Source organism: Toxotes jaculatrix, chromosome 4 (assembly GCF_017976425.1).
Source record: "Toxotes jaculatrix isolate fToxJac2 chromosome 4, fToxJac2.pri, whole genome shotgun sequence".
In the NCBI taxonomy this organism is placed as follows: Eukaryota; Metazoa; Chordata; class Actinopteri; family Toxotidae; genus Toxotes; species Toxotes jaculatrix.
In genome coordinates, this window is record NC_054397.1 from 3104758 (window position 1) to 3393115 (window position 288358).

General features: G+C 41.1%; 9 protein-coding genes and 1 long non-coding RNA gene across 18 annotated transcripts; 4 read left to right on the plus strand and 6 right to left on the minus strand.

The window, feature by feature from the left end:
* Nucleotides 1–12333: 12333 nt before the first annotated feature.
* On the minus strand, nucleotides 12334–143359 carry LOC121180410 (voltage-dependent T-type calcium channel subunit alpha-1I-like). Its single transcript, XM_041035802.1, has 37 exons — nucleotides 143331–143359; nucleotides 121710–121821; nucleotides 116959–117092; nucleotides 103209–103306; nucleotides 96345–96504; nucleotides 89148–89490; nucleotides 88616–88708; nucleotides 82001–82340; nucleotides 81502–81908; nucleotides 73720–73871; nucleotides 71938–72123; nucleotides 70454–70571; nucleotides 69853–70008; nucleotides 67740–67827; nucleotides 66178–66344; nucleotides 63114–63184; nucleotides 62364–62862; nucleotides 61615–61715; nucleotides 58725–58848; nucleotides 57819–57887; nucleotides 51355–51533; nucleotides 49974–50100; nucleotides 48634–48759; nucleotides 48089–48178; nucleotides 45753–45945; nucleotides 44804–44955; nucleotides 42767–42876; nucleotides 39874–40007; nucleotides 37751–37821; nucleotides 33671–33749; nucleotides 32946–33067; nucleotides 31071–31520; nucleotides 21561–21701; nucleotides 18789–18923; nucleotides 16899–17073; nucleotides 15001–15215; nucleotides 12334–13002 (listed from the first exon to the last, which is right to left on the minus strand). Exons 1-37 carry the CDS (start codon nucleotides 143342–143344, stop codon nucleotides 12334–12336), a joined length of 6600 nt encoding a protein of 2199 aa, XP_040891736.1. The 5' UTR covers nucleotides 143345–143359.
* A 60982-nt stretch (nucleotides 143360–204341) lies between these two features.
* On the minus strand, nucleotides 204342–209206 carry LOC121181277. Of its 2 annotated transcripts, XR_005893997.1 has the most exons (4): nucleotides 209109–209167; nucleotides 208713–208756; nucleotides 206712–206809; nucleotides 204342–205154 (listed from the first exon to the last, which is right to left on the minus strand). It is a non-coding gene; the product is annotated as an uncharacterized LOC121181277 (long non-coding RNA). The 2 variants fall into 2 exon arrangements; XR_005893998.1 differs by lacking the exon at nucleotides 208713–208756 and having other exon boundaries at nucleotides 209109–209206.
* grap2b (GRB2 related adaptor protein 2b) lies at nucleotides 206436–211761 on the plus strand. Of its 3 annotated transcripts, none has more exons than XM_041037149.1 (7): nucleotides 206436–206571; nucleotides 207202–207289; nucleotides 208551–208642; nucleotides 209163–209285; nucleotides 210233–210395; nucleotides 210610–210720; nucleotides 211197–211761. In XM_041037149.1, exons 2-7 carry the CDS (start codon nucleotides 207212–207214, stop codon nucleotides 211383–211385), a joined length of 756 nt encoding a protein of 251 aa, XP_040893083.1. In that variant the 5' UTR covers nucleotides 206436–206571; nucleotides 207202–207211; the 3' UTR covers nucleotides 211386–211761. The 3 variants fall into 3 exon arrangements, with proteins under 3 accessions (XP_040893083.1, XP_040893085.1, XP_040893084.1); XM_041037151.1 differs by having other exon boundaries at nucleotides 210631–210720; XM_041037150.1 differs by having other exon boundaries at nucleotides 206562–206698.
* An 847-nt stretch (nucleotides 211762–212608) lies between these two features.
* Nucleotides 212609–219558, plus strand: fam83fb (family with sequence similarity 83 member Fb). The gene is made up of 5 exons (XM_041035859.1): nucleotides 212609–213208; nucleotides 216515–216682; nucleotides 216840–216961; nucleotides 217070–217818; nucleotides 218055–219558. The coding sequence occupies exons 1-5, from the start codon at nucleotides 212729–212731 to the stop codon at nucleotides 218099–218101; spliced, it is 1566 nt and encodes a 521-aa protein (XP_040891793.1). The 5' UTR covers nucleotides 212609–212728; the 3' UTR covers nucleotides 218102–219558.
* A 551-nt stretch (nucleotides 219559–220109) lies between these two features.
* Nucleotides 220110–230579, minus strand: cyth4b (cytohesin 4b). The gene is made up of 13 exons (XM_041035860.1): nucleotides 230463–230579; nucleotides 228253–228335; nucleotides 228088–228152; nucleotides 226996–227062; nucleotides 225971–226089; nucleotides 225614–225694; nucleotides 225100–225212; nucleotides 224707–224855; nucleotides 223517–223628; nucleotides 222997–223073; nucleotides 222565–222636; nucleotides 222273–222427; nucleotides 220110–221251 (listed from the first exon to the last, which is right to left on the minus strand). The coding sequence occupies exons 1-13, from the start codon at nucleotides 230479–230481 to the stop codon at nucleotides 221170–221172; spliced, it is 1194 nt and encodes a 397-aa protein (XP_040891794.1). The 5' UTR covers nucleotides 230482–230579; the 3' UTR covers nucleotides 220110–221169.
* Nucleotides 230580–232327: 1748 nt separating this feature from the next.
* On the plus strand, nucleotides 232328–246407 carry rac2 (Rac family small GTPase 2). Of its 2 annotated transcripts, XM_041035742.1 has the most exons (7): nucleotides 232330–232484; nucleotides 238421–238492; nucleotides 240030–240147; nucleotides 240732–240794; nucleotides 244075–244234; nucleotides 244826–244959; nucleotides 245781–246407. In XM_041035742.1, the coding sequence occupies exons 1-6, from the start codon at nucleotides 232450–232452 to the stop codon at nucleotides 244954–244956; spliced, it is 579 nt and encodes a 192-aa protein (XP_040891676.1). In that variant the 5' UTR covers nucleotides 232330–232449; the 3' UTR covers nucleotides 244957–244959; nucleotides 245781–246407. The 2 variants fall into 2 exon arrangements, with proteins under 2 accessions (XP_040891677.1, XP_040891676.1); XM_041035743.1 differs by lacking the exon at nucleotides 245781–246407 and having other exon boundaries at nucleotides 232328–232484; nucleotides 244075–244238; nucleotides 244826–244886.
* A 1370-nt stretch (nucleotides 246408–247777) lies between these two features.
* LOC121180056 (kallikrein-8-like) lies at nucleotides 247778–251450 on the minus strand. The gene is made up of 6 exons (XM_041035180.1): nucleotides 251359–251450; nucleotides 249511–249688; nucleotides 249235–249429; nucleotides 248667–248719; nucleotides 248301–248458; nucleotides 247778–248192 (listed from the first exon to the last, which is right to left on the minus strand). Exons 1-6 carry the CDS (start codon nucleotides 251408–251410, stop codon nucleotides 248040–248042), a joined length of 789 nt encoding a protein of 262 aa, XP_040891114.1. The 5' UTR covers nucleotides 251411–251450; the 3' UTR covers nucleotides 247778–248039.
* Nucleotides 251451–252641: 1191 nt separating this feature from the next.
* LOC121181366 (enteropeptidase-like) lies at nucleotides 252642–264377 on the minus strand. Its single transcript, XM_041037298.1, has 12 exons — nucleotides 264338–264377; nucleotides 263915–264101; nucleotides 263599–263781; nucleotides 263439–263500; nucleotides 262748–262905; nucleotides 262474–262620; nucleotides 257277–257322; nucleotides 255731–255920; nucleotides 255292–255504; nucleotides 253344–253405; nucleotides 252965–253110; nucleotides 252642–252845 (listed from the first exon to the last, which is right to left on the minus strand). The coding sequence occupies exons 1-12, from the start codon at nucleotides 264375–264377 to the stop codon at nucleotides 252693–252695; spliced, it is 1587 nt and encodes a 528-aa protein (XP_040893232.1). The 3' UTR covers nucleotides 252642–252692.
* An 8068-nt stretch (nucleotides 264378–272445) lies between these two features.
* Nucleotides 272446–275408, plus strand: LOC121180516 (somatostatin receptor type 5). The gene is made up of 2 exons (XM_041035998.1): nucleotides 272446–273228; nucleotides 274695–275408. Exons 1-2 carry the CDS (start codon nucleotides 272446–272448, stop codon nucleotides 275406–275408), a joined length of 1497 nt encoding a protein of 498 aa, XP_040891932.1.
* A 1538-nt stretch (nucleotides 275409–276946) lies between these two features.
* LOC121180665 (protein CutA homolog) lies at nucleotides 276947–280008 on the minus strand. 5 transcript variants are annotated; one of them, XM_041036260.1, is made up of 8 exons: nucleotides 279870–279923; nucleotides 279425–279490; nucleotides 279115–279263; nucleotides 278850–278909; nucleotides 278622–278667; nucleotides 277698–277747; nucleotides 277398–277499; nucleotides 276947–277077 (listed from the first exon to the last, which is right to left on the minus strand). In XM_041036260.1, the coding sequence occupies exons 2-7, from the start codon at nucleotides 279485–279487 to the stop codon at nucleotides 277400–277402; spliced, it is 468 nt and encodes a 155-aa protein (XP_040892194.1). In that variant the 5' UTR covers nucleotides 279488–279490; nucleotides 279870–279923; the 3' UTR covers nucleotides 276947–277077; nucleotides 277398–277399. The 5 variants fall into 5 exon arrangements, with proteins under 5 accessions (XP_040892194.1, XP_040892192.1, XP_040892193.1 ...); XM_041036258.1 differs by lacking the exon at nucleotides 279870–279923 and adding an exon at nucleotides 279951–280008 and having other exon boundaries at nucleotides 276947–277499; XM_041036259.1 differs by lacking the exon at nucleotides 279870–279923 and adding an exon at nucleotides 279951–279993 and having other exon boundaries at nucleotides 276947–277499; nucleotides 279425–279494.
* Between the last annotated feature and the right edge of the window lie 8350 nt (nucleotides 280009–288358).

Consider the following 288358-nt stretch of genomic DNA (forward strand, 5'->3'; position numbering starts at 1 on the left):
GAGGTCAGGCCAAAACACTGTGGCCAATTAATGGCTCAACAAGAGAGGGAGCTATCTGCTGCCCTCTCTGAATTCAATCTGCACCAAAACAACATGAAGGAGTGCGGAGGAGGAAGGCCAACAGGTGAAGGAAAACAAGTGCAAGGATGATGAGCTAAACCCCGTTTTTCAAAAGACTTAAAAGCGAAGTCCAGGTTGGTCTGAAACACACACAAGCTCGCATCCACCTCACACCCATTCTGTCCACGTATCCCATCCCCTAGTGACAGAAATGCAGCTGTCTGTATCACACACCCTCCCCCTGTACCAATTCATCTGTCAGATCAGGACTCAGCATCAGAGCTGTGGTTCAGTTCTACGTAAAGCTGTCCTGCCACTGTCACTGTTCACCCTGCACCTCAGATTCGGGCCAAATAGCACCAGCTCAAACCAGTGGCAATATTTACCCAGAATACTGTCCAGAAAATAACGCATCACTCTTTGACAAGTCTTATCAACGGGCTTATGTTGTAAATGGCTCAGTAGGACGTCATTCCTAATGTGTCGCGGACATACTGTCAACAGTAGCAGGAAGAAAAATGTCAGTTTTGTTTGGGTTTGACAGATGCTGATCAATAACTGTCACAAGACCCAAGTTAACAAGTCATCAGTTCTTCCAACCACATAACTCCGAAAACATTGGGTTGCGAAGAATTGTGTGTATTAGTTAGTTAGTAAATTATTTTTCATTGTGAAGGGGAAGGAAAGACAGAAAAAAAAAGAGGGAAGGAAACAAAAAGAAACCCAGACCAGAATCAATCTCTTCCTCTCTGTCTAATCACACATCAATAAAGCTTGGAGATGGGATACAGTCACAGGCTTTTTCCTCCAGCTGAAAAGCAAAGGGCGGCCGTGAGCCCTACAGTAACAGAATGCGTGAGTTCAAAGGGGGCAACGATGTTACATCATGCTCGTTGAGCAACAGCCTAATTAAGGAGCTGAAGTGGAAGAATAAAGAGGGAAATACTGAGGATAAAGTTAAAGTTGACATAAGTGGAAAATATAAGACATTGACCGGTTCCCCCAGGGAGGTGCTTTTATATTCAGTATATCCAAACGGTGTATTTCACTTGGCCAGACAAATCAACACTTGCAGTTGATGTTAGAGAATTCAAACACTGTTTAATCCGTTCCTCACACGTCTGCTCCTGTGTTTTTGGTCTTGACAGGCCGACTGTGCTTTGTTACAGTTGCTAAGCTATAACTGTACAACTCTCTCCAGGGAAGAGATTTAGCAAAGTGCAAGAGGCATTACAGCTGCATTCTTTTTTTTTTTTTTTTTTTTACATTCAAACCTGCAAAATGTAAGAGTTTTGTTAACTGCAGCACTGCGCGCCATCATGTGTCAGCTTGTGGCTAAAACTGTATCTCTGTTTCCTAACATCCCCTGGAAATCAGAGTGTCACAATCAAAGCTCTCAAGCTCTCCCTTCTCCAGGCATGACCAAGGCCAACCATGCCATCAGAGGCCCGAAGAGTCCTTTTCATGCCATTTAACCACTGAGACGGAGGCACCAGGCAGCAGAAGCATACTACCACTGTACACAGATGCAGAAAAATGGACACCCACATCCTGTATACAAACCTTTGTGCATGCAAACGAGAGCTGTGATGCAGATACATATGCTGATACGGGCTGCACGTGCTACACACACAGAAATACATTCACACGCAAAAACACAAAGATGCAATTTGTCCACAGAAGGAGAAGAGACAAGGATGTCAAGATGTTATCACGCTTTTCTACGGGAGTCATTATCATGTAAATACGAGGAGAGGCTAAACAGAAGACCAAACTACTGACCCTCTTTTTCATTTAGCTCCTCTGGGCTTGACTCCCCAGATTGATGCTTTTGTCCTTTCCATTAGAATGCAGCTAGCACTGACCCAACCGGCTCTCCTCCTCCTCCTCCTCCTCCTCCCCCTCTTACTCCCCTGTCAAGCCATTTAGCCTGGGAATTACAGTTTAGCTGGAATTACAAATTATGTGATAGGATTTACACAGTGATGCCTTCGACTCTCAATCACACTGATGTGCTCAGGCAGGCATGCACAAGCAGACACACACACACACACACACACACACACAAACACACCACCTCAGTCATTCCACTTGAGAGCCTACAGAGTCACTGCAGTAATAACACGCTTCATTTTCAGTCTGCCTCCGCCCTCCTCCTTGACGAGCCACCACATATACACCCACATACACGCCTTCACGTACAGTCACACTGTATTCTTCATACATGTGTGTGCGATTAGCATGACAGCAAACTTGCAACAGATTAAACCGCTTCAATTCAACTGTCTTAATCAGGATGTGTTATCAGTGGTGTGATAGCGGTTAGCTAGTTGTAGTTGGTTGTTGGCAGCTAGTAATGTTGGTAAGATTAGTCACTAGTCCTCAGTCCATTGAAATGTAATTTGTAAAGTCATATTTTAGGACTGCTTCTCCTAGCACTCCCTACATTTTTAGCTTCATGTCGAGGGATGGAAAGCAGCAGACAACAAAAATCTTAGTAATCTAAATTAAAAAAAATATATATTGTCATAAACTTGCAGCGATCACAGTCTTTCCACTTTCAAAGTTGTGAATTATCAGCGGGCTACGCAAATGCACTCCTGAGAACACAGTTTAAAAAATCCAATTAAAGACACTAATAATTGCAGTATCTGGTGAAAACTGTAAAAACACTTTACAGAGCTTAATGCATCTACTCAGATACTGAAGGCATGTTGACAAACAGAGAAACAGATGCTACAGGTGGAAATCATGAATTACATGCTGGTTCATTTTGTCAGTGACAGTGGTCGTTCAGTACAGTCAGTCCAGCTCGAAGACACTGTGCTAAACATTCATTCACACACGCACTGAACTCCTCTAACAGATTCACACGCTCATCCATTCATGTCTCACTGCAATCTCTAGAAACAAACACTCAGAAGAGCAGAGCTGTCGCTTTGTGCGATCGGCCTCTGTCTGTGTCCATGACTGACTGTGCACATACAGTATTTCCATATGTGCATGAGTCAGTGCATCTGTCTCTGCCAGCAGAGACACAGAGCCTCATCAGTCCTCCTTTGTCTCCCGGTCCTCGCTGGCTGCAGAAGGAAGGCGGCTGATGTGCCAGACCGTGCACATGCCTGGCACCTCCACACAGCTCATTCTTAAGCACCTTCTCCCCTTTGTTTCCTCCTGCTCCGCGCTGAATGCGCCGTAGCTGCTTGAGTCTTAAGTTAAGCCTGAGCCGGAGATAGAGGAGGTAGGGATGGTAATTGCATGTCGTGCTATGCAGCCTCCTCGTTTTTCTGCCCTTGATGGCCTCTTATTGTTGCAGCACACAGCAGACAGAGAGGAAACACACGTGTAGCCGTTCCGCTGATTAATTGGCTATCTGTGGCCCACCAGTTCACTCTCTGTGGCCTAATTACGTTTTTTAATGGGAATCCGAATTAAATTGAGAGAGCTCTTATCTTGTTATTGCGCTGTAAATTCTATCAAGTGGTCACACATGGTTTGTCAGCGACGTGTGTGTGTGTGTCAGAGAGTTCATTCCAATTCCAACAGAACTAAAACTACTTTTAGTGTTTCTCAGAAGGAATTACAGCAGCGTGTACCACTCCGGACCCTTTTGCTGTTTCTCAATTTGCCACTTTCATATACACACTGAAAATTTTGAAAACAAATTAAATTTCTGATTATATTCTTGTTACTAAACTGTGCAGGACCGGCACATATTTCTAAAGGGGGTAATTTTGTTGCTATCACATTATGTTCCAATTCACCGCTGGAGCTGGAGAAAATGAGCATGTGGGTTGTTTTCTTTACGTTAAATTTTTCTTTGGAGGAAAATATTTTCAAGAGGCGGTCGACACAATTAATTCTCATTTTGAGGCTCGAGTCCTTGAGAATTCAAAGCTGTTTGCTCCAGAGCTCATTCCTGACATTGACCTGAGTCAATGAGGCAAAGTGAAGCCAGTGAAGAGTGACATTTATGTGTGTGTGTGTCAGATCACTTGTTACTGAAGCTGTGTGGCATTTAACATTTAATGGAAACAGCTGATTGAACATTTCCTTGTTAAAGTTCCCACTTAGGAGGCGCTGAAGTTCACTGTGGGTGGGCTCTCCTCACGTGGCAGGTACAAAGGCAGACAACCTGCCACAGGTGGTGGCTGGTTTGTCTCTCTCTCTCTCTCTCTGTGTCAGGGTGGAAGGTCTGTTCAGACTGAGGATGGGGATGGACTCTCTTTTTGGACTCAAAGAAAAGAACGATCCAGTTCTTTGATTAAAAGTTTTGTCTGACTAAGCTGCCAATGACCAGCAAACAGGCCGATATCAATGGAAAAAACAACTATATACAGAGAAAATTAGTCCAGACGTTTGTGTTTAAACACTGTTGATAAAAGGAGGAGCATTACCACCAGTTACACCCATTTTATATCCATCCATTTATGCCTTCATCTATCAGTTAAACCACTGATCTCTCTTTCCCCTCATTTAGCACTGAATTGATGAGCCCATTCCACCTACCCTCATCTATCAGCCATGCATCCCTCCTTTCCAGCTTCTATACAGCCACTCTCCTCTCTCGGTCATCGGATCACTCTGCCTGCTGGTCTCACTCTGATTCCTCGTCACATTCAATCGATCGGCCTGCTAAACGAGTTTGGACACCCATACCCGTGAGCCTGCAGTTTGTTTACGTGTTGCCTTTAATTAGAGCATACATGTCTCAGGAGATGCCCAGGTGTCTGTGAGAGTGAGGAGGAGTCTCAGGTGTGAGGTTTGCTTCATGCTAACTCTGAGTTGTAGGATGTTTGTGTGTGTGTGCGCGCATGCAGAATCTTGCTCTCCGTGCATAACAGGATTGGCTTTGCTAGCAGAAGTTTTTAAGTGATTTTACTCAACCAGGGCTGAATCTTGTCCTACAACCAGGTTTACTCAGCTGTCACTGCAGGAGAGCTGGCTGTAGGTGAACCGCCATCCCACGTTCGCCACATCATATGCTGTATAAGTATTGGCAGTGCACCGTATGGTGCTGCGTTGCCAGACTTGTACACTGTATTTTAACATTACATTAGCATTGTACTTATTCAAGAGAACATCTGACAAAAGCCATTTTCACTCTGATATTTAATGACTAATAAAAACATGTTCAGAGTTAAACTGTTAAGGTTTTTATAAAGTTTTCCAATATGAGCATGAGGATTGTTTACTATTTATCAGTTGCAGCAGAACCGAACCATTTGCTAATGAGAGGCTTATCACAGCTCACAGCTAAGCTCACATCTGCTGAGTTACACTGATGAAACAGTAGCACGGAAATTTAGTTTCTTAAGACTGAGCCGAGTAGAGAGTCTGTAACGCAAAGTACGACTCTGCTATGTCAGAGTTAGCAGAAGCGCTAAAGAATAATGTCCGTCCATGAGCAGACTGGTTGTGACACTAGCTTCTGCTCAGCCTTTTCCCATTGTGTGCCACTAACAAAAAAAAAAAAATGGAAACAAAGATCTGATGGGTGTTTAATGGCTCCTGGGATGGCAACGTGGGTCCGTCTGTTGGTTCACCACTGAGAGTGCAGACTGAGGAGTCTTAGATGGATTGCCCTGAAATTTGGCACAGCCATCTGTGCCCCCACCCCCCAAGGTGGTATGTAATAACTTTACAATCTCCTGGCCTTTATGATCTAGCAGTATATTCTTAGTGTATTTCAAATAAAGTAAGGATCAAGTTTTTTTTATGTCACTGCCTTGGTTTTGGTTTGAGCTGTAAATGGTCTGTAGAATTCCATTAATTCAACATTAGTGGAAACACACAACCACACTGATGCTGCTGGGACCACACTGAAATCATCAAGGCTGAAATATTTTAATCTTGTAGAATAAGGTTAATAAAACTGTCCAGTGAATGAGTGACTAAGTCCTGTTGACTTGTAATAGCAGGGCTTCTGATCCCCAAATGCCCCAGAAACCCCAGATGCACTTTGTTAAATGTTTTTAGGTCATCTGAGTAATCGTGACTTTGCTGGAAAAAGGTCTTATGGTAAAACCCTGCTGTGTTTGCTAAAGCCAAGGCCCTGAGTTGTAACGGATCAAAACATTGTGCTTACGTTGTGCAGATTCCAAAACAAATGTGTTTAATCAAATTACAACCGACACACAGCAAACCTGGGTGCAGGTAGGATTCAATTTGGAAGCACTGGATGGTTTCTGAAGCTTTAAGCAAAGTGGAATTACATTACATTGTGTGGTCTGCTGTGTGTATTGTACTTGACAGATAATTGAAGGCGACAGGGAACGTACACAATATCCAGCAAATCGAGGGAGAGGACCACAACTCATTTTTGCCCCTGGGCTTCCTACGGTTTTAATCCAGCCATGCTTATAAATGTGAATGTGTTCTTGTTCAGACCAAAGACAGACACTATGAAGATGTAACTGGATCCTTTAATTTACCAGGCCCAGCTCATAATCTCCATACATGTGCCTTGTTGGTGCCACATGTCGGCTCAAGGATTTATAAGAAAAGTTCCAGTGCTTTGTTCTCCAGCACCGGGAAATAAGCAGAAAATAGAGTTAGAATTAATTTCTATGGGGGTTTATGTGATAGCAAGGCTGTGTCAAATATATTTCACTAATGACATTTCTTTCAGAGTTGGCAGCTCTTCACTGAAATGGCCTGGGTGAGATCAGAGAGGAAAATAAGAGATGAAAGGGAGCGAGTGGCATCAGAGGGAAGAGTGGAGGCGCCTAATGTGGATTTGAGTGTAACCGAGGATGGATGGAAGGATGGGGAGCTAAATGGAAAAATAAGACATAAGAATATGTACATAGATAAGACAGGAGGAAGGTACACACAGTACATTTACATTTAGTATAAATAAATCAAATTTCATCCATAAGTTTTCAAGATATTTCTGTCCAAAGTGTTCGGACAAACCTTCCCTTCCTAAAACACTGCCATCCCTCGAGCCGTGCTGCTGGCATGATTCAAACATGCTGTGTTTTCCTTGTTAGTTCTTCAACCACATAACAAAACCATGGTGCTTTGGAGATATGAAACAAAATATATTAACGTCATGCGAGCAGAACCATAAAGAATGAATTTTGTTGTTTGAAATTCCCTGGTTACGACCGGATCAAAGTCTGATCAAATTAGTACCATTATGATGGATACTCTCACAGCCTCTGTTGTAATTAACTTTGCCTCAGTCACAGCTTCTGTTTCTGAAATAATATTTTTTTTAGAACTTTACTTAAAAAAAAAAAAATTGCTTTTCTTCTTCTCACAGTGCCAGCATAAAGCAGCCAAAACAAACTGAAGTGTTCTTTAAATCCAGCAGTTTCCAAAGCAACCGGGGGTTTTTTTTTCAGGGTGGAAAAAATAAATCTGAAGCAGTAATAGCACAGACCAGATCTGTTGTTTACAATGAACAAATATTTGTCGAGGAGATTATTTCCCAGGATCCCCTCAGACTGGGTACAGCAGGAAAGACGGCAGAGACCAATTCTTATTGTGTGTGGGCACTGGGACAGTTTGATGCCAGCTGAGGAATGGGTTTGCTGAACTGAAACTAAATAGAGCTGGTGGTAAAATAGACACGGAATCTTTGGAATTGGTTCATTTTCATCCAGGAAGAGAATCAAATGAATCAAAAGCCTGTGTGACTTATTAGAGGCAGTAATTATTCTAAATCCCTCATTACACCAAAACGTACAAGTCACACTTCCACAGACACGTTAATTTAACTTCAGCCCAGAGGGAAAACCAAAGACACCAAACTGCAGGCACTTTGCTCCTGCACTTGGTTTCTGGGGGTAAGAAACCAGGAAGTGGGGTGGATAGAAGACTTTAAAGATTCAGAACAGGTGCGACTCAATTAGCTGATTGGGTCACCCAGGTGTAGCTCATTACATATACTCCATGATATAGACCAATACTGGAAAGTGTGTTAAGTTAACAGAGCCTTTTGGACAGTCACATGAAATTCAGACACCATTTTAGACAGGAAATAATAAAATGTGCTGTCAGACACACAAACTGTGGCTTTGCATCACCATTAACATTTTTTGGAGTAAAAAAAAAAAAAAAAGTGTTTCTCACAGATTGTATTTTTGAACTATGAGCCACACTAAAGTTTGATCACCCCTCACCCTCAGATTATGTCTCAGAGGGACAGGGGCATTTTCAACATGAACAGCAGCTTTCTTGAATCCAGTTGCTAAAATTAGTGTCACCAATTCAGTATCCAGCCAAATATATACTCACAATCTTCCTTTACTATTCCTGAGTTGTGGGATTGACTAATGGTTAGAAAAATGATTTTGCCGAAGCTGACCTTTGGCCCTTTGGATATAAAACGTCATCACTTCATCATTTTATCCTATCAGACATTTGTGTGAAATGTTGTCACAACAATAAGTGAGTTATGGTCAAAAATGGGTTTTGTGAGGTCACAGTGATCTTGACCTTTGAACTCCAAAATCTAATCAGTTCATCCTTGAGTCCAAGTGAACGTTTGTGCCAAATTTGAAGAAATTCCCTTCAGGTGTTCCTGAGATACAACGTGCACGAGAACGGGATGGACAGACGAATAACCCGAAAACATTACGCCTCCGGCCACAGCTGTCGCCGACACACAGGCATAAAAATACATGGAGTTAAAGCCTCGGGCTGAATTATTCATTCAGCTAAATTTAATTTAGCAAGATGTGTGACTAGCAATGATTTTAGATATTTTGCATGTAGTGATACCATTAGGGACACAGTTTGATAAAATACATTAATTACACTTTTTGTACTGTGAATAAACAAGGAACCGAGACTAACTCTGAACTTTGACTCAACCCTGAAACACAAAATGAGTAAACACTGTGGCAGTCCTCATTTTGAAAGAACGACTTCAGGAGTCAGAGGCTGTTGAAAATCTATCTCACTTTTATATGACACTAGAATGACATTAAGAAAACAGGGGGGAAAAAACAAAAAACAAAAAACAAAAACCCACATGCATTTTGGAGAAAGAAAAATCAGGTTGGGGGAGATGGAAGGAAAACACACTCCAACACTCTGGAATACATGAATACATCATCTTTCTTTCAGTGACCTTTGAATCTCTGTGACATTTTATTCTAATACATGAATTCATAAATATAATCTTCTCTCACCATATTGCCTATCTATACGAGTCTCATACATCTAACTGTACATCTACTGTAGCATATTGCATATCTCAAATAGAGGGGGGTAGTCAATAGTCATTTAATACTCTGGCTTCCCTGTGGAAGGGAGATAATACAATTGAATGAGAATAAGGAGGAGAATGAAGACAAAGTAGAGAAAGAGATAAACACTGAGGTTCTTTTCTGTCTCATCTCAAACAACCACTGAAACGTCCTGCAGTGTTTTGACATCGACATGTTTGTATGACATGTGGCTGTTTGTGTGTGTGACAGACATATGAACTGTATGTGCTTCAGTATGTGTTATATAAGATGCTGTGTGTGAGTGCATATAGGTCCACCTGAGGTCTACCTGCTCTGGATTTTAAAGATTGTGACACAGCTATATTTTATGAGGGGTCATTATATTTTGTCAAAAATATCTGACAAACAATTGCTCAAAGTTACAAATCACACCAACTTGGACCACATTGCTTGCCATAGTATAGGGTATTTTCTTCTTTCTTTCTTGCTACACTCAAGCAGACCTGAGTCAAATAATCATTTGGGTTTAATACAGCAAACTAAACCTCAGTTTACACGATCTTTAAATACGACCTTCGAAATTCCTGGTAATCGCACAGTAAACTGACCCTACAGGAACCTTACCCAGCGTTTTCCACTGCTAGCTTGCTTAACATATAATACATATGAACAGCTGTTCAAGTACGAGATGAGATCAAAGAGTTCTGAGACTGTTCCTGCTGCAAATGAATGGAGCACAGCACAATAATGCAAAATCAGAAGGTGCGAGCAATAACTACCATAAGCTAGTATTCGACTTTATGCTGCGTGATCGACATTGCACTTTACACTCGTTTTTGTGATCATTTCCCAAAATGAAATTCAAGTGTCAACTTTTGACACAGTGGAGGAGGTCCAGCTCAGGTCTCAGGTTTTGCTGGACCTGCTTACAGAACGGGAATTCCAGAGTGGCAGCAGAACTGTATCGCTGTACAAGGTGACTACTTAGAATGGGACGGCTGCCATATTTAAATCAGAAACGTTTTTTAACATGTTATAAAAACAGTCTTTTAACTTTTTGATCACACCTTGTATATTTTGGTCCATATAACGACAGCAAAGACTGAGCAGTTTGATGTCAACCAGCTCGCTCTGAATCCCCAGATCCATTCCAGAGAGCCACGCACTTGCATACTCAGTTGCTAATTTATTAGGCCCAGTTAGCTAAATCTAAAGCAGCCTTGCAATCAGTCTTTCCTTAATTTAATCAGTTTTGTTTAGACTGTTTTAGAGAGGTGTTGGTGAGAGGGTGGGTGCAGTTAGTGATGCTGTTAAGTTGTTTTTTATTGCCTTTAGTGCATGTGTCATTGTTACACTGGTTGTCCATCCACCTGAACAGGTTGTACAAAATAAAAGTTATTAAGCTAACATTAGCTACAGTTACCCAAACAGCTAAAACTCTATTATTATTATTGTTTTGTTGTGTCCCAACGAGTTGGGAAAACATATCTGAGGATAATATTGACAGAATTGGTAGCTCACTCACTGAAATATTATAATTAATAAAAAGAAACCTCAAACAGCATCTTTGAACCACTTCACACAGGAAACAAATCCTCCTTTACTCCAGTGGTTGTAATTTGTCTATTAGCTCTCAGTCTATATCTTTTAGTTGTATTCAACAGCTGCCTGTTGCAGAGAAGCCGTGCGTTGCTCAGAGGGTAAAGCTGGAGAATTCAGGGAAAACTGGATGACTTCTACTGCTGTAAAGCTTTCAATGTACATATTTTATTGAAATGTTTTCCTATTACTCTGTTTACCCCCTGTCTTAAAAAGTATATTTTGGACCTGCAGGAAACACTGCCACTCATTTATCATGTAAGGAGAGTGTGCAGAGGCTGAGAAAGTATTTTGATATGCTGGCTGTGATAACCTCATTTCAAACTGTTTTGTGTTTAACTCTGTTAAAACAGCAGGAATTCTCTGAGAACTGTAGTCGCACAAGACTATATCCATTTCCATGACGCATCTGTATATATTAGCATTAGAAAAAAATCCTTGAAAGTCATGGATGTACCTTAAAGACACATTCAAACACATGGTTTTACATAGCAAAAGATAACTTGCCAATAGTATTTGGCCCAGGTCTGCACTCAATGCATTTTAGCCCTTTCATGGGTACGTAGAAAACTCAGAGTCCACTCTGAAAGTGGCCAACGCTTCCACTAACAACCCAAATGTATTCTCAGCAGCAGTCATATATCCATTCTTCTATTCAAAGAGGCCTTTTATTAATCTTCAGACTAGCCAGGCTCCTTGCTTGTCTTGGTCTCCCTCTCCCTCAAAAATGGAGACAGACATGTCTACATTCAGACAACTTCAATGGGCCGAAGTTGAAAAAGAGCACAGAAAATATACGACCTTTCAATTTTCTGTTACCCGCCAAACCTGCTAAAGAGGAAAAAAGGTTGGTTGATGCTACCATTAGCAATGGATATGACAAACTAACAAATAAACAGAAAAAAAACAACTGTACAAAGTTCAGTTCTTCCTTAAAAGAAGCATCAGGGTTTGCCATCTGTCCAATATTGACACGCTGTTTTTGCACAAAGGTTGGGGGCACGTTGGGTCAAGCAAGCCCTGTTCCTTAGAGAAAATGTAATTTTTTTTTAGCAGTTTCATCTGAATAACATCACCTTAGTAATGTTCATCAATCAGTATGAGGTTCAGGTCTGTCTCTCTAATGGCTTTCCGAAAATTCAGCATTTCAGCATGGCTCAAATGTAAAGCCCAGGACTGCCAGGCTGAATCCCACTTATGCTAAAAGGCTAAGCCCCTTGTCATTACTGTTAAGTCCTTTCAAACAGCAACCACACATCCTGTGGAAAAGAGAGGATGTAAAAACTCAGAGGAAACTGTAATCTTTTGTGAAAAGACTGATCCCAAGCAGCCAGATCCAAGGAGGAAAGGGAGAGAACAGACGATTCAAAGACAAGAGAGAATTTCAGAATTGGGTTCACAGGACATGTATTAAAACTCTCCCTGTTCTGCTGAAGGTCAAGAAATGCAAATGGATAAAGACGTTCACTACAGAGAGGCAACAAGTGTTTCATCTATTTTTCCTGGAGGTTGTGTCTGTGGCTTGGCTGCTGCTTTTCATGCTGAAGCCTGTGATATCACTGTCCTCCTGCTTACTTCTCGCCCTTCCTTCCATCCAAGGACTGGACAAGTAACCATGGGCATCTATGCCACAGACGTGGCGTCCATGTTTACTCCGGGCGGAAAGACTGGTTTGGTCCAGAGACCCTGTGCTGTTACATTTCTTCACCAGTGGGGGTGCCAGAGAGCCCGGGGTGAGCAGCGACGTCAGCGAGAGGCTGTTCAGTGTTTCTGAAAAGTGTTCGCTGTTGAAGGTCTGGCGGCAGCCATCTCCACCTGTCCCCGTGCCCACATCCTCATCTGAAGGGTCCATGGAGTCTTGCCGGGGACAGCCAGGGCTGGTGCTGCCGCCTTCGCAACTACTCTGGCTCCTCTGGTGCCCCCGGGTGGCTTGGAGGTTAAAAGTAGTACTGCGTCTCTTTAATAAAGGGTTGCCCTGGTCTCCTGTGGCTGGTACCTGGGGATCTAAGTGGTGACTAGGGAGGGGGCAGAGAAGAGGCACAGGGAGATCCAGATCCCGAGGTGGGGAGACGCTGAAGCTGAGACCTTCCTCTAGGGTGGTCTGCAGGCTGCCCTCTGAACTACCTGTGGCTAGGGAGGAGTCACTGTGGGACGGGTGCTGCACACAGGGGAGGGGGGTGGTGAAAGACAAAGTAAGGAAGCAATCAGGCAAAAGACAACTGGGGGTTACACCTAGAGGAAATTTAAACTAAAATAAGGATTAATCTTAAGTTTAGTTAAACTTTTTTTTTAAATTATTGAACCAGGTTAAAGTTAATTACATCTGTCTTGAACAATTTAAATTAAATCCCGGAATAGTAATTTCAGTTAAGTAATTTAAAATAAAGGAGAATATTAGTTTAAACTCCCATAAAATACAACAGGAGAAAATATTTTACCTGTTGTCTCATTAACCTGTACAGCCACATAGGGGTTTTCACCTCAGGTTGAGAAAAAAAAAAAAAGAAAACACTTGTATGGGGGAACCATGGGCCTTTCACACAATTTGTGCTTCACTAGTTCGCTAGCAAGTATTTATGTGTTTCACTGGAATGGCAGAAAGGCTCAAATGACCCTCCTCTTTAAAAAAAAAGAGAAAAGTATGGCTCCTAATGGCACTTTGCTAGCTCTCATGTTTGCTACCAGGTCCAGCTTTTGTGTTGCTTTGCTTTTATTAAAGTTCAAAGTATTTTCTGAATCTGCACTGCCTTAAAAACTCCAACGCACGATGAAAAAAAAAAAAACTCAGCCAGGATGAGTCTTTACCTGTTTTTTATTTTTTCAGGGACTATGGTCAGTTTGCTTTATCCACGCAGGCTGTCAATTGTTTTTTTTTTTTTTTTTTGAAGAACCACCACAACTGTTCAAAGTTTGGAATTTAAAATTGTGGAGAAATAGGGCGCATTTTAATCTTAGTGTACAGATAAAAGAAAGCTTTAAATATAATCAGTATAGTTTAAAACTAGGTTTAAAGTTTCAGTGCTACAGAACTGTAAACCATGAAGTTTATCCTGACTGGTGCAACCCACCCATTCTGTCACAGAGCATTTGTTTCATTCAACATGTTACGCGGGCAGGGGAGTGTTAATCATTATTCCCAGTTCTGGCACCGGTACATGCCATGCTCTCAGTATACAAGACCACGAGGGAAAGTAAGACATTATGAAAAAGGAGAAATGGAGGGATTGACAGAAAAAGAACCAAAAGACGGAGGACAGAGAGAAGAGGAGAAAACACCAGAGAAAAACATAAAAAGATAAAAGAAACAGAAGAAAAGGGACATGAGAAGAGCACGAAGAGGGAGAGCCAAGAACAACAGCGTGCACAGAGTCGGTATCAGGCTCAGGGCTGGCCAGGCTAATTAGCTGAGTGCCGCAGAGCATTACTGTAGCAGCTGAGGATCACAGAGGCACTCAGGCACGAGCTAAACAAACCAAACAGGTAGAGGGGAAAGAAAGAGAAATCTGTCTCCATGGTTACACGGGAACAAGAACTAAAATAAGGGCCTTTTCATTCTCGCTTGTTTCATGCAAAAACCAACAGAGGGGAGGTGTTAGATTCAATACAGATGAGTTCCTGGCTTTAATTATACCTAAATAATAAGTTTCACACTGCAGTAGGATTTCAGTGAAAGTGGTAAGTGTCATGTATATGTTTACAGTTTGGTAAAACAACAAGTTGTGATCAGGGACTGAAGCCGTTCCTGTGTTTCATTCTAATGTTGATTTCTAATGAAACTAGGTGCTGCCACCTTCTGTCCACAGCAGACTGAACATGACAAACTGTACTAAAACACCTTTAAAACAATATTTTGTGTCAGTGAGTGCTGCCTTTGTAATTGTGTGTAACTATAGGTTGAAGGCATGTTACACTATCAAGCTTCCAGATCGCAAGTGCACTCTACATTGTACCTCATTTGGCAAATCCCATCTGACTGCCTGATGTGTCTTTGATGCATGACAACTCTGGTTCACTGAACGTCCTCTCAGGAGTTATCTATTTACACTGTTCCATCATGTCTCTGATGTGTTGCACCGAGATACTGATGTCAGGTTTCCATTCGTCTCTCCATCCAACCATCCAGACACACATGAATCCATTCATCTGTCAATAATACCTGAGAGCTCAGGGGCCTGCTGTTGGCTCCAGGTGAGCGAAGGGAGGCCCAGGAGGCTGGAGAGGCCAGTGTGGACGGCCCTCGGTCTCCTGGGCTAACACTATTCCCAGGGCTGCCTGGATGAGCTGCGGCAGCTGGGTGGAAGAAGTCTGCTGGTAGGTGGAAGACAGGTGAAGACCGCCCACCACCACCACTACAACTTCCTCCATCACCATCTGAAATGAGAGGGTTCTAGCTTAATACAGTCTTGTCAGTGCTAACAGGGTGGAATGGCCTCTGACAGTTTTTGGCATTTAGACAACCACTAGACACTTTGGACACTTTGATCTAAAATTGACAACAGTTGCTATTTAAGTACCTCAGTGTAAGGTGATCCGACACACTTATTCAACAGTATTGTGATTCGATAAATATGGGTTGGGCTCTCCAGTACTGTTCCAGACTGTTTCAGGTCTAACCCTAAAGTTAACTTTGCTTGCACTGGGGAGCTGCATTCAGAAAGAGTGAACACAGTATTTTGTGTGGTGTTCCCCATGGTGTCTTTTTGGGGCCCATTCTTTTCTGCTGCCATTAGGTTCTTTCATCCTCAAATATGGAATCAGTCACCACAGCTATGCAGATGACATACAGCTCTATATCTCTGATGATCTCAGACCTGTCAATAGTCTTGTGAACTGAATGTCAAGAATGAGTAGTTGGATGGCTCAAAATCTAGGTATTGTCTTTGATATGGATCAAATAGGGCTCTCATTACCTCTCAGGTGGATGAAACTGTGTCTGGTTATTTCTGCTAGAAAAATGTTGATCATGTTGAGACTAAAAGTGAGAGATCAAGTGGTGAATTTTTGAAACGTTTTTCTCACAAGGGATCATCTTAAAGTGAAAGACTCAAACATCTTGTTCCAAGTTAGACCTCCAGTGTTTGAAAAACTAAATGAAGGGTTGATGAGAAAATGAATACAAGGTTAACCACTTGTAGAACTCATGGGAGTCAAACTAAAAGTACAAACTTAACCTAATCTTTTCATTTATTAGAGACACAAACGGTGAGCTTTAGAGCAAATACTTCATCCAAACTGATAGAATTTAGGAAACCAAATATTAAAAAATATATATATTTTAAAAGTGTCTCTGAGATAAAGTCTAGAGAGTAAAGCTATCTTTTTTGTTGGCAGTACCCACACCAAGCTTACCACTCCATGTCTTCAGTGACATCCTGTCTACAACACTCTGTGAGTTGCGTGTTATTGAACTTTCCCCCTGAATTGACTTTGCCTTGTATCGCTCCGTCTGTTCTGGTTATGATGACCATGTTACTGGGGAAGGTGGTGGTGAGCCATCAGCACACGATTACATGTCATTCATCAACATCTCTGTGTCTGTTTCGCTGCTGGCCTCATCTATCACTGCTTTAATTGTAGTGGAAGTCAATCAACTGTGTGGAATATGAGACACGTCCTTGTGTGCCTGCCCCGACTCCAGAGACGTTTAGAAAAAGCCTCCGCTTATTTAAACGATACTATCAATGTCATGTCAAAGTCATGGCTTAATGAAATTGTGGTGGTTAAATACCAGTGAGGGTGACGCAGAAGCCTGATAAGGATAATAAGGAGCGCTCATGAAAGGTAACCCTGAGAGGGATTATTTTAATATGATTGGTTGATGTGAAAGATTCAATTGAATCATGTCACTGGTGTTGAACGAAGAATAATCAACAAAAAGTAGGTTTTACCATTTACATTTTGATTACTGGAATTATTCTCCACACCAGAAAAGCAAGAGCACTGGTCATTTGTCACCTGCCACCAAGAACCTCACAGATTCATTCAATCTGTGTGACAGTACTAACTAAACACAGTTTCTCACATGCTGTGTTAGCATCATGCGTACACTGTTACCTGTGCAATGTGTTGGGCTTTGATGCTCCAACGAGGGAGGATTCAACTGAGGACGGACGCCCACCTCAAACAACTCCTGGATCTCTTTTTCGCTTCCTGAGCTGGAGGGACGAAGCCCTCTGTAGCCCCCCTGGGTGGGCAGCTCCTCCGAACTGCGGGAGTCACTGCTGCCCCTCTGAGAGCGAGATGGAAAAAAGAGAAGAGAGACATTGAAGACAGATGAGTGAATGAAAGAGATGGAGAGGAGAGACAAAGAGGTGGAGAAAGAATAAGCATGATATCCAGGTGCACTGATGCTCACTGAAGCAAGAAAGATATCAAACTGCAGCCTTTCATTTCCCCTTGTCATAATGGAAATCTGAGTACAATTTGTTTCCAATTTCAAAAAGCTCCCTTTTCATGTCCCTTCCTTTATCCATCTATACAAATCTGATTTAAAATTGGATGTGGTAAAAGGAAAGTAACGGCAGGCTTCAAAGCTTCAAATTGCTCGGCTGTTGTTGTTGGTTGTAAACTGGATCAAATGAACAGACCTTCAATAACGCAGTGATGAAACAGGCCAGGTGGAACCGCTGTGAGCTGAGAGCAAAGTGTTCATGGGAAGATGGAGATATGAAAGACGTGCATATCACACACACACATACATGCACACACATACACGAGTATATCCCAGCATGCTCATGTGAAGAGCACAGGGGGAGGCAGGTGTTTTAATCAGGCAGTAAAGCCTGTAAATAGTAATTAATGATGATTAGCGAGATGGAAGGCGTGTGATGACATGAGCTGTGACTCCCCAAAGCCCCAAAGACATGTAAGTGTTTGTGTGTGTGTGTGTGTGTGGTGTGTGCACTCCAGTTTTCTCAGCTATCCTTGTTAGGACATTGCATTGACTTCCATTCATTGTGAACAGCCAAACTAATGTGTGTATGTGATTATTACAACTAATGTCAATTTTTATTTTTTATTAATGTTTTTGACACATTTCAGAGTTTAGTTCTAGAAAAGCACCCAGTTTAAATAAAACAGTTTAAAGATGACGCTGAAATATTAATTGGTGGATATGAACAGAAACACATACACATATAATTTGCTTCCTTGTACATACACAGTGTGGAGTGTATATACAATATACACAACAAGGCCAAAAATTAGTGGACACTCAGACACCATATTTGATCAGTATATATCTCATTCCAAAACACTGAACATTATTCAGCTGCTATAACAGCTTTCGCTCTTCTGATTCAGGGTTTTCTCAAGATTTTGGAACCTGGACTGTGGCTGCAGGAATTTGCAGCAACAGAAGAGCATTAATGAGGTCCAGCACTGATATTGTGTGGTACAGTTGCCGTTCCAGATGATGGCAGAGGTGTTGGATGGGGCTGAGGTCGGGGGTTCAGGCCAGCCACGTTTTCCACACCAAACTGGAAAAAACATTTTATTAAGGACCTGGCTTTGTGCATGGGGGCACTGTCACGTTGAAACGGTCTTCCTGGAACTGTTGCCCGAAGGTTGGAAGAAAACCACTGTCTAAAATAACACTGTATACATCAGCATCAAGACTTCTCTTCGTTGGAACTAAGGGGTCAAGCACAATCCATGAAACATAGCTTACAGTACACATGTAGATGGGTGTCCATTTAAGTGTCCATATACTTCACTTTTATACTGTAAAAACAGTTTGACGGTCCACTGGCTCCGCACTACTATGCATGAAACTGCTAATCAGATTTATTTACTCAGACTATTAATCATAGCTCCCAGAACACCGCCCTGGATTGCTCTGGCCCACTTTAACCCCTCTATAAAAGATCAGTGAATGTGATATGACTGATGGTGTTTATAATACATACCATGTTTATGTTTATGTGTGTGTGTGTGCGCGAGTACCTGGCTGTCTCTGACCAGCAGCTGGTAGCTGCTGTGTTCGTCCAGGCTCAGGTCATCAGGCAGCGCCGGAGACGATGACTTGTCTGACAGCTGCTCTGACATCAGAGATGCCTGCTCCACCTCTGCCAGTCGGATCTGTCCCACACACACACACAGTAACCACTCAGTACAGTTTGTCAACAGGATGTGATATCACAACACCTTGCAGCATTTTCATCTTACTTTGGTGAGAGAAGATCAAATAAATATGAGGCACACCTTTAATATTGAGTGTTGAGGGAAAAGGAGCAAAGAAAAAAGAGAAGAAAGAAGTGGAGGTGAGAGAACAAAGGAATTGAATATGATGTATAAGAAATGAAGGCCTACATTACGTTACAGCATATTTGCATTCAAGCCAACCTCAGTGCACGTCAGTGCCTTTGATTTGCACAGTGTGAAGAGTAAATATTCCGTTACAGAAGTCCTGGGTGAGGTAGTCATTATACGCACGTAGATAGAAATTTAATAACTGAGGCACAAACGCCATCCCATCAGATCCCACTTCTTCACATGCGTGAACACGTCAAAAGTAAAATGCCTTGACTCGTTCACCTTGACTCGTACTCGTTCACACAGGTACAGATTGACATATCCCACCTGCACGTGCATCAGGATGAAATCATGGGATGACCCCGGCTCATACGGCTGATACGTTCACGTTACGTTCACGTCTGCGTGCATCATGATTGAGTGCACACGGTGAGAGGTCAGGTTCAGAGTCCAAATCATTTGTTGGTGAAATGTATGACTGGACGTTTTGAGAGAGATTTTTCACGATTGTTCAAGCCAGAGAAAAATATCTGAACATTACCGGCTACAGAGATTAATGCGGTGCGAATTTTTACAGATAAGCCCTCCAATACTGGATATAGCTATTTCTGTCTTTATAGCAAATGAAATCTGGGTATTAACTGAATCCGATTTATTTTGAGTGAAATGAATAGGGCAAAACAGGCTGAAAATCAAATGAAAATTGGATTATAAAAATACCATTTCAAGTGAATACTGTATATCAGGAAACTTTACCCTTTTTTTCCAACTTTAAGGGATAAAAATTTGATTTCGTCAGCTGGTCCTCAGCATTTTTCACAATCGAAATATTTGTGGATGAAGGCAACACACACATTGCATGGTGCCGTTTCAGGAGGACACTAAAATGTCATTTTTGTCTATTTATGGGAGGCAGGTCCACAGCTATGAAAATACCATTACTGTACAGTGCAATGCAATGAAAACAGTCAGTGGTAATCTGCATATTTATTACGAGGATATCAAAGTCATCTTTCTCACCAAGGAAGAATTCAGCTGCAAACTTCATTTTGGAATCATGAAACATCACAATGCTTTGGATGATTTGTATTTATATTATTTATGATGATTTATCTGAATAATCTATTTCAATATATCATTAAAACTGGCCTTGGTGGAGAATATTACATTGCTCGAAAACAAGCACAGTTTTTTATTTTATTTTTATTTTATATCAGGTGGTTTTCTCAAAGCGAGAAAGTTGGTATATAACAGGTTAAATAAACAGAGGAAATTCCACAGCTTTGAAACATGTGTGGGATTATTTATAGCTCTATCTGACTGGGGACAGATACGCAAATATATAAATAAATATAAATTTCTGAACTGAGCCATAAACAAACAACCTGGGGAAATGGAAACTGAGATGTTTGATCTTATATTGACCAGGGTATACACATGGAGCAGTGGGTATGTGCAGCATGAATTTATGGGACTGACACACACGGTCTCTACCTCCCTTAGTTGTTTGTGATACACACAGTTGCTATGTGGTTTGGGAGAGCTCATGAGATTTATTCATGTGGGCATTTTCCTTCCATCTAGTCTCTGTCTCTCTCTCACACATACACACACACACACCAGGGCTAATGTGATATAGGACAGACACACTCTGGATTTGTTTATTTCTGCAGACAGTTTATGTGAAGAATATAAGATGCTCAACTGCATAAAATGAGAAAAGAGCTTCAGTGTCTCTTTGGAGAACAAACGCTCATTACTGGGACAGTAACCTCGAAAACAAGTACATGACCACGCAATTTCCCTTTTCAAGTCAGTAATTGTACCTGTACCAGAAAAAAAGTAAAATTATTTTTCCCCAATTTATCTGACTGCACTCTTTTGTTTCAGTATGATGCAATACTGGCAAAACTGAAGATGCTTTTTTTTTTTAAAAAACACTTTTATTCCCAATTTTGAAAGAACAGCTGCAGTTCTTACTGCTGCTGACTTCCACTGAGGAAGACCGAAGGAGACAGTCGACAGATCAATCAAGACTCCCTGATGCAGCAGCAAGCATGTGATCCCTGACTGGCTTCCCACTTGTAACGGCTTTTGTGTGACCAGAAACTCAATGTGTTCGATGGAGCACTCAGCCGAGCACAAGCACTGCAGCCAAGTGTTGAAATGTAGGTCTCTGTGCTGGTGGGAACATATTTTCTCTGCACTACCCAGATGCCTCAATCAGTGCGCTACCTTCAACACACACTTTAAAAGCTGCGCATTTCGTTTCGATGTTTGTGTAATTCACAGTTTTATTTACATGGCTACGTGACTAAAAACAAGACCAACATGTACACCAGCCCTCTTCAAGGTCAACAAACCTGGGTCGCTGTTTATAGCTTGTTAGCTACACGGAAAGAGACAAAAGGGATGAGAGTGTATGTATATACAGTATGTGTGTGTGTGCATGCTCCCACTAACCTCTTGCGGGTGACTCTTACAGTCCTTGCAGACCGGAGGAGAACAGTAGTGGTGGAAAACGGAACCGGAGAGGTTGTCAATCATGTCCCCTTCCAACGAGTCCTTAATCAGGAGAGACACGCTGTCCAGCCACTGGCTCTCCTGCAACACACACACACATGCATTGACCTTTTGGTCTGTTTGTAGTAGCCTTCATTAGAACTCCAGAGAAGTTCCTGTACATTTGTGGTGGACAGATATGATGTGCTACGGATGCATGTCACAATTACTGATCCAATTAAAGCAGGAGAGTCGGATACACATCGTCCAGCTGTCACTGAAGCAAACTTAGTTTCACTGTAAGAAATAGTTTAAGATTTTGAGGAATATGCTTCTTCACTGTTTTTCAGACTGAAATCATAAGGTTTATTGTCACAGAATAGTTGCAGCATGTAATTGCCCCTAAAACTACAAACTGTCATTTTTACATTTCTGTTAAAATACAAATTAAAACGAACAAGATTCAACTTGTTAATTAGCGAGCTTCCTCACAGTTACACACGCCACTTTGTCTCACAGGGGTGGGTTAAAGGAATAGTTTGACATGTTTATTTATGAACATTGCTATTGCTCAGTTTCCTGTTTTATGGGAGGTGCAAGACAATTTCCTGGCAACCAGTGCAAAGACCCCAGGAAGATACTGGTCTCAGCCAATAAGCAGCCCAGCACATAACCCTCTGTGTCTTTATACTTTGTTTTCAGCAAAGACTAAACAAACCAGATATAATAATATTTCCCCTCATTCTAGTCTTCTATTTTAACTCAACACAGGGAAAGTTAAACAATTTATTATGAAAGCAACAACTGTCGCTGCCACAAAAACACATTTTCCTACCTATCTCCCCGACCGTCTGTCTAAAAGTCAGTTTCTGGTCGTTAGTGTTTCTATCATCAGGTTTCCTGCTGAGATTCTATCATTTCTCCAGACGCAAGGACTTTTTCTCACGTTGTCAATCTGTCCCACGTTTTTGTGCAAATTCATCTTTCCTCCTGCCGCCATTTCAACCCACTCACACCGCAGTCATTCACTTATTTTATAGCCACTGTACACGTTTCACAGTAAACACATTCACTGACTCAGTGTCGCATCCGTCTTCCTCATCTGCTTGAAATCTCACCTGCTCCTCTCCTTTCCCTCCCTTCATCTTACTCTTTGTTCCCCACGTCTTTTGTATGAACACGGGTAATGACTACATCTTGTGTTGTTTAATTAACCGCAATCTGTTGGAGCTGGTGTTATTTTCAGCCACTGCTGGCAGGTGCAAGACAGAGATCGGTGACTTCAAGCCTGCTTCAAGCCGAGCCAGAGGGACAGATGAATGTCAGCGTTGTAAGATTAATTGCATGATCCCTTACAAAAAAAATATATATATATCGCACCACTCTAATTTAGATGAGCTGTAGATGGTTCAGAATTCCCAGTGAATGGCACCAGAGAGCCTGAAGTAATTGGCAGATTCCTGTGTGAAAATTTTACAATGTCAGCAGCACTGAGGAAATCAAATGAGGGAAAGTTCTTAAGGGTTGTATTTGCAGTTTAGCTGTTCGGATTATTCTCCCGCAAATATATATTTTATAAAATGAAGCTCACTCAACCTTAGACTGAATGTGTCTGCACTGTGCTTTAAAAGACATAACAACCCTGGCACCAGCTACAGGATCATTTATGGATAACAAGGTAAAAAAATTCATTCCGAAGAATTTTTTTCAGAATAAGAAACGCATGTGACATTCTTCCAAAACAAATCATTTTCAGAGCCATTCATGAAAACTAGTCTGTAGCCTAAGAGAGTAATCAATCCAACAGGACCTAAACAAGCTGAGAGTTTCTGGTCATCATCTAACCTACTTTTCTAATCTCTCTTTTCACTATTTAATTATTGTAGCACATACATTTACAAAGGGCGGCTTTGGGTCATAATTTCACAGACTGGCTTTATTTTCATTTTCAGACATGTTTGGCTAAGCTGAGGGTTTGTTTAGTACCCGTCTCTTTGTCTGACAGCTCGTGTTTCTTTGCCTTTGTTGCTGCATTTCAAGATTAGCAGCAGTTAAATTGATGAGTGCACTGTTACTGTAGCTATAGCATCAGTGGTCAAAATTATTTATCTTGCAGCTAATTCGCTGCTGAATTTCATTTTGTAACCAAGGAGACGCATGAAGGTGGAGACACACAAGCGGAGCCACTACACACACGTGCACACACACCAGTACACAGGTTCCTATAGGCACTGATAACTGATAACACGCTTATCATATGTAAATAATGGTAAATACGCGCTTACATAAGAACATACTCTTTAACCTCTTGATGTGCCTTCTCGATTTTCAACTCCAAGCTGCAATTTTTCCGTGTCAGCTCAGCTCTTCTCGCATGTCTAAAGTTCAAACTGCATGTTCCCTCTAGTGCCTGCTCCTTCCTACTCCTTCTCTCCATATAAGTCTTACGCCAAAGGGTGTGAGGTGAAGGGAGCAACCACGATAGTCGATAGCCAGACCTTGGCAGCACCCACTGATGTACCATGAGCGCACGCATACACATTGTTTCAAGTGCCGGGAGATGCACAGCGAGGGGTGAGGCAGCCTGATTGATTGGCTAAGCTGGGGGCCTTGGTTGTGATAAATGGTGCCCATGACCCTGTTTGATTCACTGCACTGCCATCTGGTTTCTCCCATCCAGCAACGCTCTCATCCACTCTGAACCCCACACTGTGGATCACTGATGTTGCAGACATTGAATTATTTACACACTTTTTCCCCTCAAATTCATTCTGTTCACTGTATCTATTTGTAGATCATGATAACTACTGTCAGTCTTTAATATTTCTGAAATAACACAACTAACATTCCACAAAAGCGTGACCAAGTTTTGAGGATGAAGTACATTTTGTGTACAGCTGGAAAACAGAGAGTGCATATCTCCACCAACGCCACTGGATGACAACAAAATTGAGCTGAAACATGTGCTGTCCAAACATGGGGTACAGGACAAGCTTTGTAGTGGTGTGTGTCCCATAACGGTAGTACGCCAGTTTGTTTTTTGTTTCATGGACAGGTGCTCTCAATCTGACCTTTGCTAAAAAGTTGGCTCTTTTGCAAACTGACGGAAAGTGAAAATGGCCGAGCAGCTATTATTTACCACTCTATAAAAATGTTTTTCTCTTTGGTATCTCTAACTTTCACTTTCCGGGACTCTGCAAACTTCATCCTAACTAATTATGACCACTTTGCATCCATTTAATGACACTTGATTGCCTTTTTTTCCGTCATCTAAATGTTTTGTTCACAAATCACTATGAACAATTACTGATGGAATCATTAGCAAGTTAAATGTTTCCAAAAGCATGAATCATTCAGCAGTGATCTGAATAACAACACGGTTCTCTCTTTGTTACACGTTTTGTTCCAGATGTTGAACTTTCATTCGCTTTGTACAAAACTTGGATGGACACTTTTGCGAGTTAAAGTTTAGGCTGGAATTCTACAACTGACTTATCTTCATCTTTTTAGCATGATAATTATAATGATAATACATTTTATTTATGCAGTGCACTTTTCAAAACACAGTTACAAAGTGCTTCACAATAAAAACAAAATGCACTAAAGCACAAGGACTAAAACAGACTGAACCCCCCAAAATAAACACATTAAACAAACAGAACAGAAAGATGAGGAAAAAATTCTCATTTTGACACTGCACAGATTCTTTTATGATCTCTGAACTTCCTCATATGAGCTGTTCGTTAATTTAAAAAAATGTCTCCACAGGGAGCCTAAATGATCTCTTCAGATTTAATGAGTTATCTGCAAAGGGATATTGTGACTATACAGTGTGTATACAGTAACAAGACTGAAATAAGCAGAGTTGTTTAATGAGCGTTGCGTTTCTCTTGGTTTGTTTTGCCCTCTCCACTTACACTTTTTTTCATTAGCTTGCTTCATCTATAAGGTAAAGTACAGTATGGGTCTGCTTACTGCTGATTTGTGCTCTTGGTTGGTAGAAACTATTATTTATGCTCTTAACTCGTTTTTGTTGTTTGCCCATGAGATGAGAAATGAAAAAGGCTGAGGAGCTCTTCCTCCTCTGATCAGACACAGGTGGGATTTGCTTTTAATTTAGACTTTTAATCAAAAATTTGTGGCAAGATCAATCAACAATTTTGTAACTACTTATAAGAAGCTGCTGTTTACCTAATAATTTAATATTTACAATTTGATCAATTACATTAGGTTTTCAGATTTTTGTTTTTAAGTGCTTTTACACAAATTTAATTTTGTTATTGGTTGCACTGATCGTGACTGTAATTTTGTCGGCTTTTCGGAACAAAAATCTAAATCTCACGTTGAATGCAGATAAAAACAGGCCAAACATTGTGCTCGCGCTCTGACAAAAGCGTTCTGGCTAATCAGAACAGAGATTTAAATACACTGCATATAGAAAAATACGTGATCTGTCTTTTTACTCCTCTCCTGGTTAAAAATATCAGTAGGCTGACAGACAATAAGCTATAAGCACAATGAGACTGTGGCAGACCCTGCCACCCACTCACAATCCCACTGTGTTTTCCAGCCCCTTCCACAGTCTGCTCTCTCCTCCCTCCCTCTCACCCATTGATTCAGCATCGCTCTTTAAGATGGATGACAAAGTTAATTTCCTTTGGTATGAACCAAAGTATAAAAGATAATTTTGGTTCATTAGGTTCACATGGCGTAACAACAAACAAACCAAGTTTTGTTGTTGAAGGGATCCCAGAAGTAATCTGACTCAGGGATAAATCCACAGGTTCCTGACAGTCAGAACTAAAAGCTTCCTGATATAACGCAACTTGTCTTAAAATGCACTGAAGCACACAAAGTAAAAAACACAACAAAGAAGACAAAGCTTAGCTTAGGAGGACAACAGAGGGTACGAGACTTCAGAAAGGACACCAGGATGCAATTAAATGGCATCAGAAAGGACACCCGATAAATTTTACAAAAGAGTGGAAGAAGCAGAGGAGTGAATTACCACAGCTCTGGTCCAAATTCAGTTATCAAAGGATGTTTTGTCAGAGCTGGTGAAGCTTCAGATGCAAATGGAGGCTAAACTGACTGATGTGGAGATTTGCTATTGAAAGGTTTGGAGCTCCCTTCTGCTACAGAGCTAAATACAGAGAGAGCCCTCTGAAACCTCTGACTGACGCCCCACCAAGATCAGCTGTGGTCAGGTTCTCAAGCAGCAGCATGAGGGAGGATGTGCTTGGCAGTAAAAAAAAAAAAAGGATCTGATTTCCAAGGAAACAGGGTACACTGGACCATGACTATGCACCAGAGCTGCTGAGGAATTATTGATCTCAGAGGCTCAGTCTATCCTAATATGTGGGGGAGAGTTCACCTGTTCCCAGATACACTGAAACCTACACAGGAGAAGAAAACTGCAGAAATATACAATGAATGATGAGGGAGCTGGGGCTCTCAGACGGCGGATCTGAATTCTGAGACTGTACTTTTTTTTATCACTTGCATTCTGTCTATTCTAGGCTTCACTTTTTTATGCTTCAAAGAGATTTATATAGGGTAATAAATTGCAATATTGGAATCATGGACTTTCGATGGATTTAATATTAGGGTCTGAAAAGAAGAGCACTATCCAGAGGCTAAAGACAGGGATTCTAAATCAAACGAGGAAGCAAATGAAGATGGACATAAAAGATTATCTAGACAAAAATTATTATCTTTACAAAAATGTGTCCCCACTGGTTCTTCAGGATGCATGCAATGCTGTTCTTAGGGCGGAAGTTATAGGCTATTGTTCTAATTTTAAAAAAAGCACAGAAAAGAAAAAATTGGATTGGTTACAAACAGAATCTAAAAAATTAAAGAACATACATAAAGAGACACTGAATCTTGAAATAAATAGTTGAAATCTACTCAAACAATAAAAAAAACTGATCTTTATGAAGCAGAGACATTAGGAAGCAGGAGGAAAACTGGCTTAACTACATGCTTATAAATTAAAAAAGCAACAAGCAGAAAACACAGTTTATAAAATAAATGACCCTACAACAAAATCCAGGAACAAAGGACAAGATTTCAAAGTCTACAACTGACAAAGAACCAGGGAGGACTGGCACTCCTCTGCCTGAAGGACTTTTTTACATGGGCCCAAATGAGAATCTTGTTTTGTTGGTGCAAATCTGATTACCAAACCAGATTGGAAGAAATTTAAAAGAACATATCCAGGACATTTCCAATTCAGGCACAGTTAGGGGATGAAAGCCTAATGAAAAGCTTAATGGAAACAGGTAATAAGTGGATCAGCTCATCTCTGAGAACATGGTTAGATACCATCCCCATGAGTGGTTTGAAGAGATTAAGGTTGTGAGATGTTGCTTTCATGACCTTGACTTTGCCCCAAACAAACTGGGTGCGAGCTCTAAGGAACAGGCTAATACTGTACCTTTTTTTAATCAAGGGACACTGAGCAATTTTCAGACACTGAAAGGACCACAAGGTTTAAATAACAGTGACTCTTCCAGCTGCTGCAGGAATTACGGCTCCCAGGAAGCCAATCGCTACCACTTGTGTTGGGCCCGTCCATAAATAAACACTTTTTGGTGTAAGATTTATTCAGAATTAGTGACTGTGTTTGGGACCAAATTTACTTTTATCTGGGACAAAACTCTTTTTCAGGCTTCTACATTCAACATTTACAAATATTAAAATATTATTTGGATACTGAGTGTAGCTTCAGGAAATTAAATTTGAAGACATTTGGGAGAAGTTGAAAATTTATATATTTCCCCAAAGTGCTCTTCTTTTGTTTAAGTTTATGTAATTTATTTATTTTATCTCAAATGAAAACAACAACAGTCCAGACTGCTTCTTTCTCGTTATGGCTTTCTAGGTATAAAGCACAGCTGGCTCTCAGATGCCAACATACATCTCCCTCCACTTCAGCTAATCAGTGTTTGTGTTTACGAGGTGGCTTCTAATGAGCCACCTTGCAGTTTACTTGGCACTGCTGTCACCCGCCCAAACAAACTTAAGGAGCCAACCCTCCACCGTAGCTTTGCTGGGTGCAAACACACCTTTAGACACTTCTACGATCATTCAGTCAGTGCGTTGCATCCAGCTGACTCATTCAGTAAGCCAAGCACACTTAGTCACTCGTTCATTCAGCCACTTGCTTATTCACTTGCTTCAGCAATTACCTGGTCACTTGCTCACTTTTCCAAACTGCCAGCCAAACCTCTCCTCCTCCTCTTATGTTTCTCTCAGTTTTCATTTATATCTGTTGTATTTTTCCCTTTGTCCATTTCCTGCTTTCTCTTTAATTTCCCTTCCTTTGTTTCTGTCTTTGTTTATTTATCTGTTTCTTTCTTTCTGCCTCAGCAAGCATACTTCCAAAAATACCTGCTCTCATCTGCAGGTGCTATAATTTTATGAGAGTGTGATTATACATGTAGCTTGTCCTGACTTGCTGTTTGAGATACAGCAATCAGGGAGCTCCAGGATGAGAGCCACCACTTCCACTGCCCCCACTCCTGGTATTTTTAGAATGATGGAGACAGTGGAGACATTTACTATCTTTGCATGTATGTGTATCTGGGTTTTCTTCATAGGTTTTAGTGTTGTGTATGTGTGTGATTTAGCATGTGTGCGAGAGTCATCAGTACATTCTATTTGCACAAGTAGGGCAGCGGTATTTCATGAATAAAAACAACTCCAGATGTTGCACAGTCCCACAGAGTTCGGGTGGATCTGCAGCACCAACTGTTGCTGTAGATGAAGTTAATGAAGTCTTGAAATAACCAGCATGAACATGCCAATCGTGTGTTGCTTAATTTAGTACCATAATATATCAACAGTCTGTTTACTCACTGGGCCTCATGAAAGAAAATTTTATTTTCTACTTGTACTACTCAGACCGGGAGTTTTCCGACTCTGATTCAAACTCTGACTCTCTGTACGAACGCGTCGCAATAACTTGTTTCACACTGATGGACGGCGCTGTTCACAAGGAGGTGTGTTTGTGACGCACAAAAAAACTCAACAGGTGTAGCTGTGACAGAAGTGATTTTAGGGAATATGTTAATACAGAGGCACAGTGCTCGCTGTGGCAGAAACAAGGAATAATTTGGCATGAAGTTAGGTACGATAAAATGTTTTGTTAAATAAGAGTTAAATAGAAGGTGGTTGAGGGGATGTAACCGTCACAGAGACACAAGGGAGGAAATTAAAAGCCTGTACAGCAGGTGAAATTTCACTGTGTAGCACAGCAGAGATGGTCACTCTGAGAGCAACCAACAGGAAGACACTACGGCAGCTGTGAAGCCTTCTTTTTTCACTACTAAACTGTATTAACCAATAAAATAACTTTCAACCCTCAACAACTGTTTCATCTATATGTTGACATCTGCACATTGCAGTCTAGAAAACAAACACGACAGCAGATCTTTACATCTGAGAAGCAAAAATCAGATACTGGCATTTTCTTTTTTGATAAATCAAAATAATTGTTGATTAATTTTCAGTTGATCAACATACTGATTAATCAGTGAATCATTTCAGCACTCAGTGGCTGAGTTTTCTAAAGCACATATCCACAATAAGACAGCAGCTGTTACCTTGGATCAAACTGCTGAGGGACCAAATAAAACACCTCTCAGGCTGTGACCACCACTGAAGTGGTACTACGCTGTAAATGCATCAGTGCAGTCAGTGATCAGATTGGTGACTGATGATTCATGTGTTTGCCTCTGCTATCTGAATTCAGAAAGGATGTAATGCTGCAGGGAGCATGCAGTGAGGAGATCACCAGTCTCAGAGCCCATCATTCATCTCTCGTGATCTCACATGATTAGCTTCTGGTGAGAACAGGCCGTGACGTGGGATGTAATCACGTGTTACGGTATGGCACGTCCAAGATATTCGTCTTCCACGCTTTCCTGTTTGATTCAAACGTTGCTCTGTTTTGTCAGTGCTACCCCATCTTCAGAAGGAAACGAGCAACAGCTGAATACTGCTGCTTGCAAGCAGATTGAATGTATTCAAATGAATGCAGGCATTTGCTGATAGCCTTGTAAGAGGTGATTCTGTGACTTGCAGGCCAAAACCTGTCTAGACATCCAGGCTCAAGTTTGGTTGATAAATGATGTCTTTTTAAGATATCTCAGTTAGATATCACAGATGCTCCAACAGGATTTTTAATGTGAAGCCTTAACAGTCATTTTAATGGTGATTCATAACTTCACACCAAACTAAACTAAACCGGATTTAAAACAGTGGATTCCAGATATAATTTGAATTAAATGCGAGTTAAGCCATCATCATTATTTGGTGATTCCATGATAAAACATTTAGTTTTTCTAAAAAAATAACTGCAGTTTGCAGAAACAAACCCAGGAGCACGATTCTGCCCAACTCTTATCTGCGCTGTTAAAGGTGGGGCTGTATCAGCAGTGATTTCTCTCCTGAAAGTCGTCCTACCTGAGCAGGAGAGTAGAGCCGACATCGATGGCTTGTGTGTCCCTCCTGAGCTGCACCGCCTCCTCCTCCATCTCGCAACGGTGCCATCACCCCACCACTTGGACCTCCGACTGTCCCCACTGTAATTGCACCAGTCACTCCACCGCCCACACTTGCCCCACCCGCTGCGCCACCCGTGGCCCCGGCGATGGCTCCGATGCCTCCCATCATGCAGCACAGGCCTCCCTGAGCCAGCTCCAGCTCGATCTCAGCATCCATCTCGGCGTCCTCCTGCGCCTCCTTGTTGGAATCGTCCAGATGCTTCATGAGCACGGCCACCACCACGTTTATCAGAACAAACTGAGCCGTGAGCACAAAGGACACGAAATACATTGGAGAGATGAACTGCAGTCCAGCGTGACAGCCGTAGTCACTGCCCGGACGGCCTGGTGGACACTCCCTCAGCGTGTCCTGGAGGGTGGTGGAGTATTGGGACAGTTTAGGGGTTGAGGAAGAGGAAAAGTAAGGAAGGGTCAGACAGAAATTAAAGCAATGCAAAAGAAGAGGAAGAGCAGAAGGTGGATGAAATGGAAAAGTAGTTAGTATTTGGGAAGATGGAAGGGGATAGAGAGGACACGGTGAAGGTCAATCAGATGAAGAAGAGTTTATATAAACAGACAGATAATAAACAGATAATATGGCTGCACAGAACAGTTATTTTAAATATTAGTTAATCTTTTGATTATTTTTCTGAGTAATTGATTGTTAGGTCAATGCAATGTCGGAAAAATGCGAATCAAGATCTCTTGATGTCTTTATTTTGTCTGACAAACAATCCAGGACCAAAATTTTATTCAGTTCACATTGATGTAAAAGTAAGAAAAGGAGCAAATCATCACTTTTGAGAAGCTGAATCCAGCAAATGTTTGACTTATAGCTTGACACACATATACATTACTGAATTAGATGACTTTGGTTGAATGATTCAGTTGATCAGTTGATTAATTCACCAATTATTTTAGCATGAATAGAGGGTGAACAAAAATCACAAAGCCGTGATTAGGTTTAAGATTAGCAACATAGACTTCAAAGGTTTAAACCAATGTTAGTGTGTTGGTTTTACGTGAATCTGAATATTATTTTAAGGGAGCAGTCTGATGAGTGACGTCTTTATCTTCAATGAAACAGACTGATTCAGAGATCCACTGAAGCACTCCAGACTGTCGAAAGCTCAAGGCGTCCCAAAATGTGCTGCCTGTCTCTCTCCCTTTTCGTCCACAGTCTCTGTCTAAGAGCCTAATCAGCACTGATTAACTGTCAGATATGGGCTGTGATAAAAATTTTAAGAGCTCAGGTACTTGGATGTGATTGGAAAGTTGATTGAGGTGATGGATGAGAGTGAAGGGGGAATCGAATAGTCATATTTTGTGAGTGCAAATTTTAATCTTTATTCATCCTTGAAAGGCTTTGGGGAGTGCACGTTTAGTTTTTCGACACTATTCCTCGCTGAAGGACACACTTATTACTCACTCATTTCCCTCACATAAATACTGTCTGGTCCCGGGAAGTGAACTGAAGACCTTCAATTACAATCACACCCCAGCTTCTGTCTGTGCTGAGATTAGTGCAAAATATATGTGGACAGCTCAAAAAGTTTAAAAAATAGATGACTGTACATGTCTCTTGACTCTCGGGTAGAGGTGCTTTAAACCCCTCCCACTTCTGGGTGACCCTCGTGTAAGACAATTTCTGCGGTCTCAACTGAAGGAGATGAGGTGACAGCGGGGAAAGTAAAAACCCATCAGCTTGGCCGATTACATATCCCAGTCCAAATGACAAAATGCGAAAATGTGAAGAGAGGAGTGTGATATGAGAATACAACACGAAAACTGGTACCTTCATGATGCCATTCCAGTTGTCGCCAGTAGAAACCTGGAAGAGTGTGAGGAAGGCCATTCCAAAGTTTTCAAAGGTGGCATGGCGGCTCATTCCCTCACAGGGGTAGTCAGCATTGCACACTGAGAGGTGACATGATGAGGGAGGAAAGAGAGAAGGGAAGGAAAGAGGTTGAGAGATTGAAACCCTGCTTATGACAAAGGTTAGTGTATATTTTCTGAGAGATCTGAATCAGCCCATGTCCGAGTGCCACACGTGTCAAAAGTCACATAGAGTCACTGCAGGTTTGGAAACCTGTCATTCAGTGAAGTTAGAAACTGAGGCACTAAGGAGGAATTTAAAAAACCTAAATAAAGGCCCTGTAACCTTGGACAGGAATAATGGACTGTGAATCATCTTGTCTGGTGTTCATTACAGATTGATTCTTTGGTTGAATGATTATAATTCCACATCACTTGAATTCGCCCTTTCCGATTTCTAAGACATCTGTTTTTTTATCTGATATCTTTATTGGACCACAACACTGAAAACTCAAATGCAACTCAGACACAGAAGACTGGCAAAAGCTCAGCCCTGGTGGCTACTGAACAAACACAACGCTGATGAGTGTTGTGATTAAAAAAGGCTGTGTTTTATCTTGTTTTTGGTATAGTTTTTAAAACGAGTAAAACAAATAGTAAAACAATTTATCTCGTGATTAGTAACAAGCTGAAGGTGGAGCTTACCCAGCTCTCCAAACAGCTCCACTCCCAGAGCAGCATAGATGAAGAACAGCAACATAAAGAGCAGACCCAGATTCCCCACCTGTCACACAAAAAGGTAATTCACATCATATTAACAGAGGTAACTCACAGACTTGTTTTTACTTAACTGACTCAGGTGTTCTTCTGTTGTTAGGCATGCTGGGTTGGAGGTCACTTAAAGTCTGTTTTAAACAGTGCAGAGTGAATTTTGAGCAATAATCATTGTTGTATAATATTATAATAGAAAGCCTTTTCTGTTGAACCTTTCTGCATTTGATTTTTTTTTTATCCTTTTAGTCTTAAAGGTCAAGAAACTAAACACAAACGTACGGGATCCTGCAAACATTTCATAAACTGGATTGTAACACAATCTAAGCAACCACAACAAAAAACCCTCCCTGCCTCAAATCAAGGATAATCACTCTATTACACAGTTTGTGGAAAAATTCACTTGCTGACTTCTCAACGGGCGTGAATCCATCCGTGGGGAGACTCAAAGCGTTCACAGAAAGCGATATGCAATGCAAATGGGTAAAGGACCCCCTGGGGTGCAGGCACTAAGCAGAACACCATTAGCTGAGTCACCTCACAGGGAAGGCAATGGGGTGCTTCTGAATACATGGCAGCAGAATTCCGTTAGATAGGCAAATAAACTGGATTAGGAAAGACTAACATGCAAAGCCTTTTATTGGAGATGAGGGTGAAATAGGGGAGAAAGACGGGAAATAATGAGGGAGAAACGAATGGGGAAAAAAACGGGAAAGGTTAGGCAAAGCCCGAGGACAGCTTTCTGTCTTTACCACGTTGTGAATGTTGATGTTTCCTGGTGGATATTAAAAGCTACAACTTGCTCTGAAGCAGTTCGCAGCATATAACTTAAGCTCAGCTGATGTCTTTAGATCCCCCGAGCAGAGAGAGAGAGAAAGTAAACCAGAGGGATGAGAATGCTGCGGTATGAGAAACAGATTGTTGGATGCTATGAAAGCATAAGAGCTGGCAGCTAGGCAACGGAAGCGCGTGAGAAACACAGTTGGAGCACACTTTGATATTTATACCTTTTGGTTTCCATAGCAAACAAACCTGCACAAACTTTTAAGATTGTTTACTGAACATGCTCCTTTCTGTAACTGGACAAATGAAACCTTGACTCAGTCATCTGTGTCATGACGGGACCTTAACTGATGGAGAGAATGGAGCCTAATGACAATAATGTATGGATCATATTTAATTCAGTGATTTACTTATTTCACATCCAGTCGCCCCAGAACCTATAAATAAAATGATGTTGTGAGGTTTTGAACTTTGCTGACTGTCGAGCTTGTTTGATGTGATACTTGATGGTAATTCACAGTCTTATTTGACCTCACATTAATTTTATTTTATGGTATACTTAAGAACACATAAATCAGGACATAAAGTGTTCACTTCTGTAACCACGTTCACAAAAATCTGTCTAACTGGACAAAAACATTTTTCATTTCCTGTTGGCCTGTGATGCCTTTTGTTTGTGTGTGCACAGCGACACTTCCAGTGAGCCCCTGTTAGCTTGATTTGTATTTTTTTGTGATCTAAGCTTCCACTGCAAAAACAAGACCAACAAAACCAATGAAATTTGTTCAAACGAGAGAACGGGGACTGGAAGGAGAACAAGTTAAAGTGGATGGAAAAAGGGACTATTGATTTGAGGCATGATTGAGGCGGGGGAGATTTCTGTGACAGTAACTTTACCTCAGTGTGTGAGCCTGCGTTTATTAGTGTTAATGTGTATATCTGTGTGTCCCTGTGTGCAAATGCTTTTCTACCCAAACATCAGGGAGACAAATATCCTCCCAGAGGGCTCAGTCAGAGCACTGAAAATGCAGCAGAACTGAGAAAAAAAAAAAAAAAAAATCAACTTCTGGCTGCACACAGAATCACTCCATTACAAATGTCTTTAATAAAGACCTGTTTTGAAGAGAGCAGCCAGTCCACATCCATTAGTGCATTTTTCTCTGGTTTGCTCACATTAAAAAAAAGAAATAAAGATTTAGAGTTTCATAATGTTAGGAAAAGCCAAACAGTGGCAGAACTTCAGTTACTTGTTTTTATGTGCAGTAAAAGACATATCTCACCCACAGAGGATGCATAAGAAGAATAATGACATGTCTTTTTATCTTGATGCTGTAAGGAGAAAGAAGAAAGCAGCTCTTTGCACATTTTGGTTCCATGACGCTGCATTTTCATTTGTCTCATTTTGAAAATCTGATATACTTTATCTCTGCACGCATCACTTTTAAAAACCCTCCCCTCTGTTTGTTAGACTCTGGAAAAGACAGCTGGAATTATTACTATAAACCATTTATAGCTTTAGTGCTATTTGCAGTTTGTCAGAGCTTATTGTAAGGTCAAAGAGAAACATCTGGCACTGTTAAATGAATTTTTTTTAGACAGTTTTTCAAAACATTAATAGATGATTAGACAAAATGAAGTTAGATACACAGACCTCTATGTTTTTGTTTTCATTGTGGTATTTTTATATGTACTTTGATGCCTTTGTGTGTATACATTCACAGTTTCTGATCCCAGACCCTGTGCTGTGTGTTACAGCTGGCGGCAGTGACTTCCTGGGGTCTTGTTGTCACAGTGAGGTTGCCAGGTAACCAGCAGAGACGCTGCACAGAAGTGCTGGGTGGATGGGTAAACTCCTGTTTGTCAAGATATAATTACACCACAGAACTCCCTTTAAAACATAAACAACAAACTGGCACAAATAAATATTTTCTGTGTTCTCTCAAGGTTAAACATGGGCCTTATAGTTATTTTCAGCCGATCTCACACACACACTCACACACACACACTCCTGCAGTCACCAGTGTACCAACTCCCATTTAAGTAACCTTTGCTAAATTATGTATTTGTGATCCATTTTTAGAGATGTCCATCTTTCTGGTTTTGGTCTTTTTGTGGGATTTGTCCACAATAATGAAGATATAGAATATCACCAGCTTCATTCCTTAATGCGCCGACTAAAAGCATTATAACAACTTGTACATTTAAATGTTGGTGGGTATGATATCTCTGGGAGGCTGATCTGGACAGACATTTTTTTATTCAAACATCCAAAGCCTCTTGTGATCAGCTGAACCATTTATCAAACCAGTAATGCCAAAGCTTCATTATCATTTATCTGTCAAAAATCCTTTCTGCCACTAACTGGTCTATTTGTAATCTGTCTCCGTCATTAACTATACCTACAGCTCCAGACATGGCAAACACAGCTAATTAATAACTGAACTGATGGAGACAGACAAAGACAGGGTGAAGTCTACACAGGGACAAAGCACCGAGTCATACTGACGTAAAGAAACCCAGCTGCTGTGAGTGTGTTGAGATGGAAAAGGAGCATAGGGAAGAAAGTTCCATGATTTTCCACAATAAATCTATGATCTAAAAATATTACCTTCCAGTTTTCTGATGTTTCCAGTTAACACAACTTAACACAACTAACAACTAAACCAAGCAGTTTGGTTTCTACCACTATAATATTTGACACTACAACGTATATAACAATTTAAAAAAGACATTCTGGTGTTTTCTCAGAGAGTACTCTACTGTATTTGTAAGATCCCCCGACATTTGTTTGAGTTCAGTGGAGAGTTATTAAACTTTCTCAAATTCCCTGGCTGTAATTCCGCAGTATGTTAATGAATAAAAAGTCTTTTTGTGTACCAAGGGAGCAGAACCGTTTAGCTGCTCTTGTCTCATTAACAGTGGCGGGAATGAAAAATCTTAAATTAATGCCACAAAGGTCTTTATTTCTCCTGAATCAATGAGGGGAGCACTGGAACGTTAGCAAGGTGTCGTAACATCGGGGGCAAATATGTAGTCATAACCCGATTTCCCGAAAGTCATAATTCTCAGGGAGCTATCGATGCCGGTCGTTTATCATTCTACAAATGTTAATTAACTCCTGTGTGTCCTTCTGATAAGCTCAGAGAGGACGTCTGCGAGTGTGTGTGTGTGTGTGTTTGTGTGTGTGTGTGTGTGTGTGTGTGTGTGTGTGTTTGTGTGTGTGGCACATACCTGAGGAAGAGCCTGGACCACTGTGTCGAGCAGAGCTCTCATCCCAGTTGCCATTTTCAGCAACTTCAGCACTGGAGAGAGATCACAGAGATCACAGACAACTGTAATATCCACACAAAAAGTGTATTTCTGTGCGTGTGTGTGTGCCTGTGTGATGCTTTGGACATGTGTGTTTGTGTGGCAAACAGCAGACAACACCTACAGAGCGAGAGAAAGTGAAACAAAGGGCAGAAGCACAAAAGACAAGAGGGGGGGGCAATCAAGATAGATAAGAGGTAAGAGGAGAAAGGGGAGGAGAGAGATAACAAACGATCGATAGATGGAATAGGTTTCCCGGCTCTCCATTAGAGACCCTCCACAATTCCCAGCGGTCCAATTTCTGGATGAACATGGCTGAGATGTGGCCGGTAGCACAGGGAAAAAAAAAAAAACACAATTGTATTCTGATGGGGAACGACAACGACCGCTCAGTCAATAAAACCTCGTGGGAGATAGACTTCTCTCAGGATGGGTAGATAGTGGGGATGTGTGTGTGCGTGAGAGAGAGAAGGTGGATGTGGTGGTGGTGGTAGAGCATGGTTAGAGCATCTCCACATCATTATCCAGATCTGTACAGCTGCTGTAAGAACCTTCTCTCCAAACTCAGAGACAACAGTATCGCTTTTTGTGAGACATCTTTAGTACAGACTCTGTGTGAGAAACTCTTTTATCCTTGGATTTTCTGTTGACCAAGTTGATGCGTTTTCAAAAGCAGCGAATTTTCTGAAACTCAAGAACTTAGGCTACATTTTTGACCACAGGAACCTGGCTCCAGCGCTGGGACCCGTCAGCAAGTCGTGCCACCCAAAAAGTCCCCGCTACAGAGGGAGGAGCTGTGGTCTCACATTGTTCTAACTTTAACAAATCAAAAAGAAGTCCTGACCCTTAGCTTTAGTGTTCGTCTTTTCAAACGGTTTGCTTCACCTTTACCTAATGACTGTCCCTTTGGAAATAACACTTATTTCCCACCACGGATGCATTAAACATAAGACCTATTAATTATCATCATACCCTGTCTGTGAAATCAGTGCTGCATTTTTCATGTAAAACAACAACAGGAAGTAGCAAGATGAATATAGATGAAACTCTTGCGGCATATTACTTTAAAAATACTCAACCTGTGTGCCTGAATGTCTTCTTATGTTCGGGCCAGTTTTAAAATTCAGCTATGTGAAAGAAGGTAATGGATGATGGCGAAACATTTTAATATTCTTTCTCACACTCACACAAGTTAGTTAACATTCAGAGAGAGTGGTATAAATGCTATGAGAGAAGAGGAAAGACTAAAAGTCACCGGTAGCCCTCACAGTCATCATCAGATACCCCACTAGCTTACTAATTACCACAGGCTGCTGTTTAACTGGGATATTACCCATGGGTCCACTCAGTGGTCCCTGGGCAGAATTACGGAGGGCAGAGGGCGATAGTACGAAGGCGAGGATTAAGTGAGATTGAAGAAATTAGCCTTTATCCTCCTCAGTGTGAAGTTAAGATGAATTGGTGAAGCCCAGAGAGCTAGTCCTATAATTTTCCTATGAATAATTTAATATGAACACAGGCGAGTGAAAGATAGGGATCAAAGATCAGTTTTACCTTTATTCAGGGAGAATTACGACAACAATAAGACTGTAACTCACACATTCATGTATGTGAGGTGTGGAATTAAGTGAATTAGACTAATGGGTAATTGGGCTTTTATTAACACGACTGAGGGCTCCCTAAATGCTGTCCCAAATTTTGCATGAGGCCATTGACAAGTTGTCATCAGTGATAGAAATGATTACCACATTAAAAAAAAAAAAAGTTCTGGGAGGGAACTTTTTACAACAACAGCCAGTAAATAACATGTTGATGTAAACCTGTGAAATTAGCTGTGGAAATGTACATTACTTTTAATTTATCACGACAACTTGTAAACATAAAAGAACTTTTGAACTCGATTCAACAGCATCTACAGCAAATTAAAACAGACAACATGGAGACATCTTACTACAATAAAAGACATCTTGGTTTGACAGAGCTCATTTCAGAAAGTGTCATGGGAGATGGGATTTACAGTTGTGTGTGTGTTTGTGTGTGTGTACCTCGTGCTATCCTGAGCACTCTCATGATCCTGATGATAGTGGGGTTGATGGGGAGGGAGGCGTTGATCTCAATCTCCTCCAGGGTGATACCCATCACTGACAGCAGCACAATGGCCAGGTCCAACTGGTTCCATCTACACACACACACACACACACACACACACACACAATGACTTTTCAATCCGACATAATCTATAGAATTAGGCCAAAGTGAAGGTAAACCATGAACAAGAGAGTCAGCATAATTCTGGAGCCTTGGCTCAGTGTGTGGCTCAGGACTTCATGGCTGCACACATCTGGGTCTGTGTTATGTTAATTTTCCAATGAATATTAATATTCCACATCAACTTTATGCATAATTTGCACGATTCTCACACAACGGACTTGGCAGAAGAATGAGCAACAGCCCACCATTACCTGAAGGCCCACTCTGGTCATGAATATTTATGTTAATACACTTTCAATACTATGCAAATGCTGCATCTTCAGAAACATTACCTCTGCATGTTGGAATGTTTCCATTTGAACCCGGCTGCTGTCACTAATGCTGCACATGCATGACATGAGAAATGATTTCATGCCAAACACGGCCTCTCCACTGCTGCTACTTCAAGTTCAACTCGTGGAGGTCAAAAGGTCGATTTACTGAGCACGTAAAAGGATACCTCCAGGGCTTTTTTTTTTTGGCAGTTAAGTTCATTTGAATATTCTAATAAACATGGGACTGGGATATTTGTGGGATATTTGTGAACGTAGTGGGCAATAATAGATTTGCTTCAGTGGTATATCAAAGTTTCGCCACTGCAAAAACTCTGCCCTTTAGAAAATACAGTCCAATGCTATTTGACATTTAAGCACATAAACAAGCCCTGAAATAACTTAGCAAATCGATTTCCAATATGATGACAAACAAATGAATGATTTCTATCATATCCAAAAGGATGTACAAAAAAATGGCTATTGTGCTGACGGCGGTCTCTGACTGAAATGGTCACAATTCTTTCCTATTTTTTTACACAGTTTCTTAAATGACATAACACGTTGACCATCATATGACACTGAAACTTTGAAAAAAAAAAAAATTCTTATTAATCATCCATTCAGCTCAGTTCCATATTACGGCAGAGAGACCGACGACTTGTCCACACAGTAGAAAACTGGTTGATAAGGCTGCAGCATCCACGTGGTGATCTTGACAACTGTGTTTATATACCAGTGGTTTACAATCTGCCTCTCAGTCACCCATTCACACACTCACACTGATGGAAGTGAGCCACAGCGCAAGGCACAGGCCTAACCGCCAGGAGCAACTGGGGTTCAGAACCTTGCTCAAGGACTCTTCAGCACATGGACTGGAGAAGCTCGGGATCAGCTGAGATTAGTGGAAAACCAGCTCCACCTGTTGAGCCACAGCTGCCCGTCAGCAGCACCTGTATTACGGGTCTTGCAGGTATCTTTAAATTCTAAGTTGAGCAGTCTCCAAATGTTCCCTTTTAAACTCTGATTTCATCTGGCCCAGGGCTGCACTGGGGTATGTTCCTCCACAGTTAATGTATGATAATATCTCAGTTCCAGAGCAGCAGAACTGGTGCACATCAGGCTTACAGGGCACACACACACATGAAATGGGGCTGCCTTATAAAAACCACAGCTTTCCAAAAACATACAAGAGAGGGAAGGATGAAAAAGACATTGGGACATAGAGATAAAGACAGAGATAGAGACAGACAGAGAGACAGAAACAGTGAGACAGGCAAAGAACATTAAAATAACTGGGAAGAAATCATTTTACAAAGAAGGGTGGCAGAAATAACCAACAGCAATTTCCTCCAGCACACCCCCAATTCTAAAAATGGATCGGAAGCTGCAACAATAAAAATCTACATAGTGGGGTATCTCAAATAATATTCCCCAACGCCATCACAGCTGCTCCACAGGCCTGTACACATGGCAGAGAAAAAAAAAAAAAAAACACTGGGTGCAGATATGGAAATACATTAAAATTTTCTTCAACTGCACAGCCTCAGTGTGAGTCTTTTATCTTGTTTAATACATGATAACTCCAGTGCTCGTATGAGCTATTTTTAAAACCAATAATTCAACGTATAATTCTGTAACGTCATCATCAAGGAACCAAGCTGAAATTACATTTATATACAACCAGTTTGCAACAGCAAATACATTTTGAAGGCACGGTAATGCTGCTGGGGTTTTGTTTTTTTTAATCAACATAATGAGAAAAGATCAATTGATGATGCAACATTTTCACTGGCAAAGTATTTAATTTGTTTTTCTTCCGTATCTACTTCCTTAGTCATTCACAGCACATAAAAAACATAAAATATAAAAAAAAAAAAAAGTCATTGGTGACGTCAAACACGAGACAGAATCTGCTCACCCAATCCAAATGTATGGACTGAGGATGTCTGAGACCTGCACTCTGTTTTCGCCCCGACCACATCGCACAACTTGCATACAGTACAAAACCTACCTCCACCTTCACTGGAAAAAAAACTTTGAGAACATAATTCAGGCAGCAATTATTTTTCTCAAAAAATGCAATTAGCAATACAAATGATGAGGAGCAGCTGTTCGGCTCTGAGCACTCGCTGGCTGGAGTCGGCCACTAGAATCTGTGATCTTGTTTTTCTGTTAATACTCAGAACTTATGACCATAAAACAGGTGACAGCTGTAACACAGATCAAAAACAAGAGCTTTGGGTTTCTCATACTCCATCTTACCCTCGCTAATGAGCAGGAGTCAGACCCAGAGACATGTGTGCTGTGCACAGATTACATGTGTCACATTACAGGATTTCTGGGTATTGAAGTTTAAACCTCATCAACACAAAAATATACAGGTTCATTACAGCTCAGAGCGTCGTCTTTGTACCTGTCCTTGAAGAAGCGTCGAAAGCCAAAGGCCACCAGTTTCAGAGAGGCCTCAATCACAAAGGTGGAGGTGAAGAAGTAGTTGCAATACTTCAGTGCAGTCTCCAGAGACTGAGAGAGAAACAGGTAGGGGACAGGGGGACAGCGGTTAGAAAAAAAGAGACAGCAGTAGTACCTGTTTATTTTCTCTGTCTATCTCTGATCTTAACTTTAATAAATGAATTACTTATGCTTTGTTCTACCACTGTTCATAGCACAACCACTTATAATCCACAGTACAATGTTGTAAATGGATTTGTCGTTTCACTTTTTACATGGCAATAAACTGAGAGTGAAGACAGAAAATAACCTAAACACCAACGATGAGAGTTGTTGCTCAGAGAATCTGTTTTGTCAATGTGAGAAAAGTATCATGCCAACAAATCTCTTTTAATAGAAGAGAGCTTAATTGAGACAGACAACTAAATTATGTCAGACTCTGGGGAAGAGCAGAGAACATTCTTCCTAAGACACTAGTATTAATGAGTCAGATAGAAATGGACTACAGTACACGAACCAAAAGCTTGCAATGCTCAGTGCACATAATTAAGCCTTATTACCATGTCTACAGCAGCCCATTTATAGATGGATATAAATATGAAGCTACCGCCAGCAGCTGGTTAGCTTAGCTTGTAGCAAGGACAACTTGTCTTTTACATTTTGGTTTTCTATAAACAGATTGAACAGATTTCTGTTTCTTTTTTAACCTCCAGTTGTTTCCAGTCTTTACGCCACTCTAAGTGAGTGACATCTGTCTTCTTGTCTAATTCTTAGCAAATAACATTTCCCAAAATGTCAAACTATTCCTTTAACTTAGTCATCTGTACTTTAGGTAAACAAGGCAAACTGTGACAGCAATCATTTGATTTAGGTTAAAAAGGGAATTCTGTTAATGCAGAGCTGCTCTGGAGACAAAACTAATTGGTTATCGCTCTCAAAATCCTCAGTGAGTGCAGTTAAAGGCCACAGCTGTTCAGAGTTCAGGTTTACTGCCCTGTTCAACTTGCATAAATTGTACTAACCTTTACAGAAGAATTTTTGACTTTGTTTTATTCCTCGGTTGTTTTAACTGTGCTTCAGTCTAGTGTTATGTAGCCATAAAACCTGTAGTTCTTTGACTTTCATGTGTGGGCGGCAGCTTTAGACGTCATTGGCAGTTCAAGAAGTTGTTGACTTGGACTGTCAGTATTGGTGAAAGCTGGCGTAAGCAGCCTGAAAAGGTAAAACCATCTGTAAATAATGAGCTGTGTGGGCTGTCTCTGTGCAGCCACATAAGCTGCTAATATCTTACACCTTAGGCACAAGCATATTGTTATTTAAGATTAGTAAAAATTCAGTTCAACACTGAAACACAGCAGCTTCCAGATAAAACAAGAAGCCTCCAGACAAAACAAGTCAAATACAGCCTACATGAGCACACAGCCCCGGGTAAGAAAAGTGACAGGAGACGGTGGATCCAGCACCATCTTCAAAATGAGAAAACATCTCCTACATGTGACTGATTTACTGTGTTTTAAAGAGTCTTATTCCACGTCCTCATGCATTAGAAATAATAATTAAGCATGAAATAAGTAATAGATCATTCAGTGCCATGAAGGCAGCAGATGTGTTCTATTATTCAGTGGGACAGCATGAAAAATGTAACTTTACTCACCCTCAGTAACCCATTACCTCGGTAACCCATCGCCATTTGATAGCATCCATCTCAAGAGCATCTCTGCCTCTGAGAAACATTTTACATAACTAATACCCCAATCTGCCAGAGCGCTGTTATTCCAGCACGTGGATGAATGTTTTGGTTGTTGGCTGTTTTTGCTGCTGATTCAGAGCAGCAGGTTGGCAGGCTGCCTCCGGGAGTGCCCACTTTTAAAAAAACTCTATCCAGATGGTGCACCACCACCACCTACTCAGAATCTCTTAAACAAGTCTGCTGCGTCTGTCTCACTCCGACACCCACACCCCGACTTTCCCTCCAACTCCAAACATGAAGTGTGGTCACCTGTGGCTGGCTGTAGTGCTCCAGAGACATGGTGATGACATTGATGCAGATGATGAAGGTGATGACCAAATCCAGATAGTGGCTGGTGCACAGAGCGTGGATAGCCAGGCGGACACGGCCGTAAGACGCATAGTAGGGCAGCTTCTGGGCCTCTGGAGAGAGAGAAAGTTAAAAAGGAAAGAGATGAAGAAAGAGGAAACCAAGGCAAGCAGGGATCTGGATCAGTGAGAAAGCAGGAAAAATATCGATGGACAAATGGTTAGATGGGGAAAAGTAGTTCAGATATGAAGGGGAAGGAAGGAGATGAATGAGGAAACATATAGATATATAGATATTTGATTACATAAAGAGAAAAGTGTGGATAAAGCCATGCAAGGTGCAAACATTATGATTTTTTAATGGGGTGAAAAACAAGGGGCAGAGCCAATGATGAAGAGGCAGAGAGGGAGATAAAACTGAGCTAATACAAAAAGTTTGATAAATGTGTTAAGAAGGTTTTAAATGAGTTGAAATAATGACTCATTCAAAGTCATATCACTGAAAAAGTGTCATAGAAAATATCAAATCTCGGACACAGGCCAGTTGGATTGAACCCAGGAAGGAGTTCAGTCTTTCCAAAGCTAAACTGTATTTTATTCTGAAATGGTTAACAAAACTTTAAGACAGAGGAAATTGGTACTTTGGATTTACTAATATTACTTATTACCACTTTCTCTCTCTTGATTCATTACTTTCCTTTATTCCTCCGCTGAGAAGAACTGACATTCTGACCAAAAACAGTCCTTTGTGAAAAAATGCGAGGCACATTCCTTCAAGTACTGATGAGACAGTGAATTATTTTTCATCTCTTCCTCTACCATTTTTACTCCTCATTTTTTTCCAAGCATCTTTGTCAGTTGTCTCACTCCGTCTCCTTCTCTTTTGTTCCCTTCTTCCTCGACTCTCTTACTTCTCCTCTTCTTCTCCATGCGGCGCTGGCGTTTCTCCTCGCGGCGCCTGGCCTCCTCCACCTCCTGGTGCTGCCGGCACTTGTGGAAGTTCTCCACCACCACGCCCACGAACATGTTGAGGACGAAGAAACTGACGATCAGGAGGAAGGAGATGAAGTAGAGCAGCATCCATGGATTGTTGTTGGTCACAGGCTAGAGGAAAAGCAAGATGGGGAGGGAAGATGGGGAGAAATAGGGAAGCAGGAGAGAAGAACAGACAAAAAGAGATGAGAGAGGAACAACCGGAAAAAAGTAAAGAGCAGGTAATTTATTATGAATAAATAAAGAAATAATTCTGCACATTTATTTATTATTTGCTCTCCACCTCTTTCCCAGCATGCACTGGCATAGGTTCTCCAGGTACAGATAAAGGTGGAGGCTATTCATTTGAGGGGAAGCTTTATGATAATAAGCTGTGTAAGTATGTAGAACTATCAGAATGTACATGATCCAGACGATGAAAGTGACAGTCTGAAAGGTGCTGTGTGGAAATCAGCTCCTGGATTATCGTGTCATTGTAATAAACGTAACGAGCGACAAGTGATAGCTACTCATCAATTCTGTCCTTTTTTAAGAAACGTTTGAAATTTACATATAAGCCTCTCACTGTGGACAGTTCTCCAATTAACCAGGCCATTCCACATCCACTAGAGTCCAAAAAATCCTGCAGCTGCCACCAGGCAGACAGGATGACAGTGGAACAGAAGAGCAGGAAGGAGAGGGAGACAATGTGAAGAAAAGATCAGGGTGATTGGGTGAGGAGGTAGTTATTGGAGGGAGTCATTATTACAAAACAAAAATCAAGTTCAGGTGCAATAAAACCGGAGATGAGAGTGAGATTTTCAATTTGGAAGAGTGTTGAAAGTGCAGGGTGGAGTGCAAATAGGATTAGTCATTCAGTGCCACATTGGACTGTAGTGAGGTTTCTCCCTGAAGCGGAGAAACTGAATCATCCAGAATAATGCCCTCTCCCTAATAGATTCTCTAATAGATTTTCAAATAGTGAACCAATTCTAAAGAGAATCGGTTCACTTTGTAGCCAATTAAGAAGACTAATTTGTCTCATGTGTGCGAACATGTGCATGTTTTGTGAGGTTAAAGGAAAGTTTACTGAAATTTTAAACTTCTCTGAACCAGTGCATTATACATTAGACTGTGCTATTAGCAATATTAGAGTGACAAGAGAGTAATTTGCCACTTAGGAACCTCTGCAACCACTCTTAAGCTTGGGTAAAGTGGTGTGTCGAACACGATGGATGACAGTGAAAAAAGTTTCAGTCGGCCATGGCCTTTGTCTTTATCCTCTCACAGACTGGCAAGGTAAGAGACATTCATTCATGCTGCTGCAGCAGGGGAGCAAACACAGAGGCTGAGCATGGCTGAGACACATGGGCCCAAACCTGGCCACCAGGCTCATCTGCAACTTCTCATGTCAAGCCTTGAGCAAGGCAGTGACCGCAGTTTTCTTTTTTCTGGGCAGCGTCTGCTTTAGTCTGAAGGTCTTCTCTCCAGATTGTGAGTGAGTTTGTTGCTCCAAGTGAAGGAGTTTATTTTTGACATTTGATCGAATATTAAATTGACAAGCAGGTAGTTGCAGTACCGATACGGCACAGAGAGAAGAACAGTGCAGTTCTAAAATTCAAAGCAGGGTTTCTACAAGTTTGTGGAAACATTACTATGGCGTGGGCTGTCATGCTGAAAAGGGTACTGAGCCTGGAGGCAAAGCTCTGAATCTGCCGGTCGATTCACGATCAAAACCTTCACCTACAATCGTTACTTTAAGCAGTTACCTGAAGTGTAAGATCACATATACAAACAACTAAAATAACTTTATATGTTATGTCCCTTTGACAAGAATCCAATCCCATTAAGGACAAGGAAAGATGCAGAAACTGGAGAAGAGCTCGGAGTAGAGCTGATGCTCCTTTGCTTCCAGTTGAGCTGGTTTGGCGATCTGATCAGGAAGCCTCCAGAATGCCTCCCTGTGGAGGAGTTCTGGGCACATGTAACTGGGAGGACATCATGGGGCGGACCAGAAGGAGGGATTTCATATCCCATCTGGCCTGAGAACGCGTGGGATTCCCTTGAAGGAGCTGGACGATGTAGCTGGAGATACAGGCATGTGGGCTACTCCGCTTACTTTCCTGCCACTGCAAACTGACCCCAGGTAAGCAGCAGAAAAAGGATGGATTGACGGAGTACTACAATTTCTGTGTGCGTCAGCATGGGGCTGTGAGTTATATATGAATGTGAGTACACAGTTTTGTTTAGGTCTACAGTGAGTGTTTGTTATTACCTGCTGATCAATTCCCACCGCATCCAGGCCGTGGTACATGATGTTGACCCACCCATCTTTGGATGCCAGCACAAACAGCGACATGAGAGCCTGGAGTGGAAACACACACGAGTTTATTAAGTTCCAGACTGGCTGATGTTACCGACTGCTAACAGCACGATAAAGTGCTTAGTACAAAAATATGACCAGAGTTGTTACTGAAGTGTTTGGTCATGTAAACAATGTAGTGTTTTGTTTGTTTGTTTGTTGTGAACAGTCCATTCCATTGTAAAAAAAAAAAAAAAGTTTTTAAATATTGTATGCTTATCTGTAGCATCAAGAACACATATTTTGTATTTTACTATCCACCACAGGCATGAGTTAGTTATTTCTCTTATTTCTCTACAGAGCATAGGAGACACTACATCCCATAGAGTGTGCTAATCATTATTATAATGTTTCTGAGTAAAGTATGTGCACCATTGTTTGTGTATAAATGAAATTAGTATGTTGAAAACCATCCAGACAGGATGTCATGGATGTGTTTTTTTTTCTCTTTCTTGTACCTGTCCAAGGTTGTCAAAGTTGTATTTGTGGTGAATCCATCGATAGTTGGACGCCAGGCAGTCGGATTTGTTAGTGATGTTCTTCACATCCAGTCCCACGCAGTAGTAGAACTTGCCTTTGAAGAGCTTGGAAGGAAAACACGCACACACACCGGGCAACAGGCAAATGAGAGGTAGAGGCACACAAAGATAAATTTTGACGAAGCCATGACAACACCTGTGTGTAGCCACTTCGTGCAGCTTTTGAAGCAATTGAATAATTAGTGTCTGCGACTAGTGTGAGAGTGAAGCATAAGTGAAGACTCCAAAGCGCTCGATATCAACAGTTTGGTTTTCCTGCCGAGAAAAAGTGTCTTTATTTCTCAGTCACAGTGACCACATCAAAGATGGGAGTGAGTAAAATAACACATGACAGCCGATGCAGACGGAGAACAAGGTGAGACTGACATCTAGATGCAAACAAAATATATGGTACTGCACTAATTAAATAAAAATGGGAAAACCAAGTCAGCTGTACGTTAACAATACTTCTTAACTTGCCTGTAAATAGGATAAAAAACATAAAATACTACTATAGCTTGTTTTGAAGACATTGTTAATACTGATGCATTTAGGACGTGTGCTTTGGTTTATTGGGCCTCTCCTGAATAAAAAGTAAAGGACACTTACGGAGGGGAGATTTAAATTAATTGTTTTTTTTTATGCTTTGCTTTTGTTGAGATACAAGTCTCACATTAATTAACTGAGGATATACCTCATTGTTCATCTTCTTGGTCCTGAAAATCTTTTTTAATTGAATATTAATGGAAACCTTTGAGAATTAGGGCAAAGTCTGTCTGTGTTCTGGAGTCCCATTACTTAAGATACCTCCAAAAACACAAAAGTACTTTTTTACATGTAAAGGACTGACAAGACTGTGGATCATTATATGACCACGTGCAGGAATATGTGGAAAGAAAAACTTGTTTTTATAAATCAGCCTGTTCTTTGCTTAGGGTAAAACATTGCCCCCACCTGTCGGATTTTTGTGTGCTGCTGTGTTGTCTGTTTACCTCCTCCAGTTGGATTCTGCTCTAATTAGACTGTGAATGTGAGAATGTGTTTTCACTGTGGGTACAAACAGGACCACACAGTCTCATATCATGCTCTCCACTGTTCCTGTTTAATCCTGTCTAATCTTCCATTTCTTGGTTTTACTTTTGCTCTAGATTGACGTTAAGAGCGTAACTGTGGCCTATTCTGACCCACTGTATATCTCATGTGAAAACTTAACAGGGCCATGGTGAGCATAGGGGTCACTATGTCAGGTCATATTATATTTGCATTAGTTCGACAGTTACCTGGACACCAAGGATGCCAAAGATGATGAAGAAGGCGCAGCAGATGAGGACAATGTTGCCGATGGGCTTGAGGGACGTGATGAGGGTCTCAACTACCAGCTTTAGCCCTGGAGCCCTGCTGATCACCCTGGAGGACAAACGGAGAGAGAGAGGCAGAGAGACAGTAAGAGAGAGAAAGACAAAGAGAAGGAGAAAGAGAGGGTAGGACATGTTAGCGTCAAAAAAAACAAGAACAACTCTTAGACCTATTATTACTGTACATAAAGAAATATGCGTTGTCATCAAGAGCAACAATGAAAAGGGCAACTGTGTGGTTCAACTTGATGCAGTAGACACAGGACTGCACTCCACTCTAATAATTTAGCTTTAATTGGTGTTGGAAAAGAAGAGGAACTGTTCAGAAAAGTCCGTCTGTACAGAAGAAGTAAAGACTGAGCAGGGTCCCATGGTGCATTTCTGGTAATGACATACAGCACAGACTGAATTCACTCAGACCTAAAATGACCTCAGTTGAAGGTAATTTCATCTCTCTGCACCCAGGTTCACCAGGTGCTTCCATCTATGCTATTTTCTTAACTGCTCTGTCAGGTAACGTTGGGCTCTGAACCATTAAAAGCGTATCCTGCAGTGGTTTCCCGTGGGTCAGGAAGCCCCACTGGGCTCACAAGATAAACCCAAAATGTCACGGGATGATTAATGAACCAGGAAAGCACATAAATATTCCAAATCTGCAAAATATGATAAGCACCACTTCCTAATAAGGAACCCAAAGGGTTTATAAACTGTAATTTGTTATGGCTTCATTAATAGTTAATAACTCACTGCTGATGCTTTATAGATGAGTTATAAGCCATTAGTGAAAGGCTGCAAATAATCTCTTTGGCTGGTCAAACAATCTACCGGATGAAATACTGTTCTATAAAGATTGGTCACTGTTTAATTAAGCCTTAATAAGGCCTTTAGTAACATCCTATAAATCCTTGATGACATTTTTCAAATCTTACCTATTTACTTGTGCATTTATGCACAATTTTACCTTCATAAAACAACTGGAAAAGGAAAACGACCTGGATCGGCTGAACTACCTTATGTAAACTCTGACAAGGTGTCACAAGACGACACGAGTTTGGAGCAGTCACAAGCCGAAATGGCTGAGGAAAATAATCTTCAACCACATTTTAAAAACACTGGGGATAAGTACAGAACAACATAAATACATTCCAGATGGTAGAAAGATTCATTATGACCAAAATCTGTGCTTTTGCTCACAGAGGACATATTTGCATCTTGCTTGCCTGTGTGTGCTGATCTCCAGCCAAGCTGTAAAAAGTAAATTCATGCACCTTGTGAAAAGAAAATCTTAACACTTTGTCCTGCTCACCTGAGGGGACGCAGTGTCCTGAGCAACCTAAGAACACGTAGAACCCCCAGGATCTTAGCCCCACCTGCCATGGACACCACAATGTCGATCAAAGAGACGAAGACCAGGAAACCGTCTAGAATGTTCCAGCTGCTCCTGAGATAGGCTGTCTCCCCCAGGTACAGACCCATGGACACCACCTGGAGAGATGAAGGGAGACAGAAGCTGAATTCCACACAGGTAATGCAACAGTGGCCTGATACACACACACACACACACACACACACAGACTTTGATATTCAGATTTCTTAGTTGGCTTCTCAAACAGGGATTTCGTCTCATGTGAGCTGCTTTCTGGCAGAGAGGAGAGGACTGTGATTGAAGGAGAGAGGTGTCCAAAAATCCAAAAGAGTTAAATTTCCACGGAGATGAAAGTAGGTAGGGAGGAGGAGAAAGACAAGCAACACGTCCTAAATCCCAATATTAGAAAGTGAATGTTCAAAAGGAAGAGGGAAGGAACAGACAAGGAGAGGGATAAAGGAAATGAAGAGAGGAGGGGAAATGAAAGGCGATTAAAAGGAAAGCAAGTCTACTACAATTCAGTGGAAATCTCCGACATTAGACTCTCTGCTAACGCATCCACAAATTATGATTTATGGTTTTTGGAAGGATGAATCCTCAGCAATATAAAAGTCCTTTGGATGTGTTTGTGGAGTGAGCCAACTTTTATGTCGACACTGAATTTTTACTGACAGTTGTGTAACTGAGGAAAAATGTTTATGATTTAAACCTGTGAAGCGGAATTCAAGGAAAAGCTTTAGTGTTTAAATTTTAGTTAAGTCATAGAGTCTTTTGGACTGCTGACACTGCACCGAGCCACTTCAGCAGTCTGGCCAAAATCCTCTTAAATCAGACACTTCTCCACTCAGAACTCACAAACTGTTTGGCCACACAGACCAAAATACTGAGGAGGTGGGTGTTGTTGTGACTCCCTCTGGTTTACGATGTGTCACCTCATAGCTACAGCTGGATGGGAGGTCTCACTCAGTAGGCGAGCCCTGATGGGAAGTGAACCAGAAAGGAAAGACGAGAATATTCTACGAGGGAAGGAGAGCATGGGTGAGGTGGGGGAGATGAGCAATGAGACAGCTATCAGGGCGAAGAATGAAAGTCGGGAGTCAGGGGCGGAGGAGAAAGGCAGAAGAGGCTCACAGAGGAAAAACAGAAAGTTCTGAGATGAGAAAGACTTGGTGAGGTTGGAGGAAAAGTTACATGGCAGATGCTTGCGTGCGACATCATTTGACACCTGCCAGGCATTTTCATGGCGATAACAACTTGGTGAGGCTGTCATGTCGAAACAGAGCGTACAAAGATAAGGCAGGATCATCTGCGTTGTTTTGCAGAAAATCTCACTAGAGATTTGAGGAAAGATGCGACGCTCTGAAAAAGCTGGGGCAGGTGACAGTGGCGTGAGTGCATGTGTTTGGGAGTGTGGCACTCGAGATGATAGATGCCACTGAAATTCTATCTTTCTAAATCGATCTATCAAATATTTGCCGGGGCTAAAAATGTTGTAGCTTGCTTCCTAAGGACAGTAGCAGTAGTCAGCTTGGATTTACAGCAGTTAAAATTACCTGCGCCCTTCTCAAAGTAGGTAACACAGATAGTCTGCCAATGCTTTCAACCTTTTAAGACACTTGTGCTCACAACCTTGAAAGATCCGTGAGACATGTTTAAATTTTAATGAGAAGTTTCTAGTTTCCACTGCAATCCATTCTAACTGTGGCGAATCCAAGCTGACTACGGCTGTTGTCCTGCATGAAGAAGCAATTAACAAATGTTAAAGAGGTACTTTCCAACAGTCACACAGTGATTCTCTGCTACTCAGAGGATTTTTAGTGGGCTATTCCTTTACTGGACTGAACGCTGATGTCAGTGGCTTAAACCTACTGACCATCTAACCCTTTTTGAAACAGTAAGGCTTTCACTGGAAGCCATTCTTCCCCAGGTATTCTAACTTTGGCTCCGCCTTCTGGAAACGCTTGTATAAAACCTCTGCTGCATTGTAGTGTGCTGGAGACCCCTGAAGACACATTCCGCCTCTGAACAAACACCATGACTGTCACCGCAGTAACTCAAAGTGAGTGACGGCAGCAGCAGCAGCGGTGGAAGCATGATAACAGGCACAGCCATGCCAACTGTCGTCAGGGCATCCTAACCGTGTGGAAATAATGTAGAACCTGAGCATCAGGGGGTGAAAAAGACAAAGCGTAAAGGGAAATAAAGAAAAAGCATGAGGTAAAGACAAAGTGGGAAAAACACGAGCACAGCCAGATAAAGGGAAAGAAGGATGAAGACGGGCGGAGGGAGCTATGTATCAGAAAACCAACTGTAGTCAGTCTGAGTTCCACACAGCTCTGTTTAGGAACAGACAATCTTTCCACATTGTTTTGACAGCTAACATGGCCCAAAACTTACACTGTAAGAAAATGTTTCATCTGTCCTTGCTGGTGAGATCTGTTCAGCGGAGAGTCACTGTCATACTCTATACAACAGGTCTTTTGTCATGTTTTGACAGGCTAGATTGCAAGTTATAATACGCCTGCTTGGTTATTAATAGCTGCCGGCTATACCGAAGCCCCTTCGGGACTATTGGAATGCTGTGGGACCTCCATTAAGCAGATCAAATATCACCATGATAAAACATGATGCATGGGAAATCTATAGCAGGTCGATGCCAGCACTATTATCAAAGCCTAGCTCTTCTCCTCTCGCACTACCAGCCGTCCTGTGGCTGACAGGGCGAGTATGTCGCATTAAATTCAAATGTAAATTACATTCAAACTCCATTTGCGATATCACTTGGCAGAAAATATGGCAATGATTGTACTTGTCGCTTCAGAGTTGTTTTTGTAATCTGATGTTTGAGATGGGATTCTGTGAGCTCACAACGCTGCACATAGCAACTGAAAATTACTATAATGAATTTCTAAATAATTTCTAAGAGTCCACAACACTTTTTAAACTTTACTTTAAGTGATAACACTCTTATCACTTTGTAGACTGAGTGCAAACACACACAACGTTCAAATGTAAATTAATATCTTTATAATAATTCAACAAAACACCAAGTAGCTTCAGTGGAGTAATTTGGAAATTTACTGTCTTGCTCAAAGGTACTAAGTTAAAGAAGTGAAAAACATGAGTTATTCATTTTCCCTGGTTGGACTTCCTCAGTCCACCTTTTAAACTGTGGCAGACGCCTTGTTCCAACATTAGGCTGCTGCTACCAAAAGAATTTCAAGTTTTAGTGGATGAGTTCTGACCAGCTAACGCTGCCTGTGAAGCTTCCAGAACGCTCTGTAGTAAATGGCATTCATCGCGCCCACACTCGGAACAAGACACGGGACATGTCTCAAAAAAAAAGTTGCTCCCTATTTCCACTTTGAGCTAAAAAACAAGATCTCAGACTCCATTTTGACTCATTTCTTTCAGCTTCTATCACTAAGCTCCTCAGTAAGTGTTATGAAAGAGCAACACTTTGATGGAAACAAATTTTCTGCTGACGACCCAGCTCCACATTTTTCAAGCTGTTACAGTACTTGCAAGTTTTGCCTCAGCCTCAAGCTAGATCCTGTTTCATGACAGCCCCAGTACCGAATGACTGGTGCTGGGGGAAGAAAGGAAAGCACAGGGTTGACAGAGTCTTTACTATGAGGCAAAAACAATTTTGTATTGTAAATTTAAATCGGTGTGTTAACACTGCAAGCATAGAAAGGAGTGAAACTGAATGGATACTAAAATGCTCGTATGAAACTCAGTCTGTCAGCTCTGCTTAGATCTTAGAACGGTCTGATCACTTTTAACAGGCAAAGGACACAGTGTGACAGAACAGAGTCAACACTGGACAAGCGTGTACGAGTTTATGTGTGTGTGTGAGCGTGTGCTTGGATATGTGTGCGAGCAAAACACAGGGAGAGGGTGGAAAGATAGCCAGAGCCTCTACACTCCCCTCCCTGTTTCTAATTATGGTCCGATGTTCAAGGTCAGACTCACTGTGTGCAGGTAGCACTGTTTACACCGATCACCACTGCTCATGTGTGTTTGTGTGTGCGTGTGGACAGGAGATGAGAACAGGCCATCTCTGTGATGGAGTGTGTCTTGGAGAGGAAACTCTGTTTAATTAGTGTGGTTGTTTAATTAGTGCTCCTCGGAGAGAGATCAGACTGACCAGCCTGGAGCAATAGATTAAGAGCAACAAGGGGGAGAGGGGAGGGAGAGAGAGAGAGGGGAGGGAGGGGACAGAGGGGAGGGAGGGGACAGAGGATGGAAAGAGGGTAGTAACTGAGAAGAAAAATATTGTTGGACTGATCTGGAAATATGAGAAAACAAACAGCATGGCAGAAGATCATTCTGACAAGTAAGGAGAGGAATTGTTATTATGAAATTATTTATCAATACCAATTAACATTAACATTTATATGGAGCGCAATTATTATTATTTTTTCCTCACTTCGTGAATATGCGAGGCAGCTAAAGACCAAAAGATTTCATAAGAATAATCTGCTATTCATGCACCAGCTGAATCAATCTCATACATCAAAAGGCCAAGACTAGTGTGGTGCCCCGTGATGCACGGCAGTAACCGCAGTGGGCTGCCCACACAGGCCCCACTTTGGGGCCAGTTACCGGTGGGGGATGAGCTTCCGAAGCTATTCCACCATCTGATGAAGAATATTAGCAGTGTTAGTAAGATAAGATGAGACTTTATTGATCCCACAGTGGGGAAATTTACTTGTTAGGAGGCTCACAAGAAAAACAGTAAAAAAGGATAAAGTGCAGAAAAGTAAGTAGTATGTAAGTAAGTCAGTATGTAAGTAGTTAGAAAGTAATCGAGCAAGCATGTAAAGTTTACTTTGATAGCATCCATCAGAAAACCTCAGAGACCTGCAGGTGATTTAATGTGGTCATTATTTGTAGGTAGCTACCCGACCATGCAGAGCTCTGAAAGTGATGGCTTCATTATGAACTGAGAGGTGTCTCCAAACACTGGTTGAAGACCAGTGAAAAGTTTAAAGTTAGGGGTGTAACTTGTAAAACTTGTCTGAGGTTCAAATTCTTGGTCAGGTTGAAAAAGCAGTATAGCAAAAGTAAAGAGATGTTTTCCCCACAAAATTCACAGTCACAAGAATAAAACTGTTACAGCTACAATCAGACCTTTGATTCAGCTGTGGATGGAAGTTAGACCTACAGTACAGCAACTGACACACAGTGTTTGTGATGAGAAAATGAGTGGCAGGAGAACACATCTGAGCGTGCAGATGAAGCAGAGCACGGGAAGATAACGACAGAGCTCGACTGATTACATTACAAAACATAGGGACAAAAGAGCAGAAAGAAGGATAAGAGACAGATACAGGGCTCAATATGAAATGAATCAAATGAGCAGCACAGAGAAGATAAAGCAAATGAAAATGTGAGTGATTGAAAGACTGATTGGAGCAATGGGGGTAAATAAAGATGCAAACAGAAGGGGATGAAGATACAGAGGAGAATAAGTAACAAAGCAAGGAAAGTTCAACCTGGGGCCAGATGCATATATGTGCACATGTGAACTCTGCACCACCACCGTGCTGAGATGATTTACATATCATTGGGCTACACATGTCTTCATTATCCTTGGTCATAAATAAATCACTACAGGCTTTCTACCAATGCGGAAAACGCCCGGAGACACAGGGGCCCTTAATAATGGATGATGCCCTGTCTTCTGGACAGCATATTAGTGGATTAAAGAGTATGTGAATGTGTATGTATGTGTGTATGTATGTGTGTATGTGTGTGTGTGTGTGTGTTTGTGTGTCTGTGTGTTTATCGATGGGAAGTCCGGGAGTAGCTAAAGGCCAGCCGAAGAGCGATAGCCTTCTAATTAACTTCATTATCTAGCTGCCCATCGCTAATGGGACATGTGCAACTGATGAAACTGCAAGTTGCAGAGTTGTCAAGGAAAGAAGAAGAGAGGGGTGAGGGTAAGAAAGGAGGGAAAGAGACAATAACAGCTGGAGATGAAAGAAGAAAGAAGGGATGGAGAGATAAAATGGAGAGAGAAGATTAAACCAGATAGGAAATAAGTGGACAGGAACAAGAACATGAGGTCAAGAGATAAGAGGATGTAAGAAAAGACAGGAAGAAAACAGAAAAAAATACAGTGAGAGAGAAAGATGGGAGTTACAGAAAGGAGAGGAGACAATTCAATAGACGAATGGAGCCGAGAGGGAGAAATCAGATATCGGAGAGGAGAAGGAGATGAGATACAAGGTCAAGACGGGACCAGAAAGGGGAAAAGAACAATGGAGAGGAAATGATTAAGAGAGGAGAGAGATGAGGATGTGATGAAAGGTGAAGAAAGGAGACTAAAGAAAGTAAAGAAAGTGGAGGAGAGCAGCAGAAGAAAGGAGAAGAAAGGAAGGAGAAGAGCATTTTACCTTGACAGTCATCTCCGCGACAAAAATGGCAGTAAAGATGTAGTTGGAAATGGTGAGAAACAGTCTTTCCTGTAAGAAAGGAAGAGAGGACAAAAACTGAGAAAAGAGAAAGGAAGAAAAAAGCTTCAGGTAAGAAGGGAAGAGGGAGAGAGGAAGAATTTAAACAGACAAACAGAAGTGGCATGAACACAGCCCGAGAAAAAAAGACTGACTGCATTTGGCTTCACACAGGAGCTTCAAACCAAAGTCTGAAAAGCACAATCAGTTCTGGTCCTTCGCTGTACACTCAGAAAAACTTCACTGAATTCATTCGTCAGTGTTTCTGCAGTGAAATGAAAATCAGATCGAGTTGCCAAATTAAATCAGAAATTTGAAAGAGTTGCTGCATTTTAATTTGAATGATTCAGACCACTTGCTTGAAAAGTGCCCACCGCTCAATGTTTTGGTGTTGACTGATTGCAGGAAAGTGGCCTGATGCCAAAATTCAGAGAGAACTTGGAGACGGGAAAGCAAAGAGGGATTTTGAAGTAGATTCTTCTTATTAGTTATTTTTTTTAAAAATCATTTGTAGATTTTTTTTTTCCCTTAACAAGTTAAGAGACTTGTTTACAAGAAATAGAATAGATTAAAATAACTGGTCATTACTATAACCAGGAACATCATCCTGAGATTATCAGATATTGACACTGAAATAACACAGTGGAAAATAATACCAAATTCAGAGCCACGATTTTCAAGAGCCAAAGTTGTACAATTAGATAATTATTAATTGATGTTCTTTAATATAAATTTTAGCCAAACAGCACTGTGGGTTCAACCCGCTCAGCTGATTTCCAACAACAGTACACCCTGTAGTTGCTCAGCGCCTACAGAACAACATGTGACATGGAGAAACGTAGTTCTTACCAGGCTGCCTTGCATGATCTTCGGCCTCTCCAGAGCCACTGTGATGCAGTTGAGAAAGATGAAAGCCAAGACTATGTAGTCAAAGAGCTTATGGGCGATAATGGATTGGCAGAGCAGTCTGAACCTGACAAGAAACAAATGGATGTAAAGAGTAGAGTGAGATGTGTTGGAGTTAGCAGGGAGGGAGGAAAATTTAAAACGTGTTAGTCAGTTTGTTAATATCCTAACAAGAAAACTTAAAACTGTTATTTTCAGGTACCACAAAACATGGTCTTCTGGGCGGAAGGAAATAAGGTTTACTGCTAGCATCTGATATTCTGCAGTAATTCAATGTGTTGAAAGCTTTGCATGATTAAATGAGTCATGAGCGCATGTGGGGAGCACAGACGGTTCTGTCTCAGGTGACCACCAACGTCTTTAATCCAACAGAATGAGAAAATTGCTAAACTCTACATCTTGTTAGCCAGTGCAGCCTCTGTTCATAAGATGTATTTAACTTGTAATTAGATTCTGAGAATTAAAATTTTCAATGCAAAATTCTTTTCATTCCAAAGTTTTGGTTTGCCTCTCTGTTTATGCATGTGAATAAACAGACACCAGCCTAAGAGCATAAAGTTTAGCGTAGGTCCGCCAAGATAAATCTGAAGGGTCAAAAGATGAGTGATGGGGCAAAAAATTAAAAAATCATTTTTTTGGACCTTCGGCCTCTATCAAACAGAAAAAGTCTTAAAAGTTTTTTGGGTGAAATTACTCTGAGGTGGAACTGCTCACAATATATAAACATCTGCAGCCAGTGCTGAGGGGTCACAGACACTTCTTCAGTGTCCAGTGGTTGCAAGACACGAAAGACTGGGAACCACTGGTGTAGGGACCATCTCTGAAAAGACTCTAACCTCCTGGGACACCTGTTGCCTTGTTGTCAAGTTGTCACCTCCGCAGCCAGTAAAGGCAGTAAGCAGTTCCTGAGTGAAGCCCTGGAGCTGGGCTCAGAATGCAGGCTTTTTAAAGTCTTAACCGATTTTGAAGTCGGGTTGCATCACCCACATAAGGGGAAGGTTTGCAGATGTTCTCTCTAATCTCAAACATGCACACACTACAGGATATTATTTAGATTTCTGTGCCAGAAGGAGCAGTTTGGGAGCACTGCACCACCTCACATGATCTCATGTGATTTCATGGGGAAGCTATAGTTAATTATCTCAATCTCTACTGTGAAAGTACTGAGGTTAGCCTAATTGTAATCATCTTAAATATCAAACATGTTTGATATTATCGGGCCAGCCCTGCGAGCAGTTCGGGAGGTTTAAGACTGGATCTGTCAAACCCTCACATTACCAGATAAACCAGATTTCTCCTCCGCTTGTTGGGAGGGGCGAATCGGGGCTAAATCTGCCCAAAACTCCTGTGGTCTGAGCCCGACTTCACACATCTCATCTCATCTGTCAGCTATAAAGGGAACAGAGTATTCGTACTGCTGCACCTGCGGTCTGGGTGAGGAAATCAATGTGCTAATCTGACTGCTTTTCCATCAGACCTAGCAACTCTGTCCCTTTATCTATCGATTAAAATCTGGCAATCCTGTCCCCTGATATCGATCGTGTCCAGCGGCTGTGCTGCTATAGGCACTTATCCCGCCTGAGACACAACTTCTGATGTCAGCTTGTTTCTCCTTCGGTTTGTTTGTCTGCTGTCCTAGCTTTAATTCCGCTTAGGTACACTTGTTAGAGCAAACATACACACATATGCTTCCATGCACACTAAGGCATATACAGCACACTGAGGCATAAACACGACAAAGATGCACATATGCTCACATACTCCCACAAGCGCATTTGCAAAGTCATCCACGAACACGCAACTGCAGCTATGGCCTAATGCTAGTACACACACCGCCAACACACACAGCCCTTGCTTGACAGATGGCACCTGCCAGGATGCCAAAACACAGCCCTGGGGCCTGGCTTCCCTTAAGTGGCTATCAGCACGCGGGGAATCGGGTGAGTGAGCGACTGGATGACTGAGTGATTTTTCTTTCATGTTGCTTTCTACCAGCAATGGATTGAAGGCTGGTGGAAAACATAATAGCACTGACAAACACAGATGAACACACAAACACACACATACACACAACTTGGAGCGCAGAGTCAATAACACTGTCTAGAAGGGAGAAAAAAATGCTTTGGAGGAAACACACAGCGACATCACTTTAACAAGCCATTTGTGAAACCAGAAGACAGCAGTTTTCCCTGTGTGAGCAGACAAATGGTTCGACTATGCAGTTCCATGTTCTTCCACATTACCAGGACAGAGCTGCTAACGTTTGCTAGCGCCATTGGTTTTGCTTGTCTTGTCCTCTCTCGGTTTCTCTGCACCTTAGTGCTGAACTAAGAGGCTTGGTGGAAGCACTTTGCCAGCGTGTACTGTTATAAGCACTGACACATCCAGCGACATGCTTGTCCCTTTGATTTCTCACTGAAAGGTTAATCTTTGTTGCACATTTTTGGCGCAGTTGATCCCCCACTCACCAGTGTCAAGTAGACAAGAGTTTTAAATAAAGGTCAATGGGTTTTATGTGGTACTTGTTTACTGGAGACACTCTCCATGAGGGTGGAGATACTGGAATGGAGAAGTTCATGTATGTTTAGATGTGTATTATGATGTACTTCATTTTGTTATGACTGACTTTTCAAGCGTCTACTCTACATTTCCTCTACTTGGTTCAGTTTAGCTAGCTCTGAGTGCATTCTCTGAGCAAAACCCATATATGTCTGAAAGGCGTCTCTGCTGTACAAAGAAACACAATTAAACAGGTAAGTAAGTAAGTTTTACGTTTCCAGGATATCAGGAAACGACATCACGTTCACCTACAGATCTGAAGTTGTCCACTCACTTGTTCTGAGGGGAGAACATGTAGACAGACCACTCCTCTCTGGTTTCACACCAGTCTGGCTTGTATACCTCCATCATTTTCTGGATACGGAAGCACAGACTCTGGAGGAGACAGGAGGGAAGAGAGATGAAAGAAATGGTGGGGGTGTGTTGAAATATCACCGTAGCAAGTAAATCAATAAGTAATCTGATTTTTTTTTTTTTTTGCTAAAAGTGCCTCATGGATCAACATCCACAACTACAGTACGTACAATATTCAGCTTTTTTTTCTCCAATAACTCAGTTTTAGTCCTGTTCTATCTATAGTGTAAATACTTTGAAAGGGATTGGATATGATTACCAGATGGCTTTAGGAGATTTCTGAAATGCCTGGACATTTCAGAAACTGGGTGCAAAGTCACTGCAGAGGTCAACAAATATAAATTCATCATTTCTACACCAAGCCCCATAGTTATTATGATTTATGTTTTGTTTTGGTTTTCAGTATCATCTAGGCATTTTTGGAAACCCAATAAAGAATTCCCTATTTATCTTCCACTAGCTGCATCCCTGACTGAGGCCCTAAAGCGCCTCTTTCATTTTGTCACACACAACTGCTCTTTAGTATCCCTCCAAAGCTCAAGTGCGTAGTTTAGCACCTTGTTCTTGTAGCATTAACAGAATGAAGTTGCACTGTATCAAGTTAAGAGGCGATAATCCCAGTAAATAAAGGAATAACACTGATGGCTAATGTAGATCCATGCCACTCACGTAGTCCGTCTCTTCATCAAGGTCTGCTCTGTCCTTGCGTGCATTGACCTGAGGGAAAACCTCAGTGATCAGCTGTGTGTGGGGACCCGGCGCTTTGCCGTTACAGTCCCGGTGGTCCACTCCTAAACCACTACCAGCGCCAGACCCTCCAGTGATGGATCCACCTGCCCCGGACCCACTCCTCCTACTGACGTCTGGGTGGACGGGGGGCAGGCCCACGGGTTGTCCGCCTGCCCGAAGCAGCTCTGGGAGCTCCAGGGACAGAGCCCGTCGATCCCTCCTCGCAGCAAAGTGTCTGGACAGGAACAGTGGGGGCGGAGGTGGATGATGAGGCTGTAGAGGATGATGGGAGAGGGGTGGGTGGGAGAGAAGGGACTCCTGCTCGGCGGCATAAGCGTAGGATTGGGGGGAGCGGGTGCTATGCACACGGAGGCTGCCTCCTACCAGAGGAGCCCCACCAAACCCATAGCTCCTCCGACCCAGGCTGTTTGAGCTGGACCTGCAGAGCAGAAGAGATTAAAACTATAATTAAGAGATATTCAATATTTATGAACAATTTATAAAGTATCAATAAAGCGATGAAAAACACTAGTCTGTATATTAAGCACTTAGTAATGAAGCTAATAAGAGCATAAAACAACAGTGATGGTTTGAAGTTTCCATGTACGTAATTGAGGCTTAATGAAGGTATTAAGAATTCATTAAGGCAATAGCTGAAATCAATGGCTGAAAGTAAATCTAATTGTCTACCTGCGGCTCCATGCAGACTGCGGATGGAGAGGACGTCCCCAGTTGTGGTAGTTGGAACTACGGCCGTGGCGCTGCAAGAGACACAAAGGACTCCATAGTAATTACTGAGACACTGCATGTCTCCGGGCCTGGCACCGCAGACTCAAACAAAGCAGAGGACAGAGACCGGACTATGACCAACTTCTACAAGAATGGATGAATATGTCTGAACTAGAGGTTGACATGTCAGTTATCAGTTATAACAAGTCATTACACATTACACAGCCTTTTGTTTACTTTTAATTTGGTGTATGTGAGTAGATGTGTAATTTAATATTTTGTAATATTTGTATTTCTTGAGCAAACAAATACATAAAATATATAAACTGATTCTTTTTTAAGACAGTGAAGATGAAAACTAGCAATATGGATAATTTTGCCAGTTTGACAACATGATGATGTAAATCAATGGGCATTTTCCACAATGAAGAAATACAGTCAAGTCAAATTTGCATAGCAGTTGTACAAACACAACAAGTCTTTTCAGTTTGACAGCCTGTCATCATACAGACCCTCCAAATCACAGTTAATGAACCACAGACAGGATCTCATTGCCTAGATCTACATTTATGTTTTTTCCTCCCCTAATGATATTGTGTGATATGGTGATTTGGGATACATTTTAATATAAATTACACTGTAAATGAGAGAGGACATAGTGAATTCACTTCAACTACTTGGACCTGTTCTTATATACTTATACTGCTAAGGCAAAAGGATAATAAAAGTCCAGTCTGCCACAGTGAAAATGCTCTGATCAGTAAGAATATATATATGTGCTAATGTGCTACAGTATATAACTGTGAAGCTGGACATCACTGTAAAAAGAGCAGGTCTGTTACTATAGGTCAAACATCCACAAATGAAAAAAAAAAAAAACTTAAAGAGGTAGATGGCCAAACAAATGAAATATAAACTGGGATTTTCAGAATTAGATTGTAGTGCACTCAGCAGGCTGTCATCAAGTTTAATACGCAAACCCCTGAGTGCCAGTTCCACTTAAAGGAACAGATCCACTTCTGTTTGTTTCCGCATGTCTGATCCTTTCAACATGATAGGCCTAATTATATGTCAGTGCCATATACCAGAGAACCTATGCATCCGTTTCTATAGAAACTGTGGTGAAGCATGCACGCTAGATGTTAAATAACACCTCAGTCCACACAGCACTGCACTGCAGATCATTCAAGAGGACACTGAATGTGTGTGTGTGTCTCTTAGACCCCAAATATTACTGTCAAGATAATTTCTTCCTCACTTTATAACATAAACCACAGACAACAGCTGGCACTAATATACTGTACATTTTTGTACTCACACTTACAACTCAGATTATATTTACATCAAGTATAAAAGTATATCTCCAGATACAAAGCATACACCTGTACACCATATAACCCAATATAACCCTAACGATAAATCCATGTTAGCCAATCATAAGTCTGAAAAAAGTTATAACCTCTGAAGCACGTTCTGACACTTCTGTTCCTGAGTATAGTGGAAGACTAACATTAATGTGTAAACATCTAAAAAGTCCTGTTAACGAGGTTATAACCAGCATTCATTTGGCTGCATCCACCACTGCACAACATTGCCTCATGTAAACAAAGGAGATAGTGGTGCACACTCTGACGTCACAAGCCAAGAACTCTGCTTTCCCTGCCTACACGTCTACACTGTTTCTGAACATCTTCACCGTGGAAGGTTCAGAGTTTTCAGAGACCTAAAACACAGCTTGCGTGTGTACGACAGGACAGCACGCACAGAAAAGTCCATGTTGTGTGGACCTGGCCAAGGTATTCACAGTGAAGTGGATCTCCCACACCCACTGTGATTACATTATAACCTCTGAGGCAGGAGCGCTGCTAAACCACAGCTTATTATCTCTCTGGCTTTAACTCCTGCTTATTATCCTCTTGCTCCATCACCATCTCCCTGTTCTGTTCTGTTTACCCCTCTCTCCCCTGTCGTTCCTTTCCTCTCTACTTCTCTCGGTTTCACTGTGGATAAACAGAAGATAGGAACAGTCAATTAATAGAAGTTGCCATGGCAACCCTGTGGAACTGTTGCAGTTTCTCTTTCCTAAGGTTTTGGTTCAATGGGCATGACACTGGGGCATTCCTACTGCGTTTGTGCATTTTAGAATCTACAGTATATGCATAGACACTGTAGATGTTAGTATATTGACTATAGGGTGCAGCAATTAAGAAAGAGCAGTCCAAATGTACTACAGCTGTTACAGCTGCAATATACATGACCGAACAAGTGTGAGAAGTAGCAATATATCCAGTATTTATCACAAATTTTATGTTCGGTGGATCTTTTAATCAAAACTTATTTTTTCAAAGAATAGCTGTAGCTTTTTGTATTGATCATTGATATGTGTCTTCTTTCATTACAGACGGCAGTTCGTACAGATTCCACATCACAAGATCTATAATCCATTAAGTCATTTTAATGTTTCTATTTTATTATGGTTGAATTCTTATTTTGCTGTCAGTAGAGATTGTCGATGGGTGTGATAAAGTTAAAATGGGAAACTCATGAGCCTAGAACACATCAATATTTTTTTTTTCTCCAAGAAGCCATCAGATTGACACGACTCATTTCATATAATCTTCTTCTGTGTGTCTCCTGGGTTTGATTTTTCTGCAAACACACCTTCTGAATCAGCTGCAAATCATACCTCCATAAAGCATAAAATGAAATACATACAAACGTTTACTGTGGTGGATTTGTGCCAGTTTAAAGTCAAATACAAATAGATTTCATATCACACTGACATGAACTCAAACTAATGCTTTCGGGAAAGGAGAAAAAACACATTCATCCCTCTAAATGGCTTATAGAGCAATGACAAACAGCTGGAAAATGGTTGGCAGTGATACAAAGCAAATATGTGATTTGTAGTGAATAGGCTGACATCAATATGGTCTTTCAACAGAGAGATTCACAGTCTAACTGACAACTGAAATGTCTTCTTCCATGTGTTTACATGAATGTGGCTAAGTGTATGAATGATTACCAAAGACAGGGAGCGTCTCTCCAGGCTGCTCTTGCCCAGGCTCATCACACTGTTCTTTCTGGACTCGATGGTGAAGCTCCGCCTCTCTGAGGAGTAGGATCCCCTGGGTCCCAAAAGAGTTCCCAGCTCCAGGTGGCCGTTGGGCGTCAAGGTGCAGATCCTTGGGTCTGAATGAAAAGAGCCGTTATGAGAGTTATTTTTTTATGTCACCCATATGTTGCTGAATCCCTTACAACCCATTCTTACATGCGTTTACTCTGTAAGGTATCACCAGTCTACAACTTTAGTTCATGTCTGAAATTATTTTCTCAGAAGATCGTAATTCTGATTGCTGTCTTGTCTACCTCTATTTCAACTACTCCATTTCCAGACATTTGACAACCTGCAGACAGCTCACTTCAATCTGCTGCGGGATGCCCATGTAGGTGGTGAGAGCCATCGCAGCAGTAGCGCAGTAAGCCTTTTTTAAATTGAGAAAGGAGGAAAAATGTCAAGCTTATGGAGGTCTTGAGAAAGTATATCTAAATTTGGAAATCACAAATCTGAGAGGGCTTAAGACAGCCATTAAACTGGCTGTGAGTTTGAAAACGCTTTGCATATATTTTAATTGTTGTTATTTTTCAAAATATTAAGATGAGTTGACGGTGTAAACATTTGCCTTGAAGATATTCCTCAAGTGGATTTACAAAGAAAAAAAAAACCTTTGGTTCACTTCTTAAAACAAAGAGAGAGATAAAAGCAGAAATCCAGAGAGAGACAGAGAATGAAGACATTCACCCACACACACAAAAAAAGCTACAGCTAAACAAGGTAATACCTCTGCACTGTGGAAGTGGACAGGCAGCGAAACACCTTGTTGTCTTTCCCTCTATGAAGAAACACACTGCAGCGTTTCATCTTCTGCTTACACTGCACTGCAGAGATCGCATCTCCTCTGCAGCAAAAGCCCACTCATACTGTCTAAAAGTGATTCCCCCAGTCTCTGAACTCGTGTCTAATCTTCTCCGAACTGCGTTGTTGGCTGGGTTTGCTGAGGAAGACTGTATAGCTGGAGCAGGTTCATTGTGAACTCTGGATTAAGATACAGCTCATTCATATTTGAAGACTGCTGGCTGTTCTCTGAGTTCTTGCAAGTTTGTAAGCCTTGGGCGAGTAGTTCTGTCTTACTTTTGGTTTTCTGGGGTGAGTGTGTCCATGCTTTCCTGGAAAAAGCCTCACAGGAAAACAAAGACTACTGGCTTAAAAATGAGATGCAAGCAGATTGTCGGGCATGTTGCTCTGTTCTGACACGAATGAGGAAATCTGTGGTTTGAACTGTGGTGTTAGTGGTGAGTTAAACACAACAAAAAGACTTCCAAAGATTTGCTTTTTGAGTTTTAAATTCACCAGCTGAAAACAGTCACATTAATTTTTGCTTCAACAAAATGTACTTTTGCAAATCATGCTTTTAAATATATTTATTCTTACATCTGTAGTTGTGACATGATAACACTCTAAATGAATAGACACTGATTTCAAAGAGCAGAATTTAAAAGATGCTCGGAAACATGTCATCAGCTCACCGGACAACTTTATGGAGTCATGTTTCTCACTCTCGTCAAAGTTGGAGGAGGAGCGGTCATCGTCGGAATAAGAACGATTGGCATCACCCTGGAGATGAAGAGGAAAGAAACAAAGAGAAGAGGACAGAGACAGAAAATGGAAGAAAACTATTACACAGGACTCATGTTATAGGGGACTCTAAAAGTGCACCGTTTGTCTCAGGAACTTTAATCTCTGCTCCCCTCTACGGACTACCAAACTTTTGATGTTACCACTGTGGCTCAGATCTCTGTTGCGTCTTATGATTAAATCAGTAAAACCCTCAAACTACTGACACACTACTCTAGTGACCCCACAGGTTTGGTTAAGACCAGTGGGGTTTCCCCTTCAGTCTTCATGATGGGAAAATCTGAAGTAAATTGGCTCAATAATCCCTGGTGTGTAGCTGTAGTAGACACAGAGCGGATGAGTGGAGGAAGGTTAGAGAGCCAGAGGGGGGGGAAGTCTGACAGCGAGCGAAGGAGAGAGACAGAATGAAAGGGAGAGAGACAGAGTGAAAGACTGATGGCTGTGTTTTGTTTTGGCATTTCAAAGAGATCAATCAGAAGCCTTGTGATTTGTGTCAGTGTTTCCCCCCCGACTCACACATCATAGCTACACGCCATGAATATGGTAATGCTTTGATCTGTGTATGAAAACTTAACTGGGTTACTCAAACCACACTACAATTTTCCAATGATACGTGTGTGAGTCTGACAGCTGATGGAAGACTGACAGCATCATTTTCCACTGAGATGGATGGCATCAGAAATTATACTGTTGTACTCGATACGCCGTTATTAAGCTTTGACTGCTGGTACAGCCTCTAATAAATAACATAATTGTGACCTATATTGTAATTATTATTTCTACAGCATAACACATTTTAAAGCCTTTGAATTGTAGGCTGCTTTTTACTTGGTTTTCACCATGTTTACAGTATTTACAGGGCTATGGCATAGTTGGCACATATATAAGCTTGGGATGCTATACATGATTTTCAGAATAAGTTAGGCTGCTCAGGAGCAGCAGTAGTATGATGAGATCTGAGATCATTTATTGTAATACTAATAAGAATTTTTGGGGGGTTATTGCCTTTGTATCCACAGGATTTACCATATAACAAATATTTATGATAATACAGCGAATGGAAAGAGGAGATTAGCAGACGCTATAATATTAGTATTTGGATTTTATCATTCATGTTTTTCTGATTTCTGCTAGAGATTAATATGACTTGAGGTTTTGCCTGTGCATTCTCATCATGTATTGGGTAATGTAAACAACAAGTGTAACATTATCATACATTATCATACAATAGCTGTTCCAGAGTCTTCTTTTCAAGTCATTTTACATTAGCTTCTAGACATCCCTGTTAGAACTGTAACAATGGATGTACAGACAACAATCAACTGGAATACTTTTGATACTGTGGAAAATGATAAAGACTGCCACTCAGCTGCAAGACATTTTATGGAAGAGATCACATTCCCCACGAGCATCTACTGGTTTAGTCTATAAGCACTGGCCAACATTTGCGAGTGTTACATTATTAGTAATTCTATGCATGTCAATCTGCTCAGTTCTGCGATCATGAAAATCAGTGGGACACAAAAGCCCGGACTTATTTTAGCTGCGAAGGTCTCTGCTGAAGGTCAAATGCTACACTTTGAGAAACACTGACAGATGGATGTCAGCTGTCCATAGAAAAAGACGTCATGCAGAGAATGGAAGGATGGATGGAGCGAGACAAGCTGAACAAAGAAGAACTAAGTCTGAAAGTTTATGTATATCACAGGCCACAGTTAAGAGCCGTCCGACACCATCAACTTACAGCCCGTGTTTTGGTATGAACAACAATTTATTATTTATTATTTCTAATTATTTATTTATTATTTCTCAAGTTATGACAATTTATTTATCAGATGTGTAATTATCGTAATTATCGTGAACTTAAAAACACAAATAAACTAATCTATAACAATACTAAAGTCGTTTACAGCTATTCCTCCACTGAAATGGAAAATGCAGACATCAGTATATCATGGAAATATGCTTTCATCCTGCAGTTTGAAGCCATGGGGCAATACTTACCTCTGCCTGAAAGCCTTCAACCAAGATGGCCACCAGCAGGTTGAAGAGGACGTAGTTTCCAAAGGTCATGAGGGCCACAAAGTAAAGAGCGGCAAGTGGTGAAGTAGCTGCCATACCATTGTACAAAACCACGTTCCAGTCCTCCTGGGTCAGAATCTGAGAGAATGGAAAGCAAGAACCATTTCATACAATGGCACACAAGTAAACAAACTTAAACAATTTACTAACTAAAGATCAATACTGAAGTTTATATACTGAAGTTTGGACAAAGTTCCTTCCACAGGTTTCTATTGTACCTCAAAGAATTTTTGCACATAGATTATTAAACATTTGTGTATTAGATATATCTGAAAATATGAACCACTGGGATCTCAGGCAGTTGATTTCCAAACATTATGGAAAAGTTTACATCAGTAGCATTTCAGGTGGTTTACAGGTTACAGTGTCTATAAAAAGTTGTGCAGAACTGTATGGAGTCTTAAGAAATATGTATATGCCATCTGCATATAGATAAATGTGGGTCATAACTGAAGTAGATATGCAGAGGTCTGTGTTAGTGTGTTTGTCTGCATGCTAATCCAAACAGTGATATGTTGATTACCTGGAAAACTGTGACAATGGCCCAGAGGAGGGAGTCAAAGTTCTTCCTGTCTGGTACTGTATCGCCAGTCTCCGTCTTAAGACTGAACTTACAGCCAAAGATGTGCATCCCCAGGATACTGCAACACAACAGCAGAGTCCCCGATTATGTTCACGCACACTGAAAATGTAATATGTGCTGTACCTGGCAAATAATTAAATGTGGATCTTTAGAGTCATGATGAATATGAGGTCAGCTTTTTAGAGTTATGCATTGAGAGACACTGGATGATTAATGTTTTTCTTTGCCTTGGCTGCTTCTTATAAATAATGCATTTTAAATGCATCTCTGTGTGTTATCAGTTGTTTTTGTACCCTGGCTGCAACTGAACACTTTCTTGTCTGGGATTATGAAGATAAGTGTAAATGTCTGAATGCGACTGAGCCCTAAAGCCTGGTTACATAACACGTCATCTGCACCAGTGGCCTTGTTGTCACTGTAAAGTATAACACTAAACATGTAAAATCAGTGGAAGAGGTCTGCAGTTAACTGTGCACAGTAGTTATATAGATAATAATTCATTGCAGGGTATCCAGGAGCCGTTGTACAATATCAACTACGAATACTATTAATGATTGTAAAACATACCTGCTGTAAATAGCACCTGAGAACAGCACTGTCATGGACAATGCTTCTGAAAGCTGCGTTATCAATGCAACAATTATCAAGAAGATAAATATTAATGGTGCAATGTACCTGGGATGTGACATTTTATGAGCTCAGAACACACCTGACATGAAAAAGTGGCATCCAGAAAACAGCCCTGTCATAACAGTAGGTTGTAAAGAAGCAAGTACTACGTAGCAAGTAAATATTCTCAAAATAAGTGCCTATATATGCAAACTGACCCTGTGTGTGTATTAACTGTCTGAAGACACACAAATACAGATTTTGAGTGTGTATTCTGATTTAATCAGGGTAAGGAGAGGGAGGGAAACAAAGACAACAAGGCCTGTGGCCGTTAATGGTTCCCTGAAAGACCTTTTAGGTCTTCAAAGTGCTGGCGTGCAAGTGCTTGAATATCTACAAATGTCTGATTGTTGTGTTGCCGCCGTTCTTTGAGTACGTGCTTGTTAAAATCTAACCAGACCTTCAAGTGTCTGCTCATTATTGGACCGTGGGTTAATAGCTACTGTGGAACACTGTGACCTTCTGCAGTTCAATGACAGCTGTGAACAGGACTTTAAAAAAAACAGACACAGGGCAAATATAAACACACAAAAAAGCAGTTGGTGTAATTATGATCTCTCTTTCTTAACTATATCCCTGAAAAAAAAATCTAAAAGCACTATCAAAAGAACCAAGCTCCATGCACTGGTACATTTGTCAGGTGATGAAGAGCTGGAGAAGCATGGACAGATTTTCTTATAAGCAATCATCTGCATCAGAAAGAGACGCTGACAGACACAGATTTCCTTATGCAACACATATATGTTTGACCTTACCTAAAGATGAAGATGAAAAGCATGAGCAGCATGCAGAAGGTGGCCACGTTGTCCATGGTCTTCATGAGGACCACCAGCTGTCTCCTCAGAGCTGGCATGAACCTCACCAGCTTCAGCACCCTCAGCAGCCTGAAGGTCCTCAGCACAGACAAACCGCCATCAGACTGGCCGACGATCTCACATACACTGATAAGATAAACACAGACCACATAGACAACTATTCATAAGAGAGCCAGTGCTGGTTTAAGATAAATTACAGTAATTAAATTGCAGTATTTGCATAAAAGTGTATTGGGAACACCTATTTAATACTAATGCAATCAAATACAATAATCCTACAATACACCCTCACTTCACAAAGGTTATGAGGTGAGGTGAACTGTATTGCATTATGTTGACAGGTGTTTCAATTATTTTGTCCACCCCCATTCAAATCAGCGAGGGTAAGCTAATAACAGAAACACCCCTCTGACTGTGAAGTGCTCATTTTATTTTGATTTTGAGCTCACATTCTGCAGTACAAATGACTATCACTGCATACATTTGCATACTGGAAAGTCAATAGTGTTAATGTTCAAAATGAGGCCCCTTAACCAGCTTTTATCATAAAAAGCACCATTGCTTTAATTTATATTTAAAGCTGATAAGATGCTCAGTCACTCCCTCTCTTTTTTTTTTTTTTTGAGCAAACATTGACAAATGATATGAGCTGAATTCATCGCTAATCCTTGGGCCATTGAAGGAAGGCTTGGTTTATCTTATCTTGCAGTAATTAATGTGTCCACTTACGGCTACTTAGGTTTTGGACATTATAAATCAAGCTCTTGCTTAAATATTTAACGACCTTCTTAATTGCTGTTTGCTGCTACAGAACAACCACAGAGGGGAGATCACAGAAGTTTTTAAGTTCTGGTGGGCATTTACCATGAGCGGAGAACCATTCCCTGGTGGAAAATTTGGCGTTAAGAGAAATTTGTCTTGTAATGGAGGTAGCTATCAAAGGCTCCACTCAGCACTTCAAAATAGCATCGGCTATGAATTGGCAAAGATTGAATAGGGGTACTTTTACAGAGCAGCTTTGTATGAATAGCTGAGGACATTCAGATAGATGAAGAGAGGGAAATTGGTAGTGAAGCGAGACATAAGAAGACAGACATAGATATGTTCAATCAACACGTATCTTCTGTGACGGGCTGCACATTTGATCTCGTTCAGTTTTAGTTGCTTTGATGTGTATTTGATCTCAGGGTTATAATGGGGATCACAGGCTAAGGTGCTCAGCCAGATGAATCGGGGAAAAAAACGCCAGCAGATCAAAGGCACAGCCACTCACCTGAAGCTCCAGGCACACACAACAAAAGACAAAACCTGTTTGCTGCTGTCTGACTTTGGCATCCAAATACATACAGGTGGTACATTTACACCAGGTAGAACGCAGATGTAAATTCAACAAAGCATGACATGAATAATTTAACTGCAGGCTCTCTTTCCAGAAAAGTCTGGCACACCAAAAAAAGAAAAGAAGCATGTACCCGAATTACTGTACATCAGTCAGTATTACAGAAACATCATAGCTTTGTCCTCTTAAAAAGCCTGTGTGGGCCTAAGACTTCAGCCCCCAGGGCATTAACACTGGTTTAACAGGATATGATAGCACTGCCTTTTATACATATCTATATGTTAATGTATGGAAATAGTGTAGGTCTAGCATGCAATCGGTGTATGAAATGTTCTAAGCAAACAGTCACAATAAATGCAGGTTTTACTCTACTTCACTTGTACCTTATGATGACGATGATTCCATCAAAGACATTGTAGGGGTTTCGCAAGTAGTTGAAAGAACCAAAAGCTGTGATTTTGAGGATCATCTCCAGGGAGAACATGCTGGTGAAGACGATGTTGCAGATCTCCAGAACGTTAGTGAGCTCCTCTGGCTGACAGGGGACAAAAAGTTTAAAAAAGAGGGAAAATAAAAAGAAGACACAAGACAGTGAGACACACGAGAGAAGAAAGAAGTGTCAGCAAGTTAAAGCAGAAAAATGCAACACTAGGTATATGTAGCCACTCTGCCAAAACAGCAAATATTTTGAGTCCCAGTCTCAACTTAGCATGGTAGCAACGTAATCTTTGGCTAACAACAATACAGTTAGCATGCTTACAGGATCTGGTCATTATTTCTTGTGAGTTCCCACTACGCAAAGACACGTCCAAACGTTTGGTCTCCTGAAGGTGCAGACTGTGACACCAAACAACCTTTTTTCCGACGTCTACCGAACGTCCAGTATCAAATGTGGTTGTTTCTACATCAAATTTAAACTCATTTGAGACATCATTATTATACTGCTTCTAGACTATGTGCATAACTGGAGTACCATTTCAGAAGGTGGCACACTGTTCCAATTCATTTTCCTATAGCTTCATTTGACTGTCTCAGCGGCAGGTGACTACCGGAAACGCATACAAAGGTGTAATACATTTCCAGCTTAAAACTGCTGCTGAGCCAATGAAGCTACAGGAAAATTAACAGGTATAGGAAACAGGTCCTCCACCTTCTGGAAACATATTGGACTACAGTTATACACAGAGGTTTACAAAAAAAAAAATAAAATCACAATTCAATCCCGACTCATTTATTTCCATTTTTATTTTTGTTAATAGCACAAAAATGTCACTAATAAAGCTTTCTACACAACAACAGAAATTGAAAACAATAAAAATTAAAGCGCTAAACTGAATGTATTTTGAGGTAAAATCCTACCAGAACCAATTATACTGAATACACAAGAGAAGACAATGTACAAAAGCTGTGACAACATTCTCCACAGTGGATAATCAGTCCTGAGTGACTGTGTCTATCCTCCACTGCTTTGCAATCCTTTGCTTCATCCTCATAAAGTCTTCTGTGGCTGTCATCAAATTTCATGACTCCATCTGCACGAGCAGAAAAAGACATTATTAGAAATGTGCAAAGGCAATCTGCAGTCATACTGTACTGCTCTCACCACGCGTACCCTTACGCACAAATATGGTGACTACATAAACGCACAATTAAACGACAGTAGATTATGCAAAACATAATGCGGCTAGCAAACAAACTCCACTAAATAATGCGCGTTAGCTTGTTCGTATCCTAGCTGCTAACACAGAATGCTAACACAACACAATAAACATACCACTTTGAAAACTACACACACACAATACTTGCAGACTGTATGTTCCCTGGCTGAAACGTGTGCAACCACATTAACCAACTTTACGAGCCCATCTCTATGTTGCTGACCAAACTCATTGACTAAAGACACGGAGCCGAGAGGAGCGGCAAAGATGCGAATTTGAATATTAACAGAAAGAGCGCTCACTCTGTCGCCGTTTCCAAAAACTAAGAAAAGTACAGAACACTCACTCTGATACAACTTTCATGAACCAAAGGAAAATACATATTTTACATTTTTATACTTTAACACTTTTAACTTATGAACTTTAAATGTTATTTTAAACCTTTAAAGACAGCACACATACACCAAGTCTCCATATTTGTAAGCAAAAATATATTGCCTGTGCACCCACTACCAATACTGGATTAATACATCTACATCACGACCTGCCTACCTTCGTGGCTCGCTAACATGTAAAAAGCATATTTCCCGCCGTGAGGGAGCCGCTAGATGTAAAATTCGTAGCTTGTACTTTTTGCTAGCTTAACGAATTTAGCTTGAGTTAGCTGCCAGCCTAGCTCTGGTGAGTGAGTAGTGACTTAGCGACCGAACAATGCTTGTTCACGTTTAATATTCACGCTAACGTGAATATTTTAGGCAAGGTCGTTTTCAAAAGTAATTTCAATTCCATTTTAAGTATGGCCAATGTTTAGCTAACGTTAGCTGATGGGATGACATGCAATGCCAATAGTAGCCACAGCAAGTTTAGGTAGTTTAAAACAACAACGCTGGAACAGCTAACACTATAAATACATAAATGAACATAAACTGAACAAACATGACCGAACTTACCTTCAATTTAGTGGAAAACGGTAGTTTTTGGTGTACGCTGAAAAGAACCGAACGCCCACTTGTTTCCACAGTTGAGATGAAACCAGAGACAGAGAGACGGTTGATGAAATTTGCCGAATCGCGCCAAAAGCTCGGCCAATCAGAGTGCCGTTTACTGGTTGATTTATGACGACGTGCTATCCTCAGCCAATCAGAGTGGCGTTGACTGGTTGAGCTCATAAGTTATAAAATCAAGGCTCTTATATACCATGAAATTATTTTCTGAAGCCTGATTTCCAGCAAGTTGCATTTCCGACTAATAAAAAGAATACAAACATAAACAAATAAATAAATAGATTGATTAATTAACTAAAATAAAAAAAACAGTACTCAGCATAGATCGTATGCTTTTAAGCATTAGCCTAAATATTTGGAATTAAACTAAAAAAAAATAAACAAAACAAAATCACAGAACAATGGAAGGAGGAAGAGAAAGGAAAATAGGTAGAGATGGGGTAATAGGGCAGGAAATGAGAAGCAGTACAACAAAAAGAGGAGGAAATAAAATGTGAGCGTGGGCATTATATGACGGAACATCATGGCCAATTTGGTGATACATCCATAAATAACAAGCTGTCCCAAGTCAATCAATATGTGGAGGAAACAAGGCTATCATCTGGTGTCACTCATACACACATCACACAAATATACGGTACACACATGCAGCAAGAAAAACATTTCACTATATTTCTGCCAACAAATGAGAAAAGCTAAAGTGTACTCCTTATGGCTGAGTTCTATCTATTGTTCTCCTCTTTCTTCCGCTTCCTCATCAGTTTGTCGAGTTATCAGCCATTTTACTCACCATGGATCGAATAGTCCAAATTGATTGGTGGAAAGGGCAAGGAGGAAAACAAAAGCCTTTACACACAACTACACTCACACACACATTTACCGTAACTAGAGAGTTCTGGAAAACTATATTGGTTTGCTGCAGATTTAGAGAATTATGGACAAAAACACTGACAAGCAGTAAAATAGCTGGCATATTGTTCAAATATTGTCTGCTCTGCCGGTCCACATCCCTACTGTTTGCTCCATTCTGACTCAGCAGCAGGTAGCAGGCAAACGAATCATAACACATTTTGTCATCAATTATGGATGTTGCAGATGCTTCCCTTAAAAAAGTCCGAGATTTTTACACCACAGAAACCAGCTGAAATACTAAATTTCTGCTCCCAAAAATCATCTGGAAAACTATGATGTAATCTATCCATTCAGTCCTGGAAGTTGCACCAGCAAGGCGATTGTTTATTTAAAAGAAATTAACATGTCTACACGCTACGAGCTTTTAATACGTCCACTCAGTTTTGTTAACACTTCAACACTGGCAGGAGCAGTTGGATGTAAGTATTTTTTGCCTTCTACCGTATGTTTTTACTGTATAATTCAGCATCTTTAACTTGCTGTCACTCTAACATTGTTAACATGAATCAATGACTGTCTTTACAGCTGTCGTCGACATTATTTGAGTTCTTCTCTCTCTTTCTGTCTTTCTTTTTCTGTCTGGCTTTGCTCAATATGAGGAAGAACACACGCATGCACACACACGCACACACAAGGAGCTAAATTTGGCACAATCATGATTTCCAGCACATCACTATTCCACACAGCTCCTGTGTAACTTCAGCAGTGACGCCTCTGACATTTCACCAGCTCAGAATCAATGAACACTGTGTGTTTTGCATTTACATGTCTATCTATGTGTGCGTGTTTGTACTGCTGCATGTATGTGTGTGTGTGCGTGTGTTTGTCAGTACTAATGAGTGTTTAGCAGTGTGAAAACACGGGCTAATGATGCATGCCCACCAGTGTCGGTAACGATGTGACGGCTGACCGCTGTTTGCAGACCAGCCGAACCACACTGGCAGCCCCTGGAGATCTATTATTGCCGTCTCATTACTGCAGACCTGGGAACAGATCTGAAGACTTGTGTTTTCCTGTCAGCTGATATATGGAATAAAATAAGAGATCTGATGTCACACTGAGGACTCACAGTTGATTTAGGAAAGCGAAACAATATGCTCTTCTAAAGTGAACTAAACAAAAAGTTTTAAAAGCAACTTCTGTAACCAAACTGATATGACACCTAAAACAATTCAATGCGCAAAGGCTAATGTTAGTGAACAAACCTGTGGTGTGTAGGCTTGCAACAGCTGGACAAATGATGTTGCCCCTCTATATACAAGGATGATTTACTTTTCACCATGCATCAATACTCCTTTAATGCCTATCAAGAGCAACATGGCTGACACACATTAGCAATGGCATGGCATTTAAAATGCAGATGGATGCAGAAGGTAATTCTGCCCATGAATGAACAGCACATTTTAAAACCTGTTAATCAGCAGTTGTACACATGCATAAGCAGGAGTCACATGTGCTGCTCTGATCTGATCAGTATCAAATTTCAGTGGGTTTTTTTTAAGTCAAGTTAAATGCAAGTGTTCTAAGTTGCTTGTCTGCCAGCATTGGCAGATGATGCAATGTTCCATGATGCAGTGCGGTTGCGTGTTGCACTTGGGAGGAGGTGGAGGATTGGATGTACAAAATGTCCGACCTTTTTTTTAACTGTTATATGGGTTGTTTTGGAAAATAATGACAAACCAATTTTGTTGTTCAGTAATAACGATGCGCCTGCGATGATCCCATTTGTAACTTTCTTTGCTTTTTCAGCCTTTTTACTGCTCTAAAGCTTTTAGCATCTGATGCACAGTGATTCTGACCCCTGTTAGTGCAACACCTTTTCACCTGTCTCATGTAACAGTTCTGTGATCATGCATAATGTCAATAATGTGATAATGGAAAATCATAACAATCCTAAATCCTTGTGTTTCACTTTTTTCATTCTAAAAAAACTGACACACTGTACATTTATTTGTTCCCTGTACTACATGAAATTAAAATATTCTCTCTTTTAAATTTCAACAACAGCTTCAGTTAATGCAGATGGTCATTTTATCCAAGTTTGTCCCCTTGTTATTGATTCCTCAGTGTTCCTCAGATAGGGCTGGAAGGTTTGCTCAGCATCGAATTTAGATGCAGCGTCTCAGTAACTGCTAAATTCAAATCATTGTGTATTGCTGTCTTTTTATATTCTAAGACATCCAACTGTTTTCTGTGGTTTGATTTATTGTCCTTTTAAAACCAATTATAATTTTATTTTCAAATTCTCTGACCTACTTTTGCTTGTCATTACCAAATACGGTTGATTTCTGCTGTTGGCTAATTTCAATTTGCATGTGACAACCATCCCAAAAACTACTAAAACTGAGTATGTGGGTGTTGCTGAATATTTTAACTGCTAACCATGGCTCCACCGGCATCATCAATCTGGTCACTTCCTTCGCTTTTAATCTTGACATTTTGGCAGAGAAAGACAACCATTTAGCAGTGTTGTTTGATCTCTATCCATCCCTGTCAAACCTCCAAAGTGCCCGTCACGCTGCTGCATTATTAATTCCCAAACAGCTGTTAAATTCTCTGAAGTGTCTTCTCACTTGAGCAATCCATCCTGCTCAACGGAGGATATAGCCTTGCATTTTCAGTAATGTGCGTGATGCCACTGCAGCATCTAACGTGTATGACAATGACTGATTGGTCTGACAACAGCAACCCATGAATTATGATTATGATCATAGAACAACTTGAGGCACTGATGGAAATCCTCCAAACTAAGACTTCTTCTGGATTCTGTGACAGAACTTATAACATTTACAACACAATTGAAAAAGCCCCATTTATGGTCATTTATGCTAAAACATTTTTACCTCCCCTGGATGATGTGAAACATTCTTGTTTTTCTTTGTTGTTAGTTTTTGTGCTCAGATTTCTTGCTTCACTTGCTGCAACCCGATAAACATCTAATAATTTAGACTGAACTGTTTTTTTGGCTTCTACAAAGTGACTTTTAAACTTTTATTTCTAACTTTGCTGTTGGTGTGCACTCATTGACGTTACTAAAATCTTTACAAATATATACTTCAACAATGATGATGTTAACTATTTTCATGTGTAAAACTATTTTTCAGTGACTATTTAAACCTTCTAATGGGAGAATGCAGAGAGAGTGTGTTGTTCAACTGCTTTGTTTGTGTGCTCTCCAAATTATGTCTGCTTGTCTGCCAAAGTAACCGATGGCCTAAATCAGACCTGCTGCAACCTTGAAATTTAAATATCACTTGGCTGGCATTTCCCATACTGGTTCTCACACCAACAGAACAAGAGACCAAAGGTGCAGTCGGACAGGTAGAAGCACCTCTCGACAGGATGCTGATCAGAGCAATGAGATAGATCAAGCCTCTCAAGCCTAATACCACTGTTCAAACAGAAGCAGGCATGACTCCAGTTTGCTAAACAGGCGGTGGAGCCACAGACATTCCAACTCGCTATTTCCTCCCCATTAAAGGAGCAAAGTCTCTCTCTCTCTCTCTGCCTCTCTCATTCTGTCTCTCTATTTTTAGCCACCCCTGAGATGAGAGACGACCCACCACTGCGGCGGTGGCAGGCATGAGTGGGCGATGGTATAGCGAAAGCGAGAAATATTGATAGAAAGACAAAGAGTGCACAAAGAAGAGCGACAGGAAATGGGGAAAAGAAAGAAAAAATAACAAGCACAAGTTAAAAGAAAACACAGAGCATCATTTTTTAATCTTGCTTGGAGATTCCATATGAAGGCAGCTGTACTTGTTTGACGTTCTTGAAGATGTTTCATTAGAGTAAATGGTTAAATTTAAGTCCAGTTTAATTTTTCCAGCTTTGCTGGCAAAATCCTGGGAGTTTTTGATTTGGTAAGTGCAATCTGAAACACAAGGTGCGATCGTATACTGATGGCCCTGCCGACATCCTGCTGCCTAACCTGAGTGCAGACATGCCCATCCTGCTGCCCGGGGACTGACATTGTGAGGGAATGATGAAGGCAGAAGGAGGAAAAGCCATGTAAAAAAAAGAGAGATGGATGTGCAAGAGCAAGAACATAAAGGGGTTTACTCTGTGAAGGACTTGGACATAGAGTGACAGGGAGAGAAACTAGAAAAGACTGTGGATTCACAGTGTAAGCAGCATGGTTGTCAGCTCACTCTAAAACTACTGAGGAGCTGCAGCTAATGTATCTACAGAGTACTAAACCAGCAAATCCTTTTCAAAACTGCTATGGATTCCCCCATTCATAAACTTATACTGTTAGCTTGATAGGACATGTTTATTGGGTAGCAATAATTGAAGATGAACACACACACACTCACACACACACCCACACACAAATTAAATAAATAACAACAAGAACAACATCCCTTCCAACATTACTGCTGCCAACATTGCCCCAATTCTGGGAGAGCAGAGAGTAAAATAGAGCCAGCTGTTTAAAAGAGACAGACCTAGAGAAGAGAGAATGGCACAGGTATTTCAGAAATGAAAGAGAATAAATGAAAGAGGGGGAAAATAGTGATTTAAAGACCAAGAAAGCTCCTCAAACATGAGAAAAGCAATGCAACAAGATTAGAGCTGCGGCTGTCCATACCTGCTCATGGTGCTCAATGCCCATACTGATGGTGTTGATCAGGATGGCGATCATGATGCCTCGGTTGAAGTACTTGCTCTCCACGATGCCCCACAGCTTCAACCTCATCTCGTGCCACAGCTCCTTGCATTGCTTTTTAGGATTACACCCCTTATGGCTCCCTGCACCGCCCTGGCCTTTCTTGCCCTTCTCCTTACCATCAGATTGGGCCCCATCCCTGTCCGTTTCCTCCACAGCTCCCTCCTCGGCTTCCCCGCTGGCTGCGCTGCGAACTGGTCCATCGCCGTCAGAGAGCGACAGGGCCGCGGCACACTGAGGGCAGCCATCAGAGGCGGAGGGGGCTGTGAGGGCCATGGGTTCAGTGGATGAGGTGTGGTCGGGTTTATTATGGTGGGGACAGGGAGAACCTGAAATTGTGCAAATGGAGGGTGTTAAGTGGTCAGTGCATAAACCATGCAACTAAATGCTACGGTCTCTGAATATCATTACAGTTACATACTGTGCCTCAGTACTGCTTTCCTCTCACGTCCTCTTTGTCTATTGGCCTTCCTCTCCCTCCCTTCTCCTCCTACTCTACCTCTTCCGACACCCCGAAACCCACGAGGTTTCCCCCGCAGGGTGTTGAAAAGGGCGACAGTTTGTCTCCTGGCCTTGCGGAGAACGTGGCAGACCAGCTGGAAGAGCTCTTCGTAGCAGTCCCCAGGTTCACTGGCGAGGGTGGAGGAGGATGAACACTGTGCCCGCTGCTCCTGCATCAGCTGATGCTCTCTCTGCTTGGTCTCTGAGAACTGCGTGGCGATGACGACCAAGCAGAGGTTGATCATGAAGAAGGAACCGACCTGGGAGGATGAGAGGTGCACACAGAAATACAAAGGTCATGAGTGAATGATGCTTGACTGCTAAATGCTGTTTTATATACTGAGTACTGCTCTGCTCTTAATCTGGTTCTTCACTTCCTGGAATTCTAATCAGAATTGGATTTTTGATTTTTCCTTTGTAGGCTCCAACACATGTATACCTTTCATTAAACAGCTATACCCTGGTGTGATATGACATAAAATATAATTTTATTTTCGCGTTAGCTTGGGTGAGATGTCAACTGTCTATCATCAAAACAATCAGTTTCAAAGGCCGATTTGTGATCCTAACATACAGCCAGCAAACAAAAAGATATTTATTTATTCCCAAATATAATCATCTACAGCAGTCTTGATAATAGCACTTTGTTAACACAAACAACATTGAGTTCGGTTTAAGGCCGTCCAACATTCTAATTAAAACATTGTTTTGATGTTTTGTAACACTGAGAAAGGCATTAAAATTCAGGCAAGAACAGTGGCTTCTCCCACTTTACAACTCTGTGACCTCAATATTTCTCCCCAAGTGAAGAGTCCTGGCACTTACATTACTTACATGATGTATTTAGGACCAGCAAGATCTGATTGTCATTTCATTTATTTGTAGTTAATGTGACGGAGCTGTTTGTCTTTTTCTTTCACATTTTCTTGGATGACATTTGAGCATGTGCAGGTGGCTTCTATCTGTCAGTGTCCATGTCATCTACCCAGTTCTTTTCTTGTACCCCCTAAAAAGTTTCAGAATACTTTAAGAAGTTTATACTTGATTCTAAGTTGACAAGAGCAAGAGTATCTAACAGCCTATACCAAATCCCAGATCTACCACCATGCAGACACTCAACATTATTTAAAATGCCCGTGTTTGTGAAAGATGAAGAGAACTGTGTGGGAAACTGAAACCTGGCCTTGAGCTTGGTTGTCCTTGTCCTTGTTAGCGAAAGAAAGTGTTGTGAAACTTCAGTATACAAGAGCAATATTGAATCATTCATCAGCTCTTTCTGTTACTGTTGAACACGCTCTAGGATTTTCGTTAACTAAAACCTTATGTTTCATTGTTCAATCAAAAATAACCAGGCCAAACTGAAGTAGTTCTACTGCAGCAATTTCTTAATCTTTTATTAACAATTATTTTCTTTATTTTGTAAAGTGTCAGAAAACTGAAAGGTATGCTGTCTTGCTGCAGTTTTGATGTTTCGAGCTCGCTCTCACTCTCTCACTCGATGTTTGCTGCTCTCAAACTGCTACAGATGAAGAGAGAAAAAGCAAAAGGAAAAAAAGGCAAGGTCACTCAGAGAAGCAGAGCTGATGTGGAAAAAGAGGAAGAGAGGAAAAGCGAGAAGGCAGAGAGGAGGATGAAGCGTAACGCTCTCTGGGCTGTGATCAATAGTGATTGCGAAACCTGACAACCCCCTTCTGCTCTCCATCTGAACCTTGGTGAGCAAGATCATGGAAGAGCGGGATAAAATGTGTGTGTAAGCGAAAGCATGTGTGTGTTTTGTGTGAGAAGCCGGTCTTCATTGATCCACAGCAGAGGTTTGTGGTCAGACCGGCTGGTTTTCATGCCAGCTCTCTGGACTCGCGGACTGAAAGGGAGGCAGTGGGTCCCAGCACCCGTTCAGCACCCTCGCTGATCCCATCAAATATTTATACTCACACTCTGCTGGAGCTGCTGAAATACAATTAGATTTGTGTGTGTGTGTGTAGTTTCAGTGTTTGCAGCAGAGTGACAAAAATGTGTGAGAGGCAATGAGAATGTGTGGATGACAGTGAATGGATGCACTGTATGTGTGTGGGAGTTTGAGGCTGAGCGAGAGAAAAGGAGACAAGCCCCCAGTTTTTACTTTTTTTTCACCACTGTCTCCACACACAGCTCTACAAAGCCTTTGAGCCTCTTTTAGCTCAGTGTTTTGGTTCTACCCGGGTGGGGGATTAAATAGTGTCAAATCAAGGTGCTTACCACGCTGTGCAGCTCTGTAACAAAACAGGCTGGAGCTGGTATTTCCGGATGTTAAACTTGAATTCCACGGGGCAGAGCTGTTTTCCTTGCAAAGCCTATAATTCCACAGAGTCCTCTTGTCTAAACTGATCTACATGATGGTAATCAGTATACAGCGACAGCTTTAACTCTCTCCATCTTTATCTCACGTTTTTCATCTGTCTCTCCATCTGTCACTCTTTCTCTCCATCTCTCTCTCATGACTGTTTTCATCTCGCTTCCTTCTCGCACTCTCTCATACTGCTCGCTCTTCATCCCACTCTACATCTCTTTCAGCGCAATTCAATTTAACACACTTAATCTGCATGAATGTTACGTGAGTGAAATTGTCAAAGTATCTAAATATAAACTGAACCTCTCTCTCCCCCCGTCTCTCTCTCTCTCTCCTTCCCTTCTCTGTCTGTCTCAGTTGCTGTGGTTCGCTCTCTTCCATCTCTCCATAGATAGACAGACAGAGTGCTTTATTAATCCCAAAGGGAAATTGCAGTGTTGCAGCAGCCACTTCACATGAATCACAAAAACACTGAGGTAGGTAAATAAAATAACAAACAATGCAATTAAAGGCTAAATTCTCCAAAATAATTAAATAGACCAAATAAAGTATAAAAATACATTTAAATAATAGAAAAAGGAAATATAGACTAAATATAGACTGATAGCTATACTGTTTAGCTATACTGCTAAACTTTGAAAGATCAGAATAATGATGACACAAAATATAATAAAGAACAAGTCCAGGTAGAGTGTCTGTCCTGTTACACAGAAAAAACTATTCTCTCAGAGGAGAATCAAAGTACGGAGTGATGGCAGTTGGCAGGAATGACTTCCTGTAGCGTTCCGTGTCACTGTGGAGATGAAGAAGTCTCTCACTCACAGTGTTACGCTGTTTATCCAGCAGGTTGTGGGGGAGTTGGGAGAAGTTCTCCATGATGTTCAACAGTTTGTGCAGAATCCTCCTCTCCTCTCTGCCAACTCCAGGGGCTCCAGGGAAGTCCCCAGCACAGAGCCAGCCCTCCTGATCAGTGTGTTCAGTTTGTTGGTGTCACTGGCTCTGGTGCTGCTCGCCCAGCAGACTGCAGTAACGAGTACCGCACTGGCCATAACAGACTGATAATAGCTCTGCAACATCTTGCTGCACATATTAAAGGACCCGTGCTTCCTGAAGAAGTAGAGCCTGCACTGTCGCTTTCTGCAGACAGCCTCTCTGTTCCTCTCCAGTCTGTTGTCAAGGTGGACTCTGAGGTATTTGTATCCCTCCACTACCTCCACCTCCTCTCTAAGAAGTGTTTTAAATAGTCCTGTTCTCCATCCCCTTGGTCCTGGACACATCCCAGTGGAGGTGGCTGTTCCCACACCTTGCCACAAAGTGGTCCAGGTCTCTGTATTCTCCCTCCAGCTCATCTCTGACACGCCTGACAACTAGTCATCTGAAAACTGAGATCTCAAATGACAGGACTCAGCACTGTACTGAGAGTCGGAGGTGTACAGAGTGAGGAGGAAAAGTAAGAGGACAATCCCCTGCAGTGTTCCTCTGTTGCTGACCATCCGCTCAGACACAAATCCCCGCAGCCGCACAAACTGCAGCCTGTCTGTCAGATAGTCAGTAATCGAGTAGGTTGTGGAGACGTCTGCCTGCATATTATGGAGCTTTTCTCATAGCGGGACGGGCTGGTTCGTGTTCAGTGTGCTCAGTGTCATGCAATATTAAATAAACATAATTAAAACTCTCCTCATCTGTCTGTCAGCGGGATGAGGACGAGCAGGGACATGAACAGGACTTTTAAAATGTGAACAGTAACGCTTAAATCACTTTCCTCCCCTACTTCTGTTTGTGAGACAAGCCTTGAAACATGCTGTAACAAAGCTGACAAGTGGCTGACTGTCAAGTCTTCACTGTGTGTGGAAAAAAGACAAGATATGTAACAATGCCAGCGAGTAAAATCCTGTTGTGACACTTAGTCTGAAGCTTTTTTTTTTTTTTTTTTTAATCATGATGAATTCTAACACATTCATCTTTAGATACATTAAACTATGGAAATTTGCTTCTTTATTTAGATCATGTTTCAGGCATTTGTGCTTTAGTAGATACTCAGAGGAGAAACACGAGGGTAGATGGTGATTTTACACACACCATAAAGGGAAGTGTGCACAAATGCAGATGCATTGTCCCAGAAACTAAAACGTATTTGTTTTTAGTAACATCAGGACATTCTAAACATCAAATTCTAAATGTTAATATTAGTGTATTAGCATGCTAACAATCAAACGTGCCAAATATTACACTCTAAATTCCAGCCTAATAACATCCAGTAGTTAGTAACATACAGTACATGTTAACATGCGTGTATTTAGCATTTATTTCTCTGGTGTCACCTTCAGGCCAGACCTCTAGAGCAACCGTTCCCTGTCTTCTATTTTTATCTTTTTTTTTTTTCAGTAAACTGGGCTCTGTCCTCCTAAATTCTTTTCTGCCAGTGGTGAAGCATTTTAATTCTAAGGATTAGGGGGCAGAACAACATACTGCATGACCCACTGTGAAAACTGATGCTGTGATCAGAGTGTGTGCTCCAACCACGTGAGCCCAGAGGACACGCCAAAGGAATCACTCTAATTAATAACATTTCATTCGAGATCAAAGAGAGAGACCAACATGTGGTCCCTTCCTCTCTCCAGTCCTCCAATCCCCTCTCTAATTTCATGCCGACACTCAAGTCCATCATCACCTTCTGTTTTTTTCTGTCTATCAATCTATCCATCCATCCTTATCCTATCCCTCGTCCACTTCTCCTCTCTCTTAAGATCACTCTCAATTTTCTCCCTGCTTTTCATACCATACCTTCTCCATCTCACCCCCTTCCCTCTATTTTCTCTCCCATTTCATCATCTTTTCTTACTTTCAATCAACCCTTACTCCTGTCCTCAGCTGTTTCCTTCCTTTCCTCCTCACTCCACCCCTCCTCAGTGATGTTTTCACATCAAAAGGCCACCATTATATCACAAATTGTCTGTAGTGAGGCAGTTTTAGGGGATTGATGTAGAAGATAATGTCCCACTGTGAATCTGGGAAAGAGCGTGGGAATGTGTCCTTTTCCGTGTGTTTAAATAAATGTGTGTGTGTGTGTGTGTGTGTGTGTGTGTGTGTGTGTGTGTGTGTGTGTGTGTGTGTGTGTGTGTTTCTGCGTGACTGAGAATAATGAGTAGAGCGACAGATATATGAATGATGCTCGGGATTCTACTCAGCGAGAAAGGGTAGATGAAATAAAAGCAGGAGGGAAGTCGATGAAGGGAGCCAGGAGGTGGTAGAGATAAAAGGAAAGGGAGGAAGAAAGGAGGTTAAGGAGGAGAGTGAGACACAAAGGGGGGTCTCAGGCAAAGACAAAGATGGGAAGGATGGAAGGAAGCGTTAGCAGAGACGAGAATTGATAGATGGCAGGAAAAAGTAAGAAAGTTAGGGTGGCAAAGAGCAGTGATTGACAGATTTAAGGAGATAGATGGATATGTATGGAGACAAGAAATTAAAGGGTAAAGAATGAAGGGAATGTTGACGAGACAAGAGGAGAGGAGAAGAGAGGCAGAGCTTATGTCTGAATCTGAAGGCAGGCAATTAAAAGTGTAATAAAAAAGACAAGACACCCCCTGGGTTAGAGAAGTAACTGGGACTGGCAGTCACGCCGCATTATGATAACACTTTCACACACACACACACACACACATATACTCCCTCCCTGACAGGCTAAAAAAGAACTATACTGAGGAGAACATGCATCAGTGCTCATACACAAAAACATACACATATACACCCACTGCAGCATATATACGCACAGAGAAGCCGGAATTAAAAAGTGTGTTATCTGAACAAAAGGGGGATTCCTCAGGGACTTCAGCTTTTCAGTGTGATACCGACAGCTTTTTTGTGTGTGAGTGAGTGAGTGAGAGGGAGAGAGAGAGAGAGTGAGACGAGTGACGGCATTTCATTGCTGTCATCTGTAGCCTGGCAACAAAAACAGGAAATGTAAAAATATGTGAGTTGGCTAAATGGAGAAACTACAACTTCACTGGATTCACGTGTATTTAAGTGGGATTATATTCAAGTGACATGATGTTATGTTAACAGCTAAAAGCGGATGTTGATTAAAAGATTATTGAAGTTTTGTTTTTCCACATATGACGAGCTCTGGAACACAGTTCATCACATTACACGTCCATTACATGATTTCTGATACCTGAGTGTATCTGTGCGTGTGAATACAGTGCGACTTACAATAATCAGTAAGATGAAGTAGATGAAGTTGTAGAATGAATGTGCATCCATCACATAGTACATGATCTCCACCCAGCCCTCCAGAGTGATCACCTACAGTCAAGAAAACAGGTGAGTAAATACACAACGACTTTGTCCAGAAAACAGTTAGTTTAACTAAGATAAGCTAAGCTGTGCTAAGCTAAACCAATTTAAGCTGCTACTGGCTGTAGTGTTATATTTAAAGATGACAGAGAATCTGCAGTGTTATCAAATTCTGTATGTGTCCTGAACAGCTTTCTTGTTTTGTGCAACTGGAATCTATCTGATCTGTATTCATAATAACTTTCAAAGCTGTTTTGATGTGAACGTTTGCAGTGTTAGGGCACGATTTGGATTTCGGTCCCTGCTGTCTATGAAAATGATGCAAGATGCAAGATTCACATTGCATGAAGTAATTTGGAACGGCTCATCTAACAGCATGAGCCCACAAAAACAGAGCAGTGTGGCTGGTGGTCTGCTTACATGCTGCTAAGTTTACCAAAAGTCCCACCTGGAAGATGACGATCCAGGCATAGGCAATGTTGTCAAAGTTGATTGCTCCTTTGTGGGGATTGCTGTGCCCAGTATGACACCTGGTGTAGTACTGGTTCCAGTTGACGCAGAGCCCTGCTACACTGGCACTGCCGTTGGCCAGAGGCTCGGGGCTCAGGCCCAGCGACTGTCGGTACAGGGCGTCGTCTTTGTCCAGGCAGCAGGTCCTGCCTCCCTCGCGGCGAGCCGGGACATCAGAGCAAGACATGATGCCGTTATCGACCGGCAGGGAGCAGATGAAGGGCCGCTCATCATCCTCATCAGCCATGTAGTAAGGCCGAGGCAGACTGATGCCTGTGGAGCTGGAAGGGTGAAGGGAGAAGGTGATGAGTACAATGTTCTGGTAAAGTAAAGACTGGTTGTAAGCACGAAAATGAGGACTAAGCTTCTCTTCTCTAAGTAAAATTCAAAGTTAAGAAAAAAAAATATATCATCCACATGCCTGCATAAAAAATGACAGGTATGATCGGAGACACGCCAGTATAGGCAAACGTACAAGTGCAAGTGTGCATTCATGCTAATTGGTCATGGGATTTTAAGACAGAGCAAAATCACTTGTCCTTCATGGATATTTCCAACACTGGTGCGGTGTGAGATTGGAAACGAAAGCAGAACATATAATGATCACAGAGAGAGAGAGAGAGAGAGAAAGAGAAGAGAGAGAGAGAGAGAGAGAGAGAGAGAGAGAGAGAGAGAGAGAGAGAGAGAGAGAGAGAGAGAGAGATGATTATGTTTGTTATGGTAAAATTGAAAGAAAATTACACCACAGACAGATGAGGAAGGCAGTGATGGAGACACGTTAACCCTGCTAAGCCGACAGTCACATGTCAGGCACCATTTGTCTGTGGTTTGGGTGTGTGTGTCTCTGTGGCTGATAATTTCCTATAGTTTTTGTTTTGTGTCTGGCATCGGCTGATGTGTCTGTGAGAGAGCTGTCTGACTGGCTGCTCAGCCCAGCGAATCACTGATTTCACCCATTTAAAATCATCTCTACTTATTTTGCTTCTGACCTTTTTTTTCTGCACCCACAAACAAATAGACATGCAAATGCAAACTGTCAAAAACAAACAAAAAAACAAAAAACAAAAATGGAGGCTGAAAAAAACTTGTGCAAAGAAAAACTGTATTTCAAGCAAATAGTAAATCTGTTAAATCAAATGCATAGTGGCGTGAAAACTGCAGCTTAGTTGATTTTGTTTGTCTGTGATATTCTTTGGATTACAAATACAAAGTGCTTGCAAGTTTAGTTCCTCTCACACTGACTCAGAGCACACATGCAGACCAGTGGTCAGCTGGCTGTCAGCTGCAGTTTTTGAAAGGTGTTAAAATGCAGCCTTTAACAGATGAGGTGAAGCAGCATGAAGCAAAGCAAATCATTTGTAAAGTCCATCTTCATCAGTGTTATTTTGTGCTGGTTGACTTGGTGTGTCACGGCTTTTATACTGAGACAGACTGAGGGAGAGGCCAAACGCAGCTTACAACTAACAGCAGTTTTTAAATTTAGGACTCATCAGACACAGTATTAGAGTCAATGGTGCACAGAGGATCACTTTCTGGGATTCAGAATAAATGAAAAAATAATCTTCTGAGCTGTAGGAGTATGACAGCGATGCCGACAGTAAGTGAACACAACAGTTCCCGCAAAAAGCACCACACCATCTTCATTAAATGAGTTCCAGTGGGAGCTTCAACTTAAACTTTTGCATTCAAAGATGTTGGAAGTATAAGAGAACGATACAAAAAGAGGAAGAGGGGGAAGCAGTAGAGGAAGCACTTTAGGAAAAAATTGGGGACCAGGAACAAAGAAAGCAAAACGAATGATGGAAAGAAGAAATAAAATAAGAAATAATACGAGAACAGGTGAAGAAAAAATGACAACTGCAAAAAAAGAGAGAGAACAACAAAGTAAAATGCCACATAAAGCAAAGAGGGAAGCAGTGAGTGAAGACAGAGGAGGGCTGTATAGAAAAATGGAAGGCAGGAATGAAGGGGTTAGACAAGGGGAAGACAAGAGACAAAAACGAAAAAGAGAGAAAAAGAAACTCAAAAATGAATCTCTAACCAAAGCGCAAGAAAAACAAAGACGAATACTATGTGTGAAGCAAAAAAAAAAAGTGTTAAGATGTTTACCTTGCAATTACAAAAAGAGCAAGGTAGAAGCTAAAGAGAGAGAACAGCAAAGCTGTGTGATTGCACTTTAATTTAATAATTAAGAGTGGGCTGCTATTTAAAGGGCAGACCAGAGAAAGAGATACAGATGAGTACAGACGTTGGTTAGCAATTACATCTGACCTGGTATTTGAGAAGGTTCGACAGAAGCAGCATTGTGAGTACTACCCTGTCTCTCAGTCTGTCTGTCTTTGTCATGCTCTTTGTGTCTCTTTTGTTGACTCTGTCTCTCTGTATTGTGCTCGACTGAATAGAAGCTATTATCGAGCCCACTGACCTGAGGAGATCTGCAGCCTTTTTACGTCACTTAAGTTTACAGTGAAGCTTTGGATATTTTTCACCTGATTTCTGTTTCCTCTTCTTTCTTTTTTTTCCATCATATGAATTGATTATGGCCAAAATCTCCTCACTTGCATCATGGCAGGAACTGAGTCCAAAATTTCAACTTGTTTGTTTGTTGTCCAGAAGCATCACTCAAAATGAAAGTTTAATAATGTAGCTCTGGAAGTGGAAAAGGGCAAATGTTAGCTAACACCTTAGCCACGGCAACTTAGAACAACCTTATAAAACTGGGCTGTGGGTTTGTTAGATTGTTGTAGAGTTCCTCTGCCCACCAAGTTTCCAAAAAATCAATAAGCGCAGCTTTAAGCGAACATTAACCGATGCAACCTCTGCGGACTGTACTAAAGGCTGCAGACTCCTGCACTCTATTAAAACCACATTCAACAGGTCTTACACAAGAAGACAGAGAGGCTTGATCTGGAAGCTTCTAGACTCCTTTTGCCACTAACTGCTATAGCTAGTGCTAGTTTTTCACAAGCAGGAGATTTTAATTAATAGAAAAAAATGACAATCTAGTTCTTATAATACCCCAGACTACCAACCACTGTGGTTTAGAGCACTGAGATTTATTCAGCTCACAGTGCCAGGTTGGTGATATTAGATTACTATAAGTGACTGTCATGCTGTAGTTATAATTATCACTTGAAGACAATATTCAATTTACCAAGCAGACTGTGCATCTGATTGATGTGAAAAGTCAAACACCTGTCTATTTACCTGTCTCTTCCTCGCTCTGTTTGCATATTGAGGCTACCGGCTCAGCATTCTCAAAGACGCTGGCTCAGCAAAGTAATAGTTTCTATGGGCCTTTACTAATTCGCTTACAACATTGCATTTTGTGAGAGTCAGACAGAACAGTGAGTGTCTGCATGAATTACCTGTGGCTTCCGTTTCGGTTTTTTTTTTTTTTTTTTTTATCTTGTTGCTAACTGGAGGCCTGGGAGTGGCAAGTCAGTGTCAGAAAAATATGACCATCCACCCACTTATTCTACTCTTTTTCCCATCGCACATCTTCCCATCCACAAATCCCCACCTCTGCGTGTGAGTGAACCAACATGCAGCGACAGCAGGTATCACAGCCCCGCTCGTTATCAGATTGGACACTGTGTGCCTGTGTATGCTGAGGTGACTACGTTCGCCACCAGACAGTGTCAGACAGACAGCAGTCATTTCACACCTGAGGAGACGTTGAACTCCTGACAGCAGAGGCTTCAACCAAAGCTGTTTTTCTTTTTATATATATATATATACATCTCCTGCTCTTGTTCCTGGAAACACTCTGCAGTCTGATTTACAACCATCACACATGGTTTGCATCAGCTTAGTGCTTGTTTTTCCAACACTGGACAACATTACTGAAGTTAACTCAGGTCAGGACATCCCATGAATACAGCCCCTCTTCATCGCATCTCTGAATTGGTTACCATGGTGATGGCCTACCCTAAAGCCTCTCATCAGATCATTATTTTCTCTCTGGGCTCTGCAGTGCGAACCCCCGTCCAGCCCACTCCTCCGTGCAGCCAAACAGGCCTAATCAAACGCTTGGCTGTGGATTTGGTCTCCCCGGGCTCTCGCTCACCACCAGACAGAATCCCAGTTATTGTCTGAGCTCTGTGTTTTCACAGTGGTATTAGCTGTACTCTTAATCATAGAGATATTTGGGAACAAACAACACCTGTTAAGCTTCCAGCTACTAATTCTGACTCGCTATTTTCCTTTGCTGTCACCAGGGAACATGAAGACAATTATCATATTTCATGACTGATTAGTGATCAGCGGTGATTAAAAGTTATTTATTTATTTATTTTCTTCTCAGAAATTACCCTAAAGTCCCACATATAACCGAAGAGATGCTTCATGCATCAAAGGCATTCTTGGATACTGAAGTAAGAACATTGACAAAATACTTTTATACACAACAAAACACACTTATCAGTGCGAAACAGATTATAACTCTGCTTTTCACTCATGTTGTCATTGTCTAATCTCATCTCATCAGTTATCTTCACAACTCAACATAACTTATTAAATCCAAATAACTCTAACTGTTTCCCCTAAAATTTGTGCCAAATCATACAGTACTTTTCAAGAAATGTCCCATAAATTAGGAAATTACAGCCTAGTAAAATAAAAATGTATTATTCCCAGAGATGCACATAAGACATGGGGGAGAGTAAAACAAAAATATCTTAAATATTATTTATTTAAGATATTTTATTTTTATTTTTTATCAAGGAAATCATCTTTGGAGAGTGTCATTTTGTATTTATTGCAAAAGCCAGTCATTATTAATGACAATTAAAATTGTGGCTCTTGCAATTTTGGTATAAAAACTATAAATGATTCAGCCTCAACATCACATCTTATCTAGTGAGTTATCTTGCCCGCGAACTGCGGTGCTTTATGGCGTGTGAGAATGTCATCAAAAGCAGCTGCGTGAAATCACCAGAAGAATTTTATGGGTAGAAGCTGAAGGATGTTGACATCTGAGTGACAGCTGTTTCTTCTGCTTCTGTGCACAAAGAGGTGCAGTACACAGTCCAACACACAGCAACACACACAAAAAAAAGAGTGTGATCCCGGTGCTACTGAAGAATACAAGCAGAGAGTGTAGAGGTAGCCGGGCCTAACTCAACGACAGCATCTGCACGCTGCCGTGACATGACAGAAGAGTAATTGAATTTCTGACACTTCCCCCAAAAATAAACAGCCCACAGCCACTGAGATACAGAACATTAGTCCTGGAAACCCAAAACAACAATGCTCTCACACATGCACCAAAATAAGATTTCACCCTTAAGAAAGGAAAAGGTGAAAAGATATAGAGAGATAGAAAAAGCAAAGTGCATCCAGCTGTCAAACTGTAAAGGTTAGAGGTAGCAGGGAGATAAAGGTACAGTACACCTGGATCACATTATTAGCATCCTAAAGCTGAGACCTTTTCCAAAACCCCAGATAGCCTGCTGGGTATGTTCAATAGAGTGTGTGCATCAGTGGGGGAGATCTGTGCGCATGTGTGTGCATGAATAAATGTGCATTCCTGCAAGTGTCTGTGTGTGTGCGCTTTAGGAAAGTGTATGAACAAGGGAGTATGTGTGATTGTGTGTGTGTGTGTGTGTGCACAGCAGGGGATGCTAGTCTGTTAATGCATGTGTGACAATAAGGGGATGATACGAACTAAAAAGTTAATCCAGTTGAGGACAGCCTTGGGAAAAGCTGTTTCCTGGGAAGAACACAGCAAACCGGGTCAGCAGGTCCAGCTCTGTCTTTGCAAATGAGAAATCAGGAGCAGATGCGGTGAAACTGAGCGGGAAAGATTTTTTTTCACTGCACAGCTTGGGGTCTGAGCCCCGCAGAGAGACCCAAAAACTCCTCACTGAAGGTGCAGAGGAGTTATTTAGAAGAAAAGTAAGTGGAAAAAAAGTTGAAAAAGTAGAACGAATGCGCTCTGGGCGGCACGGTGGTGCAGTGGTTAGCACTGTTGCTTCACAGCACGGGGGTGCCAGGTTCGAACGCTGGTCTGGGCTCTTCTGTGCAGACTCTTCTGTACATTTAAAGCGACATTAGAGGCTGCATGCCTGTATGGATTTTGAAACTTGTCTGTCAGGACCAAAGTCATAGGCAGTTTGATTTGGACACTAAACGGTTTCCTTCGAATAATCATTACCATCATTTCTTAACCATTACAAAACTGTTTAAACCAAAACATCATGTTTTAAATTAATGTAATTGAATCATGGTCATACATTTTATAAGGTAACAGAAAAGCCCCAAGTTTAAAAGGAGGAACATTATAAAAATGTTCCTTACTCCATCACGGTCATAAAACAGGGGGAGAAAAATGAGCGCTCACAGTTCATTCATCTTTCTCATTAAATATTTTTAGTTTTTCCCTCGTGCTGCTCCCTTCCTCACTCCTGTCTTTCTTTTCAACTTTTGATTTTGCCAAACTATTTTTTTTTAGAGGTATACGATCAACTGGAAGTTCTCTTGAAGGCCCAACAGTCTATCGATGCTTCAGCAACATAAGTGATTTGTCTGTAGGTGATTTCGAGAGTAGCAGGGGTTGTGGGGGCGACGGGTGGGGGTTACGGGAGGGAGGGTCGCTGACAGGGTTAGGGAGGTGAAATAAAAACAGAGTCGGTTTTTAATTAAGTGGCAGAACTGACTCTGTGATAATGATATTTGCTTTGTGAAAAATTTGGTTTGCAATCATCTTCATTATATTAGAGAGAGAGAGCCTTCATCTCTCTCTATAGCAATATCAGTAAATTGAGTACATGATGTAATTAATCTTCCAGAGTCACACTGTGGGAGGGCAGGTAATGAGAGGTGAGGTGACAGACAGACACACACACACACACACACACTTCAGTAAAACAAAATGTTCTGACCATAATACAACCTTACAAATCAGCTATTACTTGTATAATGAAAACACAGATAGAAACATGTTCATAACTTCGTACAGACATCAAACACCAGCAGCAGACGAATGATCGAGCTGACAGATCAACACACCACAGACCCTCGAGCATCACATCGTTCACACCAGGTTTCTCTCTCAAGCTCTTTTTCACACACTAACACACACACACACGCACACACAGTCACTCACACACACACAGACCAGGCAGAGACTCACAGTGTGAAGTTCTCCTCCAGGTAGCAGCGGTTCCTCAGCAGTCCCGCCCACAGCTGCACCCCGATGATGCCAAAGATGAAGAAGACGAAGAAGCAGAGGAGGAGGACGTTACCCAGCATGGGCAGAGTGTCCAGCAGCAGGTTCACCAGGATGCGCATACCTAAAGAGACACACACGCAAAAACATGCATCTCATGACACACGCCACATAGCTCTAACCCTCAGTATGACATTCTCAGCCTCTGGTCGTTTACCTTAATGAGAATTACTCGTCTTACCACTGACCATGAGCTTTTGACATACTGGGTACAGGGAGCACTAAAGGTTAAACGGGTTGTGTCTTCCAAATCCAGTTTAAAGATAAATGCTTTTCTCTTCCACATTTGATGGAGCTGCTGAAACGAGACAGTGTTGTTGACCTTTTGATGTACAATGCACTGGATCTTCAGACTTTGACAGAGACAGCCACTGAACAGGAGGACAGTTAGACTTCACACACATTGGCCTTGCTGACCCCTCAGCTCCACATAGTCTGTCATTTTTTCTCTCTGCATACCTGACAATTTAGCTGTCATCCACACACGGTTGTTTGTCACTGACAAATATATGTTTTTGCTGCCTTGAGGTGTCAGTGAAGCACAGACCCTCAGAGAAATGTGAACACAGAATGTCTTGTTTCAGTGTCTTTCTACAGTTAAACACACGAAAACATGTATCTGTATAATTTGTGCACACAAACACAAACTCAACATCCTCATCTTTCAACCTAACGACATCTTCTCATCGTCTCTCTCTTTCACACAAACGCATACTCTCTCACCCCCTCACTTCCTTGTTCTTGCAGAAATCTAACACATCATGCTGCCATTTCCATATGAGTTGTATTATCATAATTAGCTAATAAATCCCTAATCTCCACACTAATTGTGATCCCACGGCCCATTACTTTAGCTCTGATCTCTATAAGGAAACTAAACCAGGGGTTAAAGTCTATCTAAAATCGATGGAGGATTGATACAGCATTTAGCTGACTAATCAGGGGTAAGTGGGCAGTTGGTCCTCAGACCGTCTCCCAGGGGCCCTGCCGAATAATGTAATGATTTAAAATGATTTAGTCTGAAGACGCAGATGACGACGAGGCTGTAAATCCTTAAACCGCCTTTGAGGACAACGGTAAGATGTAAAATATGTGATCATTTTCATTTAATAGCAGAGCTGTATTTTAAATGTTATGCGTGTGTTCCTGTCAGCAGAGGATGAAACTTTCTGGTTTTACAGGAGGAAACTGATCACAACTGGAAAATGCACATTTCTCATGGGAATTTAAATCCCCCTTTAAAAGGCAAGATTTCAGTTTTGTTGGAAAAATATAAGATCTCCTTCCTCTGTCATCCCTTGTGACCTTCGGTGAACAGCATGCTGGGCCAGGTTTGCTTTTCTGATGTTATTATTTAATGATTTTGTACTGAATTCCTAAAAATTCAAACAGTCAGCTCTCACGTCCAGGAAGGGCGAGTGATTTACAAAAAGTGCCTGATAAAGCACCGCTTTTCTGATCAATTTCTGTCAACAACCCTTTAGCACTATATTTTATAATTAGTTTGATTACTGGGCTGTAGCTGCACATGAAAAATGTGGTTCAGATCAAGTTAGTTGACTTGAATTAAACTAAATTACACACTGAGTCGAACTGAATTAGAACCAAAGTCTGACCCTGCTTGGTGCGAGATAATATACATCACAGAACCCAATTTCTTTTCACAAAGCTGAAAGACGTTTTTTTTTCTCTTTTCAATGGTTCAGTCTGTTTGAAGTCAGCAGCAGTTTATAGTGCTGCAGTAACACCATAAACACCCTAATGTGAAAATGTTACCAATTAAATCAACAGCAATATTAGTAAACTTTATGTATGTTTCAAAATGCAAATTTGCACAAAAGAGGGAAACAACAAGGTAAAAGGACATTGTTTAACTGTTTTTTCAGATGTGATTGAAAGACAAAAATATTCAAAATTGTTCCCTCCAGGAAGTAAAATTAAAGTGTCTTTATTAGAATAATCCATTAGCCCCGGCTATTTGATAGCAGGATGTTACCAAGTGTTGACTAAACAAACCAGCAAATGTTTGTTTTATGTAAAAGGCAACGATAATCATTTTAATCAATTACAGCAAACTGCGGCAGCAGCTGCAGATGGAGGGAGGGAAACGTTAGGAGCAAAGAAAAAGGAAATGAGCAAAGTGCAAACTAGATTAGAAGTGAAAACAAACAGAATATAAATGAAAAGAGCGAGGTAGCGGAGAGAGAGAGAGAATGTGCTGACGACCATTACCTTGGCTGTTAATACGGGAATCTCCCAAGGGGGGATCGTGGGTAATGCAGTAAACAGGCCGAGTCCTTTAAGCTGTGGCCAGTGGGAACCAGGCCTGGATAATTTCCATTAGCGTCCCATTAACTGACTCCTCTGTTCACTTCACACATCCTCCACTGAGTGTGTGTGTCTGTGTGTGTGTGTGTGTGTCCACATTCAGTCAGTATTTGCCTACAAGTGTTTGTGGCTTTGCACTGGTTGTGGTTGTGTCCCTGCATATACTGCCTGCTCAGTGTGTGTTGCATATGGTGGTGTGTTAGTGTATGTGCATGAGTGAAGCCTCTGCGACTCTGTGTTTGTGTCTCTCCCGCAGATTGAATTACCCCTGAGATGAGCTCTGTGGTAAATTGTCTTTAATAAAGGAGAGAATTGCTTCTTTATTCATCCAACAAATAAAGACGAGTGGAATAACTGGCTTTTGGCAGCTGGTACTGGTGCAGTGCAGAAGTGCGTTTGATGGAAACTGACCTTTTCATCCTGTGGCCCCAGAGGCTGCTGGGTTTAAAAAAAAACTTACTTTACATATTTATGTTGGTAACTGCCAATACCTGATAATGCATAAGTGAGTTATTCAGTACAAGCTCAAGAAACCTTTTATGCTTTCCTGAGCTGCATTTAACTACAGTGGACGACTGGATGATCTGACATTTGAAGACCTTACTTTTTTTAACATTCAAAATCAACATTTTTTTAAATAAGACATTTCTACAGTATCTGTGCACAGCAACTGCAGCGTGGTTAAGAGTTCAGAGGAAAGGCTGCAGTTATTTTGGCTCTCTGTCACACTGTCATGGCTTACTGGGACACTTAACTAGAACAGAGCTGTCATCAATGTCATCAAAGTGTCCACTGTAAAAAAAAACAACAAAAAAAACAAAACAACACCTATCATAGGCAACTAAACGTGCTATAACATTTAAGTGAGGCCACACATGTCAGCATGTCAACACGCTCACAGTAGGAATGTTAACATGCTGTGTGTTTTAGCATGCTAACGCACGCCCTCAGAGTCTGATGGTTTTATGATGAAAAGCCTTTCATATCACGTGGCTGAACTGCAACATTGAGATTTATGCCTCAAACTACAGAAGTTCATTATAATCGAATAAACTTTATTAGAAATATTGTGAGTATGAATGAGTGATGGGATGATGTTGCCTGTTAATCCACCTGCATATTACCAAATAAAACATTAAAAACGAGTGGAACAGCTGCATCGGTTCTTCTCTTCCTCTAAGATCTAATCACCTCTGTTTTTTTTTTTCATTTCATCCTCCTCTCTCTGTCCTCTCTGTCCCGCATTCATTTTATCTCTATTCATCTGACGACTCCCTCCATCCCTTGCACTTGTCTCCTCGGCTCTATCTATCATCGTAATAGCCTGCTCATCTGAGTCCCCCCGCATCTCTCCTCTCATCATCCCTCTCTTCCTCTCGTCCATCTTCGCCTATCCTTCATGGAGCTGGATAATCCCCTCTTCCCTGACTCATTTGTCTCTCTTTCTGTGTCTTTTCTCTCCCTTCTCACCTCTTTTATCCTTCCTTAACCCAAATGCTGTGTCCTTATTGAAATGCTGCTGAATGAACCACAAAGAAAGCATCAATCTGCTGCAGGTGGATCTATTTTTTCTCTTATCTCCTGTATTTTATTGGTGGTTTTCTCATACAACCTATGTTCTTGCTTGTTTCTAAGGAAAACATTTCTCCTCTAGCCTCCATTATAACAAACCATGTTTTCAGAAAGGGAAAGAAGAGATAGAAAATAGAAAAGTCACCTCTACTTATAGAAATGTCAGATTACAGCTGTAAACATGGTTGAGACTTAAATGACTCATCATCGTTTGTGTTTGCTCCCAACAGAGGGCTGCACGAAACAGCCTGTGCAATGGCAAATTAGGTCCATTTCTCACCAGGAATGTTTTGAAGTAAAAAGTTTTGTGGTGCAAAACTCACAGAGTGGAAAGTTTTTGTGTAATGTCAGATATATAACATTTAAAAAACATATATCCTCACTCTCATCTATAAACTGTTGTTCCTACTCTTCCTATATTTTGCTACTCTGCAATGGATGATTCTCCTAAAACTAAGCCATTACAGTACTTTGGTGTATTTCACTTACAATGTGGACAGAAAATGAGAACACTCATTGAACACATGGTTGTGATCAGGCTGCTCCAGCTGATCAGCTCTACCTCCCTGACCGATGAAGCAGAATTCACCAGAGGAGAACATGAGTTTTGTCTATTTCTCCCTGTGGAACAAATTGCTCTCTAGAGACACGGCAGAACTATTACTGCCTCTGCTTATGGAGCGAGGGAGGGATAAATGAGGTGAAGGAATGGAGAGGATTTGACAGAAGGAGGTGAAGAATTCAGGGAAAGAGTAGGAGGAAGGGGAAGGAGCTGAGATCAGAGATTGGCCCTGACTGAGCGGTGCAGCAGAGGGAATGCAGTGACGGAGGAGAGAGGAACAAAGGGGAGAAAAAGAAGAGATCGAACACCGACAGTGTTGGTTAAAGAGACAGTGTCCATCAGTGGTCTCCCTGTGGAAACATGCTAAAGTTCTCAGTGTGTGCATGTCGGTGTATGCTCTGTATAAACGATGTGCCAAATACAGCCGTCAACACACATTTCTCTGTGACCAACCAAATTAGCTGCACCTGCTTTCACAAAAGAAAAAAAAAAAATTACTCCGATAGTTCATGCTGCAGATTTATGAGCAGTGGGAGGTTTAGCAATTATACTTATAAAGGAAGCAAAACAACATTAACTTCAAGCACCAGCATATCCGACTTAGAGAGTACTCATCGCTTCTTAAAATGATTGCCTGCTAGGCGCAATTTAGACACATAAAGCACAAAAGCAACTAGCAGCAAGCTCTGATTATTCTCATCAAAAAAGGACAGAGACAAAGCAGCACTCTCCGAGCTGAAGTGATGGGTTGGGGGTTCTCAGAACACTTCAGCGCCGTCTGATCATTGCTGCACTGAAGGGTTTGGATGCCGAGGAGATTCTGTCGGGATTAGAACAGCTTTGCTGTGGATGGAGTTACTTTTTAGGAAAGAAAACAGCTCTGTGCACTTGATGTCCCCGGGAATTTGTTTCCTCACACAGGATGAAACTGCTTGCACAGCCAGCCTGTGCAGCGGTGACGGGGCAGAGATGAAATGTTGAAATGTGACCTCCCTGTTAGGACTTTCTGTTTAATTTCTTTTTTTTTTCTCCATTTTTATTTTTGTGCAGACGTCCATCACTATTTGAAATGCAGAAGACAAAATCAATTTGCTCACAGGCACAGCTGCACCTGTAAACCACCAGGCCAGCTCATGAAAACAACAGGTACACAATCAAAATTACACAATTACAGCAAAGACAATGAGGCATTTGGGCTGAATTCAGCAGTGAGGTTTGTGTTGCATATGTGCTGCTGTAGTTACAATCACACCGGTTCCATGTGGCCCATTTGCTCCAGAATGAACAATGGTGCGACATAGCATCGGTACTGAGGCTTGTGTTGTGTGCACTTACAACAGCAGCGGGCATCTGTCAGAAAGGTGGAGCTGTAAACACCATCTTCAGATCTACTCTTACAATGACACAAGATAGGAGCTGGTTTTCTGGATGCGTTCAAGGCAGATTTTAAACTGAAAATTTACAGTGAACGATGGAGAGAGGAGGTTTCATGACAGGAGGAGTGAATAAGTAACTACTGAAGAAACGGTCGATTTTTTTGTAGACAATATTTTACACATCTTTAGACAACCGTGTCGTTCCCTCTGCACAGATAATCAAAGAAAAGGAAAGTAAAAAAATATAATGAGAATACATCAACTTTGAATTAGAGCCGACACATCATCTAAATTTGAGCGAGTGTCTAAATCGCATCAACTTAATCAATATTCAACTAAATAAAACACTGACGTGTCATTTTACATTGACTTGAAGCCATTTATCAAATCAAATCAAATCATCCATCAAACGAACTTTATTAAGTTGGACACCACAGTGGTTAAAAATCACCATGTCTCTAATCAAAGCCAAATCCCGCTCACTCCAGCATGTACCAAGTTGAGCTTGTCGCCATCTAATCTGAACGCGTTCACAGTCGAGGTATTTCTGGCTCGGTGACTCACATTCAGCACCTCGGACAGCGACCAAGCTACTGGGCCGGTTTCTCTGGGAGGCAGCTGTCCGTGGTGCTGAATGACAGTCGCAGACATTACATGAATGGCCCTCCTTTCATCCCATCACCGTTTTCTCTCTTTAGGATGAATTGAACAGCTTTTTCATAAACAGGAGAAAAATCTTTCGACCGTGTGTCGATGTTGGCATCGACTCTTTGCCCGACTCAGTGATGAACTGACAGCTAAGCCCGGCTATTATTTGTTGGCAACCGAACTTCACTCCTGCGTTTTGGCTTCAAACTACTTTATAATAGGTTGGAATGATTTTTGGTGACAGGGAAAAAAAAAACAGTCTGAAGTGGTGTTGTCACTTACTTGGCACCCTGTTAATTGCTTTGAGAGGGCGAAGCACTCTCACTGTTCTAATGGCAGTGAAGTTGACGTTCTGCAGGTCCAGCGAGTACTCAACCATCCTGGAAAATACACACAAAACATACAGGAAAACATGTTAATAACAAAGATACTTTCACAGGTCTGCAGTCTATAAGGAGAATCAAAGAGAAAACCAATGAAAAAAAAAGAAAAACTATATTATAATACGCTATTTCATCACAGAGCAGAACATTTTCAGCTGAACTTCCGAGTTGTGTTGACTTAATGTTGCTATTTAAAAGCCTAAACAGAAGCACGCACACCTTCACACAGTTGGGGTCCTGCTGTGCTGAGCCTAATATGAATTAATGAGCTGGGGTTTGTGTACCTACTAAAGTGAGACACTGAAAGAAGCAGGGGTCAGTGGAAGACTTTGTAACATTAGCTTAATTGTGTTCGCAAGAAGAAAGCGTCTCCTTCTATGTCCGTAAACACAGTGTGGGACAACACAACCGGCGATTCGTTTGTTGCTGAACATGAATATTTATGTGTGCTTGTGTATCACCTTACATGGCAAAGATACAGAGCACTGCATTGAAAATGAAAAAAAAAAACAAAACAGTTCCATCATTTTGACACAGGTGGAGGAAGATGTCAAAGTACGAGTGAATCAGTACAGTAGGCCTCCCGCATCCATGAAAACTGGATATACCTTTTAGTGCATACAGCGAAAGCATTGAAGTGTATCCTGTCAGTTTGTGGGCGTGCACAAAAATGAGAGGCATGAGATTAAACCTACAACCATCTTGACATGAAAGCAGGGAGAGATTTGTGAAGGAGCAGCCATTGGAGGTGGAGGGGGCAAACAAGCTTGAAGTTAAACTAGGTATGGAAAAAAGGAGACAGAGGAGGGAAACAGAGCGAGCATTCTGCTATCTGACCTATTTCTGACAAACGTATTACAGGGAAAACATAGTTCGCCTGAGGAATGGGAAAAAGAGAAACAGCGAGGGTGCAAAGAAAGTGAGAGGGGATGGTCAGGGAGAGCAACAGAGAAGACGAAACAGAGGGATGACAGGAGAAAGCGTGAGATGAGGACGGAGAGATCACAAACCAAAGCAAGTAAAGCACCAAGAGATGATTAAGTGCAATATAACGACGGCAATAAAACGAGATTGAGAGAGGGAGTGAGCCGGGGGGTTTTATCAAGTGTTGTAGATAATTACAGTGTTAGGAAGAGAGAGAGAGACTGAGAGAGGATACTGAGATGCATATACCTGGCTGCACAGGAGAAAGCTGCTCTCAGGCTGAGAAGGGGGGGAGGTTGGGGGGGGGGGGGGGTTGTCAAGATGTAGAAAAGAAAAGTACGAGAAACTGGTGCAAGTTTCAGGCAGTTCACACAAATATTCTACACCAAGATATTCAACCACTCCATAATAACAGGCTCATTTCGATGAGAGGTTGGACAGCCTACCTGGTATTTAAAAAGCCCCAGCCAATTATTCACTAATGACCTTATGACCTACGCCTCTGAAGAGGAGGCTTTAAAATTTTTTGATAGCAAAATTGCAGTGATATGGACGGAAACTGAGAAATATCCTGGAGTTCCAGAGGGAGTTTCACAGTTTGAAATGGAATCCGAGGTTTCAAAGTTGGAAAACACGAACAGGTTACATAAGGATGTAGCCCAGGAGGCAGGAATCAGGAAGAACATGGAGACTGTCGAAAGACCTGCCCAGATTCGAGAAAATATAGGAACTGGCTACTTCAGTTAATTGGAAAATTAAATTTGTTTCCAGAGTTGTGCCTCATTCTCAAGCTGGAGAAACTTGACAGGTTGAAACCTGTAGAACTGAACTATGCTTCTACATTAGGTCAAAGGTAAAACTCCTGAACGGAACAGTTTTCTTTATTCTTTTCAGCCCAGCAACCTGCCACTGGTCCTGTGACCAAACCACTGCACATGCATCAAAACAACCACACGGTGTGGATCTAACTCGGTGAGCCGTGAAATATGAATCTCTCCTGCTGTCAGTGTATTATTGTAACCTTGGCAGTGACAGGAGCCGACAGAGCCCCGATTCTGCTACAGCTCCCCCACAAATCAGACGAAACCGTGCTACTAAAATACACCGACCATGAAAAGTAAGGTCGGGGTTCGCAGAGTACCTGGATATGGCCGGATCTGTGAGTGACCACAGAGGCTGGTTCCTCAGTGTTTGGCCATGATCTAATTTGGCAGGTGGTTTTCTATGGAGGGAACAGACTGAACACATCTTTCACTTCCACAGTAAGAGGAAGGGAAAAAAGTTCCCTGCATTTGGGAGTTTATGCAGAGTGACTGGGGAACAGGTACAGCAGCAAAGAAAAAATCTGAACAGCTTGATAAGAAAATGAAGACTGAGGGAAATGTTTAAATGCTGAAACATTAAAATGAAGTAATGTATTTCTGAAAGAAATCAAGAGAGATTGTAATCTATAAATAATAACACCTAAATGAGTTGTAATGCCTGTGTGTGTATATGTGTTTTGGGGGTATGTAACAGGGATCTGTCACTTGTTTTACTATTTTTGTGGGGTCCAAAAAACTTGGAGCCCACTGTACTTTCGACAGCTTTGTGGGGCCCAAAGTGCTGGATTTGGATTAAGATTTGGTTTCAGGCTTCAAATTAGGATTAGGGTAAAGGGCTGGGAATGCATTATGTCAGTGATAGGACCCCACAAACATAGTAAGTGTGTGTCTGTGTGTGTCTGTGTGTATGTGTGTGCGTGTGTGTGTGTGTGTGTGTGTGCTGGGGGACGTAATGGGGATCTGTCATTTTGAGCAATTTTTGCAGCAATTTGAGATAAGGCAGCTCATTTTGGTAACGCAGCCGCACAGGATTACACATACACAACACACACACACTGGCAAACAATTATACTTGTGCACACAATGATACACACACACACACACATACGAATGTAGAGACAAAATCTATCATACACACAGTCACAATAACGCACACACAAAAACCATTATGCCTGATACATCTCAGTTTTTCACGCGCCGAGCAGATGTACAGACAGATAACGTCAGTGTCACACCCAAACACAATCATGCACACAAACACACACTGAGCAGAGAGAGTGCTTAGGGCAGACTCCGGGCTCTCACAAAGCTGTGTCAAATCAGAGGACAGAGGCCACACACATGCACGAAAGCGCACAAACACACATACACGGCCCTGAAGAGTGTAGTTACATAAGCTGGGAACCCACACACTCTCTTACAGTCTACAGACACACACACACACACACAGGCCGTCACTCTCAGACACACACAAGTCAAACTAAATATAGTGTCTGTCTGTGTTTGCGTTAGGACTGCTCTCCAACCAAACAGCTTCATGAATACTTCAGAGGAGGAACAAGTTTATATTTGTTCCTGAGCTGCGTTAAAGAGGCGGGTGTGGATTTTTCAGCTGGTTCTTAAACATCATCGTCTTCTTTCTGGGTTTTATCTCTTGTGCCTCTTCACTTCAGGCAGTTTCTCCATCTCTGCTGTTTACTTTACCCCAACCCATGAAGCACTGTCACAAGTTAGTGTTAGTGCACAAGACAAGATCCAAAATGTGGCACTTTTAACAATAAATAGATTTATAAATAAATAAAAGTCTAAAAATAAAGAATACTGTTTCACATTACTCTTCTTTCAGGTTTTTACTGTAGACAAATCATGTCTCCAGTTGTTTTTCTTATTTAAAGGTGACGTCACAGGTTAGGTTTCTGACTCTCACTGACTACACACCTTCCAATCCCAAAGGACAAATTAAAGTTAGAAAATTGGATATCGGTTTTGTGTCTGCTTGGAGTCTCTCTTCGCAGCATGGCCTTTTTTTTTTTTTTCTTCTTAATTTCAACCAAATGAATGTGCTGTTCCCAACAGTGTTAATTATTTTGTGCCATTGCACAGTGATCTTCAAAAGCCACATTCACATCAGTCAGTGTCAAACACAGATGATGACAGGCTGTTCTTTTAATAAGCACAATCATAAGTAATCATTAGTAAGAGAATTAAGTAACAACCTCTAAGCTGTAATTTTTCTCCAAAACAACATTTTTTTTTTAGGTGTTGGCTAAATTTAATGCCCCATAATTTATGTGGTGTATGTTACGTGCTAGCACATAGAGCTGTTTGTAAGTAATACAGTGTTATATCCTACATGTGACACCAATCCAATAAAACGAGCAAAGGAAACTCTTATCATCTGCAGGCAAAAGCAGCTAATGATGGTGAATCCTGGGAAATCAGCAGCTCTTCCCTCAATTTCACAGGTCAACGTAATGAATACAAACTCGGAGGCTGAGACGTGCGACCACGTACAACACTTACACGCTTCACAGTTCACCAGCACTAACAGCAAGAGTTCATACATTCTCAGTCACATTAGATGCGACATCATATTAGCAAGAAGCCATCTACTGGGTGATACATGCAGCGGAAAGCACAATAATGTCGCTAAAAAGATATTGTAAATTTAGGCTGATTTGACTATGGCTGTTCAGGAGCCTAACAGGCAAGAATAAACTAATACGGCAATTACCAGAGAGCACTAAATGTCTCATTTTATGCCAACAGTCCAGGCCAAACTCCTTCAGGAGGAGATGGCATCAATTATTAAAATGAGATTAATGGATGCAGTAGATCTTCTGTCCCAGAAGTGGTTTGCAAGTCAGAGAAGATAGAGAGGCACACACATGCACACAGACATGTGAGCACAAAAAACACACACACACACACACACACACACCCATTTACCAAAGCTCTGATCCACTCTTCTCCCTCTTTCCATTTTCCCTCCTGCCCTCCTCTTTCATCCTTTCTACAAAGTTTTCCACCTCGCAAACTCCCTTTTCAATCCCCTTCTTTAGAATCACTTAAATTCAATCTCTCCACTTTTCTGTCTCCAACTTTATCTTCTCTTTTTCCTCCCTCTCTGTTTTGTTTTGTCCTCTGTGTGTGTCTGTGTATTATTTTCCATTCTCACATTCCTACAGTGTGTCGTGTGGTGTCAGAGCTCTAATGAGGTACTGTTACACCTCCAGCTGGGTACAGCTGCTCATACACATGTCCAAGTGTTTGTGTGTGTGTGTGTGTCTGTGTGTGTGTGTGTGTGTGTCTGTGTCTGTGTGCGTTCCATGCATAGACTTGAATATCTTGTCAAAGATGAAAGCCAGCTGCCTACCAACGCCGCTGTGGTCACATTGCCCATCTCTCTCTTCTCACTTGTTCTCTCCCTTCTCTTCCTGTTAGACACACATCATATTCAAGCCTCTAACTTTATAACAAACCACTGTGAAATAAAATGGGAGAGTAAACGGGTGAGGAAGACTCTGTCCTGGTAAGCTGGACTGTTTTGACAGGTACCAATTTACCAACACTGAACCAGGTAAATATGAAAATAGGTGATGATGAAGAGAGGTGATTCAGAATCCAGCACAATGTAGGATACCTTGGCTGAACCAGGTTTAAAGGATAACACTCCCATATTCTAGGAAATGTATTTGTATGTGTTCTTACTGGGAGTGCAATGAAGCTGTCAATATCTGATATAACAATAATAATAATAACAAACACTAGCAGCGAGGGACAATGGCTAACCAAGCTCCACTACAGTTGCTCAGTGTTGCCAACTACTCTCAGTGGTAAGCATAGGCGGCCTAAAGGCTTAATTGCAGCTCAACTGCTTGCACTACTCAAAGTGTAACCATCATTAAAGTGATTGCACGACACCCTGAAGGCATTTTAATAGACGTAAGTGAAATATTCAGCACTCGGTGGGTCAGCCTGTAAGTACTAATCCACAACATTTTCATACAAATATACTGTTCTACTCGGTCCTGATGATTTATGTAATGCTCAGATCGTGAAAGCTTTACATTTGCTGTTAACGGCAGGTTTAACTTTACTGTGAAAGGTACTTAAATTACATTTGAAAGCTTCTTTCACTATAGACCAAGAAATAAGTGTATAGAAACTGAGCTGACTTGAAAAAACCGACAAGAACTTACCAGTATGTATATTCTATATTAGTTATATGACACTACAGATTTAGCAGATAATAATCAACCATTAATACAAACACATCTGTTTAGACAGTTGGTGCTGTATGGCACCAGACTGATCCCCTGGGTTCGTTTACTATACACTTAATGTCAAAAACTATTCAGGATCATTAAGTTAATAACCTCATGTATCATCTGCCAACCAGACTAATTACAATATGAGCATATGTCAATATACACATACAAGAAAAGCCTTCAGTAAATCAAACACTTCATATATGTCAATCTTCCATTGTGTTAAATACGCATTGCAAATGAGTGTTAGAATTTAAAGTATGGATATTAGATAAATACACACACTCAGATTAACTACCAGTGTAAGGGAATATGTTTTCATACAGCAGTCCACCACAGTAATGAATTATTTAGCACTTTCCCATTAAAAAGCGAAAACGTCAAAGCAAAAACAAAACGTCCGTCTGATATTTGTTGACGGCTTTTTAAAAACAGAGCAGTTGCCTTTCAGTGCACGTCAACACAATGACTGACAATACTTGCAGGCACAAGCCACGCTGCTGCAGCCTGCTTTATGAACATATGATACCGTATTATGTTGATCCAAGATGGAGTCATCTTCTGGCATCGTGATGCCAGATTCTGTTTGTCTGCTTCTGTCAGTTTGTGTGTTTTCTCTTGTGTTCTGCCAGTGGATTCAGGGGGCATACAAAAAGGGATAAAGGACTACAAAATCTGATTTGTATAACATAAACTGCTCTTCTGCTACTTACTTTCTACTTGCACTAGTTGGTACTTCTACTTCTTGGGCTTTATTGCCCACTTTGACCAAATATTAATACGTGCAGATGACAAAGGACTTTTTGAACCTGTGGAAACAACTCACTCAAATATCTGTCAGCAAACACCCAAAGAAACAGGAGGATCTGGGATTTCAAAAACTCAAAAACTGCTTAGTCGCCTATTGACTTTTTCAGTGTCCAAAAAACAAAATGAGTTGGCGTTCTTCCTCAATTCTCAATGAGGCTGCAGACTCTTCTCTTTTACTGAGTAATGACTTGATGAAGGAGCGCCTGATTCAGCACTACAGCAGCACAAGTTCTCTTCAGAGCTGACAGGACGGCACATTCATTTAAGACAATGAGGTAGCAACGTTATGCTATGTGAGTCAAAGGTGGTGCAGCGACTAACAGGTTTTGTAAATGCTTTGCTCAACCTGAGGCCCAGAGTCTGACAATCAGACACAAACCCCTTCATCTACCAAGAGAATTCACCTCCATTATACTGGTAGCCACCCTCGTCCCATAACTGGAGAATCCATTGATTCTGATAACAGGAGATTTTAGTCATATTAAATTAGAAAGGACACCACCAACGTAAAAACAGCAAGTGAAGGTCAACACTAGAGCAAACAAACACTGAAACATTGCTACAGTTCAATACCACAGACAGACCGCTCATTGCTAAGAGTCCCCTTGGACAGTCAGACCACAGGCTGATCTTCCTCTTCTTTCACTACTGAAAACAAAACATTTACCACAGAAACACTGGGTTAACTGTTTTAGTTGAACATGAAATTCACTATTCTGCCTTAAATTTGTCACGATTAAACCATCAGCTCACTTCATGTGCAGCATTGTGATATATTGATAGTTTCTGATGTTTGTTTCTGCTATGAAATCATGTTTATATTGGTGTACACTGTATTTATATGAATGGTAAGAAGAATTCAAGCTGACCAAAGCTGCTGTTTTCAGGGAAATTGTATCTCACTGCAACTGTCTTTTCATTCTGCGATGTAAGTCACACACGGTGTTTCAAAATCAGCAAATTTGCCGACAACACTTTTGTGTTTGTTTGTGATCTTGTGAAATTATATAGAGTAGATGGTCCTTCAGAATAAGACATGATGCAATGTACCTACATTAGGTAATCACAAAGTTAAAAAAAAGGAATATGAGTGATTATTTTTTACTTCATCCGAGAACATGACTGCTTCCATCCAATAATGTCAAAGGAGAGGGAGAACATTTGATATATGCGTAAATATAGTTCTGCCAACGCAGATTGGGATCAGTTATGTTCTCCCATCTGCTCTCCTCACCATGCAGTACAAGCTTTGGCAGCTCAGAACATAAGTGGGGGAAACAGCTAAGGTATATACTGAAAGCATATGTTTGATATATGAGGACTGCACACTTACACATACAAACATACACATATTCATGTAACATGAAAATGAGAAACAGATGGCATATGATGCATATATATATATGTGGGTGTGTGTGTGGAGAGAGAGAGACACACACACACAAGTAGGGAAGTGATCAACTCGTTAGGCCTTAATTGACTTGGTTAAATTGACATTGCCAAAGCTGATAAAGTCTCTGCCTCGTCAAACCTTGTGGTAACACTCAACAACCTTGGGCTCCTCTAAGAAACTGATCGAGGATAACAGTGATTTGGGCAACTTATTTTCAGATCAAATATATTCTAACATTACCTGATCCCCTTGTTCTGAGCTCTCTTCAGCATAAGAGAACCCCATTTACCCCCTTTTTACTGAAAACTGAAGTAAACAGTGCCCTCTTGTAGCGGAAAACAGCAAATATACTGTGTGTTCTGTTTCATAGCAGGAATAAATGTGGTTTCATTATTGTTATTTTAAAGCATGTAAAAAGATCTGAGGTGGCAGTCTGTCAAAGCTGAGAAACCCTGGCTGCTTTCAGAACCAGCTAACCTCAGAGGAAAAAAAAAAAAAGCCTTTCTGGTCTGGCAAGAGTAAAATTACCAGTGGAACACAGGATGTGTTGCCTCTGTGGTGGATCTCTCTGCAGCTGAACTTCTCTGCAGCATTGCCCATCAAGAGCCAATCATGCAGCCAGCATCTACGGCTCTAACAATAGTGGCTCTATAGCAAGCAATTAGCTGGCTCAGATTGCCCCGTGAACAGCGGCGGTGCAGCCAAGACGGGTAATGCACAGAGCAGCAGCAGAGAAAGTGAGCAACAGTCTGAGCAACAGAGGACACAGTCCTGGTTGTCATTCTTACAATAGGTTTGATAAGAATGCATTCAGAGCGTAAAATGTGTAAATTTATGAGCCCTGACATTTCTCCACTAACACACTTTGATGTCCCTTCCTTTCCGCTGCTATATTGCTCGCATTTTTCATTCATGCTCTCCCAACACATCAGCGTGTCTTTACCTCCTCTCCTGCTCCCTCTGCTGAGTGTTGGAGACAGATAGAGGGCGTGAAGGGAGAGAGGAGGAGCCAAGAGAATGAATGGATCCTGAGAGAGGAGGTGTAAAGCTGGGCCTGCGCTCACAGATAGCCTCTCAAACACTACCCCTGACGACAGATGCTTTGCAAAAGGATACACACACATACACAAACGTACAATGCATAAGGATCATGAAAGCAGATTCTGGTTTCGGTTACACAAACATTTCTGAAGCAGAGTTGCTTTGAGGAAAAAAAAACAACCTAAGGGTAAAAAAAAAGAATTAGCTTAAGTTTTTGCTCAGGAGTGTTAGAGACTGAAGGGATAAGAAAGGAGGAAACTGGGACACGTGTAGCAATTGTTTCAAAATAAACAAGAAAAAATCTGTATGTTTTGACCAGAATCGGTTCTTTACTGTTCATGATTCATGTTAATAAAGAAAAGAACACGGAGGTTAAACCCAGCCAAGATCTTTCCTGCTTCCAATGCATTTTCACTTCCAAAAAAATGTTTCTACAACTAAACCTCCAATTTCCTCATGCAGTCAAGGCAAAAGTCCTAATGCTGAATAATGGCAGGTGCCAACACTAAAAGACTAAAGGCAGAAAAAGATAAACTCCTATCACTCTAATGCCTTCTGTTCTCTTTTCATACCCTCCCCTGTCCACTCCTTTGCAGGCGAATTCAGTGGTGCAGCGCTCCAACAAATTAGGATCAGTGTCACTCAGCAGAAGTAATGCTGCAACCAAGAGCCACGAGCAGCTGTATATATAATCACCACACAGAAGATCTGCATGCGGACAGACAGATATCCCATGGCCCTGGTTTTATTGTGCGTAACAGAGCTGCCATCACTGCCTCAACTGTAAGAGACCTCAGAGGAAAGAATGAGGATGAATATGGAAATGTATTCACTGTGGTTGGTTGTTCAGTCAGAGAAAGACCAACTCTGGGTTCACTGGTTTCAGGGGGTTTTTATAATGTATGCTAAGTAGGTGCTAAAGGGAAATGACAGCGTCTGTGAATGAAACTGCACATGCATGTGCACATACAGACACATCAGCTCCATTATCAGATTGTCCTTCAAGGATTCCCTGAACGCCTTACAGCATGCTGTCTTTTACACATTAACAATGAGGAAAGATTTGCACTCTTGACTCTTGACTTTCAAGAAATTGATTCTTTTTTTTTTTTTTTTACACCTGAAGAGCTTTTTTTTATAGATCTATGTCACCAGCATTAACCCGTGCACAGCAGGGAAGCCCCTGAGGTGATGCTGATGAGAAATTTAAAAAGGTGAATGGCTAAACATATTGGAATTTACTATAATATCACGGCACTCTCGAACTGATATGAATTCAATTTAGCTGAATTGTTTTTGAAGGGCATTATCACACATTTAGACAATTCACCGTGCATTAGTGGAGGTGGGCAGACCCGGGCAGCAGGTACCGTAACACGGGCTGACAGTTTGGTATTTCAGAGACTGTTTAAAATACATTCCGTGCAAAAGCAAGCCGGCAAGAAAAAGGGTGGGACATTAGAGCACAGCACAGAATAGATGAAAAACAAATGACTATTAACTTCAAATTCCTAAACAATAAAACATACTTTTCCTTATTGGTGGACGTAGCAACCATCTAGCAACTCAACAACACCTGAAACCGATGAAATGCAAAGGTCGCAATGCAAGAGAGTGAAACGCGCGAGGCTTTCAGCTGGAGTTTTGTTTATCAGAATAACAAATGACAGACTATTAGTAATTCAGCTGGGGGGTTGTGCCTGAGGGATAAATTTGCTTTGGTTTCAATAATGGACACCTGCTTACTCCACACAAGTCCACACACACAAACATCATGCTCACACATTGTTCCATACAATCTAACTGTGTGCAGGGGTCTAAAGCAGAGCCTGGTGTGGAAGTCATGCTGCTCCTAATCCCTTTCCTGCAACTCGCCTACTGTTTGTTTTTGCAGCACACTCGTTCCCAGGGGTGCAACGTTTTATCATACCCCCCCACCCCCTCCCTGCCGCTACACGCGCCGCATGTGGTGGATGTAAGACTGGGGAGTAATTGGTGGTGGTGGTGGCGGTAGCTCACTGAAACGCATGAGCTGAGCACTGAGGTTTGGCAAACAGAGACGAGGTGATGGATCTCCGTAGCTGCTGCTTAAAGGATGATGACTGAAAGGAGGCCGAGGAGACGGAGGGCGAGAAAAGACATATGAGCTGAAACTGTGGGATCAGAGTAGAAAATTGGACCAGATAAAACATTACGAGAAAGCGAGATGCTGGCAGTGGTGTCTTCTCTAGCCTAGGGGCTGGAACGGTGCACTGGTGACTGTTGGAATTTATGGAAAATCTAAGGAAACCAGGGCAGTAAAAGTGAATGAAAAATGTTCACCTTCCCTTGAGGGAAAAGTAAGAAGAGGAGCATGAAGATGAAGGAGGCAAGGAAAATGTATGAGACAGAAAAATGCAAATTAGGTTAAAAATGGTGAAAATTTACAGGGGGTAATAGAAAGGAACGACTTAGGAATTCATCTAACACAGATTTAACAGAAATACATGAATCCTAAGCACAAACATTTTCCTTTGATGCAATATTTAAACTATTATTTGGATCTTAACTGATTTATTTCTTTCAGTTCTCCTCAGGTATTCGTGAAATCTTTGCAGAGGGAATTGTGGAAGGAGGAAATGGTGGAACAGAGATTCAATGTGCTTATATCATGTACAGCGAATTTTTGTGAGGCTTTTGGTGTGGATTGTTTTTTTAAACAGAGCTGTTTTGGCCAACGTTTTAGTGTATGAAAGAAAAAAGGTGTTCAGAGTGAGAGGAGATTTTGTTTTTGTTTTTAATTTTGTTTGGCAATCACCTCCATGTTAGCTTTTTGAGAAGCTCGTCACAGCAGAGGTAACAAAATGTGCGGCCACTTGGAGATCGGCCAGCCTCTACAAACGTATGAACACCTGCATACAAACCTGTGGAGTTTAAAAGATCTGGGCGTTTACCAAGCAGGCAGGCCTAAGAAAGTCTTTTGTTACTGGAAATGAAAATCTTTTGAGAGTCCCTCATCTTGGAACTGCAAAGGAGCAATACTAAATCTCTGGAGCACCCCTTTAAAACTATAAATATAAAAATGAACAAATTTCATCATATTATTCAGCTAATAAATAAATATATACACATATTAGACAGGTGTTCTGTGACAGATGCAACACTGATATAGTTTAAGGTAGAGCTTTTTCAAATGATGGGTTCCTAGATGACGACTGAAAGTGTTTATGCAGATACTTTATCATGTTTCTAGCTGTGCTTCAGTTCTCAGTATGTCAAAGTCAGTTATGATGTTTGGAAAATCACGGTGGAGAGCGTCTCTTCAAAAAAAAAAAGCCTGAGCCAACAGGAGACACAGATGTGAGATTTACGCAGCATCTCCAGACAAACCCGGTGGTGTCATCTTCTTTAAAGGGGATCTCCTTACCGATGGTGTGGGGCACTGCTCTGCATGCCAACGAGCTCTTTAAAAGAACTCGAGAACAACCAAAAAAAATGATAGGATACAACTTAATTGTTTTGAGTCATCAAATCATGTTAATTAGTTTAATTTTTATGTGCCAAGAGATAATGTGGTACCCCAGCTTTGGAAGCGTCTGCTTCTTGCCAGAGCTTTTTCTGCTGTCTTCCTTATTCAGCCACCAAATCTATTTTCTATCTCTATCTAGTAAAGCTGGTAGTTAAACTGAATGCCGACGAGTAAGGCCTTTTGAGAATGAACAGCTCTTGTATTAATTCCTGAAACCAACCAAGTTTCGAGTCCTTGAGGAAAAGATTACTAGAAAGAAAGCTAGAAAGCTAAAGCGGTCATAAAGAGTAAAAATTTGTTTAAGTGACAGTTTGATCCTGTGCAAAATGTAAGACAGGATAATTCCTGCTGATTCATTAAATTATCACAGTAATTGGCTAAGCTGAATTACATTATTGAGTTGCTGTCAGCCGAGTCTCAGGTGAGGGGCCAGTGACAACACGGGATGTCGTGTTACATATTTAACATAGACATGATTGGCCATGCGTGGTAACATAATGGATCGTGAACTGCCGGGAAGACAGAGAAGGCCAAGCCGAAAAAAGTCATCTGGAGCCCGGCCTTTAAATAGTCCCACTATAAATCATAATTAAACATGTGAATTTGAAATAACTCAGATGTGCTGTACTGTATGTGAAGCTGTGATCCTGCTCCAACATACAGAATGAAACACCAGTAATATCCAGGAAGAATAAATCAGCTTCTTTTCACATTTAATCCCAAATATAAATTGCGTAAATACAGTGTTTACCCATTATGCTTTAATTTGAACTGTTTTCATTTTGTGCTGTCACTCACTCAGTGTTTGGAGTAAAACCTTTCACGGTTCACACCAGTGAGACAAACGAAAGGGAACATACGGAAGGGGAGGTCCTCACCCTGCCATGACGATGAAGAAATCCAGTCGGTTCCACGTGTCCCCGAGGTAACAGCGACGACCAAAGATTCCCAGGGCGACCATCTTTACAACCATCTCCAGAGCAAAGAAGATGTAGATGAATGCATCAAAGGCCTGACAGAAAGACATCAGGACAGACAGAGACAATGTGTCACAAATCAAACAGGCGGAGAATGTCATCTCTCTCTGTTTTGAGCCCCACAACTAACATCCATTCATCTCTATAGGGAGTCAGAGATAATAACATATACAGTATATATTTATAAACCTAAGCATGTGGAGGCAAGTGAAAAATATTGTTATTTCAGTGAACAAAGGCTCTTTAAGGTTCAGTCACTAGGTGACTAAGAAGGGCTAATACAGTAGCTCCCCACCTGAAATGATGTGTTAGAAAATGGGAAAAGAAGCAACGGCTTACAGCTCATAGACACCCTGTGATGAGGGGTCACATGATGACATGGCTTTGTATTACATAAGGGGTCACAAGCAAAAAAAAAAAAAAAAAAAAGATTAATTTAAGGTTTTGAACATTATGTAATAGCTGGTGCAGATTCCATTATTTCAAAATCTAAATTTATGCCAATAGATTATTTTATACAAATCTCAAACACCTTGAAATTCATGGGTTAATGACTGGAAAAACACCACCCGGTGCTGTGAATCTGTATCGACGTGCTGATGGCAGAGACAGAACTTGGAATCCATGGATCCATCCTGCCTGCTGTCAGCAACATACAGTGGCAAAGGGGGAAATGTTATGTTTGCTTGACTCATCTTTATGAAATGGACATTTAGGGCTAATGCCAAGCTGTGCACACTGGATCATCTCAGGACTGCACACCCTTAACAAACAGGCCTTTGAATTTATTTAATGGTTTTTGTAGCTATGCGTGACATTGCACACAAACTACAAACGTGATTCCATTCAGAGCCGTTTATAAAAAACTTACTAAGATGTATTATAGGGTCAAGATCTGGGCATTGGTCCGATGTCCAGTCTCATTTCCATTTTATCTCCTTGATACCCAGCACCCTTTCTGACCTTATGTCAGTACCAGAGCTGAAACAGTTGACTGATTGATTAATTACTAGTCCTTGAAAATGTTTTGTAATTGATTATTTTTTGTCAGTTTTTCAAGCAAAAAATGACAAATGTTCGTTGGTCCCAGCTCGTCAAATAATAATTGTATGCTTTGGTTTGTCATATATGACAATAAACCGATCGTGGTTGGGTTTCGAATGGTTGGTCGGCTTATATATTTGACTATTTCCTTACATTTTACAGATCTAACAGTTGCTCAATCAATTGAGAAAATAATCAGCAGATCATCAACTGTTGATGAAAATAAGTGCTAGTTGCAGCCCCAGACATTAAGCCGCAAGTCAAAACAGAGATTCAGGCACAGCTGCCGACATAAGCTCAGTTTCCAGGTATGAGCCCATAAAGTCTGGCACCTTGAGGATGAAGTGGGTGATCAACCAACACAAATTCAGGTTGTAGTGGAGGTAAAGAGTGATCATATCACCAGGATACCTATAAAATGGATACTGAGCCATGAAAGGTTTCAGTAAGCTCCTCTCTTTCCTCCCCTTCAGCCCCAGCTTTGCTCCTTCTCAGGCTTCTCTCAAAGTTCGCCTACCCCTTTTTCTTCCATGCCTCCCCGCTGTTCTCTTACTTAAAACTCTCTTCCTACAACCATTTTATCTTCTTTCTCTGACAATTTCATGCCCCCACCTCTCCTTTCTAACCCCCTTCTCTCTATCTAAGCTCTCTTTCTCTCCCTGCCTTCTCTCACCCACCCTTCCCCCCTCTCCCCAGTTGAGCAGTTTGCCCTAAACAGTGGGGTAATGGAAAATAATTTGTTTGAGCAGTAATCAGAGATAAGCCCCACATCGACATCCCCCACCTCACTCCCAGCTTTAATCAAGCATCTAATTAAAAGAAGAGAGGAAAAAAAATCCAAATAAATCAAAGACCTCAGCTTGCTAATGCGTGTTATTGCTGTTGTGAGCAAAAAGCCTAGATTAGCTGGTGTTCTTTTCTGTGTATACAGGGGGATTAGAGATGAACTGACGCGCTTGGCATTGCCTGTAATTTGATTTTTAGAGGGAAGTACTGTAGGCAACACGATCTGAATCTGAACCATTGATGTGGATCTTTGTTTTGTTACTAGCTTACTGCTGAAAAAAAAAAAAAAACCCAAAACTTCCTACTCAGCAATCCTGGAGGTGTGTAGAGATGGCAAACTGGCCTACTAATGTCGAGGAACGGTCAAAGTTTGCAACCTTGACCTTTGTCAAACCGGAAAGATGGACGAGGTGCTACCTTTTGTAAAGTTCACAGACCCAAGGGAGATGAAGACTCCAACAAATGTCAAAAAACCGCTCTCTTTCTCACACCTCTCACTCTATTCTGCTTTTTTCTGCCTGTCTGTTTTTTTTTTTCTGTTTCCCATCTTTCTCTGTTTTTTCTTGTTTGGCATTCCAGTTCTATCCGTGGTTACATTTTTGCAGCAGATACTGATATCGATATTTGAGACTTTGAAATTGGAATTTCTTCTTATTTATTGACAGATATATGTCCAATTGCCACATATCTGTGATAAGCCAATATTGCCTGATCTATCAGGCTAATATATTGGACACTGGATAAATGGACTGGTCAGGTAATCGAGGGGCACAGGGGGAGCTGCTGGCTGACTTTCTCCTTTTATTCTACATAAATAACATAAAATTAGGACCTGAGGAAGACCATTTGAAGCCAGCACTTTGTGAAGGGCGATATTTGCATGCAGTTCTCTTTCTGGGGGCTTGCTATTGATTCTCTTACACTCCCTATTCAGTAAGATGAAAACACTGTGGTCTTTACACAACAACCTGTGATGTCTATGAAGACTCTCACCCATGCAGGTCATTGGATAGCCAGAAGGCAGTCAAATGCAAATGAAATTGGGGTTTGGTCTTGAAGATGTTTCAACACTCATCCAGGAGGCATTGATAAAAACCCCTCAGGATGAGTTGTGAAGTGTTTTCAACGCTACAATTTTGGTTGCCCCCAACAGAACAAACTCAGATGCAAAATTTATAAAGACATTAGACTTTAGTTACCATTCAAGCCATCTTTCCCGATTTTAACCACTCATCCATCCATGGATGCACCGGCATAAACTAGCTGAATAAATAGCTAGCCAAGTTTCCAGAGGTCTTTAAGTCCCAGCTTATAGATTGCGCTGGTGAGGCACCATTAAAATCATTGTATTAAACAACGGATTTCCTGAGAGGAGTGTATCGACTGTGGCGCTGTAGCCCACTAAATCCATGCTGATATTGAATAGGGTCTATAGATACTTGAAGGAGAAATTCTATTAGGTCCAACTCACCAGCCACCTCCTCCAGGGAGTCAAAATCAATCTACTGTTTGTGTTTGGCTGTTATATGATGAGTGTGGTGCCTTGTGTGTGTTCGTGTGAGAATGTGAAAAACAGGACGCCGGGGTGATTCAACAAACGCTTCACACTAACAGACTGAAGACATACGTGCACGCGCGAGCGCGCACAGATGTTACACCCACTCAGGCCACCTTTGACATAAGTGAGAAGGGATTCTGTGTCTTGCCAGATGACGAGGAAAGCTGTTGAGGTGCCGTACGTGAGAAAGTCATGCTCGCTGCACCATAAAGACCACATGCTAGCAGTGAGTCACTGCGAGGAGTTACAGGCCCCAGCATGGAAGGGAGAGTGCGAGACGAGGAAGGATTGAGAGGAAGGAATACAGAGCGAAGGAGAGGGAGGGGGTGTGCGCGTGTGAGTTAGTGTGTTCTTTATGTGCCAGTGCGAGTATGTAGAAATAAATGGATACGTGTGCACATTCCTTAAAAGCTCACACTTTGTTCTCTGTTTCTAGGAATGTGAGGGCATGTACACGTATGAATGTATTTGCAATCGTGTATTCAAGTATGTGTCTGTTCCTGTACATGTTGTTGTGTGCAGCTGCCTTTGTGTGCTTATGTACATTCAGCATATCTCCCTTGTTGGGGTTATATATAAAATATGTATGGCTGAGAATAAGTGTGCATGCGTGCAGATTTATTAAAGCATGCTTGTTAGTGTGCAAGTACTCTTCCGCAGCCTGAATGTATTTCTGTAAAGCCTCTGATCAAACATACATTCATCTTGGGTAAACTTTATTTATAAAGCACTTTTAAAAAATAATTACAAAGTGCTTCAGAAAAGAGAAAGAGAGAAAAACTTCAGCCACGTTAGCAGCTGAAAGATAAAGATAACATTGCAGGGGCATTGCTTTGTTACAGATGCTCAACACAGGAAAGAGGAAGCAAATAAGTAAAAAGGAAAAACTACTATGAAAATAGTAATGATAATAATAAGCAGTACGTGAATAGAAAAATGTGCACATTCACTGTGCAAAAAGTAAAACATGTAAGGCAGAGCCTTACATGGACAAAAGTATAAAAATGAATATATGCAAAGCAGATTAACAGTAATTTAATAATAAATTAACTGTGATGTGCGAGTAAAAGCAAATATAAATATTGACCAGAGGGTGGAGTCACTGTAAATATCAATATAAGTCAGGCCATAACAAAAGTCATTAGGGTTCCTCCTCTGAGGAACATGACATGGAAATCCAACCGGTAGCTCTGGACCAAAAGTCGTGGACTGACAGCTTCACCATGTCAAAATTACATCATTACAAATGTGTTTGTGTGCGTACCTGTAGAATTTGGCAGCGGTCTGAGGAGCAGTCGATGTTCTCACAGGGCTGGTACATGCCCAGGGTCACACAGTTCAACAGGATCACCATCATACTGACACGTTCAAACCACGTGGAAACACAGCTGGTTAAGGAGAACAGATGACAGAGGGACAGATACAACCTTAGGAACAAAGAGGTGAAATTACAGCAGAACCAGTTAAAATTGAAATTCACACTTCTGTTGCAACTGCGCTGGATCCAGTCACACCTGCAGGCCTGTCCTTTACCAGTACTCTAACATTTCCACCAGAGTGCTTTCAAAAGTTCATGACAGACCTTCAAAGTCAGCATTATTTTAAAAACTGCAGCAATTCTAACTAAACTGGTACAAACGAAATGTGAACCCTGTAGGATCCAATTCAGTCAGAAAATGTCATGGAGTACAGCTTTGACTTTAAAGGCCAGCCATGATTTTTTTTTAAAACTGCTAACGGCTAAATGTTGCTGTTAAAGCATAAGAGAAGTTATGACAGAGGATATACTGTTTACAGTAGCAATGAAAAATATAATGTGTGATATTTACGATGTGTACTCTATGAAAGTAGCAGTTATGTTTTACTGTAGTACCTCCCTGGACATTCACACATACACCCCAAAGAAATCCAAAGTATAAAGCTAAATAAGCTTTAATAGATGCTAGGTAAACTCCACAGTCACTACCACCATCTACTGTCAGTGTGCCACAGAGCAAGGCACTGCTGGTTCAGTGGTTCCTATGAGCAGGATCCTCATTTCACTCTGACTACTCAGAACGACTAGAAAAATGCTGCAGACCAAACGATATCTGTGGTGTCGCCACATGTTTTCAGCACGGACAACCCTTGTTTTGAGGAAAGGTTAGCGGAGCGAGAAGAACCCGTAAAACCAAGCTGTATGCGAGAGGAAAACGACAGAAACAAAGCAGCAGAGTGTGATGGAGCGATCCAATATGCATTTTCAGTGTGTTCAGGGAGGGAGCACACTGCTTGGCTAACAAGCGTGTGAAGGAGGATGTGCTGTAATAGCCCAAGAGGTCCAGTCTCTCCCTGAGGCCATACAGTACAGGATGCTGAAATGTTCCCCCAGCAGCCTACAACACACAGCCCGCAGGACGGGAGCAGCTTCAGCAAGAAATAAGAGACAGAAAAATGGGGAACCTGTTCTTCTCTGAACTTACTACACTGCAGATCCGAACAGACAGAATTCCCAGAAAAGATTAAATTCTCAACATGTTTCTCTTGGCCCTGCCTGAACCTTCCTACAAAGAGATGGACTACTGTAGATATCACAGCATAGATAAAGATAGGCTGTGAGTGGGCAAAACACATGCATACACATAAACACACAGACAGAGCCTCGCACACATGCAACCAAACGCCCACTCAACACACACACACACACACAAACACAAGCAGAAAGGTACACATGCGCAGATATGCACGTGCAACCAAAGCAGCATGTTCAAAAACATAAACTCTCACACTCACCCACCCACATGCTTACACACACACACACACACACACACACATTCACATGCACACACACGCCCTCAGTTGTGCGCATTAAGTCTCTCATTAAATCAAACATTAAATCAATGTGTGTCAGCTGATGGGGATCATTTAAAGAGAAATATTCAGCACTGCAGGGAGGCATGTTTAATATTGATGTCCCAACAGGCTAATAGCTGTAAAGTAGACATGCGAGACAAGGTTAAGAGGCAAGATTTGTCATCTAATACTTGTTCGTACAACCTCACAGAGTGTACTGCCGCACCGACATCACACATGGCAGTTAATACACTGTAAGATCAATTTTTAATTAGCTTTAACCTTTTAAACACGGCTTTTAATCGTGCTGACTGCCAGGTTCTGGCTTTAAAATACAATAAAATACAAAAACACAAAGTGGGGGGCACATGCGAGCAACAGTACTGAGACATATTATTGATATGGAAAAGCTATAAAGACTGTAGAAAATTTTGAAATCACACACACGTAAGTTTTGCAAAACATCTGAGACGTCGGCCTTTCTACCTAGAGGAATTCAGAATAATGTGGAATTAACTGATCTGTCACTACCTATACAGCCTACCTGAAATCAAATTAACTGAGTTTTGCTTGTTGATTATTTGAAGTATAAATTATCTGGGTTCATATGAGCACTATCTTGGAAATCAAAATGTAATTTTTCATAAAATCAACTGCAGGTTCACTCGCAAATAATGAAAATATTCAAATGTTGTCATCGTTCCTCCGGTACGCCAAGCCGGCTATCACACACATAAACACTTTGGCCACTTCAGCTACTTTCTGTAGCCATCGCTTACTAATGAGGACTGAGACATCATCCACAGGTGTCACTGAGCTTGTGGCGAAACCCTCCAGGCTCAGCCCGTGAACACACCACCTAAAAAGCGCAGTCCTTCCTGCCAGCAATACACTTTAATGTCAATAGCATGGCTGGATAAAACTGCAGGTCAGCGCTTTCTTATTTCCTGAGTCTAAGTAATGATGACAGCCTTTGGGCTAAAGCTGTAAGGATTATCTCGGGGTTATTTCCACTGCCAAATGCGCTCTTTAAAAACAGCCTCCACAAGGTGCCAGAGAGCCCAGCTTTCCAGTTTAGCTTCTCGTGCACGCTCACTATACATGAGCTGCCTTTAACAATGCGCGAGTGTCTGTCTCTCACCGCTTCTGAAAAATGAGTCAATTAGTGTAGGTGCCTTAGAGGAGGCTCTGCATATTTTTTTTTTTTTTTTTTCTCCCTCGCACAGACACATGCACACATACCGCACATCAACATGGCAACTGGATGGAAAACGAGGTGGAATTCAAATCACAAAGCTCTATTACGAAAAAAAAGATTAACTCAAAAATTGTTTAATAGAACTGTTTCACCTCTGGAATTTTCTAACTTTCATTTTTTATTCTTTTACCCGGGGGCGGGGGGCTGGGGGCTGGGGGACTGCAAAGTGGGGTGCTGTTTTTCAGCACACTCCGCTTCACATTCATCCAGCGGCTGTCACTCACTACAGGAAGCTGAAGGGAACACCTACAGGATTTCAATGTAGGCCACCGAGCAGCTCCATTAAAATAGCTGGGTGTACAGTTTGACTGATAGGGCTTTGTGATAGCTTTCTGATGAATCTGAACATCTGTGTCAAAAAGTACAGTAGTCAGTGTTTTATTGCTTTGACAGAGAGAAAAGCTCCTAAAAGAGCATTTAGGCAACGGTGGGACACAAAAGCCGTCCACTAAAATCTATACTAATGAAAATGCACTATACGTCATCAAACTATTACATTGGTCCAGCGCCAGTTTGCTGTCAAGTGACTTACTTAGAGAGGATCTGATGTTGACTGGTCAGAGAGGCAAAACATTTTAGGGCTGCAGTTAATTGTTATTTACATAATTGATTTAACTAGAAATTATTTTTCTGATTAACTGAGTCAATAAGATCGAAGAAGAAGTGAAAACCAGCCGTTACATGTTCTTTGTTTGGGATGCCGCGGCTTTCCTGGCGACCCACACACCTGCGAAGGGAAGGTACAACAAAGTTTGTTCCATAGCTCCGGGAGCAGATTCAGTTACATCATGAAGCTGGCAGGAAACAAATCCAACATTTCAAAGGGCCAGATGAAATTCAGTGGCACTGGAGACCATTACCCAAAAGATATGGATGTGCCAAAAGCATCAGCGTGAAAGAGCTGGGAGGCTGAAAATGTGTGGCAGCAGGGGCTAAATGAATTCTTAATACCTCACTGCGTGGCGTCACTCTTTCTAAGCCTTTCTCCGTGTCTCTCTGCCTTCTCTCTCTCTTGCCTTCCCTCTCTTGTTTTTATTGTTTCCAAAGAGACATGCAGGAGGCAAACGACCTCCGGTTTCCATGGCAACCAATCGACTATCAAATGAAGTGAATAGTCACAAAGGATAGAGAGAGAAGGGAGATGAAGAGAGAAGGGGATAGGGGGAGGTTATTTTGGTTTACAGCTCTAGTGTCCTTAAGTGAGACCCCATCATGTCTTCAGGCATTTTAACTTTTTCTACGACTGCTAATGAAGCTGGGATACAGGAAGAGCTCTATTTGGGATTTAAGAGACGAAACTTTGAACCCCAGTGCCTCAAATTCTGTTTTGGGAGGAGGTGTGGAGTCTGAAATTGCAGACGAGTTAAAATATTTTGGATAAAAACACGAGAAATACCTTCACACCTTCCTTCAGCAACTACTGAGCAAGGCACTTGACATACAACTGAGTGTAGTTGTCTCACGAATGAGGTGTAAAATTGTATGAATGCAAAGGAGAACAGCATGTATCTGAATCACTGCTAAAGAAACTGACGGTGTTTAAACGCACCATCTGGTTATTCAGTATGGATTTAGACTAGTTACTTTGAAAGTAATGGTACATTCATTTTTAGGATATAATCTTATTTGCTTTCTTTCTGTGTGAGATAAGAAGATGAATAAAAACTTAATGTCTTGTAATAAAGACTGGAAGCAGGAAGGGAATAGCTAGCCTAATTCTGTTCAAAGATAAATATATATATATATGTTGACAAATGCATCTAAAGCTGAATAATAATCTCATTTGTTTAAACCATACAGAAAAAAAAAGAAAAACAATATGCGATTTTAGGAGATGCGCCGCATGTGACTGTTTTTTTGTTTTTCTTTTTGATGAATAACAGCAGGAAGCATCGGCTGGGAGTAACTTTATTCCACTCATTTAGGACTGTATTTCTACAGCACTGTCAGAGTCACGACTGATAGTTTAAAACAAAAAAGGATAAAAATGCAGCAGAACCAGAGATGTTGTCTTTATTGTTTGATGCATTCTCCTTCCTTGTCAAAACCTGGCACCTGGCAGCCAGGTTTGCTGGTTCCTGCTGAGTCTAAAGTTTGTGCTAAGCTAGGATAATCACTACTACTTAACAAGAAATTGACATATATCTTCTCAACTCATTCAGCGAAAGGAAGTGTGCAGTAGTTCCTAAAAATGTTGAGCGATTCCTTTAAGCAAAGCAATGGTAAACACGTTCAGTTTCTAAATGGGACTGAAAATGTTTTTTTCCTGTGTTTAGCAAAAAGAGAATAATGTAGACAAATTGCTTACTGAGCAAAAAGTTTATTTTAAAAGAAAAAGCCTTTTAAAAGAATAAGTGTCATTTAGTGTGCAGCTCAGCACATTTGACATATCGCTCAAAGCTTTTATTCGAACATTTACTGCTTTAGTCTTTGATTTTTGTTCTTTCTGCTCTTACTTTACACATTTATCTCACGTCAAACTGGTCTGACGTTGCTGTCGATCATTCAGTTGTTCACTCACTCACTCACTCCATCCCTCCCTCTATCCTCTCCTCCATCTCTGGATAACGTTCACAGAGGCTGGCAGGTCTTTTTCTTTCCTGGAATTTTCCATCAGGGGTTCTTCGATCTAGTACAGCTGACTGGATAAAGGGAGGACAGTGTGTGTGTGTGTGTGTGTGTGTGCTGGACAGCAGTAAATGTCATGGGATATCACAGAGTAATGCTTCACAGCATCTAATGTCAGCTCCTCTTTTCCCTAAGCTGTCAGGTCAGAAAAGCACACGCAGACACACACACACCTACACGTGCACACACACACTCAGAAACTAAGACACACGGATGATAAAGGTTGTGTGGATAATTGTCAGGATGAGGGCAACAACAGGAGCTATTACTTGTTCCATGAATCTCTCATTGCTCAGCAGCCTGCTGCCTCCTGTGCTTTCAAACAGTCATTTCTGACCTTTGTCTTCACCTGTAATAAGACTGAAACTGATGTTTGGGTAAAGGTGTAATATAAAGCTTTTAAACTAGGAATCATTAACACATTATCACAGCAACATCAGTATAATTACTATTATCGAATGAGACCATCGCTCACATGACTGGCAGCTCCTGCTAGTCTGACTCATGCGGACTGTGTGCTGCTATGAACCGAGTCCTCTACTGTAGGTCGCTGAAGCCTCCAAACATTGCTCAGCGTTTTAGATTATATTTGACCGTGCGACGCCCTTCGCCTGCCACAGATGACCCACAGTGAGTCTCCAGCAGAAAAGCACAATCTCAGGACAAGCTAAAGAAACAGCGGGCCGATAAAGTGCTCAGATAGTCTGACAGTCGGACTAAATTTTGTTTCACTTCATTCATTCACTCAGCCTGACGTCATGTTCATTATAGCCAACTTGTAGTGGAAGGGTTATTTTAATTGGTTTTCCCCTGGCCAATAAGTGGGGAGTGAAGTATGAGACCCATCAATGTCAGCAGGCATGTGGGAAGCTGTGGTAGGGGCTGCGAGGGGCACTTAAAGTGGATGTTTTTCACATGTCATTTGTCAGATTAAGAGCTGTTATTTCTTACAGATCTGCACTGTTGCCATTTTGCCGTTGCTATTTTTCATAAGTATAGCCAGCTAGTTAGTCAGCTGTGTAGGGAAATGACCACAAAAATCTGATTAGTCAGTTCCCTGTTCCTCTGACTGGAAGAAACACCCATCAATCGTTTCAGAGGGAGCAGAAGAAGAAGACGAAGAAGAAGAAGAAGAAGAAGAAGAAGGTCAGGGATTTGAGTTTCAAGTATCAGAAATAAACTGGGACTCCTAAGTTTAGAAGCAGTGTGACTTTTAACTAACTCACAAACACACACAGTACACACTCAGTACACACAGGCCAGTGTCTATGTATTAGTGAGACGAGGCTCTACACTGCAGTTTTACACTGTGTGCCAACAAGTTAGATTTGTATTTGGAAATACGTGCTTGACAGAGGGGGCTTCCCTAACTGCTACAGTTCCTCAAACAGGCTACTCGATTAAAGAAATGATAAAGTTTCAATCGTATAAAACCTTTTTTTTTTTTTTTAAGAATTACTCAACTTTCCACCTCCTCAAATTTCTGACTTCTCCCTCTCTCTGTCTGTCTCCCACTCTTTTTCTCTCCCAGATGGCCAGTGCACAGCTGCCATAGGATTCCTTGAGACAAGCTCTGCCCTGTTGCTGTGGCAACCAGCGCTGACAAAAATATTAGGAACCCTAAGCTATGTGTGTGTATATGCGCATGCTGTGTTTGGGTTTGTGTGTATGTGTGTGTTTTGTGTGGAGAACAACACTTTGATCAATTAAGTCCTTAAGTTTATCATCTGATATCGTGATCAAGGATCCGGTCTGTACAAACATCGTATACTGATAAAGTCTTAGTGAGCTGCCATTGATCAAACAAGACCCCAGTTTGCTTTAATAATGTGTTATTAATCCTTTTCGTATTAGCAGGTGCCACCTGGGATCAAACTCATCGGAAAGCCCAAAACTGAGCTCACACACACGCCCACACACACACACACACACACACATAGACGGGAGATTCATGGTTTAGGTGAGATTATCAGTGTACTATGAGTTAATTTAACAGTCCATCACCTCCTGGAAATGGACTGAGGGAGATAAAGTGCAGCGACAGAGAGGACTGAATGCATGGAAAGGGACAGATAAAGTTCCACTGGTTTACTAACAGCTGCCAACTTAGGTGTCTTTAAGCGGTGAAGGAAAGATATGGGAAATGGAAGTAGCAGGGAAACACTCTGTCTGCAATTACAGATAGAAGTCTGCTTGTGAGACAGGAAAAGACACATGCACACAGATTCTTCCTTAGACCATCTGGTGGGACTTTTCTGTGCTTTCTGTTTTCCTTTTTTCCCGTCTGTCTTTCTTTCTCTCTTTATGTGAAGTGTAGTATGGTGGTAATATGATGTGGATGTTAAGTGTGTAGGTTTCCTGTCCTGCCCACAGCCACTAATGCTTGCTATTTCCATCCTCCAGCGTTTCCAGGCTTGTGTAACTGAGAGAAAAAACCCAGCACCAGACTGACCACCAATTACGCAACACAACTACTGACAGAGCAAAAAAAAAAATACAAAATATTGAGACCGGTGTCTACCCGTGACAGAAAATATGATGAAATAGAATAAAGACAATTGAAATTATTGCATATTACCACACAAAGCAATACAATATAAAGTATTACAATAGATTACTAAACATTAATACTGCTCCACATCGTAATTCTATACATTCATAGTCAGAATGCATTTTTTGTTCTGTCAGCAACACGGAAATGTTGGTGAATTAAAGTCTGATTTACCACAACTAAGTTTAAAGCTCACATGAGCTCCTTCCAGCCTTCACCTGAATTCAAAAGACATAAAAGCTGCTTAAAGAGCAAGATAATGAGAACAAATGGTGGAGATGAACCTTGATCCAGAAAAAAAAAAGGCAAAGAAGGAGGTAAAGGAGATAGGGAGAGAGAGATGGAGTGTAAGGGAAAGGTCAGAAAAGAGATGAGAGAACGAGTTAATGAGAGCAAAAACAAAACAAGTGTGTGTGTGTGTGTGTGTCAGCCTCAGTGTGTTTGTGTAGCAGACCTTGCATTGTAAGCAGCAGTAACTTCATGCGCTGCTGATCACCTGCGTCTCTCCCTCTTTCCATCCATCCATCTCCCTTTCTTACAAACATCCTCTCAAATCAAAAATCACATTTATAAAGATTATGTATAAAATAATATGTCATTTCATTTTTTAAATGATATTGTTTTTGTTATTAATTAACAAAAACAACCCTGATTGAAGGTGTTCGCTTGCTCTGACAGTGAAAATCGAAAAGTACTGTGGCAAAAACATGAGGTCAAATCTGAACCAAGACGTCAGCCTGCAAACTCTGATGGATGTTTACATAAAGGTAAATAAAGAAAATGTAACAGTGTCACTGTTTAACTGTTTGTGTTTCTTATTTCTTGTTGTCATCATCATCACATCCGACAGGACCGTAGGCCATAAATATAAAAACAAGATCTAAACTGTAAGTCTGACGTCATCGAAGTCTCGAGTCTTCCTCCCTCCACTGTCTTTCCTTAACCATTTCTTAATTTTCCCCACTGCCTACACCCTGAATTCACTCCTCCTGTCACTCAACATCTTCTTCTTTTATTCCTTTCTTTCTCATCTACAGCATCTTTAGCCCGATATATTTTTTTCTCTGTCTCTGTGTCTCTTTGTTCTGCATCCCTCTAACATCATCTGTGGGTGGGGAGGTCAATTAGTCCGAAATTGTTAGAATGAGTGTTTGACAGTGTTTGGGAGTGTTCTGTCCTCGGTATTTTGTATTGTTTGGCATCATCATAATTTGACAGAGACATAACAAGGTGACATATTAATATTCATGATCTTAACAAGAGGAACAAAGTGTGGTATCTGCAGGGACAAGTATCGCTTTCAGCGGGAACGAGAGGCTTCCTAAATTGAGACGCTAATTTCGGTTCTCAGAACAAAAGTACACAAACATGCACTTGTACACACACACACACACACACACACACACACACACAAACACACACAACACATTAACACATTAACACATGCCAGTCAACAGTTCCCAAGATAGCGCCATGCAGACAGCAATCATCGGAGGCGAGAGTTAATGACAGACTAATGACTGTCATTTACCAAACTTGGGAGAATGGCTTCATTTGAGTCAGTCTCAGTTTACTCAGCCAACGTCCGATCTAAGAATGTCTTTTTTTTTTTTTTTTAAATAAGATTAAAACTTCTAAAAAATAAAACTACTACTACTTTTTTTTTAAGTCACCTGTTCAGTCACAGGTGACTAATCAGCCATCAGATAATATAATGTGGACTGTTTCTGCAGTGTGTTTTACGTTTTTATTTTCTAATACTTCCTCTCAGTTTTCCTGCCTTCTCGCATGTGTTTACCTGCTGTAAATCAGCTTCACTGACTTATTAACTGATGTGAATGTCATTAAAAGTAACATAATCATTATAGAAAAACTAATGAACTTGAAAATAGCAACTACTATTTATTACAATAAGGCATTTTCTTTGTTCTTACCATGTAAAGTTGCACAAATGCCTTGTCAGTTATAACTACAGGAGTCGAGTGAAAGTCTTTCTAGTGAACTGAAGTTATCAGAAAAAAAGTTCCACGTAAGTGTTTGGTTCTCTGAGGATTGCCAGACAGGCTGTTATAAATAACACACACACACACACACACACGCAGGACTGAGGGAACTCATAACCAGCGCAGGGTCAGACCACCTGACTTCTATACATCACCATGGCGACACAGACGGCTGTGAGGTGCAGGAAAACAAAAGCAAGGGATGAAAGGACTGAGAGGAGGGAGGAGGAAGGAAACAGAGGAGAAAAACAACAAAGGTGATGCTGACACACACACACACATCCAACCCCACGCACAGGAAACCTGCTGTGCTAATTACTGAGTCTGTGGTTCTTTGAAAGCTGCTGCTCACCTTGGATGACCCCTTACCTTTCCACACAGCCAGGTGTTGTACACCCTCTCACCGTCTCTCTACAGGAGCCACTGTGTTATTTCAGCACCTGCAGGCTCAGTAGGCGATGCCAAACTGACAGTAATATGTATTGGCAGCAACCAGCATGACGGCAGAGCAACAACAATACGTGACATCAGTGGCACAGGGCTGTCTGTGACGGGGCAGGGGGGGGACTGTCGGTAGCAGGGGACTGTCTGTAAGGGGGGGGGTGGGCGGTTAATGCAAACATGACACACAGGGAGGAAATACGGTCAGCAGGATCAACATTTCAATGGGATCTGACTACTTGTTAAAGTAGTTAAACTATACTATAGATAACTATAGATTTCCAGACTTAGTAGCATTTTTTTAAATTTTTACTATCTAAACATGGCAAACAACAAGTTTTTACGTTGCTGTTCATACATTACAGAAGTACTTACTCCTTTGCTTAATGTCAGGACCATGGTTGCATGTAAAAACTACGTGCTACGTGCTGTTTTACAAACAAAAACAACCTATGTCAAAAGAAATAGTCCAAGTACTTTGTTTATGACTCAGAAATGTACTATTAAGGTACGCTGTTTGCTGTGACATAAACATTTACGTATCAAATAACACCTACAGTACATATGTAGTCACTACTCTTCATTCAATTAAAGAACCTGAAGCGTTCACTAAATCAGAGTATTACCAGACAAAGCTCTATGATCCACTTGAAAAATCGCAGAGGAACGCAAAGATCCAGCCAAACCACATCCGTCCATCCTCAATCAATACCATCCACCTGATGGCTTAGAGAACTATTGATGTCACTATTGAGTTATTGATCACTCCCTCTAAACAAATGAAACATTAATTAAATATTATAGACCACATTCAGCACAATAGGCCAAGCTACATCACAGAGGACTGCACAGCTGTGAGAGGCCAAGGGAAAAAAAAAGGACACAATTGATCCATGAAATTGTGATGAGGTGGGTGAAATTTAAAGCCAAGAAAAAAGGTGGATATGATGTTTTTGTTGAGCTCGGTCTCACCCTGAGGCACAGAGGGGTCAGAGGTGACTGAGGGGCACAGAGGGGCCGTGTGATGTGGTGTGGGGAAAAACCTAAAAATGGATTTTTGCAATAAATGAGCAAAGCATTATTGTATTTTTTGGCTAATTTAATTGGTAATGTTCTATAATTTTAAGAAAAAAAAAACAAAAAACAAAATAATAATTGAGACAAGGTGCAACCTCTTTGCTTCCTCTGCTTCTTTCGTGAAAGGTTTTCTCTTTTTTTTTTATAAGACTTCATCTTGTTCCACCATCTACCACCACAAGAAACGAAACTCAGAGCTTTAGCTTCATTAATGGTTGAAGAACAGTGACGTTACATAACACAACAACCCACTGACACTATAAAATGCTGTGTAGAAGCCATGAATAATTGAAAGGATAAAGGTAGCACCATTACTTTTAAATAAATTAGAGAGAATAAGATCCTACTCTGGGTTACAAATTTCAGATTAATTTTATATCTCTGCCTCTCTGTTTCCACTTCTGCAGATGTTACCCTCCACTCGCACCAGTGACAGTCAGCAAATTAAACTGAAAAGCACTCGTGCTCTGTTCCGCGGCCCTCAGACATTTTATTAAGCTATCTCATTTGTCCGTGCCATTGCTAATGCTGGCTCTAACTGCTGTAAGAAGTGAAACTTATGGATGTAACAGAACGGTTAACTGGGGAAAGGTTGACTGTTAAAATGAATTGCCAAGGGACAAATTGTCTATTCAGTGAAATAGGATCTGCCAATGCTGTGATAAAAGATGGTGTAGAGCCTGCAGAATGTACTGTATGAAGGTGTTCATTCCAAAACAACTTACCTCCATGTTGGAAAGAAACTGCTGCTTGAAATTCAACAAGTTTTACTTTAGAAGAGAGATTATTTTATCTTCCAACACGACTGTTGTGCAAGTACGTATGATGAATCATAACTTTGGTCACAGTAAATATTAATGCATTTGTGAGGTTAAATAAAGGATTTTATGACGTACTGGATTATTTCCTCAGACTGAACTGACTCTATTATAGAGAGAAAATATCACAGTACTTTTCAGCACCTTTGCTGTTTTGGGGGCTTTATTATATTTTATTATTTTTATATATGCTCATAGTTAGTTTTGCAGGTAATTACAGTTTAAATTAGTCAGTCATATCACAGCTTAAAGCGAAGGTAAAGGTTTTCCTGTTTAATACAATAATACATCAGCTCTTAAAAATACCATATGCAGCACTGTTTTAAAAATTTAATTCAATGACTCACGTGCTCAACAAGCAGCAAAGTTGCATGTTAAACCCTGGTCTGCTCCTTCCTCTTTGCTTTCTATCATCCTCAACATTTTCACAACTGTGTTGGTTGTTTACTGTAAATTGTGGTGAACAAAGTCTTCCCTTAGCAGAAAACAACAACACGGAGATAGCATCCCAGCGACAATCAGCTTAATCAAATATTCCTTATAAAAAAAAGTGTTGTTATTTTTGGTGCTGTACACACACACACACACACGCACACACACAAATAAACACACATTTCCAATCCTCATTTTTGATCCACTGTTCTCGGCTTGGCAGAGACAGGGAGTGGTGGTGCCTGGTTTTGATGACTGCTGTCAGTAGCAATCACTTATAACACACACACACACACACATACACATACACACACACACTCTCTGAAAATATAATGCATACACACAAAAACACACATAACCATGCAACAGTGCATATACCGACAAACATGAATGCTCCTGTTGTTTTCTGTCCAATGGAAAAGCTTGGGGGAAAAACACAGCGAGCGTTTGGTACATAATCTGATTCACACACATCTCTCTGCACACACATGCCATCAGTGGGATTTCCTCGTGGGTGCCTATTCCCTGCCTGCGTCACACCGCTCTGTCAACATGTGGCAGCAAACATTTCAAAGGGAGGAGAAGCAGAGGAGGAAGGGGGGGGGAGGGGCAATAGGTAGGGAAACAAAACAGGAAGAAAGAGAAGAGACATAACTAAAACAGCTAATCAGAGCAGAACCATCTGGCAAAGAATTCAAATGCACACAGTTTTGCTTGAAGGAGGCTTTTTAGTGATTTCAGCTGTAATTTTAGTTTGTGAACTGCATCAGCAATATTGTTTCAGTTCGATCATGGTGAAATAGAAAACAACAGTGATAAACAGGGAGACTGGTGGCGTTTAACAGTCTGATGGGAGAAAGGAAAACGGGAAATGAAGCAGTAAAGAAGGTTAGGGAAAAGATTACTTCAAAATCATATGAGAAATAAAATGGATATACATTTTAAAGAGCTACTGAATACACAAAGGGACAGGGGAAGATTTAAGATGATGAGGTAACCAAAAGAAAAAGAGGAACTGACAGGTCCTTGTATGCAGCCTTTCCACCAGTTTGACAGGTAGGTACAGTGACATTAGCATAGTGATTAACAGTCACATTACCATAATGATTAATAACGGCATTAGCATAAGCACTGCGGCTGGGAGAGCATGGGAGAGAGCCAAAGAAATACACGTCAAGACGGTAAGAGAGAGAGGGAGTATAAAAAGAAATGATGTAGAGCGGAAGAAGAAACTGGAGAGGATGGAAACACTAATTATGTAGAGGAAACAAAGGGATGAAGACAGAGGATGTCTTTTTCCATCACAGCTGCTGACAACTGCTGACACTGTCCATTCCAACATGTTTTCATAAATAAGTTTACTCTTCATCCCTGCTGCATGTCCAGTTATGAGACAGGAGTGTCCCTAAGAGGGAGACCAGCTGTCAGTTCTATTCCCTCCAGCAACACAACCACAACCCGTATCCCTTTCTATAGGTAGAAACACTGACCACTGCACACGCACACTGCAGAGACACTGAAAGGGCTAATGTATCACCAAAACCCTGAGTGTCCAACTAAACCCGTTTACTAAAACAACAGAAGATTGTTGAGTCTTTGATCAGGAGGTGAACCCAGTTTTATGTACAGTTCATAACCTAATTAATATCTCAGTCAAACCTTAGTCTGAGAAAAAGAAAACAAATCCTACAGTAATGATTTTTTGTCACAGGTGAGAGCTCAGCATGAAATCAGAGACAACAAAGCACTTATACAAATTAAGACGAGTAAACATGTCATCCCCTCTGACTGATGAAATCTTTGTTTCGTTCAATCAATAACAAATGTGCCCTTTAGTTTCGGTAAACAATTGTGTTTCCCCCTTGGAAATCCAAAGTGTAATTTTGAAGGCTGGACGGCAGCAGTGAAATGCATCATTCCTAAAAGTTTCAGCAAACTACAAACAAACTAATGTTGCACCACCTAACTCCAGCCAATAAATGGCACTGGCAAGAGTTCAGGTCTCATGGAAAATGTTAGCGCAGAGCAATGTTAGACATCATTAGCTAAATCTGAGGATCAGGTTTGGAAGGCCTGAATCTGATCTATGGTCCTTTTGTCTAGATTTCACGGATGGGAATATGGAGCGAGCCATGCAGTAGAAAGTATGGAGTCATATCACTGTGTATGAAAAATGGTGATGGCAAAACATTTTTTTAATGCCCCTGCCATATCACAAAACGACCCCTGGGCGCATTCACCTCTGTGCAATCAAGAAAAAGTAAATTAAGGATCTTCCAGGATTCAACAAAACCAAAAAAAAAGGAAAAAAAATTAAAGCAAAGCAGATGGAGGCTGCAGAGACATATGCCAAGAGCAGCAGCAAAGCATATCATCCTATGGTGCCCTGCCAGAACTATACAGGTCTTGTCAAGTCTATTCATATAGACAGCAATTACTGTCTCAAAAGGCTTTGCAGGTCTATGCAAAACAAGAAAACAAAATATCAATAAAGCCTCAAATATCAAAAAGAAGATGGAAGAAACTCTCCACTTTTGATTTCCCCAGGAATTAAAAGAGTAGATTGGGAAAATGACAAATATACAAGTATGGATAAGTATTTTTCCAACCAAGACTCTGTCTCTAAACGCATTTAACAAAAAGAGAATCATACCCCTCTGGTGACTGTTGGTGCTTACTGGGGGCAGTGAACCATGCACAACCACTCTGTCTGCCAAGCACCGCTCAGCAAAAAAAAGTAGCTCTGGACATCATCAGACACAGGTATCACCTGCAGCCACTGCCAGGAAATAAATTTAGCAATTAACTCTGGTGAGCAAATATCTTCTAGATCTATCTTGTCCAGTTCAGGGGCATTAATCCAGTCGTCATCCAATCACATCACCCGCTTGAGTTCAATGATTACTCCACTGAAGAAGCCAACACGACAGGAGACCCATTAACCACCGTCATGTATATGACCACCCCTCCACACAGACACCTCTTTAATTAAAATGTGCTCACCCTGATGTAATGCATGCATGCTACACTTGAAACCCATATAATTTTAGTGGCAAAGTCTTGTCCAAACAGCCCATTACAGGCATCAGAGGTCGCTACACTGCTGCTCATCGCCAAACCAATCGGCAGCAAGACATGGTATCACATGACCGGGGGGGGCTTAACGAGGGGATGCTCAGTAGAGGTATCACTCTAGGATGAGCAAATGGCTATAAGACTGACCAGTCAAACAGATCTGAGTATATAAGCAAAATATTATTTTTATGGAGGAATTCCTTAAATTCAAAAGTGCACAAATCAAAAGCATTTTCACAAAAGGCACAAAGTTTGTCAGTATCTGTTTACACCCTGAATATAGCTTTGTGTGTCTTTCTAGATATCTGTGAATGTTTGTGTGTTTGTGTGTGTGTGTGTGTAATAATGCCAGTGGCACAGAGGGCCACATGTGTTGGTCCAGAGGAGATTGAAAGTGAATTGGAAGCTATTAATCTGACCTTCCCTTGCCATCAGACTTGGTTGGGAGCAGAACATATATTCACTCCACGTGCTCTGTTCATCTTTGCACAGCCTGCTTCTCTCCTCTCTGTTTTTATCTCCCCACACATCTCCCTTCTGTCCCTCCTGTCCCTCCTGTCCCTCCCGCCTTCCAGTCCACAGGTACAAGAGAGCAGTATTTTACATCTCAGACATTGAAATGATCTCCATTAATCCCTTCCCCCATGTTGTTCTGATTATCCCTTCTCTATGTGCGTGAGCTCAGTTGCGTCTCTGCCCGTGAGCTGGTGAACATGACATTCACAGCTCCGCTCTCTGCTCTCTCATCACTTTCAGCCCAGCATCAGTGGCATCACACAGATGTGGATACAATGACAGTAGTCCCCGTTGAACACAGCTTTGTTGCACAGAGCAGGGAGAAGAAACCTCAGACCGTGACGTGTTTGCTTTGACGTTTTGTTTCTGATGCTACTTTGCAGCCGATTCAGCATGGGAAATGTACAATTTAGTAAAAACAAATAGCAATTTCACAGGGATGGTAAGACTGTTGGCAGCACTGCAGTTTGAATGTGTTATCCAGCGTGGAAACCAGAAAAGTCAGTTCCAACAAAAGCATTTCTTTTAACCACCTTTGTTTTGGTTTTTTCGATTCAGTAAACTGAATTTATTTTTTTTTCAAGTGCTCTCCACACACCATTTTCAACAAAATACAGCAGGAAGGAATGCCTCTGGGTAACATTCAATGAGATAAAGTTTTGCTTGTGTCCAGACAGATACATAAAGAGTGGACAGATACACAAAGCTAAGTGCTATAAATTGTAGCTGGAGGAAACAATTTGGGCCTTTTTCCTCAGAAAACTGTTTAATTAATACCACTTTTCCTCAGATCCACTCATCCAGCAAACAGGTTCTGAATATAAAGCTACATTACAAACAATTTTTGATATGGACATTGAAACAAAATGGCTTATCGTTTTGTGAGAGAGTTGCTATCACTGCATATCACACTGAGAATCAACACCAAAGTCCACAAATTCACTGCTTTGGTGGGTTTTCACTCACCCCATCATTTAAAGCATCTTGAGTCACTTTCAGTATCTGAGGCCGTAAAATCTAAATGTGCATTACCTGCAACATTAACTTAGGCTGTGCTTTAATTTACCAATATCACACTTTTATACATCATAGGGAATGATATCCATTATATTTTACAGCAATATCCACCTTCTGTACAACCGTTCTGTCTCAAAAACAGCCTGTTTTTGTCTTTCTTGTCTCACAAAGACAATGAATCAATGGTAAAATGGACAATTTGGGTGTCCGTTAGAATGAATGACATCACTAAAGACCGGCACTCGTACTAAAATGAGCAGCTGCATAACACATAAGTCTACTACTCATAGTAAGCAACAAAAAAAAACATTAAGTGCAAATAAAAGACAGGAGGTAAACGGAAAAATTATGTCCAACGGCGATTTGGAATAAGTGCAGAGTGACAAAAGCTTGATCTGTCTATTACTGTGAATTGCCAGAGGCGTTCTATTTTAATGTTGACTGACAACTATCCATCTCCGCCTCACTGACGCCCTCCCTCTGCATCTGCAAAATGATTTAATGCAATGAAAACCACACATGATTTACTGTCTAGAAGAGAAGGGGCGAAGAGAAGCGATAAAGACAGAAAGAGAGAGAGAAGGAGAGGGAGGAGGAGCTGAGGCTGCAGCTACCAAAGAAGTCCTTAAACCCAGACAACTGGGAAACATGAAAGCCTTAAAACTCTAAGCCTAGCTCTCTCTCTTTTTAGACCCCTTTCCACATTAGCTCTTCAACTTGAACTCTATATTTTCCATTTTACAATTCTTATGATAAAAGCTCCTTCTTTCAAGCTACACTCTTGTTAGAGTGCCATTAAATTTCCTCCCAGGTCACCACGGATCACTCAAATGCTGAGTTAAGTTTTCAGTTCCCACCCGTCTCACTGCAGCTTTATGACTGTTATCCACCTCACCAGTCTGGCTGTTAGTGGTTAGAGACTAAAGAGAAATGTGGAGCTCTGCAACAACAACAACAACCAAAAAAAAGGCTGCAGGTCACAATGAAAGACATCTTTGCACCTTACACACCAGTTTCCTTGTGGTCAATAAAGCAACGCATGTTGCTGATGGTCAGAGACATTTTAAACAAAACTGCAGCTTTGTTTTCCACATTATTTATTAAGAAGTGGAACAACATGAAAATGCACTAAAACTTATTATATTGTAAACTGCAAAGTTTAACCAACTGCTATCTTGATTACAGCGGATACTATGGTTAGTAACGTGCGTCTCTAATGAATGTAGGTGGCTCTGCAGCCCCAGATCTTGTACTTGAGTAAAATGTTATCATAACGAATACTAATGATGGACAAAACTATGGAAATAAGGCCCAGGCTGGAAAAAATCTAAATTAACAGTAAGGACAGATGCATTTATCTTAATTCTTTCCTTTTCCATTTCCTTGTTATTATTTAACTCATTCATTATTCATTTCCTCAATTTTTGCATAATCAGCAAGGTAGATTACAGCACTTCCTCCTTTCTTTTTTTGTCAAATCAGTTCCGTTACGTCTTCAGCCAAACTTTGCCAACATCCCTCTTTGCCTGCGTGTATGTGAAGCACATGCACACATACACGCAGACATGTTCTGGGAGTGGACTGAATGTACTCATGCACACAAAGAAGATTTCACTTGTGGATCAATTTACTGCACCACTCAATCTGAACTCACAATGAGAGAAAGTGGACCTGGTCAATACAAGCCTTTTCATTTTAGGGAAGTAACAAGGACACACACACACACACACACACACACACACACAGTGGGCTCTTTTCACTCGTATTTCCTCTCATTCAGTCACAGTGATTTGATTGAATGCTGAGACACGGTGGTGAAGTGGTAATCCTGTTTGAGGACACAAAGAGGGACGTGTTGGACCTTTTAAGATCTCCTCAAACAAAATTAACACAACTACAAGCCCATATCTATTAGCCACACAACCTTACCCGTGACCAATTAATGGAGCAAAGAGTGTAAAGCAGAGCACTACTCTGTCTTGTTACGTTTGAGTAGTCTAAGCTGTTAGACACTGTTTGCATGATTAGCCTGCCAATTCTAAAAGAAGCTAACTTTAGCATATTAGCATGTAACGTAAGCATTAAAACCAAAATGTAGCGATAGCATAGGATAATTTAGTTAGTCGATATCTGCACGACATGAAACAGCAACAACTGCAGCACAACGGCCAAACTAGCCACAGGCGACTCAGCATTAGATTTGACCCACAGGGCAGACTCCTGTGCTCCAGTGCAACTCCTCTGAACATCACATAAACAAGCGTTGCCTTGAAATGAGTTTGATGCTTGTCATGTTTTTGAGAGGAGTCCAGATGAGATCATATTCTTAGCTCTTTGGCGCAAATCTCTCTCTGACTTTCGTCTCTGACTGTGTGGCACCACAGGGCCGTAACAGAACCTGCGTTTGTTCCTGCCAGCCAGCCTGTGCATGACACGAGAGGTTATTCTAGTGGAGAAAATTACTTATTACTTAATTCGCTTGTGAGCTTTTCATGGTAACACAGGACACAGCACTGGGATACTTGTAAGAGAGACATAGAAAAAGACAGCAGGAGACTGAAAGAGACCGACAGAGACAGAATAAAAGACAGAGGATCAAAACACACACAAAGCCAAGTATTTTTTTTTTTCTCTGACTTAAGAGATTTTCTTTTGGAAGACATTTCATTTAGATCTGAATGGATTGGCTTGGCCATTAAGAAACTCTTTTTTCCCCCTGTCTCTCTGTTTTCTCTGCCTCTTTCTCTCCATTTGCTTATAAATTGTCAGGCCCAGCCAAAAGCTGATGCGATGCCTGCCTAATGGAAAGGTAAGAAGGCGAAACATTTCACTGGATCTCATTCAGGCTCCCTGTCACGTAAATCGCTTATGTCAGCTGACTTGGTACCTAGGAAGAATTTATTAGGGGAATTTATTTAGGGACAAACACACAAATTAATATAATTATGGCTGTTACAGACACACACTCACATGCTTACAAACAAACAAAACCGCAGCTGTACAGTAAACACACTTAGACAAGTCTATACCACACCTGTTCCTTCTCCTGCCTTTACATCCCTCTTATATCATCTCACTTTGTCTCTTACTATCAGTATATCTTTTTTCCTCTTTCCCTCTGTTTCTCTCCACCCTCTCATTTGTCTGTTTCCTTCTTCTTTCCTCTCGCTTTCCCTTCATTTGTCCTCCTCTGTTGTTTCCCTCGTCTTTTTGTTTTCTCTGTCTCCACCTGAGTGAATTTCAATCAGTCAGTCATATCTCTGCGTTTCCACACGCTCATTCTCACTCTTTACACTCAGCGGTGTTACTACTTACAGATGTATCAGCTCTGTGTTTGGGGAGTTTGCGTGAGTCACACATCACCTCACTGTAAGTGTTGCTCTTAAGAGGGTTGATAAGCAGTGTCTGCTGAACTTGGGGGCGGGTGGCGAACGCAGAGTACTGCTTGTACCGTATCTAGCTCTCCTGTCATTTCTTACACAGGAATAGCTGCAATTTGAGTGTGTTTGTGCGTACACTGGTGTGATAGAAAGCCCAAACACTACAAAAAACGCAAAGATGTGTGCCCTGCGGATTGAGGATGGCAAGTCTTTCATAGCCTAGATCAAAGGAAACCTTGTAAACAGTGGCCTGTAACCTCTAAAAGTACTGAATGATACACACAGCTGGCCCTGGAGCTCCTCCTGATCTGGCTCCTCACTGTACAGAAGACCCACCAAATGTTTCTACATTTATGTGCATCTGTTCTGGTCACACAGAAGGCCTCAAAACTCTTACTCCAGTATATAAGTGGGATTACACATAAAATGCAGATGCCAGTCCACTCTGAACATTAAATAATAACCACAGGAGTATAATGTGTTTCTGTTAAATATGGTGTTATGTTTGATGTTTTGAATTATGCTTTAAATCTACCTGCAAGCAAGAACTGGAGTTGTCAAATGTTGTGTGTGTTGTGCGATTTACTAGTTCAGCCTGGAACTGGGGCTGCTGTGAACTTGCCAGGTGAGATGAAACACCCAAAAGCCAGAGTTGGTGTTGATTCATAGCTGAATCCATCACCTACTAATGGAAAATCCAACTTTCTAAAGGCTTTCTTAATGTTTTCTTTATATTCTGAAAATGGAAAGATGCTGAATGAGTAAACAATGATGGATTAAGATACTGAAAGATATTAGCACTTTGGGAGATAATCGCCAAACTGACATTTTCTTCATTCACAGCATAGAAAGGATATGGGCTGGAGACCATGCGGATGCACCAGCTGCGAGGGCAGGTTGTCTGCTTGAGGCAGAAGAAGACCACAGGTACCAGCTCAGGGTAGGGCACTACCAACACACTGGCATCACTGCTGTCATCATCTTCATCATCCCCCTCACACTCCACCACCTCCTCCTCCTCCTTCTCAATCCTTTCTTCTTGAATAATCTCCTCCTCTTCTATTTCCTCCTCTTTCTCTTCCTTTTCCTTGGGACATGGGAGGTGGTATGGGGAGGGTCTGCGGGGGGAGGAGGACGTGACGGCGTCATTGCTGTCGCCCCTGGCTATGGCTGTTGTTACCCCGGAGATTGCTGCCGCTGACGGTATCGCTGCTGTTGATGTTGCAACGCTGGGGCCCTCCTCCTCCTCGCTCGTCATGGCAACCCAACGGTCTGGGATGAGAGAAAGAGAGAAGACAAGCTGCTTGTCAGAAAAACATAGAAACAAACTAAACCAAAAAGTACCTGACAACAAAACAAATTATTTGTTATTTCACTGCAGAAGCAATTTCACAGATGCGATTTTTGACCAGACACCCAGACCAACAGGATGACATCAGCTGTCAACTGCCTTTCAAAACCCTGATGCAAAAATAAAACTTTATTCTATGGGGTATGGTTCGGGTTAAAATTACACAGTTCGTCATGTTACAGGGGGTTTGTCACAGCACGATCTGAGTCAACGATAAAGGTGAGTTGCGCAAGCACGACCATAAAGAATTTACGACATACTTATATAAAGTCTGCCGTCTTGGACAGCTACTTCCATTTTCCACCGAATTTCAAAAGTCAGCAAATCACTGCGTATTGTAGATCATAAAGCAAAGTATCATAGGTTTCATGTGAGTAAGGAGATGCTGGAGTCTAGCCAGAAAGGCAATTTAGCCAAATCGGTCTCTGTCTTTGGTCTCTCTCCTCATATTGTCTGTGATAAAATGTTGTAAAATGGTACATGCCCTAACTGTCCCACCTTGCTTCCAGTCTTTATGCTTAACTTAAAGTTCACAGGCAGCTGGCTTTGTATTTAACAGACAGATATGAAGGTGGTGTTGGTCTCTTCTCCTCGAACTCATTGCCAGAAAGCAAATAAGCGTATCGCCCAAGATGACGAACTGTTCCTTTAAAATCTGATCGCTGGCAAGAACAACAGACACAGACAGAAACGCGGCAAAATGAGAGGTTGTAAAAGAGAGAAGGTGGCAAGTTGCTGAAAGGTTGGCGAGTGAGGAAAGAATGAGCGAGGAAGTAGAGTTCAGTGGTTTAGTCAGAGGCTTAGTGTTGAGAGGAATCAATATTTTGTAGCTGGAGAGAGAAAAGAAGGAGCAGGAGTCCTGATATGACTGAGTGGCACCTGCCCATGGATTTCCAATGAGGGAGCCGAACGCATGATTCTCAATAAAAAGCTACTGAAAGCTCAAGTCCACTTCACTCATAGACTAGAGCTTCCGGGGGTCCTTAGAAGTAGACTGTGTTCATTTGAGTTATGGGTTGGTTTTCAGGTTATTTCAGGTACAAAAGACTGACTCTGGTAGACCACCAGCTGTCAATGAGACACAATATGACCAAGAGCAGTGACGTGATTTTAGCTGTTTACCGTCACAGTTGTTCTCAACGAAATCATGATGGAAACTACAGGTTGTGATCATCCCGTGATGTGTCAAGTTTCAGCAAGATAACTGGTCGTATCCACTAAGACACACAAATACAACGCAACTTCTAATCGACACTATCGAATAAAAGGATTCACATTTGCAGAAACAGAAGGGAAAGAAAGAGAAAAGCAGAAAACGAGGAAAAAACAAGTTCAAGAAGGTGTTTCATCCAGGCGTTAATCCAGCATTAAGGAACTCAGAGTAAAGGAGAAAAAAGACACAAAGGTCAAGTGGGATTTAGTTTTCATTCAGCGGTGTCACAGTGCAGTTGCAGAGGTGCTGGACGTGACTGAATTGCTACCTCTGGGAGCAAGAAAAGGATTACTTCTGAGTCAAACACACAATTCTCAATAAAGGCTATGAAAGCTCAGGTCCACTTCACTCATAGACAAGAGCTTCTGACAAGACCTTAAATTGTTCATCTGAGTTGTAGGTTGGTTTTTAGGTTATTTTACTATTACAAAAGAGAAGGATATGACTTGTACGATGAAAAGATTGCTCATTTTGTGTTCCCTTATTACAGGGGCAATGTGGAATCAGTTTTTCAGTGGCTAAGTAAGGGCAGCATCGACTCCAGCTAAGCTTGCAGTTATATCTTCCCAACAGAGAGAAGAAAGGCTGCTGTTTAGAGTCAAGATGCAAGAGAAACATGTTGTGAAGAGAAATGCCATATTCTAACAATGAAAAGCAGCAAATTTCTGTTGCTAAATCAGAGCCGGGACTGAAAAGGGAGTTCTTAATGCAAGAAACCGCGGCATCTGACAGAGTAATCGTCGAGTCATTGGTAAGATAACATAAAACTTTATTGGACCTTGTGGGGAAATGAGGCTGTTGCAGCGGCAGAGTAATAGGATCTCTGCATGGAAAGTAAAAGATCAACACAACTAGAACATAAAAACAAGCAATAAAAACACAGTGGAAATGAAAACAGATAAATACATACAAAAACAAAATCTTAACAGCTGCAGTTTTATGTAACCGTATGCTGTTTATGCTTTTGACTATTACTATATGTTAAGTAAACACCAACAGCCCTATAAAACCACTGCATATTGTGATTGTCATACTGAAAATACCACATATTTAATTAAAATGTTGTTAATGCTGCTGACCAGCAGCTGGACTGTTCTGCAGTGCAACAACACATTTAGTGCTGTCACTAATAGCTGCAAGCAACACGGCAACAGATCCTGAAAATACACTGGTACTGATGTGATATGGAAAGGAGAGGATATTCATGAATCTTAGTGTGACAGTCTTGCTTCAAGGCTACAACACTAGGTGTTATATTATCTGTTAATGGCTCTGGACTGACAAATTCACCTCTTTATGGATGTGTTTGGTTTTTTGGTTGTTTAGACATTGGCATACCCTTGGCGTAAGGTTTCTAATTATATTTTTAGTTGCTAGTGGTGTGGAGAGCGCTGTTAGAAACACAGATTTTCCCACAGCGGTGCATTACTGTATGTAGCAAAACAGAGGAGGTTGTCCCGTCAAGCTGCTGGACTTCTGGTTTCTTCTTGACACAACTTTCAGACACACAGGGACGCTTTTTGACATAAATGAAAAAAAGAAAAAAAACAAAAAACAAAAAAAAAACTGGTTGGTCTAGATGGTGAACGGCAGACAATAAGACATCCTATTAAAAGTCCTGTCCCCATTAAAAATGCAAAGTGCAGGAGCCAGTGACACATTACTGTTCATTAGGGCCAGTGGGACAAGATAGCTGCTGTTTACTGTCTGCAAAGCTTTGGCACCACTGCTGTTTGCAGCTGTTGTGAATTGTGCTTTATGCTGGAATCAAGTAAGGTACTGTGTGTGAATGTGTCTACAAGTTTTAAACTTCTGTGCCTTTGTCTTTTTAAGTGCAGAGAAACTTTAACTACGTGCATTCACAGTCTCTGGACCACTGCACACACTGCATAATTTAGCCATTCACAGCCCTGTTATACACTGGTTTTCTGCCTATTCTCTGCTCATTGACTGGTGCATACAGAGTGACACAATGACCTCCATGTACAATAGTATGTTCTTGTACTTTCCTGGTTTTTATTTCCTCTGATGGACCAGCAACAGTCAGTGTAACTGACGGGCGGAGAGAAGCGAGGTACTTTAAGCTGTCCACTGCTGTTTTGAATGAAATCATGATGGAAATTACAGGTTGCGATCATCCTGCGATGTGTCACAATGCAACTTCAAAATCATCAGTCAGCAGTCATTGTTTGAATGAAATGATTCCTATTTGAAGAAAGCGAGGGAAAAGATGAAAACAGACGGAGGAAAAGAGAAGTTCAAGTGGATGTTTCATACAGGCAATAATCCAGTATTAAGAAACTCAGAGCAAAGGAGAAAAAAGATGCAAAGTTCAAGTGGGATTCAGTTTTCATCCAGTGGTGTCACACGTCTATGTGCTGCAGTGGCAGAGGTGCCGGACGTGACTAAATTACTATCTCTTGGAACAAAAAGGCGATATTTCTGAGCTGCAGTGAACCAAACTTAATGGTCAGTCAAATGTTAATTATCAAATTCCCCAATCATTAACCCTAAGGTGAGGTTTACTAAAGACATAATGTATGACGGGGCATGGCTCCCATTAATCTGTCAGAGATGATATGAACACAGGCTCTAATATAATGGTAATGATTTCAGCCTCGGAGACGTAGCAACAAAGTCCAAGTGTTGTTATATGTTACTTCATCAGAAAAGATGAAGACAAACGATGTCCCTCTGACTATCACTACCATAATCGCATCCTCCTGATGTACTACTTATTTCAAATAAAAGTGAACAGATTCCCAAAAGTCAAAGGCTATGCTAAAGTATTTTATTGTTAAATTACGGAGAGGAAGAAAACACAAAAATGTCAACATTACTCCCACTGCCAGTGACCTGAAAAAAATATTAATTTATTCTGAAGAACATCACAGTCTACATGCACGGCTGCCGCCTTGTTAAATCTGAACTAATGATTCATGTTACTGAATCATGCTGTTGAATAATGGCCATAATTTCACTGCAACAACAGACAGTGGCTGTTAAACAATGTTCATCTTAATGTTTATCTCTTTTTTTTTTTCTTTTCAACAACAAGGAAAACGAAGTAAATTATACCTTCTGGCAAGAGCGGCACAAAATAATTGTTTTTTCATGTCACAAGTAAATCTTGGTACTGAAGTCCGAAAGTTTTGAGCTAAACAAATCATTATGCTCTGTTAGGAAACTGTGGAACCATTTAAAATAGTAAGAACTAAGTAAGGACAGGGAAAATCAACCAGTCTACATTAACCCTTTATCAGGTTTAAGGTATTTGGGTAATAAACAAAGCTGGAATGTAAAACGTTTACACAAGTACTGTATTTAAGTTAAAATTTGAGTTCACTTACTCTTATATATATATATTACTCTTACATATATGACAGTTAACTGTCAGCTAAAGTTACTTGTTCATTTATAAATAAAGTTTTTTGAAATGTGAAACATGAATTTTATGGTCTCAGCTTCTCCAGTGTGAGGATTCGCTGCTTTAGTTTACTGTCACTTTGGACTGGTTTAGTTTGGTTTGGACTAAAGCTGCAAACTAAACAATCAGTTGATCAAACAATAAGCAGATGAAATCATTATGAAAATTAATTGCAGCCCCAACTCGCTCCATCTCAACCAACTGAAACAGAAGATGTTCCGCAGCAAAGGATCTGAATGCTTCCTTCATCGCTGATGCTCATGTATGAGTACATTCTGATAAACCATTGATTTACCAGCCACTGTGCTCTGTGGACAATAAAACTAATTTCATGCCTTAGATGTTGGTACTCAGCTAAAAGGCAATAAAACACCACAGCCATCTCCTGGATGGCGTGTGTGTGTGATTAACGACACCTGTCAGACACGGATTGACCTTTACTGATCACATGTGAGCAACCGGCTCGTATATCACAGACTCGTACAAAGCTAAGGGTCACAGCGAACACTACAACTCGTAAACTGCCATGATAGGAGAAGAAAGGAGATGTATTTGAAATGAACACACACACACACACACACACACACACATCTGTATAGTGAATTATTTCTTAAAGATTAAAAAAGAGATTGAATTTTCCACCACATATTTTTGATTTATTGTATTTTGAGCACCAATCAGGCTAATGCAGAGGAGGATGGAGTATGTACTATATACTACACACACACACACACACGCACACACACACTCACACAGCTCACTGGCAGTGCTCAGAAGGATTTAGTTAATTTGCTTAGTCTGTTTATATTTCAAAAACATTTCCAATATTTCATAACAATAAATATACATGAGGTCCAAAAGCAAGGCTGCTGAACATTTCCTGTATGAAATGTGTCAGTGAGCAGGAGTGTGTGTTTGGTGTATGATGGTATGGGGGCTGTTGTCTGTGTTTGGGATTATTATTTGCATTTCTTATTTACATGCACTGACACATTCCTGGGCCTGCAGAACAGTCAACGCTGCAGGATGAACACTTTTCAAATTCCTGCAATCAGTGGTTCCTTTAAACAAAGTGAACATTTTACAGTCACCTCACATCAGTAATTAGTATCTTCCACTATTCTAAACAACGACTAGGATCAGTAATCAAAGTTTCTACTTGGCAAACCACTTTCCAGAGCTACACCCCCGAGCTGCTGAAAACTGAACTTCTTCTGGTCGGTTGCAACCTGAATTTGCCCAGCAGGAAGTCTTACATTCACCCAGCACTACAGGATCTCCATTTGGTCACTGAACACAACACTGTGCTACCACTGTGACTCCGTGGGCTCAAGGAGATGAGACATTGCACAGCAAAGAGCTGATGGTAAAAGGACAGAGTACAAAAATGAGGAGCGGGCATAAACACATAAGAACACATGGATATATGCTTACACACAGATTATGGTAGCTAGGAGCACCTGAGGCTAGCACATAGCTTAGCAGGCACGGCGATGACGTGATGCACCGTAAGAAAAAAAGGCAAAGGATTCACCAGAAATAACCTTTGGGAAGCTAACAGCTGGCTATACAGGTCTGCTGCTGATGTGTTTTGATGTGACGCTGATCCTCATTAGTAAGTTTCAGACCGTGCTGAAGGTTTAATGGCCCATAGGATCACTTAGACATAGGCACACACACACACACACACACACACAGAAACATTACTATACACAAACTCATCAAGACCAAACTCTGTGAAACTGTAACACATACATGATTAGACAGATGAGCATAAACACACTCAAACAGGCCCATACACACTCATTAAGAGCGTACCTCACACAAGCACACAAGTCCAGGCACCACAAAACAAACATGGCAGGCACTTAATGATGTTGGCGAGCTCAGATGAAAGGCTTTAGCGGGCCCAGTAGAGCCCAGTGCTGCTCCCACTGTCCCCCGATGACATTTCCTTCAGCTAACAACACAAACCGTTTGCTCATCGACTTTCCCGCAGAGAAACAAACACTGACAAACGAGCGCTTATCCCCGTTCACACCAAACATGCTCACTTGCTCGGTTCAGAAATTGATTTTTAGGCCACTGAAGAAGGAGCAGGGAAAGGGAGGAGCACTGACAGTTAGGGGTTCAACTCCCTGTGGAGCGCTACGGACAGAGCAAGGCAACAACATTTCCATAAGAATTATACTAAATAGAAAACATAAGTGCTACCTGGTGTTTTGACCGCAACACTTTCATTTCCTCTGTATTTAACAGTAATCAGAAGCTGGCAAAGAGCCTTAAAAAGCCACATGAGATCATTTGAACTTGATTTGTTTTTGTCTAACTTGATTTGCTCTCCCCGCCGTGTGAATGTGTCGTGATTTGTTATGTTCCTGACAGCTGATTTATCATTCTTGTTGATATTTGTGTGTGAAACCATTAATTATCCAAACCACACGAAGGTTGTAGTACTATACGAACAGCGTTGCCTGCGTAGTCAAAAACATTTGTCGTGCCCTAAGGAAATCATTACTTGTTTACGAAATGTACACTCAAATCCCATTTGAAATTTAAAAAGCTAAATGCTAGGGTGCATGAATACAGATTTTTTTTTTTTTTTTTTTTGTGCAGGCAATTTTCAAACTAATTTGAGTCTATTTTGACTGATAAATGAGGACCATTGAGTGCCTTTGCTGGAGATTTCTAGTGGATGCTTTAGTTCGGGACAGTATGGAGCCATGTCAATGCACGGCTCTTATATATACAAAATATTTATTTTTTTTCAAACATAACTGAAAAACACAAAGCAAAGCAAACCCAGAGAAACAATGTTCTCCTGTATCCTTAAAAATCGATCCATATATCCACAGACCCATCTATGCATCTATCCCAGAGTCCCACATAAGCTGTAGATGAAATCTATTTTAATGTGCAGCACCTGATTGGGTGAGTTAAATGCAACGTAAAACATTAACCAGGTGCTTAAAGACAGATCTTTGAAGTTATGAAGATGGTACAGAGCGGATCGATATTTGCCTGAAGCTGAAAGAAGGAAATGATGCAATGAGAGAACGGAGGATGGCTGAGCACACATTGGTTTTAGTATTTTTGGTTCTATTTCTGGGCTGTAGTGTTCTCCATCTGTTCATACACTCAGTTTTTGTGCATGTGTGGCTTCATGTCACACATTGGTAACTCAGTCTAATTTATAAGATGCAACAACTTAATGTACTTCTCTTTCATCCACAGATCCTGTGCTCGCTTCCACCATTTATGGCAGAATTAGTGGCTCTGGGTGAATATATCTGTTCTGGGTCATATCTCTTTTGTCAACAAACTACAGTACGTCTCTGCTCTGGAATCCACATGAGCCAGCTGGCTTCCATCCATAAACTGCAGTCAGCTCATCTCCCCGTGCTTCTGCAGATTCAAACAGGAGAGATGCTGCTGAGGACTAAGTAGTTGTTTGGCTGCGGTAGCTGTAGCTGTGCAGAGAACAAATCATTTCTACGTAAACACCTCTGTGCTGTCTCTATCTCAGTAATATTTCCTACTCAGATGAGAAACACGTGTGAGGGCCTCCGGGCTTGTGCTATTCAGGGATTCAGTACTACCAATTAGGGTTTCAGTGATTCACTCAGAACACAATACTTGACTGTGCTGCTGAGAACGGGTGTACTTAATATTTATACTGTATTTATACGTGTGTGAGAGTGTGTGTGTGTGTGTGTGTGTGTGAGCACATATGCCAACTCTGTAGGTGTTGATGAGTTTGCAGTTGGCAGGACTTTATGATATTACATGTAGTTTATGTCTTATGTTAACATCAGAGAATCAGTCTGGGTATCTGTCTGTGTGTCCATCCATAACTAGATCCCCCCACCTTGGGGGCCTCCCAGAAACCAAAGGGTTGAGGGCCCCGTATGTCCAGAGCAGTGAACCAAGGACTTTTGGGCTGGGAAGGAGGTTTAGTTGATTCTTCTGTCTGTGGATCACAAACTGTTGAACAGCCTGGACATGCAGGCAGCATTTAAAGCCTGACACAGGACGAAGGTTTGGTGGTTAAATTAATTTGACTTTTATATTTGCACAATATTTCCATCTGCGTAATTTTTTTTTTTAAATATTTGCTGTTTCTCACATGCTATTCTCGCCTTAAAAGTGTCACAATATGTAGGTAGTATTACAGATGGCACTTTTATAAAGTGAGCTGGCATTTTCATAAGCTGAGGAAATACCCTTGTGCTCCATACATGACAGTCAACCGAATTAGCCTTTAATTGATAGGAGAGTTATCCCATAAACCTGGTACAGACAATGAAGGAGGCCAACGAGGGATGAAGGGGAATTCATTTGTGAAGCTGATGTTATTTACTGCCACTGGCGGGAGAAGAGGAAGACAGACAGGTTGAGAAAGAGAAAGACAGAGAGAGAGAGAGAGAGAGACAGAAAACTATTCATTTAAAATTCTTTGGAGAGCTGCTCAGGAGGCATAAAAAAAAACTCTGAACCTTAGGGGGGGGAGCCACAGAAACAATTTCTTTTCGTGATCAAGTTCCCACTAAAAAATAAAATAAGGGTTAAGGTTTTGTCTTCAAAGAGAGAGGCACACCTTCCATTTGTTATCAGTATATCCCACCTTTTTGTTTTATACATACATTCACCGTGGCCTGCCGGACAAAGTGACACATCATTATCTCATTTTCGACAGCTTTGTCCGAACATTAACATCTACTCTGACCATGCTGCTCTTCTTCTGCTGCGCCTCATCTCTACAGCTGCTGTGCAGCTGAGGTGAAGTGGTGTGGTCAGGTTTCTTCCTTTGAAAGCAGACAGCAACAAGAAAAGAAATCAATAATTTGTCTTTCCAAGCTCTCTTACTCATTCTTTATGCTTCATACACCAAGACAAACAGCCTCTGCATTTCTTACCGCGCTCTTTTTCACATTCAGTCTTTCTCGTTCACACACTTCTTTTTTTTGTAAATTGTTGTTTTTCCTTTACTCATTCTCTCTCTCACATGCATGCTGTGCTCTCTGTACAGCAGATATAAACCTATACACCTTGACAGTAGGCTTGTGGACAACACACCGAGAAGACGTACACACTCACGCGTACACACACAAACAGGGATCCAATTTTTCCACGGCACACTGCACACAAAACACGTTGTCTTGCTGTAACTCTCCTTATTGTGATCCATTACGATTCCTTGGCGAATATACAAGGACTAGCATGACACAGTTGTCTTACATAGACTAATAGCACTGATTTATGACTTTATTGGTGCAGTAGCATTCGTTATGTTGTGCTCAACAACTCAGCATTCACAAAGAGCACATATACCAACTTACAACAGGTGCATTCACCCTCCGTAGAAACAGTGGCTAGATGTCATTTAACAGGTGAAAGTGCGTGTGAGTCCCTTCAGGTACCCAAAGAAACATACTGAGTACTGCATCAGAAACAATGAGACCATTGTGGTGATTTAAAAGTCCAGCTGGCAAAATCAGTTACTGACCCCATCAGGTGAGTTATATAATTTTGTACAATAAATTCACCTTCAAAGACAATAAAAGAACTTAAACAAGCAAAACCCTGGTTCAAACCAGCTCTGCAATCTCCTATCTACAAACCAGGAGTTCTCCTCAATCCACTGTCTAATGATCTCCACAGTCGTCATCACCCACCCGCTCTCTGTAATTAACCTCTCCTGCTTCCCATGTGTGTTCTAACCTTTGCCAACATGGATCTGACTGAGCTGAGTGCTGAGTGCGTCTGTGTGACACTGAGCCTCTGAAAAAAATGCTAGTCAACATCGTGCTGCATATAATTGGATTGTCCAAACACACACACACACACACACACACACACACACACACACACACACACACACACACACACACACACACACAGTCATTAGGCTGCACTGACTGAGTTTTCTTCAATTAACTGACATCACCGTCAAACTGCTTTCCCGACAGCTTGGTGCAAGCATCCTGACGAAAACTAAAGTTTGTATGTTTCTGTACAACCATTCCCAGAGATCACGTGCCAGTCAAACAGTCTGGCCATAACTCTGATGTCTCTTTGGGAGTGCTGCTTCACATGCTGAAAGTGTTTTCTTTGTACAGCCATGGTGACTGTCACTGCTCATTTTAACTACGCTGCGCTGTGCAGCTCTTTTGTTTGTTCCAAAACAAACCGCTGTTGCTGCTGGAGGCATGAAACACATCCCTGCCTGTGTCCCACATACAGTATCAAACAGACTCTGGATGTTTAATCCAGCAGAAGTTTAAGCACGTCGGAGGACTTTTTAGCACAAAAATTCATAACAAAAGGCAGGAAATGGACATTTATGAAAAAAAATTCCATATTATTGCCTCAAATTAGTTCTTACAATGGACTCAACCCACTCTTTTGCTCTCTTTATGACTTCTATAATTAACAGGCTCATTCAGCTACAGCAGGAAACTTTCATTCAGTTAGCCAGACATTATACAATACAGTGGTGCACTCTGACTGCCATGCAGAGAGAACAGGAGACGGCTGAAGGCTTTAAAAGCCAGAGGGAGGGAGTGAGACGAAGAAAGTGAAGATAAAGAAAAAGAAGGAGGAAACGGAAAGACTGAGGAGGATGGAAGACACCACGCGGGGTAAAAAACAGTGTGGAAGGGAGAGAAAAAGATGTCTTGTCAAATCGGGGTGTAGTGACACGGTAAACACAGCAGGAAGCTGACATAACCACCAGCCTGCACAGAGAGCAGGGGGCAAACAGCGGGTCCTCCACAGTAACAGAGAACTGCGGTGAACGGGGTGACTGGTTGAGAGCCTGCTGAATTATTCAGGTCCTCGTTCAACTTTTCAGCTGCACTGTTTTAGCCTGTCTGTGTCCTCTTTTGGCCGGAACATGTACCTGGATGTACGTGCATCGGTGTGTGTGTGTGTGTGTTTGCATTATTATTTATTGAGAAAAAGTCAAACCATCATGCACTTTTTTTTTTTAAAGGAAATATCCTGGTAAACATTTCCACTACAGCCACAGCTTGCCACTAGTTGCCAGAGCAGCTCTACAGGAACATGCTGCGTGCTCAGTGCCTTGCTCAAGGGCAAAACCTGCTTCAACTTCAGTTTCTGACCTCGAGTTAACATCCCTGTGTGTGTGTGTGTGTGTACGTGTACGTTCTCTCCCAAGCCAGCGGCTCCCACCAGGGCTGTCTCTCCAAATGTTTTCACTGATTCAGTCATCTCATAATGACAGAGCACTGACGGGTCAAACAAATGGTCATCTAGGCTTAAAAAGTCCATTAAAGATGGAGGGAGAGAGGGAAGGGGAATTAAAGTGGAACAGGGCAAGAGGGAGAGACAGTGAAAACTGAATGTAAATGGAGTTAAAAAAAAAAAAACAACAGAAGCCGAAGGCATAAAGAGGGAGAGAGATAGAAAGAAGGAATGAGTCTGAGGCATCCTGGGTTAATTAAATGTCTAATTCTGTTCTTAAATGTTTATTCCAATATACTGAAAAAAGAGAGGGAGAAATGCGGTGAGAACGCTAACATGCTGATGTTAACCATCTTGGTTCAGCATGTCAACATACAAACATTCGCTATTTATAACTGAGCACAACATTAAGCTGAAGCTGATACAGAGTTTTACTACTTAGTAATAAACTCACAGTACTGTGCAAAGGTTTTAGGTACGGATATTACTGTGCAAAGTGTAAAAGAAAATACCTAAACTACTGTTTTCCTTTAATGCAGCACCAGTACACATAGCTTTTCAATGTACTTGGCAGGTAGGTATCTTGTATTTAAGTATTTTTTTCTTTGGTTTAGGCTGCCTCAGTGTTTTCTGTCTCTTCATGTAATTCCAGACTGACTGACTGACTGAGATCGGGGCTCTGTGGCAGCCAGGCCATCTATTACATGGATGGTAATCCATGTAATAATTGTTGAGGCAATTCAGTCTGGACCAAAGTGGTGGACCAACCAACCAATCAACACAGAAACACGTTCGTGGATCCGACCACATTCAGTAAATCTCAGCCGCCACACATAATATATTTCAGCATTAATTCCATTTTAGTTCTGTAAGCTGATGGATGCAGAGAAAGGAACAAAATATCCTTTTTGGCCTCTGTGGAAAAGAATTTTATCTACGTTTCACAGAGAGCAGCACTTTCAACAAAGGTCTATTAAGCAGAAGTATTTCTTGGATGGTTTGAGGTTCAGTGGGCGTATGTGATAGTTTAGGTATAAATAGGCTTTCAGAACTTTAATGCAGTGAATCAAAAAATCTACATTTGTCCAAAAGGAACAAAAGGACATGGAACAGCAGCTTAAATTAATCAGAAAACTGGCAGCTTCTCTCTGCCAGCAATCATTCCAACAACTGAAGTCTGAGTATCAGCCAATGCCAAGCACAGGTCCAATACCACTGCTGTCTTTTTCTAAAATTTATTGTCCGTATACCTCACTGTGATTGCAATTATGTTTATGTGAGGCAGTGACACATAAAATGACTGGTTAAAGGAGCATACTGCCGCTGACAGGAGCAGCGCCGAATTTTTTAATGACAGATTGTTTAAAAATGCCCATATCGACACCAGTATCAATCCGGCTATCAGATCAGATCGATAGCATCCCTATAGGAAACGATCAAAGACATCGTGCAAATTTCAATAATAAGAACGCACACAGGACAGAATAAGCAGATGTCCAATATAGACATTTGTCTGGCAGAAAACAAAAACAGAACGGCTGCATGAGGGTGGGCAAAGTCTGGCCTGATGACTCTTCAAGAGGGAAGTTCACAGGGGTTGTCAAAAATCAATAGGTTTGTTCCTCCTGGGACTATGATGTGTGCAGCAAACATTCTGAGTACACAGCTCAGGGCTCACGAGATGAAGTCATTTAGGAATTTGGCTTGGTTTGGTTTGGCTGAGGGCGGTGCCAGAGCAAAGGTCACCATAATCAATGGGCTTCTCCCCCTTGGGGACACGAATGTGCACAGCATGTCAAATGATACAGCAATGAAGCCAATAATGTGGGAAATGTTGGTCACAGACATACAAAAGCAAATAAACGGGTGGGTGAAGGAGATTAAACATTAGTATTCAGATTGGATGTATTTTATCCGTTCTCTGATCTAAGTGAATGGGGACCTCTGTTTGTTCTGATGAATCATGTCCATTTGCAGTTTTGACCAGTGCTCTAAGTGCAGCACGCCTTGCTATCAGCCACTGGACTTAACTTTTTTGAGCCTCCCCTACAACCTGTGTGTGGGTATAATAAAGCTGGATGACAGCTCCCCAAAATCTCAACAGTAAGCATGAAAATCATAGCAGTAATACCATTTTCTGTTTTGGGCCACTCCACGGAAACCAGACTATTACTTTTTAATCATTTTCTGGCTCCATTCTTTGGAAATCTTTGCGCTTGATTAAACTTTTGTTGTGCTGTGAATCTTGTCAAAGTGTGGTTCCCAACCAGTGATATTGTCAAGAATGGATTCTGCCCTTTCAAACAATGAAAGCTACTGGTCCTCCCTCCATTTACCAAGAAATATAACATGTTCAGCAATGTAAATGGTTTACTGTGTCGAGGTTTTGAGTTGTGTGCTGCAGCACAATGGAGGTACTGCAGACCATTTTTTCCCAGAAAGATGCATCGCTACTGAATTCTCGTAAAGCTTAGTTTCCAGTCCTGTGAGCCTGCATTGTAACAGTGTGCAGACAGAAATCTCACAGATGGATATCTCCTAGGTAAATAAAACCCAAACTAACCACAAACTGACCCTCTGAACGATCACCCAGGTCCAGTGTAGCTGTTTCAATGTGAAAATACTGCCCCTGGCAATGTGCAACCCTGCTTCACATCTCATTGCTTTTATGCTTCTGGTGCTTCTGACACAAGGATGAAAATCCTGCAGGATCATTCAGTACTAAATGTGGCACACAGTGCAACAATTCGGGAGAGTGGATATCATCCAGACCAAGTGTTTTCTCAACTTAATTGGGGAAAGGCTGATGACACATTCACTGAAATGAGCTGAGGCGATGAACATCCTATTTCGTGTGAATGTGTAAACATTGCTTCTGAATAGTTTGTGTCTTTGTTTGTGAAAATTTAAAGCGCATCAGGTTTGTGTTTATCTGCGTCAACATGTTTGCATTTACATGTGTGCATTGTTTCTACAACTGGTGCCTCTTACTGTGTGTGTGAAGTATTATCGGTGCGGTTCTCAGTGTGTCCTCCATTAGTCTAGATGTGAGGGTGTGACAGTACCAGACCGCTAGGATCTATGGCTGATAAAAATAGACTGTGAAGCAGCTGTAGTGCTCTGTAGGCTGAGACTAACACAATCTGTCTGTAGTCACACTATCTGTCTGCAGTGTTGAGGGACACAGGAAGCTGTGTCCATAAATCACCCATTCACTTCCTGGGTTAAAGGATTCATAGATACAAGAATGCTCTTAGGTGGAGTGTAAATATGCACAACCTAGTTAGTATGAGCAATATGTCACTGTCACTAACTGGGAGAACTGGGAGCTGAGCGGTATGTCAAGGCTCCAGTTTGTAGAGTTTGTTTGAAGCCGAGCTGCTGTCCTTGTTTTCCAAAAATCTTGTGTCTAAAAATAAAAATTCTCAGCAAAAATAAGTTGGCCTACTGTAATAATGTAATTTAAGTGCATAAAGATTTTGGTTTAATGAACATATGCTGCTGATTTAGAACAGGACAAACAAAATGAGAATGAATTTTAAGTAATATAACAGTGTTTGTTTGGTACAGAGCCTGATTAGTCTCAGGGGAGGGAAAAAAAACTGATATAGTCTTTCAAATGCATAATTTGTACCCTCAAATTAATTAATCTGCTCCCTTGATGTAATAATCTGTGCCCTCTAATTACTAAACAGCACCCCCACATTACTCATTCCACTGCCTAAAATGAATATCATTAAGTTATTGTTGATGTTGGAACTGAGTTAAAGGTTGTTGTGGCTGGTCTGGTCAGTTCGGGAGGAACAGCCGCAGTGTGAGAAGAAGCAGCAGCAGCTGCGTTTTAAAGGTGTCATTGTATACACCATCATCTACTTTATATCCACTAATGCCAGATTGGAATTAGTGGATATACCATCAGACCAAACTTTGACTATTGCAGTATTCTGCAATAAACTACACCTACAGTATATATAGCTGTAGCTAAGACACAGCCAAGACAATATTCAACATGCTTTGTCTGAAGCTCCATCAATTAAAATGTACGTATGAGCGTGAAGTGTTGGTGACAGACATCGTACAAACATGTATGAGATTTTGTGATGTACACTTTGGTCTAACTACACCTAAAATGGTCTTTTACCACATGTATGATATAACATTCAAGGGGAAAATCTATGTCATCTACACAGTTAAAGTGGGAGACTGTTGTGAAGATACTCCGTGACTGAGCTGACAGTTTCATTCAGATGATAATGATTTATTTGCCAGCGCTTGTAGGAAAATTAGTTATCTATTGAGTGTTTAGCATGTTGTTGTGATGCAAATGCATTCCAGATAAATTACAATTCATATTCATAATTTGGTTTGGTTTTTGGGTCATTACACACATTTAACACGTGGCACACAATTTCATCTGTTAATTGCAAGTATGAACAACATTAATTAGGGGACATACGACTTGTAAATAACATGACACTCTTTATTTACGTCTTTTCAGAGAAGACTGGACAGAAAAGAAGATTCGATTGCCTTTTAAAATGTTTATACTGATGTTGTAACTGCTTTTCTATGTTTATAACCTTTTTTTTTTTTTTACTTTTTTCAGATTATGGTAATGTTTATTTGTCTGCCAAATGAAAGCAACTTATGTCTTCTTCATTATCTCAGGAAGAAGCTGATTTTGATAGGAAAAAGCTGACAATCAATCTGACTCTGGCACTAGATGAAAAGTTATTGAGATTCTTCCTTTGGGCACCATGGATATTGGTACCAAATTTCATGGCAATCTATCCAGTAGTTGTTGAGATATTTCAGTCTGCACCAAAGCGGACCAACCCACTGACGAAATAAGAAAGAAAGATTCTCTTCGATATATGAAATATGAACTCTCACCAGTGGCAGAGGTGTAAGTAATCATTCCTTCTTCTGCATTTTGAAATACCGCCCTTTCCGTGTGTGAACTCACCATGCGCTTCGTCCTGTGCTACAACAAATGACAGCTCATCACATCTGTGAGTCACCCGGGCCATCAGTGCTCCTAATGGCTTGGATTCAGTCCCTAACACACACAACCGTGACATCAACGGCTTCTGATTTCAAATCAGTCGCCGGGAACAAAAGCAGATGCCGCTCACACCTTACAGCCACAGCTTTGAATCACAAGCAGCTGAATATGGACAGACAAACATACATGCATACAATGGAAGGATTGTTACACTTTATGAGAAAGGTCAGAGGGCAAAATAGGAGGTGTAGAAGGTCAGGGATGGAGGGACCACAAGGGATGGTGGTAAGGTAAAAAACTGAGAGCAAGATGAGATGAAAGAGGATGTGAGATTTGTGTGCATGCGAGAGTGAAAAGAGAGAGAGATGGATAGAGAGTGTAGGGGAGAGAGAGAGAGAGAGAGAGAGAGAGAGAGAGAGAGAGGTGGGGGTGTGAGATGATGGATGGGAAGAGATGGGAGGGTGCGTGGGGGTGATATGACAGATACCTCGTGAGTAACGGTGGGCCTGGGGCAAAATAACTCATCACTAGAATTACACAGGAGGGCCCTGACTGTGTGTGTGTGTGTATCTGTGTGAGTCTGTGTGTGTCTGTGTGAGTGAGTGTGATTTACAGGAGGAACATATACTGTATGCATGTGCATATAGAATCCTGTATGTACTGTATGTGTGGGGTTCTGTGTGCAAGGAACCGTGCAGAGAGAAGCGGCACAAGCCCAAGAAGGGATGACAACCACACACAAAAACACACACAAAGAAAGATGGCAAGAGAGAGAGAGAGAGAGAGAGAGAGACATAAAGAGAGAGAAAGAAGGTAAGTGGGCTGGGAGAAAAAGAGAAGTGAGGAAGAAGAAGGTGAAGAGGGCAAGGAGGCTAAAACAACTGCGAAGACATAAAGAGGTGTCCCAAGGTGAACGATTATAAAGAGAGGAACCAAAAAGAACAGAGGCGCACACACACACACACACACACACACACACACACCCACACACACACACACACACACACACACACACACACACACACACAGATAAGCCGGTACCAACAGACAGATGATGATGATGTATTGACACAACTGGCCTCTGGGTGAGATTCTCTGCACCTTTGCTACAGCGACTAATCCTTCAACATACTCAGACACACGGGGTTATCATTCTACATCACTGGACTGAAGAGGGTGAGGAAACAGAGGGAGGGAGGAAGGAAGGGAATTAGATGGATAACTCCATGAGTTCACAGAGAAGGAAAAGAAGGTTAGGGTGCCAGTGATGCAGACATTCTAGACCATAGGAGGGAAGAAAGCGAGCAGAGGGGCAGGGTGGAGGAAGCAGGAGGCAATCATCTACATGCTTTACATCACATGATTTACACACACGTCTTACTGTGGTTTTTAGAATGACCCTCCCTGTGCGATGGTAACACCAAACAGGCCTCTGATCATCTGCAGCAGTGCAGGTACAGGAAATGAACGAATGGCACAACATCGTCTTTGTGTCACTGCTCACAGGCACGTACGTTGCTCGCTCACTGACATGAACTCTGTCTATAAGAAACCTTTCACTTTCTCCAGCTACTTGTGAGACTTCCACGCAAAGCAGCACTTCACTTTTGTTTATCTGTAATCCTTGAGGCAAGGGTGATACAAAAGAGGAATCCCAAAAACTCTGATCTTCTCCTCCACAGACATAAGCTAAATAATAACAGTGGGCAAAAGAAAATGCTGATTCATGCATGTCTCCAACCACTACCGTTACGCAAATACTGGGAGCTGGTTACACTGTGATAAACAGCTGATGTGATTATACACAGGAAGAAAATGGGAAAGGAAGGAAGAGTAGAGTGGAGGACAGGTAGAAGACTGCTAGGACAGCTGGTAGGAGTAAAAAGAAAGTCAACCAGGGGAGTCAGACTCTTGTTAGGAAGCAAGAAAAGTGGGAAGGAAGAAACCCGAGGAGGCCAGGAAGCCAGACAGAAGTCAAACAGGTGAGCAAACAGGGAGGGAAGGAAGGAATGGGGCAATAAAAAAAAAAACAAGAAGAAGAAGTGAGACACAGGGAGGCTTGGCGACTGGGAGGTCAATTAGTAAGAAAGAAGTCAGCGAGACAGGAAACTAGAGCATCGTTACAGAGGACAAGATGGTAGACTGAGCCACTACCATATTCAATATGAAGACGTCTCCTCTGCTCTTTCTCCCCTGCACATGAATGGGCAGGATGAGTGACTGGTGTGCGGCTGTCGCTCGCCCATGCAGCGCGGGACAGCGTGTTAGTCAGGTCAGAGGGAAACTGTGCAGCTCTGTGCTAACAGTGTTTAATAAAATAAAAAAATAAAAAAACACCCTGTTTGATATGAGGATTAGGATTCATGCTCTATACACAGTTAAATAGGCTACACAGCGCTTAGGCGTAAAGTAAAGAGAGCAGAGCAGATAAATACACACTGAGAGGCAGCAGAGGATTTAGGCTTCACAGCCTGGAACGTATAGTAAAAACACACACCGAGCACAGACACGCACAGAACTGCACGTCAACACAAACCCACACACTCACATGCAGCGCTATAATCGGCTGTATCCTTTTATATTAGGCTCTGTCAAGACTTTTGGACCCACAGCCCACGTGCAGGCAACATGCATGAACACATACGCAGAGAATTCAAATTGTGTAACACGCTGGTTTTATGTAAGTGTGTCGCACACCCACTCCCTGGGAGTTGACAGTTTGCAGAGCACTGAGGTAAAGAGGAAGGAGAGAGAGAGAGCGAGAAAGAGAGAGAGATGGAGGGAAGCCACGACAGAGGGAGAAGATTTCAAAATGCTTACACTGCATATCATGAAAATGTGTTTTTTTTAATCTACTGCAACGTTCACTTCATTCTTTGGTGAGAAGAAAGGAAGCAAAGGTCCTCTCTGGCCAAATACCGACAAGGTTAGGCCCGGATCGCTGCTCTGCTCTGCATCGCAGTACGCAAAGAGCACCTGGCTACGGGAGCCTCGTAGCTCAGATTTTCAGATTACACTTTATACTCAGATCAGATCAAGTTTGGATCACATTCCCACCACTTACCGCTCCGGAATTTGTTTGTGACCGGGCCGAGACCACTTCCCCAAAAAGGTCTCATTGCAGTTGTTTTTGGGGGTAAGATTGCTGTGTTCAGATCTGCCCAAACAAATTATATCAAGGGAGGGAAACAAAACAGAGACTGATTCAAACTGACTGAGCAAAGCAGGTTCGAAAACGCCCTGAAAATGATTCATTTTGCCCTGATGCAGTTATATGGAGTGGAAATATTGGAAAACGATAATAAAGAAATCGCTCAACCCTGCAACAGAGTAAAACTAATCAACGGCTGCCCTGAAATAAATACTCTGTTCATGTTTATTTATATTTAGTCCTCACGCCATTTTTTTCCATTTGTTCGTACAACTACTTCCTCCATATAGTAGTGTGGTGACTGAGCGTCACTGCCTCACAGCAACACGGTTCAGCTTGTGTTACGTTGGCATGTTGTCCTCGTGTCCCTTCAGGTTTCCTGGGCTGCGGATGTGTTGATTTCCCGTCCATTGTCTGGGGACTTTAAATTGCCTTTAGGCGTCAGCGTGAGTGTGTTTAACTGCGTACGTGTTCGCCCTGCTAAGAGTTCCTCCCCGCCTTCCGCCCGGTGCAGCGCTGAGAACCAAAAAGAATGAACGCACTGAGCTCTGAGTGATCCGTCTAACACCAACAGGCATATTCAAATGCTCTTCTTCAGTTTGATGGAGCAGAAAATGCAAGGCGATTGCATCATCCATTTGCCACCAAGCAGGGTGTTGCGTTTCCTTCCATCTGCTCCCACTGAAATATGTGATGTTCCACCATCTATCACCACAGATTCTCATTTAGCCCGGGATGCCTCTGCTCAAGCTGTGCGACAATGTGCCCGGAAAAGACGTCTAAGGTAACACAACATGTGTAAACAAATAGGAGACATGCTCCGTGTCTGAATCTGTCTCCCTCACTAGTGGGAATACAGAAGGAGTATTTCACATACAGTGTAGAGTAACCATGGCCTTCCACACATATATTGCACAAGACAGGTCAGCGGCCATCTGAGCAGCACTGAGCATATAACAACTCCTGAAGGAAGCAGAGGTTCCCATAAATGTTGTTTGAGTGTGACGAAAGCCTCAGCTGTGATTTACAAAACTGTTGCCAACACAGCAGTTTAGTGCCTGTGTGGTGTGGTACAGTGCGTGACTCACAGGCTAACTGGCCTTCACCACGACTGCACCATGACTGCACCATGACTGTACATTAATGCTACTGCCTGTGCCCACATACACCTCAGAGAAACTCTGAGGAAGAAAGGAATGTTTGGGTTTTGGGGAATTTTATGTTTCATCTTTCAGTTACACGACAGTTTTCTCTAACCTGCGACTCTCTCTCCTTTCTTTACAACTTTCATTTCTGTTACTTCTGCTTTCAGAGTAAACTCTTGGCTCTGAATGTTGTTTAAGAAAGATCCATGTAGATTTCTACGACCTGTGTAAACATGACAGTGGGATGTTATCACATCACAATCGCTGTTTGAAAAAAAAGAATCTTATCATTCTCTTCTGAGTATTGGTTTTGAGGTGCCGTGCTGAGGTCCACTGGTCCCAGAGGTCTGCATGAAGCGTGGAGGCTCTGCAGGAATTTGCCTCAGATGTTTACAGCGTGAATTTGTTTTCCAAACCTGCAAGCAGGCGCAGGCAGATTATTATGTGCAGTCACGGTGCAGGCTGCTTAGCCTTCACACTGTGTGCCATATGATATCACACATGCACCAAACTGCTATCCGGCAACAGCTTTTGTCACAGTAAAACAACATTTATGAGAATCTTTTACAAAGCTTTTCAGTGGGAACTCATGCATGGTTCGGAAACAGGCACCGATCGCAGGCCAGAGGCTGGTGAGCAGACTTGTTTGCGGTCTCAAAAACCAGATGTGTACAGATGTCTGCTCTCGATGCAGTTTTTGTTTAAACTTAGTCGACTTTAGAACTAAAGGAAACAGATGTAAGCAGGTCAAACAAGAGATGGCCGTTTAAAGGTGTAATTTATTTTGCGAATAAGCAAAGGGACCGAAAATGTCAAAAGTAAAGTCATGTAAAGACGCAAAGGTCAAAGGTCAAGGAACTAATAAATTGCTGTTAGACTGCAGGACACAAAGCCGGGACATACTATCTGATGCCACTGAGGTTCCTTTTCAATCCAGCACATTTGTGTTGGTGTAAATACTAAAAGTATTACATAAACAATGTTTGGAAATGATGCAACACAACCCCACACTAATGATGGAAACAGACTGACAGGAACATGCTAAGGATTACAGAAAGGAATGACATGAAAGAAATGAAAGAAAGTGATATTATACATGTTTCTTTGCGTGCACATCATCATTAAAGAGAATGACACGTTCACCTGCTCCCTCTCTTCCAATCACTCCTTTTATACCTGCATGTCTCTACTTTCTTTCCATTTTCCCTGCGCCTGTTCATCTTTATTGCCGTCTGAAGCTGAAGTACAATGGCTCTTCAATCTGCTTTCAATTTTGTTTTCCCGTCTGTCATTTCACTCACTTTCCTTCCTGTTTTTTTTTTTAGTTTGGTGCATTTATACTCCCATCAGTTTTTGTCTCCTTTTCTTTTGCTGTCATTGACCACCTTCCTGTGATTTTCACATTTTATTGTCACTCTTTTGAAGCCCACCCAATTCTTAGTGCACCGGAGCTGTCTACAGTTTCTATCCAGGACTTCTCCATGGTGGTTTGTGACCTCCGCGAGGGGTTGATAGACAAATCTGAGGGGGCACAATATGATTCATGGCACTTAAAATAGGAAAAGCACATATTTCTGCATGTCCACACTGTGCAAGATGTGTCTAATAAAGTCTTGGCCATGGTCTCTGTCAGACTATAGAATATTTTGAAGCATGTCACATTGTGCAATGAGCTGCAGCAACATGATGTAAATAGAAAAAACATGCAATCAGAGACACATCATCAGTGTATGTTTCCATCTGTGCCACTGTTTTTTTTTTTTTCACATTGCTTGGAAACACTGCAAATCAAAAAAACAGCTTCGGTCATTGTTACAGAACTGTTTTTCTTTTTTTAAACTTAACTTTCCAATGACACATATACTGTTTTGTGTTATTTCAATACCGTAATCTGATCAATCCTATCCAACCAAACAATCAATCCAATCCAAACCAAACCGATCAATCCTATCACCGGACAAGATTGTAGATATTAATTATTCTCAACCCTGAATCACATCCAATGCCAACGTTTTCTCTTTCTGCAGCATCTGTGTGTGGCCAAACTCCGAAAATCCATACATTCTGCCTTAGGAACACAGTTCCTGGGGTTACAAGGCTGATTCTAATTGGTTGGTTTGTTGACATGGGTTTGCTGCAGCAATCGCAGTGTGTTTTTTTTTTTTTTTTTTTTTGTCAGAAGGTCACCAAAGCTCTAAATCCTCTTCGAGGACCGCAGCTGAAATCATGTTTCTGTCACAGCTGTGAAAGTTGTGTGTGTGGCAGCCAGAAATCACAGCACAGTCTACCAGAATCTTAAGGATTCATTCAACTCTAGGCACTGTTTTTGGTCTCTACCAACTCCTGGGGGAAATATTTAGTCACTGTTTAACAGCTAAATGCTCCACTATGTTCAACAGCTAGTCGCTAACTGTATGCGCCTGCTGTCTGGTGCTGAGCAGGGAGTGTACAGTGGAGTTTTTTTTTTTAGTTTCTGAAAACAGCTGCCTGCTGCGTCCAAAAACACCAATATAAGAGCGGTGAGAGCCGAACCAAAGCTGTGAGACTGACAGCAAAACAATGAGCTGAAACTCTGTGAAACCGACGGGAGCTGCAGATTTTGGGTGTTAGTTCTCTGCCGGTTCATCACTACAAGCGAACCCTCGCTCACCGTGACACTGTTTTCACATTGCCAATTGATATATTACTATAAAAATATCAATTATAGCTCCTTTAACCACTGTTGTGACTTGTCATTGTCTGTTTGCAGGAGCTGGGACACACATGCTCACACCCTCGGCATACTTATCTGTTGCTCTGTCGTCCCTGTTTCAAGGGGAACTTGATTTTTCTCTGGCACTTCAGAGGCCCTCCTTCCTTAACAGTCGTCCACTTGAAGAGTAATAGCTCTAATATTCCTCTCGCTCTCTTTCCCCGCCTGCAGTAGCACATATGTTCCAGTTTCCTTGAGTGGACTTTTCTGTCTTTACTAACTTCAATAAAAACTGAACAGATTTAGATTTACAGTATCTTTGAGGTAGTTCAACTCCAGAGGATTATTTCTAATAATTTTTGTCTTTAGCTTTTGTGAGGTGCTACTTTCAGGTCAAATTAAAATGGAATGCCATGTAGCTGCATAGCTCTGCTGTAGCTCTACTCACAACAGTCTCTGCTATTTACTGTGAAAAAGAGAAAAGCTTTAGACTTTTAACCCAACGACACACAGCTGACGCAGCCTAGAGATCAAGAGAATGACTACAGAAATAAACTAATCATTTGTTCAAGAACAGCAAAAGTTCTTCCTCCAAAATTACGAGCTAAATTAAGTATTTAATTATAAACCACCCTGACAACATTTAGTCATTTTGGAATTTGCCAGAGAATAAAAGGAAGGAGGACATAGATGTGAAGGGTACAAACAGATGGAGATCAAACACACTGAGCAAGAAATATAAGAAAAACCCAACAATCAGCGTTACAAAAAAAAAAGAAATCCGTGAAATAACTGATTACATTCTGCTCAAAAGCATTTGCATAAGCCTCGTTTCTCTTTTTGTTGTGAAACAACAAAATGTTTTGACACCAATCATTGCTCATTGACTGGATTGAGGTTTATGTGTTTTTCTGTTTAGTGAGTGTTAGCGATCTCAGCAGGTTAATCAACTGACAATTGTAACGAGATGAAGGCTTCTGAGCAAAAACACAAATTATCTTGATTTTTCTAAAGACATTCGAGATACGAGTCACTTACATCTCAGCACAGCCAAGTCCGAGTCAGTTATGCTCACACACACACACACACACACACACACACACACACACACACACGTCAGTCATGTCAGTAAGTAAAATGTCATTTTACAACAACCAGAGTTCCTGTAGGTGAAAGCTGCATTTAAACATTTGTATTTGGATCAATACACTAACAACAAAAGAAACAAAACATTTCTATTCTTTTCTATTCCAGTCAAATTGTTAATATATTTTTTCAATGATGGTGAGAAGCATTTAACCCTTTGACAGATCCGATGAGCCATCAGCAGGCGAGTCCCTGAACTGGATGATATTGGATCATATCTGACATTCAAACGCCTCTGCTCGAGCTTGATGCAACAGTCTGTGTGGGAGTGGAACTACGCAGGAGCCATTGATTACCTGGTGGGAGTGCTAACAACCATATTTTGCTTCACAAAAACAACATATAATATAAATGCATCAGAATTATTGTGTACTCTGCCAATTTTAAACAGTAAAACTGAGCAAAACAAAGGGAACAACATGAGATGCGGCCTGTGAGTTCTGTCTGCTCAGGTGTCAGCTGCTGCGTTTGAGAATGAGACTTCACTCAGTGCTGTTTAAGAGTAAATCTGAAACTCAAAAGAAGTTACAAACAAGTGAACAGAACCAAGAAGCAACCGTAGTTGCTGTTACTGATAGCTGAACGCACAAAGCACAGCGTTCTGCTGATGGAGACCTCTGTCTCCTGTGTGTTGTAGGGTTTAGACTAAAACAAATATAAAATATTTAAAAATGCTAAGTGTTGTTGTTGTGCTTAAAGTCAGTGTTGGCTTTATTAATTCTTAACCAAACACAGTTCAATTCTTAAAAAAACACCACTCTTATATTTTACTATGATTATTTCAATACAAAGGCTAAAATTTGAATAGAGTGGAACAATTCCTCGTAGGAAATTAACCTCTAGAAAGACCTGCTGCTTTGAAATCCTACTCTCCGTCACTTCTAACGTGCTAAACACCTTTTCCTATCAAACCCCAGACTTGAGGACTACTCTGTCATCTGCATTTAATCATCTCTCAAGCTTTAATTAACACAACAAAGGGATCCGCGTCCCTCGATGACGGCGCTCAGAAGAGAAATTCCTCCTCAGCAAGTCTTCAGCAAAATGAATCCGCGCAATGGGGCATATACTTAAAGATATATATTTCAGCTAAGTGCTGAAGAGACATGAAGAAAGAGTGGAAAATACTGATCGCTGGCTTAATGTGCATAAAGGTTTATAAAAGGAAATTCGATTGAAATCTCTTGATATTGGCTTGTTTATAGGAAGTATAATGAGTAAGCTGGCTTGCATTATTTTAGCAGTTTTATTTTATTCCAAAGAACTCAGATGTGTTTTTCGTGTGTGCCCGTAGAAAACTACAGTCACGTTATAGGATGTTTTCTAACACACAGACTGTACAATTTCCTGAAAAACAATACAGTTATCATGGATGTCGGTTAAAGATACAGGGCCAAACGTTTTCAACACAATGTCAAAACATTTATGAGACAAAACAAAGATATTGATGCTTAACTTCATTCTCATTGGTTGTCAAGCTCATTACACTCCACCCTAATGCCTCAAGCTCCCTCCACAGATTTAGGCAACATTGTTTTAATGAACAGGAATAACAATCACAGCAATGACAGCAACACTGGGAGAAACAAAAATGACTGTGACAAAAATGGTCACAAGAGTACAGTTGCAAGCAGAAAGAATTACAGCAGGAAGGAGCAGCAGGCTAGCTTCGCTAATTATGCTCCTCCACACTGTCCAGCTTTGAATAGGCTAAAAAAAAAAAAAAGAGGGGAAGAGAGAAAGCCAGAGAAAATCACCTCTCCTCCTCCTTCAGGCCAAAACCATTATGACAGCTGGATCCAATGAGCCATAGCCAGCCAAACCCTTACACCAAATGAGACATGGGTCTGTGTGTGTGTGTGTGTGTGTGTGTGTGTGTCTGGTACAGTGGCCAGAGCACAGAGGAGTCCGGCAGAAGAAGCTGAAGTGAATTTGGCTGATAGAAACTCTCCAGGAGGGGGTTTTGATTTGACTGTCTCTGCTCCTCAGTGACGCTCAGTTAGAGAACAGAGGAACGAAGCAAGCAGTGGAATTCAGATCTGCCTGAACTCAAGCGTGTGTGTGTGTGTGTTTTAGTTGATGTGTGAGCCTGGGTGTGTGTGACATGAAGATGACCAGGCTCCCCCACAAGACTGGAATGACCAGCATGCTTAGGAGCCAGCTGAACAGACTCCATGAAGGCTGTAAGCCCTGATCGCATCAGTCCCAGGGTCCTCATGTCCACCATGTATCCTGCAACATGTCTTTACATTGGATGCTGGTGCTGTGGAAGACATACTGTTTGGTACCGTTACATAAGAAGGCCACGCCATTTGGCCGCAGTGTCTTCAAACTGGTTGCAGTAATGTCACGTGTCATGAAGCTACTGGAAGTACTGGTTCTGCTCTCCATCACACAACACTGTAAGCAGCTCACCTCTGACAGGTGAACACACTGCTGCACTATCATCTGTACACTTGCAGAATTTTCACTGTGCTCCAGCCTTTCTTACATTGTACACCATATTAGTCTGGTTAATGCTCTTTCTGATTTATGTACTGTTCATTCTTTTTATGTATATCTTGTATATGTTTTATTCAGTATCTGACTCTGCACATCTGCAGTTCTGCAGCTGTAGTTTTAATTTTTAATTCTATAACTATCCCCAGCCTGCTGTAACATGATCAATAAAGTAAATCTATCTCTGTATCTGTCTGTGCAAGCGCGAGTAAAATGAAGGCACATAGCCAGCAGTTGAATCTGCCCATTCTGTGTTGTATGTGTGTGTCTGTGTGTACATGCATGTGTGTGTGTATGTATGATGGATCATAGTCAAAAAGGTAAAGAGGGTCAACCTCCTTCATCTGGAGTGTGACATCCTCGCTCATCCCCAGCTCTCTCTCTCTCTCTCTCTCTCTCTCTCTCTCTCTCTCTCTCTCTCTCTCTCTCCCAGCACTGAGCCAACTCTCTTACGTCTTTGCTCTTCAACTGTTTGCCAGACGAGTGCACCCTGGGACTACGATGACTGCTGGCAATGTCTGAGTTGACTTTTCTCTCAGGAAGTTTGATATTTTCGCTTCGCTGTGCCACAATGCTGTCATTTCACTCCAAAAAACACCAACAGGTTGGCTTATTACGGAGGTCAAGTCAGACAAACACCATTTTCTGTTTCTGACCCTCATTCCTCAAGTCTGGAAACCTTCTGTCGGTCAGCAGGTCAGTGGTCAGGTCGGAATCTGGCACCTTCAAACCTTAAGACTGGTTCACAACAACACTTGAGGTTCAAACTGCAGGCAACTGATTCACCAAATTCCCATAAGTCATAAGTTATTTACTTCATCTCTGAGTAACTATGAGCCTAAACCAGCATGTGGTGGGCCATGACAAGCTGTCCACAGCTGAATGTTTTGTGATCATCAGCCACCAACAGACGGTCAAATTCTTATCTCCAAGTGCGAAGTGGGTGAAAAGTTGGTTAAAGCCATTCAAAGCATTAAAGAGCTTAAACAGACACTGCTTATATTTACATTTAAAGTCGGTTCACAGGGAGTTTAACTCAGTCTGTTAAAACTGTTGTATAACGTCTTCTATGGCTGTGGACACAACTCAAGTGACATCTCTCGGGTACTTTTGGAGGTAGGAAAAGACGCAGTACGTGGGAAGTAAGGATGGGAACTGATAAGATTTTATTGACACAAGAGGCATTATCAATTCTGCTTATCAGTCTGATTGTTTATCTGTTACTTGAGAATTTACTTGTGGTGGTTGGTGGCACGGTGTGCGATCAATGTGCAGGCAGAGACTCGAGCTGCTTAGAGGGGGAGAGATGTTTCCTACACGCCTCACATGCAGGACATGGGTTGACGCTAGCGAGACAGCTGAGAAGCTTCTCGTCCCTACAAAGTTACCGGCACTCTGATGTGGGATTTAGCTAACCATGTGACAAGTCCATGGCATTACTGAGGAACCGTCAGAATAACATGCCAGCATCCACGGATTAGGTCTATTCCACTCCAGTTAACTGATAGTGCTGCAAAATGTCACCATATTAAATGCTGATGTGACTGGACACACATGTAGATTCATCAACATGAGGCAAAACTATTTCTCACCATCATGAAAGTGTTCACATGATTTCAGATTAGTCCCTTTTCAGAAATACAGCTGGGAATAGTGACACCAGGACAAAGAAAATGACATGATTTGCTCAATCGATTGAATCACCTCCACACAGTGGTAACCAGAGCTTCTCACTCCGCCAATTATCAGACAAAACCTGGATCTCTCTCTGGTCTCCCGGGCCACTCTGGGAATGCTACAAAGCTTTAATGAATACCAATAACTCCAGCATCAACAAACATGTCCCCCTGCTCTTCCTCTCTGTTTCGGCTTCAGGTTCGTTTTTTTGTTGTATCCACTTGGGAAATTTGAGAAGGTGTATCTATGCACAGCAAAGATGTAATGAATAAAGAAAATCGGTGTTACAGGATTTATGTTTTGCGCCAGACTTTGTGCTCCCAGTCTTTTTTTTTCTCATGTTGCCAGGGGTCTCATTTATAAAATGCTTTGGATTTATACTAAAACACAGACCTAAGAGCAGCTCTCATGGTATGATGACATAAAATTCATTAAATACACTCAGAACGTAAAAAGTTGCATCAGTTAATTTAACTTAACAATCTGTGATAAATGACTGTAAGAGAAGTGCAGATGGAAAATGTAGTGTACTTTAACAGTGTTTTGACAAAGTGGTGCATGAATCTAACAAATATTTCTTAGATGACAAAAGAAACTTGGGGTCCATTATCATGATCCATTCAAGACACTAAACAAATAGCAACAATAAACGAAGGGGAGCCAGAGATACTGTTGAGAAGTTTGCACACAGTTTCTCAACATGTTTACAAAAAATCAGATCAAACAAAAATCCAATTTTCATGCCTTTAACTGAAAATATATTATTATAGACAAGAAGCTGTAGCTTGTTTTAAAAAGTTCAGATAGTTACTGATAAAAATTTGACAACAAAACACACATGCTCACATTCTTCAGGCAGATATCACAGGCCTCACCTCTTTTTCTGTGATTCTGTTTGTGGCTGTAAATGAAAAGCCACAGTAGCACTCTGCCTGTGTGCTGGATCCATTTAACCACCCAGAAGCGATAAAGGGGAGATCTACAATCACTGACTGACATGGGCTATCGCAGGGGCACAGAGGCCGAGGGCAGAAGGTCAATGCACAGAAGGAAGAGAGCCTGTGGGGATGAGTGAGACGGTGCCCCAGGTGATGAATGGGAGGGGAGATTGTAGCAGCAGGAAAATATAGGAAGGGACGAAGAGGAGAGACTGGAGGGAAACTGAAGACATTCACTGTGAAGTTAAAGTAGTAATTTACTCTATTGTCTGCTTTGTCTCGTCTCAGACTAGAGTTGTTTTGACGACACAGCGTCAGCTCAGAAAGGAATGATACCTGCAGAGGCTCAAACGTCAAAGATATTGCAATGATGGACACAGACTCTGTTGGACAAATGGCCTCAAAGAATCCAGCAGAGAAACAACACAACAATGAATAGTTTACCTCAAAGGTGACACACACAAAAAAATGAGACACGCCAGCAGGCAACTGACCTGAAATCTGTCTCAAAGTGAGAATGAGTGTATCTGTGTCTGCTTAGTAGAACACTAACTTAGACACAAGAAACCAGGTTACTGGGAGAAATCAGGTCAAGGCAGGACATCACAGAACAGGTACAACCTCTGTAGTAACCTGGCTACACTAAAACCTACGTTTACACGCTGCAGTAATCACATGACTTCTCTACGACTCGAACCAAGGCTAGCTGACACTTGACCTGACGCTTAGGGTCAATAGCTGATCGATTTGTTGATGGACAGAAAACTAATCTGCAACAACTTTAATAATCAATTCATCACCGAAGACGTAGAAAACTGTGACAGACATCTTTCACTGTTTTCAGCTTTTCACAGACTGAACAATTAACTGATTAACCGAGAGCATAATCATCACATTAATTCATTGGACTTGACAGGGAGGTTGGTCCAAACCACCAGAAACAGACCCGAGCTGTTCTACTTTAAGTGCTGGTGTAAATCCAGGCACCGATCCAACGCGGCAAGATCTAGAAGAATCTATTTTGCCTCTTACAAATGAAATTCCTATAACTTGAATTAGAGATAGCAAGGTTGTCGACGGTGCACAGGTGAAGTGATGCAACAGCTTTACAGATGGTTCAGAAGCAGAAGCAAAAATAACAGACACAGCGTGCCAGCAGAGGTGGGTGGATTTGGTTTGGTTGCAAAGGCAAAGAGAGACCCGGAGAGAGAGAGAGAGAGAGAGAGAGAGAGGAAGAAATAAAATAGAAAGGAAAAAAAAAAGGGTTCCAAAGGACACAAATTACATGGTTCCAATAAAAACCGCTAAATAAAATTACAACCACAGGCATTTAGGCTCAAACACACTCTGAGTCTCTCTCTCTCTCTGTCTCAGAAGGCTGTGTGTCTCTTTTGCTTCACGGCTCCCTTGTTTCCTCTCGTTGCTCATCCCTCTCTTCTGTCTATCTTTCTCTGCTCGGCTCTGCTTTAATTATCAGCTGGCTGCCACCGACACTGAGTAACCACTCCTGACAACCAGGTGTGGAATGACAGGGAGGCACACACATTCTTTCACACACACACACTTTAACAGCACGGATGCAATCATGTGCCTCCATAAACATAAACAATGGGAGACACCAGCAGATATGAACAATGAGACTCTCGCTGTTACACACATACATCGTGGTCCCTCAAAAAGAGCTGGTGGGAGCAGCAAATAATGATGGTGATATCGCAGGCTGGTTCGAAATGAGAGAGGGGGCGAGCAAAGGATTAATTACAGGTACAAAGGAAATAGAGAGAAGAGGAAGAACAGGAGGACAGGGAGAAAATATGAGGACAGGAAGAGATGCATGGGAACAGAACGAGAAGAGAAGAGGGTATGAAAAAAATCGAGCTGTGTTAAAAAAAAAAAAAAAAGAGAGGAGACATTGGAGTGCAGGTTGAGGAGGAAGAGCAAGAGGTGTTGGAAAGAAGTGGTGCTTTTTGGCTGAACTGGTGGAACATTAGCCGTAGCACCGCTTGATTCTTACAGACGGCTCCCATGCTAGATAACACGTAAAAGTTATTGTTATTCCAAACTATCACTGTTTACAGTTTTTTTGGAAAGCTTCACCTGGTAGTCACACGAATAACGACCGCCGGTCAGTCGCCAAAGGTGGAAACAGCGTGATGTCACAGCACCGAAAATCCTCGCGCTGAGACAAACACTGCCACATGTCCTACTTCATGTTGTGGTTTTGTTGCATTTGCGTTGCACCCCATCCGTGTTACATTGTGTTCTCGTTGTGTTGCATCAGATGGAAGTGCTAAACTTCAAAAGATAATCTGCTGCAAGTCTTTTGCCCTTTTGAAATAATGAGCAGTAAAGTTGGTCTCGGTCGGTCTCTGGAGAAATGACTCTTACAGAATTATATTCTGATTGGCAGTCCCCGATGCTGCGATGGTCCAGTTCCAGAAACTCTCATACAAACATAATTCAAACTGTAATCTTCCACATTGCTACTTGCCGGTGTGTTGTAGGTTGTCTCAGCTCGGGTTTTTGGCACAATTACCTAAGCTTTATGCATACTGATGAATAATGAACAGATGCCTTTTCCCCTCTGCTCCACTTTCACAACAAGTGATTTTGTGTGTTCTCTCTCTGTAGAGAGCGCAAACAAAACCACTGGAGCCACACTGAAATCCAAGTAACTTCTTGCCAAATTTACTGTTAAAATGGCAGATGGTAAAATGTATAAGGTGTAAAGGAGAGAGAAAGAGACAGAGACCGTAAAAGCGATGTAGAAAGTAAAGGTAAAGAAACACAGATGTTATTAAAAACGAATGTATCAGTGCTCGACAGTCTCATGTATCCCACAATAACTTTTTACTCTGCTATTCTCTGCCAATTAGCCTGCCTAAATCCTCCAGAGACACACATACACACACTCAGGTGCACAGGTCTAATCAATCCAGTTGATTAAGGCGTTGGTCAGAGACAGCTACTCAATTATCTGTGTGTGTATCCGTGTGTGTGTGTGATTACCGCTGCGTTCTAGGAACATAAATGTCAGACTTTCTCTTTCTTTAATCACTTTTGCATAAGTCTTTTTTTTTTTTAATCTCATCTCACATACAAAACACAATATTCACCTCTGCACACACACACACACACACACACACACAGAGCTGCATATATCAGTGTGTGTATGTGTGTGATCCACCCCACAGAGGAACACAGTTCAGCCCCTGCTGCTGCTGCTTTCTCCTCCACAGTCTCACAGCACAATTACCAACTAGCATGGAAACACTGTTCAAAGGACACTTGAAAAAGGACAAATCGCCTTCTGCTTTTAAAGTTTATATAATGACATTAGCCACAAAAAGCTGCATTCCTCCCACATCAAGTAATAAGATTCACTTTTCATGGTACAGTAGGATCGATGTAGATTTTCCCAGCAGCACTTCAAAGACCGTGTTGTTTTATTTCAGCGCTAGTTATGTAGTGTTCAGTATGATAATCTGATGCACAGGCTCTGACATGCAGAGACGCGTTTGATAAACAATACCTGTTTATTCACTTTGTGGCTTTTCCTCACATGATGTTGTGACTTTTGTGTATTAGTGTCGCACCAAAGCAATTTTGAATTTGCATTCTCCTCAGATTTAATTCAGTTCAATTCAAATTCAGATCCAAGTGCCATTTCCAGACATTCTGCCTTTCGTCCTAAACCACACCTCCACAGAGGCGTCTGATCTGAGGATAAAACTCCAATAACCCAATCCCAGCCAAAATATCGTGGACTTCTGAAGACGACTAAAACAGTTTCAAGAGTTTTCTGCATATCTTTATAATCTTATTTTCAATCAGATATGATTTTAAATGAAAAACTAAAATAATGAGTTCCATCTATGATAGGTAAGGGGATATGGAAAGTTTAGAGGCGTGAACACGCCCGTTTGAAGTTTTGACACAAAGTCACACCTGGCCACAAAAACCCCTTAAGTTAAAAGTTCAAATTAAGTTAGTTTGTAAGAAAACAGTAGAGACTAATATTTAATTCAGAGCTCGTTCACCAGTTTGATGAGAACATAGTGTATATGAACTGACAGTGGCACAGTAACCATCTTATATTTACAGTGTGGTGTATTTTTCTTTACTTGGATCATTCATTGCACTACATCTATATTATTTGTGTCTATATGTAAATGGGAAGAGAGAACGACCATTGGTGGAGGAGTTAAATAAAATTCTGTCACAGTAAATCGGCTACACGCACACAACCAACACCAACACCAACATAACCACATACACACACACCAATTAGAAAAGAAATACTGTATGCCACCTAATTCTGCCCTCTGATTTTATCCACCACTTTGGGCTAATTAGTGTACAACTGAAAACGTTCTAACGTGTGGTAAGATTCATTATTCATTGACATGGCCAAGTTTTGTCCCCACTCAGCCTTTTCAGTGACGGAGGAAGAGCTGGCTCAGCTGTTGACTGAGTGGAGAAAAGAGGCTGATGGCACTGAAAGATCCGAGGGGGCAATTTTTACACCAAATGCAGAAGAATAATTTGAAATTTGGGCTGTGGCTTCAGAGATTCTCACAAGATATAACAATGTGAAAAATAAAGAAAGACTTGAAATAAGAAAGCATCAAGCATCAAGGTGTAAAAACATTACATGTTAATAAACCAGTGGAGCAAGGATTGAGGGGAGCTACTTTATTATCTCATATTCTGTCCACTTTGGCTTTATGAAGCAGCTCAGAAGCACTAGAAACAGTCACTGTGAGGGAAAAAAAATCCTAATCCTCTGCTTTGTTGGCTCTGCATTTCGCCTTCAAATGACCAACCGCCTCTAAGCAGTTTGGGAGTCGAGGAAGTGCTCCGCTGGTAACTCGTCATAACGATTTGTGTGTCCGAGGTGCATGGCCTCCATAAATGCCGGCGACAGAGGCCTAAATATAGATATGATGGAGAGAGTCGCACAAACACTCCATGACAAACACTATGAAGGCTGGGTCAGAGACAGGACAAGAATAGCACGACACATACACCCTGAACAAAAAACACATACTTAAACACACTGACAGTGTATATCAGTAGTACAGGTAGTACAGGGAGCTGCTCTTTAAATCAGGGTTTTTTGTTTTAACTTATTTAATCTCTTAGTAAATCAAAGAACATTAAGAAATCAACTCTAATAATTGATTCATCATGGAAGATTATTTTTAAACAAAAGCACCAAATATTCTCTGGTTACAGTTTCCGAAATTTGATGATTTGCTGCTATTCTCTCTTTTACAGGAATGTAAAAACACGTTTTGGAAAGCTGACGTCAGCTTGGGCTGTGGGAAATTCCTGTGGTCATTATTCACAGTTTTCTGACATTTTAAGGACAAGGGATTCAGTTAACTCACGATTAGTTATATTATTGTATCATTTATTGGCCTTTTAAAAACATTTGCTTGATGAGAATCAGCTGTAGCATGCCACATACAGTACCTGCTACCTGAAGCCAAATGATTAACTATTAAAGAATGATATTTGATATATGGGATATTTATTTTGCTCATTTGACTGGCACACATCTAAAGCATGTACAGCAGGAGCAAAGTTAGCAAAGCAATGCATGTCACACCCATTTAAATTTCATTGTCTCGTAAAGTTGTTGACCTGTCGCCTCTGTGATTTATTTGCCAAATGAAATTCTGGGCCCTGCATGTTTCCACTACATTTTACTCATCAGATGACCCATAATGGTGCTGATAAAAACAGTGAAACATGCAAAGAAATGATATTCACAGTGAGGGAGTCCCTTGCCTACTTGTCATGTGCTCTGTTCATCAGCTGTACTCCCTAACTGCATCTCCTCTACCTGTCAGCCCCCCTGGCACTCAATTCTCCTTGCACCACTGGGCTGCGCTGACTGTATGTGCATTTGTGTGTGTGTGTGTGTGCCTCTATCTTTGTGAGGACCAGTTTGTTTTATAGACCTTACAGAATGACATTGTGGCCAGCCCCCACTCTCTGACAAACACTGGAAGGGCGGTTTTAGGGTTGGTTTTCGGGTTCAGAGCAGAATTAGGTCTAGGTTAGGGTAAAGGTTGGGGTTAGGCATTAAGTTGTGAAGGTTAAGGTTAGCGTAAGGGAATAGGGGACGCATTATGTCAATGACTGTCCTCCCAAAGACAGAGGTGCAGGTTTGTGTGTGTGTGTGCAGGTGGCTCCAACCTTCCCTGTGAAGATATTTAAAGCCTCTTGGAATGGTTGGAAAGATAGCAAAGACAACACCTGTGTGTGTGTGTGTGTGTGTGTGTCAGCCTCATCTCCAGAGGGCAATAATGATGTGCAGTCAGGGTCAGGGGCCCTGAGTTATGAGAACATATTGATCCCAACAAGCCTCGCAGTGATTGAGGGCTGTTGGTGTGGACAGTCGCTCCCCATCCCCGAGCTGTGAGGGCTGCATGGCGAGTCTATCAACATACCTTCCACAGGTGATGAGGAACACACCGTCCTCCCTTAGTGAATCCACTGTAGTAACACATGGTCTTAAATAAATGATTTTTTTTTTTTTTGTAAATACAGCCAATTACGTAATAGAGCCACACTTTACAGGTACACTGTGCATTTCATCAAGGTTTCATCGAGGTTTCGGCAGGAAATTGGTAGCAGAGGTGGTAAGCAACGTGCTGCTCTAAATAATTACTGCAAAGCGCAAAGATGATGATGTGATTGATCTATCAATCACCTGCTGAGCTGAATCAGACAAATCCTGGCGCATCTCATCGTGTTATCAATGTAGCTACTAGATGATGATTTAAACAATTACCTCACTCATTCAGCACACAGCGTTTGCCTTAAGCCTGATCATTTATTTTCTAAAAGTGATAATTGTGGCAATGTTCTTAATTTCACATGAGTCGCGGGCACCCTATGATAATCCATCATAACTTTCCTGCAGAAGATTGTAGAGATGTTCACATTTATTTTCCCAGAAGCCTAATTCCAGCTTAAGACCTGGACAGTTATTAAATCACGAGTACAAGGCCTGCTACACAGGTGGGTGATTAAGTGAAATACCAACAGGTAGTAAAGTATGTGTCCACTTTTAAGGTCTGACAATCACGACCGTTCTGCAAGAGTTTTCACCTTGAGGCAACTGACGTCCAAAAAAGAAGAAAAGCCAGCTGGTACTCAGAGTGATGTGATGCGAGGTGCGTCTGTCACAAAAACTGCTGAATTATTTAACACGGCACAGAAGTAAACAGTCTTTGGCAAAGAGGAAATGGGAGCTATGAGTCAAAGCTCATTCACAGGGACAGACGGAGACTAAACAGAAAAGTTGCTAAAAGCATGAATTTGCACACTTAAGACCTGGATTGTAAGACTGAATCAGCACCTGACTGAAACTCTACACCAAGAGACGCCCAAAGCTGTTGTTCATATCAGGGTCATGTCATTCAAAATCCAAGGAAAGTGCAAAATAACACACAACCTGGACACAAGAGCCCTTAGCAATGGAAAAGGAATGTGATTCCCTTTCATCCTTTTTCCTACATCTGCACAGGTTTACATTCAGTAAAAGCCACAGAGCTCACAGAGAACTGTCACTGTGTGTTTAACAGTGTGGTGTATCTGAAATGGTACAGCCAGCTATCGCTTGACAGTCATTAGGTCAAAGGACTTCTGCAGGGTCATGTATAATGTAAGAGACGCAGACGGTCAACACTGTTCCCTGATCCCATATTCCATGATAATGTCCTCCACACACTTTGCTAAACAAATTCAGCGCTGCTTTCATGACCAGCACGATGAGGTTAGACACCTTACTTGGCCTCCCTAATCACCACATCTCAACATCATTAAATCTTTATGGGAAGCTGGGCCTAGAAAGCCAAACAGACCTCCATCTCCTTCAATCCCCAGGCTCGCTGGAAGCACTCCTCCAAACGGAATGATCCGATGCGTTCTGACAGACAGGTACAGCAGCTTTCCAACGATGACTGTTACTGTTCTGAGGAGAGCGGTCCTTCTCCTGAGAATGTATTTAATGCGTTTCCGTCCCACATGGCCTGTTTATTCAGTGCACTGTGCACCTGTGGCAGGAAAAAACTGCTGTACATTGTTTGCTGAATGCTGAATGTGGGGTGGATTCTACTCTATTATGCGTTTTGCATTTTTCAACTTGTCGGCGTTCACTTAGTGTTTACTAGCATTTAGGCTGTCAGTAAGATCCTACACTAATGATTTCAAGTCAAGTGCCTGTACATTGTGTAAAAAGCAATTTCATTAAAAGACAGTCAATCTTTTAGATGGTGACTAAGAAGAAATAAGCCTCTTATCCTTTAAGGTACCCTGAGTTTTCTTGTAAAAAATTATGCTTACATTCAGTGTGTTGTTTGTTTTTGTTTGTTTATTTTTTACTGCCACATTGCAATGTTTCCTGGCAATTTTTCGTTGATGAGAGAACTGAAAGTATCTCAGAATGCACAACACGTCCAACCTTGAGGTGGACGGGCTACAATGGCACAAGACCACGTCAGGTTCCAGTCCTGTCAGCCAAGAACAGAATTTTGAGGCTGCAGTGGACTAGAATCTCAAATGAATGTTTCCAACATCCTGTGGAATCCACGCCATGAAGGACTGAGACTGTTCTGTCCTCAAAAGGAGGCCATAGCCAGTATTAGTATGGTGTTCCTAATAAATTTCCTTCTTCATGTTTTGTGGCTTTCATGGACAACTTTTGTTTTTAATTGCCACCCTCAGAATTTGGTAGGAACACTGCTCCACAGCGCCAGCATTGGTCAAAAACCCCACAGGGTATAGCAGTGAATACAAAGCATGTGATTGCTGTACAAATTCTAGGGATAGCAGAAAGAAAAAAACCTGAAAAAAATCTCTTCACACACACACACACACACACACACACACACACACACACACACACACATATATACAAAGACACATGTTAACAATCCCAAGGCAGCCCTGTTTACTCTTCCTCCAAGACAATATTGAGCTCTGCACTGTAGGTCACACACACCTCTTCAGCCACTAACTGTGATTGGCCCGTGGTCATTGGCCTGGGACCCCCACCCCCTCGACATCATCACCACCTTGGCCAGAGAGATGGTGTCTGACCAAGTTGATTCAGTGGATAAGGGGATTAGATGGGTGTGTGTGTGGGGGGGGGGCAGCTGACCTTCAGGGAATGCCATTTTGTTCTGGTGCTCACTTTCTCTGTCTCTCACTCTTTCAAACTCTCATTCTATATTTGTATGGTGATATTATAGCCAGTCTTCCTCTGGTGTATTGTCCTGTATGGGTTATACAGTTCCTCAAGCAGCATATGGGAGGTCCTATTGTTCCGGCTGCAAGCCACACACAGTATCAGAACGCAATATGCTTTCTGGTCTCCACAACAGTGATGTTTCCATCACATTTTCTTCTGCTTTTGCCAAATGATTAATATTTCCTATTGTCTCTCACACACTTAAACATACTTGATCAATGTCATCTTGTTTAAGACACTGCAGCCAAGAACCAAAGGCAAAAATAAACACACCTTTTTTTTTTTTCTGTGTTTCTTTAGCAATGTAGCTAGGCAATAATCTCAGAAGAAAAAAAATACAAAGGCAACATCCAGTAGCAAAAGTGTGCTCAGTTGTTTCCAGGCAACAAAATTTCCTGCTTAATCTATGGAACAATACTTAGGCAAGTCAGTGTCCACCATTTGGATTGCCCAAAACGTGATTTCCTGTTTACAACCATCAAAGAGCCGTGGACATTCTGGACAACAAACAAGCACAGAGAAAGCACTGCGACTACCATGTGTTCACCGACTCTCTTCCTCACACACACAAAACTTCACACACTCTATCTCTCCTTCAGCATCCATATCATCCAGTCATCCAGAGATCATCCAGTTATGGGGACTACAGCCAGCATTAAGCCACACTAAAACCGCACAATCCCCGCGAGTCACTGGATGCGGAAGTATTTGTGTAGGATGAGTTGCTTTACATCAATGAGCTAAGCCACAAGTTGGTGATTTTCAGATTTCACATTTATCTCGACAGTTTTTCCCTTTTGTACCTGCTACACCATAACTGTTGGCAGTATGAGCACAGACACCAGAGTCTAATGCATACAGGAAGTCAAATGGAATTGGAGTCTACTTTGAATTGCTCACATGCACAAAAATAGCCAACAAAGCCTTTAAGCTGGCAGTACTACAAATGAAAATAAAAACTGGCATGAGCTCAGAGGCAATTTGGCACACTTGCAACCGAAAAAAAAAAATTTGCAAAAGCATTCGCATTGGCCTTGGCTCAGCACACACATTCTTGTTCACCCCAGTGCATCATTTCCAAGATCCAACCCTTGAGGTATGCTGTCATACCTGAATTGATGTATGATCTCATTCCTATGGAATAAACACTGTTTGATTTCTTTAAAAAAAATATATAATGATGCAAACAAAACTGATGTGGGAGCCATAGATGAACCCACAAGACTGTTTTTCAAGGCTGTGGACACTTCACGCTGGAGTAGCCCTAAGAGGAAGATGGATCTGGGAAAAGGCGACCTACCATTAACACGTGGAGGTGTCAGCATCTTTTGGGATATGGATGCACTGTAATGGTCAGTCTTGTGAATCAAGGCCACTGGTTCAAATCCCTGCACTGACTGGGAGAATCAAGACAAATGGATGGCTTCCATTAAATAGGTGACTGTCCTTTGGTGAGTGCAGCTGACTGTCAGTAGCCAGGCAGCAAATATACTGAGAAAACCCCACGTTTATATGTTTTTATCCAGAGAAAGCCATAGGCTTCATTTTACTGGTGTTTGTGGTTCTTCCATTAATAATGTGCTTAAAAACCACATAGTCACGACTGGGAGATATCCAAGACAACATGGTTACCGCCGCACAGCTCAGCTGAGGTTGGGGATTAAGTGCCTAGCTTGAGGCCACCATAACAGTGGTAAGATGAAAGCCTTAGTCCTTCTTCCACCAATCACAAATCTCTCTGGGGGTTTGCGCCTAACAGACTTGTGGTCACGAGCGTACTCCTCTAACCTGCAGGCTACAAACCCATCCATGTGAGCGTGGATCACGAACGTCCATGAAAGGTATCCTGTGGTATCAGGGTTTCAATAGAGATATCATGCTGCTGTCACAAATATTGTCCTTGTTTGATAGGCCAAGCATGCACAGGGGAACGAGTAATGAGCCAATTACCCCTCTTTTGATCATTCTTGATAATGATGAGATGAAATGTCATCCTCTGGGATTTTATTTGCCTTCTTCCTCCTGCATCTTTAGTCTTTAATCGGTTTTCTCCAGAGGCAACGATACACAGTGTTTTGTTTATTAGGAAGCAAACTGCAGTCACTATCTATCAGTCCATCTATCCATGTATCTATCTATCTACCTCTCCATCTCTTCTTTCCTCCCTCTGCCATATCAAAGCTACCGCCTTTCATCCACTCCCATCACCGCATTAATGAAAGAATCAGATCAAGTTCATTTCAATCCATAGAACAAACTGGATATATTATACAGATCAAACAGTAACACAAGACTGCCGGTTCATCATCAGTGTATCTATTGTGTCCATCTGTTCATTGTGCATTAATCATAGCTCAGTAAATATAAAAATACCTTGTAGCAAGTGATCTCATATGTGACCTGCAGCCTTAAACCGTATGGATGTAGAAAACGGCAGTGGGTTATTTGAAATCAGCTGAAAGAGCGACCCCTGTTGCCTGTTTGATCACCTTACTCCTGGAAATCGACACAGACAGGAGAGCCAAACCTGACCTGAACAGCCTTTTTAAAATTTCACTAATCCAGAGAATTAGAATCAGAATCAGAACTTTCTTCAGTATTCTTATTTTTCTTTATGCCTTCAGATGAGTCCCTATGCACAGCGAGAGGGAAAGAGTGAGAGAGTGAGAGTGAGTGAGTAAGTGAGTGTGAGAGTGAGAGTGAGAGAGAGAGAGAGAGAGAGAGAGAGAGAGACGGTCTCGGACCTGTTGACCCAGAGCCATGTACAGAAAATAGAAATTCATTGTCCGCTGTGCGTTTGGATCCGACCAGAATGGACGTCACGTAATTGAAAAGCGCCTTTAATTTATTCAGATGAATTTGCTCCTCTCTTCACCAACAGAGGCTTGAACCCCCATAATAATCACATGCCAAACAAACTATACACTACACATTCTGTACAATGGATAATTAACTATCTTATCTCGCAATAGACACAATATTTACGTTGTTTTTGTCCCTTTGGCCACAAGTTGTTTTTGCAATGCGTGCTGCAGGAGTATGGGATCTCCTATAATTATTATTATCATTATTATTATTATTTTCTCCTCGTTTTGTCACCTAAAGGCGGATTCATTCTTTTCTTCTTCCTCTTGGCTGACAGAAAACAAAAAAAGTGAGAACATATTGCCTATAAATAGTCATACATTTCTTCTGAGAGAGGGAATCTCACTGATTCTTTTTAATACTGATGGAAATACTCCCTATCACCGACTTCAGATCACATTTCACTGACGCTTTTCCTGTATTAATGCTCGTTCCGAGAACATGAGATTAAAACAAAGGGTTAAAAGGAGAAAATGTTGTTTCTCTTACCTTTTCAGACATTAAAGAAGAGCGCGTCTACAGTTGATCAGAAGAAAAAGCCAGTTAATCCGTAAATATAAGCTCTACTTTTCCAAATTCTTCTCCCCTGCTCTCCGTAACTCCAGAGCATCTGCTGCGTCTCCGCTGGAGAGGTTTGATATCCGAGCGATTTCCCCTCAAACCCAAAGCAAATATCCGACCAGAAGCATTCCAGTGCTCAGAGCACTCCGACTCGTCGTCTTCCCCTCCAACATTTTTTTAGTTTTTCACACAAATCTGTAAGACAGCAGTTCACAAAGAGAGAGAGAGGGAGAACATAAAATGATGAATTGGACACCTGCGCGCATCAGAACACGGTCCGAGAGTGCGCCCCGGGAATCCACGTGTCTGTCGCCTCTTTCCTCCTCTTCTGTTCACCGAATCAGGGAGACTGATGTTGATAAGGGGCCTAGAAACAGTATCCAAGTTGACCAGGGGAGTGATCTCTCCATCGGCGCAGAGTGACGCGCTGTACCCCGGAGAGTGGAGGGGTTAGGCGGCTCTAGGTGGCAGGTCGGTGTCGCCGCACCGGAGAATAACTAGAACCCTCAGGGAAAGAGGATGAGGGTGGGGGTCGGAGAAGACATGCAGAAGTGTCTCCTGGCAAACCCCTGCGCTCTCTCTCTCTTTCTGTCTGTCTCTCCACTTTCAATCCATGCCCACACGACCCCACGGGGTTCTCCAAAACGATGTTCTCTGCTGAATTTCAGGCAAAGCAGATAAACTCAAGGTTATCGTCCAGAACCACCCCCCACGCCCTCAGTGCGCGTCTTTCAAAACTCGGGGAATTCCTCAACTGAGGCGCAAACGCGACTCACTGGATCAAGAACTGAGGAGAGACTGGAGAAAGCAGCCAGCGGAAACTATACCTGCCTGTTGCGGTTGTTTGGTCCCCGGCACATATTTCTAAGCGGGGTGGTTTACCAACAGTTTGCCCAGTCATCGGCTGGAGCCTACGCACAAAACATCGATGGAATCCGCGGGTGATTTTACCTCAGTGAAAAAAAAAAAAAAAAAAAAGATATAGAAGCACTGAAACGGGACTGACGTCCTCTGAGTCTCGGACCGTTCTCCTGTGACTCCCCTGTGAGCGGTTGTCTGATTAATCGACTTAAAAATGATGAAACGGTGTTAAACCATCAGTTACTGGGTTCTCATTTAATTTAAAAAATCGTTTTTTATGTTTTTTTTTTTTTTTTTGCGTTGACTTCCACAAACCGGTCTCCGCCGGAGGATGCAGGTGGGAGGCAAAACGGCCTTTGAGGTGTTAGCACATGAATATTTGAACAGGAGGTGTGTGCGCGCTTGCGTGTAGGAGAGAGAGTGAGAGAGAGAGAGAGAGAGTGAGAGAGAGAGAGAGAAAGCGAGAAAGAGGGAGGGAGAGAGGGAGAGAGAGGGAGAGAATCCCTGATGAGCAATGTGCGCCTCCGAGTGTGCGCAAGAGAAAGTGAGTCAAAGAGGGAGACATGGAAAAAAAAAAGGCGTTTGCAAGTGAGCAGAGCGAGAAAACTGTAAAGAGACAGAAAGAAAAAAAAAACAGCAAGTGTGTGATGTAGAGGAAGAGTGAGGCAGAGAGAGAGAGAGAGACAGAGAGAGAGAGAGAGAGAGAGAGAGAGAGAGAGAGAGAGCGGGAGGCTGGCTGTCTGGGCAGAGGACAGATTCCTCGGATCAGCACCACGGACAGAGACCGCGACCAGACAAACGGCGCTGCGGTCGCCACAGTTCACTTTCTAATGTTTTCATTCACTATAAAACCTTATGGCTTATTAATGTGGGAGCAGGAGGAACGACCGATCCGTCAGCTCTTAATGCTTCCACAGTGGACGATTCCATTACTAAAACTGCTAAAGAGCTCCGCAATAACTTTAAAACTAGAACGAGGAAGGAAAAAAAAAAACACCAAACATTTCAGACAGGGGTTTGAGAAAGGCACTGCCACTGCTGGGTTACATTTATATTTCATAACCACATAATAAAACATGATACTGTGGCTCTCTTTAGTTAACCTTAGTTAAACCATCCACAGCTACAGATTAAATTATTAGATTTTTCCTGTCAGAGGGCAGATCTGTGGAGAATAAAGTCTGCGACGACACTGTCTGGAGTTCAAATCAACTCATTTACCTTTTGACAGTAAATAAACGTCAGCCATCATTTTTGCTTCAACCTAATTCAGTTAGGGTACTTGATGATATTGATCTTCACTGGAATCCTGGCGGTCATGACTTGGCAGACTGAAATGAAAATGCACACAAAAGCACAATTAAACTTCGCCCCTCAGTTTGCATCCAAATCCAGAATTTAGGTCCCAAGACACCGTCCAAAAAAGAAAGAACGAGGGCTGCAACAAAATCTGTACCTTTCTTACAAAGAGCTGTCAGTGACTGGTAAGTTAGCAGTGTATGATGTGAGAATATACAGAGTTATTGCTCTAAAATAAGGTATATTTTGTAGCATACATCAAAGGTCAACTTTCAGATTCAGGGGTCTAAAAAGAAAAGCAGGGCCTTCATGTTAATGCTGAGCAACCATGCAAGCGAACAGCAACAAGAACAAAGAGCTGATCTCTTCTAACCAAACATGGACGCTGGTCATTATCTTCTTCATCTCCATCATCATTAGCACTACTTGTAGTATTTATATGTACTTCTCCTCGCTGCCCGTGAAGGAAGCTTTGAGGCAGTTTGAACAGTGCTGCATCACCTGGGTCACTTTGGTTCGTTTCTTTCATTTTCTTGCAACAATGGCAGGGAAAATAGCCTGTAATCAAGCTAATAAGCTAAAGAAAATCATTCCTTTCTTGTCAACAGTTCTATTCTTATCTTTTTGGGTCATCTTTCTGCAGGCAGTTACCAACCTCTGCCTAATGGAACACGCACCCCTGAAAATCACTGTAGTTAAAGCTCTTACAGGTCTTCAGTCTGTTATTATTTCAAATCACTGTAACTAGGAAGCTCAGTACCAATACTTGGCTTTACTCAACATGTGCTCACGTGACATCTACTACTGGTTGTGTACATTATCCAGTCTGCATCCTCTCCCCTGCTTACTTACATTTTAAGACACACAACAATGAGGGGCAGTGAGTTACGAGCAAACACAAACATACTGGACTCCACAGCCAGCAGAGAGAATGTCATATCTGGGGATTCTGCCAAAAACCTGTCTACTGTTGTATTTCCTGTACTTTTTCAGCCAACAGAGGTCAATAGAAGAGAGATGGGCTACTTATCGCAAATTTATATGGTGACTTAATCAGATTTGGTCCACACAAAAAGTGAATGCATACCACCACTCTGTATCGTACAGTATCACCATTAACGCACATCTAATGAACATGGAGGAAATATCACAAGAAAATTATAAAAGTGGCACCTTACCATTGTAATACCATGGCATTTATCTTACCTTATTTATCACAATACAGAGGTGGATTGTTTATGCCTTCAAATTTAAACAATATCCAAAAAACAAAGGATTCACATGGAGCTTCACTTTGTGGTTGAATTTTTCCAGTGCAGCAAAAACACCTCTGCAGTATCAGCACACTCGGGCGCATCAAGTCTCTCTCTCCCCTCCTTTATCTCACACACAGCCGTTTACAGGAACACACGGAGAAGCACAGTGGCGATGACAGCACGGTTTATCAAACCCTTATTGGATTTCACCTTGTCCTCCGCCACTGCAAACAGAACAAGGAAGGTCAAGCGGCCTCCAAGGCGCTGGTGAGCAATCCCACCCAGGAGGCAGAGGGGTCGTTGAGCACCTCGGTCACGTTCCCGCTGTCCGCTCAATGCCCACTTGTCTCTTTTCACATCAGGTCCTCATACATACCAGTGATGGACCACAGGGGATAGAAGAAGGTAGATCATTGAAATATGGCATGCAGCATGACACGGTAGACCACACCCTGATGGATTCTTATTCTAAGCATTCTGTGCACATGCTTGTCCGGGGCAAACTTGCAAGGAGAGAGAAAGCAGAATAAACTGAAAGCAACCGGTGGCAAAGGCTGTGATGTCTAAGTTACAACATCCAGAAAAACAGATGTCACAAAACATCTCAGTACCACTGGAACAATGAAGTTCTGTAGCAGTTAATTTAATAATTCTACATTAATCAAAGCAATACGCCAATTCAGATTTGGTATTTCTGTACAAGGACCTGTACTGATGCATTGATCCAATCATCCAGTCATTTTTATGCTCCTGCCACAGGTATCTTAGGCTCAGATGTTTTTCAAACTAATAAATGAGTCATAAGCACAAAACTAGACCCATTTTCTCTCACTGAGAAAAAAAAAGGCTATGAAAAACATGCAGAGATGCACATAAACTCTCTGAATGAACTGTGAATCATAACTGCCTGGCCTTATACATGAAATGACACCAGTGTAAACAACACTGAAGGGCACATATGGTACATACATGTAAACACACAGAGACAGTAAATCTTATGGATGGTGTCTGAACAGGTTATTTATACATAGTTATATATCATATTCAGTATTAACCTATAATTTATGTTCAGAGTATTTTTTAGCTTTTGTAGAGTTGCTGGTAGTTGCTACTGACAAAAGGAGGGTTAAATGAAAAGAGGATGATGTGCTTGGCAGATTGTTCATTTCAGGGGAATGATGACAGTCAGCCAGTTCATTTGGACCCAGATTTATGTAAGCTTCATTTAATAAGCTTAATATTAATCAAGGTTAATGGTTAAAAATCAAAGGAAAGACATTTGGCACCAACTACAAAGATACAAAACACCTTCATTCATGTCTACATTATTTTCACAATACCATGGTAAAATTGTAAATCTCAGTCATTTATGGAGATGATTTCACGATGTGAAAAATTGGACGTCACTCATCTCTGCCCTGCACACACACACGTAAAATATTCCAGTCACAAACGACAAAGTGCTGACCACACATAAAGAAAGGCCCCCTGGGAAAACGTCCTCAAAGTATAAGGACTAGCTGCAGTTTGTCCTCCACTAGGTCACCATGTCACCTAGTGACTGTGGGGCTGCTGTCAGTCTGAAAGTTTTAAGTATAGTGGTGTACAGTAGAAGAATAAAAATAAAAAAAAATTAAATTTAACACGAGTTTATGTAACTGAGAGGGATTTTTTTTTCTACCTAGAACGGTGCAGCACAGTCCATGTTGACAGATGTTGACCGTTGCTCGTTTGATGTGCCATTGAACAGCCTCAGCAGGGGCATCTTTGCAGATGAGCCTGTTCGTGCTCCATTTGAACTCCATTCGTGGTTCTGCGTCAGGGTGACCTTGATGTAGAAGTAAACTGTGTTCAACAAATGCGCATATTCATGTCACAACCCAAAAAAAAAAAAAAGGAAAGAAACTGGAATGAGGTCTGATGGGTTAAACACTACACACCGGTGAGGTTTATGGCAACAATTCAGATCTATCACAACAAATTACTTGCTAATGTTGTGACCTTTTTTGGCACTTAACATGTTGCACCACTCTTATTTACGTTTTCCAAACCACGCTGAGATCTCTTTTCCTCGACACAGTACAAATGAGATTCACTTCACATGAAGTGATCAGTCAAAAAAAACAACCAAACTACCAATGCTGTTTTGACTGAAAATCAATGACCACCACGAGGACGATTAAGTCCCACAGGGAAAAAAAAAAAGAGAAAAAAAAAGGTCAGCCATCACTCTTAAAGACTGCACTCAAACCACAATGTAGAGCACCATTATGTACTATTCCTGGCACAGAGAAGCAAGACAGATATTTGGTCTGAAACTTCTTGTGTAATGGTTAAGCAGGTGAAGAATAAAAGCTGCCGGAAGACACATGAAATTATGGTATAAGGTAGTTTTGGTAGTCGTCCTCACTCCCACTGTCTATTCTGTCTGTATTATTTAAGCTGTGGAGGACAGAAGGCAGTGGGAGATGAGAGGAAAAGAGGAAAAGGAATTAGAGAGAAAGAAATGAAAGAAGATTTTCTCTGACCTTAAAAAACCTCATATAATTAGAAATGATTCACATCTCACAGGTGCAGTATTTAAATAAGAAATTCCCCTAATGAACTGCCACAAAAGGGATCCTACTGAAATATTACTTTTCAGGGACGTCCTGTGATATCATGTTTACTGATAATCTAAGACTTGGACTTAGCTGTAACATATCGTTTCTCTTTCATCATTCCTTCCTTCTTTTCCCATCATCACCCTACATCGTTCTAATCTCTAATCCGCCCATCAATATGCAGCGAAGGGAAGAAATGAAAAGACACACTGAGGTACACAGCTCTACAAAGACAGAGAAAGAAGGCAGCGAAGAAGCACCACAGCGACGACAGACATTATATAAAAGCATAAAACAAACAAAAACAACAATTTGTGCAAGAAAGACAGAGAACAAATTTCAACAGACATTTCTGTAAAAAGGAAGAGTTATGGAAAAGGGTTAATGTCTCATTTTAAAGTATTTGCATGTAACTATGCTTCAGAGAGGAAGCTAATACATGGTACTGTGTACATGACCACTGACAGACCTCTGAGCTCTGCAGGTACAAAGATACTGCACTAATACATTTTTAAACTTTGTCACAAGTATAAGAAGTAGGTTATTTAGTTTGCAGTTGGTCCAACCTTGCCTTAATTATGCATTCATTTTTTTTCCAGAATGATACGCTTGGCTAACACAAGCTTTTGAGCATATTTTTGCATAAACACCTTATTTTCTGTGAGTAGTAGAACTACACTTATAAAGTGAGCTTAAAGTAAAACTTTGTAATGTACAGTGGAGTAAAATAGTTCTCACAAAACAAAAAAAAAGCGACAGCGAGACTTCAAATCTGCACAGGAGCTAGTTGGATTAATGCACTTTTAGGCTAAATATTAGCTATATAGCTATATTTTTATGCTAACCACCTCAGGTGTAGGTAGCTAGTGGTTCATAGCGTTTTCAGGCCTTTAGCTATTTCTGCAAAGTAGCTGCCCACCCCGTTAACCTCCGAAGATAATACACATCACATAAAATATATAACTATAAAAGTATGTATATATTGTTTACTTACTTACTTCTTCGACCTTGCGTAGTTTCCTCTCTGCTCGACGGTTGCCGGATAGTTAGCTTGCCGGATAGTTAGCTTGCTAACTTCTTCGATCTGAAAAACGTTTCGTGGCTCGATCCATTTCCAAAACAGCTTTTATATTGCAGGAGTTTCTTGAAGACGCCAGTGTAAATTAAAAAAAGTGGAGGGTGGAAAGATTGATTGATTGATTGGTTGATTGACTGATTTTGATAACAACTGGACTGATTGCAAGGCCATAAACAACAAACATCAAGAACGCCAACTTCCTTAGCGACGACGACGAAGAAGAAGGAGTTGAGAAAAGAGGAGAAGAAGAGATGAATCGACCGCACACGGGTGCGTGGGCTACAGTGGATGTATAATATTAGTGTCACAATAAGCATTTCCCACACTTTATTTAACATACTGATCATCACAAGAGGCAAAAGCTTGAAACTCGCGCCTGCGTCCTGCTCCCTGTTCCTTCCGCTCTGTCTCCCTCCTCTCGTCTGTAATGACACTATGAAGAGACCATCAGGTGGATAATTAAATGTGAGACTCATGCATCTCCCTGAAGCTCTCCAGGCCCTGATGGTACATGTTTGTCTGTGTGACTGTGTGAGTGTGTGTCTGTTCTTCGTCCATCTGTCTGTGTGTTCCTCTGGAGCCTTGTCTTTTTTTTGGGGAGGGGTCAGCATACGAGTGGGTTAGGACTGTCTGCCCATGAGGATTAAAACACAGCCACTTATTACTTGTCAAAATTACTAGTCAGTTACATTTATTTTATTTTATTTATTTATTTATTTATTTGCAATTTAAGAAATACAGGCAGAATATGTAGGATTATTAGGTCAATGGCAGCAGGTTACTGGTCTTGTTGCAGTAGAGATCTCAGTCATATTAAAGACCCTGAAGAGGGGTTAAATGTCTTTAGATCCCCCATTTGGATACCATCACTTCTGATTTTTTACATGTCTGTCAGAAATGTTAATTTGGGTAGAATAATATCTAAAACCATCAAGACCTCACAAGACCTCACAAGACTCTGAAAGTCATTGGCAAGATAGACTGAGGCAGGATTCAGATCACATTTTAGTGACCCTCTGCAGCTGTTGAGTGAGACCATGTTTTCATCTCTGACCATGTTTTCTTAACGCTGACAAGCCAGTATAAATCTGTTTGTTAATATTAGTCTTGAATGTGGGCTGTGTCATTTACAAAACTTCCTCTTAAAGAGTCTGTTCACCCAAATTACAAACAAAACCTACTTTATAACTGACCCCTTAAAAAGTGTTCTGCTGTGAGGCAGATAAAGTACGTGTAGGCAGGAAACATTAGAGGTTTAAAATCAACTGAGAATGCTTCACAAATTTCTGGGTTCTGAGCCTTAAAACACAAGATATTCGTGTTTGTCTGTGTATGTGCTCAAAGACTTCTGTCCGTGATTTGTGACAGATTACTTGGGGGAAACCACACAGCCATTCAAAGCAGACGAGAGGTCTGATGGGCGAGTGCTTTGCTGCTTTAGAGCTCAGTCGTTGCTGCCGAGCAGTTATGATAATATGATAATGTATCAGTGAGGCAGATAATCATTTTACTGATGTCAAGAATATGCAGTGTTCCTCTTGTGTATTTATGTCTTATATATTTTTATTGTTGTGGGCGAGGTGGATTAGCCAGCCTCCCTCCATGTGACAGCTTATAATTCTTGTTATCTTCTGTATTTAGACGGATAGATGGATCAACAAGACACACTCAACACACTGTGATGCTTAAATGGACGCTTGTTCAGAATTTTGCCCACACAGATACATGACATGTAGCTTCACAAAGTCCTGCCAACTGCAGACTCATCAACACCTACAGAGTTGGCCTACCTGGACACACGCACACACGCAACGTGCACGTGCACGAACAAACACAGAGACACTCACACACACACACTTGAACACACACAGTTAAATGGTGCTTTGCAGCAATGCTGGCGGGCCAAGTGGTGAGGTTGCTCTTCACTCAGCAGCACCGCATTTTTACTGACTGCCAGCCAATAGCTCAGCACTCCTCCCGTGTATGTGTGTGTGTGTGTGTCCGTCCACACACTTTCATTTGTCATTGAACACCTGTCAACATACATATTATACAGTACACATGTGAGCTGACAGCCAAACATCTGTGGGTTGGCACATGCATTATTCATCATGGCACATGTGCAGGATATTGTTAAAGAAAACACACACACACACACACATAAAAAAAGAAAAATAAGTGAATATCTGCATTAGAATGAACACACTCTGCTTCTCTTTGTCCAGTTTGGAGGAGCTGGACCTACCCCAAGGCCTGCTCCCTGGCTGTGTAGCTCAGATTAGTGGCCTCTGACTGGGTTGTGATGGCAGAGAGAGCTGCCTCATCATCCGAGAGCTCCAGGGAAGCTGCAGGCCTCTGAGCTCTCCTGAAAAACTCACAGTGTATATCGAAATGTCTGTCTCTCTGTCAGTAAGCGGGGAGACTTATGCTCTTTTGTGCTTGTGATTATATTTTAATGGCCAATGAGTAAGTGCAAAGACCAGCAAATGAGCGCACAGGGCTGACAGTGTGCACAAAACAAGGCTACGGAGCCTCATGTTCACTGCACTTATCTTTCTCCCTTTCTGCTTCAGTGTAAAGACCATGTAAATGGCCACGTGCTGAAGCTACACCAGCACATATATGGCAGGATGTTGTTTCTGAAAGACTTTATTGTTGGCAGGTTTTCAGCAGCAGCAGTTCGGTGTAAGAAGAACGCAGATCTTTGAGTCTTTGTTCGAATAGTTTCCAGTAAATACTGAATAGTAAATTTGCTTGAAATGATATGATATAATGATATGACATAAATAATCAAAGAACAGCTGGACCAAGCATGAGCATGCTTTGGGCAGTTTACTGATGGCACATTAGAGGATTCTGACCATTGAAGTCAACAGAATCGAAGCCATTACTTCTTATTGCCATTTGGGATGAATAGCAATTGGATTTTTCCCATGAGGCTTCAAAGCGATGTCTCTCATTTTCATAACGAAAAGGCCACTACTTTTGTTTCAGAAGGACAATGCAGTTCAAAGACAATCTGTCAGTTTTCTCCAAAACCAGTTGTCCCTGCTGCTGTTTTTTGAGGAAAAATACATTTTGCATTCAGAATATTTTAATTGATTAAAAAAAAATATTCCCCTTCTCTGTTCTTTCAACACCTCGTTTTTCAGTGTTTTTAAAGAAATAACTAAAGTAACTTTCTGGCTGCGTCCCTCTGTCCACAGAAATTCTCTACTCTTATCTGCTAACCTTTCGCTGTCTGTCTTTCAGCCTTCTCGCCCTCTCTTTCTCCCGTCTCTCAGTGCTGTAAATGAGCTGACACAGAGCCTGAAGCGAAGGGACTGAGCTCCAAGCACCAATCTGGTCCCGGCTCAAATGTCAACCACTCAAACACACACACAAACACACAGAAACTTTCTCCTCTCACCCTCCATTCTTCTACCTGTCTCCTCCTCATATATGCTTTTCTCATCTTTTCACCCCCAACCCGTCACCTCACTCCCCTCACTCCTCTTACTCTTACTCTTTCTCTTTCTTCCTCCCTTCCTCTCTCACCCCTCCTTCTCTGTCTCTCTTGACATTTAACAGTCTGCACTCGTCTGCTCTGTAATTTCTTGTCATCTCTGGCAATCTAGCTATCTAAAGGGAGGTTAAGGATGGGAGTTAAAATAGACAGGACGTGGTTGAGACAAGTGATGGTGACATTTGCTGGCATGTTCACAGCTGCTGCTGCTGCTGCTGCTGTGGTCGTAAACTGAACAGATCATTTCACGGAGCAGAGCAGTCATTATATCACTACACCTCAAACCCAGACACTGGCGATCATATCACCTCTGCATGCATGATGCTGTCACAGATTTGGGCCCTTCAGTCACAGATAATCTCAGTGTAAATCATTTTAGGATCTTCTTACTCATTCTTGCCGACCAACGCTTTGATTGTTAATCCCTTTCTATCTTCTTTTCTTCAGTTATGAAGACGGCTGGGTAACGTTTGAACTTTTTGGTACTGGTGCCGATCTGATACTTGAGTTTTATGATTTTCAGCACTGATACCAACATGATAAGCTTTAATGTTACCTCGCTTATCTCTGTTTCAGTCAGACAAGTGTACAAACTGTACTTTGGAACTAGAAACTAAAAGTGTTCCAATCAAAATCAGAAACTATAGATTGATTGAGACCATACTGAAGTCATAAATACAAAAGAAATATTTTTCTCATAAAAAAGTTCATCTTAATAACTGATTTCACTGTTATTTCTATCTTGGTAGTGACTTGTTTGATGTTATTTGTCCATAAAGAAATATTTTGGTTTAAAGAGAAGTGTGTTTTGAGGCTTCTTTGCCTTTATTAACATATCTCTTAGGATACACTCAAAGCATATTGGAGATGTAAAGCAATATTTGTGAAACATTGGGATGACTGAAATACACACTGGCACGGTGGAGCAGAGCAATTCTTAGGGTGGGTGTCGGCGCCGTATGATGGGGGGATGGAGGCCTACCGTGGGCAGGCCAACTCCTGCGGACCTACCATCTGGTGCCCCTGGCAAACAAGGGCAACCGTATGACCCGGACTGTGCAGACCAACATACAAAACATGACTAGCTGAGCATGTAGAGAGAAGGCTAATGGATACAGGAGTGGGAGGATCTGAAGAAGGGTGAGTGAAGGAACGTAAGATACGATTTCGCATAAAACTGATGATGCTAACCCCCAAAAACGGAAACTAAAATTGAATCCGTAAAGCATTGCTTTTGTGTTTTTACACAGTGTGATGTTGGATACGTCTGACATCTTTGGTTCATAGTCAGCTGAGCAGTGCTACCTGGAGTGTAACACCAAGTAGCACCGGTAGCGCTGAGCTTCTCAGTCCACTGATGACCAGTGAGCCTCTGATGGACTGGTTGTTTAGCTCAGTGAGAATCTCTTCACCTGTTCAGAGGTGGTTTACTCAAAGCATCCATCAAGAGCCACAAGTCAACACAGTGAGTGTGTGAGAGATAGGAAAAAAGATGGATTATGATCAAAGACCTGACTCTGTGTGTGTGTGTGTGTGTGTGAGAGAGAGAGAGAGAGAGAGAGAGAGAGAGAGAGAGAGGGTAAGAGTCGAGTCGTTATGTATGTCTCTCCCCTTTGCCCCTGGGTTGATTGAAAGTCTGCTTGCGGTCACACATTTTCTCCTCTCAGGTCCAACAGCTGCATATTTAAGCAGCCTGCAGCGCTCTACTGACCCCTGCTGAGTAGCATCAGTAGTGTCACAGAGCTTCGCCACCCCCCCTTCAGTATTTGATATCAATCTTCCTCATATTGAATCCCATTTTATCATCCCTGTCATCAGCTTCTTTTCATCTAGAAGTCTTTTATGGAGTCAATTTCCTGCCAGAACTCAACAAACAAACAAACAAATCATGTTTTACAAATTCCCTGTGATTCATTAACACAGTGTCGGTTGCAGATCCAGAAAAAACATTAACAATGTTTGCAAATCCAAAATGTACCTATCAATCTATCAATAGATCTCACTTCAGAAAGAAATGCAGCATGACTTACAAAGTTAAAAACAAAAAATTAGAATGTGACTTTTGGCACAGTCTTTCTGCCGTCATTGTGCTAAGGGTTTTCTCACAAATGTCCTGAGTAATGTTTCTTTGAATTGTTTGGTGTTTTGTATTTGCAAACCACACTGTGTTTGTTAGTGCATCAGTGTAATGCAGTGTTTTTAAAACACTGTTTTTGTTGTTGTTTGCGGTTTGGCTGGAAATTGGCTCCATATTCCTCTTTCATGACTAGCAGAGACTTGATGTGCTTAACTGTCTTCATCAGCCTACTACACCCAAGCAAAAAAACAAAAAACAAAACAGGACTGCGTTAATGCTGTACTAATCAACTTTAGCTGTTGGTATTTGAATGTGGAAGTAGAAGACAACATCATTTTTGAACATTTGGAAATTGTAGGATTTCATTGCCTCAAAATTGGGTAATATAATGTCAGTGGGGGAGTGCTGTGGGCACTTCTCTGACATTCCTTCCTTCCTCTCTGTATCGGGGAGGGGGTGGTGAAATGGTACGACCATCATCAGAGAGTCGAACTTCCTCTGCGTAATGGTCTCTCTTGCTGCTATGTGCAGCGGGAGAAAGTTTCGTTTGGGCAGATAATGTGACTGTAGGTGTCACAAATTGTGGAAAATTGGAGCTCTTCTCTTCTCCAGGCCCATTTTATGATTTAGACCGAAAATGTGAGTTTTTACACGGAAAGCTTTCATAACATAACTTTACCCCAAAAGTAAACTTTATATGTATAGTGTGTGTTTGTAGAGCTGCCGTTTCCCTTTGATCACTCTCTCCAAGCCAATTTCCTGTGCTCCTGCCTCTATGTGAATACGTGCGTAGCTGTATCTGACAGTGAGGGCCAGTTTGTTTGTACTGGGTCTGGCTGATGCTCTGGCAGTAAATGCTGAATGATTTGAACAGTGTAGACTGACTCTTAATAAGTCCTAATCTGTCAAGCGTGTATTGCCTGATTGGTAGATAGCTCAGTGACATTATGAGAAAGCAAGATCATTGATTACGTCGGCTTCTGTGCACTCGCGAGCACGAAACTCTTTAGCCTTCCTCTCATCCTCTTTTATCCCAACCTCCTTCTGTCACTCCCATTTTCTGTTTCCAGTTTCTTGCTTTTTCTCCCCCTGCTCTCTCTCTATTCCTTGCCATTCGCTGTCTCTCGTCTCCCACTGTAAAAACCAAAAGCTGCTCTAACGTCTTCAGATCGCCTGAAAAAGAAAAAAAAAAAACATAATTGGCAAACAGATGGTGATTTATACAAGTGAAGCAGTTTTGCCCACAGGTAACAAGCTTAGCTCTGATCAAAAGGTGCGCCTGTTTGCTGTTGACAGAGTGAAAAGAAAAACTGGCAGCAGCGAGAGGAGGAACTGACTGTGGTGAGGAATGTAACAGACTAAAGAAGAGTAGAGATAGGCATTAAAGAAGTCCATCCTCCCCACAATTGCACTATTTATGAAGTAATATTTGCTTAAAACCACAGTGTTGCTGTGATTTTTGTGGAAATTATTCATCATTTTTTTAGAAAAAGATCTATAACCCCTTTTTTAAGATAAAGTAGTATTAGGGACTGACTAACACGTTGCTGATTTTGCTCTTTTCAAAATTTAACATGATGATCCATAAAATTATGACTTAAGGTAAAACTAAAGCACATGATGCAACCAGAAAAATGTAGTCACAACAATTAACTTACACTTATCATACAGTATATGACAGACAGAGTAACTGACAGGCCACTATCCACACACCAATGCCCTCAGTAGCACCTCTGTTCTGTTGAATTATTCAGCTCTCAGGCTTGGCAGGGGGGTCGTGTGTGTGTGTGTGTGTGTGTGTGTGTGTGTGTGTGTGTGTGTGTGTGTGTGTGTGTGTGTGTGTGTGTACACGGACATTTTCTCCTATACAAGTCTTTGCCTGTGCAGTATCCTTATTCCTTCATCTCCTCCCTTTATCTCCACCCCCGTCCACGCTGACCCAGTCTCCGTCCTGTGTGTCATCCAGATGAGATGAATATGCATGGTATTGAAATAAGGGTCATTTCAGCACTGTTTGCAATAGCAGGACACACACGAGAGCTGTTGCCATGGTGAGGAGCAGTTTATGCGGTCTGACCCATACAGCGAACTGACATACATATATTTTACGTTTCAAAGAGCAGCAAAGTTTTTGACGGACTCAGGGCTAAAACTTTGAACTGAAAAGGTCAACATGACACCTTGAATACAACAGCATCAACGTTTGATTTATATCTGACAGTATTTAAGAATTTTAGTTCATTACAGGTTAGCATTACTGTTAAATGACTCATCCCAACAAATCCTCTTCTAATATTCCAGCATTCCCAATACCTTAAATCCACTTTACTTGATGGACTGTTCCTGTGGTGTCACCCCGCCCTGCAGCCCAGACACAGCCATTCATTTCACAGCCATTTAAACCCAAAGGCACCATCAGTGTTCTGCGGGATGATGCATCGATATGAGCTGGTGATGTATGACTCCAGTGGATGGAGGTGAGGTATGGACTCACATTGACAGAGACACATAGCTCTTATCCATCATCATGTCCAGAACAAGGCCAGAGCGCTGAGTGGCAGGGAAGACCTACTAATACGTGGTATTTTATTGATTCTTGAGGCAAAATTATCGTTTCACTTAGGCCTGTTTCGCAGGGAGGTCGGGGTCAGCCTCCAGTCGAGCTTGAGTTAATTCAGTCCTCATCCGAGGATGCTTCAGCAGGGTCAGTGCTTGAGTCCTCTGGCTGAGTGCTGGTCAAAAAGCGCTGTGAAGGCTTTTGTGATGGCTGGCTTGGAAGGTCAAACTTTGTGCATCGAGCTTAAACCTAAAAGTTGTGATGACAGTTTCCTAAACTTAGATCACAGCAGAACTCAGTGGAAATACGTATTGAAGAATTTCCTTTACTTTAGGGCTAATCTTAATTATTATAAGCTGAGCCACAGCTCAGCCATGATCTTAATACAAAGACATAAAACACATTGATATCATTCAGTGTGACAAACACTTACTGAGGATATCATTATCTTTGATGTCCATTGAAAAGAAATGTGTATAAAAAGAACTTCCCTTCAGAATAAAAGTAATCCAGCAAAACCAGCTGCCTGGACGTCCATGGGTATGTCGCAAACAAACACTGCTAATATCTAATTCTGCACACTGTGATGGTGCCAATGTGCCAAAATGGGAACAAATGAAAATAGGACTCAAAGGAGAATAACAAGAAATCCAATCCATATGAGACTTTACAGTTCAGCATGGCCTGTTGCACCCACGCACTGTGAATCTTAAATTTGAAAAGATCATTACAGATTAAATATTTATATTGTATGTGTGTGTATTTAAAAAAAAAAAAAGTAATAATATGGGCAGTTTTAAAAGTTTTGGGATGTTTACGTTGTCTTGACTGGTCCTGATCTGACTTCTTTCTGTGGAGTGCAGGTGGTTTCCTACTGGGGACAGCACTGTCAGATTTATGAGTGCAAGAAGGAATTTTGCAGTGCTGAGACTTATTGTTGGTTTTGCTGTTTTCAATTCCTCATAGGATACTTCTTTTTTTTCAGTTTTTATATTTTTCAGAGTGCTGTTTTGTAGAAGAACTCAAAAGTCAAAATCTTTCCTTTCATCTGAACTTGCTTTCATTCCCTCTGTTTCTTCAGACTTGGACAGAGAGGTGGGAGAAGGGAGGCGAGCAGAGTTGGGTAAACAGAATGAAATGTAGTGTTTGCACATAGAATATTTATCATGCATCTCTGTCTGTGTTGACAAATACATGTGTCATGCTTTCAGTCTCTCCCTCTTCCATTTACACTCACTCACTGTGTGGAGTTTGAAATCCCCCGACACCTAAAAGATGCAACTGTCAGTGTCGCAGAGTGTTAACGCACGCCGACGTGCACACGGTCACGCACACGGGCCCCGAGTTAACGGGCCCATTGATGCAGAATGGCAGCTCTGCACCGAGCCATATACGAGTCCTTTCCACCTGTTAGAACAGAGTTTTATGAGCTCTGTCAAGAAGCTAGATGGGATATTTCACGGGCTCAGCCCATTAAACACAGTCAATAGCGTGTCATGCACACAGACAAAAGCACAAACACACAACAGTGCTTCATTTGAATGGTTACACCTGTACCTGTTTTGTTTTTCCTGATGCTGCATAATAGGCTGCATAACAATAGATGCACGTACAGCTGTAGGTCACCTTGGCAACAGCCATCAAGAGGCAAATGACACTTTTGGTATTGTTAAAGAACACAGCAACATCTATGAGGGTACATGGAGTCCATTCATCAACCCTCCCATGGTGGGAATACTGATTGCTTGGAGATTTCTTCGCTTTTTTTTTTTCTCTCTCCTTTCAAATCACATTTGCTTTTCAGCCAAGTCGCATGATCAGATCCCCACTGAACACCGCACGGAGATCTGAGCATTCATGGAAGACCGACCACTGAGCCTGACTGTGAATATCAGAGGGAGAGACAGACAGAGGGACAGAGTCTTCGTGGTGGCAGTATTTGCTTGCACCCTGACACTTCCAACACTTCATGTTTTTTGTCCCGCACTCTCTGTCTAGCCCTTCCTTTCTTATTCCTTTTCATAGCTGACCTCTACACCCTTCTTTCCTCGCGCCATGTCTTTTACAGAACGCTGTACCTCCTCCTTCTTCCCCACATTACGCCTTCTTACCTCGTTCCCCACCAGCCATATTCTGCATTTCAGTTCCTGATCATTTACTTGACACTACAGGTGTTATCACACTCACAGTACCTGAGGTCCATTGAAACCCCAATGACTGTTTTCACTTGAAAAGTGCATTAACCTTATCTCATGCCCCTCATCTGTGAGACACACAGAAAGGTTGCTGTGAGTTGATGATCTTAACCGGCTGTGAACAACATACTAAACCTGTCTGAGAAACAGATATCTCAGTATCCCAGACTGTTTTTTTGTTACACTCTGCTGCCATCATGTGGCAAACATTATTACTACAACAAGACTCATCCCTTAAATTTGACATTTCAGATTTTGATTTATTTATTTAGCATTCTAGCCACACAGTATAGCACACACATAGCCAAATGACAAGAGTTTCTCATGGGACAATGGTGCTAAGAAACTAACATGATATCAACGAACAAGTAAATACCACAAAAAACAAACATTCAAGTAAAAAGTTTAAAGGTAAAAATGAAATGTTTGAGTTAAAATATCCTGATTTAAGAGATTAAAAAGTGCGTTAAAATCATGGCCGGATGCAGCATACATGGCCTCTAACGCATCTTCAGTTGCTTCATAGGCAACATCTCAAGTTTATGTTATTTCTTAAGTGTTCAACTGCATAACAGCCTGGGGGAAGATTGCACATGAGGATGAGGAAAGAGAACATGTCACGATGCAGGTTCCACATAATAATAATAAGGCTAATAATAACAATAATAAGACTAATTATAGGACTAACAATGGGGGCTGTGGGTGGCCCACAGACACAGATCCAAGCTTTACAGCTGTGGAGGCCATGAACCTGAAGAGAACGACAGGAGAAGTTAGTAACAAGCATTAATGAAATATGAATGTGAACAGATGGAGAGTGAGATTAGAAGAGAGGAGCTCAGTGCATCATGGGAAAGTCCCCCAGCGGTCTAGGCCTATAGCAGCATAGCTAGGCAATCACCCAGTACTAACTATAATCTTTATCAAACAGGAAAGTTTTAAACCTACTTTTAAATGTGGAGAGGGTGTTTGCCTCCCAGGCCCAAACTGGTGGATGGTTCCGCAGGAGAGGAGCCTGACAGCTGAAGACTCTGCCTCCCATTGTACATTTGAAGACTGTAGGAACCACAAGTAAGCCTGCATTCTGGGAGTATCCCACCAATGTTCTAAGTGGGATAATAGGATATTATGAGCTCCTCAAGATATAATGGTGCCTGGCCATTTAGGGTTTTGTGGGCGAGGAGCATAATTTTAAATTCTATTCTGGATTTTACAGGGAGCCAGTGTGGAGAAGCTAGTACAGGAGAAATATGATCTGTTTTCCTGGTTCCTGTCAGTACTTGTTTCAGTTTTATACTCTGCCGAGCTCTTGTCACAAGTTTGTTTAAGTCCAAAGATCAGGAGAGGTTGTTAATGATATGTAAATACCAAAGAATTTGATGTTGCATTCTCACAACCCATAAGCGTGAACAGCAGAGGGAGGGCCCCTGTGTTTAGTGACAGTGGAAGAGTTGCATGTCCACAGCAATCAATCAATCTATCAACACAGTCCATCAGTACAGATGGCTCTACGTGTTTCACAATCTTCTATAGGCCTACAGCCGCTGTGTCACATTTTCTGTAACGAATCACAAATATTAGAGACTGAGAAACTGAATGCACTGGGAAACTTCACAACAGATGAACCTGCGGAAGAGCTGTTAAAAGTGAATTATTACCACATCATCATCACAAGACAAACTCAGTTTGTTGACAGGAATTAAACTTCCTGTTTTGAAAACCACAGAGCTGAAGGGACTGGTGTACTGCATGTAATTCCCATGCTCGTGTTGCTTTCCTTGGCACGTGTGATTCAGAAAGTGCAGTTAATTGTTTCCTTGTTTCAGACTAACTGGGCTGTGTCAGGTGTGATTTTACATTTCAAAGCTTTTGTTTTGGCAAATAAACCACATCATTTAAAAATCCCCAAAAACCTGTCTGACCAAAGAAGAAGAAGAAGAAGAAGAAGAAGCATTTAACATACAGCTATAGATGCCAGAGGGAATACTGACAGAATCATTCATTTTAATTGAAAGTTTATTCCTTGAAAACAATGGTTTGCCAAAACAAATAAACAACTCAAGGTCTACTTACTAGCTTTTTAAAATGCTTTTCGACTTCCTTTTAGAGGTTTGGAAGAAGCTGGCAATTGAAGATTGAAGTTTTTTTTGTTTGTTTTTTTGTCAGATTCTTTTGCCATAACACTCAGCTGCTTTTCTGAATCTGTGAACTGTATATTTAACAGGAAAAAAAAAACTCGGCTCACAGTTATTCAGTTACCTGAGATTTACGTATTGCTTACTGTAAGTATTTGTTTCCATCCACATGTGCAGTGTCTGTAATTTCTAATCTCTCTTTGTGTATCTTTACACCTGTGTCTATATTTATGTGCTCATGTGACTGTGCAACTGGTCAGCAGCGACACAGTGTGTTTCAGTAGTAGCTGCAATGTCACTGTGCTTCCTGTGAGACGGCAGCTGGAGTTTGCTACTTCTCTTTGAAACCCTACGATCTCAGCTCCCCAGGAAGAACAACACATACGTGGTGAGTAACACAGTTTCTGTCTCTCCGGTGAGGTGCAAACGTCAAAAGATTGTCATTTTGAATTATGGTTTGCTGGCCTGCTGCTTCCTGAGCTGTCAACACGGACTTTCCTCCTACTGCAGTGAAGGTACAGTACCTACCTATCATCATTCTGGATCCAGTCGCACTTCCCATGAAAGAGGCCAGAGTCGAGGTGAAGCTTGAGATAGCTTATTGATTTCTTCTGTCAAATCCATTTCTTTGATGCGCATGAAAGAAAAATGAAGAGGAGAGGACAGGTTAAAGCTCTTTGTTGTGGTGCTTTTGGCCTGCAAATATGAGGAATACATGTTCTTATGGATGAGACAGATAGCAGAAAATATTTATTAAACCAGTGTCAGCCTTTTAAATGTGCTGCTTTTTATAGCTTCCCAAAAGCCATTACAGTCAAAATGACAGTAGGACATCTTAGGGCATCTTGTTTGACTGTTAATTATCTACATAAGATTATCAACTAATTGGCTGCATTACAAGGTAAATAAAACTACAAATATACTGTTTTGGTTTTTTTATTTTTTTTTTCAATTTGAAAGTTTGAAAGCAAAAAAAAAACAAAAACACCTTTATACTTTTTTCTCCCCTCTCTTTTAGGTGGTTTACCATGGAGGCTACAGCCAAGTATGACTTTGAAGCTACAGCTGATGATGAACTCAGCTTCAAAAAGGGAGAGCAGTTGAAGGTATGGAGCACACACACACTTACTGTGCAGCACACACACACACTCTCACCAGTCTCCCGTTCATCTCAGACATAGTTCCTGCTTTGTATTTTCAGTAACCTCGTGCACACATTACAAGTTATGAATAGCTCTCAGTATGAAAAAGAATTCAAATGTGGAGTGTGCATATAGTGCCAGAGGCATTTTCATTCAAATTAGTGTAAACTGACTGACTGGCCGTGCGCTGCATCGGTACAGCATGAGCAACAGTGTCGTTTGTATCATCGTGAAGTTGTTCCCTGCCGCGCTTTAAAATAGTTTGTGCAGCTGGTTATGAAAATGTGGTTGTGAAACTGCATCCTGCTGCTCAATTTTAAGTCAGATTTCTATTTGTAACAGAACAGTCACAGTTAAAACTGCATGTCATGTAAAGCTTCTTGACAGAAGTATCACAAAAAGTAAAAAGTAAATAGCAAAGGCAGGAAGAAAGTATAAGCTAAATATGTAAAGTAACAGTCAGCAAACACAGTTCTGTGTTTTATGTAGATGGACTAACCTTGCCTCACCTCTAAACCACTGACTCACGGAAAAAAAGTGTTAGTTTTCCTCTTAAGTTACAGTGACGTTTGTAGACCTGATCCTTCAGTAGTGCCATTAAGTTACACCGTGTAATACGACTTAATAGTACATATGATGTATATTTAAAAAATACAAACATTTACAAAGGTTTTAATGCAATTTATTTTAATCCTAGTGTGTTTTTTTCCTGGTGTGAAAAAGCTCAGAGAAGCTCGGTAAGCTTGCTGTGAAAGCGAGTGTGTCAGGTTTTATACATCAAGGCAGCGTGATTTCAGTCATAGGTAAACCCGTTGTGCTTTACATTAAAATGCACACTGCAAGAAATAACATTTACAGGCTAAAGTGAAGAAATGCCGGAAAATGCATGAACAGAAAAGAGAAAAGAAAAAATGTAAAATACAACAAATCGCTCAGCCTCAAAAGGATTTTTCACAAACCCTACATCCACCCCCACAGACACAAACCACAAGTTTATGGTCTTAGAAACAGATCAGCTCATTAACCAGGAGGGCAACAGCCCCTATAAATGAGATAGGGATTCAGTAGCTTGACATTATTGGATAAGTTCACTCTGCAGCTAAAAATGTAGACTACAGTGGCTGTACTTTATGTTCTAATTTAATTTCTGCTGTGCCTTCTCAACGTGACTTAATTTCAATTTCAATGTGAATGTGTCTTATGTGATTATGTCCCGCTGTGTCAGATTTTGCAGACCACTGGGAACTGGTACAGAGCAGAAAGCAGTGGGGCTGAAGGGTTTGTGCCCAAAAACTTTATCAGCATTCACCTACCCAGGTAAACACCCTCACACAAAGCCAGAGAGAAAATGAAAGACAGAGGTACAGATAAATAGACAGAAACTCACCATTTTCAAGGAATCTGATGTAATCAGAATCGCAGTCAGAACTCCTGTCAACAAAACATTTCTGCAGGAGGTGACCTTTCTGTTGTGGTTTGCTTGGGTGGAGCTTATCATTAAAAGAACAATCTATTGTTGTTTACTGTTGTTTGGTAATGGTGAGATTAAGACGGTGGAAAAACTGTCATCACATGACAAATGAACAGTCATGTGACAGACTGTAACACACCAGCCTGCAGAGCGGATAAATATTTACCTGAGTATGTTTACAAGCTTTTACATCAATGTCATTCATTTTTTACCTTAGTGTGCCTCTGCATTTGTGTTTAAACAGGAAATAATTAGTCTTATTTCACCCTCTTTTTTAGACCTGATCCATATTTACATCTTATGTTTCCTCACCTGTCTTCTTTATTCTCCTCTGCCACGTTCTGCCTGCCTCCTCCATGGCTCCAGTTGGTACCAGGAAGAAGCCAGTCGCAGCGAGGCCCAGACGAGGCTGATGTCACAGCCCATGGGGGCCTTTGTCATACGCGGCAGCCAGAAGGGAGCCCCGGGTGACTTCTCCATCTCTGTCAGGTGCACGCCGTTGTGTGTCTGTGTGTGCATGCAGACATAGTAAGAGCTCAAATTTGGTTACGATTTTCCTACTAGCCGAGAGTTGTGTACTTTGTATACTGCAGGAAAAATGTCCTTTAAAAGGTCCACCATCCATCTTTTTCACTTTTCCTGTACATTTGCTTTGTTTTGTCTCATACCTTTCAGTGACGTTCCTGTCTTGTTCTTCTCAGCTAAAACATGTTTCCATGTCTCTTTCATTCTGCGTCACTGTCACATCAGTGTGGGTGACAAAGAGCCATATTTAGCTCTGGTTTCACACTCTGAAATGTATGCATTTTGTATAAATGACTCTCTGACCTCAACACTTCCTCCTGCACATACACTTTCTGTCTGAGAAACTTTTCTGGTTATGACAGTTTAACACTGATTGGAGGATGTTGCAGCTAAAACTGTAGCTTCGTGTTACCTGTATTCACCTACTCACCGATCTTCACTGAGATGATGCATCCGGACATGTGCTCTCAGGTGCATGCACAAAAACTTCTGAGTGAGAGAAAGAATTTCATGTTGATATCGTACATTACTTTTTTTTTCATTTAACAGTGCACTATGTGCTCGTTTCCTTTCCCTTCTCCCTCTCTGCCTTTCCTATGCCTTAATCTCCCACACCTTTATTTTTCTTTCTTTCTTTTTTTTTCTATCTAATCACCTTTGCATTTTCTCTTCCCCTTTACATCCTGTTCTAATCCACCTTATTTACATCCTCTCTCCTTCTTTCTGGCTGGTGGTTGAAATGTGGCTTTGTTTAATAAAAACAGAGAGATTGTTAAGCTCTTCAGTGCTTCCCCCGTTTGTAATACAGAGGTAGTTTGATACAGATATAGACAGACATAATGTAAACATTGTGGGTCCATGATGAGAGGGAATACGTGGCAAAAACAAGTTTCTTTTTCACTTTCTTGTAGACAAGAAACAGATGTACAGCACTTCAAGGTGCTACGGGACAGGAGAGGGCTGTATTTTTTGTGGTCAGAAAAGTTCCCTTCTCTCAACCAGATGGTGGAATATTATAAAAGGAACTCTGTCTCCAAAGAAACTCAAATATTTCTGCAGGAGACACAAGAACAGGTAAGCACTACTAATGTAAACATAAAGTTAGTGACAAGCTCCACACAAACCAGAAATTTACAGAGTCATAATAACATATGGGGACTAAATGACCTGTAGTGTGAACACAGACTTTGTTTAAGTAAGTAAAGTAAATAAGTAATTTTGTTTATGATTTTCTGAATACAGTGAAGACAAACAAAGGAAATTAACAAAGTTTAAATATACTGTGAAGATTTTCATGCCCCAAACACAGAGAGGAAGCTCAGACAGTCTTCCAGCTCTCCCTGCTTCTCTTCTCACTCCTCCACTGTTCAACCGCCCACCTACACCCGCACCACGACAGGTACTCAACAATACGGTGTGTGTTTGTGTACGCGTCTTTGCTTTTGTGTACTTACACGGATGGGTGTGTGCAAGCTGCCTGTCTGAATGACTGTGTGTACATACTGTGTGTTGTTGTTGGTAGGCTACAGAAAACTACCTGATCTGAAAAGTTTTTAGTGGATACTGACAATATGTGATCAGCTACAAATTATGATTTAAGTCACTGAAGCCCCTCTAGGCAAGATTTTATAATACTATTAATAATAATAATGTTGTTGTTATAATAATAAGATTTATTACTTTGGAGGCTGCAAAGTTTTTGCCCATCTAAATTCAGGTATGACACTGCCTAGAAATTTCTGCACACAAGAAATGAAACTTTAAACCTTAGCTGTAATATTGTGGTGAAAAAGTGAATTTGGATCAACCTGTAAAGGTCGGTGAGACTTGTCTGTCCGCCTGTGTCTCATCGTCCATGTCCTCCTCTGTGTCCAGCACAAATCCCCTTCCACCCTGCAGGTCAGAGCTCTGTACCGTTTCCACGCTGAAGAGGCGGACGAGCTGGAGTTCAACGTCGGCGATATCATCACGGTCCTGGAATGCCATGACCAGGCCTGGTGGAGGGGCCAGCTGAGGGGCAAGACGGGCCTGTTCCCCTCCAGCTACACCACACCCATCATGTAATATTACAGTAACTTTATTTTAATGACTAATGTCTATGCTAGTACTCGCTACTTAACCTTAAACCTGCATTGGCTCGCAGAAGAAGGCTCAGCGTCTTGTGAAAGAAAATATCAGTTGTTTTCAATAAACATGTAGACTGAGTTATCAGTTTACATGTTTACATGTTTACATGTTGGGTTTCATCATAAACATGATCAATTTGATTCCAATAAAGTTTTTTAAAGTGACCTTTAACACATAATACTCAGACCAATTCCACGATCATGTTCCACACAACTATGCTCAATGTAACCAACAATACACAAGCTATGAATGTAACCACAATAACTACTTTTGTTGAAATGTTTTATTTTTAATAAAACGATGATGAGCATTATTATTGAGAGTTGACTTTTTTTTTTTTTTTAAATCAGGAAAAATATTCATACATTATCTCTGGCTCCACTTTCCAGATACCTCTTTATTATGACGATCTAACACTTGGCTCTGCAACACTCCTAGTACAACATGATATAACAATCATGCTAAGGTCCAAATTACAATAATTTACTTGCTATAAATGTTTATATATGCAGCACACATGCATTAATTCATATGCTACACCCTCATTAGTTAAAAGAAGTTATATTTCAGGATTTAGTTGGAGTCCAGAGTCTGTTTCTCAACGTACAGAGAAGGCTCTCATAAAATAAACCAGGGGAAACAGAAACTCCTTACAGCTCTTTAAGTTTCCGCAGAACCAGCCTTTTCCAGCTAAACATGCTGCATTCACGTTCCGTCTGTAAGTTGGTAATTCTGAGCGAAAATCCGAAATGTAATTATTCCATTAAAGAAAACAACAACAAAAATACCACTGAATTAAATGTATATTTGAAGGCCTAATGGTACGGCGATGGGTGTGTAAATGGTCTGCAAGAAAATTCAAACAACGTGCAGCAGAATTAATAGAATGTGTGGTCAAGGTTTTTGTTTATTTCTTAGCTTATTAAAAACAAATGTAAGCGAACAGCTCTAGTACAATTTAGTGTCAAACAACAACAAAAAAAATCAGATCTTATTTACTCACAGTCAGGAAATGTTGTAAGGCTGCAGCTTACAATTTGACAGTCGCCTGGGCGTGAATACAGGCTGGTCCTCTTTGTTCCACTAGCACCCGAAGGCACCATGGGATGTCCAACCCGCGCTGAGCCCCACCTCTCCCTTTCCCGGACAGGTAAGGTAACTTTCCCAGGTTTCTTGTACCTGTCCGACGTCATATCCACCCTGAATAATTTCCACCGAACTGGTGCCGCTGGGAGTCAGAGAGTTCCTGAGTCGCTGGAGGGGTAACCGCCGCCACAGCCATGGCCGAATCCCAGCTCATGTGCATGGAAGACGGCCACATTGGAGCCAAGGTCCCGGACACCAAACCGGAGTTTTACTACAGCGAGGAGCAGCGCGTCGCCATCGAGGAGCTCCTCAAGAACGGCGACGGTGCCTTCAAAACACGCCTCAAGGAGGACAACATGAAAGACTTCTTATCGGCCAGAGAGGTCAAAACGCTGGTGAACACTTTTAAACAGTACGACTCCGGTAATGACAGCAGCAAATCGGCGCAGTCCAGGTCGGAGGATGGAGCCGCCGGCACCGACGCGGACTCGGGGGTCCATTCCACGTACTGGCCCCAGATGTCGGACACCGAGGTTCCGCCGCTGGATATCGGCTGGCACAGCGGGGGGTTGTTCAAAGGGGTGACCCGAGTGGCCGTGCACACACACCCGCCTAAGGACAACGGACCTCACATCAAAGAGGTGGTGCGGCGGCTCATACAGGAGGCGAGCAAGGTGAGGAGGGCAGGACAGGGCCAGAGAAGGGCCAAAGAATCTCATTTATAATGGAACACTACATTTCTTAATTGATTATTGTAATTGTCGCATAATAATAATAATAATCACGCAAAGTGTAATACTTTGCAAATCTCTGGGCTTACCTCAGCCTTTAGGAAACTGCGATGGGCAGTTTAATTTATTGCCAGGCAGAAACAATACATAGATTACTCAGCAAAACAATCAGAAGATTCAGTGATAAGGAAAAGAATTGTGGGAGGTCAGTGTCATGCTGAATCAGGAAAGGGCCTCCCCAGAACTGCTGCCACAAAGCTGGAAACACACTGTTGTATCTTTGTCATCTGTAGCACTGAGACTTCCTTCTCAGCCCAAACCACAAAGTACAGTCAACTACAAAGTAAATCTGCCCGTTGCAGTCATAGATTCCCTTGCATAAGGTCCAGGAGGGGTGAATGAATGTTTGAGTGATTAATACCTCCTTATACAGTAACTGAGGGCCTGCAGTGGGTCTGTGTATAGAAGTTGTCGGTCGTAATGTTTACTCATAGGCTTCCAGATGACTCAGCTGAGTCATCTGTTCCTGCTGCTCACAGTGACAGGCCCTGCTCGGCTCCCTCTGCCTCTTCATGCCTCTTTAAAACTGGGTCAGGGAGAACGGCACAAGCATGTTTCAGACACTCATTCAGGGGTTTTTTAATTGGCTCTATAACACAACTCCTTTTAGCATTTCCCCAAACTGTGTTTAGAAGTTGTTTTTTCCCTCTTCTGTCCTTCTTTCCCTTCCCACTTTCTTTTCTTTTGTGTTTTTTCATTCCTCTCTTTAATACTTTATTAACTACTTTCCTTTTTCTTGCTTTTCTTTGCTTTTCTTGTTCCTACCCTCCCTTCATTCCCTTCTATCTGGTTTCACAACAAATCCATGCTACATCTCAGAAGCGTTACTGGCCTTTGATAGATTGCCCTTTTCCCCACTTGTATGCTTTTATTGATCATATCATATCACATCAGTGTGTACACATTTACCTTTCTTCCTGGCAGTTCTTCCCTCCAGTTATTACTTTGTTATGCTGGGTACACCGCAGGTATACTTCAGCTGGATGTTTTCTCCCTGTTTCTTTGAAGTTTTCTGACATCTTTTTAGGTGTTTCCCTAAAGGATACAGAGGTTACATAAATACGCAGCAGGTGATTAAGCTTCACATGCATGTGCGGAATGTAACACACCAGCACCAGCTTATCAGAAAGACAGTGAGCTGTTCAGAAAATAACAACACACATACACACATGCTTGAGATAATATATGCTGAGCAACCAGTTCTCCAGGCACTTTCACATTCATCTTTGCACGCAGATATTAAGCTTCTTCTCACTGCCTGTTTTTTGCGGTTTTTATTTTTTCTCTTTAATTTTGCGTGATGATGATCCAGTCTGTAGGCTTCTGAGTCTATTGTCCACATGTCTCAGCTTGTATCTCTGTCCTTACCCTCCGAGGTTTGCTCAGCATTTTTTCCTCAGTGAGACACTGGGTGGAAACAACAGGGCTTTTCTGCCTGACAGAGGAACATTTGTTGCAACTTTAAAGAGACGCTTTTTCCATGACTTTGGTTTTCAAAGAACAGTGGAACAAATAATACACATTCCCCAAGCCCTCATCCTCTGCTTGGACTGTCCCCCACATGTTTGAAAAGACCAATTCTCTCTTTTAGTCTCTCTTAATCTTTTATTCTGTGCATCTGTCTTTTTATGGACCTGGAACGAGGGCAGGGGCACTCACTCTCAGGGGCACCAGTATCGCATCTGTGACCTGAGACCTGAGAGCGATTTAGGAGACAAATGGTTGCAGTGTCACTGAAATTAAATAAAACATGATTCCTCTCTAGCTCTGTGCTTTGTGTTCCTGTTGTATTGTCATAGATGCTGCGTCCGATGGATTAACACGCAGTCGGTTTTGTTCTTGATGCCTCACGTCTTTCGGGTTGGGCCGTCATTGGTTGATATCATGCGGTTGCCATTAATGAGGTTCTAAACTTTAAGACTTGTTTAAACTTTCTGTAGTTGACCTGAATCCTGTTGGAGGCTTGTGCTGCATTGGTTTCTGGTAATTTAGTGGTAATTTTTACCAGTTACAGTTAAATGGTGAAAAGCTCAGTTAACAGCTGCCGTTGGAAATCCTTTACTTGCTAGAAGCTCATTGCTAATACAAATCCCAGCACTCTAACAGAAGAGAAAGCGAAAGCTGGGTGGCGGTTTCTTCAGACGTAGACAGATATAAGTCCTAAAGTCCTCAGCTAATCTCCTTTTGCCGTTGTAAAGCTCTATCTCTGTGATCTGTCAGCCGGACTGGAACACAGCAGAGGGATAATACAGGGGTTTTCTCCACTCTTGTAAGACCAGCGGCTAAGCGTCTTTCATGTGGCCTCCCTGTGCCCTCAGGACGAGTGTATCACTGGGTGGCAAAGTGCTTCAGTGAGACAGATTAGCTGCTCATGCTGCTTTCTTTGGTAGCTGTCTAAAAAGACATTCTGCCCTTAAGCATTTCATTGATTTTTGTTTTTTATTCTCGGCTCTAGAAACGTAACATGGACGAGAAAGAGAATACTGAGTCTGTGCTGAGATCCATGCTTTTTCACGGATTACAGTGTGTTTTTCTCCCTGTTACAACGTGATTAAAAAAACTGGCCTAGCAGCAGAGAAAATTTCATACATTTACATTTTTAAAGTGTAAATTTAGCCTAAAATTTGTAAAAGAGTTTTGTGGGGGGGCGAGGGGGAAGCTAATCGGCAATAGGACTTTACAGGAAAAAAGAAAGCAGGAAGTGAAGTCCAATATTAACCTATAATCATGAGATATTATAAGACGCCCGCTTCCAAAATAGTTTTTGTTTTTGCCGTGAAGAGTCAGATGTGTTTTAAATAATCCTGCAAATGAAGTTCAGTGAAATATGTTTTCTTTCTGCACTTGGCTGAGTTTGATTGATAGTCGTCTGTTTGTATTTGTGTCAGAGTTGTAGTTGGATATTAACTAAAGTGCACCACCAATCAGCCACAGCGTTAAAACCACTTGCAGCACATATACAGCCACAGAATTAACACTGGGTTCAATGTTGTGGCTGATCAGTGACGACCGTGTTGGTACTGTGTGTATGTGCATGTTGTTATCATGAGTCCTGCACGTTTCACTGGTTCAAGCACAGAAAATAGATGAAGACTCCATCACTCCCCTGCATATTCCTTCCAAAACATATTATGCATTGTTGTTGCCTTTAAAATAACTGCAAAGCTGATTTTTTTTTGTCCCCTGCAGGTGATAGCAATAGTGATGGACATTCTCACAGACCTCCAGATCCTGCAGGACTTAATGGATGCGGCCTGGCGACGCTCCGTGCCTGTATACATCTTGTTAGATGACCAAGGTGTGCCACACTTCCTGGATATGTGCTCCAGGCTGCAGATCGGCTCACAGCACCTTCGAGTAAGATGGCATTGTTAAAAATTTTGGGAACATACAACTACCATCACAGAATCAAATGTTCAAAGGTTTCTGACAGATTTGATTTCAGGTTATAGTTTCATTACCTGTGTAAAAACTTCACCCTCTCAACGGTTGTGTTGTTTTCCTGTGGCTGCAGAACATCAGAACCAGAACGCTGCAGGGACTCGGATTTGGTTTGTCCTTCGGCAGACTGCCTGGTGCGCTCTGTAATAAGTACATGCTGGTAGACGGAGACAAAGTGGCGTTTGGCTCCTACAGGTGAGGCGTAAATGTATGTTTATGTGTGTGTGTGCATGAATTTTGCTGTTGTTTTATTCAGCACTATAATTGAATTACATTAAAGACCCTTTCTTTGTGGTGTTTCAGTTTCTCCTGGTGTACATCTCGTATGGACCGAAACATGATCACTGTGATGACGGGGCAAGTGGTTGACTTCTTTGACCGGGACTTCCGTGAACTTTACGCCGTTTCCAAGAATCTGGACCTCTACAAGGAGTTCCACGTCAGCAAGCCTGCTGCTAACGCGACCTCAGCATTACGTTCCAAAACGGGGTCCATACGCCCGCTTTTACCGGCCACCACGTCCCGCTTCCAGGTTAGCTTAGGGGATTCACGGAATCCTGACATCCAGGTGCCTGCACACAAATACTACAACCCCAAATACTTGCTGGCGTTTGGAGATATCCCACGTCCAACTGGGTCTCTGCAAGAGGCAGGGCCGAAGAGGGGGTCATTTCTGCCTGAGGTTCCAGAGGACATGGAACAGGGGAGGTCACGATTGGCCAGTAGTGAGAGGATGGGCCGACGGAATTCATTGACGTCGGAAGCTCAGGGTGAAAGCTTCAAGAGGCCCAATGGAATCCCACAGGACAAGAAGGGGCAGCTTACGTGGAAGCAGAAACTCTTCAGAAAAAAATCATCCAGTAAACTTTCAGTGAACAGCGTGGCGAACAGTACGGACCCTCCGCCCGCAGAAACCAGTCGGACTGACGAGAACGAGGACAGCTTTGAAGTGATTGTGAGAACTCCATCGAAGCTGAGGGGAAAGAAGCCGTCTAAACTGGGTCGGAGGACCGAGTCTCAGCAAACTGTCGACACGGCACAGGATAATGAGAGTAAGTTGGGAATAAAGTGGATATGTCTTAGGACTGACACATGATTTCATCCAGTGGTTCCCAGAGGCTGCGGTCTTTGTAAATCAGAGGAATGATGAGACAATTTTACAGATAGGAAAGCAAATTTTTTTTCTCTAATCCTAATCATCTATGGTCAGGACTGATTTCCACATCATGCCTCTCTCTCTTCACTTATCTCATTTTAATTTTTCTTTGTTGTTTTCTTATTCACACAGGTGTGAAGAGCCGACGCAGAAGAAAGCCAGAATGTAAAGTGTCCTGAGGTGAACCTTCCCTGACCACAGAATGCAGTCACACAGTCTGAAAATGGATTACAGAATTACTTCCTTAACACTACTGCCATCTTTGATTGTGCAAGATTGTATTTTATCCAGTGCCTTACAGAAAGACCAAATGAATGTGCAGTTCATCAGATACCGGATCATGTTGTTTTTATATTTAGTGCCAAATGAGAAATCAATATTCAAAGCCTCATGGGAAATCTCTTGCCCTGGTTCGCTGCAGAATGGTAACAATGAGGTATTTCCTGGTGATTACTTGCACCTTATGTGCTCGGAGCGTGGTTGTAGCTTCAGGGATGTGGGATAACTGCTTCCCCTCTGGACACTGAGTGCATAGGTTTGTAATAGGGATGAAAATTGAGGACTAGCTTCAGTGTTTTAGCAATATACTGAAAAGAATCAGAGCAATAAGCAGAAGTTTGCACAAGTTTTTTGCTCCTTTAGTTAGCTAGTACCGTGGGTCATTGTGTGTAAGGCATTGTACGGCAAACCTTTTAAACTTTCTGTGCTGTTGTTTAACTGTAAATGAAAGTTATCAAGAATTTATGTTTGCTGCACTAATACATCATGGGATCTTTTGTTCATTGTGCTTATGAAATAGTTTCAGATAACGAAAACCTTAAAGGTGCCAAGAAGATTTTTTTTTTTATGTTTTAATTGTACAATGATTTACGACAGAAAGCTATGAAAATGTTGGCAGTGTGATCAAAAAACATTTTAAATGTTTTGAAAAACCATAAATACAATGAAAATGAAACAGGAGAGAGGTTAAATGTTTTATCAGTGGTCATAAAGCCTATCTGTTCAAACATGGGGCATCGCCTTGACTGCAGCTCCACCTAGTGGTGACATGTAGTTTTACTCCAACATTTAAGACAGAAAGCTGAGGATTGCACTGCACAAACAGACCACTAGCTGACTCCCTTGTTCTCCCTCAGCTTCTCTGGGTGTGTGAGAACAGCTCAGAGGTCGGAGAGGAACTGCAGGCCTGATGGTAGTTCAGGGTTAAGCTGCAGAGGATAGAGGTGGGAAGGTGAAGTAGGAGGGTTTACGTGTGGGACGTGGTGCAATACTGAAACAGGAAGTTAGAGCTGCAGCAGGAAGAGGCGTTCTCGCACTAATTTTGTAGACTAGTTTTAGTCACACACCAGGCCTGAAAATGCTGCTTCCTGTGATACTTCATGCATCTGAATGCCTAAAACTCTTTAACTGTCTGTGTTCAACTAGAACAGATATAAATAAGGGATTAGATCTTGTCAGAGAGGTTATTTTGCTGTGAAAAGTGAAAACCAACAGTCATCTACGAAACGAACATACAGAGTATGGCTGTCAGTGTGCATCAGACCTCTGAGCAGAGAACTGGGGATCTGTTTTTCCTGTTTTTTGCAGCTGTTATGGAAAACTCAGAATACAAGCAATATTAAAGTCACAATCCAAAGCTAAACATGTTGTGATTAATCTTTGAGCACGTTATAAATCTGCAGTTATGTGATGACATTTTTTTTGGACTTTACAGAAGCAGCTTTGAAGTTTTGTTCACAACAACTTGTGGAAAGGCACAGATCCAGTCGCAAGTGTAGGTGACATAAAACTTAATTGTTTCAGTAGCATTTAATTGCTTGAATCTGCAGTTGGGACCTGCTACACACTGGGAATGTAAAGTCACCATTTAAAGCATATTTATAATTTAAAATCACATCGTAATATAAGGCACTACAGAATGTGGAAGAACGGAGGAAGCTGATAGAACAGTTGAAATTAGATGGTTGCTAAACTTGCATACGTGAGATTGCACTAAACCACAAAGGTGGTAGAGGTGGTTCACTGTTCAACAGGCACATGCCAGGATGTGAACGACATATCAACATATCAACAAACACGAAGAAGCAATAAATATGAGGAAGTGAGGTGTGGTCTCAAAGTGCATTCAGCTGAAAACACAGCTGTCAGTTTGCTCCTCCGACCAAAAATAGCATCTAGTCTAACATGTCAACAGACACAGGAGTACTTTTTATTAAATAACTGTTTCATGAAAACACGACATATAATACTTAAAATGGCACACACACACACAAGGTATGGTATACAGTAGTTACAATGACTTACAGTATCAGGTACAGCTAAAAGATTTGAAAATATTACAGTGTACAGATTGCATTTATTCATATAGACATAATGCATATTGCATTTATTGCACTGTGCTTTAATTGTGAAATATTAAAAAAAATGCTGGATTCTACGTTTCAGAGTAAATCATATGTCAATATATAAAGTATCACAAATTTTAAAACAACTGGAAAAGAGAACAAATGCTTGAAAATACATGAAATTATTTCTGTACAAACTGAAGCTTTTCGTAAATAAGCACCTTCAACGCCGAGCCCAGCAAAACGTTTGTAATGCAATTTAAAATGACCCGCTGAGCGGAGGCAGAGCTGTTTACTTGCCAATGTGCATTTCTGAGCCTTGCAGAACTGTTAGGAAGCTGAGAAAGAGCGTGCTTCTCGCCTTTTTTATAGCATTCACGGAACTGCTGAGGCATCACATGCCTGACTCGTCTTCGTGACCCTAGAAACCGAGTCTCGCGGAGCAGGCAAACATCAGCCAAATAAAGCCCAGTCTCTTCACGACGGGGGACACGAAAATGTGCGGTAAATACACAGCCGCTTTTTAAAACTTATGTAAACAGAAATATACAAACTCCACAACACGTTTTGACAAAGACTGAGTTTTCACCAAGACGATTTTGCTGACAGACGCTCTGTGGCTTGTCACACTGACAGTGACAGCAACAAAAATGAATCTTTTTTTTTTTCTCCTTTGACATTGTTTAAGCTCAGTCTGTAAAAAGAGAAGTGGAAAGAGAAGTCCCTCTTTTAGCTCTTTAAGAAACGACCTCTGTCAGTGTCTTTCTGTCCACTGTCCTCCGGTGTCCCTACTCATTTGTGTTGCAGAGAGTTTAATACAACTGATGCGCGGAAAGAATACCGCTGTGGTGCAGTACCTTAAACATCCATGGGGGATGGGGAAGGGGGGCGCACTGGAGAACTCAGTCCTGAGGCGCTTGGTTGATCACCTTCTTCTTACGGACTGAGACCAAGTCATAGAATGGATCTTTGGTGATACTTGCTCTGTTTGAAGTAAAGAAGACATTAGGAATTCATTAGGAAAGTGCGAGAGCAGCAATATTAGGAAGTGTGTGTGTTTGTGTGGGCTTGTATCGCTATCTGTATCAGTTTCAGTTTTAAACCATCACAGTGAGGACATTCCTGCATGGACAAAGACATTTGGGTCAGTCCCTACGACTTCACGGTTTCAGTGTGAGAATGAGGGCAGGGTTAATGCACAGGGGATGCGCTGTGTTAGTAAAGGTCAACAGATTCTCTGTTTTGGTGTCTCTCACCATTGTTCCCAGACACAGCAAGCAGCTGTTTTCAGAAAAAAAGCAATGTAAAACCCACTGTATGCTATCTGTATGCTATCCAGAACCAAGAGGACAGAAGCTGTGAACATAATGGAGACATCTAAGAGCCAGAAACTGAAGAACCAGATGTTTTCCTGAACGCTGGACTTATGTTCATTGGACTTAACAATAACTATTATTGTGATTAAAAACCTGGGGTCTGTTTACAATCTGTAGTCAGTATTTGCTTTCACAGATTTTTAGCCACTGCATTTTCTGTTCAAAGCATGAAGAAGTAATGGTTATAATCACACAAACATAACAGATATATATTCTGTAAAAAGGATTAATACACCAAGGATAAAAATCTTGCTTGCGCTGCCAGCTAGTGGTGACCACAAACTCTTTCCACATCCTGTGGAGGACATCGCCTTATAATGCCAGATCTCATCTGGAGTGGATGTGGTATCAAGCAGAACCGACCACACCTGACTACACCCAGCGGTGATGTTGACAGATGTTTACCAGATCTATACCTCAACTCGCAGCAATAAGCGCAGCAGGTGTTCTTCCTCACCCTTCAAGGTCTTAAAGGTTGGATGCAAAAAAAAAAAAAAAAACGTACATAATGAACCTACTTAATGGTCCTAACAAGCAAACAGGACATGTGCACGTTCATACTGCTATTTGTGGTGACATTTGCACAATTGTGAACATATATATGTGCTTGTGTGTGACTGCGGTCTGACCTGATGGCCTCAATCCAGGAGTCTCTCTCCTCGGCGCTGGCGGCACAGATGGTGTAGGACTGATGTTTGCCCTCCACCACTCTGCCGTCCGTCTCTGTTTTACACGCTTTGATCTTCTGCCCTCGACTGTTGGGGTTGTACAGCTCCAGACAGTACTAGATGACACCAGAATCACGTGATAATCAATTCATAAATCTCACACAATTCCCACACAATCTCCAAATTCAACTGAACTGAATTAGCTGTTCAAACGTCTCTGAGTTGAAAGAAAACGCAGCTGGCAGGATCTTACGGGTTTGCGAGGATACGGCACTTCTCTCACACAGAGGTTCTCTAGAGGTATGATGCCTCTGGGCTCTTTATCCTGCAGACGGATTACAAAGAGGTGGAGTGGGTCAGGTGATGCATGAGGAGGGCAAGAAGGAAGCAAAAATATCATTGGCATCAAGAAAAGAAGGGAAGCAGAATCCAGTGTCTCTGGTTACACTCAGTGTAAACCCGACCATACACCATTTACTGTCTCTCTAAGAGGTTTTGCAGCATCTGACTAAATTATAGATCACAAAAAGTCATTTTAGGCGTTTGAGCAAATGACTAATTGTATTGTCCTTCTGCTGAGAGCACTCTGACTCTTGGTAGTGAATTTGGTCTGGTAGGGCTTTAAAGACTCTCAGAGATACTGTTTGCCAAGGCAGCTCAAAAGCAGCACTGTGGTAAGTCTTACTGTGGTGAACTCAAAGTAGTAGAGGCAGTTGTCAGTCAGGATGAACCATCGTCTCTTCCACGTCTTCACTCGGCCTCCTGAAACAGAGATGCAGAAAAAACAATGTTGTTTTTTGTTTGTTTTGTTTTTTTTTAACACGCACAGTTTTATGCTGTGCTGTCAGTTGTCAGTTGAATCTAACAGGAATTCAGAAGCTGTGTCACTTCACAACATGGTCAGCAAAACAAAAGCCTTAGAGGTTCTTTGAGTAACGTTAAACTTCTGCGTTTACCGTCCCCGTGACGACGTGTGGTTTGCATTCAAACGTGAGGGTATACTCCAATATTGGGCCATTTTGTTAATGCTTCCTCTGTACTTTCCTGTTTTTATGCAGCAGCTTAGGTAGATGTAATGTAGCACGGCAGCAAGAAGCACATCTAAACCTATTGGTTTTGTGATGATCAGCTTGTGAATATTATCTCTTTAACAGGCCCAGTTGTTCGTCACATGTAATTAAAACTATTTGGTAGAGGTGTTTTACCAAGTTTGAGGAGCCAGCCTTCTCTGTCAGGGTTGAAGAAGGTGTGAGTCAGATCATTCCCATCGTCTTCCGGGATTTTGAAAGGTTCGTTTCGAATGCTCTCATACAGTTTCTGAGAAAGAAGAAAAACTTAAAATGGCTTAAAATGTCAAGATGCAAAAGATGAATTAAGTCCAAACAACAGGGATTTGAATTGCCAGCTGCTGTCATCATTTACATATTATTCCATTCACTCAAACCGAGACACCAGCGTCTGTGTGTGTGTGTGCGTGTGTGTGTGTGTGATTTCAGTTTTCGGTTTTTCATTTCGTTAGCGTTACACTGAATCATCTGTCAGTGAGATTCAGGCTTTGGCGTGTTCACAGATCTTTAACTGACACTGTTCGACTTTACCACCTCCCACAGCTTAATGTTAACTGTGAGTGACCTGCAGGCGTGAGGCTGGACATGAGAACAATCGGCTTGTGGTGGCGCTGGTGGTGGAAACGTGTTTCTGTTCCCACTGACGTGATGTGGTGACCGTGAGAAAGCACAGTGTATTATTTTCCAGAACAGGGACCGTGTGTTTTTCCAAAGTAAACTATATCTAATTTTGACAATTTCAACTAAATAAATTAAAAATTCTTACATAAATACAATATTTAATTTAATCTGATATCCCACAGAGAGATATGTATGGTGCGTGTAATATGTATGGTATGTATAATATCTTTTTGTGGTCTTTTAAATGGACACAACTCACACCGCATACTGATGGAAATGATGAGTCAGTAACTCCACCCAAAAAGATCTGCACTTGAATAATAAGGAAGAATTTGTGGGCGATTTAAAGTCATCTGATTCATCAAAATCTTCGAAACTGGGCTCTTACTTATTTCACAATCCGACAGATGATAGTAACTCTTTGTTCCACCATTAAAAAAAACCGGCTGGTACTCACTGTAGTCTATTTGAACCAATCCCCCATACACTGCCTACCTCTATAGATACTCACTAGAGCACCACATGTGTTTTAATTAAGTAACTGATAGTCCCCAACAAGTATTTATTACTATTTATATTTTATCATTAAAAAGTCAGAACGTATTGGAAGACAGACTTCCAGAAGGTGAAATGTCAGCCATGTTACCATTTGGGTTTTTACTTCCTGGTGTCTTGGTCTGACTCTGTGATTGGCTGGAAGTTCTCACCGAGAGCAGATCATTGGGTAGATCCTCTCCGTTGTTGATGCCTCTGTTCATGGAGATGAAGCGCTCCAGAGTGGTCTTGTCCTTCACGTTGGGGTTGTGGAGGCTGGTGTTCAGCATGATTATGGCAAAAGACAGGATGTAGCACGTGTCTGCAGTCAGGAAGGAAGATGGACACATGCACAAACAAAGAATAAGAAGAAGTAAAACATATAATGTGATGATGTAGTTAATGTAAATACAATCAGTGAAGATTGGGGGGAAAAAAAAAGAAGAAATGAAAGTCAGAAAGACAAACTTAGAGGCGGTGAGTCAAATACGTCTACGCTTACACAACCGCATTTTCTAACACACAGTCCAGATGGGACCTGGACACGAGTATTTATTGAAGCTCACCAGCCGACTGGAAGACGTGAGTGTTGCAGTCACAGTAGCGCGTGGCGAAGGCCTCCATCATGCGGTCGATCTTTTGGGCTTCACCGGGCAGACGGAAACTCCACAGAAACTGTCTGTCACATACACACCACAACAGAATTAGACCTCTGTGTGACATGCATTCATGTTTACTGAGGTGTGTTTGCACAGCGCGTAGCAGTGGAAGTGTTGTTACTAATTCAACACACCAGTCAGTGTCGCAGGTAGCAGTGTAGCTTTCCACTGATGTGGCTGCTGACATTTCTATGCTAACAGACTCATACAGCCCAGAAGCTCATTGACTTTTGTGGCTGGTGTTGTGGCTCATCAAGAGACTTGTTTAGTAATCTGCAGGTATGTAAATTAGGCGCCTTCACTTTCACAATTAGTCTATTGTCTACATCTAGCTGTGTGTCGAGGTTCCTGATGATTCTGTTATTGATGATGCTGATAAATGAATGTCCACGGTGAGACAGTGAAGATGGAGAGAGCTGACCTGAGGGCCTGGACCAGGTTGAGGTCGGAGAACTCGTGCAGCTCCACAAAGGCCTTCAGGGTCTGGAGGTGGAGCTCCTCCCTGTGGGGCGGGGGGGGGGGGAGGGGGGAGAGGACACATGAACCCAGAATACATATTCGCTTTACTGGAAACTGCCATTACAATTTCTCTGTTCCCCTCCCCCTGACTATTTTTTCTCCTCTTTACTCTAACTTCATTCTTCCTTATATGAGTATGAACTTTCCCTTTCTTTCCTCCCATCATTTTTTTTCCTCCTCCTTCCTCTTCCTGCTACCTGCCTGCCTCCTTCCTCATCCTCTCTCCCCTCCTGTCTGTCCACTCTCTCCTCTCCCTCACCTTTCTCCAAGAAATTCTCCAATTGCGGTCTTGTTGAGTCCCTCCTCCTTGTAGAGGAACTCGGCGATGGACTGAGCACTTCCATCCAGCAGCTTATTCTCCACCAGGTAATTGATACCCTGCATGCAAACACGCACATGCACACAAAGTAGAATATTTACTTAACATATATATTTGTATATACACACTTTCCATCGCTCCTGCAGACGAACTTGCACAGGTAAGCAGCATTTTTAGTTTGTGACACAGTGCTTGAGACATATACTTCCCACTGTGCTGTGGTTAAATTTGTTTAGTTTCATTATGATCTCATCCACTTGTGGTAAAACCGAGCGAACTTGCTGCTTCTGTAATCCCAATTCCTTAAAACCAATCTCTCTTCCTCTTTCTCCTCTACCACAAGTTTGCCATGAAAATAAAAAAGAGTATCCCAGCGCAGGAACAAGTGATCCCACAGTAGGCTTTTACGTCATTTAACAGGCTCACATTAGTATTGTCAGGACAATGACATTTTCCTATTCATGTCAGAATTTTTGCATTTTCAAACAGTTATAATAAGAACTCAAACAAAACAGTCAAAAAGCCTAAAGTTAACCTCTAAACTGTCTAAACGTCAGGTAACCGAACACCAACAATAACTCAGAGTAGACCTGTTTTTCCAGTAAGCACAAGTAGAGATGCTTTTACTTTGTATTTGTCGTTGCAAACATTGGCGTTCACCACAGTGACAGCCTTGACCTACCCCTCAAACCACCAAAACTCTGCTGAGGGCCTGTGTCAGTGTCATTTCACAGCCTTACCGGAGATACTGTGCGGTTGCATGAGAGGAAGTCCACACAGTGACATGCAAGAGCTGCTCGCTAAAAATGCTCTCTTGTAAAAGCTCCCAGGCGCAGTGAAGTGTAGAAGGTTTTCAAGAAGTCATTTCTAATGAAATATCACGCTGATCGACAGATAGATAGAAGCTCTGACTAGAACTTGTGTAAGTAGAACTTACGTCAGCAGACACACACCACCGAGCTCACCTTTTTAGGGTCCATGTTGAATTTCTTTTTCCCATTTGAGAACCGCTTGCTCTTCTCTATCGTCTTACTGCAGGAAAAAGTAACATTGAAGAAAGAAAAATGAGTATCCATGAAGAACTATAATGTATTTGTATTTATTAGGTACACCTAGCTAAATCTAATGCAGAGTTTTGAGCCTGTTTAACAGCATACTCAATTTGGAGGCTGACGTTTGTGTTGCTGTTGAACCGTATTCCATTTATATCAGTGAGGGTAGGCAGCCTCCAAAATTACACACATTTTCACCATGCAGTTGAATCAGCCTCTCTTCATTAAGGTAACATTTACTCTAGGACTGTTGCCTTAGACTGTATTGGTTTTAGCCAGGTGTATCAAATAAACCGAGTGTATATTTCGCAAATTTATTTTCCAAATTTGGAGGGAAAATCGTAAATTCGCCGGAACGACAACTGTCCAGCCCCCTTATTTAAGTTAGCATCTGTACCACTAGCCCCCGTCGCACAATGTATTTTCTTATGGAGGAGTCCCTTTGATGGTCTTTATGAAAAGCTGATACTGAGGCTTTCAATATTCTCAGAAAGATTGCTATATACTGTGCATCTCATGATTTTAACCTTGGTAAAACAATAGCTTCACCTCTGACAGAGTTTTGATAGACTTTCCAGGGCTAAGACTCTTGGGAGCTGTAGGTATCCCAACAAAATAATGGTTGTTATCAATGTTGCTATACAGTACAGACCTATTTAGCATAAAGGAATAGTTCAGCATTTGTGTTCTTGCTGAGAGTTAGATGAGAATATTATTAAAATAAAGTCCAGGAACAGGTTTCAGGTATTCAGAAAAGCAAAGAAAGAAAAGCCTTTACATGAAAATTCACTGGAAGGCAAACTTTAGCGGAGCGGAGGCTAATCTTGTGGTGCATGAAACCTTTCGGAAAGCCACTGTGAAACTGAAACACAGTTGTGTGACACCAAAAGATCAAGAAGGCGAATTCGGTGGGTGTTCTGAAAAGAGGAGTTTGATACAAATAAAGACTGGTTTGTATGGTAGCTGTGAAAACAGGTCCCGGGATTTTCCCAGATTAAAACTCACTTTTCTTCCGCAGACTCAAAGCTGAGTATTTCCGCCATCACGACGTCTATCTCCATCTTTAACTTCTGGACAGGGCAGAATGAAAGAAAAGTCTTTAACATGTGTTTCCTCAGTATTAGAAGCAGAACAAATTACTGACTCCATATTTGTGTGCATGTACGTTACCTGGATATCATCCAGAAGGTCTTTTTTGTACGTCTTAATGCCCTCAATCTCCATCTTCTCATCTTCTGTAAAATCCGAGGAAACTGTTCAAAAATCAGAACAAACATGTTAAACATATTCTCAGGAACTAGTTCAGTATTTGTAAACCATAGAAAATGTCTGGTTTACAAAGTTTTAGAGTCATGATGTGAACTCACTGTGATGTCTGTGTCACTCTATGCAGCAGACAGATCTGCTGTCTACTGTAAAATCTACATGCGGTATCGGTGCGTTGTGTATTTAAAGAAAACAGCACAGGGAAGAGAGGTTTCTCTGGAAGGTGTGCGGGTCAGGTGCTGTGGTTCTCTTGAAAAATACACATTTAGACACGGCTATGCAAATAAATGGCCGCATTATTAAAATACAACTAACAGAAGCCTCCATCCCTCCCCACTCCCATATGAGAAAAACTCATAGATGCACAGAAGTGAAGTACGAAGAACTAAAAAGAAAAAACTTGCAGTCATAGCAAGAAAAGACATTGCAATACGTTTTAAGTTTTGTTAGACGGTTGCTAGGTTATCGCCACAACAGATAACGTGTCCATTAACAGCCACGTATGATCAATCTCGGGTGACACATAGCACTTGGTAGGTTTTGTATCATCAGTCCAATTAGGTCATTGCAACGCAGGAGTCACTACCTTGGTAAACCAGAGTTTCCTAAACCTGATAGTGAACTGGTGACAGCCAGAGTTGGTCCCTTTCACTCATGCCACTCTCTGCATCAGTGGGTTAAATGCAAACGTCAGAGTTTGAAGAAGATGTCAGACTTATTACATCACAAAATTCTTACTTTATTCTCCAATTTCTTAACATTTCCTTCCCTAAAATTCACATTTTACTCAAAAAATCATGACTTCCCTCGAAGAATTTGGAAATGAATACAAGTTTTTATCACCTTTTTCATATTTCTTTTTTGTGTATGTATAAAGTAGCTGTAACAAAAATCACACGTGTGGATCCCAACACAGAAGACTCTCCGCCTGATGTATTCATTTACAGCAAATAACTTGCCTACAACTGTCACCTCACTGCTTTGTACATGGATAATCAGCTGCTGCTGTTGTATGTGGAAGGGAGCTTTAGGCACAGTTAGAAGGCTGGTTTGAATTTCAGCAAACAGAGAGAGAGATTCCCACAAGGCAAAAGCAGAAGTAATATAAATGTGCAGGTATTTGTCCTCAGCATAGGAAATGTCACGTTAAAGCGCAGCACAGTTGTTTCTAATAGGCTGCTGGACCTGAGAGCATGTGCTCCACATTCATCCCGTTCACTCAGAGACACCAACACATGAGTCAGAGACTGCAGCTTCTGTCCTCAGTGAACAAGGTTTGTTCCTCAGTAAAATATGAAGTTAACAAAATGGTTAACACAATAGTAACTGCCAACACTTTCTGTAGAGCTCAGTGAGCTGTGTTAATGATGTGGCCACAGAACTTCCAGTTCTCCACCCTTCCTTTACACCTCTTGTGCAACAAGCTGACGGTATAAGTCATCAAACTCTTCGTCTTCATAATTTATATTTTGGCTAAAATCTTAAAAAAAAAAAAAAAAAAAAAAAAGCCTGTGGACAAAAAGTTTCTTGACAGTTGAACTTTTAACAGTGGGTTGTTTAGGCGTCTATCCAAAAATAACAACTTCTGTTTTTATATTATTGTCCATGATGTGTGGTTCTGTGAGCTCTTATGACTGTCTCTTCCCTATTTCATCTGAGACCTACACTGTGGGCCCTGTGCATCGTTTAACACAGGATGCCACAGGAAACTGTGAAGCCGTATACCAAGAACTGTAAACCAATGACCCAATTTATATATTATATATATATATATCACAGCTGACAGCATTAACAGATGGAAGATGTTACATGAAACAGCTGGGACACCAAATAGGATAAATGCTTTACTGCTTCTTGTCTATTTTGTACCATAACATGACACAAGTGTGTTGATAACTACAGGTTAGGACTGTGGTATTAATAATATCAACCACGTAAATGAAATAATGTCATAAAAAAATCCCTTCTTCCTCAACTTAAAATGAAAAATGACACTTTTAGAAAACAAATAAAAAACAAAATGCCAAAAAAAATTTGACGAGATCTAAAACAAAATTTTAAATATGAGAACCAGCACGAGAGAGCAGACACGAGGAGAGCGAAACATATCTTACCCATTTGGCAATCAGTCATTTATATCCAAGAACAAAGGAAAAAAAAAAGCCACAATACCAAAACAGTTAAATGTAGCTTAGTCAAGTCAAGGTGTCAAGATGCGCACACTGTCCCAGCACATAGTGCAGAATGACTTGAATGAAGTAGACCTTCTCTTTAACCCCACCTCTTCCCCTCCCTTCACAATGACAAGCTGACAGCATGGAACCAGAAAAAATCCTGAACAGACCCTCCTTCAAAATAAAAATGTTGTTAATGGATTAATCAGTGAAATGAAGCAATCAAGGGAGGTCATTGGTCCATTTTTAATCTAGTCTTAGCGTGAACTTGTCCATGTTTACAACAGTATAACAACAGTAGTGGTCTAGGTCAGCACAGGGGAAAAAATAAAAAAGATGCAGGCTTATAATTTTATTTGTGGACTGAATGGGGTTTTTGTAGCTCTGAGATTTCTTGTAGCACCGGTAGTAACCCCCCTACCCCCTGTCGTTGGGTCAAAGTGAACATGAGTGTTTTGAAATTTGCTCCAACAATGAAACTTGGTTGCAAAACACAGCACGGGCCAGGAAGTGAATTTTGAAACCCCAGAATCACATCACACGGTGAGGAAAGCATCGAACCAGTGACCAAATCGTATCGTAACCAACTGGTGTAACATGAAGTTGAACACCAATTTATTCACTTTTAACTGCAAAGTAGACACTTTTATTTTGAAGATAAGTTCCCCTTCCTTCTTGTCTTTTTGTGGTGGACTAACTCAGGCTAACCTGACACCTGAAAACAGCCGTAGCAGAAGCTGGGCGGGGTTAACATGGGTGGTTTCACACGCAGCATCCTGAGACAGTATCTGTTGTTATTGAAATTCATGTGGAACATCTGCTAAATTATTAAAATATAAATACAACTTCACCACAAAATTAGTATTAGCAACCCTACAATGCATTTAGGAAACTTTATGCAAGTTACTACAGCATTTTCAAAGCACAGGAGGATTCAGAAAGACAACAGCACAAAGTCATTTTAATGCACTTTTAAGTCGTGGTTGATTTGACTAATGCAGCAGCTATTTGCTTAAAAACTAAAACATTTTCCCTCTTAAGAGAATTTAAAAATGGAGCTGCACAGTCAATAAGGCTAATAGTTGAACAAACAGCCCCTCTGGTGTAAACACTCAGAGCTTTGGACGTGTTGACTAATGACAGAAATGGCGCTGAAGTGCCATCTAGTGGCAGCAACAGAATATCACAGCTGTCACAGAGTAGGATTGTGAGTGCGTGAAGATGTTTGTGCGGTGCCGTAGTTTACTTTTCATTTCTTAAAATCACATTTCCGTTACTAACGGTTTTACAAACTAAAATTTAACCTAAACTTCTGAAACTAAATTTAAACTAAACTATTAATGTGTGTGAGTGTGTAGTAGTAGTAGCAGCAGAGGTGTTTGTGTTACTGTTTTATTTGCAGTTTTTTTTTCTCTTTAAAAATTAAAATTACAGTTAAACTATATGAACCATCTTAAAAACAAGCATGTGAATTTGTGTGGCTCTGCGTTGTTCTGTGTGTGCGTTCGTATGTGCGTGTACACATGCATGATTGCAAAAGGAGGAAGTTTTAAATAAAACCCAGTGTTACAGTTACAGGGTTTTGCTTCCTGCTTGCAAAACCCTTCATGGCCATTTCACAGCTTTTATCTGTTGCAACTGAGACTTTTTCTTTTTATACATTTATACTGTATTTTACACCATTTGCACTCTGCTTGCATAAGTTATGCTGTTTAGATAACGTACAAACAACAAAACAGGAAGGAGGGATGTGTGCAAGAAATGAAGGAAGAGAGACTGAGAAAGAAAAAGAGGCAGCAGAGGGAGGGGAGCGAGGGAGGTGTGTAACAATTTCCTGTAGTTGCGCTCTGATCTGCGTTTCTGCACCTTCCTCTCTGAGTCTGTTTCTGTCAGGGCGAAGAGCACAGACGAAGCTGAGCGGAACAGGATGCAGGCTATCAAATGTGTGGTCGTGGGAGATGGGTACGCCATTATTTTACTTTACCTACATTGTTAACTTAACTTAACCTGGCTTCAAGTTTTGAACCATGAAGTGTTAACTCAGCTGATGCAGGATGGGGACATTTGGCCCAGAACTTATTTGGTTGTTTGGTAGATTTGTTAGAGATTTTCACATGGCCTGATCAGCTTCGAGTGACAGTTAGCTCAACTTCCGTAATGAAGTGGCGATGTTCTCTCGACAACGTGAGGCTAAACTAAACTCTTAAACTCGCTGAAGAACACAGTCCGTCCAGTGATATGTGTAAAGCTTTAGGCGTGTGTTTGACAGCTCTGATTCAGGGTGAGGGTGCTGGATGGTTAGTGCAGGCCACGACATGCAGGAAAATGCTGTAATCCAGCAAGCTCAGAGCGCAGACTCTTGCTGTAGATGAAAAATCCAAGGTGTTAAAAAAGAGTGGCTCATAATGCACAGAAAAGAGAAAATGTTAGACAAAAAAACAAAGAAAAGCAAAAAACTGAATACACATGAAAGCTCCACTTTGTTAAACTTGGACATTTTTAGGATGAGAACATTCTGTGAATTTGCTCAGTCTAAAGGAACTCTCTGAGAACAAGTTCGGACAATGTGTTGTCTACCACATCAGAAAAACTCTCTACACACTGCTGCAAGGGATCAGTAAACAGAGAAAACTGAACATTCACAGGTAGCACACAGGTACTGTAGCTGTATTTCCTTGTGTGTGTTGAGCTTCCTGGTGTCTGCTGAATGTGATACTGTGATTGAAAACTATAGTGGAGACGTAGGAAGAGTGAAGTCTGTCATCACGTGGACAGTAAGACATTTTGTATTACACTGACTAGATTTAAATTGTGTTTATGACAGTAAATAGTGAACTTTCGGTCTTCAGAGGGAGGAGGTCAAGGTGTTGGCTGGGTCAACAAAACATAGGAACTTTAACTTAGGGTACCACTACTTGTTTCCTTGGTCATTGATTTCGCTTAATCATGATTGTGGTTGTTCCCTAACCACAAACAAGAGTTTGTCATTGTCATCAAATGTGATGCAGAAGGTGCCCTAACCTCATCAAAGCTGTAATAACCCCAAAACTAACCAAGTATTTTTTTCACCTAAACCAAAAAGAAGCATTTAACCGTTGTAGTATAAGGTCAGAAAAGGGCTTTATTTTTGAAATTGCAAAGACATTGAAATGGTCAATGTCAATAGCGTTGCCAGATCAGATGTGCTTTCATGTGTCAAAATGGAAAGCCATTTGGAGAATTTGGAGATAAAAAGCCGAAAATGTGCGAATTGCTCTGTTTCTCGGCTTCTAATGGGGTTGTGTTTACTTGGTTTGTAAAGTTTATGAGTTGTGATGTACCGTAATGTTTTTTTTTACAAATGACAGCGCTTCTGGAAACTACATTTTTGTTCTTATATGAGGCTGGAATGTAAAAAACACAGAAAAAGACCATTCTTTGTTAGCAAAGCTATTCTTGGGAACTACGACCACTTGAATGACAAGATCTTGTCATCATCTGCCGCTTATCTGGGTCCAGGCCCAGGTTGCGGGGATGACTGCTGCCCAGTCCACAATGTCCTACAGCACCTCCCACAGGTGGTGGGCCCATGGGAGGAGGTGCCATCCAGAGCGGGGCTCAAACCCACGACCCTCTTATGCTCCACCAACTGAGCTAATCGGGCAGCTGAATGACAAGGTCTACTTCTTATTTTGAAAATACAGTTTTCAAAACAGTGGAGGAATTCATGTGATGCGCGAGGATGAATAGAAAAATCTGCAGACAGCATGGAGCTCTGCCCACATTCACATCTGTGCACATCTGGCCAATCACAGCAGAAAGTAACAATTTCTCAGTTTCCAAAAATTACAAGTGAAATGTGTGAAAGGAGCTTTACAGATGGTCCATCAATACTTCTGAGAGAGTAAAAGTGTATGCATGTTGACCTTGTGAGAGCAGAGAAGCTGTCAGTTGAAGCTGATGGTGGTGGTATGAGTCATTTCTGCCGTGATTTGATTTTTTTTTTTTTTTTTTTTTAACTTTTTGATCGACTCGGATGAGAGCCAGTGTGTCACTGTACTGCAGCCCCTGCAAACATCCTTTTCTATACATCGCAGCAACTTGACCTTTCTACTTCTGAGTTTGGGGCTCCACCAGTTTCGTTGAGGCCTTGGGGAGAAACTCAGCAGCTGCCCTTTTTTGTGTGACTTGTGAACACGTGTTAGCTTGTCTATCCATGTGACTAAACCAGGTGTCAATAAAAGGAGATATAAAGATTCTATTAACAGAGAGAAAAGAGGAAGTTGGTCTTAAGTTGTAGGGAAGTCTGTTGTGTCTCTGTGTATACAAAAGCCAACATGCTGCTGATACATGGCCCTGTTATAGGCCATCCATGGTGAAGGGGTGCACGGACTGTTTCCACAACAGTTTAGTTCAATGGAAAAAAAAGGTATTTCATCAACTAGCTCTGTGAGCTGTCACCAAGCCTCTTGCACAATCTATGCTGAGATGAAAACTGTAGATAGGGGCACTGCAGTGTCTCAAAGAAAGATGGAGAAAATTAGAGAAAGTATGTTGATGTGATGGTTACCACCAACACGCTAACACGGACAAAGAGAAACAACGAGAAAAAGACGATTGGGGAAGACAGAAAGGTACAGGGAATGTGAAAGAGAGGACGAGAGTGAAGAATAGAAAGACAGAAACAGAGACGGAGCGAGTATGAATGTCCTTTAAAGAGTTTGCCAAGCTAAAAGCAGATAACGTAGGATGGTGTGTGAAGGGGATAGAAAAGTCGATGGAAAACCAGGTTAAGAACAAACAGACAGAGAGATCAGAGGTGGAAGTCTTTCTTTTTCTTGATTGCTCACTTTGGCTGGTTCCTGTTTTCAGTGCTAACTGATGCTTCTGAAACAGATCAGTTCCTTTTTGACTCACACACAACCACAAAACACACACACACACACATTTGTATGTCTATACTTCTGGGAGCATTCAATGACAAATCACTATCCTTAACCCATAACCTTAAGTTTCACGGCTGCATGCTCAACCTCAACCCTCACATGTTACCTAAATCTTATTCTAACTGTAAAACCAAGTCTGAAAACTCAAACTGCCTTTTGAGGGAAGCGATGATCCAACAAAATGTCGTCAAACTCAACCTCTAAAACTCAAACCGGTCCTCACTAAGATAGAATTACTCACACACTGACAGCGCTTCTTAGCTGTCAGCTGAGCTGCTGCTGCTTCCAACCACGACTGAGTCATCTTGTTCCTTGGCTGGCCTTCTTAAAAAGGCCAACTCATCTGACTAAAACATTTTTTTTTTACACGCTGGATAAGTGTGAGTCTTTTTATCAGAAAATATTTAGATTTTTAAGATTATTTTAACTTTCGTGTAGCAAAATCATAGCGATTTAGAAAACTGCAGTTAGTTTGTCAACTTCTCAGAAACATACATTTTATCAGTTACCTCCAGTGGTATCTGGCTTTCAGTAAGAGTTTGGTTTTATTAGCCAAAACCATAATATCCTCAGCTGAACCTAGCTGATGCTTCTCTTGCTGTCCCAAAACAATAGAGCTGAGGGAAATTTAATCTTTCTGCTTAACGGCTGTGTCTGATTTTAATTCTCTCTTTTACTATTCTCCACATAACAGACACTCAACAGTTCAATCATCATCATCATCATTTTCCGTCACTGACAGTTGTGTTATTTTCAAATAACAGTATTTTTTCACACCCAACAAAGGCAAAGTGTTTGATTGCGTAAATGCTACAGACACTACTCTTTTCAGACCATCATGGGAATTTTTAAGAGAAATCACATTGTTGTTTTTTTTTTAAGTCATTGTCTCCGGTAATACTCCGACCTCCATCTTTTCATTGGGAGCTATTTTCTATCAAAAACACTGAAAATTATCTGTGCTGTTTTAAGCAAGGACGTTTCTGTGTTGCACAACAAACAGAATTCCATTCACCTCCATTGATCGGTATTGTGAACTTTCCTAAATGAAACTATGTGCGTGGCTGGATGCGTTAAAGCAACTGAGAACGTGGTTTGACATCTTTAGTAACAGTCCAGTCTAATCTTTACAGTCCACTATAGTTTAACCTGGAGCTTTCAACTGCATTTTAGGATCCTCCTCAGCTTTTGTCAAAGAAATGACAAAAAAGACCGCCAACAACCAAAAAAACCATCCTTCAACAATCTCACCTCCATATTAGGCCACCTATTATTATATGACCAAAGTTCTGTACTCAGGAATTGTGTTGAAAGCTGAACCACCTCCATGACAATCAAACTAACTCCAATCTGCTGAAGAGGAATGTGAGATGAAGTTAAAAGATCTGGAAAAGGAGAGAAAATGGACCTTGAGTCAAGATTATTTTGTTGAGAATGTACTTTCACACTTCATGCAGTATTTGTCTTTACAACCACATATTTGTGACCAAGTAAAGCACCAGTCAAGGGTAAAGTTAAAAATAAAACACCAACAGTTATAGTTAATTATCAAATGTGTTTCTTCAGGACTGTCTGGGTGCGTTTTGATCAGATTTGATTGACAACGGCACCTCAAGGCAACAACAGCAAAAACCCCATGACACAAACACCAAAACCCTTCTTTCTTTGTACTGTTCACACATTGGTCGTATAAGTGTACAGTCACGCCATGTCGTGCTATGGCTTATAGTCAGAGGCTGATGGAGGAAGTAGGTTTTCAGGGCCTTTACAGCCTGATGATGCAGAACTAATGATTGTGATTGTGTGTGATTAGATGATACGTTCGCTGCAAACTGGGCACAGCCCAGATCAGCTTGGGCTTGCCTCCATACGGCCTTCATGTGAACAAAGGAGTAAGATTTAACTGTAATTTTAAGACCATAGCAGATGCAGAGAAGCTGTTTGCTATATTGCTACTACATACAGAAGAATCTGAGCCTAAATATCATCCTCAGAGACAAACCACAGGTGGGACATTTGGGGATCAGCGTAACTGAGTTTCAGATCTCCCAGTCTAAAGGTGGTGCTTTCACCCTCGCTGGACAGCTTGTGTTTGATGGAAGGAACAGGGAACAGGGGTGATTTACCCAGAATATTATCTGCACTGTGTATCAGTTCTCTGATAAAGACAGGGCACGAGCTCTGGTGTTGTTGTTGAAATGTAAATCTTTGGAACAAAATAAGAACAAGGCTAGTTGATACTTGTTTGATCATCTCCTGCACTCAGCCATGAGGTTTCCTCGTTGTGGATGTTGAGACAAGCTGTCGACAAGCTTGCCACCGTAATGAACATGTTCTTGGGTCTGATGCCTTTGTCTCAGTTTAACAAACGTGATATCAGCGCCAATCCTGTGATACTGCAGATCAATGTGCTTTCCTCCTTTTCAATAACTGTGTCCCAATTCCAGTCTACACACTAAATCTAAAGAGGTTTTGAGTATGTATGTGTTTGTACTATAAAAGTGACAAAATGAACTAAACTCAGAGATCAGTCAGTGTGCCTGTTAAAATTCTTCAGCATTGTCCCATAATGTAATGTACAGAGACAGAGGACAAGTTGCTCACAGTTGGAAAATAAAATCTTGTGCGTGGCAGTGAAATGAGATGATGTCAAAAAACGAAAAATAATTATTAAAAAAATAAAATTTAGTTTAAAAAGACTTTCTCTTCGTAAAGCCTGCTGTGGTAGAGTGACTGATGTCTGAAAGTGCATGTCTTGCATCATTTCCTGTTAGTAAAAGATGGGAAGTACGCTGTTTTCTTGTATGCTAACTTGAAGTACACTATGAAAGTTTGTATGGAGTTTGTATGTGTACTGTTGTTTTAATGTGGTATGAAACAAGGGACGAAGCCTGAACATTGAAAAAACCCTGAAACACTGGTATTGTCTTTTCATGATGTTTCCCTTTATGTGTTTTTACTTGTGTGATATAGAGCTGTGGGAAAAACATGTCTCCTCATCAGCTACACAACCAATGCCTTCCCCGGGGAGTACATTCCAACTGTGTGAGTATGACGCACACAGACACACACTGTCTCACTTTATCTCTCTCTCTCTGAAGGTAAATGAAAAAACATAAAGAAAATTACAAGTAAACAAACATGTAGCTGCACATTTACAGTTTACCATTATGAGCAGACATGCAGTTTGCCACTTAAGAGTCTCAGCACGACATACACAAACACACACACACACATGCTGCTGCAGAACGTCTGCAGATGTCTGATGGCGTTGATGCTGACAGGTTTGGACTGGCAGCAGCCTACAGGTTATAAAAGCACACTTCTCAGTAAAAGCTTGCCTGGTCAAAACTCAACAGGTAGAGTTCTTAGAGAGGAAGAAAATAAATGATCAGCACTCTCCTCTTTACAGGAGTAAATCAAGACTAAAAATTCAGAAGCTCTAAACCAAACTGGAAACTATTACTGAGAGGAAAGATCAGAGACATAATGTATATTTGAATGCATTTTAATAGCCAAAAATATCTGCCTCTACTATCTGTAGGTGTGAAGTGATTGTGAATAAGTGCAAATGTATGACAATGAAACAGGAAGTTGCCAAAAATAGTGTGTGCTCATCACAGTTGCAGCAGGGAAAGCTGACGCTATCGGTGAGACGACCATACCACTGACTTTATATGGATTCACTGCTCTTTACATGAAGCTTTTTGTTAAGTGTTATATTGTCTAATGAGTGGTAACAACTGCACACACCACAGGCCCAGAAAAGTACCACACAAAGCTCACAGATGAGACTGTAGTGTTTCAGCGTGACCACACGGAGGCAGTGCTGCTTCAGTGTTTTGATGTAGAGCACTGCAGTGGCTATTTCCTTAAACACACAGGTGTTTTAACAGCAGGGGCAAGTCTATGTGTGCTCAACAAGAAGGCAAGAAATAGTTAGTTTTTAATGAGCCACAGGTTTTCTGATAAAAAGCTCTTCCTTTCTCATCTTGATGACTAACATCCAATTATGAGACCCAATCCTCCATGAAGGAGGGAAAAAGGCTGGAAACATAAGGGGACGCAAGACACAAGTACAGGAACAAACACGGGGAGTTGACTCGGGGACACCAGAATCGACACAGGCAGACTCAGATACAGACAGGCGAACTGATGAGGACACAGGGAAACAACAAGACTTATGTACACTTAAGTCACTTAAGACTTATGTGACTTAAGTCAATGGGCAACAGGTGACACCAATTAGGGCGAAGCAGATGATCACAAAAGGAGGGAAACCAGACAAATACAGGAAGTAGAACAAGACCAGATACACTAGGGACAAGACTTCACAATAAAACAGGAAATACACAACCAAAACAAGAGTCCAGAAGCTCCAAATGTCCACAAAAGAGTTCAAAAAACAAACCAAAGGATTCAGAAAACAGCGCCCTCAGGGGCTGATCATGACACCCTACAGTGCCATCGTGGCATTTTTATTGCATTCATACATCAAATGATTGATCGTTTGAATAATCACTTAAATGAATCCCCACCAGCTTACTGACTGATTGATCGCTGACCTTCCTGCTCCCCACAGATTTGACAACTACTCAGCTAATGTGATGGTGGACAGCAAACCGGTCAACCTGGGCCTCTGGGATACAGCTGGACAGGAAGACTACGACAGGCTCCGCCCACTCTCCTACCCACAGACGGTATGCAGTCGAACACATGCACGCACGCACACACAGAGTTCATTAGAAAAAGTAAAATAAACTTTGGTTTGCCGCAGGGTTTCACAGAGGGAGTTTAGAAAGTTCCAGATCCATTTAAAAAGACAGATGTTTGTGAGGAAGCTGCTGAGTGTGGGAAAACACAGAAACACATAAATAGTAGTTCCCAGAAATGCTGTTAAATATATAATGTGAGACTTGACTGTGATTAAGTACAAATATTATGTAGAAAAGTCTAATATTAAAAAATGAAACAGAACACACGGATGCATATATCTATATAAAACATTTTTACTGTGACTAGCTTACAGGCAAAAGTATTGCAATGTACAAGTATTGCAATATTTAAGATTATGAAGTTATTTGGATTGAGAAGTTCCTCCATGAGACCGAAGGAGAAAAAAGTTTTGAACTTGCATTTAATTCTAAAAATGGAGTTAATTCTGTAATTTAGTGACCCAAACTCAGTGGATATCACACACGGTTCTGTTACCACTGTCTCTCTTCTCACTGTTTATCTATCTCTGTATTTTCTTTCCCCTTGTTTTCTCCCTTGGTTCATCCAGGATGTTTTCCTGATCTGTTTCTCCCTGGTGAGCCCAGCGTCCTACGAGAACGTCAGAGCTAAGGTGAGTCTTATCTGTTGAAGGTACATTATTGTTTGGATCATTTCATGCCATAGGAATAAATGGCACCCACTTATATACTGTATGTTTCCCTTGATTAAATAAAGTAGTCCTAAAAACAACTGTGGGTATTACAGTCATAGGAACAAAGTCAGTCATTTCATTATTGCTTCTATTAGTTAATTAGTTAGAAAGACAGGACGAGTAAGAAATAACAGATCACAGAAATGATTGCATGACATTGATTATGTGTCCTCTGTGATATTCTTCAACACTGTCTGTCTTTAGTTTGACTGGTGAAGAACGATGGGGGGTAAACTGTCTATTTACAGATGTGCAGTTTATTACATTCTATATTTATTTTGTCATATCATGGGTATACTATAGGCACACACAAAAAACTTTTTTTTATGCAACCTAATTTGCATTTAAAATTCTTTACCATCACTGTTTGGCAGCGTCGCTCCCTTAAATTAAATGATTTCAATTATCTTTTGGAGCCCAGAAACTAATCAACTCATCTCTCAGTCAAAATGTCAAACCGCCACTTTTTAAATTTCCCCCGTGTCACGGTCTGCATAACCACAGACAGTCGATTCCTCTGACAGATCACTCACACTTTTAACACCGCATTTTCTTCCTTTCTCTGTCTTTTATTTTTTAAATTATTGTTTCAGAGTGCAGTGGAGAGATGAGGCTGTTGTTTCAGCTGCCCATTCTGGTCAACGTTGAACAAAGTCCAGGGACATTTTAGCATTCAGCCTCCAAATAATGACAAATAACTGAATCTCATTGGACATTAAGAGAAATTTAAGTCACACACAGAGACCTGGTGGAGACCTGGTGGTACTGTCGTTGGTTTATTGATGTCCACATCATAAAAGACGATGAATTTAAATTCATCTGTCAATTATTTTCTTGATTGATCAGTTACTTGTTTATCAAATCATCAGAAATCAGAAAAAAAAAATGTCCAGTGCACTTTCCCAGGGACCAAGGAAATGTCTCCATATTGTTTATATCACATCAATAGTCCAAGACTTGTCGATGTTTGACTTTCCATTGATATAACCAGAGAAAAGCAGCAAATCTTCAGATTATAGAAGCTGCCACCAGAGAATGTTTTGTATTATTGCTTTTTTGTTAGTGTTGCTATACAAATCATTTCAGCTCTAGATTTTAGATTTCCATCCATTTCTCTACCTTCTGTTTCTGCTTATGTCTATTCAGGCTCGTGAGATAGCACTGTGAGATAAAACCTTCACATGAAAGGTTTTATCTCACAGTGCTCATCTAAAGCGCGCTCTCGTCTTAAGTGCTCTCTTGGTTTTAGTAGTTTCGTGTGTTTCTCCATTTCCTGTGCTACATAGATGCAAAGGAGAAGCACTGCAACAATAGCAAGAGCCTCTACAAGAGCTTTCCAATGTGATCTCTCTCAAAACCACCCACAGCTCTTCAAGCCTATAAATATCCTATAAGCACATCAATTCACTATAACAAAGGGAAGAACACCACCAGTATTGATCAGATAAGTTTTCGTATGATTCACGTATGAAGTCACCATAGTAACAAGGAACTGGAGTAGAGCCATTAAAGTGGTTCCTGATAAATTAGTTGGTATGGAGGGAAAATAAAAATGGAAGGCCAGGTGATGAGGAGGTGAAAACATGAACTATGAAACAGGGTAGCTGAATCGTACGATCAGTTAAATGTACAAATATTAATTGGCATTTTTTATTTTTGTGATACGCTGCGGCTCATTCAACCAGGGCAAACCTTTAAGACTCTGTCTGGCTTCAAACAAAAACCGTTTCTCCCTTCGCATTCCTTCCTTAATCAGTTTCACACAGCTCATTTGTTTCTGTGTGTGGAGGTTAACAACTATCGACAGCCAGGCTCCTGAGCAGCTAAATGTCGGGCAAATCAAAGCATAATGACACAGCGCAGTTTGGATTGACCAGCATCCTGTTCACTCAACGTCCGTCCATCACCAGTCAGATAGGATTCAACCTGTGCTACATTACGAGACGCATGATCAGCTTGAGACAAAGAGAAGAAAGAGTAGTGCAGGGCTTAACAACCGTTTTATGGAATTAAAAGGAAATTAGATCGTTTATCTCATGACTGTGACACCGTTGCACAACAGAAAAATATAAAAAGCTATAAAAAGATACTACAAATTATCACGTGCTTGGCTTTTATCACTGGGCTACCTTCAAATCAGCAGAGACGACTTAACTGTAGCTTCTCAGTGCCAAGTACCGGAGTATTGCAACCAGCAAATCAATATGCATTTACATGAAATCTGTGAGTGCTGTCCCGAACCCAAGTAACCTCAGTGCATAGACTTATTCGGGTCTTGAGGCAAAGTGAAGTCTCAAAGTAGTCAGGTCCAGGTCTCTAGTTTACAGCTCTGTTGTAATGTGTAGTGGACTTGGTTAAAGAAGTTTAGGAAATATTCGCTTAATAAAGTAAGTTTAAAAATTTCCCCAAGGTACTGTCCTGTTGGTTGTGAAGATGGAAGGTCACAATTGAATTTAAATATATTTTTAATTAACCTTCAGAGACAGAGATCACATTGGAGAGGGAGAAAATTTTCAGCACTACACAGTGAGACAGTTAAAAAAAAAAAAAAGCAGTATGACTCATCAGGTAATACCCATAATCCCCACATGTCAAGTGGCCGGCTTGTGAGGAAACTACTTCACTGAGCGGGTGGGATTTGCCAATCAAAAACTACAACTATCACTGGCCTCTGGGTGCTAACAGAGTCTATTCAGTTCCTCTGGCAGATAGGATCTTTCATTTCCTCACTGAGGAAAATGGATGGAGAGAGGATAAAAGAGGCAAAGAGTGGAGAGAGAGAGCACAAGAGGGAGAAGCTTAACAGGAAAAGGGAAAAGCAAAGGAGAGATCAGAGGGAAAGGAGGGAATAAAAAGGGGGAAAACTGTGGGCACCTGGGTGAGAGATAGCATAAGAGCAAGAATTTTGAGAGACCGTCAGTACAGGACTGAAATTGAAAACTTCCCTCATGTTGTGAAATCATTTGCAAGTTGTGGCTGAAACCTGGATAGCTTGATTGAAAAAGCAAACGTGGAACCGACACCTAACCGTAACCATATATTCTTCTCATTTCAGGCTGTCATTTGCATTTTAAGACTTATTTCATTACAATTTAAGAAAACTCCTTCTTCGACCTTTATGTACCTCATGGCTTCCAACTTTCTCCGCTCGTCTCCCGCTCACCTCCTGACATTTTTCCTCATCTCCGTTGTCTACCAGTGGTACCCGGAGGTTCGCCACCACTGCCCCTCCACACCCATCATCCTGGTGGGCACCAAGCTGGATCTGAGGGACGAGAAGGATACCATTGAGAAGCTGAAGGAAAAAAAGCTTGCACCAATCACGTACCCTCAGGGCCTGGCTCTCGCAAAGGAGATAGGTCAGTCACACTCACGGGGTCCTCTCACGTCCTGTGAGACAGTAGATGAGAATGTGCTCTGTGCACTGGGTTTGCTTTTGATGTTGATGTACATGTGTTCACTGTCATTTCTGTGGTGGTATTAACGAATGATTGGATTGATCATGGTCAACAATCGTCCTCTCTTACGAATGAAAGTGGCCTATGTGATGTTATTCAGTCATAAAACACGAGATTTCTTGCATTATAATCAGATGAAATACACAATGTAATGAAAATATAAAAAGGGAATTAAATCTATGCAAAGAGGATTAGACATAGCATGAAGATTTAATTCATGTGAAATTCATCAAATTAAGATTTTATTCGACATAGTTTATTCGAGTAGTTCGACATAATAATCGTAAAAATTAGGTAAAATTTGGTTGAGGAGCTAAAGCATCTGACGTTTCTTATGTTTCAGTTGTTTTTTCATTACCATATTTAAAAATGTAGGTTCTACGGGATGTTTTTATGTTTTTAACATACAGTGGATACTTACTCGGCCTTCATGTTTCTAAGTATTGTTTTATCAATGATTGTTATTCTGTGTGTCCTCGGTTGCATGTATAGACGCTGTGAAGTACCTGGAGTGCTCGGCTTTGACCCAGCGTGGTCTGAAGACTGTGTTTGACGAGGCCATCCGTGCAGTGCTCTGCCCCCAGCCCACCAAGGTCAAGAAGAAGCCCTGCTCACTGCTGTAAATGGTAAGAAGAAACAGACACAGAGGGAGGGGGAGGGAGGGGGGGTGGAGTATCACATACAGTGATCACATACAGTGCAGCAAGAGTGGACTTATCACTAGTTGATGATTCAGAGGCTTATTCCTTATCAAACATACAGCTTCAGGAGAAAGAGAACAGAAATAAGCCAAAGAGAAAATGGCGAACCAAACAGGCACATAAATAGAAAAGACAAAGAGAGAATTAGAAACAGATGGAGGGAGCTCTGATCATGCACTGAAAACGAAGACTGATTTTTGTAAAGTGATTTCACTTATGTCACATTTAATATGTGAAATAAAAGTTGCCATCACAGCACCTGGGTAATTATTTCCGAGCCTCTTCAGGGCAGATTTCTAATTTGCCAGGAGCAGGACAGACGTATAATGGACTGAGATGGAAAATACCACAGTGATTTGACAGACAGCGATCCAAGCCTTTTCTCCACAGGAGATACATTAGCAGCTGAAAAACACAAAGTCCATTGAAAAGAAAAAAGGATCTAATTTTGAGCTTGTGCCTTTTATTTATTTAATTATTACCATGATAATTGAAGAACTGATTGCATCCTGCTGGCATTTCAATATGTCAAGGTACAGAGAGAATTTAAAGACACTTGACAGAGAAATAATTTTTATAAAATTGCATATGGAATAAGGCCTCACTTTTGAGAGAGATGTATCTGTTCTTACTGTTGAAATACAGATGGAAATTCTCAGACATCACACATGCACTGCCATTTCAACTCCTGCGTGTGTTAATGGGTGTCATGCATCATCATCCACATGTGGTCTTCATTGTTTTAGATTCTTCCAGGACCAGAGAGAAGACAGAAAGACATTCAGCCTGCTGAACCCGGCTTATAAGAAGAACATCTGAAAGTTCTGTAACCTTTCTAATCGAAAACTAAAACTAGATTTACACTAGTTTAAAAAAAATTACATTTGCAATTATAAAATAGTACAATACTTTGTGTACAGCACACTCTGAGACTGAATTTTAAAGTGCATTATATACGCAGCACCATAAAGAATTTCTCTGTAAAATAGACCATCTCATTAGGCTGAATCACTCGATCTGGAGGCAACAGATCCAGTTCACACACAGGTCCCAGTTCTCACACTATAGATTCGTCATGCCAGCTTTATCCAGTGCACCTGCACGCATCTCACCACTTGGGGCAAAGAATACATATAGGTGTCATGTGCAGCTTAAGATAATGATAATATTTGTTGCTGAGTGAAACCATGGCGTTGCAGTGAGATTAGCTCATAATGCGTTATGGCTGTTGTTGCGAGGGTGATGAACAATGATTAAGAAAAAGGATCAGGAATGTAGTTTTGAATGAACAGGAAGCCGAACAATGTTGTGTTTCAACAAATTTTTAACAAGTGTATTCTTTGTTGTCATATAAAAATAAAAGTTCTTTCATCAAGTAAAATATCTGCAAGGGATTTTTTTTGTCTTCAGAGCTGACGTGAATGTTTCTACTTTGGTAAAAAAAACAGTTTCTATGAGGATCGAACATGGTTTTCCAGTTCCTCCATAGTCTCTACAGCTTCCTGCAAGCAGCCTCAGATATGCATCATCATCTACGTGATCCCAGCAGTGAAATGAATGAACAGAATGAGGAGGGTCTGTATAAGTTAACACAGATATATCTGATTGTATTTCTACCATCTGTTCCAAACATCATCCGTCTCACTTTGCTTTCCTTGAGGGCGAGACACCAAGACAGTGACATCAATCTGACTTATTTGTTTGGACGGATTAACAGTGGAAAACTGATTAATGGTGTAAACGGGGAAGAGGTTATAGCCCTCTCTTCACCAGGTGGGAAACACTGCTCATTATTTAAGTTTGTGTGTGCATGTGTGTTTCAGAAAACAAATTATCCTGCATGGCTCAAAGCCTGAGCTAAAGACACGATCAAGGGCAAAATGACTCTCTTATCTTGTTAGCTGCATCACATTATCATGATATAACTAGACTTTAACAAACAGCAAATACCAAAAAAATATTCAAAGGTTTGTCTTTCCTTATAAATCGTGAACCAAAACTTTTTTCCCCCCTTGATTTGAGAAACTAACACTACCTTCACACGTCACAAGTAAACCCATCGAGACCTGATGAAGGTCAGAGCAGCGCAAGTTCAATGGCAGCAGTATAAAAGTGCAAAAACCTCTGGTGACAGATGAGTTATATTGATGAGTCTGACCTGTGGTACTGCTGTGGAGTGGTGCATGCTTTCCACACCTGTACCCTGCACACTCATTGGGTGTGAAAATATAAACTGAACCTTCACCGCAGATGAGTGTGCAGAGGCTGTAATTTAAGCAAAGGTCATGTACTATATAGAAAGAACCCACATGTCAAACCGAGACGTGGATAATGGACCTGTTTCTAACCTAAAACAGTGAATGAACTCGCTGAGAAGATTCTCGTAATGTGAACAACACACTCAAAGACTTTAGAAGTCCACAGACAACATACAGTCAGTTTGTGGACAAAGTGCAAGCCAAAGTGTCATATGTCAGAAGCATGTCTCTACATTTAACCAATTTCTCTTTCTTTGCACCCTAAAGCCTCTTCAGAGAATTACTGATTTCTCAAAGAGCAGCCAGTAAAAAGGCCTCTGCTTTGCAGCAGTGAGGTGGGCAGCCTTTTCAAACCAGATTATCCTTGACTTGATGATTGCAGAGAATGTGGGGCTGACAACTTAGATGAGGATCAATAAGGATGCTCTTCCCTTGACAAGGAATTAATGTGCTCTGCCATGGCAGGCATCCCTGGAAATGTTAAGTCAGGTTGAATGCTTTGGAAAAAAAAAGAAAAAAGAAAAAGTGCGTTGGAGACAACAGAGCACACAAACACAGATTAAGATCAGGTTTACTACACGATTTGAACAAACTGCAACCGTAAAAACTATAAAAAGTAAAAGTATAAGAAAGAGAACAATCCCTTGCTTTGCTCTCTGAATAAAATCTTTCCAACCTCAGTCTGAGCCTTGCTAGAATCAGGGTAGTCATGTTTATATTTCCCAAAAGAATCAGACATCTTTTCTGTCAGGTAATAGTTTTCCTGATCCAGTCTATGTATTCTGGATTGCAGAGGTCCATGAATGCAGATGCTGTTGTACATACTTTGTCAGGATCGCCAAGAAAAGAAATGACACCGTAAATCTCGTCTCCGTGCACCACTCCTCCACCAGAATCTCCCTGTTGGAGATATCATTTTGGCCTAGTTACTGAAATACTGATGTACGCATTGTAAAATAGTCAAAAGTTTAATGATAAATTTGAGGTTAGAGGTCATGCTGAACTTACGTAACATATATCCATCCCAGGAGTTTGGCCACAGAACCAGTGCTGACAGTCCTTGACCTGGTAGACCTGTTGGAAATTTGTCTGCAACGTCTTTTTGAGGTCTTCACAGTCGACAACTTCGATGTCAGCACAGTGGAGATCTGGTGATCTGCCTGGTTCTAGAAAAGGAAAAGAAGAAGAAAAACGTTCATACACTGAAAAATTATAAAATTCCATGCAATTTATTTAATCTCAAAAAATGTTTCAAAAAGTTCAGATACATTTTGTTTAATACATTTTCCTACAAAATAAAAATGAGTTACCAATATTACTGTAACCAGCTAAAATTGCTAACTAACTTTAATCGATTATCAAAAATGATCTCACTTCTTTCATTATTAGGGCCTCCAGTAGTGGCAGCATGTCCTGCAATCTGAACCCTGGAAAATAACACCAACAATAACAATAAGACCATTACTGATCTCATAACAAGAATAGCAACTTCATAATAATAATGATAACTTATGACCCATTTGAATGGAAGACTCCGTGGACATGTGATTTCTTTTTTCACCTTCCATACTAACATGGATAGATCTTTTGCCAAACTGCAGCTTCAGATTTGTGATAAATACAGATAAAGATACAGTATGTAGGTAAATGTAAATAGAAGTGTATCACATCTCATCTGTTTTTTATCTGAATGTGAGAAACCTGAGCAATATGTGTGTATGGGGCCACAGACTGTGTGAATAATTTTACTTTAAAGCCAAAAAAAAAAACACCTATTAGCTGTTCATCCTTTAGAGCATAACACAACAAAATAACACCAATAAACACATTTCCAGAATGCTGTTGCATACATTACTGCTCTACATGCTTCAGTATCTGTCAAAACATTTTTTTTTCAAACAATTTTTTCTAGATTTCTTAAACTAAAATAATCCCAACTCACATTTTAGGACGATGTCCACAGTCAGGAAGACCTATAGGTTTAATGCCAGTGGGGCTGGGGAGCTGCAGTAGCATGATGTCGTGTAACCTGCTGTTGTTGTTGTCGTCTTTGTCCATATAGATCACAGGTTCTGCTGTGATTTGTACTTCTCGTGCTGGACTTCCTGGATCCACACTTAACTCTGCAAACATAGTCCTACACACAGGCAGAGGTTAAAGATGAAAATTAAACAACCCTAGTATTTTTAAGTTTAAGTTTAATCTGTCATGTTCTCACCTTCCTGGCTTCAGACAGTGAGCTGCAGTCAGAATCCACCGGTTACTGATCAGAGAGCCACCACACAAGTTCTGAGATCCACTAGCAACTCCCCTCAGTTTGACATGATACTGACGCCCACATCGTTGACCGCCGATGACTCTCTTCTGCACATCCATCACTGTGCTCACTGAGACACCTGAAAGAGAAAGTCCCTCACCAGGTGACTGCGACTACACCCTGTTTGCTGTCAACGCTGTCAGAGTTGATTTCAACACTTTTGAAGTCTCTATATGGGTCCACACCACAAAGTGTTAATTTAACTCTTTTTGAAGAGCTGGTACTTTAACACTAATTTAGTGTTACCTACTGACTCTCTTTAGTCAGTAGTAGGAGTAAAAAAAAAAAATCACACTTCTTAACACCAACCAGTGTTACCTTTTCTCAACATAAAGTTTGCTAAATTAACGAGGCCACGTTTGGTTAAAACACACTTATTTTAAAACGCGCACCACATTAACATCTTTACATTTTAAAATATTTTAAAACATACAGAACTGACCTCTAGCTCACAGCTGTCTGCCGATTGTTTCTACCAGGAACTTAAAAAAAAAAGACACGGTTTTCTGACAGGAAATCTAAGTAATATCATACAGATGTAGTAGCGGCCACTCACTCATTGTTTTTCTTCACCATCTAGCCCAGGTTGAGGTGATTAGTGTTCATGCTAGCGTTCATGCTAGCGTTAACGCTAGCTAACGAGCACTAACGCTAGCTAACGAGCACGTTAACGCTTGCTAACGCTAGCTAATCCCTTATCCGAGCTAAACGCTCATCCAAAATACCGACAAGTTAGCATTAACCGACTTATCTTATTGAACACCCCAAATAAAACATCCCCACATAGTTATACCTGCCGTGAAAGAAAACGTTTTAGTTAACTAAAATGTTTGCATAAGATGGCGCTACTGCAGTTAGGACGAGTTGCGGTGACTTGTACCAGTGTGTTGGCATAATTGTGTTAGTTTACCGCGAAACGAAAAAAAAACAAGAGGAAAATATCGCTATCAAACTATTACTTTAACATACCACATATTATTTACTTGCCGTACAACATACAGGGTTTGCCGAGGACCGAGTGCGGACAGGAGGAGTCTCTGGAGACTCTGCCGGTGCATGTGAGGAGCGGGGCGGGGTGATTCAACACCGTCAGTGTCACAGCCAGGTTCAGAGTTACAGAGCTGACGAAGCAGCGTTGAAGTCATTGTAATGAATTTGAAAACACTCCGCCATGACACTTGGTTTTAACACCAACTATATGTCAACAGAGAGTTGAGTGTGTGGGATTTAACTCTTCAGAGTATAGTTAACTCTACTCTCCTCAAAAAGTCACTGACATCAAAAAATGTATCTCTCTTCAACTTGCTGTGTACGTTCGTACTTGTAGAACTGGCAACTCATCCAGGTACCTTCATTGCAGCTGAATATAAGGCTATTGCAGCACTGTCGCTGTGTTTAAGTTCTCTCATTTACTGAGACAGAGAGTGACAATCTGTGAGCACAAGCTGTGCAGTGAAACAGATGTGTGTTACTGTGGACAAAAACTCCACCAGGACCTTGAGGTTTAATGCCACTTAAACATATGAAACAATTTTCATAATGTCCTGCCATACGGACAAGTCCAGCTACTGATAGCAACAGAGCAGGGGAGAGCGAGAGGAGCATTTATGTTATATGTAAAAATTAGCCAGACATAAAAATACATGATTGGAAAATGCGTTATGGACAAAAATACTAAAATAACACTGTTAAAACAAGAGTTAAATTACATTGTGTAAATGACAGTGTAGATAATATTTAAATACTCACCGAGCCCCAGCAAAAAGAGAAGCAGTTGAATCAGTTGAGTCGTTGCTGTCATTCTCCCTGTAACGATTATCTGTCACAGCAGTGGCGGCTACAAGTCAATATATATAAAGGCTTATCATCACAGTCCTACTGGCTGCAGACTCCTGCACATTTATGCAAAGTTTTCATGCCCATCAACAGTTCCTGCCCTTACAGTCCATAAAATGAACTGAAATGAAGCCATGCCGTAAAGAGGCACTGTTTTTTTTTTTCGCTGTAAACTCACTGACTTAAATGGCATGTTCTTTACACTTCTGACATTGAAACTGCCAAAGATCCTTAGAAGCTTTCATACGTATTGTACACTGTGACCACCTGGAGCCACTGCAGGAAATAGGGTGCCCCGCAGCAAATAAAGAGTGAGGCTTTGGTCACCGGTTCGATCCCTCATCCAAGGACAATTGATATGGGTTGTGATGAAGGAGACGTGCCACGCCCCCTCCCTCTGCCTTCACAACTTTTATTTGAACTTTCATTTGAATGGTAACCATGATTTTCTCTCACCTTAACCCAGTGTTTTAGTTGACCAATATTAACTAACCATAGTTGTGAACTGAATGAAAAATGTTATCTTAAAAGAGAAGTTCAAGCCCTGACCAGTCCTTTTTGAGGTTAAAGAAACATAGTACCATAGCACCTTGGATCAGTAGCAGCGTCATCCATTCTTTTTTTTTTATTGACCAAACAATGGCCTCAGATGCTCAAAGTCATGACAGATGTTCGTAAATTCAGCTGCTTCAATACAGGCATAGTAAGAATTACCAGTGAATGGAATGACAAAGTAAATCTTCCTCTTGTACACCACTCCTCCATCAGAATCGCCCTGTAAGATATATATACTGTTAGAGATTCTTGGTTCATGCAGTGAAATGCTTATTTATATTAAAGAGGTAGAACTTGTAACAGCTGAATTTACAGTTAGAAGCCAGGCCAACACACTTTACATGAATCCACTCAATGAGTTCGACCACAGAACCAGTGCTGATATGTACGGACCATGGACTCTATGCCTCTGAGCCTTTGACAGTCTGAAATAATACTTTGTCAAGGGAACATAGAACACCACTGCACTACAAACAGTTTATAATTTTGTAATTTATTCGGGTTTTTTTTGTTTGTTTGTTGTTGTTTTTTTTTAGATTATCAGATGTTTCATTCAGTCATTTCCAATGTTTACCTGTTGTTGAAAAAACACATTTTTATATTTTCTGGATGAAAAAAAAGCACCACCACACAAAGTTCACTGAAGCATCAGAATCTCATGGATTGTTTATTATAAATGTTCAGAAAGAAGTTCAGGGTTTGATGCCGGTTGTATCTTCAATCCATTTCATGTATGCGCAGACTCTCAAGATATGAGATGGTTCCACACAGGCATGTGTGGCATGACCACCTGTGATGATACCATAAATCATGTTGTTGTACACTGCTCCTCCACCAGAGTCACCCTGTGAGAGAGAGAGAATTATGACTGCACATTTTCCAAATTAACGAAATCCTGATTTATCTTAAAATTTTCAGACTTCTGATGACAGACGACTTGAGTTTAGATTAGAGCTCAACTCACTGGACATATGTCCTGTGCTTCAGCTTTGACACAGAGCCAGTTTTTATATGGTATGTCTGGTTTATTCCATGCCAGTGAATCTTTAACTGTCCGGCAACCAACAACAGGCATATAGGCACACTGGAGAGTTTTTGGAGTGCTCTTCACTAGAAAAGAAGAAGAAGAAGAAGAAGAAGAAGAAAATACTTGTTTCAATAAACTGTCTTTTGTTTTTCAAAAAACTGAGGAAAGAGACAAATTTGTTTCTCTAATATTGTTCTGTAATATTCTGTGAATGTACTCAAGTAATATTACCATAAAAAATAAAATGGCAACAAAACAAGCTAAACCACATAAGCATACATTTTAATATTCCTACAATAATCATAAATAACCTTACATCGTTGATTATTCTTGTCTACAGCATTCATTCCGAAACCTGCAACTTGAATTTGTCTTCCTCTGTAAAATAACAAAAAATAAGACACAGTTAAAAAAAAAAAAAGAAAAAAGAAAAAAAATGGTTTCAAAACAAAAAGATGGCTTGAAAAAAAGACATTAACAGAGCATCTGATCCAAATACTCATTCTGCTCTTTGGGTAAGCATTATTTTACCCCAAAGCCCCCAAAGTCCCTATATTTTGTATTTTGTAAAGATATTCTAGAGTTCATTGTACAGATATTGCATTGAGTAATAACTTGTGAGCACAAGATAAGTTGCTTTCTTGTGGGAACAAGATTGTGTTGTGAGTTTAATCTTTCTGGACATTTAGAAAGGATTTTTAAGTTTGAGACATTAAACAGGAAGTTTTCATTTTACAGCCTTTGATTCCACATCAAACTCTTTTCTACCACTGTCTGTCATTAGTGTTTGCCAAAAATAAACATCTGATTCTGTTCTGTACAGTATGTACTGGTGCTGGCATCCCATATGTTTGCACTCTGAAGCTGAACACTGATAAAAGCTCTTGCCTTCTCCTGCCGACTCAACGTTTATATGTAACCAAACTAACGACATGCCATATAAATGCACTGGATGCTGAGACAGTACGTTCCATACCACAAACCTGTAAACTCCACTCAATTTAGCTGCTGCTGATACCAGCTTTAGGACATATTCAGTATCTCTTTCAGTGCCCTTTGGTGAAATCAGTTGTCTCACATTTCAGTTTGAACACTTTTGGCATCTCTTGGTTATTTCTTACATCTCATCTGCACCTCTCTCCTCTCTCTCTCTCTCTCTCTCTATCCTCAGACCCACTCTCACATTTATTAGTCTTTATTACATGCCATTGACTCTGTCTCCTCTCTCCTGTAGTCCTGTGCTTGTTTGTCTCTGGTCTCTCTTTCTCTGTACCTTTCTGCAGGTGTCTCTACTTACCAGTCATGACAGCTTTTTGCTTCTGTGCTCTGTCTCCTATCATAACTGTAATCTGCTGAGCACACAGTATCCACTAACTGTTCTGTAATCTGAATGCTGACCCTCTAACATTGTCCACTTCCAACCCTGTTTATATCATGTTTTATATGCTTCATGTCCTTCTGTCTTCTGTCTATGTCTTCCTCTCCTCCATTCCCAGCTGTCCTATCTTATTCCTTTTCCTCCTTTCACCCAGCCCAGCCATCGGCAGGTTCTGTTCAAGGTTTCTTCCTGTTAAAAGAGAGTTTCTTGCCACTCTCACCTTAAGTGCTGATCTGGGGTCAGGTTCTGGGTCTCTGTAAAGCACTTTGAGACAGTTTTGATTGTGGAAGGCACATACATACGGTATATCTAAATTGTACATATGGGTTAGTTGTGTGTTTGTATTTGGTATAAAAATAAGACAAATGTTGCACCACCAGAACAATAATGTTTTGAGTGGATAATAACACATATTGCATATTATGTGCAGTCAATATCAGTGGTGGTTAGTGTGCAGAGCAGTCTTGCGGTCTTATAGATGTTCAACACAGTATTTGAAAACTAAAAATAACTCTACTACTCTATAACCCTTCTATTATTAAAAGAAACATTATTTTTCATTCATCATTATTTTGTGTGAGCATGACTATTTGTTATTTGCACAGAAACAAACAAACAAAAAAATCCAACAGGGTTCTGTGCCTTTGAAGTAAAACTGCTCCTACTATGAAACTATTTTGAGGCTTCAGACGGGATGTTTTCCCATGTAAAGTCTGAGTGATTACATGCCACACTCATGTTTTTCTGTAAAATACACCATATATCAAGGATGTCAAGCTAAATCAAAGATCAGATACATACAAATTAAACATAGATCAGCTCTAACAGTCCATCTGTGATTATGGATGCAACCTTTAAAAGAAACACAGAACGATCCTTCACTCACTTTTTAGGCTCCTCAAGGCATTTCAGGCACGTCTGACATTTAGGAAGACGTACAGGCTGAGCACCAGTGTATGGGTTCTGTAGCTTGATTAGCATGATGTCATGGGTCTTCATGTTGTTGTTCCTGTCTTTTTCTGTATAAATCACAGGTTCTTCTTTGATTTCCACCTTCACACCTGGACCTGGATGCACACCCAAAACCACATACGTTTCCCTGCATGCAGGGAAAGGTTAAAAGGTTGAAGAAGAACATCACACAATGACACACATCAAGATCTATCTATAATAAAGAAATAACTTTGTGATTGACTGGGTCAGCAATGCTGAAACACAGCACAAATGCGAATGATGTGCCAACAGGATCACTTCTCGCTGTGTCTTGTCAAACTCCAAGAGATGTGGTTTGAATTTGTGAGTAGAAATTTGTAGGTTTTCCTCACCTTCCTGGTTCCCAGCAGTGAGCTGCACTCAGAATCCACTGGTCACTGATCAGAGAGCCGCCACAGAGGGACCATTTGTTGTTACGATTCTTTGCCAACAATTTCACATGGTAGTGACGCTCATTTGGTTCACACTGTCGACCTCCGATGATTCTCTTCTGCAGATCCACCTCTGTGCTCACTGTGACACCTGAAAGAGAAAGTCCTTCACCAGTGTGAATTAGAACAGTGGTTTGAGAACAATTCATTACAGTATATGGCAAGGAACTATTTACCTAATCCTCTTTCAGATAGGCATCTGTTTACATTATTCTGATTGTCTGTCATGTCTGAATAAAGTTAGGTCTCCTTCAGAGAGTGTGTCGAAGTGTCCTTGTGCAAGATGCTGAAGCGATGAACTGATGCTGCGCCATCAGTGTGTGAATGTGTGTGAATGCCATTTACAATGCAGCACAATTTTGAATTGAATGATGTCAAATTAACATAGAGACTACAGCAGCACAAGGTTAAACATGTAGAGAGAGAAATATCTTTTCATTTTAGGTTGTTGAGGAAATTCATATCAGATCAGAAAATAACACAAATTTTCTTTTCATGTTGCAACAGATAAAAAAAAACAGAGAAAAAAACTTTTACAACTCTAACAGCCCTTTCTGTTTGTGTATTTGCAAAGTTCATTCACACCAAATGTTTAAAAAAAACTGAAGTAGTGCTATTTTTGAAAAATGTTTTTCAAAAGGCTTCTTTTTTCAAACTTGGGTGTTAGTGCTAGCAGTTTGGGACCACAGCCTTTGGCTGTCTGTGTACTTGGTGGGATGGTACCTTTTCAGATGGTGGTTTGTTGTGTTTCTTGTCTTCGACAGCACAGGTCACCTGAATACAGTATTTTGCAGGGGCTTTAACTTTGCTGCTAATCCAGTTTTAGAAATCCACACTGCTTCCAAATCACGGATTTTGTGTGACTCTTTTTGCCACAGTTTTATCGTCCTGTGTGGAAGTCTGACTCTCCTCATGGTCGCTCATTTTTATGGTTACAGTAATGTGTGTTTCTTTGTTTTTTCCTGCAGATGTAGCCCTACACATCATATTTGTAAACAAGTTTAAACAAGCCTATTTGGATATCTGTGCAGAGGGCTGAGCTAATGCAGAACAGATACATTTAGCAAAAACTACTCATCAGTTGATCATCATGATTGTGAGAATTTATTTATTTATTTATTATAGTTTGTGATGTTAACCTTTATGGGAAAAGGGAAAAGGCTGTTTTCTTTTTTTGCCATTCTGACACTTTTAACTCACTACTCTCTACTTTTCCTGTCTCTTTGTTCCCCTTTGTGCATCATTTCCCAAATATCACTCGATAATTGTCTCTTTCTGTAAATGTGCAGTCATGTCTGAATAAAGCCATAAAGAACATCAATGTAAAAGTCAACAATGTCTGACTGACAAAAGGACTTAAACTGATGAAGCCAGAAATGTTATGTATTCCATGTCTGAACAGGCTTTAGTGTGAATTAAAATGTAAAGAGAATTGTTGATCACTCACCGATCCACAGCACAAAGAGAAGAGGTTTAAGATGAGCCATCGTTATCATTCACTCTGTAATGACTGTCCTCCAGGTGCAAAAGCCGTGGCTTTTTAAGTCTGTTCACACTGTCCTGCTGGCCTTTGAGAGACCAATCACCTTGTGAAGATTTACTGATGCAAGCCCACTGTCAAAAACATCTTCCCCTTTATGCTAACATGTGATCTTTATCAATTCTTGCTGTATTGTACCAGTGAGAGAGTCATGCTACAATAACACTGACATTAGTTATCAACCTTAAAGATTTGTTTTACTTCTCCAATCTAATCCAATTTCAGTCAGTTTGAAGTGAATGAAATGAACAGTTTCCTCCTTCATTACATGCATAGTCTTTATTGTGTTAAATAGCAGCTCTGCTCCTCTTCCCCAAATGTTTATGATTTACTGTTACAGCACTGTTACACTTGAGTTGCCACATACAGTAACTCTGAGTGATAATTAAAAATATTTCAAAAACATTAAAAACATTTAATTCAATTAAATTTTAATATAGCACCTTCTACCATCAAAACTGTCTCAAAGTGCTTTACAGAGACCCAGAGCCTGACCCCAGATCAGCACTTAAGGTGAGAGTAGCAAGAAAAAACTCCCTTTTAACAGGAAGAAACCTTGAACAGAACCTGGCTCATATGGGGGACCCTCCTGCCGATGGCCGGGCTGGGTGAAAGGAGGAAAAGACGAAAGACAGGACAGCTGGGGATGGAGGAGAGGAGGAGGAGGACATGCAGCATATAAAACATGATATAAACAGGGTTGGCAATGGACAGTGTTAGAGGACCAGCATTTAGATTACAGTTAGAACTTGATCAACACCGTGACACAGTGTCAACACTGATTTAACAATTTTTGACAATGTTTCACAAGTTAAATAAAAGAAGAAGGCAGATCACTGAATGACTACTTGGCTGAGTTTCTTTACAATATAAACGGATCCATATATTTGTAGTATCAGGGTACAGACTGTTTCCTAGTAAAGCTGTTATCATTAAAACCTCTCAGAGAGCTTGTGTTGTTTTGACCCTTCATTCTGACTTGCAGATTGAACATGAAGATTTTAGATGAAGGAAGACCAAAGCAAAACAGCCAGTCACCCTCACAGCAGAAGTAAGAAGGAGAAGAAGTGGGCTGAAAGAGAGACGGTCGTTTGTGGGTAGAAGTCTTTGGCTGTTGACTCAATATGGATGTGAACACCCTCAAAGACCCTCAAAGCTGAAATTCAGTATTTGATCCCTGGTAATTCTTTCATTTCAATCCCATGTCCTGGAGCACATTGTCTAAACAACTATATCCTCTTCAGTGTTACATAGAGGCACAATGCCTGTGGACTGTAAGACCTGGGAGGTGGCACTCTGTGGTTAAAAAGGGCAATATCTGCCACACCGTTCTATGTTGATAGCAACCTACTCAAGTTAAAGCTGAAACTTGGTGCTTTAGAATCCAGTATTTTACATAGAATCCAGTAGTTTCTTGAAATATGGATATGAAAGATAAAGCCAGAGGAACAAACAATTGTTTAAACTGTTTAAATACTTATGGTACTGTACATTATATTAGAGGAAGAAAACATTTTCTTAAAGGGTGAGATTAGATTTCATGACCATACACAGGACTCCGTGTATTGTCATGGTGTATACTGTGGTATCTTGGTGCGTATTGCGTACAGTCAAAGCTGAGAGCTTGTGCTGCTATTGATATTTCATTCTGACTTGCAGAGTGAACAGGAAGGAAGACCAAGAAAAAACAGTCAGTCACCCTCACAGCAGAACTGAGAAGGGGGAGAAGTGCTTAGAAAGAGAGAACATCATTTTCTACAGATAATGCGAGTAATCCTGGTTCATATTGTTTACAATGAAACCTTTGACTAAATATGGATGTGAACACACTTTCACCTTAGTCATTGTTTCATTTCAAACTCAGTTTCCTGAAATACAGAGCCACACAATGATATCCATCCTCTGTATATCCAGAATTCAGGCACAGTAACATGGACAATTATAATTTAATTAATTAGAGGATATTCACAGAAACTTGCCAAATGTCTGTCCATATTGGAAGAGACAGGTCTTGGTAAGTGCTGAAACATGTATTGTACAACACTTTATGAGAAATATATAAACAAAAAAAATTGATGTTGTTACAAAATATTGTAAAAATAAATAAATCATAATAATAACAGATTTTCATAGACAGCCATTTTAGAAGAAAAAGAACCAGTCAGTTGTTCTATAAAATGCATTTCATGACAATTCTACAATAAATACTACCACATATATACTGTATATCTATATACATGTACAGATGAGTCAGTTATGTTGTTGCCTATTCACTATAAAAAATAATACACATGTAGCACCAATACAATAATAGTTTTGAGTGGATAATAATGCATATTGCATATTACGTGCACTCAATATCAGTGGGAGTTAGTGTGCAGAGCACTCTTGTGGCCTTAAAGATGTGCAGCACCCGGTATTTGAAAACTAAATATGACTCTGGCAGGATGAACCTCTCAGCACTAGTCCTTAGATCAAATAGTCAAAAAAACTCAAATCAAAATACAATTATTTTTGGCTCAACTCTGGACAATAACAACACAGGTCTGTCTGTGTTAATAGTATATATTATAGGCACTATATGTTTATAAGCTGTAAATTGTAAGTTTAGATTGTACAAAAATAAGTTCATGTATGTTTGTTCTGTAACCTTGGAAGTATAAAAACAACAGCAATCCATCCACTCGTCAAATGATTGTGACTCATCATTTTTATTTCAAAGACAAAGACAGTCATTTTGTTTATCATCCCAGATGTAGAAAAACTCTCAAACACAACTCAAGTCCCAAAAACTCAAAAGTCCTTACTTGAAGTAAACAAGGAGACAGAGCTGATCCAAAAGGGGAACCGCAGTCAAAGCCGGGGGGGGGGCGGGGTACAGGCAGGAATACGGGCAAGACTACTAAGAAACATAGACTCCAGGTACAGACAGAGGTACAGAGATGCAGGCTCAGGAACAGATCCAGACAACAAACACCGACACAAGGGAACAACAACACTAATATACACAAGGCAATAGGCAACAGGTGAAACCAATTAGGGCGGGGCAGACAGCCACAAAAAGAGGAAAACTAGACACCGGAAGTACTTTGAGAACTGATACACAAGGGCTAAGACTTCAAAATAAAACAGGAAATGTAAAACCAAAACAAGATTAGAGTGATAAAATAAGGAACTACTGAACCATATTTAGAAACTAAAACGAGAACAAAAAAAGAAAACACCTCAAAACAGGAAACTAGTAAACTGAGTTCGAGAAACCAAAGGCCCAAAGACATCCCAAAAGTAGTTTAACAAACGTCCAAAAGAGTTTACACAGTCCCCATAGGGGCAGACCACAACAAGAGCAGAATATTATTAATGTCCCTTTGTAGATTTTCCACACAGTGACTGTATACTAACAGGTAAATTCTGTTGACTTTACATATGGGAACATGTACCGTAGTGTTTGATTTGAATTTCTAAAAAATGGAAATGATAGTTGAACATTTATTGTAAACCAGCCAATTGTAAATTTATTACAAGCCTAAAATTGTAAAATGCCTGTTAAATGATAAGACATCTGACAGCCACAGTTAAACCAACATTTTATTTATTTATTTATTTATTTATTTATTTATTTGTTTATTTATTGGTCAGGCAACAGTTTGTTGGATCCACTGAAGGTATGGCCTATGACAGATGTTCATAAATCCAACTGCTTCAACACAGGCATAGTCACCATTACCAGTGAATGCACTGACACCGTAAATCTTGCCATTGTACACCACTCCTCCACCAGAGTCCCCCTGTAAGAAAGACATATATATTGCTAGAGACTTTTGCTTCATGCAGTGAAATATATATTTATATTAAAGAGGTAAAACTTAAATGAAAGCTCAATAGAAAAGTTACAGTTAGAAGACGTGCCAACTCACTTTGGATGCATCCGCTCCAGGAGTTTGGCCACAGAACCACTCCAGATAGAGTCTTGGACTGTTGATCCGCAGACAGTTTCTGAGTTGTTGACAACTGACCACCCTAATGTTTGCACATTCGAGTTTTAAAAAACATAATTTCCAGATTATTTTGAATATTGTTGTTCCACTTTCAGCCGTGCCCCGTCAGGGGGTCTCCACAGAGAATTATACAAAACTGATGATTCTAAATTTTTACGTTGTTTTGCCGGATGCCCTTCCTGATGCAACCCTCTACACAGGGAGAACATACAAACTCTGCGTAGAGTTTGCATAGAGACCCAGACCGGGGCTGGAACCCACAACCGTCTTGCTGCAAGGCGACCGTGCCAACCACTGCGCCTCCGCACTGCCCCTTTCTGGATTATTTTGAATATAAGAAATAATCAGATGAAACATACTATACTGTTTATCACAAACTAATTTGGGTCAAATTGAGCTCTAATCCATCCTCACCGTTTCCTGGCCTCTCTCCTCCTCACCAGTGTGGTGATAAAATACATAGTCAAGAGCCTCACTTATTGTATATGGAGCTGCCATGGTGCTGCCACACAAAGAACTGTGAGCAAGGCCTCAAAAAAGCATTATATACCAAGGCTATGAGAAAAGTTCAATATTATTGAAGCTATGCTGCATCTGTCTGTGAGAACTGCCAACAGGTGTTGTTCCCATTGCTCTATTGGGCAAGGGTTCTTCCTGTAGTGGTTGCCAGGGAACCCAAGGTGTGTGCATGTGTGTGCGTGTGTTCACGTACATGTATGTGTCCATCTGACAAATGAGGATATACCTGAGCTCAGTTTTTACACTAAATGTAGTCTCCCCCATTCATTTCTAATGACCGGTCACTTTTGACTGGAAACACCAAGAGTGCACAAAAGTTGAATAAAACACACAAAACTGCATGCAAATTAATACAATTTATTTTGTGTGTTGAAATCCTCTTTGTGGACCAAGTCAAGGAGTCTTATGTCAGTCAGATCAAATTAATTACATTTTTCAATGATAAAAATCTTAAATCAGTCAAATTTGACTGGAACACAACATAAGGGTTAAATTTATCACCAGTTTTAAGAAATGTGAATTGCCTGTTAAATGACAAGACATCTCACAGCTAACCACAGTTAAACAGGCATTTCTTCTGGTCAGGCAATAATATTTTGGATCCACTGAAGGTATGGCTCATGGCAGACGTTCACAAATCCAGCTGCTCTAACACAGGCGTGGGTACCATTACCAGTGAATGAAATGACACCGTAAATCCTCCTCTTGTACACCACTCCTCCACCAGAATCCCCCTGTAAGAGAGACATATATATTGTTAGACATTCTTGCTTCATGCAGTGAAATACTTATTTATATTAAAGAGGTAAAACTGGTAACAGCTGAATAGAAAAGTTACAGTTAGTAGCCAGGCCAACTCACGTAACATACGTCCACTCCAGGAGTTTGGCCACAGAACCACTGCTGATGTCTGGGTCTCCCATGGTCTCTTGGATGGTTGTGCGGGAACCCGTTTCCGAGCCCTTGACAATCGACCACTTCAATGTTTGCACACTGGAGAGTATTTGATCTACCAGGTTCTGATGAGAAAAGAAAAGTCTTAACCACAAAACTTGTACAACAATAATTATGAAGCCAGCATTATTTATACTTATGCATGGTTTTATAAAATACATCCAAGCATATTTGAAGAATGTTGAGTAAAGAATTAAAAAGAGATTATGTAAAATCTGCTTTATCAAAGAAAGTGTCAATACAAATACATATATACAGTATAATTAATAAGCAACAAAATTTAAAGACAAAATACAAACGGTATTTAAACTGTTGCCCATAAAGTTGGAATCATTTTGTTTTCAGACACATTCTTCTTTTTATTCCTATTTATACACATCAGTAATCGCGTTGAAAGAGACTGATCAATAAAGTTTTGAGAAGATATATGCTTTATCTATCAAGAATAAATCACATTGTTGTAATCATTTCATGAGAAGAGGTAAAATATATTTTATCCCAACTTTATGGGCAACAGTGTAGATATGTCCTTTACCAAAATAAGAACACTAGATAAGATATATACTTATATTCATCAAATTATCAAAATGAATCTCACGTCTTTCATTATTTGGGCCCATTATTCTAGAAGCGTAACCTGCGATTTGCACCATAGCACCACTGAAAAAAAGGTTTGAAACAGTTTGAAAATATAATAAGCACTTTGTTAGCTAATTCTTGATTTTATTTTCACATTTGCCAGAAAGATCGCTACTCACATATTGGGAGGATTATTACAGTCAGGCAAGGGAACAAGTTGGAACGGAACTCTGTTAGGCAGCTTCAGTAGCATGATGTCATGTCCCCCCGCATTGTCCGTAAAGATCACAGGTGCTGCTCTGATTTCCACCTCTTGTCTACGGTCTGGGTCAGGATGCACATTTAACTCTGCATACATAGTCCTACAAGTAAGAGGTTAAAGAGAAACATCACTGAATTACTGTGAATATATGATTTTAATGCTGCTAATCATTAATTACTGAACATGAACCCAAGCAAGTTGTTTGTTTTTAAGTAAAACCATCACTTTCTCACCATCCTGGTTCCCAGCAGTGAGCTGCAGTCAGAATCCACTGGTCACTGATCAGAGAGCCACCACACATGCTCTCATGTGTTGTATTAGTTGAATTCAGCCTGACATGGTAGTGACGCTCATCTGGTCCACACTGTTGACCTCCGATGATTCTCTTCTGCAGATCCACCTCTGTGCTCACTGTGACACCTGAAAGAGAAAGTCCTTCACCAGTGTGAATAAGAATAATGGTTTGAGAACAATTCATTACCATAAATGGCAAAGAACTATTTACCCTAGGTCCTAAGAGAATATGCCTGTAATAAAACCATGTCTGATAAATCAACTAAACATAAAACATATTTTTTACTTAAAAAAAACCCATAACATTTACATAAATACAACCCTTTCTCAGTGATTAAAGTAAGAACTTGTTGACCACTCACCGACCCACAGCAAAAGAAGAAGAGGTGCCATACCCAACATCTCGTTCAGTGACTGTCCTCCTGGTGCAACAGTGGTGGCATTTTTAAAGCCGTTCACTTTGACTCGCTGGCTTTTGAGCCACCAATCACGTGAAGTTTTATGAACAACCACAATGACTACAAAGCTCTGGAGTAATGCAAATTTCTGATTACTTATCAAGTGTTCCTACTCTTGTCATGTGTAAAGCCACAGCAGGAAAATGACTGATTAAGAGAAGATTTAAAACCCCAGTTGCATTTTATTGAGCAGACAGAATAGAAAATTTTGAGGCCAGTATCACAGTGCTTTCAAGTAATAAACAGATATTTGATCAGTTTAAGATCATACAATTAGTAAAAGTTAGCAATAAGTTGACGTTTTCCAGAGGAACTTATTTAAAGTAATTAAGTTACTGTACAACTGTACCATAAGGCTGTACTACAAGTATCTGCTCACACAAACATCTCCTTGTAAAACGTCTTCAGCTGTGTCCCAGGGACATCACCAGAGCCCAGTTAGGATCATCCTCCAAAGCCAAACTGCCTTTGTTTTTTGTTTTTTACACATTCTCCTCATGTGTACATGGGAGAGGGTCTGACACCTGGGCCTCTGTTTCTTGGCACTTGCATTTGGCGTCTGTGCATGTTTCAGAGATCTTTCTTTTGTCAGGGCTTTTGTTCGTTGCAAAAATTAATATTTTTATGTCAAAAAGTCAAAATGAACACGATGGGTCACCTGGCATTATTTTTACTTAATACTGATATTTAAGCTTTTTAAAAATACATTTCTGGTCTTAGCAAACAGGATTAAACTGAAGTAGGCATCTACAGTTTACACATCGACGAAGAGGGCGGAGGAGTTAATTAGACTCCTTTAGGTCCTTTTCAGGCTCTTGTTTTTGGGTTTGTGTTATTTTTTACAGATGCAGTTGCAGAGTGGAGAGAACCAAAGGCTGTCTCAGGCGTAACAGTCATTCCTATGTAGTAACAAAACATGATGATAACATCATCAACATCATAATTGCTTTTTTGGGGTGAGTAAATGTGTGTGTGTGTGTGTGTGTGTGTGTGTGTGTGTGTGTGTAGGGGGCTCCGGGGGGTGGAGGCTGCTCTCGCAGCTCCCTGTGCTCACAGAGCTCAGTAACGCGACATTTCACCAGTAAATTAAATTTACCCTGAACCGGACTGTAACGGGGGCGCTCCGGTGCGAGAGCAGCGAAGACGATGCGGGTAGAGGTGAGTTTTGCCTGATGTGGTCGCTGCCTCTGCTGAACTCTGCTCACACTATTTTCATTTTTATCTAATTTTATTTTACTGTCCACTGGAGATTAAACAGGAGGTTTTTGATAAGTTTATGTCAGTTACTTAGTAAAATATTTCCTCTTTCCGTTGGCTTAAACAAACAGATGAGCTCAGGTGAGTCTATAAAATTCACACTGAATTTTTATCTTCTTAATTTTATCACGCTGTGGTTGTAGATTTGGGCACACTTTGAATATCCAAATGTGAATTTAAATGTTACCGCCTCATTGTAATTCTACACAAGGCTCTTTGTGTTCAGAGACATTTTTTTATATCGGTCGTCATCTCATTGAAACATTGCGTACTCTGTTTATTTTGCTCACAGCTTGTTGTATTGTCTTTTCTTATGTTTCCATGTCAGGTGCGTCAGGTATTGTTCTGTATGTCTGGGATAAGTTTCAGTCACGTTATTTATCAACACTGTGGAAAATCTCTCACCATCTGGCTGGTGATCGTCTCTCTCCTTCTCTTTCTCTCTCTTTCATAAAGACGCATGCATGTGCACGTTTGGGTGGACAGTGCAGTGTCAAAGCTCGGTTCTGGGGGTGGAGGGGGCTGTCACATGGGAATAAAGGTTGGGGACCACTGAATGGAAGACCAGAGGAAGGAATGGAGAAGTGGAGACAAGGAAAAGGGGAAAGGAAAAAGTGTGAAATGAGATGAGATGAGATAAGACGAGTGGAGAGAGAGGTGGAAAAAAGTGGAGGGCAGAGAAGTTTCCGTGAGGGGTGAGAGGTGAGACATGGAGGGAAAACTAGAGTAAAGAAAGGAGCTGATGAAAGAAGATGTGAAATAAAGACAGGAAAAGAGATGGAGGTGGTAGGAAAGGAGGAGAGAGCAGAGCATTACAAATCATGGCAAAATGATGAATGTAAAACCTGCTCTGCTCCAGATAAGACACAAACTGCAGCACATGCTGCATATCCAGTGTTTGAACTCTTCTGTTCTTCTCATCTGAGTTTGTACCTGTTACTGAAGACTTGCTGCTTAAATAAATGAACAGCAGTCAAATAGAGAAAAATCTTTCATGTCCCTTCTCTCCCTCCCCCCCTCTCTCTCTCCCTCCCTCTCTCTGCATCTGTCTGGGGAAACACAGGAGCTTTTTATTTAATTGGTTAACATCCACCCTAATGCAGCTTTTAAGGCTTTTTATTCTATTCTGTTCATCTGGCCAATTTGGCCTGTAATTACCTGCATTTGTATGGACTGCATGTGCGCTGCACACTGTGTGGGAAGAGTTAATTGCGGCTGATATTGTGTTTAGAATCACTGTGGCATTATATGTTAACAAAACACTGCTGCCTTCCTTAAAAGTCTTCTTCATGTTCTCTGTGGATGCTGGAAAGACTTCATCTTATTTTTTTTTAATCTCTCACTCAAAGAAAAATTACTTTGAACATGTGCGTATGTGAGCACACCTGTATGTTTATCTTTGTATGTATATGTGTGAGCTCGTTGGGGTTTTGAGTGTTTGCATTAGCATGACAAGCCTGTAGGAGTATTGATCAGACCCAGACTCATCTGTGAGCTCTTGTCAGTCTTTGTAATGAAAAGCGTGGAGGCAGCGATGTGGCGGGGCTGTAGACAGGGTCCAGCCCCTCAAATCCGTTAATTGAACAGGAGGAAATAGACCCCCCTGGGGAATAAGACTGATGGATCACCAATTAGCTGATGGTGTATCTCCTTTCCACTTACACTTTCTTGTTCTCGAGAGGAATCATTCGGAAAATAACAGAAACATCTGTCGATCAGCTGTCAGCTAGATAACCAATACATACACCTAATTAGCCCATTGTCTCCTTGAAAGGAAGATCACCCAGTGTGTGAGTGTATGTGGTGCCACTTGTTTGCCTTTGTAAAAGCATTGCAGTATGCTCCTGTTAAAATACGGTATGATGGAGCTGGAAACCCAAAACATGATAGTAGTGGCTTCTAACTGATGTTTATTTCATGTCAGTCATTTTCTCTGCTTGGGGGTGTGACTTTGAAGTGGTGATTTTGTCTCCTGTAGCATCAGATGTGGTAGATCAGGTGTATGTGTACATGGAGTTATCACTGTCTAAAACGTGTGAAACATGGGTGAAGAGGTCTCTTTCAATATAAAGTGCCCCAGGCTCAGTATCAGCGGCAAAGGTTTGCAAAAATGCCAAGAAAATTCATTTTCAACGTCAAAAACCCACCAAATGGGACCAACTTTTAATTACAAACCAGACAGAGCGTAAAAGAAACAATGGAAATGCCCTAAAATGCTCTCGCTGGAGGCAACAGTAATGCTTGGCTTTTTGAGCAATAAGTATGAATTAATTTCACTGGCTAAATATTTACCAGACGGGCCATTTGTTTTAATGGTGACCTTGTGCTCTCTCCATCACATCAGCAGGTTGTTTGCACTAAGCTGTGGCTTCGACAATTATGAGGTAATCACACCGGCACCAATACAGTTTTCAGTGAGGAGGAAGCATCTCTTCACCCCCGGTATCAACCCTGTAATCATGAAGAGGCCTCTCATACGCAGCGAGTCAACAATACGGTTAATATAACAGCACTGCCTGCATTCAGAAAATTCAGCTGCTGGAATTTATTCACAGGCTGCGTGGCTGTTTATTGAAGATGTATCTGTATGTGATTGCCATCTCTTTATACGTGCTCCTTTATCAATGCGAGAGGTTAATTGCTATCAGAAATGTGACCAACTGATGCCTGTAAACGTACAGATGCAGCAGCGTGGAAACTGATGTTAAAGGAGCACGCCACTGTAATTTACTCTATCAATGAGCGTAGCAACTGAAGCTTGGATTCACAGCAGGTACAATGAATTCCAATAGCAACACAGAGTCTCCAGTATTGATCCCGTCCTAAAGCACTACATAAACTGCAAAGGTAAAAATGTGCCGTATAAGTGCAGTTCATTTACCATAACATAATGAGCAGGAAGTGCAAGGACATTAACTGAGGCAATTAAGTGATAAAACGCTGCATAATGTTCAGCTTGTGGACTTGTTTTCTTGGTAACCACAAAAGCTCCTGCAGGTCATGCTTTAAACCTGCCTGTACAAACTGCACCTGTGCTTTTTCCCTGTTCCTCCAGCTTTTTCTATAGAAGAATCTTTTTAAAATAGGAGTGAAAACAGCTCTGCATAAACATCTTTAGCATGTGTCGTTGCTCACACAGAGAGAAGATCACTACACCTCAGATAATTTCTGTCCCACTCAGTTGATTTGTTTAATATTTTCATTGTTGCTCTCACAGTGTAAACTGAACAGGCCAGGACGATATGTTGCATGGAGAACATGCATTGGACATACATTGCATTGTTACTGCACTCTGTACAACCTGTTGATCAATATGTTAACAATCACACTAACTAGCGTGAAATTCCCCATCTCTCTCTCTCTCTCTCTCTCTCTCTCTCTCTCTCTCTCTGTCATCTCTTGTTTGTGAGTTGTTTGTGTGGAGGAAGAAGCTGAGAGATAACTAATGACCAGTTTTGCATGAAAGTAAATTTGTCCTTGTGTCATGTGTGACTCCATGTTTTTACCTCGCCTTCAGGTGTTTGCACGGTTCACAAAAATTGTGATTGGCTAGTGTGAGATGTGAATTATGAAATTAAGGATTAAATGCCATTTCAAAAGCACAGGTTTAGAGTCTCTTTTAGAATCATTCCACTATTTACAAACCATAAAAAACATGGTGGAAGTCAGTTTAAACTTGAATTGAACAATTTAAACAAGAACAAAATACAATTTCAGCTGGAATCAGCCTTCACATATTTTGAAACCTATATAATCTGCACCCAGCAGACGCACAGAGGACATAGATTTCATATTCACACACACACATATGCACATCACACACACACCTGTCCCCTCACACACAAAGCTCAGCGTATGTCATTGTAGCCTTTGTATTTGAATGTAAAGAGCACCGGCTCTTCAATCACCATTCATTTGGACTCTGTTGTTTATCTCTTTCACTTGCTCCATCCGGAGCCTTTTGGGCCTTGTTTTGATCAGCCATCGCCATAGCAACATCTCCCAGGAAGTTTTTCTTAGACCTGAGCATAGAATGGCAGACAAAAGAGGTGATGCCTTTTGGGAAGAAAGATTGTCTGTCTGCTCTTATTGTGTGTGTCAGAGATTAGGATGGGAGGGTGTTGGGAGGGTGATATCACGAGCATGTAGGGAAGTGATCACATGATTGATGATTTAGAAGAAGATACATGTTGCACACTCCACCTCTACATGTATGTTCATGTAACTATTTAAGGTGTTGATTTTCCCGGTCCAGATTGTACCAGCTGGTCAAGGGATTTTGATTTTTGGTGATAAACCTGCATTTCTGTCCTTCAGGCTGCCATTGTTATGATTAACGATTAGCAGAAATCCCCAGATCGGTCCTTTTCTTACGCATATTTACTCTGTTACAAAGGAGGTTTTCAGGAGTTTTTCTTTTTTAGCACAGCAGGACTATGGTTAATCAGATGATTTTTTAATATAGTTTTGAATTTAACTTCTACAAATAAGAATCTACCTATATGGACTCAAATAGGGTTGTATGCAGAGTTTTTATATGAAGTTAGGGTTGGATTATTTTTTTCATGTGGTTGTTCAGTTGGAATAAAATATTTTTATCCTTGATATAAAAGTTAAATCAAATCACTGAATCACTGTAAAGACCATATCAGATGCCCCTGTGTTGCTTTGATTTTAAGACAACAGACTAAATGTTAAAAGAATTTACCTTACCTAATAAAAACTAATATTTGCATATTTGCTGGTTTATGTGAGTGTGTGTACTCGCATATGTTGAAGTATTAAGTGGCTCAGGGCATCTCACAGCTGCACATCACATACTAACCTCTGGCATTTACATTTTGTAATTGGGGCCCTGACCTCTGGCTACTGGATCTTACATTCGGCCTGGAAAGAAACTATATAGGAACAAAAAGAGCAAGATTCATGTGAACCAATATTTCAAGATATGTTTGAATAGAGAGGACGGCTTTGAGGTGGTGGTGTTTCTTTCCTACCTGCTCTTTAGCTTGAAATGAAGCCAGTGTAATGAAATCCTATTTCATTACATTTATGTTTCATTATTTAAACTTAAACTGTCAAATATACAGCGGGAAAACACTCTATACAATATGGTAAACAATATATAATGTACAATATTTCCCTTGCTAATGTTATGAATACTTCTCACTTTATTTTATTCCTCACAATTTCCTCCTGTATCCTGCAGCACTGTAAATTATTCTTCCTTCCTTTTTCCTCTCCTCTTCCCATCATCCTCACATCCTCATTAATGCTGTTAAGTCAAGGCTGTTGAGGACATGCCTGTGTTATTTTTTCTCCATAGGTCAGAGCATTTTGTTCCTAACAGAGCACCAATTATTAGCCATCGCTGTGAGGGATGAAGGTGTGCCTTTGTGCGACCGGGTGGTTATTAAGAAGCCAGTATGTCTTCATAAACAAGTCTTGCGCTAATAGAACTAAACGCGTTTTGTTTTTGTTGTGGTGCCGGCTTGTTTTTGTTGTGACGGAAGGAGGGTTGTTAAATTGATTAGTAGTTTAGTATTCTACAAGCCACTGGGCTGAGATCGGAAAAAACTTTTTTAACTTTTGACTGTTGACATTGTCATTCAGTATCATCAGCTGGTCTCTGTGTCCATTCTTTCTCCTTTACTGTTCAAAAGTGGTGTCTATCTCTTTCATTTTTTTCATGTCTAATGTAATTGTATTTATTAGCTTCACATTTTGGGAAATATGCTGATTCGCCGTCTTGCTGAAAGTGAGAAGAACAGTGCCACTGTCATGACTGTACATTAAGTATCCATAAATTAAGTATGGAGTTGGTGCCAGGAGGCAGTTAGCCGTTAACACGTCAAAAGTTCACTAACTAACATCTTACTTGTTTAATCTGTACACCAACTGCAACTTAAAAATGGTGATTTGTGATTAGCTTGGCTGTACAGGGAGTAAAATTTACATGCCTGTCTTTTTTGGGTATTTTATGAAGAGTCGCCAGTGGACAGATGACAGAAAATGTGGGGAGAGAAAAGAGTTGAACAACATTCCACAGAGGTCCCTGGCCATATGGCCATGGTTGGCGCCTTAAACCCCTAGACCACCAGGGTGCCTCCCACCCAGCACTAATCTCTGCAAGTTGCCTGGCAACCTCATGGCAACAACAAAGCTCCAAGAAATCACAGCTCCGATCCAAGAAATAGTCCAGCACATAACCCCCCACGACTTTATTTACACACTGCTTTTCTACCAATTTAACACAAGATCAAACACGTTAGTTAGTGACCTTAAGAGGTGCTGTCAGGCAGATTTTATGACCTTTGGATACAGTCAGACAAGCCTCGTTTGCAGTCTTTATGCTAAGCAAGGTTAAGCTAACAGGCTGTTAGCTATAGCTTTATACAAAATAGACATATATTGGAGTGGTATCTTTTCATCTAAGTCTAGCAACAAATCAAAAATGTCAAACTATTCCTTTAATGTCAGCAATTCTAAAGTAAACAAACAACATACAACATTCATTAATGCAGTTTAGACTAGTTGGAAGTCATATTTTTTACCTGTTTACCATTGCTTTAATTGCATTAAAGTATACTTCCTAAAATTTCAAACATCGTTAATGTCCTATGTAAAGCATGTTAGATTGCCTTTGTACATGAAATGTGCTACATTAACTCATATGGCTTTGCCTTTCAGGGATGTTGACCAGTCACTGATGGGATTTTGTCCACTTCTATTGCCTCGTATTCCTTAACGCCTCCATGGATATCATCCAGGCCACCCACATTTCCTTGCTGCCCCGGGAAGCCCCCACAGCTACCTGGAGCAACAACTCTGTCCCCCCCTACTCCCACTTCCTGTTCATCTCCACTCCCTCTGAACAGCTTCTCACTTTCCCTCCAACCGATGGCTCTCTCCACGTAAACACCTGTCAGAACTGCACCAAACCTGAACTTGGATCGCTTCCTGGTTTGGCTGGAATCTTTATTCCACTTATCTATGGGATAGTGTGTGTTGTTGGCCTGGTGGGAAACACTCTGGTCATCCATGTTATAGTTAACTACACCAAGAATGAATCAGTCACCAACATCTACATCCTCAACCTAGCCATTGCAGATGAGCTCTTCATGCTGGGTCTGCCCTTCTTAGCAGTGCAGAACGCTCTGCTCTCCTGGCCCTTCGGCTCTCTAATGTGCCGTGTGGTTATGACAGTGGATGCCATCAACCAGTTTACCAGCATCTTCTGCCTAACTGTGATGTCAGTGGATCGTTACCTGGCCGTGGTGCACCCCATCCGCTCCTCCTGGTGGCGGCGTCCCCATGTGGCCAAGGCCATCAGCGCCACAGTCTGGGCAGGGTCCTTTGTGGTAGTGCTGCCCGTGGTGGTATTTGCCGATGTCCTGAAGGATGACGGGAACTGCAGCATCGTGTGGCCTGAGCCGGCAGAAGTGTGGAAGACATCTTTCATCGTGTACACGTGCACGGTTGGTTTCTTCTGTCCCCTGCTGGTCATCTGCTTGTGCTACCTGCTGATCGTCATCAAGGTGAAATATTTACAGTAACACACGTTTGGATTTGTTAACACAGAGTTGTAAAGTGGGAGGAGATGCTGGTTCTGGGCTTTCCCCATTCTGTATTCCTGAAAACTTTTTTTAAACTTTACATAGAAACACGGGATTCTCCCGTAGATGTAATGATCACCACTTTAAATTACTTCAGAACTGTCAGGATTTGTCCATTGTGTTGGCATGGTGGGTGGCCCAAAATACAACAATAACCATGAGCCTCAACCTTTTTATGGAGGAGAAGCCAAACAAAGTCATGGATCAGAGCGGGAGCAAATTTAATTGCTAAATTAATTAAAACTGCAGATTGTATTGTCTGTTTGACATTTGTATGTCCATGGGCTTAGGCCTTCACCCTTTATCAGAAACTCAGATATCCTCCAGTCTTGTTTTTCATTTGTACAGACGTTTCAGCCAGATGAGTTTTGTATTGAACCAAGCTGGAGAGGTGACGTGAGTTACCAGGCAAAACCTGGCGTGCCCGAAATACCTCCTTCCACTTTGCAACTCTATTGTATAATATTATTTTTTATGTCAAAGATACTTTTGTAAAAATTAATTACGTAGATATTATTTGTGCATCTGTCTCTGCATGAGTTATTGTCTGTTCACAAAGAAATCCTTCCAAATAAAACTGCAGAACAGCTTCAATTACAAACACACTGGTACACAGTAATATCCTTTATAATTGGACCATTATCTGTTGATATTACTAATGATGTTGGTGGGTGCTTATACGGAAGCAATATTTGCACAGAAGTAATGGAGAAGCACACAGTCCCACTGTGCCAGAGTCAATACATTATGATTCTGTGGAAGAACACAGAATATCACAGAACACACATTATCTTACATAATATATGAGACAACACTGCTTTTTTACAGCCTCGATTAGCTGATGTTGTGAGTAATAATCTATAAAAAAGTGTTGCTCTTCTGCTGTTTGAACTACTTTAATACTTAAAGGATCAGTTCATGCAAATCACTAAAAGGCATATTTTTTGCCCTGAACCGTTTATGTTTTGAGTTACGTACCATTTAGCTGTTTCAGTCAAAATGTTTCTGCATCGCACGTCATAATTGGTTGCACTTCTGCTTAAAACAAAAGAAAAGGAAGACATTGCACATGTTAATGAAGCAGATTTCAGCAAAGCTTGTCTCAAGGAAGCTTGTTGTAATTTGTCTGGACAAACTACTGACAAAATCACTGTCAGTAGTTTCATTGCACATTATTACTTCATAGGTGCAAAGCAGTTTAAAGTTGTACCTTTGTATTTGGTTGGTGGCAGAAATCTCAGGGATATCTCAGCAGATCATCAGCAGATGAAATTGCTACTGAGAAAATTTAGTTTTTCCTTTTTTGCTTCACACGAGCTGACCCTTTACTAGTATGAAGTGTATATTTACATGACACATCTAAATGATCTTTTGCTTTTCTTCCAAAGGTGCGAAGCGTTGGAAAACGTGCACAGGCCACATCCTCTCGACGCAGGAAGTCAGAGCGTAAAATCACCAGGATGGTAGTTGTCGTGGTGGCGGTGTTTGTCCTCTGCTGGCTACCGTTCTATGCCCTGAACATCGTCAACCTCCTGATGGTCCTGCCAGGAGACTTCAGGGGGCTCTACTTTTTTGTTGTCGTGCTCTCATATGCAAACAGCTGTGCCAACCCCATCCTGTACGGATTTCTTTCTGACAACTTCAAGAGAGGCTTCAGGAAGGCCCTGTGCCGCACTTCACGCAGGGTGAAGAACAACGACAGGGCTGGCACCGAGGTACAGCGGCCCACAGAGGAGTGGGGCGGCATTGTGCTTCAAATGCACAAAACTGAAGGAGTCACCAATGTACATAGGAAGGACTGCGGTGAAAACGAAGAAGAGGAGGAAATCAATGGAACAGAGGGGGCCATGCAGATGAGCGAAATATGCAAAATATCAGAAAATGGAAACCACAGTGGAGTAACAGAGGGTTCAAGGACACAGGTCGTGCAGAGGTGTAAGCCTGAGCCGGAGCACTCGGGTCAGAGTTCTAAACATGGAGAACTGACTGGCTTTGATCCTGCTGAGGCGGCGTCCTCTACGGCCAGTAAAAGTAGAAACAAAGGGTCGCGACCGCAAGAATTCCAGGACAAAAACTCCGTGCTTGAAATCAGCTATCTGTAAACAGATGTGAACACGTTCCCAGTGGATTCTGGCCAATTTAAACTTTTTCTCAAAGACATTTGAATCGCATGTGAAAATCATGTGAAAATGTGTGTGGATTGTGACACTGATAGTATTTTAGCCCTGGCACGAGAATGTAAAAAATAATGTAACTTGACAGTTCATTCTAGAGATTTAGATTTTTGTCTTGATTTTTCATTCTTCATCCTGAGAGTGAAACCATTTTTTCCAAATGCTATGGTAACAGATTTTATACCTAAATAGCAAAGATTGTTGTAACCCAGTACATGTGGGTGGTCTGGCTTAAGTGACTTTGCCAACTAAGTGGTCAACTACATGACAGACCATCATGAATGTGTTTATTGCTGTCATCTTGAAGAAGACTGCCACTTTAAAATACTGAAATGGCTAATGCACTGTATGAATCATGTCCCAGTGGGAGATACTGCAACTACTGACGCATTGTGAAATGAAAAATATCAGCTACCTTTGACTTTTACTGCTTTGGCTTTTACAACAGCCCACAAAGGTAAAGTGTAGTGTTTCCACAAACACGTCAGTCTGTTGCTGAGAGCTCTTGTTGAGTTTTTGTGTACCAGCATGCAATATGGAGGTAACTCAGTCCCTGATTTTCTTCAAAGCAACTAAATGATATCTCACTTTAAGATTTAACTAATAAACAACTTGCTTTAGCTCACTACCTGAGATGTGCAATAACAAAGCATGAAAATCGTGCTTTGTGTGAGTTTAACTTTAACATTTCTTCATTTCAGTTTTTTTAATCAAATATATATGGTAATGTGAACTGCACACCCTATGTAGAAAACAAATTTCATTACATCTGATTAAAAAAAGAATTTGTATTTCTGGGGAATCACACAAACAAATTTGAACATGTCACCCTAAGACATCTTTGTTAAGTGTCATTTTTAGCAAATATATTTTCTTGAGCAATTATCTGCTTTATGCTCATAGTTTAACACTATGTTGGTACAGGTAATGTAAAGACATTGGATTTTTAAGATGGTTGAAACAGTGCGGGGTGTGTTTTGCAGTGTATTGTGATTTTATGTCTTATTTAAGGCTCATGGATTTAAGTCAAACCCCAGATGGACAGGTTATAAGGCCAACTTGTAACTTGTCATATTATTGCTTTTTAATCAGTTTAATGTCTGTGACCACAAAAGGTCCAGTGTGTGTATTAAGATGTTGTATTATCAGCCATGTTGTGAGAGCTTTGGTGAAGCACTAAAACAAAGAGTTTTGTGGTGAGAGTGGACAAAACAAAAGTTTACAGATGATATAGCATGTAAATATTTTGTACCACAGTAATCCCTGATGTTGTGTGCTATCATGTCACTTGAACTGCAGCTCATAGCGTGTGCATATATGTAGTATGTTGAAGATATGTAAATATCTAACGCTTGTCATTATGGCCTCTCAACTGTGTGTTGTTCACCATGAAAGACTAAAACCAATGAAAAATAATCCTTTTCCTTTATTTCAAAATGCCTCTTTAGCTAAAGAAATCAGAGAGCTGACCAATGTTGTTGTTGCTGTTCACTTTAAACTTTTTAGTGGAAGGTTCAAACAAGCAGAACACACTTTGTTCTGCATCTGGTTAACTCTGAACACTAGAGACCAAGACTGCCCTCTGGAGGTAAAGACACTATAGGAAAAAAAAACAATCCACTGTCAAACCTCTAATCATTATTGAACAAAGCAAAATAGGAAAAATTTTAGAAAATGAGTTTTATTAATTTCAAAACACCCAATGTGTTACTAAAAAAAATCTGATAAGCACTTTGTATTACCTTTGTCTTATGCTGTTAACAATAACATTACAGATTTGGATGGTAGAGTTCATAGTGTGTGTAACTTGTTGAAGCTCTGCATGTGTGTTTGAAAAGATGGAAATTTCACATTATTTCAGATTTCGTTTTTCACACCGATCCATCCATTAACTCTTCCCCTCTTCCATAAGCCCACCCTTATTCAGGTACGACTTCTCCTATCCACTTGAGGTAGGGCGGGTTGCCCTGGTCAATGGGCAGGCTGATGACCTCGGCCACCTCATATGGATGGTTAGAGCTGAAGAGGACAGCGAGCAGTTACGAGTCAACCGAGTGCACAGACTGGCACACAGTACATATAAACAGCAGCAATTAAAGCCATGCTCCTGGAGTGTGTGAGTCACGGCAGGTAATGGAACAAATGATCAACAATGTTCCTGTGAGAGTTGGGATGGAGCGAGGTGTTTTCTGCAGAGGGGTCTAAAAATAGACTCACCGGACATATTCAGCAAGAGCAGGCACCTTGGAACTTCTTGTTTTAATCATCTAAACAAGGAGAGAGACACACTAGGTCAGCTTGACCGACTTCATCCGACACTTGATGAGACAGGACAATTTTAGCGTTTTATGATGATCAGTGTTCAATATAGTAAAACAACCCATTCTGAGTCTAGGACGCCCTGACCTTTTTGCCTTTTCTCATTCAGTTTGACAGAGTCCAGAAAAAAGCTCATGGTTTTTTTATACTCCTGATCTGAGAAATCTGCATCTGCTGCTTAATCACATTTGCATGAGATGCAGAGATGCAGACATGCTGGCCATGAAAGAGCACAATCTTAACAGTGGTCACGTTTCAAAATGTATTCTGAAGGAATTTAAAGCATCACGATCATGATCACAATAGAGCCCAGTCTGTCCGCTGACAGCTAATCTTGTTTTACACTGTTGTTTACATGAGTTGTCCATTTCTGTTATAATGCAACCACAGCTCTTCTTTGGTCTTGTTTTGTTCAGGTTCAGGTTCAGGTTCAGTTCATTTGTAGTCAAAACATTCAAAATTGTCCTTAATTCTCTTATTATTTTGTAGCATGTGTTTTGTCTCTAAAACTGCTGAATGAGGTGTAAATTAAGTTTTTCATAAGAATACTCTGGAGAGGTTGGTTATCAGGGTCAACAAGCAGTGTTTTATTTATAATACAACTGAAATTCTTGGAATTCCTTTAACTCCTATTTATAGCATTAAAACTGTAGTTTTAGCTAATATAGTTATGGTAAAAGGTGCAGCTGTTCCAATAGCAGTATTCAGAACTACCAGCCGCAGCTGTAGTAAATCACCCTTAGCTGTATAAATAGCATTTAGCTGGATTTACTGAGAAAATTTACACAGGCTGACATGTTACAAGACTTATTCAGCACTCACCAGCAGCACTTCATTGTCCTCCTCAATCTTCCCCTGCCATTCATATCTGAAAGAACAAGACATAATTATTTCAACTGTGTAATTAAATACCAATATTACAGAACAATATCATTTATTTATTAAATGCTGCCTGCCACAACCATTCATTTATGACCTGTCATTAGTCAAAATGTATGTTAAGAAAACAGACACAGACATCCCAGTCTGACATGACACTGAAAAACTTACACAGATTTTATTGCTGGGACAATGTTGACACAAGCAGCTAGCTTCCTTTCCACAATACCCCTGTGAGACAGAAAGACAAGAAGGAATGATTCACTGTACGAGCTAAAATCAAACTCCAAACAAATGGGACATCCCATTTTCAGTATGTCCAGTTAGTGAGAGAGAAGAATAGACTTTCAGAACTTTTACTTTAGCCTTTATTCAATAATCACATTGAAAAGTGAAAACATCTAAAACACAATTAAGATGTCACATATTTTATCACCTGGCCAAGTCTTTAGCTACACTGTCGTTTGGACAGGTGACAAAAGCGGCAGAGTGGGTGCCCGACGTGTACGTCTCAGATGCCATGGAGAACGCCCTCAGTCCAACAGTCCTCAGCAGCTGGAACATAAACACACTCAGGAGCACCGTCTGTGAGCGGGACACACAGAGGAGGGAGAGGAGGATGAAACCCAACAACATCGCAACACTGACACCGATATGCATAGAGTTCAACAACACAACACAAACACATCATCGCGTGTGAAACGAATGTGGTGTGTTAGAGGCATCTGCACGCTCTGCACACTCACCAAAATAAAAGCTCTTAAGGATCCACCTTGCAGTGTCTCTGCACTGGGCAGTCCAATGCGCATTTCCTGGTTAGTAACACAAACACAGTGACAGCTTCAACAGTTTTAAATATGTTGACACGTACTGTGCGCAGCTTGTTTTATGTCGCGTTGAAAATAAAACCATGTGCTGCAGCGCTGCAGCACAGCAGCCTTGTTTGCAATGTCTTCCTCTCTCTTACATTTTATTTTTCAACAAATAAACATGCTGTAGAACTCATGCAGCCACCTCCTCACACACATGTCGCTGTGCACACAAACAAACCTACAACAGTCATGTCAGTCATGGCTCACTGTTAAGTTGCAGCTGGGGTGTGTTTAGCTAGCAGTAAAGTTAGCTGTTGTTAGCAGGGAGCAAAACCACTGGCGACTTTTACGAAAGAACCACATTACAAGACGAACTTACTAAAAATATAAGATCATTGTGTGTTTGATACGAATGAAAAAAACAGCGACTGTTCAGGATTATTTGTGTTTTGTAGTTTACCTTCTCACAGATGTCTGGCGCCGCCTAGCAAGCAACACACTCTGCCGTCAAGTGTGACGGCGGTATGTTTGTGAAACTGTCGCAAAGCAGCATTGGCCTCTTAAAGGAGGGTTGCAGCGTCCGTCTTGAGTAACACCACAGATCACATGTAATGGGGGGATAACCAGTTATCAGAAGGTTTGCTGAGGATACTCCTCGTGTATTTATTTCCCAAGATTAAACAGAAATATTATTATTCTGAAGTACAATTGCTGGTTGCAATACATTGATTTACCGGTAGAGGGCATTCTAGGCCTCTAAGAACATCTTTGCATTTACAGGCTAGAGAATTAAACTCTATTTTAAACTCTACAAACTCACACACACTGGGCAAGAGTCATATTTATGTACAGAGACGATGCTTTCTGTGTTTTTGCAAACGCTAGATGTGACTTTAATGAAAGATATTGCTCATTTTAATCAACTATTTTATTAGAAAATAGTTGAAAAATCCATCCAAAGCACTGCTGGCTTTCCCTTCGGGACTCTGAATGGACCAGGACCAGCCTGAAACAGACACCTGTCATTTTGTGCACATTTTATCTAATGCATGTGATGCGCACGCATACTAATTTTTCATCTATTGCCACGAGCACTGGACAATTCTTGCACGTGCAGTGGCAGTGGACAGCCATAGGATGGCAGCTTTTGTACAGCAGTCAAGACGAGAACAGGTTTTATGATTGGCTCTGGTAGAAATAACACACATGCACACACATATGCAATAAATCAGTTCCTGACAATCGGGGTAGCAGCAATGTCTGTAATTGTCTGTCTGCACACAAACGATGCTTACCCCGTGTGTGTGTGTGTGTGTGTGTGTGTCACTTATGTGCACACAAACAGAAAGCCACTCTGTTTGATAACATCCACCACCTCCCTCTCCTACTCTCCTCTCTTCGTCCTCACCCTTGATTAAAGCATGAGACAAGCATGTCCCACATACTAATATGCATGACACACATAAACACACACGCTTACACAGGCCTGACACGTGCACTCAGAGCATGATAGATTGAGCTGTGGCTGATGTGAGAGCTCCGGCAGGAATGCATGGGCACACATAAAGACGCAGCGAGACGTATTAGCGGAGCTTGTCAAGCTTTTGCAAGAGCAACGAGGAGCGATGGAAGGAGGAGGGTTATGTTGGTGGTGGTGGTGATGGTGGTGGGAGGGGGTGGAGGGGCTTGTTCCCATGGAAACTGTGCAGTCAGCACATCTGTACGTGTTATGCGCTGTCCTCTCTCATCGGCATCCCGCGGCCTCTCCCCACCACGGCTGGACATGACAGCGTGCGCTCACATGTAGAGGATGCGCTCACACGCAAATACGCGCAGCCGCTTGTCCTGACCCCGTTGCCATGGTGACCGTAGCCCTCAACCCACGGGATGTTATCTTAGTATATGAAACAATGCATATGTGTGTGTGTGTGTGTGTACATGTGACAGACATACACATAAGTTGCTACTGGCACTGGGCAACTGTCTTGGCCTGTCTGTTTCATCACCAGATTTTATCCTTCTTCTTTTCCTTCCCTCCCCCTCACACCCTCTCTCTTTCTCTCCCTCTTTCTCTCTTTCCCCGTGTCTTTCTCCATCTCTCCCTCTGTCTCTCGCCCCCTCTCCCTCCGAGCATGAGGAGAATCAATATGTTTTCAATTTGCAGCAGAGCCTTCCTCCTCTGCATTCTAATCAGGCTCCACTGGCCCTTTAACTTCCGTAGAGAGAGAGCCAGAGAGAGACAGAGGAAGAAAGAGAAAGAGAGAGAGAGAGAGAGAGGTGGGAGAAGATGGACCTCAACCAAAGGACATTTCAATATGCAGCTACAGTGTCAACTTCAGGGTCAGTGGAGCACGCCCTTAAGAACATATTTGCAGTTTCACCACAGGCTGTATGATGAGGACTGTAGTCGGCAGAAGTCCTGACGTCACATCCGGACCAGCCATTATCCCACTAACTTCAGTAAAATGTGTTCCTGGGTTTAATCCGTGTTCTAAGATAAATGTATACCACAGCAGTTGGTATTATATTAGCAGTCAGAAGCAACACCGTATTTATATATAGTGTAAAGTATGTTGTTAGTGTTGATATTCACCCACTGTGTCAATGTGATGGTTAAAAAGCGCTGTGTGTTGACAATATTTCACCATATCCATAAACTTGGTTTTAATTACGTTTTTAATTATCCTTTTAATTACCTGACAGAGTTTGGCTGACATGAGGCGTCCATGTTTGCTTGCTTCTCAGGCACTACCACATTATTAAGGGCCAAGTCAGACATATTGGAGCTGTCAGGCAAATCTGAATTTCCCTGCCGCAATTATGACTTGGTAATTACAGTAACTCCCATATGATGTGGACGCGGCATCAGTCTGTCATGCTGATAAAGCTTAACCTGTGACGGTCTTAGGCTTGTGGGAACTGGTGTTTAAAGATGCTAAAAACAGGAATATTAAAGAAATAACAAACTGCCTGTATGTTTTTTTTCCCTTTTTATTTTATTTACCATGTCTCTTGATAAAGTGAATGACTCACACAATGTATTATTGACCAAGTTTGTGTTCCAGGGTTGGATATTTAGTCATTTGGATTATTACTGATTTCAGTGTGAATCTGAATTAGGAATCATTACTTTTAGATTATGATATGGAAGTTTGCTTTCTATACATTTACACTGACCATCTGAATCAGGCAGACAGGCTAGCAACGCTGCTCATCGCTCTCAATAACTGCTATACAAACCATTTTAACCTTTGGTGAGCAAACCAGATAAAATAATAGTGTTTGGCGTATGCTCTGCCAGCACATCTATAAGGAATGCACATACATATGTTCATACTGTACATGTTTCTATTGTTTTTCTTTTCATGTGCTTTTGTGCTGATTCTTTTACCGCCTGTTATAAAGCGGTCTATTATCTGTTCATGTGTTTCTAGGTGACATTATGGTGTTTAAGTTGGTGGTTGCATTACATCTAAACATCCTCCTGTCTGACAGTTTCTTTTATGTACGTTCAGTCTTCATGGGCTCCTGTTGCTATTTCTGCTGTAATGAATAGATTTCTCCACAGGGATCAGTCATTATCATCTTGTCCTCTTGTGCTCATGAGGCAAATAAAGTAATCCTGATTCATTAAGACATATAATGTCTGAATCACTTTTAATAATGCTGTTATCTGGTTCTTTTATTATCCTTGCGGGGAGAGTATTTTCTGTGGTATGGCTCCCTCTCCACAGGGAGGTCAGAGGTCAACATCAGCTACAGATCCGTGAACCTGGAGGTGGTCAGGATTCGATGTTTGCAGATGTCGGGGCTTGAACCCAAGTCCTCTGGTTTGTAGAGAGACTTCTTTACAATGTTCACTTACAGAGGTATGACTCAACGTGACTTTTTTCAAATAACACCAGCCCTCTATCCACCGCTCGCAAAACAGAAGCACTGTATCCGGTATGAATGTAATCGTACGCAATAACTTCTCATTTCAAAAACTTCTAAAGAATTTAAAACTGCTCTTTCTTTGGTTTTTACCAAAACGCACTGTTGTGGATAATTTTTCTACTTGCTGTACATTTTATGCACATGTACTGTTATAATTTTTTTTTTTTAAATCAAAGAACCGGTTATTTTACATTCTGCGTTCTTTTTCTATATTTTAAGCTGCTGATCAGGGAGTTAGACACCTTACATTATCAAAGCAGAAAATTTATTATAGAATTGAAAATATTTTTTTCCGAGAAACTCAAATTAACCTATTGTGCAACTCTACATGAGCAGACTTCCTCTGACTAATCTTGCTATACACTTGCTCTATGAATACACAATAACTGTAATTAGTCAAATGTAGAATAATGACACACAGGTGACAGCAGATAAGGTAGGCTCTGCGTAGGCTGGTGTTCTTGGACGAGTGTGTCAGTTCCGCACTGTGAATACCAGCCAACACCAAACCACGGAGGGTCAGAAAACACACTGACAGAAACAATCTCCAACAGTTTGTCAGAATGTAAAGAGAGAAATTAAGAAAGAGCCAGAGAGGGAATGGTGGTGAAAAAGAGAGGGAGGGAGAGAGAGATCTTTTCTCCTCTGCCCCCATTAACACTGACTTCTGAAGAGGGTGGACCACCCTGGGGACACCCTCGTTCACCCGGGAGACGAAAGGAGAGAGAGGTTCACCTCTGTAACAGCAGAGTATGGGAGACAATACCTCAGAGGACTGAAAATCCACAGCAATTAGCTCGTCTCTCCCTCATTCCCTTCACTGCACTAATCTGCTTATTTGAACTGTACCCATGGCTTAAGGATGAAGGCTTACATATTGTCCTGTGATTAGCTCTTTGACCTATAGTCTTGACCTTAAATATGAGAGTTTTTAAAGGAGACTAAATGCTAAATTGTATAGTATTTTAACTATTTCTGCAGTTTTCTGCACAGGAGTCCAGAGAGGTAGCAGGGTTTTATGTAACCTTTAAAACCTTCTGAACACGACTATGATTTTCTTTTTTTTCCCAAATTTATAAGGTGTGAAAATTCTCCTACTAAGCTAAACAAACCATTCTGAAACCTACTGGTTTTGCTGAGACATGCACTGTCAAAGGGCTGAAAACAGGTTTTAACAGGACAGCAACAATATATATGTACATCACGTACTGGCCTTGCAAAACAGTTCTGTAATTGGTTCATGTATATGTTTTGTTTCTGCTCAAAAGGAAATGTGAAATAAAATAAAAATGTGTTTTATTGCTGGAACACACTACGTTAATGTAGGTTTCTTCTTTCTTTGTTCTGAGCTACATTAGCTCTCACACCGAATAATAAGAGAAAGTATCTATATTATCAACATTATTGAAGTTGGAGAATAATGAGAGTAATTCTCCACATTATACTCTCTGTTATCAACATAATTGTATTCGGTGTGTTGGCCTTTTTATGTTTTATTCATTCAGACTTTTATTTCTGAACTTATTATGATGAATTTCCTGCCAGTTCCTCGTCAGATCTTCTTTCTCCCTCTGTTTGAGTGCGTTGAGCAGCAATGAAGAGCTGAAGTCTTGCGAGTGAAGTCCACTGCAGAGAACACTGAACAAGCACATACTAGGTGAATGCAGTTAGGTGACAAAAAAAACATGTTTTCATGCAAAACCAGGGCAGCACTCCAATTAAGTTGTTTATTCATGCATGGATGTTTCAGGGATGAATAAATGAGCGTGCAGTTTGCACGCTGAGAAAGGGAGTCTGCTCTTGATTTTTTAATTTTTGCTTTATGCTTTTGAGGATTCATAACCTTTCAACAAATACTGGGATTGAGTGTGTTGATATATTATTTATTTAACACAAATGATCTAATCACTCCTGGAAGGAGGCCAGGTCAAAATAAAATTTGCTAATGTCGCCCCTTTAGTTAAGATAAAAAGAAAAATTAAACTCTCTACCTCTACCTGTACCTGATGCCTCTACCACCACAGACAATGTGTGTGTAAACTAAATGCTTTGTTCACACAGTCACATTATAGGGACTAGTCTTCCATATGGGGACAAAGAGACAAGTCCCCATGACGTTAATCCTTAAAGTTTTGGATGAAGACGTCTTTTAAGGTCAGGGTATGATTAGGTTTAGGTTAGGGTTAGGTTTAAGCAAGCAAGTAGTAGTTATGATTAAGGTTTAAGTAAATCTCCAGGAAATTAAGTCAACTCTGAAGTCATAGAGACATGAATGTGTGTGTGAAATTAGCCTTTAAAGAGCTTTGTGTATTCTCTAAGAAACTGATACATATTTAATAAAAGATCAAAGCTGTTTAGTATTTTATGCTCTTTAAAAGACTGTATTTCTCATACTTGAGTACGAGAAATGTGGCTGCTGAGAACAGTGATTATGTTGCTGTTTACCTCTCTGTGAAAACGTATTCTGACCGGGTCAGACGAAATGGAGCTGCAGGGTGTAAGTGTAAGATTGCAAAATAATAGCAGATCCAGTTTTGTGAAACACAGAAATGCAGCAGATTCAACACCAACTCTGACCCATTTTGATTCAGTGTACAAGCTGCCTGTCGTCGCAGCGATGGTCTAATTTGTTGAGGGTAATTATAGTAATGTCTGAAAATGAATGTGGACATGATTTATTAAACTGATTCCACTTTAAATGTTTCCTCTGTAAATGAGAAGAAAGCAAAACAAGGAAGCAGAATTGTACAACTGAGCCTTAATTTCACTTTATGTCTTTTCCCACAAAACTCCTGTTTGTAGATAAAAACGACTAAAACAACAGCTGGACAAACAGATGTTGATGCATTCTGAGAGGCTTTTCAGTGCCTGGTTTGTCTTTATTGCTGCAGCAGTAGATCAAATCTGGGAAAATCTAGAACAATGAAGCCCCTCACATCAACGCTGGCAAGATATTTTCCATTGTTCTCCCACTGAAAACAATGAATAGCTTGTCCTCTAACAAGTACTGCTACAATATGAATGCAGGATTGAAAATGCTTTCAAAAAGATATTCAAACCTCTACATTTTTTCTTTCTTTGCTCGACTCTTATCTTCTGTCTTCCTCCCTCCACGTTGCTAATTCACCAGCCTACCACCTCTTTCTGTCTGGCTGTGACTTTGCTGGTGGCGCTAGAGCAGAGCAGGGGTGGAACTTTCGAAGTAGGCCAGGTTACAGCAGGTAACGCAGAGTCATTCATGCAGACTGGAAACTCGCAATGAGCGCAAGAGGAACAGGACACCCTGGCTCACCCGCAGGCAACAAGGATGAGAGAGAGAAGAGAGAGGAAGAAAGGGGGGAGGGATGGAGGGGGTAGAAAAGGACTTTGGATTATGGCAGAGAAAGAAAGAGAGGAATAGGGAGGTAGATCCGCATAAAGACTGCAAACAGAAAGAGAGCAAAGGCAGATAGAAGGTAAGAAAGAAGGACAGGAAGAGGGAGCATGGCCTAAATTAGACATATACCAGCAGGACTTTTGTATATGTGAATTTATGTACCTGAGAGATCTGTTAGTGTCATTTTGAGTGTGAAATAATCAGAGATGCACATAAATTATAATAGTACCTCAAAATTAAAATGCAGTGCACATGCTGACAGTATGCATCTACCTTCTGTTCACCCATTCTTACACAAATACTGAGAAATCTGAATGCATACACCACACGACTAAAACCATTTCATCCAGCATTATTCCGTTCATTTGAATGGAATTGCTGAGATTAGAGTATTTGCTCACTGCATTAAAATAAAGTTATCCTCTTAAAAACGTCCAAAGGTCAATTTTCCACGATTTAACGGTGAAAACACATCTAAACAACGGTCACTTTGAAGGTGTGGTTTCAAAGTACAGTCCACAAAAGATGGAACTAGTGATTAAAGCAGTGATAATTGATGTTTGGCCACTTGGGATCAGCAGAACAAGCTGGAAACATTGCAGCATTGCTATATTATCACCTTATGAAGTTGTTGTGGCAAACAGTTGAGTATTTACACATCTGGCAGATATCAGAACTGAGGAGAACAGCAGAGTCTGTCAAACTGTACTTGTGTCACACATCACATGTGCAGACTGAGTAAACAGCATACAACAACAAATAATGCAGTAACAATGGCGTGCTGGTCATGATTAAGGGATTTTCTGTGCCTCTCCTCTCGTCTCTGGCCATCGGTAACCAGAGTGCAGCAGGGACTTGAGGCTGTGGCTGGATGAGAGGAGGAGGAGGAGTAGAGTAGAATGTTAAACATGTCCTCTAGACCCCAGAGGAGGAGGAGGGAGGGCGGCCAACATGGCAGATTGTTCTCTCTCTGCCTCTCTCTTCTTCTCTATGGCTCTGTCTCTATCCCTCTCTATCTTTTTCTCTCACTTTCTTCCTCCCACTCTATCTGCAGCTTCTTCTCTTCTTTGGAGATCTTTTGTATCTTTCATTTGGAAGCTGTTCATATTCGTCATTCTGTGCGTCTTTCTGGATCTCAGATTTGGTTTTGTCGCCGCAATTGTAATTCACTCAGTGTATGAAATGTTATTAGGCTAAGGGATTTGCGTCACTAAATGAGGTAACGCTCATTTGAAAGATGTAAAATCTGCTCTTTCAGAATGATTGATAGTGCAATATCATAATACCTTGCTGTGCTTTCTAAATTATTCAGGAGACTTAGGCACCCTCACTTAACAAATCACAACAATATTTGCAGACTTGATCATTATACTTTTTGAACAATTACATTTGTCACTGCCTTCCAAAGCGGCCCATGTGTGAGCCTTTTCTCTGGCTAATAAGCAGGACGGCATCGTTTATTGGAGCCCTCCAAAAACACGAACAGATACAAAAATGATTCAGATACTAGTTAGTTATTGTAAGGGAAGGATTGTGGTCAGGGGTAAGGTGAACGA

What these genes read in the sequence shown, in the direction of transcription:
- LOC121180410 (XM_041035802.1), bottom strand. An exon ending in AGATCATGCAAGGCAGCCTG is followed by an intron (nt 57,888 to 58,724) that starts GTAAGAACTACG and finishes CCTTTCTTACAG; the next exon opens with GAAAGACTGTTTCTCACCAT. An exon ending in AGGACACTGCGTCCCCTCAG is followed by an intron (nt 50,101 to 51,354) that starts GTGAGCAGGACA and finishes TTTGTCCTCCAG; the next exon opens with GGTGATCAGCAGGGCTCCAG.
- grap2b (XM_041037149.1), top strand. Translation starts at nt 207,212, where the DNA reads ATGGAGGCTACAGCCAAGTATGACTTTGAAGCTACAGCTGATGATGAA. An exon ending in AAAAGGGAGAGCAGTTGAAG is followed by an intron (nt 207,290 to 208,550) that starts GTATGGAGCACA and finishes CCGCTGTGTCAG; the next exon opens with ATTTTGCAGACCACTGGGAA. An exon ending in ATCAGCATTCACCTACCCAG is followed by an intron (nt 208,643 to 209,162) that starts GTAAACACCCTC and finishes CCATGGCTCCAG; the next exon opens with TTGGTACCAGGAAGAAGCCA.
- fam83fb (XM_041035859.1), top strand. Translation starts at nt 212,729, where the DNA reads ATGGCCGAATCCCAGCTCATGTGCATGGAAGACGGCCACATTGGAGCC. An exon ending in GTGGCGTTTGGCTCCTACAG is followed by an intron (nt 216,962 to 217,069) that starts GTGAGGCGTAAA and finishes GTGGTGTTTCAG; the next exon opens with TTTCTCCTGGTGTACATCTC. An exon ending in CACGGCACAGGATAATGAGA is followed by an intron (nt 217,819 to 218,054) that starts GTAAGTTGGGAA and finishes TTATTCACACAG; the next exon opens with GTGTGAAGAGCCGACGCAGA.
- cyth4b (XM_041035860.1), bottom strand. An exon ending in TTTGAGTCTGCGGAAGAAAA is followed by an intron (nt 227,063 to 228,087) that starts GTGAGTTTTAAT and finishes TTTTTCCTGCAG; the next exon opens with TAAGACGATAGAGAAGAGCA. An exon ending in TCAACATGGACCCTAAAAAG is followed by an intron (nt 226,090 to 226,995) that starts GTGAGCTCGGTG and finishes GTTTGCATGCAG; the next exon opens with GGTATCAATTACCTGGTGGA.
- rac2 (XM_041035742.1), top strand. Translation starts at nt 232,450, where the DNA reads ATGCAGGCTATCAAATGTGTGGTCGTGGGAGATGG. An exon ending in GGGGAGTACATTCCAACTGT is followed by an intron (nt 238,493 to 240,029) that starts GTGAGTATGACG and finishes TGCTCCCCACAG; the next exon opens with ATTTGACAACTACTCAGCTA. An exon ending in ACGAGAACGTCAGAGCTAAG is followed by an intron (nt 240,795 to 244,074) that starts GTGAGTCTTATC and finishes GTTGTCTACCAG; the next exon opens with TGGTACCCGGAGGTTCGCCA.
- LOC121180056 (XM_041035180.1), bottom strand. Translation starts at nt 251,410, where the DNA reads ATGACAGCAACGACTCAACTGATTCAACTGCTTCTCTTTTTGCTGGGG. An exon ending in CACTGTCTGAAGCCAGGAAG is followed by an intron (nt 249,430 to 249,510) that starts GTGAGAACATGA and finishes GCCTGTGTGTAG; the next exon opens with GACTATGTTTGCAGAGTTAA. An exon ending in CTGGGATGGATATATGTTAC is followed by an intron (nt 248,193 to 248,300) that starts GTAAGTTCAGCA and finishes TATCTCCAACAG; the next exon opens with GGAGATTCTGGTGGAGGAGT.
- LOC121181366 (XM_041037298.1), bottom strand. Translation starts at nt 264,377, where the DNA reads ATGTTGGGTATGGCACCTCTTCTTCTTTTGCTGTGGGTCG. An exon ending in TGTAATAATCCTCCCAATAT is followed by an intron (nt 263,501 to 263,598) that starts GTGAGTAGCGAT and finishes CCTTTTTTTCAG; the next exon opens with TGGTGCTATGGTGCAAATCG. An exon ending in GGGCCCAAATAATGAAAGAC is followed by an intron (nt 262,906 to 263,438) that starts GTGAGATTCATT and finishes TTTTCTCATCAG; the next exon opens with AACCTGGTAGATCAAATACT.
- LOC121180516 (XM_041035998.1), top strand. Translation starts at nt 272,446, where the DNA reads ATGGATATCATCCAGGCCACCCACATTTCCTTGCTGCCCCGGGAAGCC. An exon ending in ACCTGCTGATCGTCATCAAG is followed by an intron (nt 273,229 to 274,694) that starts GTGAAATATTTA and finishes TTTCTTCCAAAG; the next exon opens with GTGCGAAGCGTTGGAAAACG.
- LOC121180665 (XM_041036258.1), bottom strand. Translation starts at nt 279,487, where the DNA reads ATGCGCATTGGACTGCCCAGTGCAGAGACACTGCAAGGTGGATCCTTA. An exon ending in AGGACAATGAAGTGCTGCTG is followed by an intron (nt 277,748 to 278,621) that starts GTGAGTGCTGAA and finishes CTCCTTGTTTAG; the next exon opens with ATGATTAAAACAAGAAGTTC. An exon ending in GCTCTTGCTGAATATGTCCG is followed by an intron (nt 277,500 to 277,697) that starts GTGAGTCTATTT and finishes TGTCCTCTTCAG; the next exon opens with CTCTAACCATCCATATGAGG.